The sequence below is a fragment of the Scyliorhinus canicula genome, chromosome 20, assembly GCF_902713615.1.
Source record: "Scyliorhinus canicula chromosome 20, sScyCan1.1, whole genome shotgun sequence".
NCBI lineage: Eukaryota > Metazoa > Chordata > Chondrichthyes > Carcharhiniformes > Scyliorhinidae > Scyliorhinus > Scyliorhinus canicula.
The window spans coordinates 25,593,919-25,882,276 of record NC_052165.1 but is presented as its reverse complement, the minus strand read 5'-3'; the positions used below and the strand labels follow the sequence as shown (position 1 = coordinate 25,882,276).

The 288,358-nt window shown below is 44.0% G+C and overlaps 5 protein-coding genes across 19 annotated transcripts in view; 4 read left to right on the top strand and 1 right to left on the bottom strand.

The window, feature by feature from the left end:
- LOC119954901 (fibroblast growth factor receptor substrate 2-like) overlaps positions 1 to 74,406 on the top strand; it is a 94,414-nt gene extending 20,008 nt beyond the window's left edge. The window contains 7 exon segments of the mRNA XM_038780536.1: positions 35,616 to 35,726; positions 55,637 to 55,727; positions 56,585 to 56,771; positions 63,417 to 63,575; positions 69,098 to 69,237; positions 69,239 to 69,262; positions 71,886 to 74,406. Of these exon segments, the coding sequence (XP_038636464.1) occupies positions 55,662 to 55,727; positions 56,585 to 56,771; positions 63,417 to 63,575; positions 69,098 to 69,237; positions 69,239 to 69,262; positions 71,886 to 72,839 (1,530 nt within the window). The 5' untranslated portion in view covers positions 35,616 to 35,726; positions 55,637 to 55,661 and the 3' untranslated portion in view covers positions 72,840 to 74,406.
- Positions 74,407 to 75,085: 679 nt separating this feature from the next.
- cct2 (chaperonin containing TCP1, subunit 2 (beta)) lies at positions 75,086 to 97,936 on the top strand. The gene is made up of 16 exons (XM_038780440.1): positions 75,086 to 75,173; positions 77,742 to 77,816; positions 80,638 to 80,703; positions 80,913 to 81,024; positions 83,027 to 83,103; positions 85,746 to 85,858; positions 86,685 to 86,887; positions 89,248 to 89,348; positions 89,463 to 89,590; positions 89,715 to 89,818; positions 92,423 to 92,542; positions 92,895 to 93,023; positions 94,343 to 94,446; positions 96,283 to 96,382; positions 96,508 to 96,649; positions 97,689 to 97,936. The coding sequence occupies exons 1-16, from the start codon at positions 75,171 to 75,173 to the stop codon at positions 97,717 to 97,719; spliced, it is 1,608 nt and encodes a 535-aa protein (XP_038636368.1). The 5' UTR covers positions 75,086 to 75,170; the 3' UTR covers positions 97,720 to 97,936.
- Positions 97,937 to 117,112: 19,176 nt separating this feature from the next.
- lrrc10 (leucine rich repeat containing 10) lies at positions 117,113 to 117,937 on the bottom strand. The gene has a single exon (XM_038781373.1). The coding sequence runs from the start codon at positions 117,935 to 117,937 to the stop codon at positions 117,113 to 117,115; it is 825 nt and encodes a 274-aa protein (XP_038637301.1).
- A 16,597-nt stretch (positions 117,938 to 134,534) lies between these two features.
- LOC119954998 (cathepsin E-B-like) lies at positions 134,535 to 171,925 on the top strand. The gene is made up of 9 exons (XM_038780782.1): positions 134,535 to 134,618; positions 145,608 to 145,791; positions 154,233 to 154,350; positions 156,243 to 156,361; positions 160,050 to 160,249; positions 162,520 to 162,642; positions 167,048 to 167,189; positions 171,514 to 171,612; positions 171,734 to 171,925. Exons 1-9 carry the CDS (start codon positions 134,563 to 134,565, stop codon positions 171,923 to 171,925), a joined length of 1,233 nt encoding a protein of 410 aa, XP_038636710.1. The 5' UTR covers positions 134,535 to 134,562.
- A 24,570-nt stretch (positions 171,926 to 196,495) lies between these two features.
- On the top strand, positions 196,496 to 275,617 carry LOC119954844 (RAB3A interacting protein (rabin3)). 15 transcript variants are annotated; one of them, XM_038780412.1, is made up of 15 exons: positions 196,502 to 196,694; positions 227,862 to 227,954; positions 229,736 to 230,005; positions 231,211 to 231,466; positions 240,403 to 240,498; positions 247,072 to 247,149; positions 247,976 to 248,176; positions 250,640 to 250,768; positions 255,589 to 255,701; positions 256,381 to 256,462; positions 263,779 to 263,852; positions 267,947 to 267,970; positions 271,081 to 271,180; positions 271,312 to 271,381; positions 274,381 to 275,617. In XM_038780412.1, the coding sequence occupies exons 3-15, from the start codon at positions 229,761 to 229,763 to the stop codon at positions 274,461 to 274,463; spliced, it is 1,551 nt and encodes a 516-aa protein (XP_038636340.1). In that variant the 5' UTR covers positions 196,502 to 196,694; positions 227,862 to 227,954; positions 229,736 to 229,760; the 3' UTR covers positions 274,464 to 275,617. The 15 variants fall into 15 exon arrangements, 10 of the variants coding, with proteins under 10 accessions (XP_038636344.1, XP_038636347.1, XP_038636342.1 ...); XM_038780415.1 differs by having other exon boundaries at positions 196,502 to 196,726; positions 256,402 to 256,462; XM_038780410.1 differs by having other exon boundaries at positions 196,502 to 196,726.
- Positions 275,618 to 288,358: the final 12,741 nt, after the last annotated feature.

The following is a 288,358-nucleotide window of genomic DNA, read 5'->3' as shown; positions in this document are numbered from 1 at the left end:
CCAGACTAGTTAATCTACCTGAGATCATCCATTCAGAATATATATAAGATTGTCGTGTCATGTATCTTTATGCTGTCAGTACCTTACCGTTAAAACTATTGAAAATAGTGATCGCTGTTTAGTGTGAAGAAGTTATTCCTAATATGTATCCAAAGTTTGCTACTTAGCTGTTTCCCCCTCCCTTCTGTTATTATGGTGAAGCTTAAAGTTGTTCCTCTGAGTTACCTCACCTAAGCTGTTATGTATTTTGATTACATTGGCTCTCGGGTGCTTCCTTTCAAGGTTAAAGAGCCACTGTTTCCCAAATCCTTTGGCAGTAGGAATCTACTTTGTGCATCTTCGCTGCATCACCCTCATGGCTTGATTGGTTTTTAATTTGTCTCGGTGGCCAAAACTGACTTTCTTTCATCCTTCAAAATGATTAGTTAAAATGTTATGGTGGTGTTTGTGGATGAATGTTGCACATGAGACCATACACTTGGAATAGCAATGTGGAATCTTTTGCATTCACCTCTTTAGCCGAATGATGCACCTACGAAAGTGCAGCATTTCCTCAGTACTGCATCGAAATACCAGGTTGGATTACATGCTCAAGGCTCAGAATCTGATTTGAATCCACGACCTGCTGCCTCGGAATTGACATTTCTGCTGTTGAGCCATGATGGTACTTTCCGAAGATGGATAAGAGCTAATGCCATCTAAGAATAAGAGAAAATCACTTTTAAAGGAAAATAATGTTGAGTATAATATGAGATATTGAGTCTTAAGTTCTGAAGACCACATTTTAGAATTAAGGTATAACTAATGACACTAGATGACTAGATGAGCAATTAAAAAATATCAGATGATGTAAGAGAAAGTATCCATGCGTTTTGTGTATGGGGACAAATGAGTGATCCGGCATGAGATGGATGTTCGTGGCTGCTTTGTCTTGTACCAATTCAGTCAGTCACAGTGCTCTAAATCCTAGAAATAGAACTAAAAATAGCCTGATTTTCTACAGTTTGAAAATCCAGAAACTACCTTGTACTGAGTGGAAAGATCTTATGGCATTACAGCTTCAAATAAGTTGATATAGTGGTATTTCATTCATGCAAGATGTTCTTGTGGTCTGCTGGGGATTTGCTCAGGGAGTACCCAATGTTTCGCTTGTAAATTACCTCCAATTACCATAGAATAAGTAATTGAGTTGTAAGCTATTCCATTAATACATTTATTTTTAACTGGATAAACAGTTTAAGCAATGGATTTTAATTTCAAAAAAATAAGAGAATGCAGTGTTTGATTGGAATTGATTATAATTGCACCAAACAAAATGAGCAAAACTACTTTAAACAATATGTTAGGTATCAATTGGTGGCACAAGATTAATGGTTTATACTATGGAATAGTTGGATGCTAACTTGTGGCCTTTTGGCTAAGATGAGCATGGGATCAGGTGTAATGCCTGGATCTGACATATCTCTCTTGTGGGGACCATGAATTGGGTTCAATTTGAATTGATTTTTTGAGCAGCCAAGAAGCTGGATTAGGGGTTTGCCCCTGTCCATACTCTTGAGCTTTGGCTTTGTAACTCTGATAAAATAATGTAAATTTTTTTTTAAAAAACTCATAGCTTTCTCATTCTGCACTCGTAAGCTAGTTGGACTGTGGTGCTTTTCTAGTGGGGGAAGAGAGTCACTTTTTGATCTTGTACATCTACCAACTGAGGGACGAATGTAGGTAAGCAAGGGGGGGGAGATCTATATATTTTTTAACCTATCCTGACTGGTCAGAAAAGTCCACTTATTTAAACTACTTACGGAAATGATATGCTTTGATTTAGTACCCTCCACTTTGGTTTTGAGTTTGAAGCTTACTAAAAGATGAGTATTATGTAGGCTAAGATCATCTTAGATCACCACAACATGGTAGCACAGTGTTCAACCCTGCACCAGGGTTCAATTCCGAACGTGGGGTTTGTGCGTTCTCCCGCTGTCTGCGCGGGTTTCCTCCGGGTGCTCTGGTTTCCTCCCGCAGTCCAAAGATGTGCAGGTTAGGTGGACTGGCCAAACTAAATTGCCCCATAGCGTCCAAAAAGTTGGATGGAGTAGGACGAAGGCCTCGGTGGGGCGTTCCTTTTGCAGAATCGAAGACCGAAGGGGTTCTATGATAGGAGCAGCTAATCTGCACAGATTCTGTGCACTTTGCACAGCAACAAACGCAAACTAGGATTTTGTGTCAGTTGTCAGTGCATTAAGAAATGCACAGACAACACAAATGGATATTTTGGAATGTAATTTATTGGAGAAATATCAAGTGAAAATAAAAACAATGTGTCTGATTTAAGAAAGGATTAGTAAGCATATAAAGATGGTGTTCATTCAGAAAGTTTACGGAATCAGGATGGTTAGATTGCGTTCAGATGCAGCATGATTTATTAAACAACAGAATAGGCTCAAGGGACCGATGACCCAATCCTGTTCCCATATTCTGAGCTGGTCTAAGGTTTGCTTCCTGTTGTGTCCTGAGTTAGCCCATTTCATCCATTATGACTATACTTAGCCATGGCACTTTGAAAAAATAAATTTAGAGTACCCAATTCAGTTTTTCCAATTAAGGGCAATTTAGCACGGCCAATCCACCTACCCTGCACATCTTTGGGATGGGGGGGACGCAAACACGGGGAGAATGTGTAAACTCCACACGGACAGTGACCAAGAGCCGGGATCGAACCTGGGAGTTCAGCGCCGTGCCGTAGCACTTTTGAGGTCAGGAAGGGGGAACTCGGCTGCCGATTCTCCTTTCTGATTGCTGTTCAGTGACCCTCTGACAGAAGGTTTATGCATTTGGTTGGCCTGCTTACCCGTGATGCCCATCACGGTTGTGTAGCTGTCCTATCTTGTACCTAAAGATTAGTGACCGTGCCCAGATTCTGGAGGGCATCCAGCACCCATGGATTCACGTTTTGGAGAAGATCGAAGCAGGATGTGGGAGGGAGGGAATAAAGAAAGCACCAGCAGAAATTTGACTAAAATCAGAAGTTAGTGAAAGGCGATGGTAAATCTGACATTCATGCCGTCCACAAGAGCAAGTTATAACACTGTCTCTATCAGATCAGAGCACGCATGTGTTTATTTTCTCGGGACAGATGTTCATTTGAACCTAAAGTAAATTACTCCCAATAGCTCATCATGGCCTTTGGGGGCAATTAATTACTCAAAGTTGAAGCTGGAGCTTTGCAAGAATCAAAAGAATTTATTGAAAGGTTTGAAAGTTCTCAAGCAGCAGGGTGTTCCCAGCTTGTGGCTGAGTGGTTTGGAGTGACCTTTTGAAAAGGGTCATGTTAAAATATGGCAGAAATACACAATGAGTTACCAATTTAAACAAATTAGCTATTTAAAGAAATCTGGGCTATTTTGATGCAATGAGGAATTATATTTATTTTAATTATATTTATTTTAATTGGCCCAATAAGCAACATAGAGATGATTTCTATTCCTTCATAGTATTATCTTTATTAAATTATCTCATTATCTTTATTAAATTATCTCATTACATTAATTTTCAAAATTGTCATTTTAATTTTAAAGCTTTCAGCTCTTAAATTCTAAAGCTAAATTTTATTCAACTTTTTTGTTTTGCCCAGGAACAAATAAAATCCAGCTTCTGAAATGTTAAGGGTTTTATGAAGAATAAAATGATCAGAACAGTAAAAGTAAACTTGCATTTTATTGTTTTACCATAGTACATGCCACAAGATGCTTCCTGGAGAATAACAGATGTTGAGTAGAATTAAGAAATACGGTAGTAGGGGCAGCACGGTGGTGCAGTGGTTAGCACTGCTGTCTTATGGCACCGAGGTACCATGTTCGATCTCGGATCTTGGTCACTGTCCGTGTGGAGTTTGCACATTCTCTCCGTGTTTGCATGGGTTTCGCCCCCACAACCCAAAGATGTGCAGACTATGTGGATTGGCTACGCTAAATTGACCCTTAATTGGAAAAAATGAATTTCAGTACTCTAAATTTAAGAAAAGAAACAAATACGGTAGTCAACAGCACGATGGGTTTTGAGGTTTTCGAAGAAGCAGATTGACGTAACGAGATTGAGGGGTTTACAGAGTGAATTCAGGGAGAAATGCGAAGGAGTGTGTTATCAATGCTGGATCAGAACAGGTCCAAGAGTCTAACAGAACCATGGGGTAGGGATGTGGCTTGGAAGTAGATCAGGGCCTTGCTAATAGGTGAGTTATGGCGTTTGAATGAACAGTAGGGTAAATTAGCCTTAAAAACAAGGTAAAATGCAAAATACCAAAGAGTAGTTTGTGGATGTTAAAATTTGACTCTGGAAATGTGATAAACTGCATTCTACGCATGTGAACATAAAAAGGATGTAAAATGAACTCAGTGCCATGGGATTTTTGTCTTGTTAAATTCTGTTTGATAATGCTCCTGTGAAAGGCCTCTGGCCTAGTTAGTATAATAAAGCTGCGATGTAAGCAAGAGATGTTGCTGTCTTGATTATCAAGGTTGAGAGTTTGGCTTCACTTAAGAGCTTAGACTGATTCTTCAGTGCTATACTGATGGAGTATTGCATAGTCTGAGGTGGATCTGGGTGGATGGCACTTCTTGAGAGTTGGAATTTTTCCTGGCATTGGGCCAAATCCATCCTTGAACCAGCATGGCCAAAAACTCATTGTTTTTTTTTGTGTGCAAATTGGCTACCACATCTTCCTACATCATAATGATTCATTTGGGGGAGGCATGGTGCCACAGTGGTTAGCACTGCTGCCTCACGGCACCGAGGACCCGGGTTCGATCCCGGGTCGCTGTCCACGTGAAGTTTGCACATTCTCCCCGTGTCTGCGTGGGTCTCACCCAAAGACGTACAGGGTAGGTGGATTGGCCATGCTAAATTGCCCCTGAACTGGAACTGTTTTTCATGAAATGATTCAATTATTGGATGTAAAGTTCCTTGGGTTGTGCTGAGGTTGTGACAAGATGTCACGTAAATGCCATTGGTTCTTCAGATTTGCATCTTTTGCATAAGACATTTCAAGTGTGTGATATTGGAAATGTTTTCTTTCTGCCGAACTTGAGTTCCAGGTAAGACAAAGTAACCTAAATTCATTCTTTGTTTTAAGGTGAAGCATATATTTTGTATTTGGATCCACAAATTCAGTGGCCTGAATATTACTGTAATATTTTCTCCGAGCTGGGAAATGACTTTGGCAAAGCCTGAGTTTGAATACCTTTTTGAATCTTTAGACTACTGTGCTTCAAACTGCATTCCACAAATGACAAGAGAAGCAGTCATTAAACGAAGCAGAAAGAAATTGAGAAAGTGTAGCAGTCACAGTGATGAGTACTAGAAAATGGACTAAACAAATTCTGTCTGTCTCGAATGGATTTCTTTGGTATGGCTGAGCTGCCTCAAAATCAGTGAAGGTTCCCACTGTTTGGATTACACTAGAAAGTGCCTTGAGGGGGTCACGTGATGCGAGCTCAGGAGTGGCTGTGTTTTCGGGAGCTCTGGCTCTGCTCATCTTTTAATCCTTTTTTCTCATCCTGATGCACAGACCATAGTTATATGTTCTGGTGTATATGTCCTGGAAGATTCTGGCTAGATTTCGACGAAGGGGAGCCAAGTTAAGTCGAGGTAATTGTTGTTTAATTGAGGGGGTTGGAGGTGGCAAGGAAGGGCCCCGGTTCGCAGTGGTTTCACTGCTGAGCAGACCTACGCTTCGGTGATGTTGTTGGCCATCGAGATAATGGGTTGCCATTGTGAGTGAAGTTGTGGACGACGATCTCGGCTCCCTGGCACAGATAATTGGTGCTGACATTTATAAACTGCAAGACATCCTAAAGAGAATGGACGAAGTGGAGAAGAGAATTCTGTCAGTCAACAGGGCAGTCACCTTGGTAGGGGCTCACCTTCAGTCCTTAGAAATCCTGCTGCATGGTATGTCAAACATCCTGGTTGATTCGGGGAGATGGATCTGGACTGTATCTGTGAGCCCGGCCTTTCAGAGGGAGCCGGGAACGAATTCCTGGCCAAATTTGAGAACTGGCTGCCATGCTTTCACAATCTCGATTTGAAGGCTGGGCATTTTGACTTTGATGGACCACATTGTATCTGGTCTTTGAGACTTGGGCCGGTCGAGGATTCCGACCCTAGTCTTGCATTGTCTTGTTCTTTATGTTCATTGAGAAGGGTTGGAGGAGACCGGATGCGAGGGCCTTCGCCACCCACCAGGGCCTAGGTTTCCCACCACCGGGAATTTAGATGCCGACATGGTGCAGGGGCTTTGGTGAAACTCCAGATGGATCCTGGATGTTGCTCGGCAATCCTATCATGGCTTTGACCTTTCCTGGCTCTGTGGACGGTGATATTATCCTGCAATTCTTCAATAATCCTTAACTTTGTCCTCTTGTGATTATATCGCTGATTTTGTGTTATTGCCTTTTATCCTGACATGGGTGTACAATATATGAGCATAATGGCGTTTGTCATCTGTTGCCTTGTTGGTCGTATGACATGAGGGTTGCGCATTATTTATTTATTTATTTTAAATTTAGAGTACCAATTCATTTTTTTCCAATTAAGTAACAATTTAGCATGGCCAATCAACTTACCCTGCACATCTTTGGGTTGTGGGAGCGAAACCCACGCAAACACAGGGAGAATGTGCAAACTCCACACGAACAGTGACCCAGAGCCGGGATCAAACCTGGGACCTCGGCGCCGTGAGACAGCAGTGCTATCTACTGCGCCACCGTGCTGCCCTGGGTTGTGCATTATTTAACTAGTTTTGTTTTTATATTTGTGTTGTAATCCTTGCTTTTACAATAAGGTCCTGGCCCAACCATCTTCAGCTGCTTCATCAGTGATCTTCCCTCCAACATTAGTTCGGAAGTGAGAATGTTTGCTGACAATTGCACAATGTTCATCATCATTCGCAACTCCTCACATAGCGAAACAGTCCGTACACATACACAGGAAGACCAGGACAACATTCAGGCTTCAGCTAATATGTGGCAAGGAACATTCATGCTACACAAATATGTGAGACCTTGCTTATGTAAGTTGGCTGCCACGTTTACTCACATGACAACAGTGATTACATTTCAGTAATAATTAACCGGCTGTGGGATGCCCTTAGGATCATCCTCTTGTTAGCGTTCTGGACAGATTAAGGACGGGAAGATGAGGAAAGTCATCGCATGGGGCCAGGATTGATGCTGTGCTAGGGGTTCACCGTCATTGGTGTGTTGTGAGTTCTGGAACAAGGAAAGGTGATGCATATGGGATGGCCTTAACCTCAACTGAAACACTATTAGTAACCTTGCAGAAAAGATCGCGCAATGGGGAGGATTTAAATTAATACGCTGGGGATGGGAAAAGCGCAGGCTTGAGATGACAAAAGCAGGAGAGCAAGATTGATGGAGTAGAAGGAGAAATACTTAGCATTTTAGACACGGCCTATCTATGGTTCTGGGATCTGATTGGGTCTTGGCTAACGGCTTCTTGGAACAGAATAATCCATGGTAAAATGGTTCTGGAATCTAATTTGTTCTGGGGTCAGTAATTTTCAATTCTGGTTTGGTATTGTGATTTCACTGAACATAAGAGTAGCTTTCAGGATTTTTACTTGGGGTATTAGTTTTTAAAATGACATTTAAAAAAATATATATTTTTATTCTCCTTTTTCACATTTATCATATTTACAACAACAAATAATTAACAATAACAACAAGTACAATGGCATTCCCCTGGCCAACGTTCCTAAAATGATGTAATATATATGGCAAGTTAAATAGAAGAAAAAAATATGTATGTAAAATTGGTTCCTTGCATGTTTGAATATAACAGTGAAGGCTATTTTGCACACATTCTGAACTGTGTTTGCACTGGAGATCTTTGTATCTATTACCACAATAAAAATCCCTTCAGAGATTAAGAGGAACATTCATTAGTTGTCTTGGCTAAATACGCTGAATAATTGATTTAAAGTTACAAAGTAAGGTTTTGGCACTTTTTCAAAAATATGATGCATTGTACTGTGTTTCAGGATAAGATGCCCAAATGAAGCTATTTGTTCTTACAAAAGTCATTTTCAACTGTTACTGCTGGAGTATATTGAATGGTAAAATAAAGGGGAAGCACAGTGGTTAGCATAGTTGCTTCATAGCTCCGGGGTCCCAGGTTCGATTCCGGCTTGGTTGGCTGTCTGTGCGGAGTCTGCACGTTCTTCCCATGTCTGTGTGGGTTTCCTCCGGGTGCTCCGGTTTCCTCCCACAGTCCAAAGATGTGCAAGTTAGGCGGATTGCCCATGATAAATTGACCTAAGTGTCCAAAAAAATTGGGTGGGGTTACGGGGGTGGAGTGGAGGCACGGGCTTAAATTGGGTGCTCTTTCCAGGGGCCGGTGCAGACTCGATGAACCAAATGGCCTCCTTCTGCACTGTAAATTCTATGAAATATAAACTATTAAAAAGTGTCTGTCTGCATAGTCCTCACTATGGGTTGAGTCAAATTATATTTTTTTAAATTGCAAAATATTTTCTTCAATGGGAATTTAAAAAAAAATATTGTTCATGGGATGTGTGAGTGAGTATCTCTGGCTGTCCCAGCATTTATTGCCCATCCTTAATGCCCTTCAAAGGGTGAGCTGCCTTCTTGAACCTGCACAGTCCAGGTGGTGTTGGTATACTGAGAGCTGTTTGGAAAGAAGTTCCAGGGATTTGTCTCAGCAACAGTGAAGGAACGGCAATACACTTCCAAGTCAGGATGGTGAGTGGCTTGGAGGGGAACTTTTAGGCGGTGGTATTCCCTGCTCTTAGTACCTTCTGCTCTTGTCCTTGCATGTGGTCATGAGTTTGGAAGGTGCTGTCTAAGGAACCTTGGTGAGTTCCTGCAGTGCATTTGTAGATGGTACACACCCCTGCCTCTGGCTAAAAAATAGTGGAGGGAGGGAATGTTTGTGGATGGGGTGCCAATCAAGTGGGTTGCTTTGTCCTGGATGGTTTTGACTGCTTTGTGTTGTTGGAGCTGCACTCATCCAGGCAAGTGGAGAGTAATCCAGGTAAAAAGGCAAAGTTGCCTTAGTCGGAGATGACCATCGGCTGCTTTCCCCTTTGAGAGGGAGAGTTGACTAGTGTTGATTTAACCTGTGGATCACCACGCCTCAGGCGAGGTTGTGAAGGCGAGGCCTTCATGAATAACCTCAAGCGGGACGGGAATTGAACCCGGCATTGCTGATCTTGCGCTGCATCCGCCGTCTAGCCAAGTGAGCTAAACAGGCCCCCAGACAGTTATCCATACACTCCTGACTTGTGCCTGGCAGATTGTGGACAGGCTTTGGAGAGTCGAGGTATTGGATACATTGGATTTTAAGTAGTTGTTTGGTCCCGAATAGCCGCCTCTGCACTATAAATTCTATTTGTTTTTCATTCAGGACAGAATGGCAAGAATACCAAACTTAAAAGGGAACAACAATTTATACTGCATCAGAAAAGGATGCTGATTGGTTGGCAAATAGACTCTGGTCAAGGTGTTGCCCTGGCGAATTCCCAACATTTTTGTTCAGTTGAAAAAGGTCCAATTCTTGGACATGTTCTTTTTGTTTACGGAGGACAGACTCATGCGTGTAAAGATACGTAGCTTCCAGCAAACATAAGTGAGCCCTATTGTGAGCCTGACCGGTAATCTAATAATCTTCATCAGAGTCACAAGTAGGCTTACATTAACACTGCAATGAAGTTACTGTGAAAATCCTCTAGTCGTCACACTATAGTGCTTGTTCAGGTACACTGAAGGAGATTTCAGAAAGTCCAATTCACCTAACAGCATGCCTTTCGGGACTGCTTGGGAAACCAAGCAGGCATGGGGAGAACATGCAGACTCTGCAGTTCAGTGACCCAAGCTTGGAATCGAACCCGGGTCCCTGACGCTGTGAAGCAACAGTGCTAACCACTGTGCTACGGTATAGTGGTTGTTGCCGATTGTTCATTGGGTGCTGCCCACATCTAATATTGGACACTATGTTCTGAGTTTTGTAAGCATGTGTTTGTTGAGTACGATCCATACTCTGCCTGCTGCGACCAGCTGAAGGGACATGCTGTTCGATAGAATCCACCAGTTATTGGGATTTACAGTCTACACACCAGCATCACACCAGAACTGAAATTCACACACCAAATTATAATTTCTGGAATAGGCAAAAATGTCTTCATGGCTTGGCAACATCAGACTTTTAGTACAGAATACCACACATGTTGCTACTACATCGTAGCTGCATGAAACGGCTAGCTTCACCTGCTATTCAAATTCTTGAGACATCTTGCCCTTCCATGGTACTCTGAAGCAGACTAGGAATTTTTCAGGAACAAAGGTGGAGGCCTTCGACCCATTCATCAGTTTGTGCGATTTGCACCAAGCAGTTATCTGATCTGGGTAGCCATTATCTCACAGGATAGTTTTCATGCATTCTATTTCAGCATCAAGCTTGCATGCTGAACAAATGATTTGGGCCTTATTTATGAGGTTACCAATAAGGCCAACTCTCTTGCACATGGAACTGTAGTCCCAATGCGTATATTGAATTTATGTGCTGGTGTGATACCAGTTGTATAGGCCATATTTCCCAACAACTGGTGGATTGAATCAAACAGCATGTTTCTTCAGCTCTCACAACAGGCAGATTGTACTCAACCAGCCTGTGCTTTCAAAACTCAACACAAGATCCAACATTGGATGTGATTCTTTAATTGGGCAACACTTGTTTAACAATCCTGAGTGTGCTAATAATTTTGCTAATAACCAATTCAAAATTATTAGTTGGGCTCACAATGGGCGAGCTTCCTGGCCTCTGTAAAAAGAAAGAGAACATGTCCAGGCATTGCACCTTTTTCAACTAAAAAAACTTGTTGGACACTGTTTCCCTTTGGTATTTTACATTGCAACATCTCAACCAGAGGTGACTTGCCTGGCTTGAATTTAAACAAAAACTTGCGAATAACTTGCCGGATGCATTCTCCATGGCAATACCGTAATGAATCAGGGCCCACTTGCCAACCAATCAGCACCCTTCTCTCATGCAGTGAGAATTGATGGTCCCTTTGGAGTTTGGCATTCTTGCGAATCTGGCCTGATGAATGCAAGGTTAAAAGCTTCAACAGCATGTCTCTTTTTACAATGATGCACAGTGGATTTTATTCTACTTTGTGGGAACTTCATGAGAACTTGTGACTTTACCATTCAAAATAATTTCTGCACTAAGCAACTGCAGCCATTATATAGTGAAAATGTTCTAGATACAGTATTTGGGCAAACATGCTTGAGGATATTCAAATGCAATTTTTCTTGACATTCTATGTACAAAGTTATCTCCAAGTTAGCCATCCAGCTCTGGATTAGTTTCTGTATCTCAGCCATAAGACTTGGACTACTAGTGAGCTGTATATAAATATAGAACCATGGCCAGCATAAACATGGCAATAGGATGAGCACTTTTAACTGCTACCTATTGCTAGAATCCATTGTCAAGGAGGTTGTAACAGGATACTTAGAAACTCATTTGATCAGGTGGAATCAACACGTTTGCAGAAAGAATTTACTTAATACTTAATTTAGTAGAGATTTTTGATGAAGTAACAACCACGCGAATGTGGCCTGCAAAGCCCTTCTATTTATCCCATCTACTAATTTTTAAAATGCTGGTAAAACAGGTAGATTGGAATGGAATATTCTGCAAGGAACTGCTTCTCAAATCACAGGACGTTTCTCGCCTGCGTTTACTGCTCATTGGCTTGAACCCTATCAACATTAAATGTGGGAGGGAAATAGTCTGAGACTGGAGGAATGGCAAACATCAGTGGAGGTGACTTTTCTGGAGAAGGTTTTCTTTCAGGCAGAGGTAGAGAGCGAGAGCGCACGAGTGTGCACGCTCGGGGCCGCTACGGAAGGGGAAGGCAGATTTCAAGGACTAAGAGTGAGATGCTGCAAACCCAGATTGCACAAAGGAGTTGGTGTGGGGAGGGGGGGTTGTTGGGAGATAGGCTGACTAACATGCATGCGAGAGTGAGAGCAAGTGAGCACGTGTGCGGGGTTCAGCTTGCATGCAAGGGGCAAGTGTGCATGCGGAAGAATGTGGGGGAGCAAACAAGATTGAGTGGGAGCATGCACGCGAGGTGTCGGGCATGTGAGTAGCTGTGTGGGGGAATGTTAGTGTGAGTGAATGTGTGTGTGGCTGCTTTACCTCCAGTCTCTGTTTTCTCACTCACTCTCATCCCTGCACATCATCACATTCTTTCACCAATTTTCACCAATGACGAGTGAGAATGAGCCTGACACACACTCACACGCATGCACAGACGCATACTCTGCTAATTTTCATTAACTATTCTTTTTTGGGCAGCACGGTGGCACAGTGGTTAGCATTGCTGCCTACGGCACTGAGGACCTGGGTTCGAATCCCGGCCCTGGGTCACTGTCCGTGTGGAGTTTGCACATTCTCCCCGTGTCTGCGTGGGTTTCACCCCCACAACCCAAAAAGATGTGCAGGGTAGGTGGATTGGCCGCTCTAAATTGCCCCTTAATTGGATAGAATTGGGCACTCTAAATTTATTATAAAAAAAACTATTCTTTTTTAATTTCACAATGTATTGCTATGACAGGGCAGCACGGTGGCGCAGTGGGTTAGCCCTGCTGCCTCACTCCGCCGAGGTCCCAGGTTCGATCCTGGCTCGGGGTCACTGTCCGTGTGGAGTTTGGACATTCTCCCCGTGTTTGCGTGGGTTTCGCCCCCACAACCCAAAGATGGGCAGGCTAGCTGGATTGGCCACACTAAATTGCCCCTTAATTGGAAAAAATGAATTGGGTACTCTAAATTTATAATTTGTAAAAAATGTATTGCTATGACATTGCTTTATTTTTGCTCAACAAGTTTTGTTTTTATAATAGCTTAACCTTTTTCGAAATTCAGTTGAATGTTACACCCAACCGTATCTTTCTAAAGGTTGCTCAGAGGCCCCTTGAATGAGACAAAAATTAAAGTGTGCCCCACCCCCAGCAAAAAGGTTGGACAAGCCTGATATAGGGAGTAACATAGGATTGGTTAACTAACAGGAGGCAGAGAGTGGGGATAATTTGATTTTTGGGAGGGTTTGCAAGCTGCAACCAGTGGAGTGCCACAGGGTCCAGTGCTGGGGTTTCATTTATTTGCAACTATATCAATGATTTGGATGAAGGGACCGAAAATATGGCAACTAAATTTTACTATTGGCACCAAGGTAGGTAGAGAAGTAAATTGTCAAGAGAGTCTGCAAAGGGATGTAGACATGACAAGTTAGTAGGCATGATGGAGTATAATGTGGGAAAATGTGAACTTGTCCATTTTTGCAGGGAGAATAGAAAAGCAGCGTATTATTTAGATGGAGAAAGCGTATTATTTAGATGGAGAAAGATTGCAGAACTCGGTGGTACAGAGGGATTTGGATGGTCTGGTACATGAATCACAAAGCATGCAGGTACAGCAAGTGATTTGAAAGCAGATGGAATGTTGGCATTTCAAGAGGAATTTGATATAAAAGTAGGGAAGCTTTATTGCAGCTGTACACAGGGTATTGATGAGACCACATTGAGTACTATACATGGATTTGGTCTCCTTATTTGTAAAAAGATATCATAGAATTTACAGTGCAGAAGGAGGCCATTCGGCCCATCGAGTCTGCACCGGCTCTTGGAAAGGGCACCCTACCCGAGGTCAACACCTCCACCCTGTCCCCATAACCCAGTAACCCCACCCAACACTAAGGGCAATTTTGGTCACTAAGGGGAATTTGTCATGGCCAATCCACCTAACCTGTACATCTTTGGACTGTGGGAGGAAACCAAAGCACCCGTAGGAAACCCACGCACACACGGGGAGGATGTGCAGACTCTGCACAGACAGTGACCCAAGCCGGAATCGAACCTGGGACCCTGGAGCTGTGAAACAATTGTGCTATCCACAATGCTACCGTGCTGCCCACAATATAATTACGTTAGAAGCAGTTCAGAGAAGGTTCACCAAACTCATTCCTGAGATGAGGGGCTTATTATTTATGAAGAAATTTGGGCAGCACAGTAGCATTGGATTTTTTCCAATTAAGTGGCAATTTGGCGTGGCCAATCCATCTAGCCTGCACATCTTTTTGGGTGGTGGGGGCGAAACCCGAGCAAACACAGGGAGAATGTGCAAACTCCACACGGACAGTGACCCAGAGCCGGGATCGAACCTAGGACCTCGGCGCCGTGAGGCAACGGTGCTAACCACTGTGCCACCGTGCTGCCCACAAGAGTTCAACTTGAGGTCAGAGAAATTAATTGGAATGTGGGTGATGAACCAGCAATGAAGAGAAGTAGATTATCCAGCACAAACATAGAACATTCTTCAGATAATTTTCTACATGCTTTCTTTCCCATGCTCTTATTTCAGAACAAAAATCAAGGTTTTCTTTGTGCTGATCATTTCTGCTTTAGTATCTTTTTGTTTTAACTTTAGAGTACCTAATTCATTTTTTACAATTAAGGAGCAATTTAGTGTGGCCAACCCACCTACCCTGCACATCTTTGGGTTGTGGGGGCGAAACCCACGCAAACACGGGGCGAATGTGCAAACTCCACACGAACAGTGACCTAGAACCGGGATCGAACCTGGGATCTCGGCACCGTGAGACAGCAGTGCTAACCACTGCGCCACCGTGCTGCCCTCTGCTTTAGTATCTTGCAAACATTTTTAATACAATTGAAAAGCTTCTCTAGATCTGGAAATTACCAGGAATCTGCCTTTTCTCCCTCCCCCACTCTACCTCAGCAGATTTTATGAAAATGAGTGCAAGAAATGCAAAACTGTACTCTGGTTCACACCCCTGCACCATATCTTCGGATACATCATATCCATTTGATTCCTTACTGTAAAATATTAAGGACAAACATTTGAACTTATTAATGGCTGGCTGAATATTTTTGGGGCGATGACTGTGTTGAACAAAGAAACAAACTGATATGAAGGTCTGGATTGGAATCCTTTGTTGGAAGATATGCCCGGACCAAGGCAAACATGTACGGTTTAACAGTATAATTTTAATAATGGTAGGTCCATTGTATCAGCCCCACGGAACTCATTTCTTCCTATCTTGACTCCATCTTGACTCCCCTTGTCCACTCTTTTCCTACCTACATTCGTGACTCCTCTGACGCCCTACATCACATCATCAATTTCCAGTTCCCTCTCCCTAACCACTTCATTTTCATGATGGGTGTCCAATCCCTGTACACCTCCATCTCCCACCAGGAGAGTCTGAGGGCTCTCCGCTTCTTCCTGAGTGGAGGCCCAAACAATCTCCATCCACCACTGCTCTTCTCCGCCTGGCTGAACTTGATCTCTCACTCAACAATTTCTCTTCTTTCACTTTTTGCGAATAAAAGGTGTGTCCATGGGTTGCTGCATGGACCCCCGTTATTTGTCAGCTTTGTGGAACACTCCTTATTCCAATGCTACACAGGCTCTCTCCCACAACTCTTTTTCCATTTTATATATATATTGATGTCTGTATCGGTGCTGCTTCATGCTCTCGTCCAAACTTTTCTCGATTTTGCTTCCAATTTCCACCCCTCTTTCACCTTTTAAGTGATCTATCTCTGATACTTTCCTTCCCTTTCTTGACGTCTCTATCTCCATTTCCGGTGATAGCAACAGTCTAATATCTGACAGATTTTGCCTTTCTCAGACAGCCAGACTGACTTGAAACATTGACTCTCTTCTCTCTCCCTATAGATTCTGCCAGACCTGCTGAGTTTTCGCAGCATCCTCTGTTTTTTTTTTCAATTTAGAGTACCCAATTCATTTTTTCCAATTAAGGGGCAATTTAGTGTGGCCAATCCACCTACCCTGCACATGTTTGGGATGCAAACACAGGGAGAAGGTGCAGACTCCACACGGACAGTGACCCAGAGCCGGGATTGAACCTGGGACCTAGGCGCCGTGAGGCAGCAGTGCTAACCATTGCGCCACCGTGCTGCCAGCATCCTCTGTTTTTAAAGACCTGCTTCTGTTGAGGCATCGTTTGGTTTTTGTATTTTGGGTTTTCTCAAGTTGCATATGTTTGTTTTGACTTTAGATTTCCAAGGGATTAAGTACAATACATAATGATTGAATAGCGCGTACAGAGAATTATACTTTACCTGTTGACCTTTCTTTATATGAATCAATTGTGAACAGGAAGACATTTTGTGTACCCCTTTCCCTAAGAACGTTTTGGAGAAGGTGACAGATTCCCTGTGCCATTGCTCACAAATAAAATGTTTAAAAACAAAAGACTGCATAAACGTGTACCCATATGACAAATTAAAAGATTTCAACTTAATTCTTGGGTTGTGGCCGTTGCTGGCAAAGTCGGTATACATTGCCCATGCCTAATTGTCCTTGAGAAGGTGGTAGTGAACCACCTCCTTGAACTGCTACAGCCTGTGATGAAGGTACTTCCACAGTGCTGTTAGGTAGGGAGATCCAAGGTTTTGACACCGTATGATGAAGGATCAACTTTATATTGCCAAATCAGGAAAGTGTGATTAGAGGTGAACTTGGATATGGTGGTGTTCCCATGTGCCAGCTGCCCTCATCTTTCTGGCTGTTGATGATTGCTGTTTTGGGAGTTGTTATTGGAGAAGCTGTACCGTGCATCTTGTAAATGTTGTACATTTGCAGCCAGTGTGCTCCAATGGTGGAGAAAGTAACTGTTTAAAGAGGTGGATGGAGTGACAATCAAGGAGGCTGCTTTGTCCTCGGCGTTGAGCTTCCTGTGTTTTTGGAACTGGGCTCATCCAGATAAATGGAGAGTATTAATCGCACTCCTGACTTGTGCTTAGTCGATGATGGACAGGCTTTTGGGAGTCATTAACCGGAGAATGCTCATTACCGCGCCCGCCCCACTTCTGATCTCTATGATGGAAGAATAGTCATTCATGAAACAGCTGAAGATGGTTAGACTTTGTCCTGAGGAGTTCTTCAATATGTTCCCTCCAGCAAGCGCTGACTGCCTCCTTATCCTTGATCTCCCCACCATGCCCAGTTCTCAATGCAGTGAGCCCTTCAGTGCTTGGGTTGTGACATGCCTAATCGGAAGATCAGACGCTGCTTCTCCAGCTTGTGCTTCACTGGAGCATTGCAACAGGTCCAAGGACGGACATGTGGACATGAGTTTAAATGGCAAGCAACAGGAAGACTGGAATGATACTTGCGGGCTGAGCAAAGGTGTTCCGCAAAGCGTTCACCCAGTCTCCCGAATGTCAAGCTACCCACATTGGGCGCAGCAAATACAATAAACCAAATTGAAGAAGGTGCAAATGAAACTGCTTAAACGGAAAGGAGTGTTTGGGGCATTGAGCAGTGAGGAGGTAAAAGGGGCAAGGGGTGCACCTTCTGTGATTTCAAGGGAAGGTGCTGTGGGAAAGGGATGGGGAGTTGGGTGAGATGAAGGGGTGGACCGGGATGCCACTGAGGGAGCAGTTCCTGCGATTAATCTGTGCGACAGAACTCACAATTTTGGTACGAGTCCCCAGAGTCAGTGAGGGAAAGTTTGCTGGGTTGATTGCAAAATCATGTCCTTATTCAGTGCCTGGGTTGATGCCGGGTACTTGTGCTTTGTTACAACTGAATGACTGTGCTTCCTCAGAAGAACCAACCATTTTGTTGTTTCTCATATATGTCAGAGGATGGTAGATTTCCTCCCCTAAAGCAGCATTAGCGAACAATGGTCACCATTGCCAATACTTCGTTCCAGACTTTTAAACATTTTATTAACTGGACTTATTTTCACAGGCCTCTGCTAGCTATTTTAATCCCTTAAGCTACCATTCTCCTTTGTAACTAAAATTATGGCATACACCTGGCAGGCCCCTCAGTATGTATTTACTCATTTTCATTTGGTTTGTGGTTGCTGCAATTTTACCCTTCACCAAATTTTCCCCTTCTCCAAATTGTGTTTGTTGCACCAAAGAGATTTCACTGAAAGCATCAGCATACGCAATGAGGCAGTCGCTGAAGAGTGGTGTAGTGGAGAAACCAGAGACTGAGAGTGGGTGTATTCGGAGTGAGAGGTCAAGGAGAAATTATTGGCATGGGGATGATTGCACTGAGGTGTGAGAGTGGCTGTACAGAGGTGAGATGGAAGAGCTATTACTATTCAAAAACTATCTAACGTTTCCCCGCCTGGGAAATACACAAAGAAGTTAGTTTGTCGAAAATGTAATTGAGCCACGTTTGATCATTTAGATGGATGACAGGGGGCTTTTCACAGTAACTTCATACTTGTGACAATAAGAGCTTATTATTATTATTATTACCAGTCAGATTGCTACGTGGCAACTTAGTTTCATTGTTCAATAATATACAAGATGTTTATCATAGTATTGAAGATGTGTCTTCTTGTATAAGAAGCTGTCTGATGTATTGTCATTACCAGCATGGATTTGAGATGGCATGAAGTATGTATAAAAAAGGGTATAACGAAGGATATTTTTACATGCCTTTTATATCTATATACTGAATAAGTATTCATTTTGCAGAAATTCATCATAGTTGCCGAGTGGTGTAGTGGTGTGTGGAAGGAGCGTTATAGGGCAATATGTCAAACTTGCTGAGTATAAATTCTTCTCTAATTTGTCAGATTTATCTCCCTTCTGTAAAAAACGTTACCTGACTTTTGTTCTAAATTTAGTGGTATTAAATTGTTCAGAACAATTGTTCATTCACCAATTTGTTAAAGAGGTGATTTAATAGACCAATTAATAATTATTATTATAATATGAGAATGTTTTCTCAGTAAAGAAAGTCTTATTTTTCTTCGCTATATGGAATAAATAGTTGATTGAAGACCAGCAGACCTGCTTTGATTTAAATTTGAATTCAAATGTATAATGGAGTGAGTCTAAAATTACCATAATTATGGTTTGAAGCAAATATATTTTTCTTCCAGAATAAAACATGTTTACTTAACTGTCTGAAATCAATGGCAGAAAATTATTTACCTTACTGTATAATTTAACATCACCTTTGAACTTTACATGGCTAATCATAATGTTCTCATGAGATTTCAAACGAAGCTAAATAACATCAAAAGAAAATCTGGATTTATACTGAAGTTGTGCATGTTTTTTTCTATTAAAAAAATCAATTAAAATATCAAGTTAAATCTGTGCACAGTTTACCTCCAGTAATTCATTGCAGGAACCATTTTTGTCACATCTAATTTCAAGTGGATAGTTTAGGTCTGTAGTTTCTAGCAAAAACATTGGGAGAAAAGAAAATGTCTAATATTGTATAAATTTCTTTGTATTTCAGATTTCCAGCATCTGCAGTTTTTTTCCCCCATAAAGGACAATATTTTTCAACAAAATTTTAGAATGATAGTCATTTTTGATCAAATGTTCCAGTGAAGTTATTGTTTCATCTTATTTTCCCTGGTTAGATCGGTTGCCCGTGGAATGTGGAGTATGCTTTACCTTCATTCAAAGATTTGGAACAGGCAGCTGCTAATGACACCATCCTTGTTGTGTTGCATATTTTAGCCACACATATCTTTGGGTTTGATCTGAAGAAGGTTTGAGTCACTGCCTTAATAGTTTCTGACATGGTCAGAGCAACTCCAGCTATTTTCCCACAAAATAAATTGGTTGCAGTGCTTAAACAGAAAGCAAAACACCACAGATGCTAGATCTTTGGACGAAGGGGAAAACGCTGGAAACACTCGGCAGGTTAAGCAGCACCTGTGGCAAAATAGAAGTCAGTCAGTCAGCGGTCCAAGCCTAACACTTGCTGAGGTAAACCAGGTTTCTTTTAATATAAAGCTGTCATTTATTTTTGATTACAGGTTGGGTGTACTCTTTCCTGACTCGTGCTGTGCCTTTTAAGCTGTTTTTACAATAACATTTTATCACACAACATGAATTTGCATGCTGATTTGAATGAAGAATTAAAGTAGAAAACAGCATGGAATGAATTGGACATGGTCGGCACAATCCATATAAATAGTCAAAATAGGATAGGGCAGGGAAGAAGGGAAGAAATTGAGCAAAATGAAGTGAATTTCCAATAATACATCTTTTATTCCAATAAGTTTTTCCTGTTAGTGTGTACAGTGTGGTAAACCCAATCCAGAGTTTACAGAAATAGAACTTGGATGAGATTTGTTGTAAAATGCAGCTGCTGTTATTCATGGATTATTACAAACATTGACTCTTTCTTGGTTTTAAGCAGGGACATTGAGGGCGTGTTGGTAGCTAAGATGGTATTTTTGTTTCTATTTGTTCAATCCATTTTCATTAATAGGAATTGCACCTCAAATGTTGAGATTTTCTGCCTGAGGCCAGGAGCAATTCTTTTTTTTATAAATTTAGAGTACCCAATTCATTTTTTCCAATTAAGGGGCAATTTAGTGTAGCCAATCCACCTACCCTGCACATCTTTGGGTTGTGGGGATGAAACCCACGGAGAATGTGCAAACTCCACACAGACAGTGACCCAGAGCCGGGATCGAACCTGGGACCTCGGCGCCGTGAGGCATCAGGGCTAGCCCACTGTGCCACCGTGCTGCCCCCGCAATTCTATAAACTTCAGCTAGTTTTACGATCGTGATGTGCCATCACTGGACCTTGCTTCCAGAGAGCAACACCATTCACAGCTCTCCTGCTGTATAAATTGAACTCTAGAAATGAGCTGGGCTTCACTTTTACACACGGAATGAAAATGCCGGCTCCATACATTTGCATAAATAAAATTGACTTGCTTATCCCCAACAATCTAGTCACACAGCCACTTTTTTAAGGAAATTAGCTGCCCATCGATTTCTGGATGAGGCTCGTCTGCCATGGGAGAGCGGGGTGTCTGCAATCCTCTGCACTTCAATGCTCTGAATGTGCCTATTATACCTTTTAAAACCAGCAGGATTCCAGATTTCCCAGTAAAGTCTGCTCAAACAACACTCAAATCCCAAAACAGTTAGAATTCATATTTAGCGATGTGGTGGAAGGTTCTGGCAGCAGTGTCAACAGGGGTTACTTTGAGGGCTCGCGTTGCCATAAGGAACAGGCAGAGAATGTACTTTGCCAACAATCACAAATCCTGGCATCTTTTTTTCTCGGTAATTGATTTCCAAGCTAGACACGACTGCATGCGCAGTCAATGTAGCAGGGCACTATATCTGACCTGAGATTTAAGGAGATGCAGCCTTTTCGTTTTGGTGTCAATTGTGACCCGAGTTTGGCTTAAACTAGGCCCCTGTCTAGTTTCTGAAAAAATGATGTGGGAGTTGAAGTAAACTCTTGGCCCTGTTTGAAGTGATACAAAAGTTCAGATGCTGCGTAGACAGCTTTAAAAGACCAGCTGGTCATAATAGGAGTGCTTGGTTGCCAAGGTTACCGTGGTTGTTAGCAAAAGAATGCAGCCAAGAGGGCAAGTTCTTGATGTGTGAGCTGAAGGAAGGAATTTGGTGTGATCATGCATCAGCCCTTCTAATCACACAGTCAAAGAAAGCTGTATGGGTGTAATGCACAAATGTACAAGTCTGTGCACTGGGCCTTGTGTGTGATTATAGTATTTTTTTTCACTCCCAAATGAGCCGGCAGGCTGACAGCACACTTTTCTTCAAAAGCTGGCTTTTATTCACTGCAACCAGACAGAGACTGTTGTAGCTGGACTGTGTAATTCTGTTGAATAGTCTTCACCTGGTGACTGACTGACGACGCTCCTTGGCCATTCGATGAAAGCAGGAGCAGTGGAAGCACTTTGTTCCAAAATACAAGCTTAATGTTACTGCCTCCCTCCTATGCTATGGTTCTATGACACAATCACATTCTCAGTGTATACCTTGCTTTAGCCGTGGTCTGTAAATCATTGTTGCAAAACCTTGGGTTCCAATAGAGTGATGTTATGGCTAATTAGTCACAAGCTACATGGGCAAATGAGTCACAGGTCTGCTGTCACGGGGAGTGAAAGGAATGAAAACGTAAGTGTGGTTGCTGAAGTCCCACACTGCTTATATGTTGGCTTTGTTAAAACGTTCTGAAATTCTGATGTGAGCATAAATTGAAGAATCACTTTCCCAACACATATAGGATCTGCTGTGTAACCTCGCTGAGCCATTCCCTGCTGTTAAAAGGCAACTTTCTAGTGTTGACAGCTGGTGGTATAAACACATTCCTAATATTCATGTCACTGTGGCCAGAGCAAAGAAAGCTGCAGTTGAATCCAGTGATAAGTGTGGGTGAGCATGTGGAGTTATCTTTTGAACTGTGCCCACAGGAATTTTAACTTTAAACTGTCAGAGATAAGACTATGCTGGCTAAATGTTCCGCATTCTGCTTTTGAGAGATGTGTGTGCTGTTTACCATTTACTAAGTGACCTGTGATTGGCAGTAGTGAATGAGTCAGTTGACTTCCAAGTGGCAAACTTAACGCATGATCTCAGATTGACCATTTGGAAGGCGCATGGTATGTTTTCCAGGTAAAATCACCCTGACTGTTCCCACCAACCTCACAATGGGCCGTTTTAGAAAGTTGAAAAAGCCATTTTGGTGGGGGTGGTAACGAGTAACGGGTATAGGGTGGATACGTGGGTTTGAGTAGGGTGATCATTGCTCGGCACAACATCGAGGGCCGAAGGGCCTGTTCTGTGCTGTACTGTTCTATGTTCTATGTGCATCCCAGCTCACTTCACTTCCTTAGTTTGTGTTGAAAACGCAATGAGAATTTCAAATTGGCTGCTGATCAGTCATAATGCAGACTATTGTTTTGCCATGTAATCTTGACCCAAAACTGCACACTCAGTTGGTAAAATGTGCCAAGTGTTACAGGTTCTAACAAGATAATGGTAACTAAGGATCTTCTGGAAGAAAACAGTCACACAGGTGACCTAAATGATGGTTGAATTAAGGTCTGAATTAATTTAAATCGAGCATTCTGCAAAGTTGCAGACTGAAACAGCTACACAGTATCAACTATCAAAAATAGTTTCCCAGTGGAAAGTGCTTTTGTAGGGGTACTTTCAAGTGCATTAAATTGTTTCTAGGAATAGGTCCAGGAACAATTATATTCTCTCCGCAGTGCTAGCTGATGATTAGTACCAACAGAAAAAAAAAAATTTCCTAAGCATGGTCCTTCAAACTGGACAAGAAATTGCACAAAACTGTTTTAAGAACATAAGAACTAGGAGCAGGAGTAGGCCATCTGGCCCCTCGAGCCTGCTCCGCCATTCAATAAGATCATGGCTGATCTTTTGTGGACTCAGCTCCACTTTCCGGCCCGAACACCCTTATTCCCTTTATTCTTCAAAAAACTATCAATCTTTATCTTAAAAACATTTAATGAAGGAACCTCAACTGCTTCACTGGGCAAGGAATTCCATAGATTCACAACCCTTTGGGTGAAGAAGTTCCTCCTAAACTCAGTCCTAAATAATGGCAGCACGACAGAATTGTGGATAGCACAATTGCTTCACAGCTCCAGGGTCCCAGGTTCGATTCCGGATTGGGTCACTGTCTGTGCGGAGTCTGCACATCCTCCCTGTGTGTGCATGGATTTCCTCCGGGTGCTCCGGTTTCCTCCCACAGTGCAAAGATGTGCAGGTTAGGTGGATTGGCCATGATAAATTGCCCTTAGTGCCCAGAATTGACCTTAGTGTTGGGTGGGGTTACTGGGTTATGGGGATAGGGTGGAGGTGTTGACCTTGGGTAGCGTGCTCTTTCCAGGAGCCGGTGCAGACTCGATGGGCCGAATGGCCTCCTGCACTGTAAATTCTATGAAATCTATTAATCTACTTCCCCTTATTTTGAGGCTATGCCCCCTAGTTCTGCTTTCACCCACCAGTGGAAACAACCTGCCTGCATCTATCCTATCTATTCCCTTCATAATTTTATAATCGCTGGCTTTGAAAGCAGACCAAGGCAGGCCAGCAGCACGGTTCAATTCCCGTACCAGCCTCCCCAAACAGGCGACTAGGGGCTTTTCACAGTAACTTCATTTGAAGCCTACTTGTGACAATAAGCAAATTTCATTTCATGTTTCTGTAAGATCCCCCCTCGCCCTTCTAAATTCCAACGAGTACAGTCCCAGTCTATTCAACCTCTCCTCGTAATCCAACCCCTTCAACTCTGGGATTAACCTCGTGAATCTCCTCTGCCCACCTTCCAGTGCCAGTATGTCCTTTCTCAGGTAAAGAGACCAAAACTGAACACAATACTCCAGGTGTGGCCTCACTAACACCGTATACAATTGCAGCATAACCTCCCTAGTCTTAAACTCCAGCAATGAAGGACAAAATTCCATTTGCTTTCTTAATCACCTGTTGCACCTGTAAACCAACTTTTTGCGACTCATGCGCTAGCACACCCAGGTCTCTCTGCACAGCAGCATGTTTTAATATTTTATCATTTAAATAAAAATTCCTTTTGCTATTATTCCTATCAAAGGGGGCTGGTTTAGCACTGGGCTAAATCGCTGGCTTTGAAAGCAGACCAAGGCAGGCCAACAGCACGGTTCAATTCCCGTACCAGCCTCCCCGAACAGGCGCCGGAATGTGGCGACTAGGTGCTTTTCACAGTAACTTCATTTAAAGCCTACTTGTGACAATAAACGATTTTCATTTCATTTCATTTCAAAATGGATAACCTCACATTTGTCAACATTGTATTCCATTTGCCAGACCCTAGCCCATTCACTTAACCTCTCCAAATCCCTCTGCAGACTTCCGGTATCCTCTGCACCTTTTGCTTTACCACTCATCTTAGTGTCGTCTGCAAACTTGGACACATTGCCCTTAGTAAAGATAAGTATGTCAGAAGAGAAAAAAGTAAAATAGGGGAAATAATTAGACTAGAAATTAAATTTCTGACTTGTGCTCTGTCATGTTGGTGAAGTGGAGGCATTTCCCAGAGGTCAAGGTGACACCGGTTGCTAAAGTACCAACACTTTGTGCTTTAGCACAGCTTACTGTTGCTGAACCCCAATATCACACACTGTTGTGGGGAGACGCTTACCATTTATTTGAAACTCTCTGCAAGCATAGTAACAACTGCTTTCTTGCTCTTTTGCCTGAAAGAGCGAAGTGGCCTGAGAAATCCATGTGGACCAGAACAAAAAGGGATGGGCCTCCTACTATTACATTAGTAAAAGTAAACTCAAGCTTCGTGGTGCTGTCCTAAACTCTTTTTAGGCCAAGATTGTTGTTTGGAGTACAGGTTCCAATTCAAACTGGTTATGTGTGTGCTTTTGTTTCAACATCTCACTAATGGCAATCCTGCATATTACCACTGATGTCTAATATTTTTAAATGATTATTCATGCTTTTTAAATCCAGTTGTGAAAAAAAAATCTGATCTGATTCATGTGACGATGCGCAGGAATTAAATACTTTCTACTTCAAGCATATAGTGAAACTCCCTCAATAACTATCGCACCAATGTGCCTCAACTCTGCCCTCAGAACAACACCCCTCTACCTAATTATGTCATTTTTCCATGTCTCACACAAAGCTGCCATGTACCTCAAGAGATTTTAAATAGGGACAGTGCTGTGCATTAAGAATTGGACTAAGATGACTGAACTCTCTCCATATTTAGCCTACACGGTTACATAGGGAAGACTTTCATCCAATTACTCGAGGCTGGATGTGAACATTTTTTCAAAATAGGAAAGACCAGTGTCTAACTAATTGTGCCACTTAGTCTTCAACACTTATCTTATTTTTTGGTTTAGTTTAAGATGCTCTAGTAGCATGAAATCTTATTTAATGTGTGTGTGTATATATATTGTGCCAAATCTTTATCATGTTGATAAAGCATTTTTTTTAAATGATAATGTTACATTCACTTAACAGCTTGCATTTTTATATTACCTTCAATGCATGTGTCCCAAGACATTGATAAGTGTGTTATTAAATAAATGTTGACACTGAGCCATATAAGAAGATATCAGGACTCATGACCAAAAGCTTGGTTTTAAGAAGCAATCTAATGGAGCAGAAAGAAGTGTAATGAGAGAATTCCAGAGTTTGGGACCTTAAAAGCTGAAAGCACAGCTGTCAATGACAGAGTGACTAAAATCAGGGTGTGCAAAAAGCTAGAAATAGAGGAGTGCAGAGCTTGGAAAGCTGTAGGGCCAGAGGAAGTTACAGAGATGGGGGTGGATGAGATCAGAGAAGGATTTGAAAATAAAGCCGAGACATGCCCGGGGACACTTCTGTTTTGGTGAGTTTGGGAGTGGTGGATGAACGGGGCTTGGGAATTGTTACAAGAAGCAGAGTTTTGGATGGGGCATCTAAGCTGAAAATGGGGTGGGATTGGGTGATGTTACAGAGGTGGAAGTAGATGGTCTTGGTGATGGTGAGAATATGTGGTTGGAAGCTCACATTAGGTTTATCTATGGTCTCAAAATTGTGAATGGTTTGGTTGAGCCTCAGACAGTTGTCAGGGAGTGGTATGAAACTGGTGGCTAGTTTTGGAGTTTTGTGGTGGGGACTGAAGACAATGGCTTTGTCTTCACGATATTCAATTAGAGTAAATATCTGCTAGTCGAGTGTGGGGGACACAGTCTGATAATTCAGAGGCTTGAGAGTCAAGGATCGATCCTTAGGGGAAATCCAAAGGCAACGGTGCCAGAATCACTAGGCAATTTTCAGTACTGAAGTGCACTTTGGTTCTGTACTGTTCAACACGTATCTATTTGTAGCCATAAAAGTTATTTGTATTGTACCATGATTTGCCCTCTTTGGACAAGTCTGACAAAAATCATAATGGAAAATTATTTCTCAGACCTGGACTTCTTAATATCCCTGTCCTCCAGGCTAGATTCTCGACAAGTCCAAAACCCTTTTGCAGCTATGCAACGGCAATTGACAAAGGGGTGGGGCAGTGAAGGAAAGGCCCTGTTCTTGAAGACAATGCTAATGTAATACTGTACTGTTCAATATTTGAAAATTTCTGTCAGTGTTGTGAGAGAGAAATGTGTCAATATTTTCAAACCTATGAAATAATCTCTGTAGATATCTGAGTCCTATGAAAAGGGTTTGAAATATTCATGTTTCGCAATTGAAGGCAAAAAGGCAGGTCAGAGTTCATTCCATCACATCAATGAAAAAAACAAAAGGAGCTTCAAGATGCTCTTTCTGTTGTATTTGTTAAATGAGCCCACGGTGTATTTGAATAGATTTACTAGCACCATGCACTCGGTGGAATTTCAATGTTGCCAAGATACCTTTTGGTTTTTCCACATATTTATTAATACAGTGTCTGTAAATAAAATGCTTACTGTGTTTAATTGTTTGACCTACAAATCACTGCTTTGAAGCCAAACTTCAGTATGGCTGTGGAATGTGGTGGTGAAAGGGTCAATGAGTGAAGTTAAACATGGTGTAGTCACTAAATTAGCAATCTTAGACCTCCCGACTTTGGCATAATTATCAATCCACAATTTCTACCACGATCTCTTAATGAATCTTGTAAGATCAGCATACAAGTACAGCTTGTGTTCAAAATAATGAAGTAACACGACAGAGCCAAAAGAAGGCCATACCTTCTAGCTTCCCTTTAGTCATTGGTAGTATCCTGGAGAGTTTGGTTTACTCTAATTTCAATACCACACTGTTGCCAAAGACTTTATCAAATTAATAATCTGACTGCTGCATTTTGACAGCACAGCTGTGAAAACATGGCCAGTGTCGAACCCTTTGAACATTGTGGAATTATTGCAGCTGAAAAATGTTATGATATTGGTAGCATTTTGGTGCATGTTTGCGACCCTTTCAATGCCTTTTCAGTATTTTGCAGAATTTTGACCATCATTAGGAAAACAGTAGGTGCATTGTGAGCTGGAGCTGTGGCTGCTCCAGACTAAAGCTCAAGCTGCACATGGAAAGCTGCAGGGCTTGGATGAACTGGTGATAAAAGTGATTGTATATGATGTAGGTGTGGCCAAATAATTACCATTGAATGAATGTTCAGGTGAAAAACAGCCCAGGGTGAAAACATTATTAATTCTGCAACGAAAACCAAAGTGGATGTGAGTTGACAGACTCCCAGATCCAGAGGTTCAGCATTTGCTAGACCCAAAGTGACATTCTGATAATTATTTGAATTATGAATTGATAATATGATGGAGTCCATGGTTTCAGACCTATTTTTTTTAAGGCGACCCTTAATTGTTAAGGAGAAACTGAAAAGGGAAAGTCAGAAAGGAAATAGACCCTTCCAGTTTCTAAGGAATCGGAGACTGAAACCGAGATTGGAAACCAAAACTTTTGGGGTTATTGAAATTGTTTGAAACCATGTCAAAGGAGTCAGCCAGCTGAGCTCAGTAGGTGATAATGAGTCCAACGGTGCAGTAGAGGCGGGCTGAAGAAGATAGAGGCTAGATCCAGAAGAGAATAAGCAAAGATATAGTTGCTGCAGCTTTTTTGTGACTTGTTTGGATGAATTAGTTGATAGTGAATGATGTTACAATAACCTGAATACTGCTGGAAATCAGTCAGGACAATGTTTACATTTTGGTATGCAAAGCACAAGAATAAAGCCACTCCGAGACAGAACATTATGGGATTTAATTCTCAGAAATCCATGCAAAGTTCAAAGAGGATATGAAAAGCAGTAATAGATCCCCTGCCAGCTTTGTCGTTGGTGGACGGTTTTCCTATGATTTGCTTCCTGGCTGTGCAGAAGGAGACCATTCGGCCTATCGAGTCAAAAGCTCACATACGTGTTGAAAATAACTAATGCTGAGACATGGTAAAGGCAGCACGGTGGCACAGTGGTTAGCACTGCTGCCTCACGGTGCCTAGGACCTGGGTTCGATCCTGGCCCCGGCTCACTGTCTGTGCGGAGTTTGCACATTCTCCCCATGTCTGCATGGGTCTCACCTCCACAACCCAAAAGGTGTGCAGGGCAGGTGGATTGGCCATGCTAAATTGCCCTTTAATTGGGGGGTGGAAAAATAAAAAATACTGTGACATGGTAAGTGTAATTTAAATAGGATGGTGAGGCAAAAAGAAGGTAGCATCTCCAAACTCCGAATTCATTATTCGCCAGCTGACTGCTGTTGAAGAGAGCAGCTTTTAGAAATGAACTTGAGCCAATCTGGGCACCTTAGTAATTATCCTGGGCGTTGGAAAAGCAACATGACTCCTGGGTGTCTTTGCACCTCTGTCAGTTTACCTGTCTCCAGGATTGAACTTTGCGTGTTCCAAAAACAAAGACAATGACAATTCGGTGAAATGAAAAGGCAGTCAAAATATTCCAGTCTCGATCTACAATTCACATTCATACATACGATGCAAATGCCAGAAAAAAAAGTCCACTTAATGATCATAGATTAGGAAGCCAGAATTTGCATTAGTCCAAGAAAAAGGTTAACAGTAAGAATTGGTTTGGAGATCCGAATGGTGGCTCCTCAGTGCATTGTTGTACAGCAATCAAAAAATCCAGTGTCAACTGCAAACATTAATTTGTGTACAGTAGGAAGATAAGGATTTTCCTTATGCTCCAATCTCTTCTCCGCCCCACCTCCACTGTTCTGCGCACACCCTCCCCGCCCCATCCCAGTCTGAGTTGACGTGTATCCTATTTATTGCAGACATTCCAGGGAGATTAGTTCAGTACAAACAAATAGTCGCTAACCCCAACCGTTCTGACTGATCCTGTGCCCAAGAATTTTAAGTGGGCTCTGCCTAGAACATTTGCCAGAGGGAAGGTGTGGTTTAATATACAGATACCCATCAAAAAGAGATACTGCAAGTGTGTTGGAGGAAAGGGGAAGGAGTGATCATGGCAGGAAAGGAAATACCAGGTATCACTTTATTTAACAACTCAGTGAGATAGAAGATGTTGGAATAGGATTGATACCTATGAAGCCATCTTGTACACTAATCTGTCAGCCACGCTGCCGCAGGTTAATAATGATTTATTTTTAACATTTCATTATCACCTTTCCAGAGAAAGGTTTGTTGATCAAACTAAAATAAATTTTGTAAAATATATAACACTTCTACCGACTCGAGCTGAAAGAAAACACTCTAGCATTGCCTGCAGTAGTGTAGCTTTAACTCTCTCTCTTGTTCTGATGTGAATTCATGACTTTACTTGGAATCTTAAAATCATAGAAGGAGGCTATTTCGCCCATCGTATTATTACAACACCCAGGGCTGGGTCTGTGGGGCTAGAATCGAGATTCGAGACTCCAGATTGACAACACAAGCAATAATTTGTATAAAATTTGCAAATTCTTTAGCCCTTGACTGCTCAATAAGTTATAGCCACCAGATTTGTAAATTTAACACAATAACTGTTTATTTATAATAGAAGCAAAGTTGAAATTATAATGGAATAACGGCCAGCTATTACTCTACTATTCCCCTTTTACTGCCCCAGCATCTCTCTCCCCAAACACGTGAGGCAGACACGCGGGGCGGGGAGGTGGGGGGGGTGTAAATAATAAGGGATTAAGATGAAACAAGATGAGTGTCCTTGCTTCCGATGTTAAAGTCTTTGCAACAGGCTATCCTCCCAGGATGGTTAGTGATGCCCTGCTAGCAGGAGAATTCAGTCAGTACTCCCAGACAATAGGATTTCCTCTGGAAAGGCACTTTAACTTTTATTAACCTGGGCCTTCATTCAAAGGAATAGCCTCAGGTCTGTTTAATTCTTTCTTGTTTCCAACTCCACCAGAATGACCAACAGCCTTACTGATAAGAACAGAGTTCCCCACACAAGATTTTAAACATCTGAACCCTGCCTGCAGCTGGTGGCTTGACTTCTATTTCGTTGCAGTTCAGTCTGGCTGTGCAGAGAGAGAATTTTACTTTGGGCCTTTAGAAAGAATCCATTAGATGAGGTAGAAATCAGAGCTGTGGCCCTCCAGGTTTCTGACATCAAAACAAAAGTAAAACCTGGTCTCACTAAGGAACGTTCCAGAGACAGCAGAACCAATCAATTCCTGTCCCTGAAAAGAACCTGGATTTTTGGGGACAGCTCATTGACCCCAGCCAAGCCAGTCAGTCTGGGTCATCACTGATGTCAGACCAAGCAGCACATCCTGCTGGTGTTTCCTGTGTCTAAATTAAAAGTAAGCTGCTTGGTCTTAAAGGCATTAATCATCCATGGACAATAAAATTGTAATAGCGAAAGGATTAACAGAAATTAAAAGGAGGAAAAGGAAATAGGATAATCCTTAGAGCATCTGTGCTGGCCCTCTGTGGGAGCTGTTAGATTCATCGAATTTACAGTGCCGAAGGAGACCATTTGGCCCATCGGGTCTGCACCGGCCCCCGAAAAGAGCACCTTACTTAAGCCCAATTCTCCACCCTATCCCCGTAACCCAGTAACCTCACCTAACCTTTTGAACACTTAAGGGGCAATTTAGCAGGCCAATCCACCTAACCTACACATCTTTGGGCTGTGGGAGGAAACTGGATCACCTAGAGGAAGCCCACACAGACACTGGGAGGAAGTGCAAACCAAGGCCAGAATTGAACCCAGGTCCCTGGAGCTGTAAGGCATAAATGCTAACCACCGTGCCACCCTAAGTGTCACGCTCCTTTTCCTTTAGACCTCCAATTATTTTGATTACCATTCCCTTTTGAAAGACTCAATTGACCTTGCCTCCACACGCACACACAAGTTGTGGATTCCAGATCCTAACTACTTGCTACTGCAAAAAGTTTTATTTTTGTCTCCATTTCTTGTTTTGCCAATTACCTTAGATCTGTGCCCTCTAATTCTTAATCCTTCCTCCATCCTTCCTCCAACTGGAGAAGTTTCTCCGTAACTACTCCGTCCAGAACCCCCATGATTTTGAATACTGCTATCAAATCTCCTCTCAACCTTTTCCAAGGAAAACAGCCCCAACATATCCAATCTTTCTACATAACTAAAGTTCCTCATCCCTGGCACCATTCTCGTGAAACTTTTCTGCACCCTGTCTAAAGCCTTCACGTGTCTTCTAAAGTGAGGCGTCCAGAAAGGGACACAATACTCCAGTTGAGGCCGAATCAATATTTTATGCAGGTTTAACATGCTTTTGCACATTATGCCCTTATTAATAAATCAAAGGATGCTGTATGTTTTATTAACCACTCAACCTGTCCTACCACCTTTAGTGATCTATGCACATATACACCCAGGTCCCTCTGCTCATGCATTCCATTTAGAATTGTCTCTGCATTCGTGCTGCCAAAATTACGCACTTCAGTTTTCTCTGCATTGAATTTCATCTGCCATTTGCCCACCCATTCCATCAACCTGTCTACAGCCTTTTGAAGTTCTACACTCTCCTCCTCATGGTTCAGAATACTTTCGAGTTTCGTATCATACGCAGATTTTGAAATTATGCCCCGTAACCAAGGCGTAGGTCGTTTACATATTTCAGGAAGAGGCGGGAACTCCACTATAAACATTTCTCCAGCCCAATGAACAATCTTTCACGACTAGTTTGCTTCCTGCCACTCGGCCAATTTGGTATCCATGTTGCTATTGTTTGAGCTCCACCTTTGCTTGCAAGTCTGTTCTATCAAATGCCTTTTGGAAGTCTATGTACGCACATCAACAGCGTTGCCCTCATCAACCCTCACTGTTTCCACATCAAAAAAATTGAAACAAGTTAGTTAAACAAATCTGTACTGGCTTTCCTTAATTAACCAAGTGACAATAATGTGGTCCTAAATTATTGCTTCTAAAAGCTTCCCCAACCGCTTGTGGGTGAACTGACTGGCCTGTAATTGCTGGACTTATCCATACACTCTTCTTTGGACAAGGATATAGCATCTGCCGGTTCTCCAATCCTGTGCGTTTTGACACCACAAAGAAGATTTTAAAATTAACGTCAGTGCCTCCGGAATTTCCACTTGTTTGGCTTCATTTCCACGGAACACCTTCAAAAATGCAGATTTGAGTGAACAGATTTGTGATGTATGTACACCTGCTTCCTCTCCAATAAAAAATGTTCTTAATTGTATTAAACTGTAGGGTGGCATGGTGGCGCAATGGTTAGCACTGCTGCCTCACAGTGCCGCAGACTTGGGGTCGATACTGGCCACAGGTCACCGTCCGTTCGGAGGTTTCACATTCTCCCCATTTCTGCGAGGGTCTTGCCCCCACAACCCAAACATGTGCAGGGTAGGTGAATTGGCCAGGCTAAATTGTCCCTTTATTGGAAAAAATGTGATTGGATACTCTAAATTAATTTTTTAAAACTTGTAATAAAATAAGTCCATTACCTACTAAGTCCATCACCAACATACAGAAATAAAATCTTTTCAATAATCAGTAGCTGAGCAGTAAATGATGGTTATTTTAAGGGAACTATTGCAAGCAAAAAAGTTTGAAGAAAATGACAGCAGTCATTCCAAGTAGCTTCAGAATCATTAGTAGGTTAATTGTCCTCCCTTTTCATGGAAGTATTCATTAATTTGGGGGTTTTGACCCATAGGGGCTTCCCACCCTCGGATGCAATGTGCAAATGATCATTTGTGAGGACCAGTATCTGACCACATGGTGCTCGCATAGAGTCATGGATAGAAATCAGGAGCAGGAACCTTGGCATATTTCGTTTTCCTCTTTGAGCTCGCCCCAATTGTGTAAATTAATATAGTAGACACTGGTAGTTTTTCCACTGTCAACATAAGAACTAGGAGCAGGAGTAGGCCATCTGGCCCCTCGAGCCTGCTCCGCCATTCAATGAGATCATGGCTGATCTTTTGTGTACTCAGCTCCACTTCGCGGCCCGAACACCATAACCATTAATCCCTTTATTCTTCAAAAAACGATCTATCTCTATCTTAAAAACATTTAATGAAGGTGCCTCAACTGCTTCACTGGGCAAGGAATTGTATAGATTCACAACCGTTTAAACCCTGTTGGCTTTATCAAATAAAAAGGTGTGGAATGTTTTGAATTTATCATGCTACGGTAGCTATATTGTATAATTTCCTGATGTCTAAATCATTGGCACAGCACAAGTTTAGGCTAATCTTGTGTAGCTTTCAATTGCATCAATTGAATAAAAAAGGTTTAGTAATGCGAGGGCCATAAGATTGAAACAGTTGAGTTTTTGAAAAGTTTCAGCTGCTCCCAAAAATTAATTCAGCCGCTTGAATTTGAAATAATTTCCACGGCATATATTCTTCTGTACTGTTTAAATCTAACTCACTTACAGTCTGTTTTCTGGGGTTTATGTGAGCTGTGAACAATCTGGAAGTCGAGGCGTTCAAGATTAATGTTAAAACAAGATTAATGTTAAAATGGCGCATAGTATGAGACAAAATCAAAATAATTGATTTCTTGTTCAAAAGTTGTGCACAGAACTTGAGTGCGATTAATGTACACTTCAATGCAGGATAATTGGCTATATGGTGGAACGGATTGATGAATTGATAATATGGCAACATTTAGCTGGTTGAAACACCGTACTTTTACTGTTTAATTAAAACTGGTGTTTTTTTTAAAAGTGTTGCAGGAATCTACTTCGGATGGCTTGGACTGAAAATTTCTTCTCTCCACAGTTGTTATAGGGTCCAAGATAAATAGGAGCTTAAAATAATTCCTAATGGATGCAAGTGCACAACGCAGCTGCCTAAAATTTGGCAGTTGCCGTTCAGAAATGCTACTCTAAGTTTTTTGTGGGAAAAGGACCCTTTTACCGATTCCTCCTCCATTTTTGATTGGAGCATATTGGGATGGTTGAGGGTATTTACAATTTTGGATTTTCTTCCTATCGTGTCCCCCCCCCCTCCCCCCTTTTCCTCACAATGTCAAGACACAATTTCACTTGAACCATGGGCCCTCGGTTACTTTATTTGAGTGTTTGTCATTCATGTAATTGTATTTTTGATTTTTAAAAATAAATTTTGAGTACCCAATTCATTTTTTCCAATTAAGGGGCAATTTAGCATGGCCACATCTTTGCTTTATGGGGGCAAAACCCACACAAACGTTTTCCCCCTCTTGTTTGTAATTGTTAATGTGCTTTATGTTTAAGAGTGGGGGAGGGGTGGGTGTCTCCTCAGCTGATCATAGACTCATTCTGTTAGGAATCACTGAAGAGCAGTCGGGGGGGGGGGGGGAAGAGTTGTAGCTAACCTCCTCCAAGCAAAAGGGTGTTACGGCCCGATGCAGCACCCTTACACTGGTTATGATTGTTAACCTAGAACAGACTAAGGATCAAACCTGGTATCTTGCAAGCCTTTGTGACTTAGTTAAACCTTGAAAAAAACTAAGCCAGTGGGAGAAACACTGCCTAAGGTAAATTTAACCCATGCTTGATGTAGTGGAATGCAAAAAATGTAATTATGTGGCATTATCATCAGTCATTTAAACACAAGAATTCTGCTGTATTTTGGTTTCAAAACTTGATGTCCCAGTCTTTCCAACTCCAGTTACAGGAATTAAAACAAATTACTTTGGTTTGATGATCATTATCTTAATTTTATCTGAAATGGAGGTGAATCACAGTTTAAAAAATGTGTACACAAATTGTGATTTCATCTGCAAATTGTTCTACGAGCGATTGCACAATGTCTGATTTGGTGTGTGCAATAATTTGCTTTCTGTTTTCAGGGTGAAAATATAAAATGGCAGTTCAACGATTACACAGAATGTCTGAAATATGATTGGATTCATGACAATAAGAGTGAGACTGGGAGCATTAACACTAATGGCCAAGTCTGGGTAAGTGAATTATTAGAGTTTTACTTGAGATGTGGACTAGAAGGCACCAATTTAAAGATGTACAGATTTTTTTCTAAAAATGGACCATACTTTTTGAACCAGGAAAGTAGATAAGACGTTTGGAGTGTGTGTGTGTGTCTGTCTGTTTGCTTGAAGAGACAGAAGCATTTGCCCTGATTTTTAACTGATATTCTAAATTGTTCACATTGCCTATTGCAAATTAAACCAAATTTCAGAAGAGTCACATTTAATGCATTGAAGAAGTTTAAAACAAGTTCAATATTCTGACGGAATGCAGGTGACCTTCACATGAAGCCTTCTTTGTACCTGGATTTTTTTCCATTCATTTATATAACATTAATTTATTGTAAACAAATATTGCACTTTAGCTACAGAACATTAATCTGAAAGCAGTCTTTCAACCTTTTCACCTGTTCTGTACCGTGTCGGTTGTCTGAAACATGCTCTGGTTTTGATTTTCAAAGTATTATATTGTTGCAGAGGTTGCTCTTAAAACTAATATTAAATGAATAAAAATAGGTTTAGGATTAATATTAAAAATATTATAAAAACAATTATTCTAATGCATAGACAGTTCTCGTTGGAGAATCTGCCCCATTTTCTTTCCCATTTCTGTTTTAATTTCCAGCAATTCTTCTACAAGCACCAGGGATACAGTTCCTGCTGACAATCGTTTGAGAAACTATCCAATAGGTTGCTTTTCTTGTGTGAAACACAACAACGAGTGTTAGCAGGTTAATTCAATACTGGAATATAACAAATTGAGCATGATCTTGCTCTGTCCACAAAGGGACACATTACAAGAGGAGTCACAAGTGGGAATCCTACCTCCTCTCATTTCCTTGGCTGTCCCCTAAGTCTGAGAAGCAGAGGTTAATTATGATACTCCTAATGGACATTAAGTAAGTTAAATAACAAGATAGTTTGCGGGGCAAAGTTTACCATAGAACAGCTCTCCTGAAAGCTCATTTAGGATTTGGATATTCTATTTATTTCATTGAATCATAGAATCGCTACAGTGCGAAAGGCCACCATTCAGCCGAGTCTGCATGACCCTCCGAAAGAGCACCCTCCCTAGGTCCATGTCCCCATCCCAACCTGTAATCCAGCAACCACACCTACCTTTTGGACACTAAGGGGCAATTTAGAATGGCCAATCCACCTAACTTGCAAATGTTTGGACTGTGGGAGGAAACCGGAGGAAACCCACACAGACATAGGGAGAATTTTCAAACTCCAAACAGTCACCCGAGGTCGGAATTGAACCTGGGTCCCTGGAACTGGGGCAACAGTGCTAATCATTGTGCCACCCGCGCCGCCCTATTTCAACCATCTAATGGATCTTTTGCTTCTCACAAGCATGGATAAACCATGATGGTGACCTGAGCTAATTTACCAGGGTGCTTGACCTGTTGTAAAAAAGTGCACTCGACCACAAGGAACAAATTAGGGGCATTGTTAGTCCTTAGCAAATCCTTTGATCTCCGCCGCAGTATAGGCCGTTAACCCAGTGAGGGCCACAGAACCTGGTGTCCTGAAACTAAAACTTCAAAATTGCTTGCTAAATACTGTAGATTGTGCTTCAGGTGAGGGTGTCACTTTGCTGCTGAATGCATCACCACGTAGACTTTTTTTTAAAACCTTCTAGTCTCCTACCATCATTGTGAAAACCAGCAGAGTTTACTTTTGATGCATAAAATTTGAGGTGTTTCTCAGTCACACCCTTGCAGAATTCCAGATTTCTTACAGATGTTGAAGATGAAAATATAGAACACCTTCATGAGGAAATGCCTCTTTGGTCACTCCACTACATGGCAGGGTTGATTGCACAAAACCTAGATTCATCATATAGCACCATTAGCTGCCATTCGCATTCCAATGGTTCAGTAAGAGAACATTTGCTAATGTTTAGACTTAGGAAGGATGGTTTCTTTTAAGACCAAACCTTTTCAGGAGCTTGTAACCTTATCGGGATCTGTATTGTAGGAATTAATCGGCTTGATGCTAATGGAGTTACATATATTATGTATTCTGAAGTACAAGCCTCTTAATCCAATTCTGCAGCCATTAATGTGACAATTCATCAGTAAAGGTAACATATTTAAGGAACAATGGGTTATTTAAAACTTACTATTGTTGGTGAACTTTTTATAGTTTGCTGAGAAGTACTATTAATTTGAAGGCCATTTATTAGTTTTTAGGAAAATACATGAAAAAAGCCACTTGGGTGAGGTATCGTAAGATTGTCGAAAGTAGCTGTCCCCTACCATGAATAATTACCCCTGACGAAAAGTGCTAAAAATTGTAAAGGAAAAGAGAAGTAAATTGGGGGCAGGTGTTAGAACATCGAACATTACAGCGCAGTACAGGCCCTTCGGCCCTCGATATTGCGCCATCCTGTGAAAATCCCTCTACACTATTCCCTTATCGTCCGTATGCCTATCCAATGACCATTTGAATGCGTTTAGTGTTGGCGAGTCCACTGCCGTTGCAGGCAGGGCATTCCACGCCCTTACTACTCTCTGAGTAAAGAACCTACCTCTGACATCTGTCCTATATCTGTCTCCCCTCAATTTAAAGCTATGTCCCCTCGTGCTGGACATCACCATCCGAGGAAAAAGGCTCTCAATGTCCACCCTATCTAATCCTCTGATCATCTTGTATGCCTCAATTAAGTCACCTCTTAACCTTCTCTCTAATGAAAACAGCCTCAAGTCCTTCAGCCTTCCCTCATAAGATCTTCCCTCCATACCAGGCAACATTCTGGTAAATCTCCTCTGTACCCTTTCCAATGCTTCCACATCCTTCCTATAATGTGGCGACCAGAACTGCACGCAATACTCCAATTGCGGCCACACCAGAGTTTTGTAAAACTGCAACATGACCTCATGGCTCCGAAACTCAATTCCTCCACCAATAAAAGCTAACACATCGTACGCCTTCTTAACAACCCTCTCAACCTGGGTGGCAACTTTCAGGGATCTATGGACTTGGACACCGAGATCTCTCTGCTCGTCCACACTACCAAGAATCTTACTATTAGCCCAGTACTCTGTCTTCCTGTTATTCCTTCCAAAATGAATCACCTCGCACTTTTCTGCATTAAACTCCATTTGCCACCTGTCAGCCCAGCTCTGCAGCTTATCTATGTCCCTCTGTAACTGGTAATATCCTTCTGCACTGTCCACAACTCCACCGACTTTAGTGTCATCTGCAAATTTACTAACCCATCCTTCTACGCCCTCCAGGTCATTTATAAAAATGACAAACAGCAACGGCCCCAAAACAGATCCTTGTGGCACACCACTAGTAACTGGACACCAGTCAGAACATTTCCCATCAACCACCACCCTTTGTCTTCTATCAGCTAGCCAATTTCTGATCCAAACTGCTAAATCACCCTGAATCCCATGCCTATGTATTTTCTGCAATAGCCTACCGTGGGGAACCTTATCAAACGCTTTACTGAAATCCATATACACCACATCAACTGCTTTACCCTCATCCACCTGTTTGGTCACCTTCTCGAAGAACTCAATGAGGTTTGTGAGGCACGACCTACCCTTCACAAAACCATGTTGACTATCTCTAATCAAATTATTCCTTTCCAGATGATTATACATCCTATCTCTTATAAACGTTTCCAAGACTTTTCCCACAACAGAAGTAAGGCTCACTGGTCCATAGTTACCGGGATTATCTCTACTCCCCTTCTTGAACAAGGGGACAACATTTGCTATCCCCCAGTCTTCTGGCACTATTCCTGTAGACAAAGATGACTTAAAGATCAAAGCCAAAGGCTCAGCAATCTCCTCTCTAGCTTCCCAGAGAATCCTAGGATAAATCCCATCCAGCCCAGGGGACTTATCTATTTTCACAATTTCCAGAATGGCTAACACCTCGTTATGAACCTCAAGCCCTTCTAGTCTAGTAGCTTGTATCTCAGTATTCTCCTCGACAACTTTGTCTTTTTCCTGTTTGAATACAGACGAAAAATACTCATTTAGCATCTCTCCTATCTCCTCGGACTCCACGCACAACTTCCCACTACTGTCCTTGACTGGCCCTACTCTTACCTTAGTCATTCTTTTATTCCTGACATATCTATAAAAAGCTTTAGGGTTATCCTTGATCCTACCTGCCAAAGACTTCTCATGTCCTCACTTGGCTCTTCTTAGCTCTCTCTTTCGAGCCTTCCTAGCTAACTTGTAACTCTCAAGCGCCCTAACTGAACCATCACGTCTCATCTTTACATAAGCCTCCTTCTTCCTCTTGACAAGTGTTTCAACTGCTTTAGTAACCCATGGTTCCCTCGCTCGACCACTTCCTCCCTGCCTAACAGGTACATACTTATCAAGGACACGCAGTAGCTGTTCCTTTTTTTAAAAAAAAGAATTTTTATTGAAAAAGTTTCTATTTATACAACATCGAACCATAATAAAATACCAACAATAACAATAATGATAGCAATCATAAATATTCGCCCCTCCTCAATGAACAACACAACATATTAATGTGTTGTTCCTCGTATCTTAATAAAGCTCGTAGTCTCAAGTGTGGAGAAGATGCTTTATTGTGAGTTCGTTCAGTTTCCAGAGCTCGACCTAGAACTACCTTCCAGTGCTAACTACCAGCTTTGCTTGCTGTGTGTCCTGCTTACCAGCCCGCCTGCTGTGAAGAGTGTGTCCTCACTTCCTGTCCTGATCTATTTATATGGCTCTCCCGTGCTCCCTCTGGTGGTCGCTCAGTTGTGTTGCATCTGGTTAACTTGTGATCACCACATCCCCCTTTTTCTCTTAACATATTTTCTGAACATCGTTAAAGAAAATTGTACATCCTGTCCCAGTGTATTTATAGCTCTCCCGCTCGTGTTTGCTCTGTTGTTTTTGTATCTGGTCAATCTACGATCACCACATCCCCCTCTTTCTCATTACATAGTTTCTGTACATCATTAAGGAAAATTATACAAAACAGTAACTTATGATATGCGTATCTATACAAGTGATGATGCTATTGCCTTAGTTAACAAAGCCAATGTATTTATATGTCCAAACTTAATAAACACATTTATGAGTCCAAACTTGATGAATTTGTTCAGAGCTTTTTTTTTTTTTTTTTTTTTTGTTGTTGATGACGTGGTGATATTGATATTGCAAGTCCGCTGTGAATGTTGTTGGTGTTCCTTGTTATCTTAAGTACCCAATGCGTCATCCCGAGGTGTTTGCATGGTCACATCACTGATGTTGACTGGCATGGACTTTTTTTTTGTGCTTGTGGTGTTGATTTATTGTCTCATCCGCCTTGGATGCTGGTGTGCTTGCTTGTTCTGGAGCAGACGTGAGTTTGTGCGATTCGTTGTCATCCCATGACATGTTTGTAGTCTTGTTATCGTTTTGCAGTGTGCTGTGGCATCGTCCATCATGTGCCAAGTAGTGCCATTGTGTACAAGTCGTTGTTTCATTGCTGTTGTTTCTGTCGTTCCTGTTTTTGTTGTTTCCGTTGCCGTACTTGTCGCTGTTTTTGTCGTTTCCGTCTTTGTTGTTGTCGCTATCTTTGCTCCTGACTTTGTTGTGTTTGTTGCCATTCTTGTTGTTTCTGCCTCTGTCATTGTCGCTATCTTTGTGCCTGACGTTGTTGTTTGTCTTGTTGCGCTTCATGTTGCTTTTATTCTTGCTGTTGTCGTTCTCGTTTCTGCTGTGCTTCTTGCTATTGTTGTTGGTCTTGTCGCGCTTCATGTTGTTTTTGTTCTTGCTGTGTTTCTTTTGACTTTTGTTTTTCTTGTTATACTCTATGAGTGTCCCGAGTGGATAATTTGAGTCATTGAGCATTCCGTCTCGCGAGTGGTGCGAATGATCTGATGTTGCATCGGTGCAGGTGACATCAATCAGTTGTGGAGAATTGGATTCCGCATCTTTGCTTTCTTGGTGCTCGTCTTCTCGCGAGTGGTGCGAATGATCTGATGTTGCATCGGTGCAGGTGACATCAATCAGTTGTGGAGAATTGGATTCCGCATCTTTGCTTTCTTGGTGCTCGTCTTCCGGAGTCAAAGTCTTCTTGATTACATTTGACGCGGTGTCTGTGGACTCTCGGCGCTCCTCTTCTGGAGTCCAAATCTGCATGATTTCAGTTGACGTGGTTTCTCTAGACTCTTGGTGCTCCGCTTCTGGAGTTAAAATCTTCATGATTTCTGTTGATGTTATCTCACTGGACTCCAGGTGCTCCTCTTCTGGAGTCAAAATCTGCACGGTTTCTTTTTGTTTGATGTCTCTGGACTCCAGGTGCTCCTCTTCTGGAGTCAGAATCTGCATGGTTTCTTTCGGCATTGTCTCTGTGGACTCCAGGTGCTCCTCTTCTGGAGTCAAAATCTGCATGTTTTCTTTTGGCGTTGTCTCTCTGGGCTCCAGGTGCTCCTCTTCTGGAGTCAAAATCTGCATGTTTTCTTTCGGCGGCGTCTCTCTGGACTGTTGGGTGGCCCGACTCTGTGCTTCTGTACAGACAAGCTGAGAACTGTCAGTCTCACTGTGATCCTGTATGTCAAGTGCGAGCACCTTGTCACTGTTTTCGCTCTGTGCTTCGGTACAGACAAGCTGAGAACTGTCAGTCTCACTGTGATCCTGTACGTCGAGTGCGAGCACCTTGTCACTGTTTTCGCTGTGCTTCGGTACAGACAAGCTGAGAACTGTCAGTCTCACTGTGATCCTGTACGTTGAGTGTGATCACCTTGTCACTGTCTTCGCATGCAGTGGGCAGAGGTGCATTGTCTTCTTCTTGTTCCTGTGAGCGTGTTGGACTTTCATAGTCCGCTCTTTCTTCTTGTTCCTGTGAGCGTGTTGGACTTTCATAGTCTGCTCTTTCTTCTTGTTCCTGTGAGCGTGTTGGACTTTCATAGTCTGCTTTTTCTTCTTGTTCCTGTGAGCGTGTTGGACTTTCATAGTCCGCTCTTTCTTCTTGTTCCTGTGAGCTTGGTAGACTTTCATAGTCTGCTTGCGGTTGCTCAGGTACAGCGGGTTTACCTTCATGGTCTTGTTCATGCTTGGTGTCCGCCCGGGAGTGTTTGCTTGCATCCCTGTTGGCGTCTTTCATCACCCGCACTGTGGAGCCTGTCATCGCTCGCTCCGTGGAGTCTTCCTGTGCTCTCTGTGTGGCGTCGTCTTCGTCTTGGGTATTGCTGTCATCCAATGTATCGACAAGCTGCCATGGCACCATGGTGTTGGATTCATCCACCATGAGTAGAGTCATGTTGAGCTTTGCAACGGTGTCGCTGATGCTGTGATCAGCATGTCCAAATAACTCCTCCATGTCTGAGTAGTATTCTTTGAAACCCATTTCATCTTCGTTGGCTTCTTCTACCACGAGTTGATTCGTGTTGAACTTTGCGACCGTGTCGCTGATGCTGTGATAAGCATATCCGACTGACTCAGCCGTGTCTGAGTAGTATTCTTTGAAAACCAAATCATCTTGGTTGGATTCATCTACCACGAGTTGGTTCGTGTTGTGCTTTGCGACCGTGTCGCTGATGCTGTGATAAGCATATCCGACTGACCCAGTCAGGTCTGAGAGGTAATCGTCGAAAAACAAATCATCTTTTGTTGTTTCGGAATTCTTTTTGTTCGCTTCACTGTGTGTGGTGAAGGCAGCTTTTTCCAAGGTTTTGTGCAAGTTGTTTTTCACTGTTGGTTTAAGTTCAGGCGTTTTTCTGTGTTCTGAGGCAAGAAAATTTGGTTTTACCACTTTAAGTGTCTTGTTTTCAATTTTCGGGCATTTCCCTTTTAAGTGGGCGTGGTCAGGATTCTCAGACGTCATGACGTCACGCGTAGGAACGACTTGCACATGCGCAAATCGGCTTTCTTTCCTTGTGCGGTTCGGTGTCCATTGCGCATGCGCGGCTTGCGCATGCGCATGACGGTCCGCGACGAAGACTTTTTTTGACTGCGCATGCGCGGCTTGCGCATGCGCATAACGATCGGCGCCGCGATCTTTTGTAAACTGCGCATGCGCGACTTCCGGTTCCGGCGCATGCGCAGACGCGATTTGTAGTTCTTTGTTTACCATAGACTGCAAAATGTGCCCCGACGCCATTTTATCGCGGATTTCAGCGTTTTTTCTTTCTAAAAGTTGTAAGTTACCTTTTCTTTCCGATCTGGACTGGATTTCAGCGTTTTGGCTTTGTGAAAAATTCCTGTTATTTCTTCTTTTGATCTGTACTGTGCATTCGCGATTTCCTGATCTTTTTGTGATTTTTTAAGTCTTGCATCACTCAGTCTCTGTGCAGGTTGGACTGTGAGCATGCCTTGCTGTTCAAATTTCTCACAGTACTCTTCAAATTTGTTTAGTAACGTTTGTAAGCTGTTCCTGTCTTCACCTTTTGAGTATTTAAATCCATTATACACTTTCCTATTGACAGGCCCTTCGATGAGAATTGCTATTTTAATTTTGTCTGAGGTTTCTGCAACATCATTAGCTATGAGATAAAAATCGAACATTTGTTTAAACCTTTTCCAGACATTTATTACATTACCAGTCGAGTCCAGCTGAGGTGGGTATCCATGCCACATCCTCGAATTAGCGATGTCTTCCCCAGTCAAATGTCCAGTAGGAGATTTCCATGCCATTTTGTGCTTTCTGTATCTGCAGCTGAGTTGTCCTGTAGTAAGCGTCTGAAATCACTGCTGGTACCATGTGTTGTTCCTCGTATCTTAATAAAGCTCGTAGTCTCAAGTGTGGAGAAGATGCTTTATTGTGAGTTCGTTCAGTTTCCAGAGCTCGACCTAGAACTACCTTCCAGTGCTAACTACCAGCTTTGCTTGCTGTGTGTCCTGCTTACCAGCCCGCCTGCTGTGAAGAGTGTGTCCTCACTTCCTGTCCTGATCTATTTATATGGCTCTCCCGTGCTCCCTCTGGTGGTCGCTCAGTTGTGTTGCATCTGGTTAACTTGTGATCACCACAATTAACAACAACTTAAATTAACACAATGTTAAGTTACATAACCGTAGAAAAAAAATAGAAAGTATAATAAGGAACACCCCCCCCCCCCCCCCCCCCCCCCCCCCCCCCCCCCCGGGTTGCTGCTGCTATTGACCAAGATACCTATCTTTGAGCTAGGAAGTCCAGAAAAGGCTGCCACCGTTTATAGAACCCTTGTATTGATCCTCTCAGGGCAAATTTACCCTCTCCAATTTTATAAATCCCGCCATGTCACTGATCCAGGTCTCCACACTTGGGGGCCCCGCATCCTTTCACTGTAGCAAGATCCTCCGCCGGGCTACTAGGGACGCAAAGGCCAGGACACCGGCCTCTTTCGCCTCCTGCACTCCCGGCTCCACCGCAACTCGAAAAATCGCGAGTCCCCACCCTGGTTTGACCCTTGATCCAACCACCCTCGACACCGTCCCCGCCACCCCCTTCCAGAATTCTTCCAGTGCCGGGCATGCCCAGAACACATGGGCATGATTCGCTGGACTTGCTAACTCCTGCTGACCCCGGAAACTCCCGCCAAAAACCTGACCCCTCCCAATGTGGGATCATCCCCCATCCTGTCCCTCCTCCAGGCACCACTCCAGCGCGGGGAAGAACCAGTTAAGGCCCAGCCCCGCAGCGCGGGAAACCAGAGGAAAGCCCGCGCTTTCGCACTGCCCCACCACACCAACAGAACAGCACCCCAATAAATAACCATATCAAAATTACAAAAGTACAGAAAAAGAGAACACAGCAACAGCAGAAACCAGCAATAAAGCAGTACAACCGACCCCGCAACCCCCAACCCCTAGTTCGAGTCCAGTTTCTCCGTCCGCACGAAGGCCCATGCCTCCTCCGGGGAATCAAAATAATAATGCCGGTCCAAATAAGTTACCCACAGGCGCGCAGGCTGCAACATTCAAAACTTTATCTTCTTCTGGTAGAGCACCTCTTTTGTCCGATTAAACCCGGACCGCCGCTTAGCCACCTCCGCTCTCCAATCCTGGTAGATCCGTACTACCCCATTCTCCCAATTGCTGCTCTTCACCTTCTTGGCCCAGCGCAGCACACACTCCCGATCACTGAACCGGTGGAACCTCACCAGCACCGCACGCGAGGGTTCGTCCTCCTTAGGCCTCCTGGCCAGTACTCTGTGGGCTCCCTCCAGCTCCAGGGGCAGATGGAAAGATCCTGCCCCCACTAGCGAGTTCAGCATCGTGGCCACGTAGGTTGTCAGATCCGACCCCTCCAGCCCCTCCGCAAGGCCCAAGATCCTCAGATTTTTCCGCCTCATGCGGTGATCAAGCTACTCGAAGCAGTCTTGCCACTTATTGTGGAGTGCCTCGTGCCCCTCCACCTTACTCACGAGGACCACGGCCTCCTCCTCTCGTTCAGTGGCCTGCGCCTGCAACGCCTGGATGGCAGCACCCTGGGTCGTCTGAATCTCCGAGAGCTTTTTATTTGTTTCCTGCCGAGAGCTCAGCACCTCAGTCTTGAAATCTGCAAAACAGGGCAGGAGAGCAACTTGCTGCTCCTGGGCCCACTGCTTCCACTCCTCTGGTGCTCCGCCGGCCGCCATCTTGGAATCCTTCACCCGTTTTTGCTGGGGAGCTGATGCCGTTTTTTCCCCCTTTCCACTCCGAGTTCGAGTCATGAAATGCGGAGAAAGTCGATCAGCACACCTTCTCCCACTGGGAGACGTCGAAAAAATTCCGTTTTGGGCTCTAAAAAGAGCCGAATGGTCCGTTTGGATCGGGAGCTCCCAAATGTGCGGCTTCCTACGTCATCGCTGCCACCGGAAGTGAGTAGCTGTTCCTTGAACATGCTCCACATTTCCATTGTGCCCATCCCATGCAGTATTCCTCTCCAGCTGATGCATCCTAAGTCTTGCCTTATCGCATCATAATTGCCTTTCCCCCAGCTATAACTCTTGCCCTGCGGCATATATCTATCCATTTCCATTGCCAAAGTAAACGTAATCGAATTGTGGTCACTATCACCAAAGTGCTCACCTACCTCCAAATCTATCACCTGTCCTGGTTCATTACCCAGTACCAAATCCAATACGGCCTCGCCTTTCGTTGTCCTATCTACATACTGCATCAGGAAACCCTCCTGCACACATTGGACAAAAACGGACCCATCTAAAGTACTCGAACTATAGTGTTTCCAGTCAATATTTGGAAAGTTAAAGTCCCCCATAACAACTACCCTGTTACTTTCGCTCCTATCCAGAATCATCTTTGCAATCCTTTCCTCTACATCTCTGGAACTTTTCGGATGCCTATAGAAAAGCCCTATCAGGGTGACCTCTCCTTTCCTGTTTCTTAACTCAGCCCATACTACCTCGGTATTCGAGTCCTCATCAAATGTCCTCTCGGCCACCGTAATACTGTCCTTGACTAACAATGCCACCCCTCCCCCTCTCTTACCATCTTCCCTGAGCTTACTGAAATATCTAAACCCCGGCACCTGCAACAACCATTCCTCTCCCTGCTCTATCCATGTCTCCGAAATGGCCACAACATCGAAGTCCCAGGTACTAACCCATGCCGCAAGCTCACCCACCTTATTCCAGATGCTCCTGGCATTGAAGTAGACGCACTTTGAACCACCTTCCTTCCTGTCGGTACACTCCTGCAACTTTGAAACCTTACTCATGACCTCACTACTCTCAGCTTCTTGTGTACTGGAGCTACAATTCAGGTTCCCAATCCCCTGCCGAACTAGTTTAAACCCTCCCGAAGAGCATTAGCAAACCTCCTCCCCCCCCCCCCCCCCCCCCCCCCCAAAGATATTAGTACCCCTCTGGTCCAGGTGTAGACCATCACGTTTGTAGAGGTCCCACCTACCCCAGAATGAGCCCCAATTGTCCAGGAATCTGAAATCCTCCCTCCTGCACCATCCCTGCAGCCACGTGTTCAACTGGTCTCTCTCCCTATTCCTCGACTCGCTAGCACGTGGCACGGGTAACAACCGAGAGATAATAACTGTTTGTCCTGGATCTGTTTCCACCCTAGCTCCCTGAATTCCTGCCTTACATCCCTATCTCTTTTCCTACCTATGTCGTTGGTACCTATGTGGACCACGACTTGGGGCTGCTCCCCCTCCCCCTTAAGGATCCCGAAAACACAACCCGAGACCAATCCGATCCGTGCTGGTTGGAAAGAAAGAGCAGGAGGCTTGCAGGGTACCAACTACGTATTCATTCTCCCTGTTGAATGAATGAAAGGACTTTAATATGAAGTTCTCTGTTTTTTCAAAATTATTTTCATGGGATGTGGGCATCGTAAGGCCAGCATTTGTTGCCCGGCCCTAATTGCCCTCGAACTGAGTGGCAATTTAAGAGTCAACCACATGCCGTGGATCTGGAGTCACGTGTAGGCCAGACCAGGTAAGGGCGGCAGATTTCCTTCCCTAAAGGACATTTAAGAACCAGGTGGGTTTTTAACAACAATCAACATGGTTCCATGGTTATCATTAGCCTTTTAATGTAGATTTTTAAATCCTTTATCTATTACCTTTTCTCAGTCATGGGTTCCAATGCCTGTTGGCAAACTGGCAGTTATTTCTGCAGATTGGTAGTTCATGAGTGTTCTGGTGCCTTGGAATAACCTGTTTTTTCAGTTTTAACTATTCTGAAAGACTCGCTATTATTGAGAAGATAGTAAACAATTCTTGTCCTTATCCCTGGTTATCATCATTTCCAGCAAGCCCATTGCGTTACATTCTAAATGTGAATTGACAGGATTTGGTATCATGCGCTTTTAAGATTATTTGGATAAAAAGTGCCCCTCAAGTTGATGAATGTTCTTCTGGCAAGTAGCTCACTTGTCCATTTGTTATCTTTCCAGTTTTGCCTGCCTATCAATGACCATTAAAGGATTTGGCCTATGTCGTAAACCACTTACGTCAGTTGTTATGATAGCTTTTTGACAAGGCTGAGTGACCAGAATTCCCATTATTTGCAAGTGACTTCACACCAGCCAACTTATTTTGGGACTTTTGAGCTGATACCAACTGTTACTTAGCATCGACATGTGGACAACTGGTTATTATCCAACTGTTTTAAGCATGAAGCTGCTGCCTAGTACTGCTACCCAATTATTGGGTGCACTTCTTCCAACTAACCATAGAGGCGGCACGCCAGTGGTTAGCACTGCTGCTTCACAACGTCAGGGACTCTAATTCGATTCCAGCTTTGGGTGACTACCTGTGTGGAGTTTGCACATTCTCACCAGGCTGCGTGGATTTTCCCCGCATGTACGGTGGATTGGCCATGCTAAATTGCCCCTTAGTAGGTTACATTAAAAAACAAAAGCTTTGTGGATATTTTTAAAAATTCAACTTTCTGCTGAAAGGGTTAACTTTTCTGCAGAAGCGAAGTTACCCGAATCTTAATTATTTTTTCACCTTCTATTTCGGGATGTTTAAACTGGATTGCTGCCAAACTCCAGGTTTATCTTTATATTTTGGGAACAAAATGTATTTCTTTGCAGTTGTATTGGAGCACAGTTCAAATTTATTTTAAACAGAAACTCACAACAATTCAAATTAAATTATTCTTTAGTTCCCCTTCCAAAATAATTATTTGAATCTATGATGCTTGTAAATATAACATCTTGCTTTGACAATGACTTGACTCGAATGTACAACATTTTCTTCAACTGAACAAACGTACTTAGGTAAGGGTCATGGATAATGATGGTGCAGGATTCATGGCTAACCTCAAACACCAGAATTCCCTTATCACACAGGAGAGGCGGAGGAAAGGGGGAAGTGCTTTCAAATGTATTATCGCAGCACATCTCTGGATCATCTGCCCTGGGTTTGGAGACAGTAGCTACAACTGCTCGCTGTTGACTGATCTGTGTCTGGGGTTGTTTGATTTTAGTTAAACATGGGCATGGTCTGCTTCAAGAGAGGCGTCACTTTGAGGCTGAATGAACCTCCTCAAAGCCCCCTTTGCATCTTCTAACTGCTCATTTGGCCTGGTATTTTCTGACTGTAAATCAATATGTGGTTCCAGTCTTTGGTTAAACAGCAGTTTTTTCTTAGCACAATATCACGTGCCTCTTGTTCCCAACGTAACTGATTGTTCAGGACAGACATGTTCTCCTGCCTGCAATCAGTTCCGTTTTGCAATGTATCTACCAGTTCCCTTAATTTTTTGAACTTTTTACTCAGTTGTACGGCACTCGGATGTGCACTGTAGGCCAACCTATCTGTACTGTCTCCAAATTGCTGTTTCCTTTCTGGACCTTTAATAGAAACGCGATGAAAGCCTTTGCCGCACTCTTTTGCAGCTCCCAGGGCATTGTTCACTCCTAAGACTCCTATCTCCTCTGTCAAACTGTCTATCAGTCACATTCTAGTCTATGCCAAAGCCATTATGATTCCTTGCCTCTACTACTCTGCATGTTTAACTACAATCTGGCGAATTCTTCTCTATAAACCTCATGACAGGGCCTTTGGCTCTTCAGTTAAGGTTCATTGTACTCTCTTCCTCTTTTCCTTGGTAGTATTCTATCCCTGTCTATCTCAGCATTGAACCTGTGCAGTTCTGAATTTGTTGATGTGTGCTGTGTTTTCCAACTGTAGCCCACCTGCATGGCTTTGTTTCCTCAATTCACATGGTAGGTATCTGGCCTACCTGAGCAGCTTTGGGACCGCTAGCCCACCCACACGGCTGTGTCTTCTATCCTGACGCCTCCTATCCTGAGTTCTCCGCCTCAGATTCTTGACTGGACTGTCTTTGGGCAAGCTTGGTGCACTAACTATGGGTGGTAAATGAAATAAACTCATCCTGTTTGAAGAGCCATTCTGATGATCCAATACAAGTATGCCGTCAACTAGCTACAAGAGGCTCAGGGACAGGTTACAACAGTTTATTCATGATTCATGCAAAGAGAGCACTACTCCAGAGAAATGCAAAGGGGCACTCTCCTCTGGGACAGCACTCTCCTAAGTCACAGATACCCTGTTAATGCAGTTAGTCAGTACACAGAACATTGTTTTAAATTCCAATCTTGTCTACATAGGTTTACTTTTAAACATCCACCCAAAGGCAGGACCATCAGCTCTTCCTAACTAGAGACTAGCTGCTCCGATATAAGCAAGGACTTTCTGGAGGGTTCTTACTGATCTCAGAACTTTTGGGGGGTGTAAGGTTCACTGGGCTATAAGCATTTGACTAGCATGTGTTTTACTGTAATGCAGGAGTCTTAGCTGTAGCCCCCCCATTTACAATGATGCATTTCCCCGAACACAATGCACTTATAGCTATGGAAATAGTCAGATTTATATAATGCCTTTCAGAATGAAATGCCTTACAGTTTACATTATCAGTTACATTTGTAGTGGGGATGCAATGATTGCTGTTATGTCGGCGAACTGGCTTGCATCTGCAGTATCTCCAAAGCAACCATGATATGAATGAAATCTTTTCAGTTGCTATTGGTTAAAGGGGACATTATGGCTTGGAGACACGGGACGCCCCGTGACTTCAGCTGAGTTGAGATTAAGTAGATAATATCTAATGTTTTCGAGCACCATTGAATAAATATTTTGGACTTTAATCATACTGCAGCGATTGTTAAGAAACAAGCCTGTTGTTGTTGGTGGCCTGAATATTGTTTTGTTGGTTTATCGCCACCCATAGTATGTACTGCTTAGAGACCATTAAACAGTCTCATTGAAGTTAACCAGGAAGTCTTTATTAACATTACTGAAATATGTGCACAATTACAGTAAATGGTACAGAAATGGAGAGGGCTCTATGTCATGTCCTTACATTGTTGCTATCCAGCTCTACAACTTCTAGGTCAGGTGCCATCTTCCATCAACAATGGGCAGTACTGTTCTCAGTCCTAGGTTAACCCTTCTACTACAAATAGCAGAACCATTGAATCATCTTTCCAGAGTCTCAGATCAATTCCGAACTGCGTGATACTGTCTGATTCCAAGATCCAGTAAAAGATGGTCAATATTCTAACATGGGGTCAAACATTGTGTCGTAGTTCTGTCGATAAGGCGAGGTAATGGGCATAACATTTGCTAAAAAGGTTCTTTAATCCAGACTGATACCTGAAGTACTATTCAAGCAACCCAATCAGTTAAAACTATTCCAGCTACTGACTTCAGTAGTTGAGGTGATCCATTTCTCAAGATCTTTTGGGTGCCAATTGTTTGGGGAAATGACAACTACTACACTTTGACAAATACACAGTTGGCCTGAATCTAAAGAGGATGGTTGAACATACATAAATGTGACACGAGGGATAAATGGCAAGAATAATTTCAGGGGGGAGAAAATCAGTGAGGGAACAGAGCATTACTGTTCAGGTGCACTGTGCTACCTATGAAGTAGTAGCTGACATGCTTATGACATTGAAAGAACTGTATATGTTACTGCAGCCAGTACATAACTGTAGTCCTGCTTTTAATGAATTAGGACTGATTGATTGTGCAATCTAAAGCTTTTGTTGTAAGTGATAAATGTACTAAACTATAGGCAGTAAGCATGTGTGCTCTATACATCACTGTAGCTGTACATCAAAAAGTTTATACATGTCACAACTTTTACTGCTAGAGATATTAGCAAAGGGGAGAAAATTAATGATTGAATAGAATTTTTTTGCACCCGATTTCCTTTCACTGAGTATCCGTTACATCCTTTGTAGATTATGTTGTGCTTCAAGTAAGGAGGGAAAGGGAAGATTGATATCGGGCAAAGGCGGAATCCAGGGTAGTGAAATTGCTGGCCACAATTTCAAAGCCAGTCGAGCATAAAATGAGAAGAACTTAATTTCCTGGGGCTTTTAAGGGGAGAAAAAGGGACAGGTTTTGATCGTATCCTGTTCTTGTGTTCTGCACAGACTTCTATGTATTCTAGGAAGTCATTTTCTAGATTCAGGGCCAGTGACTTATGGTGACTAAATCAAACTCTGATTTTATTACATGAGATTCTTGACTTTTTTTAACAAGTGTAAGGAGATCAGATTTCAGAATTCCATCTGTTTTCAAATAGGGCCGTTGGTTTATGGTAATTAAATGTTGAGTTATGTTGGATTTTTAGAAGTGTTTGGGGGGGATCTAATTTCATGATTTGGTTCATTTTCTTTTGATAAGTTAAAATCAGTAACTTTGAGTGGAATTTTCTAATGAAAAGTATTTACCGCAATAGTTTTATTTTTATTAGATGTGTGCCTGTGACCTCTTCCGACGTCATCGTCATATTGAACAAATTGTGAAAATGTTTAAGCAGTGCTAGAAAAGAGGTCTATTTTTTAAACAAGTAATGGGCAAAGTAAAAAAAAAATTCAGTTGTGACAATCCCACTTCAAACAATTGACCTTTGTACAAAATTACTTGAGCTTTTTAGTTTTGTAGTGAAATGGAAATGCATCTTAGAAATGCATTTTTAACACACAGCAGCTGAAAAATAATAACCTCAACTTTAAAACACCATCATAATGTATTTATGTATTCTGCATAAATGAAGATCACATTTTCTTCCAATCAATCTGACTTCGTCTTGAGTTGCACAAAGCCACTTAGTCATTTTGGCTGCTGATCTGGATTTAGGAGTACTTAGAAAAAGAAATTTAATTTGTGTTCTGCCTTCATTTTGTATCGGTTTCTGTGATAGATAAATCTGTTGGAGCTAAACAGCTTAAAATCATATTTATACTGTTGGGTGTAAATTCTTAACTTGGAAAAAATGCCTTGCTCTGATTTTCCAATAACTGCAAGTAGAGGAACAGGTAATGGGATACTTTTGAGTGATAGGATTGCTGGAATTGGCAACCCGCAGAAACAAGAATGCTGATTCCAGCTCTCTGCCTCAGTAGACAGTTGGAACAACACCAACAGATGTGTCATCCAAATGGCTCTATCTGGTTGAGAGACATGATTACAGCAGGTTCCACAAATTACTTTTGAATTGATGGCAATAGGAATGATTTAGAAGAATTTATTGCTGAGCAATGTGTCTTGGCATTCACTTTTATTTAATACACTACCCAATGTGATGAGCCACTGATTTTAATTATCAGTGGGTGATTGGGTATGTCTGAGGACTAAAACATAGAATTAGATACATATAATTTACAGTGCAGAAGGAGGCCATTCAGCCCATCGAGTCTGCACCGGCTCTTGGAAAGAGCACCCTAACCAAGCCCATACCTCCACCCTACCCAGTAACCCCACCCAACATTAAGGGCAATTTGGACCCTAAGGGCAATTTAGCATGGCCAATCCACCTAACCTGCACGTCTTTGGACTGTGGGAGGAAACCGGAGCACCCGGAGGAAACCCACGCACACATGGGGAGAACGTGCAGACTCCACACAGACAGTGACCCAAGCTGGGATTCGAACCTGGGACCCTGGAGCTGTGAAGCATTTGTGCTATCCACATGCTACCGTGCTGCCCTTCATAAGTCACGGTGGAGAGCTATTGTATGGATTCAGAATTTATATTTTTGGCAGTGAACAAATTTATTAAAGTCATGGCTTTCATAAAATAACGTCATCTAAACTGCTTACATTAGTTATTCATCCCAATGAGTGAGCAAGATTTAATTTTTTTTTCAAAATGTCACATTTGGGAGCCTGTCCCGAGTTAGCTCTTAGTTAACTGAATTTGGTCAATTAGTTAAACCGATGATGGGCTGGTGAGTGGGCCGCATGAGTGGCCCTCCTTCATCTCAGTGGGGCACAAGATTGAAATCGAGCTTGTTTACTGACCATGAACCCATGACTAAAATTAAATACATTTAATACCAACAAATATTTCTTCATGAATTATAGAAAATGCTTAATCATTTATATATTAATAGAACTATCATCAACTTCAAATGGTAAAAACAAAATAAATATTCACACTTTGGATGCAGAGAGACTGCACGACTGTCAATGTTGTGTACAATCAGCATGAGCCTCACTTCACTTGCCCTTGCTTTATGTGCAAATCACTTCAACCATACCGATAAGGAAAAAAACTTTGTGGAGGGAAAACCAGCGGGATGTGGCAAACCTGCACATGGGTAACGGTCAACAAAATGTCTTGTGGGCTGAAGTCAGAGCCCAGATGGCTACATGTGGCCCTAGCCGCCGGTTGGCCACCACTGCATTAAACCTAACTTACAGAGTGGCATGTGGCGCAGTGGTTAGCACTGGGACTGCGGACCCGGGTTCAAATCCCTGCCCTGGGTCACTATCCGTGTGGAGTTGCACATTCTCCCATGTCTGCTGGGTTTCACCCCCACAACCCAAAGATGTGGATTGACCACGCTAAATTGCCCTTAGTGCCCAAAATTGCCCTTAGTGTTGGGTGGGGTTACTGGGTTATGGGGATAGGGTGGACGTGTTGACCTTGGGTAGGGTGCTCTTTCCAAGAGCGGTGCAGACTCGATGGGCCGAATGGCCTCCTTCAGCACTGTAAATTCTATGAAACCCAAAGATGTGGATTGGCCACGCTAAATTGCCCCTTAATTTGGAAAAACAAAAATTGGGTACTCTAAATTTTAAAAAAAACCTAACCAAATATTTTGTTCTTATTTAGAAACTACAGCCCCACATATGTTGACCGTAGCAATCTTAAATTATTTTTTAATTTTGGAGTTCTGTAGGACATATGGGTGAGGTGGAAATACTGCGCTTATCACTCTGTTCCCGATTTTGACATTAAACCAGTTCTTATTCAACAATCACATATATCATATCCTCTTTGACAATGTGATTAAACACTGTAAGCACAATTAATTTGAAACCTATGTGAACATAATTAAAACATAAAAACCTAGAGTATGGTAAAAATTGTTTTCATATTGTAATCTTTCCTGATATTTTCCTATAAAATCATATAAGTCATATAAATGGAAATACTTTCCTTGAATTTATGATGTGATATCTTTAAATTATTTTATTTAGAGATCAGGCGGTCTTCTGAAGAGTCATGGGTAGCTCTTGTAGCTGTCCAGATAAAGACACTGTCCCAGATGACCATCAAGCGAGATTTAAGGTAACATGTTTAAGTTTACTGTTCTTTATGTCTGTAAGTCCCCTCTTTCGCTTGCGCTGTGCCTCGCTCTTACGCTGTCCCTCGCTCTTGCGCTCCCCTTCACTCTTGCACTCTCCCCTCGCTCTTGCGCTCTCCCCTCGCTCTTGCGCTCATCCCCTCGCTCTTGCGCTCTCCTCTCGCTCTTGTGCTCCCTCCTAACTGGCCTGTAATTTCCTGCATTAAGCCTCCTTCCTTTTTTGAACAAGGGTACCACATTGGCAGTTTTCACTCACCTAACCGGTCCATATCCCTTTGCAACCTCTTCGCATTCTCTTTGCTGCTTACCTTTCAGCCTAAACTTTGCAATGTCAGTAAATTTGGATACACCACACTTTGTCCTTTCAATCAAAGTCATTAAAATAGATTGAAATAGCTGAGGTCCGATACTGGGATCCTTGCAGTACCTTGCTGATTACAGCATGCCAACCACGATTTATTGTAAATTTAAGTTTGTCTTTTATGCTTTGTTCTCATCCTTTACTCTCAAGTTGCCAATGAATGATGCAAAATTCCTAAAGCCACAATATAGAATTCTAAATTTAACCAGTATTTTGCAGGCTTCTGGGATAAATAGGATCCCTGCTTTTAAAAGTGTGGCATAGCCAAGATGCTGGCAATCCAGCAATCACATCATATGCGTATTTGTAGCAAGACTACTCCATTAGTAGAGTATTCAATTGCCCAAATTCATACAGTTAATCCAGAAAATTAGATTTACATAGATAATTGTGCTAGAAACGTTTTTTTTTTGTACAAGTGGCACCCAATTTGTAGAACACTAAGGTTTAAAAAGTACACTTTTTTCCCCCCCCTCCCAGGTAATTAATGTGGATGATGATGGTAATGAGTTGGGTTCTGGTATAATGGAACTTACAGACACAGAATTGATTTACATACTCGGAAAGAGAGATCTGGTGAAATGGCCCTACCTCTGCCTGCGCCGATATGGCTATGATTCTAATCTCTTCTCTTTTGAAAGTGGCCGAAGATGTCAAACTGGGCAAGGTATGTTTGTCACTTATTTAACTGGTTTAGTAGAATACTGACTCTTCAAACATTCGTGTTCAAATCTATACTTAGAGAAATTGAATTCAGTTCAATTTTATGGAAGTGTTCCTATGTGTGTATGTATATAAATCTTTATCAGTGTCACAAGTAGGCTTACATTAACACTTCAATGAAATTACTGTGAAAATCCCCTAGTCGCCATACACCTGCGCCTATTCGGGTACAGTGAGGGAGAATTATGAAAGTCCAATTCACTTAAGAAGCACGTCTTTCGGGTCTTGTGGAAGGAAACCGGGGCACCTGGAGGAAACCCACGCAGACACGGAGAACGTGCAAAATCCTCACAGACAGTGACCCAAGCCGGGAATCGAACCCAGGTCCCTGGCACTGTGAAACAACGGTGCTAACCATTGACTCCGAGGAGTACACCTCCTTGGAGCGCTCCGAGGATGCAGCTGTTATAGTCGCGGCACAGCTGCCATCCTCACCCTCCACCAGCGCAGATACACACATATATATCAATTCAGAAGTGGCATTATTCATTTGTAAATACCCGTTAACTACTATTTAATCATGTCGCCTTATGCTTATTATGGTTTCTTCTCGTTATATTTAATCTCCTTTGCTGATGTTTTCTATGCTGCATTGAACGTTTTGGGACATTTTCTAATGTTAAGGCTCTAAATGCAAGTAGTTGTTTAGATTTTCACAAGTTATTTACTGACCATCTTAATTCATTCATAATTCCTAAAATTTTGCATTTCAGCATCTAATTGATGTCATTGTTTCATTGAATGTTCTTTGTGTGAAGAATTTACGGACATCAGTCCTGAATGTACATTTTATCAGGCTGGCATTTGTATCCCATTAGAACATGAGAAATAAGAGCAGATAGGCCATCCCAACTCTCAAGCCTGCTCTATCATTCAGTAAGATGGCCCGACCTTGGACCTCAACTCTATTTTCCTTCCCTTGATTCCCAGAATCTATCAATTTCTCTTCTTGTAAGTCAGTCATAATAAAAGAAAGGAGCAGTGCAGGCTATTTGGCCCTTCGATCTTTCTCTGGCCAGTCAGTATGATCACAGGCTGATCTTCTACCTTAACTCGACCTTCCTGATGGGCGACATTGACGCGCGTGGTTAGCACAGCTGCCTACGGCTCTCAGGACCCGGGTTCGACCCCGGCCCTGGATCACTTGGCCGTGTGCAGTTTGCACATTCGCCCTGTGTCTGCATGGTCTCTCACCTCCACAATCCAAAAAGATGTGCAAGGTAGGTGGATTGGCCACGCTAAATGATCCCTTAATTGAAAAACAATAATTAGGTACTCTTTATTTAAAATCAGAAGAAAACAACCTCCACCTTCCTGGACTATTCCCTAATCCTTTCATTCCTGGTGTACACTAAAATCTACCAGTCCCTTTCCAGAATATACTCAAATCAGCTGCAGTTCTTTGGAGTAGAGAATTCAAAAGATTCACAACCCATTGAAGACATTTCTCCTCATGACTAACCCCTTTGTCCTCTAATTGTGGACTGTCCACCCAGGGGAAAACAACAGAATCTACCCTGTCAAGCCTCACAGAATTTTATGTTTCAGTGAGATCATTTCTTATTTCCCTAAACGCTGAGAATATAGGTCGGATCTACTCATTCTCTCCTCCAAGAACAATCCCCTCATCCTACAACCACTCTAATAATCCTTCTTTGCAAGTATGTACTTGCTTGAGTAAGGAGACACAAACTGTACAAAGTACTTGTGGTGGTCTCATTAAACATTGTACAATTGCAGCAAGGCATCTTACTTTGTTCTCCAACCCAATGCAGTAAAGACCAACACATCATTTGCTTGACTTGCATTGTTAATAGTGTTTTTTTAGAGACCCCAAAAATCTCTCTGAACACTAACATTTAACAACTCATTAACATTAATAAAAAATGTTTTTCTATTTTTCCTGCTGCAGTGAATGACCTCCACATTGCCACACATTATATTCCACCTGCCACCTACTTGCTACGCACTTAACCTGGGTATATCCTTTTGTAGACTCTCTTTCTCAACTTATTTCCCACCTAGCTTTGTATTTCCAGCAAACCTGGATATATTGCAGTCAGCCCCTCACCTGTCACTGATTGAGATTATAAATAGTTGAGGCCCGCACTGATCTTTGTCGCACTCCACTAGTAACAGCCTGAAAATGACCCCCCCCCCCCCCCCCCCCCCCCCCCCCCCCCCCCCCCCCCGATTATTTTCTGTCCTTTAACCAATCCTCTACCCGTGGTAATTCATGACCCAATCCCATGAGCCCCTAACTTGTGTAACAGCCTTTCCTGTGAAGCCTTACGAATAGCCTGGTAAGAATCCAAATATACTATAGCGATTTCCCTTCATCTACTTCAAAAAAATGAATAAATCTGTCAAACACGATTTCCCTTTCATAAAGCCATGTTGACTCTGCCTAATCATATATATCTTCATATTTATTTGCAATTTAAAGTGATTTGCTCAATTTTCCTTTTCCATTTTCTTGAATAAATCTAGAGCGTGATCTTCTCAGTTGTCTCTTCTACTGAAATATTTCTCCATTGTTTTCTCATAACTCATACCTTTGAGATTACAGGACATCCTCAGGACATGCTCTGCACTGCCTCCAGCACATGAATGCCATTTTAGTCTTGGCAACTAGAAATGGAAGCAGTATTCTACTTTTCAACATTCTGTTGGCTTTGTTGTTTGTTGCACTGTATTAGTTAGACATGCTGAGTGAAGAGTTTAAAGCTCCTAAGCCTTGCTTTCCTTCATCCTTGACAATTTCAGCACAATTCATTAAGTACCTATATCACAAATGTTTTCTTTCTATGTGCAGCACTTTAGACTTGTCTGTATAAAATTTAATTTGCTACTGCTCTGACTACTTCCATTTTATGGACATATGAATTAAAGCAGGAATAGGCACGTGGGCCCCTTGAGCCTGCTCCACAGTCAATAAGATAATGGTTGATGTGATTGTAGACTTCAATTCCACATTCCTGCCCATCTCCATAACCCTTCACACCCGGTGTTGAATCAAGACTCTATCTAGCTCTGCCTTAAAATTTTCAAACACTGTTTCCACTGACTTTTGAGGAAGAGAGTTCCCGAGGCTCACGCCGTCCAGGGAAAACATTCTCTTCTCCTGATCTCTCTCACATGGACGTCACGGTAGCACAGTGGTTAGCCCTGTTGCTTCACAGCGCCAGGGTCCCAGGTTAGACTCCAGGATTGGGTCACTGTGTGTACGGATCTGCACGTTCTCGCCCGTGTCTGCATGGGTTTCCTCCAGGAACTCCAGTTTCCCGCCAACAAGTCCCAAAAGTTGTGCTGTAGGTGAATTGGACATTCGAATTCTGTGTACCCGAACAGGCGCCGGAAGTTGCCGACTAGGGGCTTTTCATGGTAACTTCATTGCAGTGTTAATGTAAGCCTACTTGTGACAATAAAGATTATTATATCATTAAATGGGCGACCCCCTTATTTTTAAACAGTGACCCCTAGTTCTAGATTCTCCCTCGAGAAGAAACATCCTCCCCACATCCACTCTAATTCTGCTTCTTCCAATTTCCCTGTCCCATTTCATATGGTATAATCTGCAATTTGACAACATTGCTTTGATTTTCTTATCCAAATCATTTATGTTAATTAGAAACAGCAGTGGCTCCAACACGGATAGAATAATTCCTCTTTTCTCATCAAATTTTCCCTCCGTTCCTGGAGGCGTTGATTGCTTCCTGATATAAATTTCAGTGGATTTTACTGCCTTTCACTCAAGGGGCCTTTGTTCATGATTGAGCCTTGACAGGGAGAGTCAGCAGACTATTCTACCAAAGGGGGCACCACAGTTGAGCTCCTGTTTCAGGCACTTTGTGGAAACACCTTGTTTATGGCTCACACTTGATTGACAGCCATTTGTTCGGGGAGTGGAAATGAAGCAATGCCATGGATTAACAAAACAAAAATGCTTTCAGGAGAGCAAGGGAACTTTTTTTTAAAATGAGAGCATTCAGTCCACGCAAAGAGGATTGAAAATTATATTTACAACATAGACTAGATGCTAAAGGAGTCTTCTTTGTCTTAGAAGAGAAATACAGGCCAAGATCTTGTCCAACAATCTGCTTTTCAGGAAGGACCGCTGGATAACGATCAGAAGCAGAAACTCTTGTGTTTTAATCCTTCCCATTCTTCCAAAATAGGAGCTATGAAGCCAATTCCAGTGCTCTAATTTGTAATTAACTAACTGAGCACAAGCTAAGGAACATCTGATCTGATCACACACCGTTTCACGAACCATCATTGCATTTGATAATTCATTCTGTCAGCACTGTAAGATATTTTAGTATGAACACTTCTTTTGTCATTAAAATTACTTGTTAAGCACTAGGTGAGCTACAAGTAGAAATTCTAAATAATTCATGCAGTCCAAAATGTACTTATTTCTATATTTAATATTCCTGAGTGTGGGATAACACGGAGCTGCCATGCCAGTTATCATTCTCAATCCCCAATCCATTGAATTAGACACACAACCTAAAACAACACTCCAATGCAGTCGGGACAGATCCCAGTAGCACGGTGGTTAGCACTGTTGCTTCACAGCGCCAGGGTCCCAGATTCGATTCCAACTTGGTTCATTGTCTGTGTGGAGTCTGCACTTCTTCCTGTGTCTATGTGGGTTTTCTCCGGGTGCTCCGGTTTCCTCCCACAAGTCCCGAAAGATGTGCTGTTAGGTAATTCGGACATTCTGAATTCTCCCTCTGTGTAACTGAACAGGCACCTGAACATGGCGAATAGGGGATTTTACAGTAACTTCATGGCAGTGTTAATGTAAGGCCTACTTGTGACAATAATAAAGATTATTATTATGGTGCTCTTCAGATGACATGTTAAACTTCAAATCCCGTCTGCAGTATTTTTTTTGTCATTAACACCCTGCGACCCTATTACAACGAAGAGGAAAGACGTCTTCCAGTCCGCTGGCTAACATTCTCCCCTAGATAAGAACCATCAAAATCAAATAACCAATCACTAATTTTACTGTTTCTGGGATCTTGCTGTTATCAAAAAACAACATCATGAATAATCTCGTACTCCACAATATTTTATTACTTGTGAACGAAGTTTGAAGCTTTAAGAGACCGCAAGACCATTTGATTTTCCACTTGGAAATGCATTGCATCATAATGTATTTTCTATTCAATATCAATTAAGGATGAAATGTCTTGCGTGAATTCAAATGCTCATTGGCATTTTGTGACATCAATTTATCAGAACTGATTCAGTTTTAGTATTTAGAAAGTAAATGATTTCTAACACAGTACTTAAATTAACAAGAATGTTGACTCTGACTTAATGCTTACAATGGAAGGATAAATCAAAAAGCTGGGAATGGTGGACATCACGGGGTATCTGTCTATACTTGTAAGTGGTAAGTGAAGCTCCCTCTGCTGTTCATTACAAAAGAGGGCACAATACTGGGGAGATAGCTGGCATTTGTGCCTGCATTAACTGTATGTAATCACTTGGGGGCCTGCCAGTTTGTCTATTTAAACAGCATTTCCTTCCCCGGCTCACAACCGGCCACAGTATCATGCAATTATTGGGGTTTTTTTCTTCCTTTATTGTGACAAATTATCAGATATATTACGCCTTATGACCCAGTTATGTGTTTCGTGTTAATTGTTTAATGCGCCAATGAGAAATCTGCACATGGTTCCTCAGTAGTGTTTTATTGTTTATCCGGTAGATAGCTGAGCCATATGGACCACAAAGACTTAATTCCTGGTCTGTGTTCTGTGTTATCGGATCCTCAACTGGGTGGTTGTAGAATGCCACAACTCGCCTTGGTGACATTGGGATGGGGATGGGTTTGTTCCTGATTGCTATCTAGTGATGTCTGCTGGTAGTGTATCAGTTTGGAAGTTGGGGCAAAAGATTGTGCCCAGCTATAAAGCTCCATACAATGAATAACCTACGGACACTCAATGTCAAGTCTCAAGAGAATAACACTTACTGGGGTGAGATGCTGGAGATTCAGCACTTGGAGTCACAACTCCAGCATGCATTCAATGCCCTCAGGAGAAAGGGGTGTGAAGATATTTTGTAAATCATTGACCATTGATTTCACCATTTCAACATTGACATCAGCATCTTGATTTCAAAATTACCATGCTTGCTTTCAAATCCTCCCATGGTCTCAACATTCTAACGCAGTAATTTACTCCAATCCCAAACCGTCAAGATATCGTGCTCACCTAATTCTGGCCGATTGTGCATTCTCGATTTTCACCACTTCACCATTGTTGGCCATGCCTCCAAGTATGGAATATGCTGCCACAGCTCTCTGCCCCTCCACCTCACTTTTAAGACACTCCTTTAAACCTGCTCAAACGTTTGGTCATCTGTCCTAATATCTCTTGTGTAGCTTGGTGTCATACTTATTTCCTAATGCTCCTGTGAAACTTGGAATGTTTTATTACATTAAAGGTGCTAGATAAATATGGTGCTGTTATGTTATTCAACATAGAAAAATATGTCAATGGATATTTCAAATTATTTTGCATTTATTTCAAATTAAGACCATTAATGTTAATCCATTGTTCTTTAGGAATCTTTGCTTTCAAATGCACACGAGCAGAAGAGATTTTCAACTTGCTGCAGGATATAATGCAGTCTAACAGTATAAGTGTAGTGGAAGAGCCAGTTGTGGAAAGAAACGAACAGCAAAATGAATTGGATATTCCGAGAACTCCACGGACACCTACCAGTGAGTATTATTTATGTTTTGTTCAGAAATATTTCTTGAAAGCAAACTGCTTCAACCCTGAAGATCAGATGGCTAAAGGATGGTCTTGCCGTAAATTAGGTCTGTATCATTCTAACCTCCCAATTGGGTGCAGTGTTCAGTTAATAAAATACAGACTAATCGGCAAGCTATGAATGAACAAGCCCTCCAAAAAGTCTGTGTCAGTTTGAACTCCTAAATTTCCATTATACATTGGTGGGAATATGGGGGAAATCCTCTTTGACTAATTTATTAGAGTTCTTTGAAAAGGTAACAAGTAGGGAGCCAGATGGAGAATCAGTAGTTGCATATTTGGATTTCCAAACGGCTTTCGACAATGGATTTCCAAAAGGCTTTCGATAAGAGTTTGTGGTGAATAGAGGATTGATTAGCTTAGTGGGAGCAGAAAGTTGAATTGGCAACTGTAACTGCTGAACTTCAAGGGATCAGTACTGAGCTTCAACTATTTACAATCTATATTAATGAATTGGATTATGTGACTGAGTGTATGGCAACTAAATTTGCTGATGATACAAAGATAGGTATGAAACAAGTTGTAAAGAGGACATAAAGACTCTGTAGAAGGCTATAGATAGGTTGAGTGGGTGGGCAAAAATTTGGTAGATGGAGTATGATGTGGGAATATGTAAGCTTGTCCACTTTGGCAGGAAGAATAGAAAAGCAGAATATTACTTAATTGGAGAGAGATTACAGAAATCTATGATACATAAGTATCTGGCAGTCCTGAAATGTGAACCACTTGTACAACAAGTGATAGGGAATGCAAATGGAATATTGGCCTTCATTGCAAGGAGAATGGAGTATATGGAGGCCTACTGATGGTATCTGCGAGGTTATCCCAACTTGAAACACAGGTTCATGGGGGTGAATAGTTCTGTTTTTGGAATGGTGTGAGGAGTCGAGTGAAACCCCAGTGAGAATAACCAGCCCGGTTGTCGTGTAACAATTATTAAAGACTATTTATTAAATTAAAGACAAATACAGAGGAACAGGACTACAATACTCTTAAGACACCTAAGTATGTGAATCACTAAACATAGACACAGTTTATGCACAATGTACCCCTTGTTCCAAGAACTATCTTACGATCCCTAAATTCCTTAAGATTCCTCCTTTCACCAAACATCATCCAAATTAAATAAATCTAGAAGTCAAACCCAGATTATAGTTACCACACAATAAAGGGCTGATAACCGAGTCTTGGCAACGTCTTTTCCTGATCCAGCAAAGATATCTAAACTGCTGTTTTTGCACGGCTTTGTCTCTAAGACTTGGATGCAGGTTCTGGATTGGCCTCTCCGGCTGTTAGATGTAAACTGTCCTCTCTTTCTGAGAATGCTGGCAATTTACAATTTTTCCCTTTGATTGTTCATTCTGTGTATTTGGCTTTCTGTGTGCCTCTCAAATTCCTTGACTAGAAATTAGCACATGTAGCACTGCTGCTTCACAGCGCCAGGGGCACTGTCTGTGTGGAGTCTGCATGTTCTCCCTGTGTCTGCATTGGTTTCCTCCGGGTGTTCCGGTTTCCTCCCACCAGTCTCAAAAGACGTACTGTTAGGTAATTTGGACATTCGGAATTCTCCCTCGATGTAACAGAGTGTGGCGACTAGGGGATTTTCACAGTAACTTCATTGCAGTGTTGATGTAAGCCTACTTGTGACAATAAAGACTATATATAAAAAATTTACATGTTCTCTCAGACATCCAGGTAAGTGTTTCTACTAGTAGGGGGACTTCACACCTGATCTGTCTAGAAGCCAACTAATCCTGTTACTGGGAAAGTCTCATCGCATCATACCTTTACATTTGTTTAACTGCAGTTACTAGGCAGATCCATAATACTTGCCACAGCTGTACACAGCCTTAGTGATACCACATCTGGAATACTGTGTATAGTTTTGGTTTCCAGACTTAAGGAAGAATCTAACTGCACTGGAACCAGTTATTGGACATGATTTCTGACAATTTAGAGACTGTGGATGGGTGGATAAGAGGTGATGGTGAGTTAGAGCTGCGTGTCATCAGTATAGGTATGGAATCTGATCAGTTTTCAGAACAGTTTGCTGAGGGCAGCAAATAGATAAGGGACAAATGATGTGGAGATGCCGGCGTGGACACAGGGAAAAGTCTTACAACACCAGGTTAAAGTCCAACAGGTTTATTTGAAATCACTAGTGTCATCCCAGTTGGGTGCGTACACGTTAGCTAGTACTACCGGTGCCCCATCCAGGGCCCCGCTGACCATGACGTACCGTTCCCCCGGGTCCGTAACCGTCTTTGTCGCCCTGAACATCGTCCTCTTGCCGATCAATATCGCCACCCCCCTGGCCCTTTGTCCCATAGTAGGAATGGTAGGTTTGTCCACCCAGCCCTTTCTTTCCCGCAGTCGGTCCTGCTCTCTCAGGTGTGTCTCTTGGAGGAAGACTATGTCGGCCCTCATACTTCTTCGGTGCGTGAGGACTCTGGATCTCTTCACTGTTGAGTCGCCTTACATTCCAGGTCCTGGTGGGGGGCTCTGCCCCCTCGCTCCTGTGGGATTAACCATACTTACCTGGTGGACGCGCCCCTGTCCTCCGGGGTTTCCCTTTGTTAGGGGGGCGTCCAGGATGGCCGCTGTCATTGCTCTCTCCATGTGGTCGGGTCCCCTGCGCTCCAAGGTTTCCCTTTTGTCCCGAGGACATCCAACATGGCCGCCCACCTGTGTGTCCACCACACACGGTTGTCCCCTGCACTCTGGGGTCTCCCTTCGCCCAGAGACCGCACTGGGTGGGTGCTTGCAGCGATTCCTTGTTTCGAGCCCTTGGTTGTGGCACTTTGTAGCCCTATTCCTTTTCTAGCCTTGTTGTCCCTCCTTCCCTGTATCCCCCCTTCCGGTCTCTCCGCTCCCGGTGTCCGTCCCTTTCCCCCCCCTCTCCCGTATACCCCATCTTTGTCCCTCTTCCCCTGTTCCTGTCCCCGTTTGCCTCTCCGTCTCCTGTTGGGGTGGTCCCCCCCACCCCCTGCCTGGCGCCTTCCCCCCGTTGGGGGCGCGCTGTGGACCCTGCTTTGTTGCGTGCCCCTGGCGCTAGCTTTCCTGCTAGTACGGTGGGTCCCCCTCGCGGGAGTTATTTGTCTCGCTTCTCTCCCTGCCCGGCCTCTGCGGTTTTCCTGCCCGCTCTTCTCCTATCCTACCCTGCACTCCTCCTGCTTGCTCTCCCTATTCTGCTGCTCTAGTTCCCTCGTGCTGGGGCCTGGCCTCCCACCTGAAGCGGTCCCTTGGGCAGTGGTTTGCTCTTTGTTCAGGGTGCGCTCGCCGTGGCAGGGGCGTTGCCTCACCCCTGCCCCTTGCCAGGGGCCCCTCATTTCTACCCTCGCTGGTGGTTTTCCAGCCCGTGTTTCTTGACAAACTTGTTTGCTTTGGCGGGGGCTGTAAAGAAGTATTCTCTTTCTTGTTATGTGACCCAGAGTTTCGCTGGGTACAGCACACCAAAACGCACGTTGCTCTTGTGAAGAGCTGCTTTCGCTCTATTGAACTCTGCCCATCTCCTGGCTAGGTCTGCCCCAATGTCCTGGTAAATTCTAATGGCGTGTCCTTCCTATTGCAGGTTCTATTTTTCCTGGCCCAGCGCAGGATTGTTGTCCCTATCTTGTACCGGTGCAGTTTAGCTATAACTGCTCTCAGGTGGTCCCCTGCTTTGGGCTTTTGGCGCAGCGACCGGTGTGCTCTGTCCATTTCTGGCGGGTTGGGAAAGGTTTTCCTCCCCACTAAGTTGCCCAGCATCTCGGCCATGTATGCCATGGGGTTTCTACCCTCAATCCCCTCTGGCAGGCCCACTATCCTGACATTTTGCCTTCTCGAGCGGTTTTCCTGGTTGTCCACTCTGCCCTTCAGGCTCCCCTGCATTGTGCCCAGTCGGTCGGTCGCCGCTCCTTCGTCCGGGCCGCCTGCCGCTCGTCACACCCTGCGCTCCTGCTGGGGGGGGGTCGTTGGTTGCTCCTCCGTTGCTTTCTCTCTGCAGGTTCCGGCCCCGCTTTGGTCCGGGCCGCCGCTTGTCCTGCCCTGCGCTCTGCTGCCGTTGGGGGGGGGGGGGGGGGGGGGGGGGGGGGGGGGGGGGGGGGGGGGGGGGGGGGGGGGGGGGGGGGGGGGGGGGGGGGGGCTGCCGGATCACTCCGCTCCGATTTGCGGGACTTTAATTTTTTTTTCTATCGAGTACCCCTGAAAACCTCCACTTGGTGGACCTGCGGGAGCCCTTTTTTCTGGGACCGCTTCGCTCACCAACGCCACCGGAAGTCCTCAAAATAATACTTGATAAACTTTTTGGACCCCCAACATGGATGGCGTCACATTTCCCATGTATTTGCTGCAAGAAAGTGCCCCGGCTTGTTTTCCTGTTTAGTAGTAAGTTTAGTAAGGGCAATTGTTTCTGATAAGCTGTTTGGAATCTTCTGGCCTGTATCAGCATATAACCTAAAGTGTTGAGATCAGCTATTTATTTAACTCATTATTTTTGAGCTAATGGCATACAATTAACATGCAATTGGAATGGTGGAGCACTTTAAATTTTGGGGGTGATAGGATTCCAGTCATAATTTTAATCCTTGTTATAAATCCATTTAATTTACTGGCAAATATTTTTCATTGCTCTAAAGAGATATTTAATATTGATCAGAATATCTATCCCATGGACATGATATCAGAAAATATTCCTTGGGTTTACGTGGGTTTCACCCCCACTACCCAAAGATGTACAGGGTAGGTATTTGCCCATGCTAAATTGCCCCTGAATTGGGAAAAATGAGTTGGGTACCCCAAATTTAAAAAAATAATAAACAGAAATTGTTGCTTTTTGCAGCTTCTAAAATCAACATAATCATTTTAATTCTCAGATGCAGCGTTTGGCGCTGTTTTTAAAAATTAGCTGTTGAGAATCAGGGTTAAAATGCAATTTTGTTTAATCAGACTTCACCTCTGCTCTGTTTCACACTATCAACTGAGCAACTGAAACAGTAAGATTTTTAATGGCAGTGATTTCCACAGACGTTCTCCTAATAATCAACTCTAATTTCAATGTGGTAATGCTGGAAAAATATGATTTTTCCATTTTTGCAAGATTTCTGTAGCTTAAACTGAAGTTACTGTTACCTTAAACAAAGACTGTTATTCTTTTACTTTCATCATTATTTTACACCCTTCTTTCCCCTCTGTTTATTGTCTGTGTGTATAGAAGGTGGGGCAAGTTTTTTTTTAAAGTGGGTTAGAAATGAGATAGATAACCAGTTGTATTTGTTGCCTATTATAGTTACTGTTAAAGAATAAAAAATTAGTTTAAATTTACAAACCTGGTGACTATCGTTTTGGGCAGCCAAAGTCCTGAAGTATTTTAAAATAAAAGTTAATTTCAGCTGTGTTGTGACTCCGAGTCAAGTGGGGCTGGAATTGACTGCATAACTGGCCCAGGCTGTCATAGCATTACAATTCTGCAATTGTTTGTCTTTTCTTTCAGCTCCAGGTTTTGTGCAACCAAGTTTACCAAATGGATATCCTCGGTATCCATCATTTGGAGATGGCTCCTCTCATCCTTCAACAAGGCATCCATCTGTAGGCAGTGCGCGTCTGCCCTCAGTGGATGAAGAGTCAACACACCCCTCTGATAGTTTCAGAAGAACAAGTAAGAACAGTGTGATATTTCACCACCAATAATTATAAACGGAAATACTTCTACTTTTGGTGCAAAATGTGGTTGACTCTTAAATGCCCTCTGAAATGGCCCAGCAAATTAATCCGTTCAAGGGCAGTTACAGATGGGCAATAAACGCTGGTCCGCCCACAGACACCCACATCCCCTGAACAAAATTTTTTAAACTTTTTTCATAAGCATTATTGCATGTGCAAAAGCAACATTAGCTTTATCTTAAATTAAAGCTAAATACTGCAGATGCTGAAATCAAACAAAGTGCTGGAAAAATTCAGCAGTTCTGGCAACAGATGTGGAGAGAAAACAGTTAATATGATCCTTTTGGAACTGAAGAGATGCAAATGTGATTGGTTGAAAAAGGCCAGGTGGAGCAAAAGGGAAAGTCAGGAATAGGTTAGAGGGTGGGGGAGAATTACAAAGATGTCATGGAACCAATGGAAAAGAGTGGAAATGGTAGTAAGGCAACAAAGCATTGGTCCAAAGTAGGTATTGATAGCAGAATAAAAGGTCCACACTGTGGAAGCAAAACATGAGAACAAGATACAGACAGACATGTGGGGGAGGGGGATACAAAATGGAGGCCAGAGTTCATGCTCTGAAGTTGTTGGACTCAATGGCACTTTACCTCCTTCTGAATTCAACAATGGAAAGATGAGGTGCTGTTCCTCAAGCTTACCTTGGGCTTCACTGGAACACTGCAACAAGCCAAGGACAGAAATGTGAGCATAAGAGCAAAGTGGTGAATTGAAATGGCAGGTGACCAGGATGGCAAGTTTGGGACCATGCTTGTGGATGAATGAAGGTGTTTCTACAAATGGTCATCCAGTCTGCATTTTGTCTCCCCAATAACAAGGAGACTGCATTGTGAACAGCAAATACACTTGACTAAATTGAAAAAAGTTACAGGTAAATCGCTGCTTCACCTGGAAGGAGTGTTTGCCGCTTGACTATTGAGGAGATAAAGTGGCAGGTGTTACACCTGCAATTGCATGGGAAGGGGTTGGGGTGTGATAGAAGAGTAGACCAGGGTGTCATGGAGGGAATATCCCTTCAAAGGGAGAGGAGAAAAAGACGTGTTGGTGAGGTAATCTTACTGGAGTTGGTGGAAATGGTGGAGGATAATCCTTTGAATCTGAAGGCTGTTGGAAGTGACAAATTCTGAGAGGGAAGAGAAGAGGTGAAGAAAGAGAAGAGGTGAGGAAAGTGTGGGAAATGGGTCAAAAATGGTTGAGGGCTGTGTCGACCATGATGGTGGGAAGGGGGAGTGGTACTTGGTTGAGGAAAATGGAAGATATGTTGGAAGTGCCGTTGTGGAAGGTAGCATCATCAGAACAGATGCAGTGGTGAGGGAGAAACTGGGAGAATGGAATGGAATGGAGTCCTTACAGGGTAAGAGGTGACGTAGTTGTGGTAGCTGTGAGAGTTGGCAGGCTTGTAATGAATATCAGTAGACTGTCTTTCCCCAGAAATGGAGACTCAAAAATCAAAGAAGCGAAGAAAAGTGCAGAGATGAACTACATGACGTTGAGAGCAAGCTGGAAATTGGAACCAAAATAAACGTTTCCAGTTCCAGACGAGAGCAGGAAGCGGCACAGAAACATCAATGTACCAGAAAGATAGTTGTGGGAGAGAACCTGAGAATGACTGGAACAATGAATGTTCCACATACCGCACAGAAAGATGGGCATAACTAGGATCCATACCCATGGCCACTTTTTTTTGGAAAAATTGTTTAATGGGAGAAAAGTTCCGCCAGCTGGAAGAAGGTTGTGGTGGATGGGGAACTATTTTCAAGCACTTTGTTTTTATTGGCTTTATGTTGAACAGAAAAATCAGGAAAATAAAGAATTGTTATATCTGCAGAACTTAACTTAAAAAGCTCCTGAAAATAGGGTATGCTCTCGTCCTTTGTGTTGAGATTTCCAGTCAGCGGTTAAGCAAAAGCGCTCACCACTGACCTTGAAGAAATCTACCTATTTTTATGGCAAGGATTTCCCCTGTCCCAAAATCTCTCTCAATATGAAGCCAAATTGTTGGTTTCTCCAGGTAACAAGAACAAATAAATGATTTGGATATACATTGAAACTGAAATATCATGATCAAACTTTTATTTTAAAAATGTAATTTAAAAAAAATCAAAATGCAGAAATTTGACATTCCACAGATATAAAATTAGTTTTGCAGGGCAGTGAGGCTGTTCAACAGTAATGATGAACTTAGTACAGGATTAATAACCCAGTTACCTCATTTAGCAAGGGACTAATAGTTTCAATGAGCAAAATTTTCATCAGATCAGTGATTTCAACTTATTTGCAGTCTGGGGTCTTCAACAGCGGACCCTGGGGAAATTTAAACTCACTGACAGCAACTTCAGCATTTCTACATTTAACTGCAGACTTCAGAAGTCAGTTTTCAGAGGGGTAAAGATGGTGAAAACTGTCAGTTTCACTGCAAAATCAACAATGTTTGGAAAACTGTGAACGATGAGTAAGAAGACATCATTGCTCTGCTACAGATGGGTTTTTTTCTATTGCATGATACACATTTTTACATGTTTCTTTAAACAATTATATCTTTACGTTTCATCTATCCACAGGTCCACACATACGTCAATACCTCTGGTGTACATGAAGAACTGAAAAGCAGATCCACTGGGCAACCATTAGAACTCCGACCTTTAAATGGTGATGTCAACAGAGAACTAGGAGATCATGGCTGTTCCATTGAAGAGAGAAACCCCCAAGTTATCTTTGAACCCGAAGGGGTTAAGTTTGTTTTGGGTCCAACTCCTGTGCAAATGCAGCTAATGGAAAAGGAGACACAGGAAACCGTTGGAAGTGAGCAGACAAGTGCTGGCAGTGGCACTAATTGTACTGATTGGGACACTGGTTACGACAGTGATGAGCGCAAGGAAGCACCCTCTACTAACAAATTAGTGTATGAAAATCTTAATGGCCTGTCAATCTCTAATGCCTCAGGAGGCAGGCGGAGTAGATTAACATCAAATAATAGCACAGATGCTCAGAATATCAACAATTCTGCTCAGAGGAGGACTGCACTCTTGAATTATGAAAACTTGCCTTCTTTGCCTCCAGTGTGGGAAGTACGCAAACTAAGCAGAGACGAAGAAGATAGTTTGGGACCAAAGACACCTTCTCAAAATGGTTATCACACTAATCTTGATCAAATGCACAACTATGTCAACACAGCGAATGTAACTGTTCAGCCTAATGTACACAAGGTTGATTTTTTACGACAACTGGATTGTTCCCCAAGTGTTTTTAATTTTGATATAAGACGACCAAGTCTTGAACATAGGCAACTGAACTACATCCAAGTTGACTTGGAAGGAGGTAGTGATTCAGACAACCCACAGACTCCAAAAACACCCACTACTCCACTTCCACAGACACCAACCAGGCGAACAGAATTATATGCTATGATCGACATAGAAAAGACTGCTGCTATGTCAAACTTACAGAAAGCACTGCCAAGAGATGATGGAACAGCAAGAAAAACAAGACATAATAGTACTGACCTACCAATGTGAGCCTAGGAAGCACTATTTTGTTTAGTTGCACCTTTGTTAAATAGACAGGGACTGAGTTCTCTCTTCTAAAATCTAACAAGTTAATAGACTGAATTAAGGAAAAGTTAGGAATATTGTATTTTGAGCCTTACATGCTATGCCAGTTTAAAGGGAATTCATGTAGAGCAGGAACTCCATAACAGCACCCTTTTTACTTATCATTCTGCATTTCAACTTGGGTTTTAGAACATGGTCACTTTTATTGTGTTAATTCCATTTAACTGAATTGGAATTGAATGCCGCTCCCCAAAGGATTGACTGAGATGTCCAAGTCTACTTTATGCTGGCTTTTCCAGCAATTCTTACACATTTTTAAGGCGTTGTGTATTCTTTGCAGGCAAATCACATACCTACAGTTCTACAGTGATTGATGTGTGTTTTTTTCATTAGCCTTAACTGATGCTGGTATACAACTTGTATTTGTACTGAGATTTTGCTGATCAAGATCCAAGTACAAATGTGCATTAATCACTTTCACCAGGCAATATTGTAACATTACCAAGGAAATAATTCAGCATATCCCTTAATTTCAAAGGAATTTGTTGGCAGACGTTAAAATATGTTTGTGCCGTCCAGTCATTATGTTCAAAACACTTTGCTGTCAATGCTGCTCCTTTTGCTTGGAATAGTTCACTTTCTTCCACCAGTTTCATTCAGGTCTAATTTGTTGAATGAATCACATTCTGAAAATGAAATTGCAGTTTTCTCTAACTGTAAATTAGAATACTTTTGACATTATTAGCAATTGGTTGTATTAAACCTTCAGTAAAACAGTGCCATTTAATAGTTCTAAAGTCACATGCTACAGTTATCAATTTCTAGACTATAAAATACACTATGAAACTTGCATCTAATATTTCTTGACTATTTTTATATTGTACAATACTGTAAAAAAATTCTAATGTGTTATAAAGTGTTAGTCTCCCTTCATAAATATAGTAATTGTATAAAATTAGTAAAATAGTTCTAAAATTATTTTTTACATAGGACACAAAATATAGTACAAGCACAGAGTGACACACATCCTTGCTTAATTTTGTTGTAAATGTTTTTATATATTACCCCTTTTGGTGTTTTGAGTTGCAAACATTCCATATTTTTCTTGCATTGCTCTGTCACAGCAGAGGATAGGATATACTTCAAACAAAAATTAGTTAGACGCTACCATGTTTTATTGTTTGCATTTCAGGTACTGATGTTTGCAAAAATTGCTGGCTTTGAGGAATTTTGTGCCCGAGGTTGTCAAATGTCAAAAGTGCCAATATAGTCAACATTTTTTTTGTAGCATGAGAATGATGATTTACAAACATTTATAATTGCTACAATTACCTGGTTTACAAGAGTCCTCTAGTTTTGAAGTAAAACCAAATTTTTTTAACAAATCATTGTTTATATATTTGGCAGCTGCCCAGAGTTTTGACGTTTAACAGCTCTTGAAGTTCACTGTGGAATAAGCTGCTTCACGAGAAGTGAGCAAATGTACTTAGCAGCGTATGATTAATAAACTTTTTTTGCTGAATAACCACAATTTCTGGTGACATGGTTTACCATTCATTTCAAATGGGGAAATCTGCCCTCCAAAGGTGGAGGGTGGCATCAGTGGAGCCTGATGCCAGCCAAACTGGCTGCATGGTGAGGTACCCGCCTCTGAATAAACAACCCACCATCAGGGGGGGGTTAATGGCAGAAAGTGCTGGAAATGCTTAGCAGCATCCTATGGAGAGAGAAACCCCCTTGAAACCCCCTCTGTTTTTACTTCAGAATTTCTGCATTTATTTCAGATTGGGGTAGCACAGTGGTTAGCAGTTCCTCCAAGGTCCCAGGTTCGATTCCCGACTTGGGTCACTGCCTCTGCGGAGTCTGCACGTTCTCCCTGTGTCTGTGTGGGTTTCCTCCCACAGTCAAAAGATGTGCAAGTTAGGTAGATTGGCTATGCTAAATTGCCCTTGGTGTCCAAGAGGTTAGTGGGTTACAGGGATAGGGTGAGTCATGGGCTTAAGTAGGGTGCTCTTTCCAACGGCTAGCACGGCTCGATTGGGCCGAATGGCCTCCTTCTGCAGTGTAAATTCTGCAGTGTAAATTCTATGATTCCCAACACCCGCTATTTCGGCGCCGTGCAAATCCATTTTGAATCCCCTCTACTGTCCGCGCCTGTCTTATCTGGCTGACATCCGGGGCAATGGAGGCGGGCGTCATATCCGGGGTGGGCGGGGCTTATTTCCGGGTTGCGGTGACGTTGTTTCCGGCGGTTGAGCAGTGGCTGAAGGGACGGCGACGCTTGCAGCTCCTATCATGGTAGGTGGTTAAAGCGGGAGCGCCCGGGCACCGGCGGCGGAGAGGCTCTTTAGGGCGGCGGCGTCCATTTTCTCAGTCGGTTGGTGGAGGGGTCGCGGGCCTTTTGTTCCCCTCTGCCGCCGGCCCGAGCACGTGTTGCGGTCGCTCCCCTGCCGGTGGACGGCCCCCGGGGGTGGCGGGCGTTGTTCAGGCGGAGAGGGCGGTGTTGGAATTGGCTTGATTCGAGGGGAATCGAAGTCGGGGGCAAGAGCCCAGGCCGGAGGACGGCCGTCGTCTTTTGCCGGAATCCGAGCCTGAAGCAAGGAGGCTGGCCTGAGGGGCGGACAAACGGCGTCGCAGAAAGTTCCAGCACTTTGTGGGTGCGCACGCGCGGCCCATTCTCCTCACCACTCCAAGCTTCATTCTGCAAAATGCGAATGAATTGGATCCGAATCCAGCGCAGCTGCATTCTTGCAGCGCCGATTTGGTCACCAAGTGACTTCCCGGGATCTTATCAGTACAGGGATATGGTTCTCGAGGCACATGGCATACTTTATTAGCAGACACACATAATGTAAGCTGGCAAACTGCATGCTGACACAGGATAGACAGCAACGAAACAGCCCAACCAGCCCCCGCTGAAGCCTGAGGTTACGCTGCAACTGTATACAATAGTTAGGCCACAGCTAGGGTACTGCATACAGTTCTGACCATTGCAGAAATTACTAGGGAGGGGCAAGAGATTTACTAGGATGCTATCATGACTAGACAGTTTTAACAATGAGGAACGATTGGATGGGTTGGCATTGCTTTCTTTGACGCAGGAGGCCCGGGGTGAATTTACTCTAAGTCGATGAAATGGTTCTAGGTGCAGTGATTTGGAAGGACCGAAATCCTTGAACGCCGGGGTCAATCACCAGGATATTAGATTTAAAATAATAGGGTGGCACAGTGGTTAGCATTGCTGCCTCACGGTGTCGAGGGTCCCAGGTTTGATTCTGGTTCGCTGCCCATGTGGAGTTTGCACATTCTCCCCGTGTTTGCGTGGGTAGGTGGATTGGCCATGCTAAATTGCCCCTTAATTGGAAAACACTCTTTAAAAATTTTAAAATAGATTTTAAATAATTAGCTGAAGGATTCAAAGGGAATTGAGCCAATATTTTGCCCAGAAAGTGGTGGAGGGCTGGAACCTACTTGAAATTTTGGTAGAGGCAGAAACCACCATCACATTTTTAAAAAGACTACTTTGTGGAAGGGAGATGGGCCAAATGACCTCGTGATGTAAATCATCTGTGTTTCTTAATATTGATGGAAGCATTAGAGCAGGTGTCCAAATGTGCAGTGAAAGATGTAGATTTTAAATTGAGCCCCAGAAGGAGGGAATGAGCTTGGGGCTGAAGCTATGACTGCTGGAGCAAAGGAAATCCAGCATGTACAAGAGGCCAGGTTCTAGGTCTGGATGCTATTACTAGAAGAGGGAAGAGTGAGGCGATTTGAACAGAAGGATGGTATTAGTGGATTAGGAATCAATGTAGGTCAGTAAGCACAGCAGCAAATGATGGCAGGACTTGTTATATGTTAGGGTACAGGAAGCAGAGTTTTAGGTGAGTGCAAGTCTATGAAGTGTGCTAACCAGAACATTGGTATGGTTAAGTCTAGAGGTAATAAAAGCAAAAATGAGAGTTGATGCAGTGCTTATAGGATAGAAAATAATTGCAGTGACTGCTTTTCTGTTTACTGCTGTATTCTAACTGTTAGGGAAACTGCTGTGGTACTGAGCGTGCGCTTTGAAGAGTAGAGCATCCCAAGGAACTTCGTAGGAGCGTTATCAAACAACATTTGATGCTGAGCAATAGGAGGGGGTTCCAAAGCTTGGTGACTGAAGTCCTGGTTGGTAGTAGTGAAGTCATTAAAATCGATCCGGCTCTGGGTCGCTTTCTCTCCCTGTGATTGCTTGGGTTTCGCCCCCACAACCCAAAGATGTGCAAGGTACGTGGATTGAACACGCTAAATTGTCCCTTAATTGGAAAAAATGAATTGGGTACTCTAATTGGGTTGTGGGGGCAAAACCCACGCCAACACGGGGAGAATGTGCAAGCTTCACACGGACAGTGACCCAGAGCCGGGTTCGAACCTGGGACCTCGGCGCCGTGAGACTGCAGTGCTACCACTGCGCCACTGTGCTGCCCCACCATGAAACCATTGTTGATCGTCATAAAAATTCATCTGGTTCGCTAATGTCCTTTTAGGGAAAGAGATCTGCCATCCTTACCTGGTTTGGCCTACATGTGACTCCAGATCCACACTATTTTCCCTCTTGGTTCGAGGGAAAATAGGGTCGGGCAACAAATGCTGGCCTGGCCTGTGACGCTTAAAGGAAAAAAGGCTCCCTGTATCTCAATCTGATGCACACTCATTTAGTATTCAAGCAAATACAGGTGGTTCAACAGTTAAATACAGTAACGTTTAGAATTTCGGATAAATAGAAAGTAAATGCTGTGTTGCTGGCAATTTGTCACATTTGAAATTCCTTGTTTTATCATTCATTCAATTGCAACATTCATTTGAAGGTTAATTTTTATTTGATAGGCTTCCCTTTCATTTGCTCCTGTGAACATCTTCAAAGCTGGTGCTGATGAGGAAAAAGCTGAGACAGCCCGCCTGGTAAGCAATAATTCCCTGTTCTTCAAGAGGTCCAAATATTTTGTTTTTGAAACATTCAGTCTGGAAAACATTTAAATCAAAATTGTGGTGGCAGTGGACAGATGTGATGAGCTGAAAATACCAGTAGGGGTCAGAATTAAATTTTGTATTGTTTTACCAGTAATCATCGGCATTTTATGTCTGATTAATTGAAGTTTGGATTCAATTGATGATTATTGCAGACATAGATCTTGGTATAATCTTTGAACTAATTTCATTTCCTGTAATGAAGTTAATGTTCAGAGGCATAATCACTTTGTGTTCCACTAGTTCAGTCCAATCAATGATACCTGTTAAATTTTTATGCGCATGTAATCTTAAAGGGACAGCTTGTGAGCAGTCTGTGTGGTTCCTTCATGAATTACTGCACCGTCGCACAACTTAGAAGTGTCATTGCTTGTCACTGCTTCCTCACGTTGCCGAGGACCTGGGTTCAATCCCGGCTCCAGGTCTCTGTCTGTGTGGAGTTGCACATTTGTCCCATGTCTGTGTTGGTCTCATCCCCAGAACCCAAAGATATGGCAGGGAGGTGGGTGGTCACATTAAATTGCCCCTTAATGGGGTGGAAAAATAATTAGGCACTTTAAATTAAAAGAAGTATCATTTCTCAAAGGTCAATGTGGTAAGTAGTTTAGGGAGATTTCTGTTTGGTTCAAAGTACTTGATGATAACTAGATAAAAATCTACAAAGTAGTCTATTTTAAAGTAATGCATGCATCCGAGTGAGTAGATTAGGCCACTCAATCCTGAGCCTGCTCTGCCATTTTACAAGATCATGGCTGATCTTGTAATTCTACTCCACATTTCCACCTACCTCCGGTAATCTTTCAACCCCCTTGCTTCTCAAGCATCTTTATCTACCTCTGCTATAAAATATTCAAAGACTCTGCTTTCACCGTCTGTTGAGGAGGTCCAAAGGTTCATGATTCTTGAGAGAAAACAAATTCTCCTATCTCTGTTTTAAATGGGCAACCACTTATTTTGAAACAGTGACCTCTTTTTCCAGATCTTCCGACAAGAGGAACCATCCTTCCACATCTACCCTGATCCTTCAGTATCTTGAATGTTTCAATCAAGTCTCTTCTAAACCTTGTGCTTCTTAATTTGGTGCATGGCTCCTCGTAATGACTGTGCAGAACCATGTTCCTTGCCCGGTCCATGTTGTACCTACATGGACAATGATCACTAGACTCTTTCCTCCCACACAAGTTAGTCCAGATGTCCTGAACCCCTTGCACCAGGCAAGCTGCAGAGAACAGTGTCAATCTCCCTCACTGTCTGCTGCTACAACTACAATACTTCATTCTTCTCCCACTAGAATGACTTCTTGTACCACAGTGCCACAGCCAATTGGCTCATCCACCCTGCAGCCCCCACTCTTAACCAAACAGAAGCCCAACCTGTTGGACAGTTGCAAAGACTGCTCCCTGGCCGCCCTTATCTGCCTCGCTCACAGTTGCACCCTCCTATCCCTGACCATTGACCAAATCAGAAGAGCTGATCCTAAGAAGTATGACTGCCTCCCTCGTACAAAGAATCCAAGTAACCTTCCCCTTCCCTGATGCCTGCAGGTTAGCCTCTAGCTCAGTGATTCTGAGCCGAAGCTCCTCAAATTGGAAAAGCTTAACTGCAAACATTTTTGCCTGGTTCAGAATGGCTTGCAGGAGGTTCCATGTGCTGCAGCCATGACACATCACCTGGCCTGCCGTCCTTAAATTATTTAAAATTGTTTGATTGTTAATTACTTTATATATTTTATCAACATTAACACCAGCCCGTGTACTATTTTAAAACCGTAGTAATAAATCAACCTTAAGCTAGTTTCTTCCCCTGTAGTAAAGTAAGAACCTATTCTTCAAGGATGAAAAAGTTAGAACAGTAGACCAGTACCCACCTAATTCCCTCACTCATTCAACTCTCAGAACTCCTGTGCTAGGTCACACTGAGAGGCCTGTATTTCTATGCAATGAAATTGAAGACTTAACCCCACAGTGCAAAAGAACCAGTTTAAGCTAATTTCCTTAATTAACTACAACTGCTATCCAGTGGGAAGCTTGTATCTGCTTCCTTAAGCCTAGATGAAATTTACAACAACCAATAAATTTCAGTTAGATATAAAACGTTAAATACAAACAAAATTAGATTCATAGAAGGAAATTAAGTTCCCCTGTTAGGATCCCAAACAAGGGGCAATATGGTGACGCAGAGATGAGCACTGCTGCCTCACGGCGCTGAGGACCCATTTTGATCCCGGGTCACTGTCCATGTGGAGTTTGCACAATTTCCCCGTGTCTGCATGGATCTCGCCTCAATATTCTATTAGCTAGCTATCTTTAAACAAATAAATGGTTCTCAATTTGTCTTAGTTGAACACTTCACTTTGCCACACCTTAATAACTGCTCTAACATTCATACCATCTTAACCCAGATTTTAATGATATTACTGCAAAAAGTATAATTTCTTACATTCATCGCAACCCTCTCCCAACTCCCAGCATTATTGCTCAGTGTTGCACTCCATTACAACTAGGTTTTCCAAACTTAATTGGAACCCTGGACGTCTTCCTTCTCTTTGTTAGGCTCTTTCATCGATCAATGTCTGCCACATGCATTATTTAATGGCTTGTGGAAATTAAAGGGACTGGCTTGAGAGCTGGTTCATTGTTGCCTGAATACAGGAAATGAAACCATTGCCAATTTCTCTTATTGCATAGTGAAGTTTAATTATAGTTTTGTGTTGGATAAAACTATTTCAGCATGATGCATATATGATTTATTTCAGTCTTCTTTTGTCGGTGCCATTGCAGTTGGAGATTTGGTTAAAAGTACTTTGGGTCCAAAAGGCATGGTAAGTAGCAAATTCTCGAAGTTTACACGGTTTAATGTAAATTGAGTTGTGTGCACTTTCCGATGAGTTTAGAAGCTTATTAAGATTTTTTGTCATATCTTTTAATTTTAACATTGTAAACTAATAGGAAAGAAAATTCTGTGGGTGTTGCATATTTAAAGTGGTTTTTTTATTACAACCATACTCTTAAGGAATTATTCCTGTTACAGGACAAAATACTGCTGAGTGGAGGAAGAGATTCTTTTGTGACTGTGACCAATGATGGAGCAACAATCCTTAAAGCTATTGGTGTTGATAACCCAGCGGCTAGAATTTTGGTTGGTAAGTTAATAGCTGCTTTTCCTTGTAACTTCCTCTGAGTGATCGTCACTGATGGACTGCCACTCCAGAGGGACTTTTCTTTATTGTAATTGCAACGCCACTGTTCTTTGAAAACTCCCTCCCTCAGGTCGGGAAAGATAGCAGTAGCAAAGTACGCTCCTGACTGCAGTACCGTGGTGTAAATGTAGCACAGCAACAGGAGACATGTCCCCCTTTTTACGGCACCAGCTGCTACAGTTTGGGGTGGGGGGGTGTAAACTGTGCAGGGCTCCACCTGGGTCTTTAAAATAGTTACTGTTATATTAGAAGCTTTGTTGTTTTTTTTCTTCGAACTCCCCCAGAGGGTAAAACTGTGGAATCATCCAAAGTTAGATATTTAAATTGCTTTGTCAGGTAGTTCCCAGCTCAGCACAACTGTCCAGGTGAAGGTAGCCCTTCTGGACAATCGTCAGGGCAACCCTTACCTGAGAAGTTCCAACGGGGAATACCTTGCGCGTTATTGGGGTAACGCCCCCATCCCAAAAGAACGCTGGAGAACCAGGAAGTTATGACCTAATATGAACACCAGTCTTGTACACAAAATTCAAATGAGCCCCAAAAGTACATTGCTAGAGTAAAAACTAGAATTGGGAAAGGCCTATTAAGTAATGTATCAGTTCTGTTGGCCTCCGACTTAATTTGTCTATGGGTGGAAATGAGAATTATGCTGAGTTGAATGATTGTTCAGTCTAGCCATTATGCTGTAGCTTTCCAACATACTGGCATATAAACATTTCAAGCTCAGTGGATGTGTTGCTGCAGGGAATTTTCTCAATAGGTAGGGCATAAGCGAGAGCACCCATGGCAGTTAGCCGCATTTTGGCAAGAAAATAAAATGTGCACATTTGCCAAGGCAACATTGGCATACTGTATTAAAACTTACATAAATTTAAGTTGAATATGTTTTATTCCGCTTGGATTGAATCCTTTTTTGGGTTGGCACTTGACAGACCAATGGTTTTGGATAGAGAAGGGTATAATGGAGAAGGAAAAGCAGCTATTGGCTGAGCAACATTCCGAGTTGGAGAGTTTTAAATAAAGGAAATAGTTTCCCGCTTGGATCACTGTCTGTGCTGAGTCTGCACATTCTCCCCATGTCTGTGTGGGCTTCCTCCGGGTGCTCGCAGTTTCTTCCCACAATCCCGAAAGACGTGCTTATTAGGTAAATTGGACATTCTGAATTCTCCCTCTGTGTACCCTGATAGGGTTGTGAAGAAGGCCTATGGTGTGTTGGCCTTTATTGGTAGAGGGATTGAGTTCCGGAGCCATGAGGTCATGTTGCAGTTGTACAAAACTCTAGTACGGCCGCATTTGGAGTATTGCGTACAGTTCTGGTCGCCTCATTATAGGAAGGACGTGGAAGCTTTGGAACGGGTGCAGAGGAGATTTACCAGGATGTTGCCTGGTATGGAGGGAAAATCTTATGAGGAAAGGCTGATGGACTTGAGGTTGTTTTCGTTAGAGAGAAGAAGGTTAAGAGGTGACTTAATAGAGGCATACAAAATGATCAGAGGGTTAGATAGGGTGGACAGTGAGAGCCTTCTCCCGCGGATGGGGGTGGCTAGCACGAGGGGACATAGCCTTAAATTGAGGGGTAATAGATGTAGGACAGAGGTCAGAGGTGGGTTTTTTACGCAAAGAGTGGTGAGGCCGTGGAATGCCCTACCTGCAACAGTAGTGAACTCGCCAACATTGAGGGCATTTAAAAGTTTATTGGATAAGCATATGGATGATAAGGGCATAGTGTAGGTTAGATGGCCTTTAGGTTTTTTTTCCATGTCGGTGCAACATCGAGGGCCGAAGGGCCTGTACTGCGCTGTATCGTTCTATGTTCTATGTACCCTAACAGGCATCAGTGTGGCGACTAAGGGATTTTCACAGTAACTTCATCGCAATGTTAATGTAAATCTACTTGTGACAATAATGATTATTATTATTGCTAATTAAGTCTTCTTAAAAACAGAGCTGTCCAAGGTACAAGATGAAGAAGTTGGAGATGGAACAACATCTGTGACAGTGTTAGCAGCTGAGCTCTTGAGAGTAAGTGGAATGCTTTCAGTGTTTTTTTTCTTTAAAAAAAATTTTTTTAAGAGTACCCAATTCATTTTTTCCAATTAAGGGGCAATTTAGCCTGTCCAATCCACCTAGCCTGCACATTTTTGGGTAGTGGGGGCGAAACCCACGCAAACATGGGGAGAATGTACAAACTTCTCGCGAACAGTGACCCAGAGCCGGTATCGAACCTGGGACCTCAGCACCGTGAGGCTGCAGTGCTAACCCACTGCCACCGTGCTGCCCATGGAATGTTTTCAGTTAGTGCAATTGCAAAATCCTTTTGCACCCTCAACACTTGGATTTTGCCGACACTTGTGGCACTTCTTTGAATGAAAATGTTTCCAGATTCTAATTGATTTTTTTAAATGATGAAAGGCAACAACTTGCAGTTACATGTTGCTTTTGTGCATGTCTAAAGTATTTTACAATTGTGTGGAAAGGGATACAGTGGAAACTAAAAACCAGGAGCATGGAGACCATCAGTTGGGATGGAGGGAATATAACAAAAATTTCCAGACCACAAGAAGTGTTGGATAAGTAGAAAAACATGGCTTGATTCTTTCTTGTTGTTATGGTCCGCTACCAGCTTCATGCAATGCTATCTGATGTTTTATGACCAATGTTTTAAAACTGATTGCCAAACAGAATTTAGAGCCGTGTGCCTTTACACAGTGTACTTTTATGTCCTATCATTACTTTCCTAGAACTTTAATCAACATGCCATGCATATTTTATAGAGGATGGAATTGTTGAATATAGAAGGCAGGTGAAAGACAGCAGTGACATACCAACAAGCTTATTATTTGTAATTTTGATTTATTGCCTTGTTGCTCTGGGCAAATTAGAAACCGTATTAAGGAGTCTCCAACAAGGAGATGAGAATATAGAGACAATATTTCCAAGTTTTTTGAGGGAATGGAAAGATTTGACATACAAGTTGGTCGTTGGAAAGCATGGCAGCGTCGAGAATGCATTTTTGAGGAAAAGAATGATGATGGGTATGATGACTGGAAGACTTTAGAAATATTGGATTCTAAGTATTGGGAAATTTAAGGAGTAAAAGCCTGGGGTTAGTGTGTTTCACTGCAGTGGTTATTTTTCTTTTAAAAATAATTCTGTTTTGCAGGGCCTGGGTGGGAAGTCCCTGGGGATTTCATGTGCTTTGCAGCCTGCAGAGATCATTTGTTTTTCAGTTTATGTAAAATGGGGTTATTGCTGGGTGGAGCCAAGGAATGTAGGGAGATGTTTTGAAAAGCTTTAGAGAGGCAGCTAGTTTTTGGAGAAATCTTTGGAGAGAAAAGTTGCATTCTGATCTGCCTGATGCTGACTCCACAGTTCTCCCACAGTAAGATAGAATAAGAGCTGTATGTTTCGTTTTTTGTTTATTGGGTAATTGAGTAGTAGTGTTTAAATGGGGTAATTGTAAGCTGTTCTTTTTGGTGTGAAATTTAAAAAGTTAACATATTTGTTTTAAAAAACCAAGCCCAATAACCAGGCATAATAGATGGTGCTTGATGTCACCATTATTCAGGTGAGGAGGTTGGCTGTGAGAAGCTGGGACTGGAACACACAATGGAACAAGTAATGGGTTGATTTCATGGATCTGATAAGTGAACTGCGATGTGATGAAACAGTAACTGCAAAGAATGGGGAACTGAAGTTAGAGAAATGAAGGACACAGTATTCAAGTTTCAGAAGTTAAAATGAGGTGGTTTTAAAAGTCCTAAGATTTTTGCATGGCCATTGTTATCTGAGGAGTGCTGGATGTCTGATAAGTGAATGGTGTTTCTGCTCTCAGACAATCTTGACATTAAGCATTTTTACGAGGAAGAGGAGATGACCGAATGAAAGCTGTTGGAGAACATGAAGCTGAGCCAGATGATGAGGTTTAAGTTATCACCTTGTTTCAGTGACAGGGCTCTTATTTGTGAACCTATTTTCCAACATACTCTATGTACAGAATATACTCTATGTACAGAATACTGCATTGTTGAAGGTGGCATTTTTTCGGATGAACTAAATAAGCTCTATTCTCAGTTCAGGTGGATATAAAAGATCATGTGGCAGGTTTTCTTTGAAGAGCTGGGAGTTATGGTCAACATTAGTTCTGAGACCAACATGATTATATCAGTCTTTTGTATCACTGTTATTTTTGGATCTCGCACTCAACCACTTTGGGAGTATGCTGACAATGGTGGTATTGCCTGTCTGTTGGGAAATTTTTCAGTAAGAATGATACTGCGTATGAGCTGAATGTGTTAAACTTGGATTCAGTAGAACAGAAGAGACATTTGGTGAAATGTCAGATAATCCAATGGAAGTGGCACTGCACATGGCATTTAATTTCCTTCCAATGAAGCATCCTTAAGGTGAATTTTCATGCCTAATTTTTAATGACAACAGTTTGTTTAAATTGCTTTCAAATATTATTTTTTTATTGCCAGTCTTAGTATTTAAGCATTTAATTAATGGACCATTCACTACTACTGAAGAATTTTCTGCTTCCTAATAAATAGTCCAATCGGTTATTTGATTAAAATGTTACTGTAATATGCTTGGTTGGGTGTCAATAAAGTTTGGTACTAAACTATTTATTTCTGAGTTAAATTTCCTTTTTTTCTTTTTAGGAAGCAGAATTACTTATTGCTAAAAAGCTTCATCCTCAGACAATTATTGCAGGCTGGAGGAAAGCAACCCAAGCAGCAAGGGAAGCTTTGAAAAAAGCTGCAGTGGATCATGGGTGAGATCATTTGTTTTAAGACTAGTGTATGAAAAGTCAAGGGATCTTCCTTATCAAATCACACACTTTCATTCTGACTCAAAACATTGGTGAATGTTGTGAAGCAAAATCTTAGTTTCTGTTAGCCACATTTTCCCAGTTTAAAGATTTTGGAAATCCATTGATAACTACTTAGATCCATTTTACTGGATCAAAACATGTTTTGAATTATATACTTGATTTCAGATGTACACATGCTAGAAGGAATTGCAAGTAGTTCAGATTTTCTGTATAACAAAATTTTATTTTTATCAACAGCCAATATCTAACAGAAATTTATAGCCTGTCGTGCTTGTTAGATATGAGACACTTGCCGTTACTTCTCCAGTTATATAGAGAAGACAGCAGCAGACTTACATGATTGCATTTTTTTAGGGAATATCTCATTCTTTATTCTTCTCTTCTATTGTAAAAGCAATAACAATTGACGTCCAACATGTCATTTGTCTTGGATAAGCTTCAATTCAGCTAGTCCACAAATACTGATATTTTTTTTAATGATTGGGGAATAATTACTATATAACATTTGCTACGAGTCTTCGTATTTTGGGTTTGGGTATGGAAATACACACTGACTTGCTAACTATAAAAACTGAACTGGTTGAAGTTTGCCCATTGCTTCGCTTGTCCTTCATCATTAGGACTTTCATTTAGATTGCATAGTTGCGTCGTTGAAAGAGATGAACTGAGCTTGGTGGTGCAAATAGCAAATTTGAGTGCTTGTACAATTGTGTTATCCTGCAATTATAGAAGTTCTTGATCTCCCCCTGACTCATTTTATTATCAGGGATGATGAAACAAAATTCCATGAAGACCTGATGAATATTGCCAGGACCACGCTCTCTTCCAAGCTGCTGACTCATCACAAAAATCACTTTTCTAGTCTGGCAGTAGAAGCTGTCGTCAGACTGAAAGGTTCTGGCAACCTTGAAGCTATTCATGTGATTAAGAAACTTGGAGGGAGCTTGATTGATTCGTACCTGGATGAAGGTAATGTATTTCAAAATTCATGAAAAAATGTTACTATCTGGATAAGCCTCTAGCAGATGGACTTTGGGTTCTCTCTTGAATGATTAAGTGATGAGTTTGAAATAATACTAGTATGACATTAAAAATGGCTTTGAGTGGAGCACTGGGTCTCTCTTTACAAGGAGAATTTACTTTTATACATAACAGACATGTTTTGGGGGGGGAGGGGTGTTAGAGGAATTTGGTAGGTTCTCAAGGTATAAATTGAATATGGATGAGGTCTTTGCGATCCGGGGAGGGGGGGGCTGCTTTCGGTATTTGGGTATCCAGGTGGTGGGTTAGTGGGACCAGCTGCATAAGTGACTCTAGGTCAGTTGGTAGAAAAGATGAGGGGGGGTTTTCGGAGGTGGGATACGCTCCCGTTGTCATTGGTGGGGCGGGTACAGACTGAAATTTTTTATCCCCAAGGCGTTCTTTTAAAAAGTAAATGCGGTGATCTTGGGATCTATTTGGCGTGGGTAAAAATCCGTGGGTGAAGAAGGGTCTTCCGAAATTTAGAAATTATTATTGGGTGGTGAATATTACGATGGTCAGGAAGTGGGTAAGGAGGGGGACGGTGTGGAGGCGGCCTCATGTATAAACATGAGTTTGGGGTACTATTAACGTCACCTCTGCCATTCTCGCCGGCCAGGTACTCCACAAGCCTGGTAATAGTGGCAGCCCTGAGGGTATGGGGACTGGCATATGGGGATGGAGTGGGCGCCGATATGTGTTAATCACCATTTCACTCCAGGGGGGCTAGGTGGGGGGTTTCGGAGATTGCAGCGGGAAGGGATCAAGAGATTTGGAGATCTTTTTATTGGTGAGGGCTTCCTGAGCTTGGAGGAGGACTTTGAGTTGCCAGGTGGGAATGGGTTCCGCTATCTGCAAGTGAAGGATTTTATGCGGAGGCAGGTTTTGACCTTGCCACACCAGGTGCTATAGGATAAGGTGCTGTCAAGAACAGGAGAGGGATAGGTTTCAGAGATCTACAGGGAACTGATGGAGTGGGAGGGAGTCCCGATAGGGGAGGTGAAGAGAAAGTGGGAAGAAGTGTTGGGTGGGGAATTGGAGGCTGGATTATGGGAGGAGGCCCTAAGGCAAGTCGATGCATCCTCGTTGTGTACAAGTTCAGCCTGATACAATTTAAGGTGCTCCACAGACCGCACATGACGGTGGCCCGGATGAGCAGGTTCTGTGAGGGGGTGAAGGATCAGTATGGGCACTATACAGGGGGTCCTGTGAACCATGTTCATATGTTCTGGGCATATCAGAAGTTATGGGGTTTCTTGCAGGGATTTGCTGCCGTCATGTCAGAATTTTAAATGAGAAGTGGCGTTCTTTGGTGTGTCGGAAGACGTGGGAGCCCAGGGGGTAGGGAGAGGCCGATGGTTTGGCCTTTGCCTCCCTGGTGGCCCGGTGACGGATCTTACAAGGTTGGAGGGACTCGGAGGAACCCCCAAAGTCGGGGGTATGAGTTAGTGACATGGCGGGTTTCTCGGACTCGAGAAAATTTTATTCACCTTGAGGGGATCTTTGCAGGTGTTTTCCCGGAGGTGGCAGCCGTTCATTCACTTCTTTGAGAAAAATTAAGGTGTCAGCACGGGTGGGGGAGCGAGTACGGGCAGGAGAACCGGTGGAAAGGGAGCTGGGGAAGGTGGTCCTGTTTGTAAGTCATGTTGGCTGGGGTATGGTATTGTCTGTATTAGTTATATTTTGTTCTTGTTGAAACCTGATGTTTAAAATTATAAATGTCGTAATAAAATATTTTCTTTTTTAAAAAAAAATGGATTTTAGATTTATCCTGACACAGGTCACTTTTAAAATCGGACATTCTTAGTCAATGATTATACAATATTCTTGAAAATTCTATCTTTCCTAACCTTCCCTCCCAGGCTTTTTAATTTACAGTCATGGTATAAAGCCGCTGTACTTAAATCCAACTCTTCAAGATAATTTTCTGTGAATGTGTGTACTCGCAGCATTTTGTTGCTGAATATTTATTCTTATGTTGCACAAATGAGGGAAATAATAATTTAAACAATTTCTCATTACCTTTCTTTCCAAATCAACAAAATTAAAATTAAATGTGATTTTATTCAGCCAAAATGTTGACATGAGCCATTCATTCTGCTGACCAATACTTGATGGGATAGACTTTTGTCAGCCTTTAACTAATTTTGCAGGGCTGGGCATAAATATGAGTAATTCAGGAGCGTTTGAATTTTTTTTTCTGGAAAATAGTGATGTTCAGTGGAAGAGAATAGTTAGATCTAAGAATAAGATAATATTGCCCTCATCAAGACTGTTCAAATATTTTAAGTGTGTACAATTGTTTACAGGTTTTCTTTTGGATAAGAAAATTGGAGTAAACCAGCCAAAGAAAATTGAAAATGCAAAAATTCTGATAGCAAACACTAGTATGGATACAGATAAAATTAAGGTGGGTGAGAATTGTTTGGCCATTCATTTCTGTGATCTTAATGAAACTGCATGGCTCCAGTAGGCAAGGACAAGTAACTCGAATTACTTTTAATCACATTGAATCTTTTGACAGATATTTGGTTCACGTGTACGAGTAGATTCTACCGCAAAGGTTGCAGAAATTGAACTGGCTGAAAGGGAAAAAATGAAAGAAAAGGTGGAACGAATCCTGAAACATGGCATTAATTGTTTTATCAATAGGTAATCATGGCATTTTAATTTTAAGAACATTGATTTGCAAAATATTCATATAAATGAGCTATTTTTTTTCAATACAGTGTTATATTAAAAACAATATGAATACACTTCAATTTTCATATTTCAGACAGCTCATTTATAATTACCCTGAACAGTTGTTTGGTGCTGCAGGTGTTATGGCCATTGAACATGCTGACTTTTCTGGAATTGAGCGACTTGCACTTGTAACTGGTAAGGCAAAGAAGTAATTCACAAAGCACACTTGCCTTGTAGTTGGGTGGGCAGCATCAGCTTCATTCATTTCAAAAGATTGGTCCCTGCTTTGTGTACACCAGCTCATTTTCGCTTAATTTATTTTCTTTAGCATTTTTTTCCAGGTACTTTAGTCTTCATCTTTTTTCAATCTTTAATTTCATTTGTGTTTTAAAAGCAACATAGTCGATGTGGCAATTTTATGTCTGGTATTTCAGAACATGATGAATTTATTGTCCAAAGCTTAGAAATCTTGCATTTATTTATTAGCCCACAGTTCTCCAAATGCCAGTTAATGTTTTCCAGGATTGTTCTACAGTATTTCCAAACATTTGGCCTGTAATTGCTACATTTATTCCCCTACCTTCCCCGTCTCCTTAAAATTGCCGTGACATCAAGAAACGGCTCGAGTCACCGGACACTGGATACTGCAAAGGCTATGGATCCTGACAGTTTTTGAGCTGCACAGCTTGCCATGTCCCGAGCCATGTTGTTTCAGTACAGCCATAACTCTGTAATATAATATCCAAGGAAGACAGTTGCCTGGGCTTGCTCCAATGTGGCCAATTACTGTCCCATTGGTTAATTCACAATTAGCAAAGTGAAGGCAAGTGTTGTCAGCAGCTCTTGGTCTACAGCAAGCTGCTCATCTGGGGCGTAGCAACCCATTTGTTTGGTTTCTGATCCACCATCTCAAACATTTGCTCCCTACACCTTCAGTAGCACCTTCCAAGTCTACAAATTCAACCACCTGGAAGAATAATGCTAGCAGTCGCATGGGAACACCCCCACCTGCAAGTCTCATGCTATTTAGACTTGCCTCTGAATAAAAATCTTACCCCCCACCCTAACAGGACTGAGGGTGTACCTGCACAACATAGACTGCTGCAGTTTAAGAAAGCGACCCACACACACCTTCTCAATGGTAATTAGGGGTGGACAATAAATGTTGACCATGCCTGATTGACCACCTTCCCTGTCAAATTAGTTAAAAATATTCCCTTTTCACAAGGACCATACATTCCAGCTCTGCAGATGACACGAAGGTCGGTGGATTTGTGGATAGTGCTGAAGGATGTTATAGGATACAGAGGGACATAGATAAGCTGCAGAGCTGGGCTGAGAGGTGGCAGATGGAGTTTAATGTGGAAAAGTGTGAGGTGGTTCACTTTGGAAGGAGCAACAGGAATGCCGAGTACTGGGCTAATGGCAAGATTCTTGGTAGTGTAGATGAACAGAGAGATCTCGGCATCCAGATACATAAATCCCTGAAAGCTGCCACCCAGGTTAATAGGGCTGTTAAGAAGGCATATGGTGTGCTAGCCTTTATCAGTAGGGGGATTGAGTTTCGGAGCCACAAGGTCATGCTGCAGCTGTACAAAACTCTGGTGCGGCCGCTCCTGGAGTACTGCGTGCAGTTCTGGTCACCACATTATAGGAAGGATGTGGAAGCTTTGGAAAGGGTTCAGAGGAGATTTACTAGGATGTTGCCTGGTATGGAGGGAAGGTCTTACGAGGAAAGGCTCAGGGACTTGAGGTTGTTTTCGTTAGAGAGGAGAAGGCTGAGAGGTGACTTAATAGAGACATATAAGATAGTCAGAGGGTTAGATAGGGTGGACAGTGAGAGTCTCTTTCCTCGGATGGTGATGACTAACACGAGGGGACATAGCTTTAAATTGAGGGGTGGTAGATATAGGACAGATGTCAGAGGCAGTTTCTTTACTAGGAGAGTAGTAGGGGCGTGGAACGCCCTGCCTGCAACAGTAGTAAACTCGCCAACTTTAAGGGCATTTAAGTGGTCACTGGATAGACATATGGATGAAAATGGAATAGTGTAGGTCAGATAGGCTTCAGATGGTTTCACAGGTCGGCGCAACATCGAGGGCTGAAGGGCCCGTACTGCGCTGTAATGTTCTATCTATGATCCATGCACCATGAACAGGTCCTTCCTGCCCTGAATTGGTTCTAATAATATAAAACTTGAGTGCTGTAAAGCTGAGGGTCAAGCCAAAATTGTGCTATCTGATTTGATCTGAAAGCAGCTCTTCACTGAGAAGTTTGAGTAAATCCTTCACTTTTGGTGGGAAAGTATCAAAGAGAAAGCCAGGTTTCCAGACTGTAAAATATGCTTAAGTGAAATGGACTGCATTTTGCACACTTTCTAATGCTCAGTAGGCCTTTACAACACAGCCTTAAATATAGACTTTGTGCTGCATTTTTTTGAAACTTGTAAAAATTTGCAAATCGCTGTTGATTGTATAATATTTTATTTGGTTCTATGTAGGTGGTGGGCATTAACTGGTAATTCCACAATGAACAAACTAACGGAGTGTTGGGTTAGAAGCTGCTTGCTCGTAATGAGTAACTAAATAAATGTCTGTAAAGTTTTCTTCCAGTTCTATCATTCACCAACTAACTTTCTGTAGTAAAACATCCTGTTGTATTATTTACACTTTGAAATTATTTAATTTCAGGATTCTTAAAATATGAAAAAAAGTGGCAGCAGGGTTGAGAGTGCAAAATGTGTTTAGATAATCAATGAATGTTGATCTAATAAAGTGAACTTATTGTGAATAATTTTAGGTGGTGAAATTGCTTCCACCTTTGACCATCCTGAATTGGTTAAACTGGGACACTGTAAACTTATTGAAGAAGTCATGATTGGTGAAGATAAGCTACTTCGCTTCTCTGGAGTAGAGCTAGGTAGGTGATTTTGCTCACATTAATACGTCCTTTAATACTCGAGAATTAATGTGTTTGTTTTAATAAATTTAGTACCCAATTTTTTTCCAATTAAGGGGCAATTTAGCGTTGTAAATCCACATACCCTGCACATCTTGTGGGGTGAGATCCACGCAGACGCGGGGCGAATCGGCAAACTCCACACAGCCATATGACCCCGGGTCCTCAGTGCTGTGAGGCAGCAGTGCTCACCACCATGCCACCTGTGATATTTTATTTCTTTAAGGATTCTTGATAAAGTTGTGAATGTACAGTGTATAGTAATTTGAACACATTAACTTACATCACTTGCATCTTTCCACTCATCCTAAAGGTGAGGCATGTACCATTGTTCTTCGAGGAGCTACTCAGCAGATTCTCGATGAGGCTGAACGATCTTTACATGATGCCCTCTGTGTACTTGCTCAGACAGTGAAAGAAACTAGAACTGTTTATGGTGGAGGTATGTGTTTTTTAGTACCTTTAATCAATGGCTTGCTGATCACTCAGAAGTTCAAATTTAGATAAGTGAGTGACTAACCTCTGAAACGGGAGAGTGTAATTTTGCCCACCCTGCATTGTGGGTGGTTTATATGAATCCTACTAGAATCTGACAAACTTTCACACTTTAAAGTGATGTGATTGAAGAAGAGAGTTTTTTGATTTAATGCTGAAATGTTGTTTGAACAAATTTTGTAGCACCCAGTGTATGAATCTGATGAAGTTGATGCTAGTGTGTTGGTGTTCTTTTTAAACTCATTACTGAAATGATACATGGCAAAAAGATAATTTGTGGATATTAAATAATTCCCAGTTCATTAGCCAGTGTATCAAGTAAATTTTGCAACGGGTTTAACATTTTTCTGATACCACTTGGATGGGATTATGTACAAGAGACAATTGTTCCCATATGAGTATATAAACACTGTTTTTTGCATGAAATTGGCGATGCATGTAATCAATTTGTAATTGGCAATAGTGATAATGGTAAATGTTTGTGCTATTTGTCTGATATTAAAACTTCAGGTTAAGTGCTGGGATCTGTATATTGTATGATTCGTGGGATTAGATCTTTATTCAATTATTTTATTTCATAAAACCCATGCACCATTTTTGGTACGTACCTTTACACTCTACACTGTCATCTCCGGGGTTGCCAAAGCATCCATCCTTGGCTTTCTCTTCTAAACGTCCTGCTGACATCACCCAAAAGTGTGGTGCTATATAACTGCAAGTATTTGTCCTGGTCAGCATTTTGGTCTCGACCTTGTGTGCAAATTGGTTGTTCTGTCTGCCAATGCAAAACCGAAGGAACATTTCAAAAATAATTCATTAATTATAAAGTATTTTGGAGATTCCTTAAAACATTGAGGATGCAAGTTTTTTCTGCTGAACTTTATTTTAAAAATATGAAAAGATTATAAGTCAGTTCTGTTTTAGTGGAAAGCTTGAGTTGAATACAAAATTGATGTTGTGACTTGCCTGGATGACTATCTTGAGTGCAGCATAGACCACAGCAAAATGTGAGAGTCAACATCAAGGTGATGGTGACATTCTTCAAGAGTTAACATTTAATTTAATGGTGAATAACAATGTGGAAGCTGACAATTTGAGTTGGCATGTCCTGCACCTGACCCACCAAGACTGTCTCAAATCAGTAGGGCCCTCGAGAAGGGATGCTCAGAAAGATCACCTGTTTGATGGGTGCAATTTTATATGTTCTAGATTTTCGATCATGCAAAACAATATTTACCTTTCTGATAGACTCTTACCTTTCTGCAGGCTGCTCAGAAATGTTAATGGCACAAGCTGTAGCTGAACTTGCTGTTAGAACACCAGGGAAAGAAGCTGTAGCAATGGAGTCATTTGCTAAAGCGCTGGCAATGGTAAGTTTCATTACATGATTGTACCTTACTTTCCCCTTCCCACAGTCCCAGCTTGGCGCCTTCCCTCCTCAATGTAAAGTTAACTTTTATTGCTCTGTTCTATGTGCATAACTATATAATTTTTAAAAATGAACAATTCTGTATACAATAGTTACTTAATTTGACTGTCCTGTGATATTTGTTTCAGCTTTTTAAAATTATTGTTCCATCATGGCAGTTACTAAAGTCTTACTAAATGGAGTTTGCTCTTAACTATAATTACTGAGAGATGATCTTGGCGGCAGTCATCCACTTGGCTCCTTAGTAACTGCAGGTTTCTAAAACTGACAACTTGCAAACAATCATGTTCCAATGAATCGTGTAAGATTTTGCCGGCAGCATGTTTCACCTACGCCAGAAATGGGGTTGGTACCGTTTGACTGTACATATCCATACTGGGTACCATTTGGCCGTACGTATCCATATTGCGTACCATTTGGCCGTACATATCCAAACAAGTTTAATGTTCCTCTTATCCTCCTGAATTTGCTGCTATACAACATGAGCAAAGAAATGGCCTTCTTTAATGGGCAGCTCAATTCTATGCATTTTATATGTTTTACAGCAACTTTTGTTTGGGATGTAAATTTAAAGTACCCAATTCTTTTTTCCAATTAAGAGGCAATTTAGCATGGCCAATTCACCTACCTTGCACCTTTTTGGATTGTGGGGGTGAGACCTACGGAGATGATGGGAGAATATGCAAACTCCACACTGACCGTGATCCGGGCTGGAATTGAAACTGGGTCCTCGGTGCTGTGGTTTTACACGCAACTCTAAATCATATTCTGGGTTGAGATTCATTCTGAAAGGAAAATCACTGAGTTCCAACTTCTGTATTGTACCATATGCTCAAAAATGTAGATGTTAATACTTTTATTTGAATGAACAAAGAAAAATTACAGCACAGGAACAGGCCCGTCGGCACTTCAAGCCTGCACCGATTCAGGTCCTCAATCTAAAACTGTCGCCTATTTTCTAAGGAACTGTATCCCTCTTCTCCCTGCCCAATCATGTATCTGTCTAGATACATCTTAAATGACGCTATCGTGCCCGCCTCTACCACCTCCGCCACCAATACGTTCCAGTCACCCACCACCCTCTGCGTAAAGAACTTTCCACGCATATCTCCCTTAAACTTTTCCCCCCTCACCTTGAACTCGTGACCCCTGGTAATTGAGTCCCCCACTCTGGGGGGGGAAACGCTTCTTGAATGCTTAACATTTATCACCCTTGCCAAGTAAAACGAGAATGTATCTACCGATAAATAATTTATTGGGAAGTTAGTCTCTCAGACAAAACAAATTGTTACGTTAGTAATGTGTTAGCAATAACCGTCCCCATCAGTGGTTCCAGATTGTAGTGTTGGTCTTGATTCTTGTTCTTTCCAACTTGTATATTAGCTATGCATGCTATGAACAACTGATGGCCTGTTCCACAAACTACACCACTGGTGCTGAATTGAACACATCAAATGTGGCAGAGGTACACCAGTTGTGTCCTCACACTATTTTAAGCACATTGCTGTTACGCTGACTCTTCTCGGTGTTAAGTATAATGTCTGACCATGCTTAAGTACACAACCTTCCTGCTGCTAGATTTTCATTATTCTGCAAAAACGGGTCGTATATCTTGCAAATTGTGGGGGGGAAAAATTCAATTTGTTGTACTATTTATAAGATTTACTGTTTCCAACAAAAAAGTTAAATTTGAACCAGTTACACTCAATGGTGCATTTATGCTTTTCTTTCTCTTTGTCGTGTCTCCTCCTCCCCCCCCCCCCCCCCCCCCCCCCAGCTTCCTACTATTATAGCTGATAATGCTGGGTATGACAGTGCAGATTTAGTGGCTCAGTTGCGAGCTGCTCATAGCGAAGGAAAAACAACATATGGATTAGGTAAGCAACCTAATGGAGCATTTTGAGTTTTGTTGAAATGCAGTTAAATTGACTTCAGAGATATTATTTAGAGTTATTTAAAAAGTGTTTTGCTGTAATAAGTAATATGCAATTTCTATTGTTAGACATGACCAATGGCGCTATTGGAGATATGGCAATAATGGGTATTACAGAGAGCTTCCAAGTGAAGAGACAAGTACTGTTGAGTGCAGCAGAAGCAGCTGAAATGATTCTTCGAGTAGATGATATTATTAAAGCAGCACCACGGTAAAGCTTTCATATATACAATATATATACCAGACATTGACTACGAATAATTAAATTTTAAAAATGCTTTCTAAGCACCTGATCTGTTCATTAAACATTCCTGAGTAGGACTCCGTTTTTTTGTGTGTTCACGTGATGCTTTGTTTGCAGCATTGCTGTATTTTGTATTTTATCTGTAAACTCCATACATTCATACATACATACCGTATATACTCGCGTAACATGCGACTTTTGAGCACCTAATTTGAAGCCTAAATTTCGGGGGTCGCATGATACGCGAGGTACAAAAATCGCGGGTGTGAAATGCTGGGCAAGATAAGTCACATAGCATCCAGCTGGCTTTACTAGCGTCGTTCAGCCACTTGCCGTTTCCATTCATAAAAACATGAATGGAAACGTCAAGTGGCTGAACATCTTCCCATCGGAATGCTGTGGTCAAAATCTGAAGAGTAGTATTCTGATGGGAAGAGTGGATTCTGCTGTGAAAGCTGTTCGCGATTCGAACAGCTTTCCAGCTGGCTTTACTAGCGTTGTTCAGCCACTTGCCTTTTCCATTCATAAAAACATGAATGGAAACGTCAAGTGGCTGAACATCTTCCCATCAGAATACTATTCTTCAGATTTTGACCACAGCATTCTGATGGGAAGATGTTCAGCCACTTGACGTTTCCATTCATGTTTTTATGAATGGAAACGGCAAGTGGCTGAACAACGCGAGTAAAGCCAGCTGGAAAGCTGTTCGAATCGCGAACAGCTTTCACAGCAGAATCAACTCTGCAGAAACCCCACACAATGATACCATTTGGAAGTTTTAGTTTCCAAAATTAATTTCCAAAAAAGTCACTCGCATGATACATGAGGTATACCATAAAAGCATGTTTTTGGGCCGAAAATTTAGGGGTCGCATGATACGCGAGATCGAAAGTTACACGAGTATAATATATATATATATATATATATATATATATATATATTACCTGCAATGTGATGGTCGGTATAACCTAATGTCTGTTAGTAATATAGGTGATCTCTCTTTCAGGAAACGTGTACCTGATCACCATCCTTGCTAAGTCATGAACACCAATAATGAGAACATTTGGACTCGTGTCAACAGTGAACACGGGACATCACCAAATAGAACTAAAATAGAAAATTTGTATTAATAAAATTGTAGTACATTTAAGTAAATGTCTTGGTTCAGTTTGACTACATGATATTTCTTGTAGATGAGGCTTTTGAAGATGAAGCTGTATTCAGGTTGTCTTTATTAAAGTTTTGTCATCACAAGTTCTTATGCTTTTTACTTTGAATCTTGAACCACCTGTATTTTCCTGTAAGAACAACGAAACCCACCATAAATTCATAATACACCAGGAGAGATTTCCATAAATCTTTGAAGCTGTAAGTGTAGGCAGAACATGTCACTAAGATGAATGGGATTCTAATTTTATACGTGGGGTCATTGAATATAAACAATAGATGTTTTATTATGCATAGTCTTAGTTACGCCATTGTCACATATTCTATGTAGCTGTGGACATCCTCTGGAGGAAGAATGATACAGCAATGAAAAGATTTGCTGGAATTATACCAGAAATGAAAGGGTTTAACAATGGTTAAAAAGTGATCAAAACTGGTCAGAAAATTATCCCCTTGGAACAAAAATTATTAGCTGCTGTCAGAAGTTAAGATTTTAAACAGTTAATTATTAATTGGTAATTCAGTAACGGTAAACTCAGATTAATACAAAGGGGAAGTTCATGCAGGTTGTTAAATATGGAATATTTTACTATAGATAGCTTCAGGCTGAGGATACACCGCAACATAACAGATAATTGGATCCATATGTGCAAAGGAAGAGTAGACGGCTATGTTAAGTGAGATGCATACAAAGCCCCAATTAAGGAGTTGTAACGACCAAATAGATGTGACTGCTTCTGTGCTGTAAATCCTTTAGCTTTTGAACTTGTGTTTTACTATTTAGTGAATATTTTTGGTGTGACATATTTTGATATTAAGCAGACTTTCGAAGTGCTGGGACATTTGCCATTCATTACTGCAGAGTGAAACCCGAGAGGGTGAAACAAGCAGCTTTCTCGTTTCAAACTCTTAGTCTGTCAGGTTCTTGAAGTAATATTTTGTTCTTTCTGTGCTATTTTTAAAATGAATTTGGGGGTATGGATTCTCAGGGTGTGTTAACATTAGAAGTTTAATAATCTTTATGGTGACAAGTAGGCTGACATTAACACTGCAATGAAGTGACTGAAAAGCCCCTAGTCGCTACATTCCGTACTAGTGTAAAGTAGCTTTTATATAAACTGATCTCCAGTTTGAACAACTAATTCTGGTATTCGCACTTGAAGATTGTGTACAAATTATTGGAAGTGCTAAAAATCTGAAATAACAGAAAACATTAGAAATACTCAGCAAGCAACATTTGTGAAAAGAGAACCTAGTCGTGTCAATGCCTTTTTTGTCAAAAGTTAGATGTAACAATTTTTTATAAATATGGGTGGGGGAGAACTGAACAAAGGGAATAAATAATGGAAAGCAATAAGAGATTGAAATAGAACAAATAAAAAACGTGTAAATGAGAATAGAATTACAGCAAAATCTGTCATTCAAAAATGGGGTAGAGGTTCACAATCTGCAATTAATGACGGGTGACCCAACAGATCCAGGTCATACTTGTAGATTAATCTAAGATGTTCCACACAGCGGTCATCCAATCTGCTTTTGGTCTCCCCCAAAGTAGAGGGGATGACATGCAGTGAATACAGTATACTAAACAAAACAAATTCCTACTTCACCGAGAAGTGTTTGGGGGCCACTGATAATGGGAAGAGGTAAAAGAGCAGATATTGCATCTGCTGCACTTGTGTGAGAAAGGATGGGGGGGGGGGGGGGCGAAGAGAATTGAGGAATAAACCACAGTTTTGAAGAGAGATTAATTCCTTTGGAATGCAGATAGGAGATGTGTGTGGTGGAAGCTTCCACCTTTACTGGAATGGAATGACCAGTTAAGAAACAGCTGCTAGCGGAAGTACTGATAGGAAAGCACGTTGTCTGAACAGATACAATGGTGACAAATTCCTTCCAACAAATTGAGTCAGTGGGCTTACTTAGATGGTAGTAGCCTATTCCCAGAAATGAAGACAATTGTTGAGAAAGGAAATAATGGTGGAGCCTGTGAAGAGAGAAAGAGAATGGTGGAAACTGGAGACAACAGTGGCATTTTCCAATTTAAGTCGAGAGAAAACAGCACCAGCAGTCTTCAATGTGCCACAAAATGAGTGAACTGAGGACTGGAACTCCCACACAAAGACAGGCCTAGGTAGGGTCCACACCACAACCATAGCAGCACTTTTTATGTGGAGTCAGGAGATGCTCAATGTGAAAGCAAGTTCAGCCAGGCAGAGAGGTGGTTGGACCTCCATTTGAGGAAGGAACGACCCACTCGGGCCTGGTGCGGATGGCTCATCTCCCGCCATCCATCAGCAGTTTGCGACCTGCGGCTCCGCACAATGTCCGCTTGCACTCCTATGAGGTGAAGTGCTGGTCAGCAGTCTGTGACTGGGGTGGAAGCAGCTACTGGACAGCGAGGGAAGCCAGGCCAGGTTTGTCAGTGAGGAATATACAGTCATCACTTTATGTCACCGTTCTGGAAACCAGGAAGTCAATGCTTTTGGTGAAAATGGAGAAGGAGATGACTTTGATATTGGATAGTGCAATGCAGTGGAACCAGTAAGAAATATTGTGACATTAAAAACACTGTCCTAGACTACAGCCACCCCAACAAACCACCCCATCCATTCCAAAATTGTCACTGACCTCACATCAAAATATTTGCCTCCATGGCCTCCAACTTTACAAATGTTATAAATGGGGGGGAGGTGGGATCAGGGTATTGAATCATAATGAATGACTGAGCAGGCTTGAAGGGCCAAATGGCCTACCAATTTCTTCTGTGCATGGTCCCCTTTTGCCTTCTTCCCAAGATCCACAGGCTCTGCCTTCGCAGACCCATTGTTTCAACGTTATCCCCACAGACCTGATTAATGTCTATTTCATCTCTTCTCTACATCGAAAACTCCCCTCACCATTCAGTTTTTTGGACCTATCAATCTCCTTTCACCGCAGATGCCACATCCTTCCAACATCTCCACCCCCCACAAGGATGACTTGAAGGCTCTCTGCTTCATCCTTTAATGGATCAACAAACTGTTCCCATCCACCAGCCTCTGCCTGGCTGAACTTTCTCTTACCTTGAAGAATTTCACTCCCTTGGAATAAAAGAATACCCCAATAGGTCCTATCTATAATAAAAACAGGAAATGGTGAAAATACTCAGCAGCTCAGGAAACATCTAAGTGAGTTAAGATTGCAGATCAATGACCTATCATCAGAAAATATGTTTCCCTCACCACTGATGCTTACCTGACTTGCTGAGTACATTATCCAATTTGCTTCCAAATTCCATCCTTTTCCCCTTTTTATATCATCCATCTTTGGCTTCCCTTCCTTGTTGAGATATTGCCAATATAGTTTAAAAGGAAGTCTTTGATACAAAATTATTGGGCAGTGGTATGCAGTCTCAAATGTTTTTTTATAAATATATTATTCAGGAATTTGCATTAACAAACAACAAACGAAACAAATGAAAGCAGCAGTAAAATTATTCGACGTAATAAATAATGAACAAGCATTCTCCCCCCCACCCCCGTCATATCCCCTCCTCCAGTCCTGCCTTCCCCATTTTAACCCCCTTCCCCCTCTGTTGACACCTCAATCCTCCTTAAAGAAATCAATGAATGGCTTCCACCTCTGAGCGAACCCATCAACTGACCCTCTCTGGACAAACTTGACCTTCTCCAGCCTCAGATCTTCCGCCAGGTCACTCACCCACGCCCCCACTTTCACGGCTCCGAGTCCCTCCACCCAAGCAAAGTCCAGCTATCACGAAAGCAACGACCAATACATCGGCCTCTCTCGCCTCCTAGACTCCCGGGTCTTCCGACACCCCAAATATCGCTACCTCTGATATCCGGGCCACCTTTACCCCCAACACCTCGGACATGATGTCTGGAAAACCCTGCCAGAACCCCTTTAGGTTCGGACATGCCCCAAAACATGTGGACATGATTCACGGGCCTCCCTGCACACCAATCACATCCTGTCCTCTACCCCCTCAAAGGAACTACTCATCCTCGCCACCGTCATATAGATTCATAGAATCATAGAGCTTACAGTGCAAAAGGAGGCCATTCAGCCCATCGAGTCTGCACTGGCCCTTGGAAAGAGCACACCACTTAAGCCCACACTTCCAACCTATCCCAGTAAGCCCAACCTTTTTGGACACTAAGGGGAATTTAGCACAGCCAATCCACCTAACCTGCGCGTCTTTGGACTGTAGGAGGAAACCAGAGCACCCGGAGGAAACCCGAGATCAGCGCGTTAACCTTCTTAAAAAATGACTTTGGGACAAAGATTAGGAGGTACTGAAATATGAACAGGAACCTTGACAACACTGTCATCATCACTGTCTGCACCCGCCCTGCCAAAGGCAGTGGCAGCACATCCCATCTCTTAAAGTCCCCCAGTCTAAGATATTTACTGAAGAACTATTTTCTAGTTTAGATGCTGCAAGAATCGTGGTCTGGAACAATGAACATTAATATTCTCAATTGCAAAGGGGAACAATAAGGGATTTGGAAGGATTCCAATCTTCAAATCCTGGTATAAATAGAGCATGAAAATGCTTAACATTCTCCATGAAGCTGAATACTGTGGCACCTTGCATTTTAAAAAGAGAACAGGATAAAATACAATCCTTAACTTGTCTCATACAGATCAGTTTGTGTTAATTAATGGTTTCATTCTCAAATTCAGAACTTTTCTGTTTGAAATCCCACAAAAGCAGAAGTTTGTGGCAGGAAAAGTTGTTTCACAAATCTTTTTGCCAATATTGTGAAAATAAGATCATACCTAAAGAAAATCCATATGTTATATAAAGTCACTATGCTGGATAAGCAGTTTCCATACAAGGAACGATGTCTGCTGACAGAGAGCAAGTAATGTTTGCTGGTGTTCTTGAAGATTTCGTGTGGAAGCCTAGAATCTAGGTGACCTTGTTTTAGCATCACTTAAGCATATCTGTCAGATGGGTATGAGGTGTTTCTGCCACATTTTTCTCTTGTTCCATTTATAATCTGGTTATGCTGGGACTAATGGTTGCCACGTTTATCCCTCGTCCCTTAACCCGTGGAGACACTGAAATATGTTGGAGTTTGATTTTTAATCACGTGTATTTGGCTCAAATTATAATTCTTAAAGCTCACTCTAGCGCAAATATTTTTGCTATTTGGCCGTGGGAGTGAGAGGAGATGGGAGGGGAATATCATTGTTGGTCTCAATTCTACTTCGCCCAGCATATACACAGAACTTTCTTCTACGAGTCACCAGGCAGCTGTAAAAGTTAAAGACCTGGCTGATTTATTGGTGTTAACCTTCCTCACGGTTGATTTGGATTCAGGAAAGTCACGTTCCTGAGAGAACGAAGGATAAGTATGGGAAGTTTAGGGAGCCTTGGATAGCGAGGGATATTGTGAACCTCGTCAAAAAGAAAAAGGAGACTTTTGTGCAGTCTAGAAGGGTGGGGACAGTCAAAACCCTTGAGGGGTATAAAGAAAGTAGGCAGGTACTTAAGCGGGAAATTTGGAGGGCTAGGAAGGGTCATGAAAAGTCCTTGGCAAGTAGGATCATGGTGAATCCCAAAGCTTTTTATTCATTTTAAAAAGCAAGAGGGTAGCCTGGGAAAGGATGGGACCACTTAAGGACAGTGGGGGGAATCTATGTGTTGAGGTGGGCAGCACAATGATGCAGTGTGTTAAGGAATAGGTTAAGAGACATTCCAATTAAATGTCTCATTTATGTTAAGTATCCAATAATTGACACTGATAAGTAAAGAGTTTCAGGTGGCCTTTGAGGCATGTGATGTGATGATAGAGTTTTTGTACAGAGTTGTGTTAAAGGAAAATAAAGGTGTTTGTGAGAGGTCGAGACCTAATGAAAGGACATCCCACAGCAGAAGGGAAAGATCAAGCAGTAGCAGTACAGAACGAGATACCAGGCGGGAGAGGGGACGTAGTTTATCAAGGTCTCGCAAAATGAGTAAGGCTACAAATATTAATAGGAGTAGAAGCCCACATGCACGTGAGATTTTGGTGGCTTCCAATAAATTAGATGAAAAAGTTATAAAAGGTGCCAAACAGCAAGAACTGCATAGTTGGAGTGAATTTGGGGTATACACGGAAGTACCGGATAGGGGACAAAGAGCTCTATCCCACAGATGGATTTGCACAGAAAATGTTCTTCTGGATGGAACTTATAAGGCAAAGGCCAGGCTTGTGGCAAGGGGATTTGAAGAAAACTTAGAAGATCAGGATTTACGGGTAGATTCACCTACGGCAGGAAAGGTTATTTTAAAGATCTTCTTGGCTCTATTAGCCACAAAGGCATGGGAATTCAAATCTATAGATATAAAAGCTGCCTTTTTGCAGAGAAATCAGCTTCAAAGAGACATTTTTCTCCGTCCTCCTAAAGAAGCAGCTAACACCGAAGGGTACTCTGGAAGTTGAACAAATGTGTATATGGATTAAATGATGCGTCTCCAGTCTGGTATTTTTCGGTAAGGTCAGTTTTGGTAAAGTTAGGCTGTTGCCAGTTGAAAGCAGATCCGGCAATGTTTTACTGGTACTATAAAGGAAATCTTTCTGGCATCTTTATGATGCATGTCGATGATTTTTTTTGAGGTGGGACTAGTGATTTCAAAGCTATTGTAATCTCTGGTTTGAGGAAAGAATTCAGGGTTGGAAATCAGGCTTCCGGTGAATTTAAATATATTGGACTGGAAATCGGACGGACTAGGTTGGGGTAACTTTATGTCAGCAATCTTAATTGGAGAGCATCAGCCCAATAGCAATTAGTCGTGGTCGGATTTCACAAAAAGATGCAGTGGTTTCAAAGATGGAAAAAGAGCAACTGCGAAGTTTAATTGGGCAACTAAATTAGTTAGGTAGACAGACTAGACCGGATGTTAGTTTTGATGTCTGAGAGTTGCGTACAAAAATGAATGATCCCAAAGTGGAAGACATAATAAGAGCAGATAAAGTGATGGTCAAACTAAAAATGCAGGAGTGTGTTTTGAGGTTCCCGGTTTTAGGTGACCTTAGGCAAATGAAAATCATAGTTTATAGTGATGCGTCCTATGCAGATTTATGTGATGGGGTTTCAAGCACAGGAGGTTTTATCATTTTCCTTTTGGGTAACAATGGTAAATGTTGCCCTCTTGTGTGGGAAACAAAGAAAATAAGGAGAGTGGTCAAAAGCACTGTGGCTGCTGAGAGGCTAAGCCTTGTCGAGGCGGTGGATATGGCATTTTATATATCTCAGATATTGACAGAAATTTTGGGATTAGGGGATTTGGATAACATACCCATTGTGTCACATTGACAATAAATCCCTGTGGGAAAATGTGCACTCTACAAAAAGTGTCAATGGGAAAAGGTTAAGGATAGACATCGCAAGTTTGAAGCAGATGTTGGACAGAGGGGAGATAGCAAAAATTAAATGGGTTGACAGTAGCTATCAATTGTCCAACTGGTTTACAAAAGAGGGGTTAATTCACAGAAGCTTTTGGATATTGTAAATGAAGGGCGTCTGTTTCTGTGACTTTGTTTTTTTTTTCACTTCCCAAAACTGAAAAAAAAGAAGGGGGGAAATTGCATGTGTTTTTGAGTTTCTTGTTATTTTGTTTTCACCAAATTATTATTTTTTTCTCCAAGGAATGGGAGACTGTTAAGGAATGGGTCAAGAGACATTCCAATTAAATGTCTCATTTATGTTAAGTACTCAATAATTGACACTGATATGTAAAGAGGCTTCAGGTAGCCTTTGAGGCATGTGATGTGATGATAGAGTTTTTGTACAGAGTTGTGTTAAAGGAAAATAAAGGTGTTTGTGAGAAGGAGCAGAACTTTTGACTCTTTATACAACAGCAGCTAAATGGCTAACACAGTAGGTTGCACTGCTGCCTCGCGGCGCTGAGGTCCCAGGTTCGATCCCGCTCTGGGTCACTGCCTGTGTGGAGTTTGCACATTCTCCCCATGTTTGTGTAGGTTCGCCCCCACAAAGGGGGCAGGGTAGGTGGACTGGTCACGCTAAACTGCCCTTAATTGAAAATTGGGTACTTAAAATTTTTTTTTAAAAATCTATGTGTTGAGCCAGAGGAAATGGGCAAGGTACAAAATGAGTACTTTGCATCATTGATCATCAAAGAAAGGGACTTTGTGAAAGATGATTCTTGGGTAGGTATTGGGTCTTTTAAAATATATTACGGTAGATAAGTCTCCTGGGCCAGATGGGATTTACCCCAGAATACTGAGGGAAGCAAGGGAGGAAATTGCTGGGGCCTTGACTGACATCTTTGTACCCTCATTGGCTACAGGTGAGATCCCAGAGGACTGGAGAATAGTTAATGTGGTACCGCCGTTTAAGAAAGATAGCAGGAATAATCCTGGAAACTATAGGCCGGTGAGCCTCACAACGGTAGTAGGTAAATTATTGGAGAGAATTCTCAGGGACAGGATTTATACCCATTTGGAAACAAATAGACTCATTATAATAATAATAATCTTTACTGTCACAAGTAGGCTTACATTAACACTGCAATGAAGTTACTGTGAAAAGCCCTTAGTCGCCACATTCCGGCGCCTGTTCGAGTAAACAGAGGGAGAATTCAGAACGTTCAATTCACCTAACAGCATATCTTTTGGGACTTGTGGGAGGATACCGGAGCACCCAGAGGAAACTCACACAGACACGGGGAGGACATGCAGACTCCCACAGACAGTGACCCATGCAGGAATCGAACCTGGGACCCTGATGCTGTGAAGCCACAGTGCTAAACATTGTCCTACTGTGCTTCCCTTGACAGACAGCATGGTTTTGTGAAGAGAAGGTCGTACCTCACTAACTTGATCGAGTTTTTTGAGGAGGTCACAAAGATGATTGATATGGGGAGGGCGGTGGATGTTGTTTACATGGACGTCAGTAAAGCCTTTGACAAGGTGCCTCATGGCAGACTGGTACAAAAGGTGAAGTCACATGGGATCAGAGGTGAGGTGGTAAGATGGATACAAAACTGGCTCAGTCACAGAAGGCAAGGTAGCAGTAGAAGAGTGTTTTTCTGCAGGGAGCATTGTGACGAGTGGTGTTCCACAGGGATCTGTGCTGGGGCCTCTGTTGTTTGTAGTGTACATAAACAACTTGGAGGAAAATGTAGCTGGTTTGATTAGTAAGTTCAAGGATGACACCAAAGTTAGTGGAATGGCAGATAGTGTTGTGGATTGTCAGAGGATACAGCAGGACATAGATAGGTTGGAGACTTGGGCAGATAAATGGCAAATGGAGTTTAATCCGGACAAACGTTAGGTAATGCATTTTGGTAGGTCTAACATAGAGGGGAAATATACCATAAATGGTAAAACAGGAATATAGAATGTCAGAGAGATCTGGGCGTGCAGGTCCACAGATCTTTGAAAGTGGACAAGGTAGTCAAGAAAGCATACAGAATGCTTTCCTTCATTGGACCGGGCATCGAGTATAAAAACTGGCAAGTCATGCTACAGTTGTATGGAACTTTGGTAAGGCCACACTTGGAATATTGCACGAAATTCTGGTCACCACACTACCAGAAGGATGTGGAGGGGGTGCAGAAGGCTTTTACCAGTATGTTGGCTGGTCTGGAGGGTGTTACCTATGTGGAGAGGCTGAATAGACTCGGACTGTTTTCATTAGAAAGAAGGAGGTTGAGAGGTGACCTGATGGAGGTTACAAGATTATGAGGGGCAAGGATAGAGTGGATGGGCAGGCAACATCTTTCCCAGGGTGGAGGAGTCAGTCACCAGGGAGCATAGGTTTAAGGTCCGTGGGGTAACGTTTAGAGGAGACTTGCGAGGCAGGTTTTCAATGCAGAGGATGGTGAGTGCCTGGAACGCGTTGCCCGGGTAGGTTGTGGAAGCAGATAGATTAACTGCGTCAAAAGGCACCTTGACAAACACATAGATAGTATTGGTACAGAGGGATTATGGCACAAGGAAGAGCTGAAGGTTTTGGCAAAGGTTGGTATCATGACCGGTACAGACTTGGAGGGCCGAAGGACCTGTTCTTGTGCTGTTTTGTTCTTTGTTCTTCTTTGACATCAGTCTAGATGGCAGCGACTAGCAGTTAAGTCAGAACTTTATGGATCTATGTGACTTTGTAACATGTCACCTTCACCAACTGAGCCTTCAGGACAACTCCACATACACTATGTTCATCTAAAGTTACTTACTCTTTCAAATATACTGTTTTCAATTAAATTAAAGTAATGATTAGGTTCCTATAATAATAATCTTTATTGTCATAAGTAGGCTTACATTAACACTGCAATGAAGTTACTGTGAAAATCCCCTAGTTGCCACATTGCGGGGCCTGTTCGGTGACACAGAGGGAGAATTCAGAATGTCCAATTCACCTAACAAGCATGTCTTTCGGGACTTGTGGGAGGAAACCGGAGCACCCGGAGGAAACCCACACAGACACAGGGAGAATGTGCGGACTCCGCACAGATAGTGACCCAAGCCGGGAATCGAACCCAGGTCCCTGGTGCTGTGATGCAACAGTGCTAACCACTGTGCTACCGTGCTGCCCCATAAAATTAGGGAATGTAAGTGTTATAACCTGCCTGCTTACCATTGGCTGGGGACTAATGACTATCCCACAATCCTATGGGAGTATGAGCTTCCCCATTAAGGGGGGCGGAGAAATCATTAGCAGACTCCCTGCATAAATAGAGCTGGCCAGTTTGGAACCAGCAGAGAGAGAGAGAGGAGTGAGCTGCAAGGGAAGTTGCTGCTGCTGTTGTGTGTGTATATATATGTTATTGTAAATAAATGTTATTTCCTTGTATCCTGAACACTTGTGCTGGATTCTTCATGGTCCTCACAAAACTGGCGACGAGGGCTAAAGTGAATAGCTGTCTGCACTGCTGAAGCCACTTCCCTGAATTTTTGTTGGACACAGGTTGGAAGTTGTTTTCTATTACACCATGCCTCTGTATGGACGTTTGGATGTTTTTGATGCTGCGCTGGAAAGCTGGAACCAGTACGCACAACGGATGCGTTACTATTTCCGGGCAAACAATATCACCGAAAACGAGCGCCAGGTGGTCATATTGCTCACCGCCTGCGGCCCTCATACATTTGGGGTGATTAGGAGCCTTACGTACCCAGCTGCGCCAGACACCAAAACGTTTGATGAACTTGTGAACTTAGTGGGGCAACATTTTAACCCAACCCCATCCATGATAGTCCAATGCTACCGGTTTAATACCGCTGAGAGGACCCCAGGAGAATCCCTTGCCGACTTTCTATCCAGGCTACGCAGGATTGCGGAGTACTGTGACTCTGGTGAGACCTTGTCAGAAATGTTACGCGACCGTTTGGTTTGCGGTATTAACAATGCGGCCAATCAGAGAAAGTTGTTAGCCGAGCCAACATTGACTTTTCAGCAGGCCATTGAAATAGTATTGTCCCAAGAGAGCGCAGAACGGGGAGTGCAGGAGCTACAGGGAATGGAGGTGCACGCCTTGAGACGCAACCCCATCCATCCAAAAGCGTCCCCCTGCGCCCCTGCGGTACCTTGGGCGAGGCAACTTCCGGATCAACGGCAGTGGCCGTCGGACATTCCTCCCCGAAGGGAGCCTTCTCCAGAACCAATGGATGAGGAGCCATGTCCGTGTCAGACTTGTAGGTGCCGACCCCGTCGCGGACGCTGGTACTGGGGGCGCCAGAGGCGCCGTCGTTCCGACCGAAACTGGGGCCAGCCCAGGGGCCATACATTTCATTTGGATGAACCTGCGGCGACTACTCCCGAGGACATGGAGACCGAGGATGACTGCCTACAGCTGCATTGTGTGGCAGCTCCCCATGTGGCCGCCATTAAAGTGACAGCACGGGTCAATGGTCACCCGTTTGAGATGGAGTTGGACACTGGCGCAGCGGTCTCCGTGATCGCCCAGAGGACATTCGACCGCATCAAGCAGGGTATACAGTCCCTTTCATTAACCGACACACAGGCCAGGTTGGCCACCTACACGGGGGAACCATTGGACATTGCAGGAACTACGATGGCCCCTGTTGTTTATGGATGCCAGGAGGGATGTTTCCCACTTATCGTGATGCGCGGCCATGGGACCAGCCTGTTGGGTCGGGACTGGTTGTGCCATTTGCAGTTGCAGTGGCAGCTCATCCTCCAAACAGTTTCTGGAGGGTTGACTGAGATGCTAGGACGATACCCAGATGTATTCCAGCCCGGTTTGGGGAAAATAAAAGGGGCTGGAGCCCGTATCCAAGTCGAACCAGGAGCCACGCCGCGCTATTTCCGGGCGCGCCCGGTGCCTTACGCCTTGCTCGAGAAGGTAGAAGGCGAGCTCACTCGTTTGGAGACTTTGGGTATCATCAGGCCCGACCGTTTCGCTGACTGGGCAGCACCAATTGTACCTGTAATGAAGCCAGATGCCACAATTCGCTTGTGCAGCGACTATAAACTTACAGTGAATACGTCTTCCCGACTCGACCGATACCCAATGCCTCGCATAGAGGATCTCTACGGGAAGCTTGCAGGTGGGCTCTCGTTCACCAAATTAGATATGAGTCACACCTACCTACAGTTGGAGCTGGACCCTGCCTCCCGGCCATATGTAACGATTAATACACAGCGGGGCCTGTATGAATATACATGTTTGCCCTTTGGAGTATCCTCTGCCTGCGCTATCTTTCAACGCGTTATGGAGGGCATTTTGAGAGGTTTACTGCGTGTTGCTGTCTATTTGGATGACGTTTTGATCACAGGGACGTCGGAGCAGGAAAATTTGGAAAATTTGGAGGCTGTCCTTAGACGCTTTTCGGAGGCTGGAGTCCATTTACGTCGCACAAAGTGCGTTTTTCAGGCAAAGGAAGTACTCTACCTGGGTTATCGGGTGGACCGCGAAGGTTTGCACCCCGTCGCAGAGAAGGTGAGCGCGATTCAACAGGCCCCCGCCACGACTGACACTTCGCATCTTCATTCATTTCTCGGCCTCGTAAACTATTACGGAAAGTTCCTCCCCAATCTGGCAACTACGCTGTTGCACCTTCTGCTGAAGAAGAATCACACCTGGGTTTGGGGTCAGCCGCAAGAAACCGCTTTCCGGCGGGTAAAACAACAATTGTCGTCGTCTGGGTTACTACCCACTATGATCCTGGAAAGCCTTTGCTCGTCACATGTGATGCATCCCCGTATGGTATTGGGGCCGTCCTGTCCCACAAGTTGGAGAACGGGGCCGAGCGGCCGATAGCTTTCGCCTCCCGCACACTGACTGCAGCGGAAAAAAAGTACGCGCAGATTGAGAAGGAGGGCCTGGCATTGGTCTTTGCGGTGAAACGTTTCCACCAGTACGTATATGGCCGCCACTTCACTATCGTGACTGATCATAAGCCTCTGCTGACACTTTTCAGAGAGGATAAGCCAATACCGCCCATTGCTTCCGCACGGATCCAGCGCTGCATACGAGTATTCTCTGGAGCACAAACCAGGAACCCAGATAGGGAATGCCAATGCACTGAGCCGATTGCCTTTATCGACCGGCCCCATGTCGACCTCCACGACTGGTGAGGTGGTTGCAACCCTAAATTTTATGGACACCTTGCCTGTCACGGCATCACAGATCCGTGAGTGGACCCAGACGGAGCCAGTCCTGTCAAAGGTTCGGCACATAGTCCTGTATGGTGGGCAGCATAGACAGCTCCCAGGCGAGTTCGGACATTTTCCTCCAAGCTGTCCGAATTCAGCGTGAAAGACGGCATCCTTTTGTGGGGGACGCGTGTGATTGTCCCGGAAAAAGGACAGGAGCTGATACTGAGAGACTTGCACAATGGGCATCCAGGTGTGACCAAACTGAAAATGTTGGCCCGGAGTTATGTCTGGTGGCCAGACCTCGACACCGACATTGAGAAGGTGGCCCAAAACCTCCATTTGCTAGGAGCATCAGAAGCTTCCGCCGGCCGCGCCCCTACATCACTGGGAATTGCCAGGGCGGCCTTGGGCGCGCTTGCATGTGGATTTCACCGGCCCTTTTCAAGGATCCATGTTCCTGCTATTAATCAATGCCCAGTCTAAATGGCTAGAGGTGCATCAGATGGGAGGCACAACGTCCTGCGCAACAATCAAGAAGATGCGTTTGTCTTTCAGTATGCATGGCCCCCCCGAGGTGCTGGTCACAGACAACGGCACTCCGTTCACAAGTGAGGAGTTTGCGAGGTTCATGAAGATGAACGGTATACGCTGAAGATGAACGGTATACGCCACATCCGCACTGCCCCTTACCACCCGGCTTCAAATGGGTTGGCGGAGCGTGCAGTGCAGACATTCAAACAAGGCCTCAAGAAGCAGTCTTCCGGGTCGATGGACACGAGACTGGCTCGTTTTTTGTTTTCATATAGGACCACCCCCCATGCGGTGACTGGGGTAGAACCACTAATGGGCTGGAGACTTTGCACCCGCCTTAGCATGGTTTCCCCGGACATTGGCGCAAAAGTACGCCGCACTCAAGAACGGCAGGAACATGGTTTTTCTTGGCATCGGTCGATTCGGCAGTTTACGCCCGGTGACCCAGTTTTCGTTTGGAATTCTGCTGGTGGTGCCCAGTGGGTCCCTGGTATAATCTTTCGCCGAACAGGCCCTATCTCTTACCAGGTGCAAGGCCAGGGTTGTCTCCAGCGCAAACATGTAGACCATGTTCGGTCCAGAAGACTATCACTTCCAAAGATTCCCCGCCCCAGGAGCTCATTTCTACAGCCACAGAGACCAGACACAATGGAAAGTATTCCTCATAATCTTCCTCTGGTGCCTCACTCAAAGCCTGCGCAGGTCGTGACAGAACTGCATGGAGATAAAGACTCCGAGATGACGGAGGCAGCAGACTCTGACTCTGAGATGGAGACACAAGACACCTCAGAGGGGGAATCCTCGGGCCCACGGGCTGTGGATGGACAACCGTTGCGCCGTTCATCACGGAAGCGCCGGTCTCCATCTCGTTACACGCCACCCGATCCAGCGCCTCGTGCAAATGGGGTCCGACCTGCGGCAAAACGAGTCCGACGCCCTCCTTCGCCAGGGTCTTCGGTAGATTCCTTGGACTTGGGGGGGGGGGGGGATGTTATAACCTGCCTGCTTACCATTGGCTGGGGACTAATGACTATCCCACAATCCTGTTGGAGTATGGGCTTCACCAATGGGGGGGGGGAGGGGGGGCGGAGAAATCATGAGCAGACTCCCTGCATAAATAGAGCTGGCCAGTTTGGAACCAGCAGAGAGAGAGAGAGGAGTGAGCTGCAAGGGAAGTTGCTGCTGCTGTTGTATATATATGTTGTAAATAAATGTTATTTCCTTGTATCCTGAAGACTCGTGCTGGATTCTTCGTGGCCCTCACAAAAGTAAGGGAAAGTAGAAACACCATAGGCCCTCAGTAACTTAAATGGGAGAGGAAGATAGAGATGCCACATTGAGTCCATAAGCTCACCACCACCCTTGTTGGAAGACAAGGGTGAAGGAGACAGGGGGAAAAGGGGTTTTCAATCTGTGGTCACTGTTGGCCTGCTTTCTTCAGGTGGCAGATAATGCACGTTACACTGGTATTCAAAAGTCAACATAAACATTATTGCTATGCAAATATATTTTTGATAGTGAAGCAAATTAAATCACCAGAGAAACAAAAACAGAAAACACTGGAAATTCAGTATCTGGCATGTGAACATGATGATTCTGCAGGTAAACGTCCCTCTCAACCCTCATAAAATGCAAACACATATCTTAGAAAAATCTTTAATTCATTCCAAATTTTAAAGCTTTAGCGAATACATGGATGCAAAACAAATCATAGATCATAAGAGTTACGTTAGTATTTGAAGATCAAAGACAAATCATCTGAAATGAGATCTACACTGCAGCTTAATGCTGTCATTTCTGTTGCATCTTTGCCAATGTTACAGCACACTGGTACAGACAGATAGTATAATGACACTTTATAATATAGAAGTGCTTCTGTCATTGCATACGCTCTAGATGGTGATAAATCACCTTATTTCTGAGTGGATATGGCAACAACAGGGCAACTGTGAACATACAGGATTTGAGAATGGGCCTGTTGCTCAGAAATTGAAGCTCTTTGCCATTTTAGCCATGAATTGTCATGCCAACAGCTGTGCCAATGTAGCATGCCAGCAAGTGCTGCTGTGAAGACTCAGACAAATCTACCTCCATGAGCATTTTCTTAGGAGTTACTAAAAAAAAGTACTTGAAAAATGTTGATACATTGCATGGCATAAGCCCGGAGATATTTGTTACAAGACTTTCTCCACTGTTGCTATGTAAAGGCTGTAGCACTGGTATTGCAGGAAGCACTTCCAAATAGTGACCTTGCATTCTGAACTGTTCTTAAGAAATTGAGAACAGCAGATACTATTTGATCCAGGAAGGCACGACAGCCATCAATTTCCACTTTTGTAATTGCTGAAAAGGTGTTAGTCTCCACCATTCCAGTTCCTACTGTGTGAAGACTTTCTTTTTGTTGTTAAGAGCAGTCTCCCAAATGTGATCATATTAAAAACAAAATTCTGAACTTCTGTGCTCAGGTACTATGAATGTTGCAGAATTAAACACATATCTACTTAGAATACCAAGTTGACCACCGGCCAGAGACAGAATAGGTTACATCCAATATTTGTTACATTTACTTCACTGTCTTCTCTCCAATGTCAAGGATACATATCAGACGCAGCCCTGTAAAACAAAGCAATGGCAGTATTGTCGGAAGTATCATTCATGCCTCACTGGTGCCAAGCAATGACCATCTCCAACAAGAAAGGATGTAACCATCGCTTCTTGAAATTCAACGGCATTACCATCGCCAAATCCCCCACCATCAACATCTTGGGAATTATCATTGACCAGAAACTGAACTGGACTAGCCATATTAATACTGGAGCTACCAGGGCAGGTCAAAGGCTCGGAACCCTGTGGCAAGGAACTCACCGCCTGACCCCCCACCCCCTCCCCCTCCCCCCAAAGCCTATCCACCATCTACAAGGCACAAGTAGGAGTGTATTGGAATGCTCTCCACTTGCCTGGAAAGGTACAGATCCAACAACACTCACAAAGCTCGACACCACACAGGACAAAGGAGCCACCTAATTGCTACCTCTTCCACAAACATTCAATCCATCCACCATCGACACACAGTAGCAGCCATATGTACTGTCTACAGGATGTACTGCAGGAACGCACCAAGGTTCCTTAGGCAGTACCTTCCAAACACAGGACCACTGCCATCTATCCAGGACAAGAGCAGAAGATACCTGGGAACACCATCACCTGGAGGTTCCCCTCCAAGTCACTTACCACCCTGTATTGGAAATCTATCACCGTTCCTTCACTGTCGCTGGGACAAAATTCTGGAACTCCCTCCCTAACAGCACTGTAGGGGTACCTACACCTCAGTGACTGCACTGGTTCCAGAAGGCCACCTTCTGAAGGGCAAATAAGGATGGGCAACAAATGCTGGCCTAGCCAGTGATGCCAACATCCCTAAATGATTTTTAAAAAAGGACCACATGCCTCATTGGGATTGGAGTTTTCTTGGTGCACTTTTGACCTCTGGGACTGTGAATGACAAATATCAGGAACCCACCATTTTGAGTCTGGTAATGGAAACGCTGACTTCTCAGTTTGCCCATGAAGTCCAGTAATGGGTTTTCCTATTGTTAGATCAATGGATTGTCTCCCAGTATCAAAGGCCACGGGGCGTAGTTTAAATGCACAATTTGTGTAAATCTATTTGCATTTCACCTCAGCTCCCTTCTCTTGCTCTACTTGGCAGCCTTTAGATTGTCTTTATTCTATTTTGATCAGAGGTGATTAGCAATGTAAAATACTACACCATTCATAGATCCCATCTTTTACAATATAACAAATATAGGAAAGATTACACTAAAAAGCAAAAAAACTGTGGATGCTTGAAATTTGAAATAAAAACACAATGCTTGAAATACTCAGCAGGTCAGGCAATATTTGTGGAGGGGGGAACAGCGTTCACATTAAAAGTCAATGATTTTTCATCAGAACTGCAATAAGTTGCGAGGTTTAATAGGCTTTAAGCAAGAGTTGCAGATGGGAAGAGTGAGAAGAGAATGGACAATGGGAGAGTCAATATAGAAAGAAGTCAGTTCCGGGACAGCAAATGCAGACTGGGTTATCTCTCAGCAGAACACCTCCAGTCCGCAGGCAGGTATGACTCCCCAGCCCAAACTTCCAGTCTCGACCTCATTCTGATCTGAATGTCCAACAAACTCCGAAACTATTCCCGTCAAACACAAGGGAATCTTGAGGACCAGCACGTCAGCTTTTGATTAATAATTATTTACAGCCTCCACGATGCAACATCACGTTTAACAATTTCAAATCACAATAGCTGCTTCCACCTTGATTCTTGGACAGTAACTGTTGGTGAATATTCTGCTCTATTTTCACCTCCTCTGTATCCATCTTATGTTCATTTACTCATCCTTTAATTCCTCCTGTTTATTCCGCTTTTCTTCTGTTCCAAATAACATCAGCCCCCCCCCACCCCCATCCTTGCTTAACATCTTTTACATCTTTGAACGTTTCGTTCCCAGTTCTGACTAAAAGTAATTAACCTGAAACAATGAAGTTTGTTGCTCTCTCTTTCCACAGATGCTGCCTGGCTTATTGAGTATTTCCAGCATGTTGAGTCTTTATTTGTGGTGAGGTCCTGTGTGGATAGGTGGCGCAGCGGTTAGCACTGCTGCCTCACGGCGCCGAGGTCCCAGGTTCGATCCCGGCCCCGGGTCACTGTCGTGTGGAGTTTGCACATTCTCCCCGTGTCTACGTGAGTCTCGCCCCCACAATCCCAAAAAGATGTGCAGGGTAGGTGGATTGACCACGCTAAATTGCCCTCTAATTTAAGAGAAAGTCCTGTGTGTGAGCAGATATCACTAGCAGGACATAGCCCCATTGCGTGATATAAAAACAGAAAGTGCTGGATAAACCCCGCAGATCTGCTGGCATCTGTGGAGAGAGAAACGTTTCAAGTCCATTGAACTTTGTACAGATGCTGGCATTTTCTGTTTTGAATTTCAGATTTTCAGCATCCACAGTACTATCCCATTTATCCCCAGGGAGAGAGAAACAGGGAAAGCAGCATTGTTTGCATATATTTCTACATAATTACAGCGAAATTGGAAGCTGCAGAATGACCGAGACAGCAGCGGGGAAAGGAGGGAGAGGGGGTGAGGGGTTCTGTTGCTCTCAGTGTTGGGTCAGCTCACTCTTTGCAGTTTCACTCTCTCCCACCGGCTCGGTCATTCTGTCTGCTGGGGGTTTGGCACTGGGCTCGGGTCGGTAGTCTGCCCACCTGCCCACCCTCCTGACCTCCTCGCCCACCCCGGGGGCATTCCTGCAGGGGTTGCGATCGTAGATGACCAGCTTGAGGTTTGGCAGGTGGGCCAAGCTGGGGAAGGAGCGAATTTGGTTCCTGTCCACGTCGATGATCTCCAGGCTGGGCATGTGGAGCAGCACCTGGGGGAAGTCGGAGAGCAGGTTGTCCGGGATCCAGATGCTGTGCAGCTGCCGGAGCTGCTCCAGCTGCCCGGGGAGGCTGTCTAGCTGGTTGCAGCCGGCGTGCAGCACCCTCAGCTGGCGCAGCTGGCACAGCACGGTGGGCAGCTGTTCGAAGCAGTTACTCTCCAGCCACAGCGTGTGTAGCTGGGCCAGCGAGCTGAGCTCCGGCGGCAGCTCACACAGGCTGTTGTTGCCCAGGTAGAGGATGGCGAGCTGGCGAAGGCGGCACACAGATCGGGGCAGCTCCCGGAAACTGTTGAAATCCAGCGCTAAAATCTGCAGGCTGCCCAGCAGGTGGATCTCGGCAGGAAGGCTGCTCAGGTTGTTGTTGCTCAGGTACAGTTTCAGCAGCTGGCTGAAGGCGCACACCTGGAGGGGGAACTTCCTCAAATGCTTCCCACTCAAATCCAGCATCTTATCTGGAGGCATCTCCTCGATATCACCACCCAGGAGGAGCTTCTGGCACGATTTCGATGGGAAAAATGCAACGACAGACATGACCGCATTCCCCATTCCAACCACTACATTTTCCAGTCGGCTCCAACACCGTTAATCCTATCGGTGCTCCCGGCAGGCAAGCCGCTACTCAGAGCTCCAGAGCTCTTTATAAAGGGTTTGGGATTGTACACAGGTCTCTGGGACTTGGGAAAGTATTGCTGATAACAGCAGGAATGCTGCTTTGAAAAAGCCAGTTGACCATGACCTTACACCAAGGACCATATAAGTTAAGTTTCAGTGGAAGAATCCAGCTCACACATTGCCATCGCCTTCCTTATCTACAGAGCTAAGTGGTGCTCGTCAGAGATATTTTCCAAACAGCGGGTATTAAATTACACTCCACTGACAACTCTATCTCTCTCTATCTCTGACACACACACAGCTTAACTTTAATACAAGCCAGACGCCCCAACATGATTGTCCTGATAAATTGCTTGTTTAATTCTCATCAAATAACAGTCTTAACACTGGAGTGTTATATGTTTTTTTTAAATCAATGAAGCTTTATTCTTCTCTGCCTAGTGCACTATTTGTTTGGGTGAGTCGGAATGTTGACAAACACAGAAGCCCCTCTGCTGCTGGCTATTTCTTTCCAAAATACCCGCCTGTGATACTTGCTGCTTTTTTTTTTGGTTGCTCATTTGTTATCCCAAACTCACCACCTCCCACCTGCCCCCGCCCCTCTATTTCATTGCTGTTGTGAGAAACAAGTCAATTCTACCAAATCCTGGGTCAAGAGAAATTTGAGATCTGGCTGTTGAGCCAATATAGATTGTAATTTGAAAACACAAGAATACGCACATGAATCGCCTTAATTCATCACATCGTAGTACTGTTAATCTGTGCAGTTAATTTAATGGAATTCCTACAGTGCAGAAGGAGTCCATTTGGCCCATTGAGTCTGCACTGACCCTCTGACAAAGCACCTTACCTAGGCTCACTCCCTAGCACCCCTGTAGCCCATGAAACCTACACATCTTTGAACACTAAGGGGCAACTTAGTATGGCCAATCCACTTCACCTTTTTTCTACAATAATCGCTTGTTGTCACAAGTAGGCTTCAATTAAGTTACTGTGAAAAGCCCCTGGTCGCCACATTCTGGCACCTGTTTGGGGAGGCCAGTACAGGAATTGAACCCGCGCTGCTGCCTTGTTCTGCATTACAAGGCAGCAGTTTAGCCCACTGTGCTAAACCAGCTGCACCTCTTTGGGCTGTGGGAAGAAACCCACGCAAAATGAGGAGAACTTGCAAACTCCAAGCAGTCACCCAAGGTCGGAATTGAACCTGGGTCCCTGGTGCTGTGAGGCAGCAGTATTAACCACTGTGTCAACCATCTATGGAGTATAACTTAGTCATTTGGTAATACCAATCTTAAGCAAGGAAAACTAACAATAAAGGGAACAACAAGTTAAGGTTAAATATTTTCTGCTGCTTTCTCCATGGCAACACCTCTACTAATCAGAGTCCAACCACTCAGCAGTCTATTTTCATGTAGTATAAATTGTTGTTCCCTTTACTGGTGCTTTATCTTGTCTGGCTATGTTGATGAGTGCAAGATGAAAAGCTTTGATAGCATGTCTCTTTCTTTTCCAGTATAAATTAGTGAAATTATCACTGAGAATAGAAGTCCAATCAAATATTAACCATGCAAGATACTAAGTTTCTGTTGGGTTAAGTCCTCATTTTCTATTTCATAAAACCAAGTTTTTATTGTTACATATAGCTAATGGTGGAGTAAGTGGCTAACCCTCAAACATGCTATCACAGACATTATTACCTACCCAGTTGCACAGGTCGTGTTTCTAATCTCAGTTATGGAGATGCTCAAGCGATGGGAGAAGATTCAAGTCTACATAATCTCCAGGTCAGGGTCGCATAACATCTGGAGGCTGATTATTCAGCAGCTTTGTTGGAGGCCCGAGTCAGGAATGTGCCTATTCTTTTGGCTTTGGATAATGAGTAGGGCATCTTCAATGAGAGGGTCTCACATACCTCACCAATGAAGAACTCCAGTTGTACAATTGTTTCTAACTTCAATGCGGAGGATGTGGGCCATTTGACTTGTCTTAACTCATACATCCATGCCTCACGATGGCAAGGAACCTTGTTCGGTCCCAGATCACTGTTCGTGTGGAGTTCACACATTCTCCCTGCGTCTGCATGGGTCTCACCACCATAACCCAAAGATATGTAGGGTAGGTGGATTGGTCATGCTAAATTGTCCCTTAATTGGAAAAATAGAATTGGGTACTTTAAATTTATTTGAAAAAAACCTCATACATCCAGATATACATTGCATTTTCCCAACACGGTGCCCAATTGTTACTAAATTGTTCAACCTTTTTGCCTTCACCGCTGCACCTAAACGCTCCTTCCATGCTTCAGTCGCCTGGTGTATGAAAAATTGCCATTTTACAAAATTGAACCTGTCCACACACAATTTATTGTGAATTAATTTTAAGGACCTGCTGTATCTCGTCCATGCTGGTTACTATAATCTATCTCTATGGCATCACCTATTGGTTGCTTCCTTTAAAAGCTAAAATAGTTTAATTTTATTCCAGTCCTTTTTTAAAATAAGTACCCAGATCGATTTAAGTATATTAAAGCTAATCTCTTTCTTTTTTAAACTCAAGAAAACCTGTCCTTTGGCCGCTAATCTCATTCATATGTTTTGGTCCTCTCCAAAGCTTGGGGATTACTGGAAGGAGGTGTTTAGGGTCATTTCCAAGGTGGTGCATGTGAAGCTGGACCCGGGTCCCTGGGAGGCCATATTCAGCGCCGGCCCTAGTGTTGCTGGCGCCCTGGGCAAGCTGAACTTCGGCGCCCTTCGGGGAGGGGTGTCGGGGGGGGGGGGGCGGGGTCGGGGGGGTCGAGGGGGTCGGGGGGGTCGGGGGGGGTCGGGTCGGGGTCGGGGGGGTCGGGTCGGGATCGGGGGGGTCGGGGGGGATCGGGGTCGGGGGGATCGGGTCGGGGGCGGGGGGATCGGGTCGGGGGGGCGGGTCGGGGGCGAGGGGGTTGGGTCGGGGGTAGGGAGGGTCATGTCGGGGCGGGGGGGTCGGGGGCGGGGGGGTCGGGTCGGGTCGGGGGGGGTCGGGTCGGGTCGGGGGGGGGGGGCCAGAGTGACCTGGTATATGATCGGGGCTCACCGATCGGCGGGCCGGTCTCTCTGTCGGCAGGTCCCTGACGCCGGTCACGCACTCGTTGATTGCGCCCCCTAGCACATGGCGCCCCCGGGCGACTGCACGAGTTGTCGGTACCTTGAGCCGGCCCTGGCCATATTCGGGGTGTCGGATCAGCCAGGGTTAGAAATTGGTGCGGAGGCAGATATCATAGCCTTCGCCTCGTTGATCGCCCGAAGGCGGATCCTGCTGGGATGGAGAGCGGCCTCTCCACCCTGTGCCCTGGCGTGGCGAGGCGGCCTGTTGGAATACTTGACCCTTGAGAAGGTTAAGTTCGAACTGAGGGGAAGCTCGGAGGGATTCTACAAGTCATGGGCACTATTTATTATGCACTTTCAAGAACTAGATAACATCGAACATTAGTTGGGGGGGATGGGTGGGTGGGTTGGGGGGGGAGGGGGGCTGTGTATGTTGAAGATGGCTATGGGTAATCCCTGATTCCTTTTTTTTCTTTGTAATTTGTTTATGTTAACATGCGGGCTGATGCCTGGGCAGAGTGGGAGGATGGGATCATTGTTACTGTTATGGGGTTTGAGATATTTGTTGTTGGTTATTGATTGTTGTTGGGTGTAAATTCGGGAGAAAAATTGTGAAAAAAGAGGAGAATAAAAATATTTAAACAAAAGAAAACCTGTCCTTTTGGTTATTTAATGATCATGGCGTGTAAACAGTTATGTACTCGCTGAATTGAAAAATACATCCCTTTCATACAAAACACCTGTGGCAGTGAAATGGGGAGAGTGCAAAGAAGGGAGCTATTTGACCCCTCCCCTAGTTGTAACAGTATAAATTCCCAATGGTAATTCATTCATCCTGGGAACTTGGCCAGCTTTGATTTTTTTAACTAGTGCAAAAGATCAGAGACTCAAGTTGCTGTGAATGTAGTTTGTGCTTAAAATTCCATGATATTTTGTGCTGATTCTGCCAATTTCAAGCATATTGCACCAAAAAGAATCCCACAGAACCGAGTGGAATCATCACGCTGGTATTCCTTTGGAGTCACCTTTGAAAATATTTACATCAGATGCCTCTGGTGGGAGATAACAGCTAGGTATATGTTAGAATACCAAGAGAGCTATGTTTAACCCAGAGATGTTTTATTATCACTCAGGTGAATTGCTGTATCTGTCTTCCCTCTATTTGCTCCCCTTGGCTTTCTATCCATTTCCTGGAACCTTAATAATCATGACTCCAAAATACCCAGTCTACAACAGGCTTTAACTTAAACTATATTCATTGAAATAATCCCATCATTATTGATACCATTGTTGCCCACCTATGATAATATGTGTTTTTGTTAACTTGATTAATAATGTTATCCATATCAATCCTTTTAGACTATCTTCTCAGACCACTGCATTAAGAAATTTAAGTAACTCTAATCTAAGAATATTGAATATTTATTAAGGTGATTCATTGTATATATTGTCATTGTTAAATTATGGTCTGTTCTGTCAGAGGGAAGTAACTAAGTGTGAACAATGTTAAAAAAATTAGAGTACCAGTTCTTTCAAAGTGGCAATTTAGCATGGCCAATTCACCTACTCTGCAAATCATTTTGGGCTGTGGGGGTGAGACCCACACAGACATGGGGAGAATGTACAAACTCCACACAGACAGCGACCGGGACCGGGATCGAACCCGGGTCCTCAGCGCTGTGAGGCAGCAGTGCTTTTTTTAAAAAGCAAACAATAATTTATTCACCGGCTGAGCAGGTGCTACATGTTTGTATTCTGAGGCAGCAGAGCTAACCACTGTGCCACCGTGCTGCCCAAGTACAATGGGCGCGATTCTCCCAAAACGGGAGAAATCGTAAAGCTGGCGTCAAACCCGGGCGGGTTTGACGCCAGCGCGCCCCTTCCCGACCGGGAACCAATTCTGGTCCCCGGTCGGGGCTAGCAGCCCGACGCCGTAGGCTCCGGCATGACGGGCTTAACGAATATCGTTAAGCCCGCTTGCCGGAGTTAGCGCCGGCTGACGCGTCATATGACGTCAGCCGCGCATGCGCAGATTGGAAGACTCCAACCCGCGCATGCGCGGAGACGTCATCGCGTATTTGCGCGAAACCCGCGCATGCGCGGGCCGGGTTGCCCCTCAGCCGCCCCGCGAATGGATACTGCGGGGCGGCGGAAGGAGAAAGAGTGCGCGGGCATTGGGCCCGCTGCCCGCGATCGGTGCCCACCGATCGCGGGCCCATGGCACCCTTGGCACGGCTGTGGTACTGCCGTGCCAATCGGTGCCATGGTTATGAAAAGCGAGTTTGTGACGCCATTTTTACGAACGGCCAGACCAGGTGTGTTTGCCGTTCGTAAAAACGGCGTAAAGATAGATAGATAGAGAAATACAGCACAGAACAGGCCCTTCGGCCCACGATGTTGCGCCGAACTTTTGTCCTAGGTTAATCATAGAATTTTGGACAATTTGTCATGGCCAATCCACCCAACCTGCACATCTTTGGACTGTGGGAGGAAACCGGAGTACCCGGAGGAAACCCACGCAGTCACGGGGAGGATGTGCAGACTCCACACAGACAGTGACCCAAGTCGAAATCGAACTTGGGACCCTGGAGCTGTGAAGCAATTGTGCTATCCACAATGCTACCGTGCTGCCCTTAAGAAGTTAACCTACACTCCCTTATTCTACCCTAATCCAAGTACCTATCCAATAGCCGCTTGAAGGTCCATAAATTTTCCGACTCAACTACTACCACAGGCAGTGCATTCCATGCCCCCACTACTCTCTGGGTAAAGAACCTACCTCTGACATCCCCTCTATATCTTCCACCATTTATCTTAAATTTATGTCCCCTTGTAATGGTGTGTTCCACCCGGGGAAAAAGTCTCTGACTGTCTACTCTATCTATTCCCCTGATCATCTTATAAACCTCTATCAAGTCGCCCCTCATCCTTCTCCGTTCTAATGAGAAAAGGCCTAACACCCTCAATCTTTCCTCGTATGACCTACTCTCCATTCCAGGCAACATCCTGGTAAATCTCCTTTGCACCTTTTCCAAAGCTTCCACATCCTTCCTAAAATGAGGTGACCAGAACTGCACACAGTACTCCAAATGTGGCCTGACCAAGGTTTTGTACAGCTGCATCATCACCTCACGGCTCTTAAATTCAATCCCTCTGCTAATGAACGCTAGCACACCATAGGCCTTCTTCACAGCTCTATCCACTTGAGTGGCAACTTTCAAAGAACAATGAACATAGACCCCAAGATCTCTCTGCTCCTCCACATTGCCAAGAACCCTACCATTAACCCTGTATTCCGCATTCAGATTTGTCCTTCCAAAATGGACAACCTCACACTTGTCAGGGTTAAACTCCATCTGCCACTTCTCAGCCCAGCTCTGCATTCTATCTATGTCTCTTTGAAGCCGACAACAGCCCTCCTCACTATCCACAACTCCACCAATCTTCGTATCATCTGCAAATTTACTGACCCACCCTTCAACTCCCTCATCCAAGTCGTTAATGAAAATCACAAACAGCAGAGGACCCAGAACTGATCCCTGCGGTACGCCACTGATAACTGGGCTCCAGGCTGAATATTTGCCATCCACCACAACTCTCTGTCTTCTATCGGTTAGCCAGTTTGTTATCCAACTGGCCAAATTTCCCACTATCCCATGCCTCCTTACTTTCTGCATAAGCCTACCATGGGGAACCTTATCAAATGCCTTACTAAAATCCATGTACACTACATCCACTGCTTTACCTTCATCCACATGCTTGGTCACCTCCTCAAAGAATTCAATAAGACTTGTAAGGCAAGACCTACCCCTCACAAATCCGTGCTGACTATCCCTAATCAAGCAATGCCTTTCCAGATGCTCAGAAATCCTATCCCTCAGTACCCTTTCCATTACTTTGCCTACCACCGAAGTAAGACTAACTGGCCTGTAATTCCCAGGGTTATCCCTATTCCCTTTTTTGAACAGGGGCACGACATTCGCCACTCTCCAATCCTCTGGTACCACCCCTGTTGACAGCGAGGACGAAAAGATCATTGCCAACGGCTCTGCAATTTCATTTCTTGCTTCCCAGAGAATCCTTGGATATATCCCGTCAGGCCCGGGGGACTTGTCTATCCTCAAGTTTTTCAAAACGCGCAACACATCTTCCTTCCTGACAAGTATCTCCTCAAGCTTATCAGTCTGCTTCACGCTGTCCTCTCCAACAATATGGCCCCTCTCATTTGTAAATACTGAAGAAAAATACTTGTTCAAGGCCTCTCCTATCTCTTCAGACTCAATACACAATCTCCCGCTACTGTCCTTAATCGGACCTACTCTCACTCTAGTCATTCTCATATTTCTCACGTATGTGTAAAAGGCCTTGGGGTTTTCCTTGATCCTACCCGCCAAAGATTTTTCATGCCCTCTCTTAGCTCTCCTAATCCCTTTCTTCAGTTCCCTCCTGGCTATCTTGTATCCCTCCAGCGCACTGTCTGAACCTTGTTTCTTCAGCCTTACATAAGTCTCCTTCTTCCTCTTAACAAGACATTCAACCTCTCTTGTCAACCATGGTTCCCTCACTCGACCATCTCTTCCCTGCCTGACAGGGACATACATATCAAAGACACGCAGTACCTGATCCTTGAACAAGTTCCACATTTCACTTGTGTCCTTCCCTGACAGCCTATGTTCCCAACTTCTGCACTTCAATTCTTGTCTGACAGCATTGTATTTACCCTTCCCCCAATTATAAACCTTGCCCTGTTGCTCGCACCTATCCCTCTCCATTACTAAAGTGAAAGTCAGAGAATTGTGGTCACTACCTCCAAAATGCTCCCCCACTAACAAATCTATCACCTGCCCTGGTTCATTACCAAGTACTAAATCCAATATGGCCTCCCCTCTGGTCGGACAATCTACATACTGTGTTAGAAAAGCTTCCTGGACACACTGCACAAACACTACCCCATCCAAACTATTTGATCTAAAGAGTTTCCACTCAATGTTTGGGAAGTTGAAGTCGCCCATGACTACTACCCTGTGACTTCTGCACCTTTCCAGAATCTGTTTCCCAATCTGTTCCTCCACATCTCTGCTGCTATTGGGGGGCCTATAGAACACTCCCAACAAGGTGACTGCTCCTTTCCTATTTCTAACTTCAACCCATATTACCTCAGTAGGCAGATCCCCCTCGAACTGCCTTTCTGCAGCTGTTATACTATCTCTAATTAACAATGCCACCCCCCCACCTCTTTTACCATCCTCCCTAATCTTGTTGAAACATCTATAACCAGGGACCTCCAACAACCATTTCTGCCCCTCTTCTATCCAGGTTTCCGTGATGGCCACCACATCGTAGTCCCAAGTACCGATCCATGCATTAAGTTCACCCACCTTATTCCTGATGCTTCTTGCATTAAAGTATACACACTTCAACCCATCTCCTTGCCTGCAAGTACTCTCCTTTGTCATTGTTACCTTCCCCACTGCATCACTACGTGCTTTGGCGTCCTGACTATCGTCTACCTTAGTTGCTGGACTACAGATCCGGTTCCCATTCCCCTGCCAAATTAGTTTAAACCCTCCCGAAGAGTACTAGAAAACCTCCCCCCCAGGATATTGGTGCCCCTCTGGTTCAGATGCAACCCGTCCTGCTTGTACAGGTCCCACCTTCCCCAGTAAAGGGCTGGGACTTCGGCCCATCGAACAGCTGTGAATCGCTGCCGGCCGTAAATAAACGGCGGCAGCGATTCGGGTCGGGAGTTGGGCGGGGGGTGGGGGAGAATAGCGGGAGGGCGGGAAAAATGTCGGGAAGGCCCTCCCGCTATTCTCCGACCCGTCGTGGGGGTCGGAGAATTTCGCCCAATATGTTTAAAACAATTAACTCATTGGCAAGTTCCCACTGTAAGTGCATGGAAATGGAGATAGCACCTTGCACGCCATCCGAGCTCCCAAATTGCTTTTCAGCGAATGTGCTACCCTGATGCATAGACAATGTTGTAATGTAGGCAAATATAGCAGCTTGTTTATGCACAGCAGAGGCTCAGAAATTGTAACTAGTTAAATTAAAGAATAACGTGCTTTAGTAATATTGGTTGAGGACTGTTGGCCAGCAAAGTGAAAGAACTCCACCAACGCAACCCCTCCCTACTTCACACCATCAGGCCCCCACCCCCCCCTATCCACTGCCCCAGCTCTTCTTCACATAGTGTCATGAGGTGCTTTATATCCACCTGGGGCGAGCAGAAAGGCCTATGTTTGATATCGCATCCAAAGGACAGTGCAGCAATCCCTCATAACTGTACTGAAATGGCCATAGAATCACCACAGTGCAGAAGGAGGCCATTCGGCCCATCGAGTCTGCACCAAACCTCTGAAGGAGCACCCCACCTAGGCCATGCAGGCATGGGGAGAACATACAAACTCCACACAGACAGTGACCCAAGGCCCAAATTGAACCCAGATCCCCGGCACTGTGAGGCAGCAATGTTAACCACTGTGCCACCATCGCCCTAAGATTAAGTCGTTGAAGTGGGGCTGGAACCCATGAGGCAAGAGTGCTACCACTGAGCACACGTTGACATTTATAAGTGTTAAAGAAAAGATAAAAAGAACCGGGGGGTGGCGATCCTGGTGGGGAAGAGGGTGGCATTTGAGGCGTCTGAGGTGGTGGCTGATAGTGGCGGCAGATATGTGATGGTGAGCGGTAAGCTGCAGGGGGAGAGGGTGGTGCTGGTAATTGTATATGCCCCAAATTGGGATGATGCTGGTTTCATGAGGCGTATGTTGGGCCGCATTCCTGACCTGGAGGCGGGGGGCCTGATCATGGGGGGGGACTTCAATACGGTGCTGGATTCCCCACTGGATCGTTCTAGTTCTAGGACAGGCAGGAGGCCGGCGGCGGCCAAGGTGTTGAGGGGGTTTATGGACCAGATGGGAGGGGTGGATCCCTGGAGGTTTGGGAGGCCGAGGGCTCGGGAGTACTCTTTTTTCTCCCACGTGCACAGGGTTTATTCCCGCATTGATTTTTTTGTCCTGAGTAGGGGGCTGGTCCCGAGGGTGGAGGAGGCCGAATATTCGGCTATAGCAATTTCGGACCATGCTCCGCATTGGGTGGATCTGGAGATGGGGGGGTGCGGGACCAGCGCCCACTTTGGCGTCTGGACGTGGGGCTGCTAGCTGATGAGGAGGTGTGCAGGAGGACCCGGGGATGTATTGAGAGGTACCTCGAGGCCAATGATACTGGGGAGGTCCGGGTGGGGATGGTGTGGGAGGCTCTGAAGGCAGTGATTAGGGGGGAGCTGATCTCCATCCGAGCCCATAGGGAGAGGAGGGAGAGGGAGAAACTGGTGGGGGAGCTGCTGAGTGTAGATAGGAGGTATGCGGAGGCCACGGAGGATGGATTGCTGGGGGAGCGGCGTAGCCTGCAGGCCAAGTTTGATTTATTGACCACCAGAAAGGCGGAGACACAGTGGAGGAAGGCGCAGGGAGCGGTCTATGAATATCGAGAGAAGGCGAGTAGGATGATGGCGCATCAGCTTCGCAAATGGGACGTGGCTAGGGAGATTGGTGGAGTGAAGGATAGGGGTGGGAATGTGGTGCGGCAGGGGGCAGAGGTCAATGGGGTCTTTAGGGACTTCTACAGGGAACTGTACCGGTCGGAGCCGCCGGTGGTGGTGGGGGGGGGGGGGGGGGGGGGGGGGAATGGAGAGCTTTTTGAACAGGCTACGATTTCCAAGGGTGCAGGAGGAGCAGGTGGAGGGACTAGGGGCGCCGATCGAGTTGGAGGAGCTGGTTAGAGGGATTGGCCACATGCAGTCGGGGAAGGCGCCGGGACCAGATGGGTTCCCGGTTGAATTTTATAAAAAATACGCGGACCTGTTGGTTCGGACCTTTAACGACGCATGGGAGGGAGGAGTTTTGCCCCCGATGATGTCACGGGCGCTGATTTCCCTGATCCTGAAGCGAGATAAGGACCCCTTGCAGTGTGGATCATATAGGCCAATTTCACTGCTGAACGTGGACTCCAAGTTGCTGGTGAAGATCTTGGCCACTAGAATAGAGGACTGTGTGCCGGGGGTGATACATGAAGATCAGACGGGTTTTGTCAAGGGGAGGCAGCTGAACACTAACGTGCGAAGGCTGCTAAATGTGATAATGATGCCGGCGGCAGAAGGAGAGGCGGAAATTGTGGTGGCATTGGATGCGGAGAAGGCCTTTGATAGGGTTGAATGGGGGTACTTGTGGGAGGTGTTGGAATGGTTCAGGTTTGGGGAGGGGTTTATTAAATGGGTGAGGTTGCTGTCCGAGGCCCCGATGGCGAGTGTAGCGACAAATGGGAGGAGGTCCGAGTACTTCAGGCTCCACCGTGGGACGAGGCAGGGGTGCCCCCTGTTCCCCTTGCTTTCTGCGTTGGCAATTGAGCCTCTGGCCATGGCGCTCAGGGAGTCGGGGAGGTGGAGGGGTCTGGTGCGGGGTGGGGAGGAGCACCGAGTGTCGCTGTATGCAGATGACTTGCTGCTGTATGTAGCAGACCCGGTGGGGGGAATGCCGGAGGTGATGAAGATTCTTGCTGAGTTTGGGAGTTTCTCGGGCTATAAGTTGAACCTGGGCAAGAGCGAGCTGTTTGTTGTACACCCGGGAGATCAGGAGGAGGGGATTGGTAGGCTCCCGCTAAAAAGGGCAGTGAGGAGTTTTAGGTACCTGGGGGTTCAGGTGGCTAGGAGTTGGGGGACTTTGCATAAGCTTAATTTTACTAGGTTGGTGGAGCAGATGGAGGAGGAATTTTAAAGGTGGGACATGCTGCCGTTGTCGTTGGCGGGTAGAGTACATTCCGTTAAAATGACGGTACTCCCGAGGTTTTTGTTTTTGTTTCAGTGCCTCCCCATTTCCATTCCGAGGGTCTTTTTTAGGAGGGTGAATAGCAGCATCATGGGATTTGTTTGGGCGCACGGGACTCCGAGGGTGAGGAGGGTCTTTTTGGAGCGGGGGGGGGGGCTGGCGCTGCCCACCCTCTCTGGGTACTATTGGGCGGCTAATGTCTCGATGATACGCAAGTGGGTAATGGATGAGGAGGGGGCAGCATGGAAACGGATGGAGATGGCGTCCTGTGGAGGCACGAGCCTGAAGGCACTGGTAACGGCGCCGTTGCCGCTCCCTCCAACGAGGTACACTACAAGCCCGGTGGTGGCAGCTACCCTCAAGATTTGGGGGCAGTGGAGGCAACACAGGGGGGAAGTGGGGGGCTCGGTGGAGGCCCCGCTGCGGGGGAACCACCGGTTTGTCCCAGAGAACATTGATGGCGGGTTCCTGGGGTGGCACAGGGCGTGCATAAGGAAGTTGGGAGACCTGTTCATTGATGGGAGGTTTGCGAGCCTGGGTGAGCTGGAGGAGAAGTTTGAGCTCCCCCCGGAGAATATGTTCAGGTACCTTCAGGTCAAGGTGTTTGCTAGGCAGCAGGTGGAGGGGTTCCCTTCGCTGCCCCCGCGGGGGGTAAGGGATAGGGTGCTTTCGGGGGTGTGGGTCGGGGATGGGAAGGTGTCTGACATCTATCAGGTGATGCAGGAGGTGGCAGCGGCGTCGGTAGAGGAGCTGAAGGCTAAGTGGGAAGTGGAGCTGGAGGAGCAGATTGAGGAGGGGACATGGGCGGACGCCCTGGAGAGGGTGAACTCCTCCTCTTCATGTGCGAGGCTTAGCCTCATCCAGTTCAAGGTACTGCACAGGGCTCATATGTCCGGGACGAGGATGAGCAGGTTTTTTGGGGGTGAGGACAGGTGCATTAGGTGTTCGGGGAGCCCAGCGAACGATGCCCATATGTTTTGGGCATGCCCGGCACTGGGGGAATTCTGGCAGGGGGTGGCGAGGACGGTGTCGAGGGTGGTAGAGTCCAGGGTCAAGCCAGGCTGGGGACTCGCGATATTTGGGGTTGGGGTGGAGCCGGGAGTGCAGGAGGTGAAAGAGGCCGGTGTTTTGGCCTTTGCGTCCCTAGTAGCCCGGCGGAGGATCTTGTTGCAATGGAAAGATGCGAGACCCCCCAAGCGTGGAGACCTGGATCAATGACATGGCGGGATTCATTAAGCTGGAGATGGTCAAATTCGCCCTGAGGGGGTCGGGACAAGGGTTCTTTAGGCGGTGGCAGCCTTTCCTCGACTTTCTGGCTCAAAGATAGGGAACTAGGTCAGCGGCAGCAGCAACCCGGGGGGGGGGGGGGGGGGGGGGGGAAGGGGGGGGTTTCAGGGGGGCATTGTTTATGTCAATTTAATTTATTGTTAATTTATTTTGTTGTTTATTGGGTTTGGGGGGGTGGAGGGGTTCGTTATATGCGTTGTTATGGGTGCCGGGGGTGTTTATTATTGTTATTGTTATTATTATTATTGTTCTGTTGTTATACATTTTTCAAAAATCTCAATAAAAATTATTAAAAAAAAAAAAGAAAAGATAAAAAGGATCCCAGTAGTATTGTCACTGTCGCATTATGTGAAGTCGCCATTGTCCCAGGAGGAGAGCTGACTGGTGGTGATTTAACCTGAGGATCACCACACCTCAGGTGAGGGCCAAGGTTGAGAAGACCGGCCTTCATGAATAACCTCAGCCGGTGGAGGAATTGAACCCACACTGCTGGGCTTGTTCTGCATCACAAACTAGCTGTCTAGCCCACTGAGCTAAACCACATTATGTCATTCAGTGTCCAGAATGAAATGTTCAAATGCATACAAAATCACTGCACAGCAGGTTATATAATCCTCTGGGGATGCTGGCACAATAAGAGTTAATTTTATAACCGTAAGGGTTAATTTTCCTGTAAATTGTTTGCATTCTCAGTTTGTATTGCCAGTACTTTGTTGAATTTAGCAAACATAACATGCTGTATCAAAATGTTCTATCAGTAGGATCAGGTCAAGATGCCCCTTTCCTGCTGAACCAACAGAGTTTGCATGTGAAGGTTACAGATCAATATCGTTGATGCAGAATCAATTTGTCAAAAGTCTTCCTCAACATAAATATTAAAATATGTATAAAATGCATTTCCACAAGAAGAGCATAGATACGCTGGAAGATATGTTGATTTTAACTACCTGTTGAAATTTTCCCAATTGTCATTTTATCCTCTTGTTGGACTTATGTAGGGTTCAATAGGTATGCAACTTTTTCAGAAATTGAGCAGATGAAACTTTCTCAAAATCACATGTTAAATTTGCTCTTTAACATGTGACACCTAAGATGTGTCAGGCCCGAAACCCTCGATGTAGAAATCTGTATCTTGTCATGCTCTAATGACACATGTAGAATCTTCTTGTAAGAGTATTTCGTTCATAAAGTTTGCATTTTGGGGCATGGAAAATTGACAGAGAAAAGGAGGCTGCATTTGGCCATCATCAGCCTCAATATAATATCCAAATTATATTAATCAGGGCACAGTTCAAATTGCATACCTGAAGAGCAAGCTTTATCCCTGTTACTCAATTCACCACACAAAATGAGCAAATAATTAATGCAGTGTCCTTCCTTAAGCTAAGTTAATATTAAGATTCTGATTTTTCATCAGATCATTGAACCTTGGTTATAGATTTAGTTTCAGTTGCTATGAAGTGCCACTTATGTGTGCAAAAGGGCAATTTTTTCCCCCCAACTTTCTTGCTTGCTATCATTGTTGAAGTTGCAGCAATTAAAATACTTAAGATGGGAAATGCTTTGCGGGTATTTCATATTATTACATAAGGAAGATAAGTTCATGTTGGAATACCAAATCCAGGTGCAACAACACCTGATGTACTATCTATAACTAACAGTATCCTATACCTACAGCATGTACTTACAGACAATTCTATCTGGGCATGTCAGATGATGAGTTATGTGTATGTTGCTTCAGCTTCTATCTCACCAGACAGTTGCGATTCATCATATCACCTCTCCAGACTGACCTATGACCTACAGAGGCACTCCAAGTAAATATGGTTACCCTAGCATTGAGATTTAATTCTACCAGATACTTCCATGCCACTAAATTGGACATCTGTTAAATCGGCCAGTCAGTCATCTATTGACGCACCATTCAGGGGTAATATTTTTATCACATTCCTTGTGAAAGGCGACAACATCTGGACAGAACTTTCCCCATTATGGAAGGTTGACAAGAGTCCAGGGCTTAGGAGATGGGTATCCATGTACCCAGCAGGACTCCCAAGTGAGCAGAAAGTGATGTTGTTCAGTTTACATGAAGTTGGCGTGTGAGACTATTGAAACACCATGATAAGTAAATACAAGAAGCATCTCTCATATGTCAAACCTGTACACGCCAGTACTTAACTTCAACTCAGAATCCCCTTTCCAGGTACAACATTTGTTTGAAAGAATAGCAGTTATTATTTATTGCTGGCGGTTTAACTGAAATTCCTAATGTTTGCTCAAAATGGAGGAGTGAATTGTAGACAACAGAAACATAGAAAATTGGAGAAATAGGCCATTTGCCCTTCGAACTTTCCCTACCATTTAATATGATCATGGGTGATCCTCTATCTCAACACCATACTCCCTTGACACCTTTAAAGTCTCGAAATCTAACTATTTCCTTCTTAAATATATTCAGTGACTTGGCCTCCACAGCTTTTGGATTGAGAATTCCACAAGTTCGCCAGCCTCTGAGTGAAGAAGTTTCTCCGCATCTCAGTCCTAAATGGCCTACCCCTTATCCTGAGACTGTGATCTCTTGTTCTAGACTCTCCAGCCAGACAAAACAACATCCCTGCATCAAGTCAGTCCAGCTCTTTCACAGTTTTATACATTTTGATTAGATCCCCTCTCATTTTTCTAAATTCCAGTGAATACAGGTTTAGTCGATCCAATCTCTCCTCATGAGACAATCCTGCTATCCCAGGAATCAATCTGGTGAACCTTTGCTGCACTCCCTCTATGACAAGTATATCTTTCCTTAGATAAGGAGACTTAAACTACCACTACTTAAACACTGCAGAAACAAAAATAAAAAGATTACAGCTCAATTTAGGTCAACTGCATTGATAAATGTGGCTGCTGTCCCAGGAAATTAGTAAGAAGTATTTGTCCCTGTTAGGCACTTCAAGGTACCAGGAGAGTGGTGCACAGAATGAGAAAGGTGAACGCACAACGTGCTAATAATGTTTTCTGGCCAACATCATGGGAGAAAATGAACAAAGATATGCCAACATAAATAAAATGCCATGATTAAACTACACTCAGCCCACAATTAATTTGAAACAAACTGTAATTTGGGCATTGTTTTGGTAATCTAAAATACTGTAGTTATTTTGAGGTCTTGACAACTTCAAATCATGAAATTTCTATTGCGTAATGTAAACTGTAGACTTCTTGCTGCCAAACAGGGATAATGCCTTTTGTTTACCTTGTTTACCACGAGGTCCTGACGAAGCAAGTTCAATAAATTCACCAAACCACTTCATTGCTACTGACGTACATTGAAGGGATCTGTTCCAGTTACATCTGTCCAGTCAAAGCAGAAATGAAGTGGCTGGTAATAGTTTTAGTTTTCATTTATCTTACAGAATCTGCCATCAGGTGAGTGGTTTCTGAATTATTTTAAGGTTATTGAAGTGAATGCAGCATTCGCTGACGATTCCATATCTCCAACTATTCATTTGAATGGAAGTAAACTCACAGATGGAACTTTTCCAGAAGAACGGATTAAGTCTGATTTTGAAGGTATATTATAAATTAATGAGCTGGTAGTTGATATTCTTGTCTTGCTTGCTTCGAAGGCACTAATGCATTTCAGTAAGAAAACAAGACTGTTGCTCACAGTGTGAGGAAATTGAATATAGTTACATAAAATGTGGCATGTATAATCATTCCTTCACCTGGTATCCAAGCCTTGCAAAGGCTTCTGTCCTTAAATCTGGGCACATTTGAAGTAGTGCTTCAGTTCATGTTTCTCAGATGCCACAACAGTCACGGGTGCATATTTTATACCAATGCAATCAAATAAACTGAAATTACAATTGTCAGCCTGTTTTTGATGGTTGGATCCCAAACTCAAAATAGTGCCTGTTCGATCAGCATGAGAAATAGTGAAAATTTAAACGTACTTCTGTTTTCCACCCGCTGTTATTTTCAGTTGCGTAACAACAATTTGAATTTGTCAGTGAATATTGGGCACCGTGCATTCGTACGTAGGCCTTTTGTTTGGAATTTGTTTCCACACACATGGTTTAAAGCAGGGGTGGGCAAACTTTTCCGTGCAAGGGCCACATTCAGAAATTCAAAATTCACAAAGGGCCGCATAGTATATTAAGTAAAATAATTACTTCACCCGGTTATGATTCTGGGCGCCTCATATAGAACATAGAATAGTACAGCACAGAACAGGCCCTTCGGCCCTCGATGTTGTGCCGAGCAATGATCACCCTACTCAAGTCAACGTATCCACCCTATACCAGTAAGTAACCCAACAGCCTCCCCCCCCATTAACCTTAAAAAAAAATTTAAAAAAATTTTTTTTTTTTTTTTTTTTAATGACTTGGTGGGCCGCAGAAATACCTTTGGCGGGCCGCATGCGGCCCGCGGGCCATAGTTTGCCCACCCCTGGTTTAAAGTGTGAGAAATGTTTATGTCATTTACGTTTATTAGTAAAATCTGAAACAACATCGAATCAAACATGAGTTTGTAAGATCATTCAAGAATGCACTACTCATTGCACATTTCAAAAAATGTAATTGCAACCAAAGTATCGAACGTCATTGGCAAAAGCATCACAAGTGCAGCAGGACGGGGTTTATGGACATGGGGCGGGTTTCTCCCTTCTGGGGACTAAGTCCCCACGCCTGCCGGAAATTGGGCGAGAATCACTCCAGACTTTTCCCTCGAAGGTCCGGGTGATTCTCCATTTTCCAGGGGGCTATGTCCCGCAGCTTTGGCTGCCGGACGGTCCCTGCTAGCCAGACCGCGCAGCCGCGCATGCACACAGCGTTTGCAAGCAGGTCTACGCATGCATGTGGCGGCCTATCTTGGTGTGGGCGCCGCCGACATGGCGGAGCTACACAGTGGGCCCGCGCGAAGGAAGGTAGGTCCTCCCACATCGCGATGGCCCCCGATCGTGGGCCTGGCCATCACTGAGGCCCCCCCTGGAGACAGATACCCCCCACCAGGACAACACTGCGGCCGCAGGTCCCACCTCCCGCCAGGTGGTATCACATGTAAACCACACTAGCGGGAGTTCGGCCAGTCGACCATGGAGAATCGCCGCGGGGGTTTGTTCCAATGGCCCCCCCAACCGGCACTACGTCGACTGCGCGCGCGGGACTGGTGAATCACGGAAGCACCGTCGCGCCGGATTTCCGGCGTGAACGGCTATTCTCCAACCCTTCGCTGGTTGTGATTCCCGCCCATGCATTTTGCATCTGCCGACCTGACCAGGTAACCGAGGGTCGGCCTATGCAGAATAACTGCAAGAGGACCAAGAGTGGGAGTTCCACCAGCACTGGTGAGGGTTGTGGAAAATGTAGGAGAGGTGCAGAGCAAGACGGTGACTCTGTGCTTAAAAGGCTGCATGCTATTAAAAGACTGTGCAGTCTCCTAGTAATGGGACTGAAATAGCTGGTGCATTCACAATGGGTTGAAAACTGACAAATTGGAATATTTTAAAAAGTCAAGTCACAAGGAATAAGTGAGAAGCAGTGTACAGGTGCAAAAAGTAATCAAAAATCTAATGGAATGTTCGCCAAGTGATTTGGAATATCAGATGAGCTCCTTTTACCTACCTGAGAATATATCGACCTTGGGAGATGTACAGAACAGAATTGTTGGAATACCATTGGGCTTAAATGGTTTTTTATGAGGCCAGGGATTCGATAAGGAATTTAATTACTTTTTTTACCTGTGGACTAACGTGCATTATCTGTGTACAAGGGCACCAAAATCTTAATACTCATCCACAGCTCTTTGTCTCTCACTGTTTAGAAAACATTGTGATTTATTGAAATTAAAGTGGATGACCGCCCACTTCCCCACAGAGTTTCTGCCAATTTTGCCCGATCAATTTATGAAATTATTTCCAGAACATGGAAGAGGGCACAATCTTAAAATTAAACGTAGAAGTGAAATTGGGAAGCCTTTATTCACCCACAGGGTGGTAGAGATTTGGGGCTCTTTTCCTCAAACGATGTGGACTCTGGTCAATTGAAGATTAAGATTTTTATGAGTTACGGATCAAAGCTGGGTAATTGAAGTTGAGGTACTCATGATCTGAAGGCGGTACAGCCCTAGGAGGCAGAATGGCCTATTTGTGGTCCAAAATTCATTGGGTCAGTAAAGGTTATTCAGATGAGTAACAGGGCAGGCAAATGAATCAGAGAGAAACAATTCCTGGTGACAATAATCATGTAGTGTCTGTACTGCATGGCACCATGTTCTTTGCCTCAAAAGCAATGTCACTTGATAGCATTGATGTCAAGTGGTTCATATCTTGTACTGAGTACCAGCATGGAAGCCTGCTGTTGTAGGTCCTTGCTCCCTGGAACCTACCATTGCTAGTATCTATTACACAGCCCCACTGAGGTGGGGACTTCTTTAGGCAGCTAACATTATGGATTCTTCCTGCTGAAGAAGAGGACATGAAATGCCAAGGAGTGCCAAGCCACAGAAGTTCTGCCGATATCTGACACTTATTGAGGTCTTTTTGGTTTTACAACAACAACAAAATAAACAATGTACATGAATCTATAAACATAGTGCAAAAGCCGGCTTCCTCCCTTCCAGGTCCCCCCTTTATTAACCCCCTACTCTAAGCTAAACTAACCCCCCCCCCCCTTTACTGACGATTAATTTTACGCAAAGAAGTCGGCGAACTGTTGCCACCTCCGGGCGAACCCTAACATTGACCCTCTCAAGGCGAACTTGATTTTCTCCAACAGAGAAAGCCAAGTCTCCGACTTCGGGGGCTTTGAGTCCCTCCAACCTAATAGTATCCGTCTCCAGGCTACCAGGGAAGCAAAGTACAGAACGTCTGCCTCTTTCTCCACCTGGATTCCCAGGTCTTCTGAGCAAATCAGGTGGCAAATCGCCACCTCTGGACTCGGTGCCACCCATGTTTTTAACACCATGGACATGACATCTGCAAACTCCCGCCAGAATCCCCTAAGCTTCGGACATGACCAGAACATGCGGACATGGTTCGCTGGTCCTCCCGCACACCCTAAAGAACCTGCTCATCCGGGCTACCGTCATGTGAGCCCGGTGAACGACCTTGAATTGTATCAGGCTGAGCCTGGCACATGCTGTGGACGCGTTGACTCTACTCAACGCGCCCGCTCAGAGACCATCCTCTATCTCTCCTCCCAGCTCCTCCTCCCACTTGCACCTCAGCTCCTCAGTCTGCGTATCCTCTGACCCCATGAGTTCCTTATAGATGTCAGAGACCTTCCCTTCTCCCACCCTCACTCTGGAAACTACCCTATCCTGTATCCCCCTTGGTGGTAGGAGCGGGAAGGTTGAGACCTGCCTCCGTAGGAAGTCCCGCACCTGCAGGTACCTAAATTTGTTTCCCCTCGCCAATCCAAATTTCTCTTCCAGCTCCCTCAAGCTAGGAAAGCTCCCCTCCTTAAACCTATCCCTCATCCTCTCAATCCCTGCTCTCCGCCATATTCCCCCCATCCATTCTTCCCGGGGCAAACTAGTGATTATGACAAATTGGAGACCGGACCGATGCGCCCTCCGCTCCCACGTTTCCGCCATTGCCCCCAGACTCTCAGGGCCGCCGCCACCATGGGGCTGGTGGAGTACTGTGCCGGCGGGAATGGCAGAGGAGGCACCGTTATCAACCCCCCAAGCTGGTGCCCTTACATGAAGCCGCCTCCATACGCTCCCATGCCGACCCTCCCCCCACCACCCACTTCCTGATCATGGCTATATTCGCCATCCAATAGTAGTTCCTGAAGTTTGGCAGCGCCAGGCCGCCATCTCCCCGGCTCTGCTCAAGCATTCCCTTTTTTACTCGCGGGGTCTTGCCCGCCCATACAAAGCCAGTGATCACTTTGTTGACCCGTTTAAAAAAGGACCGCGGAATGAAGATGGGGAGACACTGAAACACAAACAGGAATTTCGGGAAGACTGTCATCTTCACTGTCTGCACCCTTCCAGCTAGTGACAATGGAAGCGTGTCCCACCTTCGCAAATCGTCCTTCATTTGGTCTACTAGTCGGGCCAGATTTAGTTTGTGCAACCATTTCCATTCCCGCGCCACCTGGATGCCTAGGTATCGAAAGTTTCCCCCTACTAATCTAAACGGCAGTTCCCCCAGTCGCCAGCCCCTTCCAGCCTCAGTGGCTCTCAATGCCATTGCCAACGGCTCTATGGCTAACGCGAACAGTGGGGAGAGGGAGCATCCCTGTTTCGACCCCCGATGCAGCCTAAAATAGACCAATGTTGTCCTATTCGTCCGTACACTTGCCACAGGAGCCAGATACAGCAACCTGACCCAGTCAATAAAGCCCCACCCAAATCCGAACCATCCCAGTACCTCCCACAGATATTCCCATTCTACTCGATCAGAGGTCGTCTCTATGTCCATTGCGACCACTACCTCCACCTCCCTACCTTCCGGGGGCATCATGATCACGTTTAACAGCCTTCTTACATTGGCCAGCAACTGCCTTCCCTTAACAAACCCTGTCTGGTCCTCCACAATAACATCCGGAACACAATCCTCAATCCTAGAGGATTAGCGTCCACATTCAATAGGGATATTGGCCTGTAGGACTCACACAGCTCCGGGTCCTTGTCCTGCTTCAGGATCAGCGAAGTTGTGGCCTGTGACATCGTCGGAGGAAGCATCCCTCTCTCCCATGCCTCATTGAATGTCCTCATCAACAGCGGCCCCAATATCCCAGAGAACTTTTTATAGAACTCCACTGTTGATGTACCATCAATTGAACGCGAGACGAGTTGCTGTACAAAAGTATGGCTTTAATCAGCTAGATGTTAGCCCTGCGGTCGATTACAGTATATGGACGACCGCCGGGAGTATTGGGTATTTATACCCCACCCTGGAGGCGGGGTTAACTCAACCTCTCGACCAATCGGGGAGCTGTCACATGACTGGTCTCAACCAATCGGTCGAGAGGCACATGATCGACCAGGGCCAATTGTAAGCCGGTGTTCTGCACCAATGGCAGGCAGCTATGCTAATCATACCACCACAACTGTGTACCCATCTGGCCCTGGGGCTTTACCCGATTGCAAAGCCTTCAGCCCCTCCGCTATCTGTTCGATCCCGATCGGTGCCCCCAGCCCTTCTACCAGCTCCCCGTCCACCTTCGGGAAATTCAGCCCCCCTAGGAAGTGCCTCATCCCTCCGGTCCAGGTGGGGGGTTCCGACCCGTACAGCCAACTATAAAACTCCTTAAACGCCTTATTCACCCCTGCTGAGTGTCTCACCAGGTTGCCGTCTCCATCCTTTACTTTCCCTATCTCCCTGGCTGCCTCCCTCTTTCTAGGCTGCTGTGCAAGCATTCTGCTGGCCTTCTCTCCATGCTCATAAATCACCCCCTCGCCTTTCTCAGCTGCTCTACCGCCCTCCCTGTGGTTAACAAGCCGAACTCCGCCTGTAGCCTCAGCTGTTCCCTTGAAAGCCCTGCAAACCCCCTGTCGACCTGTAGTATCTCCTTTACCAGTTGGTCCGTCTCTGCCCTGTCCCATTTACAACTCCGTGTCTGCTTGGCCCACTGTAAAATACGCTCCTTATCCAAATACCTGTGGAATCTCACCACCATTGCCCTCAGGGGGTCTCCCATTCACAGTTTCCTCGTGAGCGCTCTGTGAGCCCTGTCCACCTCTAAGGGTCGGGAGAATGCCCCATCCCCCAGCAGCTTCTCGAACATGTCCGCCATGTATGCCCCAGCGTCCGCTCCTTCGGACCCCTCTGGGAGCCCAACGATTCTCAAGTTCTGCCGGCGGGACCTATTCTCTAAATCCTCCACCTTCTCCAGGAGCTTCTTCTGCTGGTCTCTCAGCATCCCCACCCCCAACTCCACCGCAGTTTGATGCTCCTCCTCGTCAGCCAGTGCCTTCTCTACCTTCTGGATTGCCCGATCTTGGGCATCCAATCTGAGCTTCAGCCGCTCAATTCCCTCTTTAATCGGGTATAAGCAGTCCTGCTTCTGCTTGGTGAAGCCTTCCTGAATAACTTGCATAAGTTGATCGCTGGGTCGACAAGCCACAGCTCCGGTCATCCGCCATGCAATCTCCTGCTGCAGCTTCAGCCCAAGCTTTCTCTGTCCTTCTGTTTCTGCCTTAATATCTGACACTTATTACCACAGTTTCCACTTCACGTGCTGTTAATTCAACTTTGGCCTGATACTTGGGATAGAGTAACAGGAGTCCCTGTGCCTTCAGTAAGTTCATTAGAATGTATCATTTGTTCTTATTTAATGTCTCCAATCTCTTTAACAGCCACCACCTTTCTCAGAAGAGATCCCACAAAGTAGCTGATTATGATCAAATTCTGATCAGTAGATTCAAGGAAGTAATATTGTTTGGATCTTCCAGAGCTGCAAACAAGGAGACTTAGAGAACATAGAACATAGAACAGTACAGCACAGAACAGGCCCTTCGGCCCTCGATGTTGTGCCGAGCAATGATCACCCTACCCAAACCCACGTATCCACCCTATACCCGTAACCCAACAACCCCCCCTTAACCTTACTTTTTAGGACACTACGGGCAATTTAGCATGGCCAATCCACCTAACCCGCACATCTTTGGACTGTGGGAGGAAACCGGAGCACCTGGAGGAAACCCACGCACACACGGGGAGGACGTGCAGACTCCGCACAGACAGTGACCCAGCCGAGAATCAAAGTATCAAAGAAGGTTGCTGAAGAACAGGATCCTACAATGCCCTCTACCAAAAGCAACATTAGTGTCATTCATCTAACCCATCATTTCCATGCACTTAGCAGCTCAGAGACACATATTCAAGGGGATTCAGGCTGAGGAATGGCCATTGACCTGCCCTCATCTTCCAGGTGCACCCCCAGCAGTGTCCACTGGAAGCCTCTTGGGAGTTGGCCACCATTTTTATAATGCCAACAACCCTGGAGGCAGACACTTAACTGTTTGCCAATGGGGAAATGTATTCCCAAGCCACACTGCCTGCCGAAATTAGCTTGCCCCTCACTTTCAGGGACTTCTGCCGCCTACTTAAACTTCGACCCTGGGTCTCCGAAAGAAAGGCAGCCTCCATTCCTCGAGACTCATAATCTTTTAGCAGCTGTCTCCATCTCAGATCTCAGTCCTTCTGGTGGGACATAGAGGAAATCATGGAATCGTGGAATGGTTACATAAGGAGGCCATTTGGTCCATTCATTCTATGTCAACCCTCTACAGAAGAAGACCGAGAGGAGATCTGATGAAAGTATTTGAAATTATGAGAACACTGATTTAAGGTGATTGGCAAAAGAACCAATAGTGACATAAGGAAAAACATTTTTACGCAGTAAATGGTTGGAATTTGAAATGCACTGGCCATGACTTACCGGTGAGAATAGCGTTTCTCAACTCTCACTCTGGTGGGGTGGGACCTGATAGAGCCAATAATATTGGCTCCACAGAGATCAGAGTGCCACCTTTAAAGGGTGTCCTGATCAGTGCTGGAATTAAGCTCCCCTGAATCCGCCCCTCCCCCCTCACTCCACACAGACACGGAAACCAGTCGCCCCCATAAGCATCAGGGCGATCCACTCCCACCACCACCACAGAGGTATTGGGGAATCCACGTGCACACCCCCCCCCCCCCCCCCCCCCCCCCCCCCCCCCCCCCCCCCAACCACCACACCACCACTGTGGCAGCATCATAGGCACTCTCCCCTTCACAGACATCCCCCACCCCATAGATATTGCTACCCCCCCCCCCTTTACAGGCAGGCCCCCTCCTCAGTTCACAGACATTGGCCCTTATCCCCCACCATACATATGGGGACTGCCCATAGCCCTGGCCCCTGGCAGAGGTTGGGCATATTGCCCACTCCTCCCGGAGCATATACTTACCTTGGAGTCCCCAGTGGCATCCCCTCAACTGAATTCTGTTCTTGTAAAAATGTTGTAAACCTCGCCGATGCAGTTTGAACATTCAGTGAGAGGGGTATCATGCAGTGGAGAGGCTTGTCAATAATGTTAAAATTTATTTAAATGAAGTTCCCACCCTTTGTGAGCAGGAACCTGAAACATCACTGACAAGAGGGCAGCACGGTGGCGCAGTGGTTAGCACTGCTGCCTATGGCACGGAGGACCCGGGTTCGCTCCCGGCCCCGGGTCACTAACCATGTGGAGTTTGCACAGTCTCCTCATGTGAAAATGAAATGAAATGAAAATCGCTTATTATCACAAGTAGGCTTCAAATGAAGTTACTGTGTCAAGCCCCTAGTCCCCACATTCCGGCGCCTGTTCGGGGAGGCTGGTACGAGAATTGAACCGTGCTGCTGGCCTGCCTTGGGCTGCTTTAAAAGCCAGCAATTTGGCCCTGTGCTAAACCAGCGTGGGTTTCACCCCCACAACCCAAAGATGTGCAGGGTAGGTGGATTGGCCACGCTAATTTGCTCCTTAATTGGAAAAAAAGAATGGGTACTCTAAATTTATTTAGAAAAACATCACCGACGAAGGGCGGAGAAATTTGGGAAATGAGATCTCGCCGGTGCAAGATTTTTCTGATTTTCAAATTAATCCAAGACACTTAAAATTTGTAACAGAATATACAATTCTGAATCTGAATGACCTTGTGACCATGCACAGCCAACATTACACAGAATGGACCATGGTTCAAATTTCACAAATAAACAATGGTTTTTCAAAAACAAAACCCCACAAAACTACTAACTTCATATACAACACTCTCACTGGATTTTGTACCTGCATCGCTGTTTACGCCTGTGGCAGGCACAAGCTCAAAATTCCACCCGTGATGTGCAACATGCCATGAGTAACATGGATTTTACTTAGGCCATACAGAGGCTGGCAAAAGGAAGCAGACCATTAAGGGGCTGGTGTGTGTTGTGTTTGGTCCCTTGTACTTTATGAAGAACTTGGCTGAAAAATAACATATTTTAAAATTGTTTTTTTTGCTGATGCTTCTTTTTTCAAGAGTATACAAAAAATGATAAATTTGTCTGCTTATAAATAAAACCAGATGTGCGTCACAACATTTTAAACATATTCGTATATGGCATCGATGGCTAAGCCATCATTTACTGCCAATCCCTAATTGCCTTCGCGAACATATATGTTTAGAAAGATAGCAATTTAAATGAGTGTTTTTTGGCATGTCAAACTCTTACATTAGTATTCTGGGTTAGTTATTTTACAGGAATGATTTGTCCCTGATATCTTTTCAACTATTGCTTTATAGACCTTGGGGTTATTTTTAATAGCAATGTTACAGTCTGTCATGCTTTCAAAAATTAAATGTTTTAAAAAATAAAATTTAGAGTACCCAATTCATTTTTTCCCAATTAAGGGGCAATTTAGCGCGGCCAATCCACCTTGCCCGCACACCTTTGGGTTGTGGAAGCGAAACCCACGCAAACACGGGGAGAATGTGCAAACATGGGTTTGTGTGAAGATATGCTGAATTCCTTATGCCAGCTGATGCTGTGAATGAATGAGGGTGAGAGAGATGGATAATGGGGAAATGTTAACTCTGACTATAGATGCCAAGATACATCAACATAAATTGTCCACGCCGACACCTGCCTTTCCCATTGTCATGTGAGAGTAACTTTAAGAAATGGGTGTTTATAAATAGGTGTGTATATATATCTGTAGTGAGAGTACCTTTAAGAAATGGGTGTTTACTACTTAGTGTTGTCAGAGAGTGGGTGGAGCTGGGCTGCCTGTCAGCTTTTTACTTTCATTTTAGGCTGTTTGCTGCAGGGTGTGTTTTAGTTTAGTTTTCAGAGCTGGATAGCTGCAGTCACAGCCAGAAGGTGTATTAGAGTCTCTCTCTGTAACCTAAAGACTGTAAATCGATCCTGGTGATTTAAAACTAATAACAGTGATTTTAACCCGATGTGCTTCTGGGAAAAGGTGTTTTAAGTCTTATGGATGTTAAAAGTAAAGCTTAAAGGATGACTTAATGTTGTATTCTTTGAGGGTTGTATTTGAATTGATGGTTGCTAAGATGTTCACTGTATGTTTTAAAAAGGTTAACTTGAGTTCATAGAATAAACATTGTTTTGCTTTAAAAAATACTTTTCGATTTCTGCTGTACCACACCTGTAGAGTGGGCCGTACGCACCCCACAACACAATCTATTAAAATTTGTGGGTCAGGTGATACACTTTGGGGTTCTCTAAACCGTGGCCCATAACACCATCAAATAATGGTGTGTAATGGTGTGCAGTCTAAGATGATGTCAGGGAAGGGAGAATATTGGAGATCAATTGAAAATTCTGAGTTGGTAGCATTCTAATATAATGGAAGAATGAAGCTGCATATTGTGATCTGTAATTTGCATTTGTTCAAGTGTGAAGTATTTAATTGAGAATTTAATTCATATTACAGGATTCCTCTAATCCGCTTTAAGACAATAAGAAGAATCCTGAGTGAACGCAACAAACTTGAAGAATTTCTGCTGCATCACAATTCAGATACCTTTCCCCGCAAATACAATAGTTGTTATCCTTCTGAAGTTTTAATGATTCGTGATGTTGGCGTCACGTCTGAGCATTTATCAAATTATATGGATGTAAGTTATTGTTAACATTGATTGAAGATAAAAAGAGCTGTAAGTGCCAAAAATCTGAAATAAAAACAGAAAATGTTGGCAAGAGGAAAATTTTAAGCAATCTTGGTGGACAATCTTCATCAGGACCTGGGGCAATTTAATTTCCCAGAGGGGTCCTCGATCAAACATAGAGCCATCAATGTACTGTAAAGTCTATAGTCCCAGATGATCATAGGTTGCTTTCCCCTTTGAGTGAGATAGCTGACTGGTGGTACTTTAACCTGAGGATCACCACACCTCAGGTGAGGGGCAAGATCATGAAAGCCGGGTCTTCATGAATAACCTCAGCCAGTTCAGGAATTGAACCTGTGCTATTGGCGTCTCTCTGCATCTCAAACCAGCTGTCCAGCCAACTGATTTAAACCATTGTTTTTTTCATGGCAACATCTCAGCCAATCAGAGTTAACACGCCAACCAATCAGCACCTCTTTCTCCTGTAGCATCAATTGTTGTGATCATTTGAAATTTTGCACTTTTGTGTTTGTCCTGATGATAAGAAGAAACACTTCAGCAACATGTCTCTATTTTCATCAATAAAGGAGGAACTCCCTACCACAAGGAGTAGTTAAGATGAATAGCATAGGGGAAGTGAGATGAGAACTTTTAGATAAGCATGAGGAGAGAGGAATAGAAATGTTTGCTTATAGTGTTTGATGAAAAAGGGTGGGAGAAGACTCATTTGGAACATAAACACTGGCACGGACAGTTGGGTTAAATACAAACATATGAAATAAGAGCAGAGGTAGGTCATTGAGTCCCTCAAGATGGATGATCTGCTTGTGTTTTGAGTTCCACATTCCCCTTCTCTTGCCTAACAAGAATCTACCTACTGCTGCCTTAAAAATATTCAATGACCCCGCCTCCACCACCTTCTGAGGCAGGGTGTTCGAACGTCACACAACCCTCTGAAAAACAAATTCTCCTCATCTCTGTCTGAAAAGGGTGACCCCTAATTTATAATAGGGGTTGAATTAGCACAGGGCTAAATAGCTGTCTTTTAAAGCAGACCAAGCAGGCCAAGCAGTGCAGGTTCAATTCCCGTACCAGCCTCCCCGAACAGGCGCCGGAATGTGGTGACTAGGGGCTTTTCACAGTAACTTCATTTGAACCCTACTTGTGACAATAAGTGATTTTCATTTCATTTCATTATAATAATAATCTTTATTGTCACAAGTAGGCTTACATTAACACTACAAAGAAGTTACTGTGAAAAGCCCCTAGTCGCCACATTCCGGCGCCTGTTTGGGTACACAGAGGGAGAATTCAGAATATCCAATTCACCTAACAGCACGTCTTTAGGGTCTTGTGGGAGGAAACTGGAGCACCCGGAGGAAACCCACGCAGACACGGGGAGAACGTGCAGACGCCACACTGACAGTAACCTAAGCCAGGAATCGAACCTGGGATCCTGGAGCTGTGAAGCAACAGTGCTACCCACTGTGCTACCGTGCCGCCATGTTCTGCACTCACTCACATGTCCATCTCGTTAAGCCTATTCAGGAACTTCTATACGTCAATCAAGTCACCCCTTGGGTGTTTCAGCCTATTTAAAAAAAATTATTTTAACGGGATGTAGGCTTTGCTGGCTAGACCAGCATTTGTTGCCCATCCCTAATTGCCCTTGAGAAGGCGGTGGTGAATTTCCTTCTTGAACTGCTTTTGACCTAGTGGCACTGAAGGAATGATGATATATTTCCAAGGCAGGATGGTGTGTGAAATGGAGGGGAACCTCTAGGTGTGGTGTTCCCTTGTATCTTCTGCCCTTGTCCTTCTAGATGGTAGTGGTTGTGGGTTTGGAAGATGCTGCCTAAGGTGACTTGATGAATGCCTGCAGTGCATCTTGTGGATGGTATTAACTGCTGTTACTGTGCATCGGTGGTGGAGGGAGTGAATGCTTATGGAAGGGGTGCCAATCAAGCAGGCTGCTTTGTCTTGGATGCTGTCAAGCTTCTTGAGTGTTGTTGGAACTGCACTCATCCAGGCAACTGGGGAGTATTCCATCACAATCCTGACATATGCCTTGTAGATGGTGGACAGGCTTTGGGGAATTGGCTTGAGTTACTTGCCACAGAATTCCTAGCTTCTGACCTGTTCTTGTAGCGACAATATTTATATGGCTAGACTAGTTACGTTTCTGGTCAATAGTAACCTTCAGGAGGTTGACCTTGGGGGATTCAGTGATGGTCACACCACTGAATCTCAAGGGGTGATGGTTTGATTCTCTCTTATTGGAGATAGTCGTTGCCTGGCACTTGCGTGGCACAACACTTACTTGCCACTTGTCAGCCCTAGCCTGGATATTGTCCAGGTCTTCCTGCATTTGCACGTGGATTGCTTCAATGTCTGGGGAATCGCGAATGGTGCTGAACATTGTGCAATCATCAATGAACATCCCCATATCTGTTGGAAGGAAGGTCATTAATGAAGCAGCTGAAGATGGTTGGGCCTAGGACACTTCCTTGAGGAACTCCTGCAGTGATGGTGAACATTATGCAATCATTAGAAAACATCCCTACTTCTGACCTCGTAATGGAGTGAAGGAGTTGCTGAAGATGTTTAGGTTAGGATATAGTACTACCTGGAGTGATTTTCTGGGCCTCAGATGATTGACCTGACCTCCAGCAGGCACAATCATCTTCCTTTGTGATAGATATGTGCTGTACATATTTTGTAAAGAGAATTAGTGACTGTAAATAGTTTTACGCACAGCTTATGTTCAGGCTCCTAATGGATTAAATACTTCTCTCTCATATTGTGCTGTTGAATGCATTGGAGACAAAGTGAGTTCCAGGCTTCCATACTCAAGGTTGTAATTAAGATGCTGCTATTGTATAACTCTGAAGTCAAACTGGCTCACAAGAATGATATGAGATCTCCTCAGAAAAGCTGTGCTATATCTTACCTAAGACTGTAACTCAAATGACTTCAGAATCCACCAGGTGCTGGAGCATACCAAGGGCAGGTTGAGAGGGAAGGGGGAAGACTGTCCTTTTTGCTGTCAATTGGATGTTGAGAAAAGTAAATCCTTGTCACAAGAAAGTGAATACAAAGTAATTCAGTGCACTATTTGAACTTGACAATCTTGAAATTCAATCCCCTTAGAATACATAATCTTCAGGGTGGCAAGGTTTAGGGAATAATGATATACATTCACATTTCCATTTGAATGCACAAGGCTAGCATTTGGCAAAATCCCAATGCTTATTGTTTTCACAACACTCCGGTTTGGAAATATCCTGCACCTGCAAAGTTGTCATGGTCAATATGGGCCTGTAATTGCTGAGACATTTCTAAAGAAAATATTTTATGATTTGAACCAGCTTAGTGAGCAATTGACTTGGGAGTATTATGCAATTTTCTCCCCATCTGGGGTTCCCATCAGACATGGGTATAACCTCAGCTTGTGTAAAGGAAGATATATTGTTTCCATAATGCAAGGACATTATAAACTTAGATTTCAATGGGGGCAATTATGAGCCGTCTCTGTGGGTGGAATTCTCCACAAAGGCCGATGCCGTCATGAAACCCGGAGTGTTTCACGACGGCGTCGGAGGCCGCTCCTCGCCCCCTATTCCCCCCCCCCCCCCCCCCCCCCCCCCCCCACCCCCAGGGGGCTAGGAGCGGCGTTCCATAAATCTCGGCCGCCGAGCCTTGACGCTGGCGTCAAGGCGGCGCGCCGAGAATGACGCGGCCGGTGGCACCTAATGACGTCAGCCGTGCATGCACAGGTTGGCCGGCTCCAACCCGCGCATGCGCTGTTGCCGTCTTCCCCTCCGCTGCCCCGCAATGCGTGGCGGGGCGGCGGAGGGGAAAGAGTGCGTCTCTTGGAGATGCTGGCCCGACATGCGGTGGGCACCGATCGCAGGCCAGTCCCCTTCCGAGCACAGCCGTGGTGCTTGCTCCCCTCTCCGCCCCCCACAGGCCCCATACTCACCTTTTGCGCTGTGTTCACGCCGGCAGCAACCAGGTGTGGTTGCCGCCGGCGTGAACAGGTCGGGAACGACAGGCCGCTCGGCCCATTTGGGCCGGAGAATCGCAGGTCGCCGTGAAAAACCGGGGGGGGGGGGGGGGGGGGGGGGGGAGAATCGCACCCTGTGTGTCCGAGAAACTTGGCGCAGGCTTAAAATCCAGAGAGAATCGGAAAACACGGCATGACGGGCTTTGGAGTCCCTCCCCACCCCCACCCCGTGGAGTAGTGCAAATTGCACCGCACAAGCCTGTTAAGCCTATTGTCATTAGTGAGTACGGGGGATGGGGGGGGGGTCAGTCACTCATTCTTGGGGGGAAAGGCTGCCAGCAGGATTTACCTTCCATTCACTTTGGGTTGCTCCTTGCTTTAAGAGAGTTGGGAGATTGGCACGCAGGCATTGCTTCCTGTGTTCTCCTTGTTGGGCTTATGGCCAAATCACAGCTGAGGGTGTGCCCGTCCTTAGTGGGAGCTGGAAAGTGGGTGTCAGGAGGTGAATACTGAGGGTCAGCACTGGGGGTGACTGTGAGGTAACTGGGTGAAGCTCCATGAGAAGCCAGGCTGGAAGGGCAGAATTGGTGCCTCAGGAATAGTTTGCATCCCTGCCTCATGATTAATGAAGCGCAACTAAATTGTGCATAGAACCCCACAATCTGGCAGCACTCTTGAGGATCAATAGGTTGAGCTCCATTGAATGTCAATTACACTTGTCTCTCAGGAATAAATGTGTGGAGGTGTGAAATGGGAGAATGAGGGTGCACTCTAAATGTGTGGTTGTTATGCTTATTGCAGGCTTTAATCAGTTGCGCCTCATCAGTCACAAGAGGCATTCAATTGATTGGAATGCAATTTCACACTTCATTGGCACCTCAACAGTGCCAATGAGATATGTGAAGCTAAAGAGAGCTGCCACTGATTTGAGTCCCAAGCACACTCGGCGACTGAGGGGATCATCATCCGACCCAGCTGTCTACCCCTCTACCACAGCTAAATTCAGGTGGGCTGTCCCTGAAGAGGGAGCATGCGGTGTCCACCAGCACCATCGAGGCTTTCTGTGCAGGGACTGCGGTGCCTCACTGACTTTTTTTTTTCAATTAAATTTTTCTTTTCAAAGTACCCAATTCTTTTCCAATTAAATGACAAGGGGGTTGGTTTAGCTCAGTGGGCTAGACAGCTGGTTTGTGATGCAGAACAAGGTCAGCAGCACGGGTTCAGTTGCCGTACCAGCTGAGAATTCTGAATTCTCCCTCTGTGTACCCGAACAGGTGCCGGAATGTGGTGACTAGGGGCTTTTCATGTCTTTGCAGTGTAAATGTAAGCCTGCTTGTGACAATAAAGATGAAATAAATAAATAAATTTAGCATGGCCAACCCACCTACTCTGCACATCTTTGGGTTGTGGGGTCGAAACTCACGCAGACACAGGGAGAATGTACAAAGTCCACACGGGATCTTTCCTCATGCCGGGTCAGGCTTCGGAGCTCCCACATGTGCCCTCTCATGTCAATTGTCCTTGAGTTTGTCCAGGGGAGGTACAGATGGGGAGAGTGTAGGCGGGAGTACAGCCAGGTCAGATAGTTGAGGAGTGGCATGTGTGGGACTGGAGTGGGAGCAGGGATGTGAGGAGCAGAGTTAAGACTAAGGTGGTGGTGGTGGCGGCAGCTGGGGGTCAGGGGGAGGAGAAGAGGGCCCCGTCACCGGTGGGAACCCGCGAGGTGACTGGCTGAGAGATCACCTTGGGGCTGCGAGGGGCGTGTGAGGGATTGCAGTGAGAGACTGGAGGTGGAAAACCTACCCTGGCTGCATGAAAAAGGTCACCCATCTTCCTGCCATTGCTGCTCCAGCTTCCTCTGGCGAATGCTGGCACTCACCAAGGCAGCTAATGCCTCCCAGGCAAGGGTGGAAAGCCTGCTGGCGGGCCGTCTCCCAGATTGTGGGTAAAGGACTTCCTGCCTCTGCAACACAGCATCCAGGAATCTGGTCAGGACTCCCTCTGTGAAACAGGGCGTTGGCATTCGTGCTATCATTCCCTTTGAATAAACCTGGAACAAGTGCTGGACAGTGCTGAGAAGCTTTTACATGGATCTCCCCAGTGATTGCAGTGATTACGTTTCCCCAGGGCGAGTGAATCAGAGGGAGGGCTCCAAGAGCCTGGTGTGATTCTCGAGGGGGGAAAAGAACCCTGGGCGCGATTCTCCCGACTTACGAAAAATTGGAGAATAGCGGGCGGCGTAAATTTTTACGGACACGCTGGTCCGACGCCCTCCCGCTATTCTCCCCCCCCCACGCCCGCCTCCCGACACGAATCGCTGCCCGCCGTTTTTTTACAGCGAGCAGCGATTCACTCCTGGCCAATGGGCCGATTTTCAAGGCCTTTATGGCCGTTTTTACAAGCGTATAACACACCTGCTCTGACCATTCGTAAAAACGGCCGGAAGTCCCGTTCTCGGGAACCATGGCACCGATTGGCACTGCCGTACTACGGCCGTACCAAGGTTGCCATGGGCCCGCGATCGGTGCCCACCGATCGTGGGCAGCGGGTACTTACCCCGCGCACTCTTTCTCCCTCCGCCGCCCCGCTGGATCCATTCGCGGGGTGGCTGAGGGGCATACCGGCCCGCGCATGCGCGGGTTTCACGCATATGCGTGATGACGTCATCCACGCATACGCGGGTTGGAGTCGTCCAATCTGCGCATGCGCGGCTGACGTCATCTGACGCGTCAGCCGTCGCTAACTTTGGCTAGCGGGTTTAACGAAATGCGTTAAGCCCGCGATGCCAGAGTTCACGGCCGCGCGATGCTAGCCCCGACCGGGGAGATGAATCGGTTCCCAGTCGGGGGGGGGGGGCGGAGGCTGGCGTCAAACGCGCCCGTTTTTGATGCCAGCTTCCCGATTTTTCGTAACTCGGGAGAATTGCGCCCCCTTTCTTTGAGAGGCGTAAGATTCTGTGAGCAATCCTGTCGATGAGATTCACTGTTTTTCTCGCCGGGACTGACACTTTGTCATTTTCTGATAAGGTTCTGCCCAATATTTCTAATGATTGGAGGGAGTAATCTTTAAACCACAATATGTTACAAAAATAATTTAACCCGCTGGAGAATGAAGATCTGTGAACGTGTGCAAACATGTGCATGTCAGAGCTCGATTGTTGAGTGCAATATACGGACATCATAATCACATTGTAAAGATCAGAATCTTACAGGATGCTGTGGATATAACAAATAGACAAATCTTATGCATTAAGTAAATTATAATATCCAGGCCATCTTCGTATTTTGAGCAATTGGTTAGGATTGCTTTGTAAGTGGAATTTAATGGGGGAAAGAGGGGCAGTAAGTTGGTGATCATCCACTTTTGGGTTCAAAACTGATAGCATGCATGTAAACGTGCCAGAAGTAGCCCGTCTTGAGAACAAGAGGCAAATGAGGGCAAGCTGCTGCCTGCAGTAGCACTGAGAAGTTGGGAGAGCTTTCCTGTTCCTCTCCACTGCACATCAAGGTATTTTCTATAAACATAACATTTTCCTCCCAAAACATTGCCCCTCCCCGAGAGAGGAGATTAGAGAGCCAATGTTGTCCACTAAAACAAAACATGTCTGACTCCATAATGGTTCTGACAGAATACAGCCTCCTTGAATCTGCCAAAAGTGGTCTAATGCTCGGACATAGCTTGGAAACTGATTTGTGCTGACTGGAGCAGGCATTGGGCCTGTTGCACACAACTGTTGCTGTCTAGGTTTAGCCAGGTGGCCTTGTTCTCAAGAAATTCCGTCACTGTATAATATTCACAAAGCCCTGTAAAGTCACAGACATGTAACTTTGCATTTGGCTCACCTTCATCAGCTCATCATTTGTATCTTGCTACTACGTTCAGTTACGGATCCTGTGCTGCTCCTTCTCACTCCCAACAAGGGATCTGGGACTGCTTAGATTAATCAGTAGTAGCCCGAGATTGGACAGAGCGAGGTCTGCCTGAGGTGGGAATTCAAAAAGTACTTAAGATGAAAATAGATTGCAGCTGGTTCAAACCAGGCAGCTGGAGTTCTTGAGAAGTGTGTGTGAAGACAAGGGAATACGTTTGCAATAATACCTAGGCATAAAACTGGTCAATGAAGCTCAGTCACCCAATTTTCATTTTCATTTGTCCAATTCACGAAACCAGTTTAATTTCCAAGTGATAAGGTAAAAATCAGCCCCGATGAGTTAATCTGAGAATGAGAGGTGAGTGTAAATAAGGAGTAAAATTAGGAAATCGGAAGATAGCATTAATAAATGATCTTTAATCAGAAGGAACACAAACCAGCATGGAAGATTTACTTCTGGAAGTAGCTGAGTAGCATCCAATAAGAGATTATTAGGTGTTTTGAATACTTAATATACTGTAAATAATTAAAACGTTACCATGGTTTAATGTTGTTGTGTTTTTGAACACTTAGGCCCAATATTATGGAGAGATTAGTATTGGAACTCCACCACAGACATTTACTGTAGTGTTTGACACTGGCTCATCGAATCTCTGGGTGCCTTCATCCTACTGTGTCAGCGAGGCATGCCGTGAGTAAAACCAGTTACATTGATTTGTATTCTGTCAAAACAAATGATTCTGTTTGATTTAAAACAAAAAGGTGTAGAGTTGTGGTATGTTGCAGGTTTCAAACCAACAGCATATATGGCAACCCTGCTTTTCTTTTCATTATCATAGCAACAAATCTGGATTCTGTTTGGTCAGTCTGGAGCTTCACCGAGCAATGCTTGTCAGCGTATACGTTCCACCTTCATGTAAGGTCCATACTTGTTTGTTTCTTTAGACTTCCTGGATAGAGAGGAGGCCCTTCAGCTCCATGAACCAGTTCTGCTACTCAATTAGATCATTTAGCTGCCTAGGCTCTGTAACCCATTGATACTCTCGCCGAACAAAGAAAAATATCCCAACGCCAGTGTTTGAAACTTTATGTTGAGAATCTGGGTTAGGAAATTGTGGATGAGAATAAAACCAAAAATGGCCTCAACCACCTTCCCCCTCTTGTGTGTTGGTCCATTAAAGTGACCGTATTGCCCTAAGCCTTCCTAAAATCAACAAACCCTGATGTTGGGGAAGATCCTGAATGTGAATATAATTAAACAACTTACTCACGTTTCCCACTCAAGTCCAATATCTTGTTTATGCTCAGACTGTTAAAATTCAGGCTCAACATTTGAATTCTAAGAGATTAGTGAAGCTGCACTGTTTAATACAGCAATGACTTCCATGTACTGTTTATTTGAATGTACATGTTGAACGTTGCGTGCTTATGCTATTGGCGGGATGTATTTTTTATTAGTAGTAGGATAAGCTACAAGAAGAGTGTATATGTGAAGATTTGTGCATTGTTCCCTTTCTTTGTTGATAAACCCGCTGACACTATGTCAACAAAAGCATGGAACTAATTTTGAAGGCATAATTTATAAGGAGAGAAATTTAAATGAACTGGTTTGGAAAGGCATGTAACCTCTGTCTCTATATCCTAATCATATTTCTGACATACTTGATGTGACCATCAATTCACTCGAGACACGAGAGGAAGTAAACTGTGGCTTTAATAGACTTACAACTGAGCCTGCCTGCGACCAGAAGAACTGAGGGCAGAGTGTAGAAAGATTTCCTTCGCTTCTGCAGCCTGCGGGTCGAGTTCTAGTCGATCAGGTTTGAGGGCTGATTCCATGGTGGTTTTTTAAGTCTATTAAATTGATGTGACCATCAATTCACTCGAGACACAAGAGGAAGTAAACTGTGGCTTTAATAGATTTACAACTGAGCCTGCCTGCGACCAGAAGAACTGAGGGCAGACTCACAAGATTGCAGCACTTTATACATCGGTAGTGGGAGAGGCCATGGGCGGAGCCAAGGGTGGAGCCCTGTACAAGCTCCTCATCTCCCCCTTCAGGCAGAGCCGCGCAACGGCTCACAGACAGAGCCCACAAGGACACAATGATATATAGTGTGAATTAAGCATTATACATTCACCACAATACCAGCCAAAAGTGAACGTTTCTTTAATTAACAATTCCCCCTAATTTTCTTCCCTTTAGAAAGTTCTCATTTATCCTGATGGAGTGTTCTAGCAGTGCAAACAGGCCTCCAGGACCTTAGCTAAGGGAGTATCTTTCAGCTCTTATGTGTTTGCCTGAACACCGATATTTGACAGACAAGGCATTGTGGATGGCATCATAACTGAGTCCAGTTCTTTCCTCACTTTCCAGCAGCAAACACTGGATAATTATCAAAGGTGATAGCCCTGGCTGCTATTTTCCCTCTTTCTCAGCTCAACACATTAAGGTTAATTGGCCGTCTTGGCTGAGATCAGCTGACTGGCCAATAGCATCATCAAACAGGACTGCAATTGTCAGTTTTCAGGATAGAAATACGAATCTACGAATTATAATTGTTTCTTGTTTCCTTTTTATAGAATTACATCAACGCTTTCAATCATTTTTCTCATCATCATATTCTCCCAGAGGAAACTCTTTTACCATACGATATGGCACGGGGCAACTTATGGGAGTGTTAGGTAAAGATAAAGTTACAGTAAGTTTGTTTAAAACTGTTATTAACTTGTAAAGAAACTCCGTAATTACAACAGGAGATGAGCACAGTTTGAATGAGCCCTGTATATGCAAATTAACTGTGACCCAAATGGGCCAAGTGTTTTTTCTTATTCCTACATCTTTGTCATCATCAATTAACATGTTTTTATTTAAAACAAATCTAAACTGGAGAATGTGAACTGTTAGATAATTGAAACATATCTCCACAGTTCTTTCACAGCTGTACTTATTTAATGTACTTATTTAATAAATTACGATAAATTTCTTTGCAGTCATATGTCAAAATGTTTTTAGTTTAGAATGAAATGAAAGTCACCACAGTCCTCGAGGAACATAGGCTGCTTTCCCCTTTTCAGAGACAGCTAACTGGTGGTGATTTAACCTGGAGGTCACCACACTTCAAATGAGGGGCAAGATTGAGAAGATGGGACTTCTTGGATAACCTCAGCCGGTACAGGAATTAAACCCATGCTGTTGGCATCGCTCCGCATCCTGAACCAGCCGTCCAGCCGGTGCTATGTCTTTTCGTCCGACGTCATTTCGTCCAACGACACTTCGTCCACGTCTTTTCGTCCAACGTCTTTTTGTCCGCCCGTCTTTTGGTCCAACGTCATTTTGTCCGGTGATTTTTTTCGTCAAAGTTTTTTGTGACTTTTTACGTGTTTTTGCTGGATGATTTTTTTTGTCAAAGACTTTTTGTAACTTGACTTTTAGTAACTTGCTTAGTAGCACCACTCCACTTTAACTTTTGTACATGGAAATCTTCTCTAATGCACATAATATACAATAAAGGATCTTTATTACCGGCCTCTTTCCTTTAACGAGCCTCGTTAAAGGATAGTTATTATCGTTCTCTCCCCTTTAACGAGCCTCGTTAAAGGATAGATATTATCTGTCTCTTTCCTAATCCCGAATTCGCCCATCCCGAAATGGCAAAGTTCATTGTGTCAACGAAGAGTAAGCGGAAGGTGGCTGATGGAAATAACTATATCTACGATTTTCATTCGAGCAGTGCAAACCTAGGAAAAGAATACTGGAGATGTGAGAAAAGAAGGCTATGTTCAGTGCGGATTCACACGGTCACGGAAAACAATGAGCCTAAAATTATTTATTTCTCTAATGAGCACCTTCATCCAGCTGATGTCGATTCGTTAAATGCTAGAAAAGCAGTTGCAGAAATAAAGCATGAAGCAGTGGAAAACATAGCAGCAAGTTCGCGTAGCATACTAGCGGCCAAGTTTACGCAGCTATCAGAAAATACCTGCTCTCAACTCCCAAGGCTGCCCGTCGTCTCAAGGACTATTCAAAGGTGCCGACAAAAAAATTCTGGATTTCCCGCTAATCCAGCGGCTAGACACGGTTTTGAAATACCTGACAAATATTGCAAGCTTGACAATGGCCAGCAGTTTCTGAGGTTCGATTCGGGCGTCGAGGATCAACAGCGCTTACTAGTATTCGCATCAGAAAGTGCTCTTCAGGATTTAGCATCATATCGTCATTGGGCATGTGATGGAACATTCAAGATTGTGCCACAACAGTGGTTTCAACTGTTCTGCATTCATGTACAAGTTAAAGGTAGCAGTCTACCACGGGTCTTTGCATTACTGCCGAATAAAAGGAAGCAGACATACGAATTATTCTTTGACCAATTGAAAATTATGCAACCTGATGCAGATCCGATTGATATCATGGCAGATTTCGAAGCTGCAGTTCACAAGGCAATTAATTCATCATTCCTTAATGCATCTGTCGTGGCATGTTTGTTTCATTTGAGCCAATCTGTGTTTCGAAAAATTACCGATTTAGGCCTCAAAGAAAAATACAACACAGACTCTGAATTCTGTCTTAAAATTCGATGTTTTTCAGCATTAGCTTTCCTCCCCGTTGAAGATGTCGAAGAGGCTTATAAAGATTTGATAGACGATGAAGAAATACCTGCTGAATTCATCGTTTACTTCGACTTGACTTACATAGGCATTGTGAGAGGACGTGGTGCCAGACGAAGGAGAGAAACACCTACGTTCCCGACAGCTGTATGGAATGTTAATCAGCGTGTTCTACAAGATCTACCGAGAACAAATAATGCTGCTGAGGGGTTTCATTCTGCGATAAAGCGTTCGGCGGGTGGAGCTCATTTGAATATCTGGAGGTTAATCAAAATTCTGAAGGAAGAGGAAGGGTTAATAATAGGCAAAAAGGCTCAAATTCTTCGGGGGGATCAGGCGACTTCATGTACGCGATATAAGAAAATAACTGAACGCCTCAAAAGATTGGTCGTTGAATATGATCCCACAGCGAAAATTGATTTCTTGAGGAATGTTGCTCACAATTTACATCAATTTTAAGTAATTTCGGGAATTCATCAGTAGTAAACTTTTAGATCTTTTTAACTGCATTTTTAGATTTTTTAACTTTTTAACTGCATTTTTAAGCTTGCATTATACTTGAATTTCATCAATTACTTGCATTTTAGCAATTAAATTCACTTGCTGTATTGTGCCTGCTTTCTATCAATTAAATGCTTTTATACGGAGTTGATTTGCAATTGGTTAATTGGACGAAGTGACGTTGGACCAAAAGACGGGCGGACAAAAAGACGTTGGACGAAAAGACGTGGACGAAGTGTCGTTGGACGAAATGACGTCGGACGAAAAGACGCGACACGGTCCAGCCAACTAAGCTAATCATTTAGAGTATCACTGCTTTGACAAAGAGGCATTCAGATTCGACACGTTAGCTCCATTCTCTCTCCGCAGATTTTGTCAGACCTGCTGAGATTGTCCAACATTTTCTGTCAAGAGTATCATAACCCTCAACAATAAATTAACTTTTGAATCATTGAAAATAACCAGAAACTTGTATACAGGTAATTAGAAGGGTCTACTGATTGAATATAAAAACCCTTGCTTTTAGAGTTCTTGCCTCTGCAGAGAAGGAACAATCAATGCTATAATGCTTTGAACATGCAGAGTGCTGCATTGCATGACAGTCAAGAAAATTACCCTAAAGAAACAAACATTCTGATTAGTGTTATTTCATGGCAATGCATATTTCCATGAGTTCCAGGAAGTCTCACTAATCCACTTTCACTTCTGAATTTCATTCAACTTTATTCATTACGTGTACCTTTTCTGTCTCCCTCTGTTTTTCTTGTTTATGCCTCCTTTCCTCATTTATTGATTTACTTATCATAACTCCACCTACGTCATCACAATGTATTTTATTTTACTGTTTAAGTTCAACACGATGATTGTGGTCAGATGCCACAATGCCTCTTACTAGTCACACTTGCTGACATGTATTCTGTGTTGAGTCTGGACATTATTCTGCATATAAACTAAAAATTGCATCAAGGTCATTTGAATAAATATCAAGATGGAATTTTCAATCAACTTCACCAAAATATTTTTTTATTTAAACAAATATTTAGTATGGTGGTTACTTCAAATTATTATATAGACACAATAATTTTCAAACTATGGATCTCTTAATGGTTTTTTCAGACTCCAACATCTTTAAAAGCATGTAATATAAGAAATAAGATTCATATAACATATATGACTTGAAGGTGAAAATACCTATCAATTTTCATGATATAAATCTTTGTATTTGTTGGATTTCAGCCTTACAATGACACATCTGTTATTGTTTCTTTTCATTTTTTACAGATTGGAAACATTACTGTAAATGGACAGGAATTTGGGGAGTCTGTCTATGAGCCAGGTTCAACATTTACTCTCGCACATTTTGATGGTATTTTAGGTCTAGGATATCCTTCTTTAGCTGAAGGTGGAGCCATTCCTGTGTTTGACAGAATGATGTACCAGAATCTGTTGGAAGAACCTGTATTTTCTGTCCTAATAAACAGGTTTGTTTTACAGCATCTACATCTTATAAAACAAATCCTGTTTAGTAGTGCAACAATCTTTACCTTAAAGAAAAAAAACAAAAATTGCACATGCTACCAAATTAGCTGATGAATATGACAATAAAAGCAAGAAGTTACCTAAAATCACCTTGATGGGTGTGGTTTGTTGGTTAGCTCAGTTAGCTGGATGGCTGGTTCATGATGCAGAGTCACACCAATAGCACAGGTTCAATTCCTGGACCTACTGAGGTTATGCATGAAGATCCCACCTTCTCGACCTTGTCCCTCACCTGAGGTGCAGTGACCCTCCGGTTTGGTATTTGAGTATTGCTGAAAAGAGACATACTGTTGAAATTTATCATCTTACACACATCAGAACAGATTCGCAAGAACCAATTCTAAAGGAAACAACAATTTATACTGCACGAGAAGAGAGTGCTGTTTGGCTGGCAAATGGACTCTCATTGGTTGAGGCATTGTCATGGAAAATGTACCACGGCACAGTTAACTGCCAAGCTTATACTTAAATTCAAAACCAGCAGGTAAACTTTGACCGGTCAAGGAATTGGCATGGGACATGAACCAACGAATGACTCCGAGCATCAACTTAAACATAGAGTCCATTATTAGATATGATTCTGTGATTGGATGTCATTTGGTAAACAATCCTGATTATGCTAAGAATTTATAATTATCAGTCACTTATGCCTGCTTGAAGCTACACATATTCACACACAGGGCCCTGCCCTTTGCAAGCAGAAAGACCATGTCCACACATTGAACCTTTTTCAACTAAGCAAAAGCCTGGGGGACAACCATTCATTGGTTCATTCCCTGGGACAATGCTTTGACCATTCAGAGTTTACCTGCTTGGTTTGAATTTAAACAAATGCTTGGAAGTTAACTGTGCCCTGATGCATTCTCCATGGCATTGCCTCGGTGGTAATATTTGGAGTTGCCTTAGGTACATGCAAATGCATGTTTTGCTGTCATTTGTAGAAATCATCAAGAATAGCCATGGAATATTGCCTCTACTAATCAGACTCCACTTGCCAACCACACGGCACTCTCTTCTCATGCAGTCTAAATTATTGTTCCCTTTAGAATTGACATTCTTGGAAATCTGAGCTGTTGGCTGCAAGACAGAAAGCTTCAACAGCGTGGTTCTTTTTCAGCAATACTCACAATAATATTCCATGGCTATTCTTGATGATTTCCGCAAATGACAGCAAAACATGCATTTGCATGTACCCAAGGCAACTCCAAAAGGTATCTGACAGTGAGGAGGTTCACCTGCAGGCAATCCTAACAGCATCCGTGTATGAAAATGAAATGAAAATCGCTCATTGTCACAAGTAGGCTTCAATGAAGTTACTGTGAAAAGCCCCTAGTCACCACATTCCAGCACCTGTTCAGGGAGGCTGTTACAGGAATCAAACCATGCTACTGGCCTGCCTTGGTCTGCTTTCAAAGCCAGTGATTTAGCCCAGTGTGCTGAACAGCCCCTATGCATCATGATCCTGAAGTTACAGACAAACAGCCAGAAGAGGAATCAATACAACATGATCAGAATTACATTGATGTGTTCTTATGGATCCTAAACTGCTAGATATCTCTGCAAGGCGACAAATTATTAATCTGCAATGTTGAATAATTATATTTTTTGCTCTCAATAAATTTCTATTGGGAAATAATACCAGTGATCCCTTTTTGGTTGATGGTTGCAATTTATTTCTCTAGTCCTAAGCTACCTCTTCCCCAAACTTAACCTTAAATTTCTACATAGGCAAGTTGTGTTTCCCAAAACCAAACCAATCCTATCTTTATTACTGGTGATGGTATTGGAAAAATGGTGCACAATGCATACCAGGGGCTGTTTAGCTCACAGGGCTAATCGCTGGCTTTAAAAGCAGAAGGTAAGCCAGCAGCACGGTTCAATTCCCGTAACAGCCTCCCTGAACAGGCGCCGGAATGTGGCGACTACGGGCTTTTCGCAGTAACTTCATTTGAAGCCTACTCATGACAATAAGCGATTTTCATTTCCTTTTCATACCAATTAATTATTCTTAATTAAAACCAAATAATTGTGCAATGATGCGGAAGTTTGAGAGGGACCACAAGTGCATTGAAAATGAGAGATGCACAAGTTTCTGAACTGAACTATATCTCAAGTTCAAATCATGCTAATGTAGAAATTCTGTACTTTCAATTTGCACATGAAGCTTTGTAAAAAAAAAATTCTACACTAAACCCATCATTTCTTTTTCTAGAGAAGCTGATAGTGAAAATGGTGGCGAATTGCTCCTGGGAGGCATCGACCATTCGCGCTACACAGGCTCAATTAATTGGGTCAGTGTCTCCCAGAAGGGTTACTGGCAAATAGAAGTACAAAAGTAAGTGGCTGTGAAAGCACAAACCATAAACAATCTGTAAGGCCCTCATCAATGTGTTACAATTGTGGAGAGTGTGTAGTTATTGTTTAGTTGATACATATTGATAGTATCTGGAAACTTCCACAATTATTGTTACGGAAGGTCATTTAACAGTTTTGACCTCTATAACCAATCAAATTATCCAAATTTAAGATTATTTATATAATCATAAATAAAAAAAAGTAACAGTAAAATCTAGTTAGGCTAATCTAGGTAGCTACCAGTGCATCTTTTTCAATGCCAAATGGAGTGACTACTCTGATACGTTACTCAGCCTAGGGATACAGTCACAGTTATTCATGAAGGCTCCGCCTTCTCATCCTTGCCCCTCGCTTGAGGTGTGGTGACCCTCAGGTTAAATCACCACCAGTCAGATCTCTGTTAAAAGGGGAGAGCAGCCTATAGTCCTCAAGGATTATGGCGACTTTCACCTTTGTTTTCCCCACAGTAGCATAGTGTTGACGCTACTAGGCTGGTAACATAGAGGCTGGGACCAGTAATCCAGAGACAAATCCAACTACAGCAACTGGGGAATTAAATTCAATTCATTAATTAATTCTGAAATAAAAAGTTAGGCCTGGATTTTCCTGGGTTGAGAGTGCAGAGTCGGTACTTTTGCTGGCTCCGCAAAGCTAACCCAGGAGAAAGTTGCCCCGAATGTCTGATATTTGTTCTGGGGTGTTGCGGTTCCATGCAAGTCATGTCCACTTCCCTGGAATGAGTGTATGGATGCCAGGTGTGGAGGAGCGTTGGGCGGAAGGCTTGCCTTGGTGCTCCAGAACTATGTTAAAGCTTAACTTAAGAAAAAGAGAACCAAAGAAAAAGCCCCCCAGCTCTCACCCTGCATAGTTCTCATGCCCTCATTTATGCCAAAGCATGCCGGCTCCTCCTCCCCCCCCCATAACTACTCATGCTTTCTATGCCAACCCATACACTCAACCTATCCCCATAGCCCCTGTATTACTTAGTGCCAACTCATGCCAGCCCATGCCCCCATTCACCCTCCTTTGCTCTTATGCCTATTATGTCAAATCACCTAGTTTCCACTGTGGGCAAGGATCCGTGCTGAGATTAAAGAAAATTACATTCCATGTGTCTGTTGCAGACATTAAAAATGCCCATTTATAAAAAACATTTACTATGTATACATTTATTCAACTACATTATCCCTTATAACAACAAATGTTTCTAATTGCATTATCCCTCATTTAAAATGCATTGGCATTAATTATCCCACTTCAAAGGGTCCATAACCATTAGAGCTGAAATGGCAGGCACACGTCTGTGATAATGGATGGTTGTAAAATGCGTCATCCCGCAGTAATATAGTAATCGCTATGTCAACAGACAAGACTGAAATAGCAAGCAATCTTTTTTTTAAACACCCCAGACTTTTTGTTCCCCAAAGGGCAGGAATTTTAAATGTCTTGACAGCTCCTATTCAGAGCTCATCTTGACATCTTGACTGTTATTTTTGACAGCTCCTCTTGGCTTCACAGTGCCAGGGACCCGGGTTCAATTCCCGGCTTGGGTCATTGAGCACAGTCTGCATGTTCTCCTCGTGTCTGCGTGGGTTTCCTATTGGTGCTCCGGTTTCCTCCCAGAAAGAGGTGCTTGTTAGATGAATTGGACATTCCGAATTCTCCCTCAGTGTACCTGAACAGGTGCCATAGTGTGGTGACTAGGGGATTTTCACAGTAACTTCATCGCAGTGTTAATGTAAACTTGCTTGTGACACTAATAAAAGTTATTATTATGTTCACCTTGACACCTCTGACAGTTATTTTTTACAGCTTCCTTTATTTTCTATAAATTTTTGAGTATCCAATTCCTTTTTTTCTAATTAAGGGGAAATTTAGCGTGGCCAATCCACCTACCCACCACATATTTTGGGTTCTGGGGTGAGGCCCACACAGACACGAGGAAAACATACAAACTCCACATGTGACAGTGACCTGGGGCCTGGATCAAACTGTGTCCTTGGTGCCGTGAGGCAGCAGTGCTAACCACTGCACCACTGTGCCGCCTTCTTTGACAGCTTCCTTTGACAGTTCATCTTGATACTTTTTTTTTCTTTTTTTTAATTATAAATTTAGAGTACCCAATTATTTTTTCCAACTAAGGGGCAATTTAGCGTGGCCAATCCACCTATCCTGCACATCTTTGGGTTGTGGGGGTGAAACCCACGCAGACACGGGGAGAATGTGCAAACTGCTCACGGACAGTGACCCAGAGCCGGGATTCAAACCCGGGTCCTCAGCGCCGTAGGCAGCAATGCTAACCACTGCGCCACCGTGCTGCCCGCATCTTGATACTTTTGACCATTATTTTTGACAGCTCCTCTTGACAGATCACCGCGACACATTTAACAGTTGTTTTGATAGCTCCAATAAGCTACACAGTTACAATGCGTTTATACACTTTTTATGCACATTCGTGCCTAATTTTAATAATCCCAAATGGCACCATACCGCTCTCAAATTGTACATGGCTCCCTCAAAGTGATTCCAAGGCATCCAAAGGGTATCTTTCCTCTCCTAATTCCTGGTTGTCCAAATGAACCCATAATGTTCAGGCCTTCTCCTACCAGATCTAACCTATGTATGTTGGATTTCAGACACCTCTCCCTCCAAAAGTGAGAGTGGAGGCAGCTGCTGATTTCTATGGCTAGCTGGCTCTGTGAAACAGGAATACACAAATTTGGCCCCAGGCCCATTCCCACCCCTTTTAAAATGGTAGGTGCCACATTTGGGGTGAAATGTCTGTATATAATAAGCATCTTCCACCATTTGCACCATGACAAGGAGGCTCTTCTTCATGGCAAAAAATCAGGCCCTAGTATCAGCATTGCAAACCATGAAACGACTGGATTGTCATGAAAACCCACCTGGGCATTAACGTCCTTTAGGGAACTAGCTCTGCCATCCTTATCTTGTCGAGTCTACATGTGACTCCAGCCCCACAGCAATATGGTTGACTTTGAACTGTTCTCTGAAATGACCAAGCAAGTCCACATCAACAGCTGTTTAAGCGCAATTTGGAATGGGCATTGAATGCTGGCCTTACCAGTAATGCCTGCTTACGGGAATTCATAAAAAAAGCATTATAATAGCCAGAAATGGATATTTATTTTTGATAGTCAGCATATCTAAACATCTGATGAAAGGAAAGAATGTTAGTCAAAACACAAATTGAAGACTTTCTTTTATGTAGAAGATTGAGTGTGTCTACTACTGCAGTAAGATATACTTGCATCTGTACGATTTTCTTAAGTGCAACTGCATGCAATTGTAAATGCCTTCAATTTGATCCATCCTGAATGTAGACTGAATTAAGAAATACTCTGGTGACATAACCAAATCATTGAAGCTGAATGTCTCAGTTACTGTTGCATCTCTAAGCAATATATTTTTATTGAACAAATGAAAATCGCTTATGTCACAAGTAGGCTTCAAATGAAGTTACTGTGAAAAGCCCCTAGTCGCCACATTCCGGCGCCTGTTCGGGAGGCTGGTACGGGAATTGAACCGTTAAATTAGGCAATGCAGCAATGTTTGGTCTGTATCATTTCCTCCCCAAAACAAATATTTTCCTCTGGATATTGGCTCTGCCCATTGCTTTGAGTTGGGAAAGCACTATAGGCAGGATTTTAGTCCAGAGACATATTCCACACTTGGGGACTGTTTTGACTTTGGGAAACTTGGAGGAATGGGGTTTCTTGAATGTCCCATAGTTTGGGACCTCCTAATCAAACTTTCTATGGCGGTGATTTGGATGAGTTGATTGCGGTGGTGGGCACACCCATATCAAGGGGAAGGGGCAATGGTCGGATAGTGATCACGGAGATGTCAGATGATTGTGGGGAGGCAGAGGAATCAGACTGTGGCGTGGTGGTTAACTGGGTGACTTGTTGGGTCTGATGGAAATCAATGCTACTCCCCCTGGCCCTATGAGACTGCTGTAAAGGCATTTACCTTTTTTTTTTCACTTGTCGGGTCTCTTGAGGCCTGGAAACCCAGCTGACACAAGTTAAAAATAGAATGACTGGTATAATGAATCCAGAAACTTTCACTGTGACATTTGACTAATTGGTCATATGCTCCTCTTTCTACCTCCATTAAAACCAGAAATGGATGATTTTGAGGCAGGTTCCTATTTCTGATTTTTAAATTTTTAACGTCTAACATGATGTCAATTCACCCGTTATTGGGAGTTGAGATTCAACCCTCTGATTCATAGCAGTGCCAATTTAGAATCTGAAATCAAAATCTGTATCAGAATTACCAGCCATGTTGAATGAGTAGAGATCTACAATCTGTGCCAATGATTCAGGGATTACTTACGTTTTGCAATGATTTCTATCCAGTATAACCTTTCGAGACACCGTCGTCTGTAGGAATGGGTGCTCTGCAATAGTTGACACTGGAACCTCTTTGATAGCTGGTCCTTACACCTCATTGAGAAAAATGTTTCCTGATCATCCCGAAATGGAGCTTGCAATGGGAGAGGTATGAATTTTTAACTTGATGCTTGATCATATCCAGTTGATTTCATAAGACACAGGAATATATAGCTTCATGCTGAATTCTAATTGTTAACGCAAATCAATAGAAAATTTAAAAAATAAATTCAGAGTACCCAATTATTTTTTTCCAATTAAGGGGCAATTTAGCGTGGCCAATTCACCTACCAACCTGCGCATCTTTGGGTTGTGGGGGTGAATCCCATGCAGACACGGGGAGAATGTGCAAACTCTACACGGACAAGACCGGGATCGAACGCAGGTCCTCAGTGCAGTAGGCAGCAATGCTAACCACTGCATTAGAAACAATAGAAAACTTAAGTGAGGCTTGAAAAGTATGATATTCTGCAAATGGAGAGTCACCATATTTTGAAGTATAACAGACACCAGTCGTGAACATTTATCTGCACTTTAAGAACATTTGTAATTAAAGCATTTTGGAGATTTAAAAATAGATGGTGATGTTAGTTATGAAATTAGGTATTTATAATTCCTAGGATCTTTGCTCTTGGGTACTTATTAACCGTAGCACCCTCAACAAACCTACTGATTGAATGATGATTTTTCAGGATACAATTAACCATTAATCAGTTTTCAGCGTCTTAGAGCGCCATTTAACAGAAACATTTCTCACTGCGGAGCCGGTTAACCCCTGGGAGGCTGTTGCACTCAACTTCAATCTTGCTGATGGGATGTAAATGAATGTAAATGAGGGTTAATGATAACGCTCGCCATATTTGGGCGTGATCCGGAATTTTATCATTGGGAGTGGGCCGGTTAGATAGCAAACTGATCTGTCCCCATTGCGAATATTGATTTTGGTCTTTCCCGCTATTTACCTGGCGCGCCCAGATCCGCGCGGGCGCAATATGGTGATTAAATCACGCCCCTAATCAAATTCAATTGTTAGCAAACCAATTAATATTGTATTTCTGGATAAAATGTTCAATAATACATTTCAGGCTACTTAAAGGATGACAGCCATTGACAGGAATGTCAATATTTTTTTAAAAAATCATTCTGTTGACATTACTCATATTTATAAACAATTGTATATATATATACATCACATTTTTCTTACCCACGTTAATTTACCTTATTTTACATAGATGTTTATTTTATCTTTCATTTAATCAACCCTATATACATTTCGCCGCCCTCTGTATTGGTCTATGGTCCCTCCCCCTTGCCCCCCCTCCCTTTCCCCCCTTGGTTTCAACTGCGTTTGTTTTTATTCTCAGGGGAAAGGGGGGGGGGGGGTCACCCCCTCCCTCCTCTTCTCTTCTTTAGTGGTTTCTCCCCCTTTCTTCCATTTTACCCCCCCCCCCCCCCCCCCCGGTTCCTTTTCTATCTTGTTTTTTTTATTCTTCCTCGTTGCTGGCCTCAAACAGGTTTTGGAACAGGCCGACAAACTGCCCCCAAGTATCCAGGAAGCCTTCCTCTGACCCTCGGATGGCATATTTAATCTTCTCCAGGTGGAGAAATTCCAAAAGGTCAGCGAGCCAGTCTGCAGCTGTAGGTGGTGCTGCCGTCCGCCAACCGAGCAGGATTCTCCGGCGTGTGATTAGGGAAGCAAAAACAAGGGCGTTGGTCTCCTTCCCCATGTGTAGTTCTGTCTGCTCCGATAGCCCGAAAATTGCCACTATCGGGCATGGCTTCATCCTCACAATATTATCTGTTCGCAATGGATCTGTGAATATGTGCACTGCAGTGTGCGAAATTGAGACACACAACTAGAAAGGTCATAGTTGAGTTGACTTATTTCTGCTATGTTATAGTCTGTCAACTTATTGTCAAAGTTTTTGCTGTTTGATATAACAGAACTTTAAAAAACCCAGTACTTCTTGCTGTTTGCCATTAGACAACAAAAGTGGGCAATATCAACTACTTCCTTTGACTGAAGTTCCACTCTGCTACCATGCCCCCCCCCCCCCCTTCCTGTATTATAACAGTTCTGCAGCATTGATTATTGATCTTCAATGTCCTGTGGACTGTAACCTTAGTTCCTTCTCCCATCAGCAGTTTTGAGCACAAACAACTTTAAACTGTGTACATGTGCTGGGGTTGTCCCGACACAAGTAGGGCCTACTTGGCTATTTGTATCTAAATTCGCTTGCAACCAATTATTTTAACCCCAGGTCCTTACATACACATTACCTTTGAGTCACCCATGAATTTGCAGCAGTTCTCCAGGCTTCTTCCTCTATATTTCTGGGTGAGAAAGATTTCTGCCAGATTCCTCTGCTGACATGTCTGTTACAGAAACATTTACCAGTAAGAGCAACTTTCTGTTCATAGGAATGCATCAGTCCCGTAACCAACAAAAAATCTGCCCACCGATTACACAGGACTCAAACTCATTTAGAACATAGAACAGTACAGCACAGTACAGGCCCTTCGGCCCATGATGTTGTGCCGACCATTTATCCTAATCTAAGATCAATCTAACCTACAACCCTTCAATTTACTGCTGTCCATGTGCCTGTCCAAGAGTCGCTTAAATGTCCCTAATGACTCTGATTCCACCACCTCCGCTGGCAGTGCATTCCATGCACCCACCACTCTCTGTGTAAAGAACCTACCTCTGACATCTCCCCTATACCTTCCTCCAATCACCTTATAATTATGTTCCCTCGTGACAGCCATTTCCGCTCTGGGGAAAAGTCTCTGGCTATCCACTCTATCCATGCCTCTCATCACCTTGTACACCTCTATCAAGTCATCTCTCTTCCTTCTTTGCTCCCTCTACATCCCTCTAGCTCCCTCAGCATTTTTCATAAGACATGCCCTCCAGACCAGGCAGCATCCTGGTAAATCTCTTCTGCGCCCTCTCCAAAGCATCCACAACCTTCCTATAATGAGGTGACCAGAACTGGACACAATATTCCAAGTGTGGTCTAACCAGGATTTTATAAAGCTGCAGCAAAACATTGCGACTCTTAAACTCAATCCCCCTGTTAATGAAAGCCAAAACACCATACGCCTTCTTAACAACCCTACCAATATTGGGTGGCAACTTTGAGGGATCTATGTACGTGGACCCCAAGATCCCTCTGTTCCTCCACACTTCCAAGAATCCTGCCTTTAACCCTGTATTCAGCATTCAAATTCGACCTTCCAAAATGAATCACTTCACATTTATCTAGGTTGAACTCCATCTGCCACTTCTCAACCCAGCTCTGCATTCTGTCAATATCCTGTTGTAACCTCCAACAGCCCTCGACGCTATCTACAACTCCACCAACCTTCGTGTCATCGGTAAACTTACTAACCCACCCGTCCGCTTCCTCATCCAAGTCTTTTATGAAAGCCACGAAGAGCAGAGATCCCAGAATAGATCCCTGCGGGACACCACTGGTCACCGACCTCCAGGCGGAATACTTTCCATCCACTATCACTCGCTGTCTTCTTTCGGCCAGCCAATTCTGTATCCAGACAGCCAAATTTCCCTGTATCCCATGCCCACTAACTTTCTCAATGAGCCTACCATGAGGAAATGCCTTATTGAAATCCATATACATCACATCCACTGTGCGGCCTTCATCAATGTGTCTCGTCACATCCTCAAAGAATTCAATGAGGCTTGTGAGGCATGACCTGCCCCTCACAAAGCCATGCTGACTATCTTTAATCTAACTATGTTTTTCTAAATAATTATAAATCCTATCTCTCAGAATCCCTTCCAATACTTGGAAGTAAGACTGACTGGTCTGTAATTCCCAGGGACTTCCCTATTCCCTTTCTTGAACAGGGGAACAACATTTGCTTCCCTCCAAACATCCGGTACTACTCCAGTGGAGAGTAAGGACGCAAAGATCATCTTGCCAACGGTGCAGCAATCTCCTCCCTCGCTTCCCGTAGTAACCTTGGGTATATCCCGCCAGGCCCAGGGGACTTATGCTGATGCTTTTCAAAATTTCCAGCACATCTTCCTTATTACTATCAACATGTTCGAGTCTATTGAGCTTGTTCACGCTGTTCTCATGAGGAACAAGGTTTCTCTCTCTAGTGAATACTGAAGCAAAATATTCATTTTGCATTTCATTTAGCAACCTTTTGTGTTTTGTCAAAAGCTTAACAAGATCAAGATAGATCATTTCAAATTACCAACATTTATCAATACAAACAGGGCCTGCAGCCCGATCTCTTTTATGATCAATAATTTCAGCCAGGATTATATCTGCATTCACTTTGATACTGTGGGCTAAAAATATAGACAGAAGGAAATTCTACCCTACGCAAAGTTATTTAAATGTATGAAGATGTTTGAAGAGAACACTTTCACACACAACTTGTTTCTTAATTGTCAGATTATCGTAGATTGCAAAAAAATTCCCAAGCTGCCAGATCTGACTTTCACTATTGGAGGGGTGGAATATACATTGGAAGCAGAAGACTACATTAAAAAGGTACCCCTTTCAAATGGAAGAATTTACATTTTTTTTCCATGAGAAAATCTTAATGTGAATACAAATTGTGCAGTTTCTTGTAACATTTTTAATATGACCTTTTGTTCTTCTATTATGCAAGTTTCGAGAAGAAAAGGCAGTGTGTCTATACGGAATCCAGGCAATAAATGTATATTCTTCTCAAGGACCTCTTTGGATTCTGGGAGATGTTTTTCTTGCAAAGTTCTACACCATTTTTGACCGGGGAAATGATAGAGTGGGATTTGCTAAATCTCGTCATTCATTGGACAGCCGTGAGAGCACAGAAGATTGAAACATCAGAAAGGAACTGTACCTATTTATTTTCAGTAAAATTGTTTTCAATGGTTCAGTACTATGTTTCGGAGCATTTTCACTGAAAAATTAGTAACCCTGTTTTACTGAAATAAAACCAATAAATTTAAACTCTCAGGTTATCAGAGACTGCCTTCTATAGCTTAGATGCAAAGGTCAATGCTGTAGCACTAACAACCACAATCAGCCAGAAGTGCCAAGCGGATGAGCAACCTTGGCCTTCTCCTGAGGTCCCAGCTTCACAGACGACTGGCTTCAAACAATTCTAATATATTCCAGGTGATATGAAGAAAAAGCTGACGGCACTGGGGCAACAAAAGCTGTGGGCCCTGACAACATCCTGCCTGTAGTACTGAAGGCTGCACACCACCTACAAGGTATAAATCAGGATTGTGCTTGAATAATCTCCACTTGGTGAATGAGTCGAGCTCTAAAAACACCATGCATGATAAAGTCGACACTGACCTGCACCCCATTCATCACCTGAAACTTTCATTCCCTCCACCACTGATGTCCGTGGCAGTAGTGTGTACCATCGACAAGATGCATTACAACAACTTGCCAAAGCTCCTTCAGCATGACCTCTACCACTTAGAAGGACAGGGGCAGCAGATGCTTGGGAACACCAGCACCTGCAAGTTCTCCTCCAAGCCACGCACCATCCTGACTTGGAACTAAGTCTTGTTCATTCAGTGCCTGTGGGCCAGAATCCTGGAACTGCCTCCTTTCCAGTGCAATGGACAAGGGCTCTAAAGTGAATGCAAACAGAAGGGCAGAAGGGGGGAAGGTGCGGCACCCGCCTCATTCCCCGGTGCACTGCAAAATACCCTGAGTGCATCTCATTTGTGTGCACACTCCCCATCGGCTCCTTATACAGCAACTGCTCCCATGCCACACATTTTGGCCCAATCCCAAATTTTTCCAACACCTCCAACTTTAATGCCAGCACCTTTGCCAATATCTTGGCATCCACATTCAGCAGAGATATGGGCCTATACGTCCCACAATTAACCGGGTCCTTATCCTTCTTAAGCAGAAGCGAAATGGAGGCCTGCCTCATCGTTTTCGGCAAGACCCCCCTGACCATCGCTTCCCAAACATTTCCACCAGCAACAGCACCAGCTTGTCCTTAATTTCCTTTTAAAATTCAATCAGGAACCTATCCGTCTCACTGCCTTTCCTGCCTACATCTTCCTCATTGCCTCCGTCACTTCCTCTATCCCACTGGCTCCTCCAGCCCCGCCTTCTCCACTTCATCCAACCTTGGGCACTGTAATCCCCCCCAAAAAGTCCCTCATCTCCTACTCGTGCTCTGGTGGCTCTGATTTACACAATTTCCTATAAAACTCCCCGAATACCTTATTAATCTGCTCCGGAGCCACCACCAAGTCCCCTGTCCTATCCCGGACAATCTCCCTCGCCGCGGCCAGCTACGATGCTGACCTGCCAACATATGACCCCCCTCTCCCCATACTCATAGACAGCCCTCCTCGTCCTTCTCAGTTGACACACCGCCTTACCCATAGACAGCAGGTCAAATCTTGCCTGCAGCTCCTTCCTTTTTGCCAAAATCCCTGGATCCAGGCCCCCTTCCATCCATGTCCAAAATCTCTTCCACCAACCTTTGGCGTTCATCCCTCTCCTCTCTATCCAGTTTAAACTTAAATGAGATCACAGCTCCCCCCCCCCCCCCCCCCCACCCCCCCCCCCCCCTCTAACCTCCCTCACCACTGCCTTCAGGGTGTCCCAAACCATCGACGGTGAGACCTCCCACGTAAAATTGAACCCAAATAAACCTCAATCACCTCCTTATCTTATCACAGAAACCCCGGTCCGCCAACAGCCTCACATCCATCCTCCACCCGGCTTCTGGGCCAACCCCTTCTCCAGTACCACATCCATCCAGTATGGACTGTAATCTGAAATCACAATTGCCGAAAACTCTACCCTCTGAGCTCTAACCAACGGTGCTTTCCCCACCACGAAACAGTCGATGCTTGAGAACACCTTGTTCACCAAGGGAAAAAAGCAAATACTCCCGATCCCTCAGGTGAGAAATCTCCCCCTGGAGATTCGCCCACCCGGGGGAGAAAGAATTCTCTTTCTTCTCCCCAGTACACAACGTGTACACCAGAATTGACTTCTTTGTGGTGGGGAAAACGGTGCTTCCAGAGATAGACAAGGTGGAATACTCCGCAATTGTGATATCAGACCACGCTCCACACTACATGGATGTGCGGCTAGAGACGGGAAGGGCCCAGCGCCCCAAATGGAGGTTGGACGGTGCCTTACTAGCTGACAAGGCCTTCAGCGAAAGGATAGCGCAGGCCATAGCGGAGTACACTGAGATCAACCAAAACGGGGAGGTCTCACCCTCCACGTTCTGGGAAGCGCTTAAGGCCGTACTAAGAGGGGAAATCATAGCCTACAAAGCGCAAAGAGATAGGGAGGAAAGGGTGGCTAGGCAGAAGCTGGTCGACTCCATACTGGAGGTAGACCATAAATACTCCGAGGCCCCGACTGTAGAACTCCTGGCGGAGAGAAAAGAATTACAAAGGAACTTTGACCTGCTCTCCACCAGGAAAGCAGTACACCAACTCCGCCAGGCACGCGGGGCCCTATACGAACACGGAGACAAAGCCAGCCGCCTGTTGGCCCACCAGCTGAGAAAGCAGGCAGCCAGCAGAGAAATTGCGCAAATCAGAGATACCAGAGGCACGTTGGAAACAGAACCAGAGAAGATTAACAAAACCTTCAAGGCCTTCTACCAAGAGCTGTACACCTCAGAGCCCCCAACGGGGAAGGCTGGGATGAACCGGTTTCTTGACAGACTGAACATACCAGTTGTGGGAGAGGGCAGAAAACGGGATCTGGAAGCACCACTAGCACTGGGAGAGATCATGGAGAGCATTAGCTCCATGCAGGCGGGGAAGGCGCCGGGACCGGACGGATTCCCGGCGGACTTCTACAAAAAATTTGCGACAGCGCTGGCCCCGCACATGCGGGAGATGTTCACAGACTCGCTAGCTAGGGGCACGTTGCCACCCACGTTAGCACAGGCCTCAATCTCGCTGATACCTAAGAAAGACAAAGACCCAACGGAATGTGGGTCATACAGACCCATATCTCTGCTGAATGCAGACGCCAAAATACTGGCCAAAATCCTAGCCAAAAGGCTAGAAGACTGTGTACCTGAGGTGGTCACAGAGGACCAGACGGGCTTTGTCAAAGGTAGACAGCTGACCGCGAACATCAGGCGCCTGCTGAACGTGATAATGACCCCCTCCGGGGAGAGAACACAAGAGGTGATCGTCTCCCTGGACGCAGAAAAGGCCTTCGACAGAGTCGAATGGATATACCTCATAGAGGTACTGGAGCGGTTCGGGCTTGGAACAGGGTTCACAGCTTGGGTAAAGCTCCTGTACAACGCTCCCATGGCAAGTGTACAGACCAACAATACCAACTCCCAATACTTCCAGCTGCACAGGGGCACCAGACAAGGATGCCCACTGTCCCCGCTGCTGTTCGCACTAGCAATCGAACCGCTAGCAATCGCGCTCAGGGCAGCAAAAAATTGGAGGGGGATCCGAAGGGGAGGTAGAGAGCACAGAGTCTCACTCTATGCGGATGATCTGCTCCTCTATATCTCGGACCCACAAAGCAGCATGGACGGAATCATCGCGCTCCTGAAAGAGTTTGGAGCCTTCTCGGGCTACAAACTCAACATGAGCAAAAGTGAGATCTTCCCATTACACCCGCAAGGGGGGGGGGGGGGGGGGGGGGGGGGGGGGCAGCACTAAAGGGGCTGCCGTTCAAACAAGCCCGACATAAATTCCGCTACCTGGGGATCCAAATAGCCCATGACTGGAAAGGAATCCACAAATGGAACCTCACCAGCCTGACGGAGGAAGTTAAAAAGGACCTGCAAAGATGGAACACACTCCCGCTCTCCCTCGCGGGAAGAGTTCAGACGATCAAAATGAACGTACTGCCCAGGTTCCTCTTCCTGTTTAGATCCATTCCGATCTACATCCCCAAGGCCTTTTTCAAAGCGCTGGACAAACTCATCATGGCGTTCGTATGGGGGGGGGTAAAAATGCTAGGATCCCAAAGAAGGTCTTACAAAAAACAAAAACCAGGGGAGGGTTAGCCCTCCCGAATCTACAATTCTACCACTGGGCAGCAACAGCCGAGCGAGTAAGGGGATGGATCCAGGAGCCAGAAGCTGAGTGGGTGCGTGCGGAGGAGGCCTCCTGCATGGGAACCTCCCTCCGGGCCCTCGCCACGGCAGCACTCCCATCCCCACCCAAAAAACACTCCAGCAGCCCAGTGGTGACAGCCACCCTCCAATCCTGGAACCAACTGCGGCAGCAACTTGGCCTGACCAAAATGTCGAACAGGGCTCCCATCTGCAACAACCATAGGTTCAAACCAGCACTGACCGACGCCACCTTCAAAAGGTGGAGGCAGGACGGGGGGACACTGACAGTCAGGGACCTATACACGGACGACAGGATCGCAACACTGGACGAACTGACAGAGAAATTTCAGCTAGCTGGGGGGAACGAGCTACGGTACCTGCAGCTCAAAAACGTCCTACGAAAGGAGACAAGGACGTACCCACAACCGCCACGACAGACACTACTGGAAGACCTACTGGACGCAAGTATCCTAGAGAAAGGGAACTGTAGTGACATGTATGACCGACTGGTAGATAGGGACGACACCGTACTGGACGCAACAAGGAGGAAATGGGAGGACGACCTGGGGATGGAGATCGGGTGGGGACTCTGGAGCGAAGCACTGCATAGGGTCAACTCCACCTCCACGTGCGCAAGGCTCAGCCTGACGCAACTAAAAGTGGTACATAGAGCCCACTTAACAAGAACCCGTATGAGTAGGTTCTTCCCGGAGGGGGAAGACAGATGTGAACGGTGCCAAAGAGGCCCGGCCAACCACGCCCACATGTTCTGGTCCTGCCCCAGACTCGTGGAGTACTGGACAGCCTTCTTCGAGGTAATGTCCAAAGTGGTGGGAGTGAGGGTGGAGCCATGCCCGATAGTGGCGGTCTTCGGGGTTTCAGAACAGCCAGATCTATTCCTGGGGAGGAGGGCGGATGCCCTTGCCTTTGCCTCCCTGATCGCCCGCCGTAGAATCCTGTTTGGCTGGCGGTCAGCAGCACCGCCCAGAGCTGCGGACTGGCTGTCCGACCTCTCGGAATCTCTCCAAATGGAGAAAATCAAATTTGCCATCCGAGGGTCGGACGACGGCTTCCACAGAACGTGGGAGCCATTCATGCAACTGTTCCGGGACCTATTTGTGGCCAATGTACAAGAGGAAGAATAGTCGGGGGAAGGTAGCGGGAGGGGGGGGGGGCTACAGGTTCGTTACGGGGGTTCGATGGCTAGCTAAGGCCCAAAACCAAGCTAAATAAACATGTTGAGGGGGGGAGGGGGGGGGGGGGGGGGGGGCGCAGTTACTACTACGAAGATGCTTACCTGTAAATATGTATGTTAATTTTTGCGTGTTTGTTTTTGTTTGTTTTTTTTTCTCTCTCCTAACAATTTGTAATTTGTTCAATATAAAATACGAAAACTGAATAAAAACATTTATAAAAAAAAAAGGTGAGAAATCTCCACGGGTCAACCTCCCCACCCCCATCTCCCTCATAAGCCCGGCCAATGCCTCCCCCCCCCCCCCCCCCCCCCCGATGGGATCAGCGAGCGCAGCTGGGACCTGTCCACCCTCGGCTCCAGGACTGTGTTTCAATCCCCCCCAAAACCAACTCATGGGTATCTAAATCCGGAATTCCAGCCAACTTTCTCTTCACGAGCCCCACATCATCCAATTGGGGGCATATACACTTACCAACACCACCAGGGTCCCCTCAAATTCACCCATTACAATCACTTCCGATCCCCTCCCTACACCACTCACACCTCCCAGGTCCATCAAAACCTGCTCGACCAGGCTCCAATGACCATGGCCCTTTCCCCTAACTACAACCGTTGTTTGCTAGTGCAGGACCCCTGCCAGAACCCCCCCTCCACCCCCCCCACCCCACACTCCAACCGCCATCTCCAGCCCCCCCCCCCCAGCCATAGCGCCAGAGTGCGGAGACCATACCCCCTAAACAAAACCAAAACACATCTCTGAGAAGAAACAAATGCACATGGGGAGAAAAGCAATCCAAGAAAAAATCTCAAAGAAGAAACATTCCCAGTCCACACCATCAAAGTCCAGATCCCAACTCTTATCTCAACCCCAGCCTTAATGATGCCACGTCCGCCATCTCAAAATAAAGGTCCTTCGAGTTGTGAGTTACCCTCAGCTTTGTGGGTAGATCATTCTGAACCTCACCCCACTGCTGTATAATGCCACCTTCACCCGTCCAAAGGCTGCCTGCTTTCTCGCCAACTCCGCCATCAGATCTTGGTATATACGTATATCAATGCCTTCCCACTTCACATCCCACTTCTGCTTCGTCCAGCTCAAAACCTTCTCCTTCATGTGGTATCTGGGGAAGCAGACTATGATCATTCTTGGTGGCTCATATGTTCTAGGCTTTGGCCAGAACCACTGATGCGTCCTGTCCAGCTCATAGAAGGAGGACTCTTCCCTCTCCCCATCAACTTGGCGAACATGTTTGCAAAATACTCGGTCGGCTTCGGGTCCTCCACCCCTTTGGGCAGACCCACGATCCTCAAATTGTGTCTCCTCAGCCTGTTCTCCAGGTCTTCCACTTGGGCTCTTAGCCCTTTATTGACCTCCGCAGCTCCTCGCCCATTGAGGTGAACTGGTCACTATATTGCAACAATGTCTCATTCACCCTCTTCATCTTCTCTTCCTCCTCCAATCTCACTCAATGCTCACTCATTCATGCACCTGCATGTGAGACCACTTGCAATCCTTATTTCAAAATCCCAGAGGTAGAGACAAGAAGTTAAACATAGATATGCATTAGGGCAAAGAGAGAGAAAGAGATACATTGGGATATAAAGTGGTTTTGGCACTTTACACTGTTTAACCTGAAAGTGGACTTGCAAAATATAAACATAAAACGTGTTCCAGCAAGCTTTTATCTTTTTTGGACATAAATGCAGGTATTCCCACCCTGAAACTATCCCACTCCCAAAAGAAATTTCACTGGATACATAATATTCTTTATAAATTAGAAGCTGAGAGTGAAAGACCTATCAAGGTTCTGAGTAAATTGGTGCATACCCATTGCTTCCAATCCAATAGCAACCTGAAATAGAAACAAAACACACTGGAAATATTCAATAGGCCGGGCAGCATTTGCGGAATGAGAAAAACAGAGTTAAAGTTGGGATTGTCTTGGCTCCAAGTAAATCCTGATGTTGGGACTAAATGCAGGTAGAAAGTTGGAACCATCCAATTAAAGTTGGCTGACTGATTCTTCACATTGTTGCCCTACTCAGAGGGGCAGTAGCTGTGCAACATCAGAAGTGTCACTGACAGATGGCGACTGCTGAGGCTGCAAGGTGAATGAGTCAGTGCTCCTAATTTGAGGTCTCCGCCTGTCTCCCTAATTAGCCGCCCCACTTCCTAGCCCACCACCCAGGTGCTATAAAATTTTGTTCAATGTTTCATGTTGAGTATTGTAGTGATATCATGATTGTGTTGTAATTCATCGACTACTACTAGGAGTCTCATTAGTATATTAGTGAATGTTAGAGTCAGGTGACCTCAGACTGACTTGGGAGCTGGAAGAGAGAGGTTGCTTCTGCATGTTCATACTGTTATTCATTTGTTGTTTAGTATATAGTTGACCCACAGTTAATGTTTATAAATCGTTTATAGCTTTAGCTACAAGTGCTCTAGTAATATAAATCAGGCCATCCGACAAGAACATCACACACAATACTCTTGCTGTGTCCTAACCAACATTTTATACAGTTGTAATGCTGTATAAATATGTAACATGGACAAAAAAGCTGAACTCCAGAGGTGAGGTGAAGGTGACTGCCCTGGATATCAAGGCAGCATTTGACCAAGTGTGGCATAAAGGAGCCCAAGCAAAAATGGTGTCAATAGGAATAAGGTTGGTTGGAGTCATACCTGACACAAAGAAGATGGTTGTGGTGGTTGGAGGTCCATTATCAAAACTTCAGGACATCATTGCAGAAGTCCATCAGGATAGTGACCTCGGCCTAACCATCTTCAGCTGCTTCATCAATGACCTTCCTTACATCATAAGGTCAGAGGTGGGGATGTTCGCTGATGACTGCACAATGTTCAGCATCAATCACGACTCCTCAGATACTGAAGCAGTCCATGTCCAAATGCAGCAAGGCTTGGACAGTATCCAGGCTTGGGCTGACAAGTGGCAAGTTACATTCATGTCAGACAAGTGCAACGACCATCTCCTACAAGAGAGGATCTAACCATTTCCCTTTGACATTCAATGGCATGACCATTGCTAAATCTCCCACTATCAACATCCTGGGCATTACCATTGACCAAAAACTGAAATGGACTAGCTGTTTAAATAGTGTGGCTACAAGAGAAGGTCTGGGGGCTAGGAATCCCTACGCGAGTAACTCACCTCCTGACTCCCCAAAGCCTGTCCACAATCTACAAGGCACAAGTCAGGAGTATGACAGAATATTCTCCACTTGCCTGGATGAGTGCAGCTCCAACGACACTCAAAAAGCTTGTCGGCATCCAGGACAAAGTAGCCCACTTGATGCCTACCCCTTCTACAAACATTCAATCCCTCCACCACCGATGAACAGTAGCAGCAGTGTGGGCCATCTACAAGATGCACCGGAGGAACTCACCAAAGTTCCTTCGGCAGAACTTTTCAAACCCACGACCACTACTATCATCTCAAAGAACAAAAGCAGCAGACACATGGGAACACCACCACCTGGAGGTTTCCCTCCAATCACTCACCATCCTGACTTGGGAATATATTGCCATTCCTTCACAGTCGCTGAGTTAAAATCCTGGAACTTTCTTCCTAACAGCACTGTGGATGTACCTAAACTTCAGGGAACTCAGGGGTTTGTGAAGGCAGCTCACCTTCATCTTCTCAAGGGCAGCTTGTGATGGGCAATAAATAAACCCATGTCCCTTAAAAAAATGAATTGGGGCAGCCCGGTAACGCAGTGGTTAGCTCTGCTGCCTCACGGCGCCGAGGTCCCAGGTTTGATCTCGGCTCTGGGTCACTGTCCATGTGGAGTTTGCACATTCTCCACTTGTTTCCCAGGATTTCGCCCCCACAACCCAATGGTGTGCAGGATTGGCCAGGCTAAATTGCCTCTTAATTGGAAAAAATGAATTAGGTACCCTAAATTTAAAAAAAAATGACTTTAAAAAAATTATGTCGCATTCATCCTCAGTGTCAGTTATAACACCCCCATCCCATGCACACACGCCACTCCCCCCCCCCCCCCCCTCTGCCACAGTTTGGCATCAGCCTGAAATTTTCATGCTGAATGACATTCCTAGGTTCAAATCTAATTCCTGTAGTTGTAAAAGTGAGAATGTGATGGATATGTTAGGAAAGGTACAAAAAGTAAGATGATATAGTTCACTCAGTGTGATGTGATTGCAGTCCAGTGATCACATACTTTCCTGCTTCAAGTGTCTTGAAGGTACCTTTACGTACTGGTAGTGTATGTAAACCATCTGCTCCTGTTTATGTTACTGCTTCATTTATATGCAGATCTAACCAATGCTACTTAGAAATAAACTGGATTGCATCATTTTCAAAATGCTAATGTATTATACATAAACTAATTCATAAACAATTTCACTCTTGAAACACTAATCTAGTTTTCTACTTTTAAACCATGTGTCTCTCATTACCAGGTCTTTGTTTTTATATATCCACCAACAGTTACATTTTACCCTGCTTTACTTCAATGGAAATGAACAGAAATAAACTATCTCTGTTACTTGGGGCATCATCTTTCCTCACAGGGGACTGTTGATGATGTGCAGTGGCTCCATCTAGTGGATGGTCACTATAATGTTGGGAAGCATTTTCTCTTTGTGGCATGTAACAACGTTGGTAAACCCATTTATAAGGCATAGGTTTACTGTCTTGTTAAGTACAATGCATAGAATAAATCTTCCCCCGGGCGAGTTTTCAAATCAATTACATCAAGCTAATCATTCAGGGGTTAGAGTCCAATCTGTATTTTTTTGTGTTCCAAAGACCATGAATCGTAGGGGCAGAAGTAGGTCATTTGGCACATTGTATCTGTTCTTCCATTCAATGAGATCATGATTAATCTAGAACGATAATCCTCAACTCCACTTCCCTGCCTTATCCCCATAATCCTTCATTCCTTTATTGGCTAAAATTAAAAATTGATCGAAAATGATTTATTTTAAACAACGTGGTTTTAATTGGAGTATGACTTAGTTATTAAAGCTAATGGATGATTGCCTTTATATCAAGAGGAATACAGAATCATAGAATTGTTACAGTGCAGTATGAGGCCATTTGGCCTATCGTGGACAGCATGACATGGTGCCATTCCTCTGTCCCTTCCCTGTACCCTGCACATTGAACAAATAGTCATCTAATACTCTCTTGAATGCCCAGATTAAACCTGCCTCCACCACACTTCCAGGCAGTGCATTCCAGATCCGACCCAGTCGTTGTGTGAAAATGTTTTTTCTCATATCACATTTATTTCTTTTGCAAATCACTTTCAATCTGTGCCCCCTCATCCTGATCCGGTTACGGGTGAGAACAGTTTCTCCCTATCTATTCTGACCAGCCCCCTTATGAGTTTGAACATCTCCATCAAATCTCCTCTGAGCTGTCGTCTCTCCAAGGAGAATTGTCCCAACCATTCCAAACTATCCTCATAACTGAAGTTTCTCGTCCCTCGATCCATTCTTTGAACCATTTCTGCACTCTCTTCAATGCATTCACATCCCTCCTATAGTGTGGCACACAGAACTGTAAACTCTATTCCAGCTGAGGTCTAACTAGTGACTTGTATAAGTTCAGCACAATCTCCTCGCTCTTGTATTCTATGCCCCTATTAAAGCCCAGACTATTGTATGCTTTATTAACTGCTCTCTCCTTCAATGGTCTATGAATATATATGCCCAGGTCCCACTGCTTCTGCACCCTTATAAGAATTTTACCCTTATTTCATATTGTCTCTCCATGTACTTCCTACCAAAATGCATCACCTCACATCTCTCCATACTAAACTTCATCTGTCGCCTATCTGCCCACTCCACCAATTTGTCTTTGTCCTTTTGAAGTTTTACCCTGTCCTCTTAATATTTTTACAATATTTCCAAGTTTAGTGTCATCCTCAAACTTTGAAATTGTCCCTTGCACACCAAGATCTAGGTCATTAATATATATCAGGAAAAGTAAGCGTCCCAATACCAACCCCTGGGGACCGCCACTACAAATCTCCCTCCATCCTGAAAAATATCGATTGACCGTTTCTCTCTGCTTCCCATTATTCATCCAATTTTTAATACATACTGCTCATGTCCTTTTATTCCATGTGCTGTAACTTTTCTCTCAAATCTGTTGTGTGGAACTGTATCGAATGCCTTTCGAAAGTCCATGAATAGATACAAGGGGTAGAAGTCATGCTTCAGCTATACAAAGCCCTGGTCAGACCATACATAGTGTGCTGTCAGACATTCTGGGCATGACATCTTAGGAAAGATTTATTGGCCAGGGAGTGTAGCATAGATTTACCAGAATGTTATCTGAAGACCAAGGGTTAAAGTGCGAGGACAGATTACAGAAATTAGAGTCCCGTGGAATTTAGAGGTTGAAGGGATAATTTGTAGCTTTCAAGATGCGGTAGATGGGAAGAAACTATTTCTACTAGCTGGGCCATCTTGGAATTGGGGACGTCATCTAAAGTTAGAGCCAGAGCTTTCAGGAAAGAAATTAGGAAACATATTTTCATGAAAAGTGTGGTAGAAGTCTGGAACTTCCTTCCAAATTGCCAAATGTCAATTTTTTCAAAATTCTTTCATTGGATGTTGGCATCACTCACTGGGCTAGCATTTATTGCCCATCCCTAACTCTCCTTAAGAGGGCATTCAAGAGTCGACCACATTGCTGTGGATTTGGAGTCACATGTAGGCCACATCAGGTAAAGATGAAAGATTTCCTTCCCTAGTGAATAAGATGGTTTTTTTATCACAATCATTTCATGGTCAACATTAGATTTTTAAATTGAATTCAAATTTCACATCTGTCTTGGTGCAATTCAAAACTGGGTCTCCAGAGAATTACCCTGGGTCTCTGGATTACTAGTCCAGTGACAATATCACTACGTCATTGCCTACCTTGATACATGCTAGATTAATTGTTGACTTTGAAAACTGAAATTGATACACTTCTGTCAGCAAAGGGAGGTGTATGGAGTTAGATCACAGACCAACCATGATCTCATTGTATAGCGGAACAGGCTTGAAGGGGTTAAATGGCCTACTTCAGTTCCCATGTTTCTAACAACATGCATATCTTCCAATTTATATACAGCATTATGATTGTCCAGTGCATACATCATTAACACATCATAATTATAGAACACAAATTTCTGCACCAGAGATTATTAGCTAAAATTGATTTGGACGCATGGATATGAAAATAGTTGTTGAAATAGTAGAAATCAGGGACTTGGCATAACAGAGCCATGGGGGGGAGGGGGGGGAGGGGGGAATATTCGGTGAGTAAATTGTTAATATTTTAGAAAGTCTGAAAACTCATCAGAAGACAAATTCAGAGTTGGTGCAAAATTGGCAGTCCATGTAGGCCTGTAGTTCAGGTTAGATATGGCATTAGGTCTCGTTGAAATGCTGCCAGTGAGTTGCGGTGCAGCTCATTAATCAGGGGAAAAGGCAGGAAACTGGCTGGTTGCCACACTGAGCTGGACAGCAGGTAGATCTGGCCTGGGGAGGAGCTGAATCATTCCTGGGGTGAGCCTCCATCCTGCTGGCAGCAGGCAGGGTTCATGAGGAGTATTTCCAGCACTTTTCTTTGAGTGGCCTCCAAAGTCTCTTCAAGGATCGCTAATTAGGGAGTCCAATGCCTGGCTCAACCAGGCAGAGTATGAAAACGCACTGCACTCTACATTTGCACCTGAACTTCTGCTTAACTTAACTCTGCTCAGTTACAAAATAGATAGTTTAATTAATTCCCTGGGCTATTCTACTGGCTGACATAATTGGAGCACATCTGGTTCATTTCTCTCCTGTGTATTGGTTACCTCATGATCATTACAGAGGAATCCTTCAATGACTTTGTTATAAATAAACAAAGTGGGCTGAAAATAACAAAGTGTCACATTTTAGGTTTTATTTTACACAGAATCTACTTCCACTGTTACTTTCTCCTCCCTTTTGTCTTTGGGTTTCATCGTTCACCATTAGTCAGCTGAGATGGTTGGCAGGAAACCTGATCCAAGGCCTCTGCCAAGGATCAGGAATTGATTGCCATGAGCAACATGCCTGCAGCTTAGGCTGAATTGACCTGGAATTTTCCTTTGCTGTGTGCTTGGAAGCACCTGATCTCAACTCAGTTCCTCCTTTTAGTTACAAAGCTTAAACTAGGACCTCAATCAGCAAGAACTTGCATTGGCATTATTCATGAAAAATGAATGGAAGGTAATAAATGATTTTTTTTGCAAATGTTTTTTATTGGGCTTTTGAACAAAGTATATTTACTATTATGTACACAGAATAAGATATATATATATAGAGAGAAGAGAAGAGCACACACAAACATACCACAAAAAGAACAAACCAATAGAATGATTGGTAGGGTATTATGCACCAGCTCAACAGCAGCAACTCTGTACAATTGGCAATATTATTTTTCACACATAGGTTGGCATATGTTTGTGGGGGGGGGGAGGAACTGGGGAGGTAGATATACATTTGGGTGCCGGAGAAACAATTACAGGGGGTAATACGCGAGTGGGTCTGGTGCTGGTGTCACTTGCTTCTCCCGGATGGATTTCGCTGCCATTATCATCTCGCGCTCACCTCAGCTTCAGCCGTTCGTCCCGTCTTTCACTCAGATTTTCCTTGCGCTCTGTTCCTTTGGATGCCACGTATGTTATCGTATCCCGTGCCCTCCTTCCGGTTATCATTCCCCTGCCTCCCCCCCCCCCCCCCCCCCCCCTCCACCTCTCTGGTTCTCCTCTATTGTTCCCTGAGTCCTCACTCTCCCCCCCCTCCCCCCCCACCCCACTTCTGCCCCCCCCCCTGTGGTTCGCCTTTCTTTCCTCTTAGGTTTAGCTGTCGTTTCCCCCCCCCCCCCCCCCCCCCCCCGATCTATCCTTTCCACCAGTCGGTCATACATGTCTCTACAGTTTCCTTTATCTAGTATGCATGCATCCAGTAACTCTTCCAGTAATGTCTGTCATGGTGGTTGTGTTCCCCCTGGCTAGCTGGAATTTCTCTGTCAGTTCGTCCAGTATTGCGATCCTGCCGTCAGTGTATAGGTCCCTGACTGTCAGTTTGCCTCTGTCCTGTCCCCACTTTTTAAAGGTGGCGTCTGTCAGCGCTGGTGTGAACCTATGGTTGTTGCAGATGGGAGTTTTGTCCGACATTATGGTTAGGCCAAATTGCTGCAGTAGTTGATTCCAGGACTGGAGGGTGGCTATCACCGCCGGGCTGCTGGAGTGTTTCTTGGGTGAGGATGGGAGTGCCGCCGTGGCGAGGCCCCGGAGGGAGGTCTCCTTGCAGGAGGCCTCTTCTGGGCGCACCCAATCAGCTTCTGGCTCCTTGATCCATCCCCTTATTCGCTCGGCCGTCACTGCCCAGTGGTAGAATTGTAGATTTGGGAGGGCTAGCCCCCCCACCGGATTGTTTTTTTGTAGGACCTTCTTTGGGGGCCTAGCATTCTCCCCCCCCCCCCTAATAAATTCAAGATGATAACAGTAATAATGAAGTTTAAGTGGATTATGGAAAATGTCAGAACTGTGATACTGGATTCATGCTCAAAATGTGTAGCAAATACTTGCTGTCCTCATGCTATTTAGTTTATAATTTATATGAAAAATAATTTATAAAAATTAATATATAACAGGGAGGCCGATGATTGTAGAGGCAAAAAGCCATCAATAAAATAGTAAAAACAGTGGTTATGGAGGAACTGATGCCATGTGGCACTACATAATGCTACAGCATTAGTTCCTGTGTTACCATTTGGCAGCAAATTACCAAAAGAAAAAGCAAAGTCCTTGCACCTCAAAATGCCATCCTTTATCACAATTGCAAAATAATCGAAGGAAAATCAGAAAAAATTCACTGACGTAAGTCGGTCGTCTGATTCATCTTGCCAGTTTATTGAGGAATCATAGGATTCCTACAGTACAGAAGGAGGCAATTTGGCCCATTGAGTCTGCACCGGCGCTTGGAAAGAGCACCCTGCTTAGGCCCACACCTTCACCCTATCCACGTTACCCCAATAACCCCACCTAACCTTACCTTTTGGGCCCTAATGGGCAATTTAACATGGCCAGTCCACCTAACCTGCACATCTTTGGTCTGTGGGAGGAAACTGGAGCACCTGGAGGAAACCCACTCAGACATGGGGAGGAAGTGCAGACTCCACACAGACAGTCATCCGAGGCCAGATTTGAACCTGGGTCCATGGTTCTGTGAGACAGCAGGGCTAACCACTGTGCCACTGTGCTGCAGAGGCAGTGGCATAGCAGTATTGTCACTGGGCAAGTTAATCCAGAGACCCGGGGTAAAACTCTGGGGACCTGGGTTTGAATCCCACCATGGCAGATGGTGAAATTTAAATTCAATAAAAATCTGGAATTAAAAGTCTAACGATGACCCTGAAAAACCCTTTAAAAAAAATCTGGTTCACTAATGCCCTTTAGGGAAAGAAATCTGCTGCCCTCGCCGGTTTGGCCTATATGTGACTCCAGACCCACAGCAGTGTGGTTGACTTAAAATGTCCTCTGAAATGGCCGAACTGCTAGTCTGCCAAGCTGGCTGTACCAAGGTGCTCGGGTGCCATCACACCTGGTCGACGATTGAGGAAACCAATGCTAAGCAGCACCAGTTGAGGCCTTGCAGGCGCAGCTGTTGATTCCTGGGCACTAGGTAAATATGGCGTCCGGATATTTAAGTATCATTATATGGATCATACATAGTGAGGGCGTGAACCAGGTAGCGTCGGGTAACTCATGATTGGCCCGGTGACTGCACAAAGCCTGATTTGGGTCTCTTCCAAACAATCCAGGGCACAGTTGCTGGATAGAAGCTCCATGCACACTGCAAGCTTCAATATTTCCATTGTACAGGTCATGGCTTACAAGGTACCATTCTTCCAGTCATGACATTGGTACAAGGCTAGTGTATCAATAGTTAGCGTCTAGTGTCTGGGGTACCAGAGGCAATCTGACAATTGCCTGACTGAGGGTTATGGATGCATTCACCTTAATCAAGAACCTCATTGTAAATGTTCAGCCATGTCTGATGGGGATGCGTAGCCGCCTGAGGACCTCCAGGATATTATTACCCAGTAAGGGGTGGCTTGGGGATGTCATCACCAGACTGAGGCAGGCTTGAGATGGATTCTTGGAGATGGAGAGAAACTATTCAAGGGGAATTTGCAATAATGTCTCAATTCACAGTTCCAAGCAGGAGTGGAGAATGCAGGCACTGCAACACTAGATTGTTGCTAGCTGTGATTTAAGTGAGGAGATGAGCCCAGCATTAATTGGCAGAGCTCTGGGAAGAAAGTTTGGCTGAGCAGAAAGAGGCAGCAGGTCCCCAGGAAGTTCCAGATGATACCAAAGAGGGGAACAACCATTGATTGAAGATGTTTGGCACAACCAATGGTCTACAGAAGACACAGCTTATACACGGAGATGAGCGAAAGACAGTGCCTGTTTTAAAGGATCGTCCCTTTAGTCTGAGATTGTGTCCTCTGCTTCTAGTTTTTCCTACAAGTGGAAACATCTCTCCACATCCACTCTATTCAGGCCTCACAGTATCCTGTAAGTTTCAATAAGCCCCCCCCCCCCTCAGCCTTCTAAACTCCAATGAGTACAGGAGAATGTGATAGACTTGGCCCAAAAAGGAAGGCTTTCAGGTTTCAAAGAACAAATCCAAACCTCAAACCCTACATCATATGAAGATTTGAGTTGACAGTACAGAATGGAGTTCTATCGTGGGGAATCCATGTGATTATTCCTCCAATCTTGCGTAGTGTATCCTTGACCAGCTGTACGAGGGTCATCCTGGTGTGGTAAGGATAAAAGAATTGGCATGCAGTTACTTTTGGTGGCCAGGATTAGCTGCTCAAATTCAAGAGGAAGTTGGGAAATGTCAATCTTGTGCAAATCTAAGGGCCACTCCAACATTATTACATGTGTTAGAATGGTTGACTCAGTCATGGTAGAGGATACATATTGATTTTGTTTTTTGAAAATCTTTTTTTTGGCTTTTCTCATATTTATAAACAGTTGTTGCTTATATACATTACATTTTTCTTGCCCACGCTAATTTGCTTTATTTTACAGAGAGGTTTGGTTTGTCCTTCATTTGACTAACTGTACGTACATTTTGCTGTCCTCTGGATCGGTCTATGATACCCCCCCTATGATGAATGGTATCGGTATAACTGCTGTAACTGTACCTTGCCTTTAATACAATGGCCCCTTTAAGACCGGGCTTGTAGCCCTGGGGGACTCCGCCTCTGGCTCCGCCCCCAGGAAACGGTATGTAAGGTGATGCTCATTGGGCAGCATGCTGTGACCACACTTCTCGGCAGCTGTCTGGTTCTCTGGTAATTAAAGCTTTTGAATTACCAATCTGCTCTCCTGTGTCGTAATTGAGGGTATCTCACCCCCCTTCCTCCCCTCCCCCAATTGGTTTCAGCACCCATCCTCTTATCTTGTGCTTTTCCCACCCCCCCACGCCCCGGGTTGTACAGTCCTTTGGTTCTTCATTTTTTTTTGTCCCTGGCTTATTCCTCGTTGCTGGCCTTGAACAGGTTTTGCAACAAGCCGATGAACTGCCTCCAAGTATCCAGGAAGCCTTCCTCTGACCCTCGGATGACGTACTTAATCTTCTGCAGGTGGAGAAATTCTGAGAGGTCAGCGAGCCAGTCTGCAGCTTTAGATGGTGCTGTCGATCGCCAGCCGAGCAGGATTCTCCGGCGGTGATTAGGGAAGCGAAAGCAAGGGCATTGGCCCCCTTCCCCATGAGTAACTCTGGCTGCTCCGATACCCCGAAGATTGCCACTAGTGGGCATGGTTTCACCCTCACCCCCACAACGTTGGATATTGCCTCGGAGAAGGCTGTCCAGAACCCAGCAAGCTTGGGGACAGCCCAAAACATGTGGGTGTGGTTGGCCGGGCCGCTCTGGCACCGCTCACATTTGTCCTCCACCTCTGGGAAGAACCTGCTCATTCGGGTTCTGGTCAGGTGCGCTCTGTGCACCACTTTGAGCTGCATTAGGCTTCGCCTTGCGCAGGAGGAGGTGGAGCTAACCCTGCTCAGTGCTTCGCTCCAGAGGCCTCATCCTACCTCTGTCCCCAGTTCGTCCTCCCATTTCTGTCTGGTCACGTCCAGTGGTGTTCTAGCCCTGTCCAATAGCTGTCCGTATATTTTCCCACATAGCCTCCCCTTCTCGTTGATTGTTCCTATAAGGTCCACCAGTAGTGTGCTTTCTGGGGTCCCGGGGTACCCTACCTTCTCTTTGCGGAGGAAGCGTTTTGTTTGGAGGTGTCTCAATTCCTGTCCTCTTGCTAGTTTCCACTTCCTTGTCAGTTCGTCCAGTATCGCCAGTCTGCGCCCTATGTAGAAGTCCCCGACCGTCAGTGTGCCCCCGTCCTGCATCCATCTTTTGAAGGTGGTATCTAGCATGGCTGGTGGGAATCTGTGATTGCTGCAGATGGGAGCCATAAGGGACATTTTAGTTATCCCGAAGTGCTGTCTCAACTGGGTCCATGTTCTCAGTGTGGCCGCTACCACTGGGCTCGTTGTGTACCTTGTTGAGGAGGATGGGAGTGCTGCTGTGGCCAGGGCCCGGAGGGTTGTTCCTTTACAGGATGCCTCCTCCATTTGTACCCAATCTGCGTCGGGCTCTTGTACCAATCCCCTCACTCTTTCTGCCGTTGCTGCCCAGTGGTATTATTGTAAGTTCGGTAGAGCCAAACCCCCTCTAACTTTCCCTCTTTGCAGTGTTGGTTTGGGTATTCTCGGGTTCTTTCCCCCCCACACAAACGCCATGATTAGCCTGTCTATGTTTTGGAAAAAGGCCTTGGGGATGAAGATCGGGATGGATCTAAACAGGAAGAGGAACCTTGGCAGTACGCTCATCTTGATCGTCTGCACTCTTCCCGCCAGGGAGAGTGGGAGTGAGACCGTTGAAGGTCTTTTCTTACTTCCCCCATGAGGCTGGTCAGGTTCCTCTTGTGGATCTGTGTCCAGTCTCTGGCTATTTGAATCCCCAAGTAACGGAATCTGTTCTGGGCCGTTTTGAACGGGAGCCCCTTCAGCTCCGTCCCTACTCCTTTTGGGTTCACTGGGAATGTCTCGCTTTTGCAAGACATTCCTGTACTCAAAACCTTTTGCAATGAAGCCCAGCATACCATTTGCCTTCTTTACCACCTGCTCTACCTGCATGCTTACTTTCAATGACTGGTGTATGAGGACACCCAGGTCTCACTGCACATTTCCCTTTCCTACTTCTACTCTTGTCTCGAGTGTAGTCCAAGAAGGTTCCAAACTCTTTCAGTATTTGCAGTATTGCCTTCAGTCCCTCCTGTGGCTTTGAGACATAGAGGAGCAGCTCATCTGCATAGAGTGAGACTCTGTGCCCTCTGTCTCCTCTCCAGATTTCCTTCCAGCGTTTTGCGTCCCGCAGTGTTATCGCCAGGCATTCGATCGCTAGTGCAAACAAGAGTGGGGATAGGGGGCAGCCCTGTCTTGTTCCTCTCTGTGGTGAATGTATTATGCCAATAATCCACCATTGTATTTGTATCTGTGCTGTTGTCCTTGTATTTGTATCTGTGCTATGCTGTTGTCCTTGTGGGCTTCTCCTATGGGCCATTGTATGGCATTTAGGGGCAGCAGGGTAGCATGGTGGTTAGCATAAATGCTTCACAGCTCCAGGGTCCCAGGTTCGATTCCCGGCTGGGTCACTGTCTGTGTGGAGTCTGCACGTCCTCCCCGTGTGTGCGTGGGTTTCCTCCGGGTGCTCCGGTTTCCTCCCACAGTCCAAAGATGTGCGGGTTAGGTGGATTGGCCATGCTAAATTGCCCGTAGTGTCCTAATAAAAGTAAGGTTAAGGGGGGGGGTTGTTGGGTTACGGGTATCGGGTGGATACATGGGTTTGAGTAGGGTGATCATGGCTCGGCACAACATTGAGGGCCGAAGGGCCTGTTCTGTGCTGTACTGTTCTATGTTCTATGTTCTATTATCCATAGAGGAATATGTTGGGGCATGTATGGGCTCCGCCCATGGCTCCTCCCCTTGAAGGGAGGTATAAAGAGCAGTCGACCTGTAGATGGTTCTCAGTATTGGATCAGTCGCAGGCAGGCATTGTTCTAAGTTGATTAAAGCCACGGTTTACTTCTACTCTTGTCTCAAGTGAATTGATGGTCGCATCACTCTCTGTAGCTGGAAATAGTCAGAGCTGGTGGTGTTAGTTCGAACACTCGCTTTGGGAGCTTTGATCAGGATCCTCACCCAGGCGATCAATCCCGCTCCTAGCCCAAACCGTTCCAATACATCGAGGAGGTAGCTCCATTCGACTGTGTCAAAGGCCTTTTCTGCATCCAGGGAGACGATCACCTCTGGTGTTCTCTCCCAAGGGGTGGGGATCATTATCACATTCAGCAGGCGCCTGATGTTCGCTGTGAGCTGCCTACCCTTGACCAAGCCTGTTTTGTCCTCTGCGACCACCTCTGGTACACAGCCCTCTAGCCTTTTGGCCAGGACCTTTGCGAGTATTTTCGCATCCATGTTCAGCAGTGAAAAGGGTCTGTATGATCCACATTCTGTCAGTTCTTTATCTTTTTTGGGTATTAGTGAGATTGTGGCCTGCGCTAGCATTGTTCTGTTAATCAGTCAGTCCATAAGAGGGTCTTTTAGGAGTCTGATAACAGTGGGGAAGTAGCTGTTTTTGAACCTGTCCGGGCGTGTTCTCAGCCTTTTGTGTCTCCTGCCCGATGAAGAAGTTGAAGTCACAGGTAACTAATCCACAAACGAGAAATACAAAGTATTGACAACATTTTCATCTGGGTCTGCTTCACTTGTAACGGCAATCATGCATTTACAATGTGCTCGGACGTACAATACTGAATATTCTAAGTGTGTGCCAACAATATCAATGACCATCTTTGCAATCTACTAGTTGCCAAAGAATTTTAAAAAAATTTTTAGGATACCCAATAATTTTTTCCAATTAAGGGGCAATTTAGAGTGGCCAATCTACCTATCCTGCACATCTTTTTGGGTTGTGGGGGCGAAACCCACGCAGACACGGGGAGAATGTGCAAACTCCACACAGACAGTGACCCAGGGCCGGGATTCGAACCCGGGTCCTCAGGGCCGTAGGCAACACTGCTAACCACTGTGCCACCGTGCTGCCCTTAGTTGCCAAAGAAAGTATACCTTTATATGGCCCAAAGATTGTAGTCAAGAGTCGATGATTTGTCAAAAGGGTAAAATGATGCCCATAATTTTAATGTTGGAACCTTCTAACACACCAAAAACGGTGCTCAAAGCTTCTTTTTCTAGCTGCCGTAATTCTTTTATGCACCAGTAAGAGTGCATGAAGCAAATGTTATCTGTCATTCCTCTCCTGAAAGCTGAATGTACGAGATGACTGTACCATACGGTGAGCATTGCAAGCTAACTACAACTTCATTTTTGGATTCTAATGAACCAACAGCTCTGATTTCAATAAAGCTTCTTTCATTTTAATGAAATTCTCACATTTCTCTGGCCAGTGCCATGCCTGTTTGACACATAGTAACGGTAGTAAAGGCTTCAATCATGTTGCTAAATTCGGCACAAATTTACCATAATAATTGATCAATCCCAAATCGATCTTAATTGTGTTACATTATGAGGATGTAGTGCTTCTGGGATTGCTGACATTTCCTTGGTTTTTCTGTAAACTGCCTTTGTCAATGATATGAAAAAGTCACACTTTTCCCCACTTTCCCTCTTTCAGGCTCACCTGGACCGTTACTAACCTTTTGACCTCAGCTTCGAGGGCTATCACCCTGTCGCTCTGGTCTGAGGCGGCCCTCTCCAACTCCAGAATCGTTTTTTTCTGCACCTTCACTTCCCTTTCCTGGCCTTTGATGGTCTGCTGCATTTTGTACGTCATCTACTTCATTATTGCTTGGACTCCGACCAGAGCGCCTCCTTTATGCTGGTTGCTGCGTCCTACTCATGCTCTGCCACTTGGTCCGCCATCATTTTCACTTTCAGACTCGCCTGTACCTCCGTCTCGTCTTGTAGGGCCGCCTGCCTGCGCGTCAGCCACACATGCGCTTTTCCTCACTGCTGCTGCTGCTTGCGTCTCGATGTCCCTTCGCCTTTGCAGTCACGTTTTTCTTTCCTCCAGCCATCTATCTGTCTCTTTCCCCACTGCTGTTCCTTACCCTGAGGTTGCTCTCACTTCCCCAGCTCCTCTGCTCTCGCTGGGTGTGCTCGGGCTTCGTGTTTCCTTTTTGTTTTGTTGGGAGTGGGTTTGTGTTTCGTTCCCTTCCTTTCTTTCTCTCTTTTTCCTTGTCTCTTTATTTATTTATTTATCTTTTTTTCCCACTGCTCCTTTTTTCCCCCCCCTCTTCCTTTACAGGAGGGTTTTGGAGATAAGTTTCCTGGTGCAGATGGGAGTCCCTCTTTGTCTCGCTGCTCACCACATCGAGGATACATATTGATAATGTTGGTCCACTGGAGGGACACATGCTCTTAGTGATTGTGGACGCACACTTGAAATGGCCAGAAGTCGCGATAATGAAGTCAATGACGACTGAGCAGACCACTGAAAAATTATACAAAATATTTGCAAGATTTGGAACACCAGAGCAGATTGTCAGTAATAATGGTTTGCAGTTTACTTCGAAGGAGTTTAAGAACTACTTGAAAGGGAATGAGTTCCACCATTTCAAGTTAGCTCCAAACCATCCAGCAACGAATAGGTCGGCCGAACATTTTTGTGCAATCAATAAAGCATTCTATCAATGCGTTGAAGGATCAGGAATTCTTTGCCGCAGAAGGCTGTGGAGGCCAAATCACTGAGTATCTTGAAGGACCAGGGGATATCATCAGGAAAAGTAAACAAATTTCTAATATTGTATCGGAACACTGTACATCCTACCAACCAATGTTGTTGGTTAAGAAGAAAACAAGATTGATTTGCTAACTCCACCTGATACTTCAGAGAAACGACAACAACAAGCACAAATTGATAGGAGAGAGAAAATCTCTAACACGTGAGTATTCGAACAGGGAGAGAGAGTGCTAGCAAGTAAACACACCAGCAACGAGAAATGGGTACCAGCTATGATCATAGCAAAGACAGGTCCAATATGATCCACTATACAGATGGATGATTAAAGAGTTTGGTGGTGTCATATTGGTGAGTTACTTGCTGCACAAAGTGAGTTTGCAGAAATACCTTTAGAAGATCTAAAACTATACTTTGGAATGGAGACCAGAGACAGTGATGAGTTTAGATTCTGTTTCTGAGGACTTTTCAATGCCTATAGTGACAGAGACTGAAATAACTACTCAAGAAGTACCATCTACAGAAAAGAATGAAGACACTTCATAGTTAGCAAGTAGCCAAGTTCAAGAACACCAAATTCTACCAAAAAGGAATAGACGTCTGTTGCCACACAGACTGTTGCTTTGAAATGTGTACATGCATAGACATAACGTCAGGAGATCTGTTAATTGTATAAATGTTAATTGTTGTCATTGCTCTAATGATGAGGGATAGGTGTTCTGTATCTGGGATTACATTCTTGCTGGTTCTGTGTCACGAGATGTGTAGTGATGTCGGCAGAGTGTTTGTGTGGGCATCTCCATACCTTTTCCCTTGATACAAAGAAATATAACAAATTCAGATTTCCAGCAATATTTTATTCCTGTGCATACACTGTGGAACTACAAGTATGTGCCTGCGCAGCCGCAAAGGTGGAGAGACAGACCCTGCCGCGCAGCCGCAGAGGTGAAGGGGGAAAGAATAAGCAGCCTGTACTGCGCAGCCGCAGAGGTAAAGGTAAAACCCAGCTGGTAAAACGCAGGCGCGCGGGGGAAGAGTCGGATTTGCGCAGCCGCGCGCGGGCGGGAGGAGGCAGCTCATCCAGGGGGGTGGGAAAAACAGCCGATGATGCGCAGCCGCAGAGGGTGGAGGGGGCAGCCAGTCGGTGCCGCGCAACCGCAGTGGGGGGAGAGAGAGAAAGAACGGACAGCCGGTACTGCGCAGCTACAGAGGGTGGAGGAGGGGAAGCCAGCCAGTGCCGCGCAGCCGCAGATGGTGGAGGAGGGGAAGACAGCCGGTGCCGCGCAGCCGCAGAGGGGACAGCGGACAGCCGGCCCTGCGCAGCCGCACCAGGTCGCTGAGGTGTTGAAGTCTCGAAGCCGAGAGAGGAAACGGCGAGAGCAGGTGGAGGAAAGTTGAGTGTGTGGCTGGGCACAACGATAGCGCGTCCGAGATGAAAACAAATCAGTAACTGCAGCAGCGACTCTGGACGTTTTTGCCCCCCTCCCGGCGGTTTACGGTGAGGACGGTTTGTTGTTCGGCAGGTGTCAGGTGAGGAAGGGGCTGTGACGTTAGATGTTTTTTATACCTGGAGAGTCCCGGGCAGCATCCGCGGGGCCCTGTTGGTGTCCATCCGGCTGCAGGATCCGGGACCTGCCGCGCGACCAACGGTTTTAACGGTGCGACGTTCCATTATTTTCCAACTCGGTTCCATTGGAGGGGAAGTGGCGGGGTTCTGATTTATTTCATAATGAATGGACCGAGCTGTTGGCCGCCGCGGAGATGCCGCCAGCAGCCGAGCCTGGTCGATTCAGCCCTCCTGCCTCTCGCATCTCCCGGCCTTGTGTCAGCGGTCAAAGCCCACCCTGCTGCCCGCTGGGAACGTCCTGTCAATTTACGATGGTGCATCAGGTTGAACGAAGGTTTTTTTTGGGGAGGGATTATATGTAAAAACCCAGCAGTTCCCCAGAAATAACCTGTTTTCTATTATGAATTGCAAGGGGGTGGGGCGGTTTGTAAAAGCAAATGTGTTTTAGCAGCAGCATTGATGAAAGGAGAGGATCATCTGCAAAGGATTTGTAGTTAATACAGTGAGAATTCTGGGATTTTGCAAACCTTGTTGTCAGTTGGCATAGTGGTGTAGGCATCAGGAATGCGAATGCATTCAGGTTAGTTGACTGCAAAAAGAAAATCACCCAGTCACACTGCACATAATTTCTGCATACAGTCCCCCTACTGCTCTGTTGACAAGAAGTGTGTATAAAATATTAACAGTATGCAATTTCATTTTTCTTTCAATAGTTAACAAAGCACACTTGAGGTTAGATTTCTGCATCATCCATAAATTTTGAATATTTCCTTACAGTGCAATTGTAGTGTTTTGCATGTCCGTTTGGTCCTTGCATTCTTGTGCGAATCCTTGGTGGGATAGCTTTATGACAGTATTTGCTGACAAACCTTCAGGCTTTCTGAACCCACTTGATCTTTGTTTATAAACTGCTTCTTCACTGCATGGAAGTTCTGTGTGGCTGCCATCATCTTTTATCACAATATTCTTGTAGTTACTGTTTTTTAAAATATATTTATATCAGGCTTTTCCCTTTTTATAAATAACACAAATCCTCAAGATTAGGACAGCACAATTATAAATGCTTCAGCATACACAAATACAGGAGTAGATAGGAGAACAACAAAACAGTTGGTCTCGCTTAATCATTAAATCTGGTGCCTGTGTTTACACCAGGAGAAACGGTGGGCAGGATTCTCCAATAATGGGGCTATGTCCCCACTCCATCAAAACGCAGGCGCTTCTTCAAGAAATCTAGCCAGGATCTTCCAGGAACATTGAGGGTATACACTCCAAGAACAAATAATTATGGGTTGTGCTTATAAAGATTAAATGATGAGCAGTGCCGGAGCTTTCAAACGCAGCTGCTCTCACGCTAACATCATGTGGCACCCCTCTTTATTTCTAATATGTTAGAATAACGATTGTATAATAGGGCTTTCATTTGTTGACGTATGTGAGCAAACTATATTACAGAGTCTTTTATTTGTCCTTTATGTAATAGATATATCTGTGTATGCTGTATAAATTAAACAAAAAACTACCAATAGTCAAGAGTAGAGCTGAAATACATTAGGTTAGGTTTGGGAGGCTTGGGCAAAAGGAATAATGAGATTATCACATCACATTGTGATCTATATTGTGAATTTCCTTGTATTGGAATTGTAGAATAGACACCTTTTTTGTTATCATTTGTAGTTTCTCTCTCACTGCTTCTGGGTCACGTTCAATGATTAAAAATTGTGATATTATCCTAATCTTGTGTGATCCAACATTTGGTTACTGCGATCCTATGATGACTTTGAAGTTGTGGACCATTTTTGATTACTGTGGCTGCCGAGGCAAACATTGATCTGTTAGAATTTAATAATGCATAAGCACATTTCTATGAAGTAATCTAGACAATATATGAGAAGTTTAAATATGTTCTTATCAGACATTATTAATTTATTCAAGATTGTTGGCTATAATTCAATAAATTCCAGTGGCCTTCTCAATAGTGTGTACATCCATTCTTCATGCCTTTACCATAGACTTGTGAAAAATAATTCCCGATCTAACAATATCTGTAGTCCAGTTCAACATAATCAAAAGTGCCTCGCCACTCACTTAAATTGCCCATTGTTTTAAGGTGAGAAACATATTCTTTTAGCAGGAAATCAAAAGAAAGTCAGTGTCATAAACTAATGTTCTACTGGAGTCTCCCCTCTGATTTATTTTAATGAATGATTATTCTGTACTATTATTGAGAATGACTATTTTAGCTTTGAGAACCAACGGCAAAATGGGAAATGCAGTTTCATAGCAAGACTGACCCTTTTACTATCAGCAAGCAATTAGGAAGGCAAATGGAATGCTGGTCTTTATTACTACCATTGTCCAATGTGTGCAGGAGGGTTTCCTGACACAGTATGTAGATAGGCCAATGAGAGGCGAGGCCATATTGGATTTGGTACTGGGTAATGAACCAGGACAGGTGTTAGATTTGGAGGTAGGTGAGCACTTTGGTGATAGTGACTCAATTCTATTACGTTTACTTTAGTGATGGAAAGGGATAGGTATATACCGCAGGGCAAGAGTTATATCTGGGGGAATGGCAATTACGATGCGATAAGGCAAGACTTAGGATGCATCAGATGGGGAGGGAAACTGCAGGGGATGGGCACAATGGAAATGTGGAGCTTGTTCAAGGAACAGCTACTGCGTGTCCTTGATGAGTATGTATCTGTCGGGCAGGGAGGAAGTGGTCGAGCGAGGGAACAGTGGTTTACTAAAGTAGTTGAAACGCGTGTCAAGAGGAATAAGGAGGCTTATGTAAAGATGAGACGTGAACGTTCTGTTAGAGCGCTCGAGAGTTACAAGTTAGCTAGGAAGGCTCTAAAGAGAGAGAGCTAAGAAGAGCCAGGAGGAGACATGAGAAGTCTTTGGCAGGTAGGATCAAGGATAACCCTAAAGCTTTCTATAGATATGTCAGGAATAAAAGAATGACTAGGGTAAGAGTAGGGCCAGTCAAGGACAGTAGTGGGAAGTTGAGCGTGGAGTCTGAGGAGATAGGAGAGGTGCTGAATGAATATTTTTCGTCAGTATTCACACAGGAAAAAGACAATGTTGTCGAGGAGAATACTGAGATACAGGCTACTAGACTAGACGGGCTTGAGGTTCATAAGGAGGAGGTGTTAGCAATTCTGGAAAGTGTGAAAATAGATACGTCCCCTGGGCTGGATGGGATTTATCCTAGGATTCTCTGGGAAGCTAGGGAGGAGATTGCTGAGCCTTTGGCTTTGATCTTTAAGTCATCTTTGTCTACAGGAATAGTGCCAGAAGACTGGAGGATAGCAAATGTTGTCCCCTTGTTCAAGAAGGGGAGTAGAGACAACCCCGGTAACGATAGGCCAGTGAGCCTTACTTCTGTTGTGGGCAAAGTCTTGGAAAGGTTTATAAGAGATAGGATGTATGATCATCTGGAAAGGAATAATTTGATTAGGGATAGTCAACACGGCTTTGTGAAGGGTAGGTCGTGCCTTACAAACCTTATTGAGTTCTTTGAGAAGGTGACCAAACAGGTGGATGAGGGTAAAGCAGTTGGTGTGGTGTATATGGATTTCAGTAAAGCATTTGATAAGGTTCTCCACGGTAGGCTATTGCAGAAAATACGGAGGCATGGGATTCCGGGTGATTTAGCAGTTTGGATCAGAAATTGGCTAGCTGGAAGAAGACAAAGGGTGGTGGTTGATGGGAAATGTTCAGACTGGAGTCCAGTTACTAGTGGTGTACCACAAGGATCTGTTTTGGGGCCACTGCTGTTTGTCATTTTTATAAATGACCTGGAGGAGGGCGTAAAAGTATGGGTGAGTAAATTTGCAGATGACACTAAAGTTGGTGGAGTTGTGGACAGTGCGGAAGGATGTTACAAGTTACAGAGGGACACAGATAAGCTGCAGAGCTGGGCTGAGAGGTGGCAAATGGAGTTTAATGCAGAAAAGTGTGAGGTGATTCATTTTGGAAGGAATAACAGGAAGACAGAGTACTGGGCTAATGGTAAGATTCTTGGTAGTGTGGAAGAGCAGAGAGATCTCGGTGTCCATGTACATAGATCCCTGAAAGTTGCCACCCAGGTTGAGAGGGTTGTTAAGAAGGCATACCGTGTGTTAGCTTTTATTGATAGAGGGATTGTGTTTCGGAGCCATGAGGTCATGTTGCAGCTGTACAAAACTCTGGTGCGGCTGCATTTGGAGTATTGCGTGCAATTCTGGTCGCTGCATTATAGGAAGGATGTGGAAGCATTGGAAAGGGTGCAGAGGAGATTTGCCAGAATGTTGCCTGGTTTGGAGGGAAGATCTTATGAGGGAAGGCTGAGGGACTTGAGGCTGTTTTTGTTAGAGAGAAAGTTAAGAGGTGACTTAATTGAGGCATACAAGATGATCAGAGGATTAGATAGGGTGGACAGTGAGAGCCTTTTTCCTTGGATGGTGATGTCTAGCACGAGGGGACATAGCTTTAAATTGACGGGAGATAGATATAGTACAAATGTCAGAGGTAGGTTCTTTAAGGGCGTGGAATTACCTGCCTGCAACAGTAGTGGACTCGCCAACACTAAGGGCATTCAAATGGTCATTGGATAGACCTAGATGATAAGGGAATAGTGTAGATGGGCTTGAGAGTGGTTTCACAGGTCGGCGCATCATCGAGGGCCGAAGGGCCTGTACTGCGCTGTAATGTTCTATTGGAGATGGAGTATAAAAGTAGGGACGTCTTGCTACAACTGTACAATGAATTGGTAAGACCACACCTAAAGCATTGTGTACAGCTTTGGTTTCCTTACTTGAAGAGGGATGAACCTGCATTGGAGTCAGTTCAAAGAAGCTTTACTGGGTTGATTCCCAGGACGTAGGGGTTGACTTAGGAAGAAAGATTGAGCAGGTGATGTCTGTACTCGCTGGCATTTAAAAGAATAAGAGGTGATCTTGTTAAAACAGATTCTGAGGGTGCTTGGCAGGCCAGATGCTGAGAGAAAGTTTCCCCTTGAGGAACCTAGAACTAGCGGGTGCAGTTTAAAATAAGGGACCTTTCATTTAAGGTGGAATTGAGGAGTTTCCTCCTGAGGGTCATTAGTTTTGAAATTCAAGGAAGTTGAGGGTTTCTGAGGACAGGCAGGAAAATGGAGTTGAGGCTACTATCAGATTAGCCAGACCTTATTGAAGGAGAGCAGGCTCGTGGGGCCGCATGGCGTGCTCCTATTTCTTGTGTTCTATCAAATTCACGTCATAATGGGAAATGTGAAAACCACGATCTTTCCAGCACAAGAATCTATTAGCTCTAAAATTTAAATATATAAGAACAATGTACTCCTGGGACTGGTTTAGCAGAGGGCTAAAGTGTTGGCTTTTAAAGCAGACCAAGGCAGTCCAGCAGCATAGTTCAATATCCGTACCAGCTTCCCCGAACAGGTGCCGGAATGCGGCGACTCGGGGCTTTTCACAGTAACTTCATTTGAAGCCTACTTGTGACAAGAAGCGATTTTTTTTCATTTCATTTCATTTCCTGCATTATGGTGCTTTAAAATATTAAACCTGAAATCATTCCAAATCCCGTTCATCCCATCTTGGGACAACTTGTCTGAAGCGTGGCTAAAAAGGCCATCAGGTCTATCATTGTCTATGAAACAAATAGCTGAAAAAGAGTAGCTGCAGCTTTTCCCTTTTCACTTATTTCCATTTAATTTTTCCCTTTCATACAAATTTAAGAATTGTCTTTTGTGTTGCGTTAAGAGTGTATTTTATTCTAAGCTGCATTTTTCTTAATAGCCTGTTAGCTACTATAGTATGTATTTTTACTTATTTTTCTTTAGTCTCTGTTTCTGAGCCACTGACTCGATCTGAGGCTGAAACAAACTTTTGGTAATCATAGTGTTGTATTTGATTCCTCCAGCTCACGACCACATTAATTCAATAACTAAGGCTACCTACCTCCACCTCCAGAACATTGCCCATCTCTGCCTTGCCGTAGCGTATTGGTTGCTGAAACCTTCATGCATGCCTTTTGTGTCTCTGTTATCTTTGGACGTAACAATTCTAGTGCTTTGCTGGTAGACCTCCCATCTTTGACTCGATATAAAACTTGAACTCATCTCAAACTCTGCCCACCTTCTAATTTGCACCAAATCCCATTTTAATATTCTCATCCTTGTTTTAAAATTCTTCCATGGCCTCATTCCTTTCTATCTCGGAAACCTCCTCTAGCACTGCAATCCTCAGATCTTTGCATTCCTCCAATTCTTTTCCCTTGAGCATCCCTGATTTGAATCACTTCACTATTGGCGCCTCGCATTTAGCAGCTTCTGCCTTATGCTCTGGAATTCACTCTCTTAAGCTCCCTACTACCTCTTTTCTCATTTAAAACATTCCTTTAAAAAACATGTCTTCGACTAAACGTTTGGATACCTGTCCTATTATCCTTATGTGACTCAAAGTGTCAAATTTTGTTTGATAAACTCCTTTTACAGATACACCTTTTTGAGACTTTACTAATTAAATATGCTAATTAAATGTAAATTTTTAAATATTAAAACTCAGAACAAATTTTAAATGATCAGTGTGTCTTGCTGTTCGTTACATATTGTCACTCCCTTCACCCTGTTCCTTTTTTTTTCTTTATAAATTTAGATTAGCCAATTATTTTTTCTAATTAAGGGGCAATTTAGCATGGCCAATCCACCTACTCTGCACATTTTTGGGTTGTGGGGGCGAAACCCACGCAGACACGGGGAGAATGTGCAAACTCCACACGGACAGTGACCCAGAGCCGGGATCGAACCTGGGACCTCAGCGCCGTGAGGCGGTTATGCTAACCACTAGGCCACCGTGCTGCCCACACCCTGTTCCTTTAATGAAAAGGTGGGAATTAAAAATTGCAAGCACTGTACACTCCTACTAGCTTTACCCAGTAGGCAGCAGCTGCTCATTTCTGGTGATTTTCAGTTTAAATGTGTTTTTCGGGCAGTAATCGCCTTGATTATGTGTCACTTCATCAGACTTGGAGCTGGGTCAAAGGAGGTAGGATTGATTTCTCAGTTATTTAATTATATAGTACCCCCCCCCCCCCCACCCCAAATACCACCCCTGAGGAATTGTATATATCTCTCTATCGACCTATATGCTTTGTATCTGCACCTATAATGAAAATCTCTACAGTAATTTTTGATGTGCATATTTATAATGGAAAACACCTTTGTAAGTTTGTCGCTCCAAAGTCTGACCACCACTGACAGGTAGTTGTCGCTATGTTAGTGTGAAAAATGTCCATTGGCAGTTATCAATATAAATGTGGACACAAACTGTAAAAATAAGGCCAGAGGATGTAACCATTCAAAATAGGAGCTGACAAATCTCTATGCTCTTGTCTAATAATCTCCCACTTTCTAACTGCTTTGCGTGAAGACTGCACTTGCTCTTGACTCTAGCTCCACCATCATGGGAAACCTTGGAAATTGGTGGCTTAACACCTTGTCTGATGAGTTTTCTTTAACCAAATTGGGGACAGTCACTTCAAAATGGTCCATTTTATAATTAATTATTGCCGCAGATACATTATTTTGAGGATATATCCTGTTTAAATGGGGACAATCACTTCAAAATGGCCTATTTTATATTTAATTACTGCTGCAAATACATTATTTTGAGGATATATCCTGTATGGCTTTATTTGAATTGCCAATATTGTTTACAAATCACAAGAATTGACTGCGGAAATACCAGGTTGGGTAACAACCATCATCGGATGTAAAATTTACTGCTCCTATTGGAATGTTATTCTGCACGTGTTCTGGAGGAGTATTTTATATGATTGGAGGGCGTTTTATATGACTTTAAGTTTAATTTCCTTTGGAATGATGTGTATCTACTTCATAAAACAGCCCATTTTTCTGTCAATTGCGACATTTTCAAAGTTCTTCCTGATCTCACACAAACTAATTTTCATTAATACACTGCTTCCTGAATACTGTCGTGGTGAGATGTTTTCTATCTTAAAAGGACAATATGCATTTGTATACAGTCGTTTCTTTTACATTCTAATTTTGCATTTGGTAATTGAGTGTTTATACCAATGCTTTGTACTGAACTATAAATAATTTATTTTCTATTCTTCGTGTTTTTAAATAAATAAAGAAGGCACATAAGCTTGTGTGACAGCTGGCATTTGTAACCTGTTGAAAGCAGGTACAGTTAATGACTTGGAAATATTGGTTTAAAAAGTGGATATAGTGGTAAGAATTGAAGAGTTTGATGTTTTGAGATTAATTTTTTATAAATTGAGAGTACCCAATTAATTTCTTTTCCAATTAAGGGGCAATTTAGCGTGGCCAATCCACCTAGCCTGCACATCTTTGGGTTGTGGGGTGAAACCCACGCAAAAACGGGGTGAATGTGCAAACTCCTCACAGACAGTGACCTAGAGCCAGGATTGAACCTGGGACCTCGGTACCGTGAGGCTGCAGGGCCAACCAACTGCGCCACCGTGCTGCCACTTGTTTTGAGATTAATATCATTAATTGCTGTTGTTGGTGTTAATTTTTTTACTTTTCGGAAGTACTTTTGAAATTGCTGATACTTGCAAAATGCTTTCTTTTTGAAATTATGAAGGAATAGAAAGAAGGTTTATAAGATTGAAGAGTAAATCAAAGAATGGGAGATAGAAATTCAATTATGATAATTTCCATTAATGGGGTTCCAGGGACAACAAGCTTCCAGCAGCAATTTTATTTTTTATCAGGAAAGCAGCCAGCACTATCCACACTATTGGCTGCAAGCCTATATGAGGTACTGCCTGTCACAAACAAGCAACTTGATGTTAAGGGAGTGGAATATTTTTCCATTCATAAAAGATATCAGAACTTTGATAGGACACACACAAGGCTATGTGGGTGCAGTCTGTGGTACCTGGCAACCTGGAGTAGCCTGACCCTGCTTTCCTCTGTCTGTAAGGAAATGTTAGCATTCTGTAGTGATTTCTCTGTTACAATGAGTAGATAACTGGGAGATGTCACTGATGTTGCCTGCTCTGGTCTGAAATGGCCTCTGCAGACATTGGCCGTGTTATTCAAGACTCTAGTTTTGACTGCAATAGGTGACATTGCTTGGTGGCAGCACTTTCATGAAGTAAAACTGCTGAGAGATTGTTTCCCAGTGATGTTAAGGTAGATGCGTTCACTGAAGAGCTGCTGTAGTAATGGCTTCCTGTGCAGCTCCTCCCACCTGTGCTTGTTGCCTCCTAGCCGCACATTCTCATCCTCCAGTCCTTAACGTACTGTTACCAGATCATCCAAGACTGGGAAGCTTTTATGTTTCCCTATTGTTATAAATGTTGCCTTTTATTTATTAATATATCAAGACTATTGTATGGAATAATATATTAGTTATATATAATAATATATATTTATATTAATATATCAGGGGCTGGTTTAGCACAGGGCTAAATCGCTGGCTTTGAAAGCAGACCAAGGCAGGCCAGCAGCACGGTTCAATTCCCGTACCAGCCTCCCCGAACAGGTGCCGGAATGTGGCGACTAGGAGCTTTTCACAGTAATTTCATTTGAAGCCTACTTGTGACAATAAGCGATTTTCATTTCATTTCATATTAGACTATTATAAAAACAAATTGCAGCAGATGGTGGAACCTGAAACCAAAACAGAAAATACTGTACAATTTCAGCAGGTCTGACAGCTTCTGTGGAGAGCTAACGTTTTGAGTCTGGCCAGGAACTTCAATTTCTCACCAACAAAAACAGAATATACTGGACAATTGCATCTGACAAAGCTTTGACAAAGAGTCATTCAGACGCGACATCAGTGAGAGTTTGGTTCAAGTTAGAATCAGAGCTTGATGGGAAATGGAATGAGAGTTTGGTCAAGTTAAAATCAGAGCTTGATGGGAAATGGAATGTCAAGTTTGTGCTAATATGTGTACGTGCCTTGTGAGATGAATTGCTCCTGTGAGAAGGCGTTATCACGGCCTTGGTTGTCTGGAAAACCTGTGAACTTTCCGTGGGAATCTGTAACTGTTTGTGAGAACCTCACTCCTCAGGACTTTTGATAAAGAATTGATATGTTATGAAACTTGTGAACTAACTGTATTACTAATGATGGGAAGAAATAATTACATGAAGGAGTGGTTCAATGAGCTAATTGTATGACTAATGATTGAAAGGCTTGAGGGGTTTTGTAATAATATATAGTCAACTGTAACTAAGAAAAAATTGCTTTTCACTTGCTGTAACTCAGTTACACTTGTGCAGCAGCCCCGCGGTAAATGAAAGGTTCTTTGAAGTTATCTGGTGTTTGACTGATAATTACCTTGGGACTGAAAATTTAGAATTCTCATCAGCTCCCTTCTCTCTCCACAGATGCTGTCAGATCTGCTGAGATTGTCCAATATTTTCTGTTATGGAAATAATGTATAACGTTAAAATCTGGTTTGAATTATGTCTTGCATACCTTGGTCTAATTATCCCCTCCCTCTAGCGCCAATTAACATGAAGACTTCTATGAGAAACTGGGATATCAGTTAATATGTAAATGCTCATTGTCACAATGCTCATGCTTCAGAACTTTAAAAGAAAAAAGTGACCAAGAATTCCAGTTGGAATCATCTGTAAAAAGTAATACTGCAGTTTCTTTGGGCCAGTTGGTCCATACCAATTAAGTGTTCAATGCATGAACACTCCTTGTCGTCATTTACTGCTTGTATTTCTTTTTCCTCATAATTAACCAGGCCATCCTATTTAACACAGTCAAGTCTAGTCTTTTTTGGGAAATATTTTTCTTATAATTTTAAACAATTTTTCTACAAGCATACAATAACTCAGAATAACAACTAAACCGTAAGAACCGCCCTCCACTTCCCCTTACAACAATATAACCTCACCACTGACCCCCACCCCCGCCAAAGCTAACAGTGGGCCAACTCTTTAAAGTACATTTATAAACGGCCATCACCTATGTTAAAGCCCTTCCACCGACCCTCTCACGGTAAACATGACCTTCTCGAGGTGCAAAAATTCCATCAAGTCACTGTTGGGACTCTTGCATTAGCTCCTAATAAGAGTCGGTAGTCCAGTTGGTTGGAAGTGTCAAAAATGCGACTTTATTGCTAATTACTCACTCAAATACACTTGAATAAGAACTAAATCAAAACTTAGAAACAAAATATAAAACAATACATAAAAAAGACAAGCACATGACATAAAGAATAAAAGAAATCACTTTAACATAAACAAACAGCATCAAGAATTCAGGAACAAAGACCTCGACCATGAGTCTTACTTTCAAAGGAATCCTCATCTCTGGATTAACCCATCATTTATTCTCATTGGTTTCTAATTCTCAGCTGAGACCTCCTGGTTTGTTAAAATGAATATCTGTTAGTTAGAGGATGATTTGTTAATCAAACATTGGAATTACTTAAGATTGACCTGTGCCTATCCAAACTAGCTCAGCATCTGTGCGCGCAGTCTTAAGACAATTACTGGATATGTTTCCCACACTTATCTATGTTACGCAGCTCGATGGAGAACTTATTGTAACTGATTAAACCGAGTACATTCTCAGTGCGGAATACAATGGTTAATTCATTATGTGAAACGATGACTACATTCCCACAGTCACAACACTTTTAATAATTTTACCTCTCAGCTACATGCATTCAACTAGCACCTATATGGATAAATCAATACTTTATCGGTCACCCAGACACGGTGAGGCACTTGACTGTGTATTGTCGACCTCCAGCCCAAGAGGATCTGCCTCTTTGCCACAAGCGGGGCAAAGGCCAGGATGTTTGCCCCGCCCCACATCTGAAACCCCACAAATCGACAGCAGTGGGCAAGGCTCCAACCCAATGCCCAGGATTACTGACACAGTATCAAATGAACACCCTGAAAATCCCACCAGCTTTGAGCACAACTAGAACATGTGCGCGTCGTGCACAGACCCCCTCGAACACTGATTACATCTATCCTCCACTTCATTGAAAAACTGACTCATTCTAGCCTTCGTAAGGTGGTGCTTGAAACACTACCTTTCGCTGAATGAGACTCGCACAGGACGGGGTAGCATTCACCCTCAGTGTCTCTCGCTCCAAACCTCCTCTTCCAAGATCGGCCCCAGCTCCACTGCCCACTACGCCTTCACACCTCCTTGATCTCTTACAACTCCAATGGAACTCCAATTAGACTCAGTCGAGTCTAATCTTTGTCAGTAAAGTGGAAACGGGAAATGGTGAGGTCAGATTTGTTTTTTTTAAAAATGGATTTGTCTCTCAAAACAAATTTTTGTTGCAACGGTTTTATTTAATGTGTGACAAGCATGGATCATGGACCTATGTGTCAGGTCAGCTTGTAATGTAAAGCTGCAAAGAAGATATGTAAGTTGTTACTTCTCTCAAGCTATTATAATACAGAAATGCAGGCATTCCATTATTAAATCTATTTGCTGTTACTAGTATTTTTTGTAGAAGAATATCCTCTATTTGCAGTTGGATGCAGGATCCTTTTTTTGTTTGTAGGGTTGAAAGGGGCCACTGCTGTCTTTATAAATGTTTACATTAGGTAGGCTCTTGTTCAAGATGCCATCAAAGTTGCTAAATTTTGAGGAGGTGCATTAGTGTTTAGGAGGGAAAAGAGCGAAAGTTGAAGGCAACATAGGCATACTGTTGTTGAGACACACAGTTTGCATTGGACAGAACAGTTGATTTGCACAGTTTCAAGTTGGTTGTAATCTTTTGTATAGACCCTGAGTGCGGTTTCTGTAGTTGTTAAAAACCTTGGTATGGGAAATAGGGGGCTCGATGGAGGCTCCACTGGGTGGCAACCATCGGTTCATCCCGGGGAACAAGGATGGGGGATTTAGGGGGTGGCAGAGGGCGGGCATCAGCAAATTGAGGGACCTGTTTATTGGCGGGAGGTTTGCGGGCCTGGGGGAACTGGAAGATAAATTTGGCCTTCCCCAAGGGGACATGTTCAGATACTTGCAGGTAAAGGCGTTTGCTAGGCGACAGGTAGAGGGATTCCCTTTGCTGCCCTGGCAGGGGACGATGGACAGAGTGCTTTCGGGGGTGTGGGTCGGAGAGGGGAAGGTGTCTGACATCTATAAGGTAATGCAGGAGGTGGAGGAGTCGTCAGTGGAGGAGCTGAAGGCTAAATGGGAGGAGGAACTCGGGGAGCAGATAGAGGACGGGACTTGGGCGGATGCCTTGGAGAGAGTCATCTCTTCCTCCTCATGTGCGAGGCTTAGTCTCATCCAATTTAAGGTGCTGCACCGGACCCACATGTCCGGGACTAGGATGAGTAGGTTCTTTGGGGGTGAGGATAGGTGCACCAGATGTTCGGGGAGTCCAGCGAACCACGCCCATATGTTCTGGGCATGCCCAGCACTGGAAGAATTCTGGAAGGGGGTGGCGAGGACGGTGTCGAGGGTGGTTGGATCCAGGGTCAAACCAGGGTGGGACTCGCGATTTTTGGAGTTGCGGTAGAGCCGGGAGTGCAGGAGGCGAAAGAGGCCGGTGTCCTGGCCTTTGCGTCCCTAGTAGCCCGTCGAAGGATTCTGCTACAGTGGAAGGATGCGAGGCCCCCAAGTGTGGAGACCTGGATCAGTGACATGGCGGGATTTATAAAACTGGAAAGGGTCAAATTTGCCCTGAGAGGATCAATACAAGGGTTCTATAAACAATGGCAGCCTTTTCTGGACTTCCTGGCTCAAAGATAGGTATCTTGGTCAATAGCAGCAGCAACCCGGGGGGGGGGTGTTCTTTATTGTAGTGTCTATTCTGTAACTTTATATTGTGTTAATTTGCGTTGTTGTTAAAATGCTGTGTTGTTCATGGAGGTGGGGTGAATGTTTATGATTGTTAATATTATTGTTCCTTTTGGTATTTTACTAAGGTGCGTTATTGTTGTATAAATTCAAAATTTTTCAATAAAAATTATTTTAAAAAAAAACCTTGGTATATCGTAAGTAATTTGTTCTTGAGAAACTACTATTTTTTTTTTGCCTTCACCTCTCCTCTTTCTTCTTCTCACCAACTCCCATTTTCTTCATAGCCCAAAGTATTTGGAGTTAGGATCCGATAGTCCATACAGCGTTTTAATAGATACTGACATTGTTTTCAATTAGTTGTCCTTCCAGTTAGTGCAGTTGAATGGAAGATGGAATTTGACACGCCTATCTCTGTGTGCTAGCTTGACGATACTGGATACTAGCTTGTTCGATACTGAGAAAGCACCGATGTGAAACATCTGAGACTGGGATTTAAACTGATTGAATAACACAAATATTAAAATGATTGGGTCTGCTGAAGGTGCTGTTAGTGAAACACATTTAAATTTGCAACAGTGCATGCTCAATTGAATGATGAATTATGAAATAAAATAGCAGTATCTCCATTTCAAGTATTTGGAATATGTAAACCTATTGAGGCTATTCTGTAGAATTTGCCTAACTTATGTTATAAGATGGTAATGAAGTTACATTTACAATTTCTTCATCCAGCTTGGACCTTCCATAAAGTTGGGGATCTATTGTTTGCAGTCATGATCTTATTGAATGGCAGAGCAGGCTCGAAGGGCTGAATGGCCTACTCCTGCGCCTGAGTCCTATGTTCTGTGGTTTCTTGGGCTGTAGATTTTACAAAGTTGTTACAGAAAGGCAGACCCAATGCATGTGGGTGAAAATCAATTTGCCTTCAAGGGGAAGTCCTCCCAAGGTAGCTGTCGATGCATTCTGAAATAAACTTAATTTATATTTGAGGTCCTTTTCCAGAGAAAGTGCTGAATTTTTGTGTAAGTCAGGCCCCTGAAATTGAGTCATAACCGTATCATAAACAGCTATTTATGAAGATGGCCAGGAGGACAATGAACATGCCAAGGACAATGAACATGACCAAGGTTGGGGGAGGGGGGGGGGGGGTGGAGATGGAGAGGGGTTTGATGCTTGGTAAGGATGGTTGATGAGGATGGTTGGTGGGAGGGGTGCTGAACTGTCACTCTGAGATGGGTGCCCTGACCTTTGTGAAGCCGGGCTTGTCGGCGTGTTTAGATCCCACCCCACACAATGCCACTGCAAATTGCACCCCCCTCCAAAAAATGACCAAATGCGGGAAGATCATGATAGGAATCGCGTTGAAACAGCTGGCGCAATTCGCAATGGCGGTCATTTTTTTGGGGAATATTCTGCCCATAGTGTGTATAAATAAATATATTAATGGCATGACCTATTCAGTGGGCATTGAGCAAAATAAGAGTTTTAATATCTGCCATGAGTTATAAGTACCTAGTCAAGATGTTTGAGGGCATAAGTGTTGTTTTACTTTTTAAAAATAAATTTAGAGTACCCAGTTCTTTTTTTGAAATTAAGGAGCAATCCACTTAGCTTGCACATCTTAGGGTAGTGGGGGTGAGACCCACTCAGGCAAGGGGAGAATGTGCAAACTCCACACGGACAGCGACTTGGGGTCGGGGTTGAACCTGGGTATTCGGTGCTGTGAGGCAGCAGGGCTAACCACTGCACCACTGTCCTGTATTATATTTTAGTAGCCTCTAGTGCATAATACCCTACCAATTTTTTTTTTGTTTGTGTTTTCTTCTCTTCTATATATTTTATTCTGAAATGTAAAATTAAACTAAAATCGCTTATTGTTACAACTAGGCTTCAAATGAAGTTACTGTGAAAAGCCCCTAGTCGCCACATTCTGCCTGTTCGGGGAGGCTGGTACGGGAACTACATGTATGTACAGTTCAGTGTACATAACTGTAAATATACTTTGTTCAAAAACCCAATAAAAAGCATTTATAAAAAAAATGTTTTTAGTACAACACAGGTGGAGAAGGTAGTCAAGAAGGCATATGGCGTGCTTGCCTTCATTGGCTGGGGCATTGAGTTTAAGAATTGGCAAGTCATGTTGCAACTGTATAGAACCTTAGTTAGGCCACTTGGAGTATAGTGTTCAATTCTGGTCGGCACACTACCAGAAGGATGTGGAGGCTTTAGAGAGGGTGCAGAAGAGATTTATCAGGATGTTGCCTGGTATGGAAGGCATTAGCTATGAGGAGCGGTTGAATAAACTCGGTTTGTTCTCTGGAACGACGGAGGTTGAGGGGCGACCTGATAGAGGTCTACAAAATTATGAGGGGCATAGACAGAGTGGATAGTCAGAGGCTTTTTCCCAGGGCATAGGTTTAAGATGTGAGGAGATGTACGAGGCAAGTGTTTTGCACAGAGGGTAGTGGGTAGGGGGTGCCTGGAACACTCTGCCGGTGGAGGTGGTGGAAGCAGAGACGATAGTGACATTTAAGGGGCATCTTGACAAATACATGAATATAGGATGGGAACAGAGGGATACGGACCCAGGAAGTGTAGAAGATTGTAGTTTAGAAGGGCAGCATTGTTGGCACAGGCTTGGAGGGTCGAAGGGCCTGTTCCTGTGCTGTACTTTTCTTTGTAGCTTGAGTCGTCAAATTAGATTGCAGCTTTAAATCAGTACTTTTGCAAAAATAGCTCATTAAATCCTTTTATTCTTGATTGGAATTTGGATGGGGCAGTGTAATCATAGGGTACAAAATTAAGTAATCGGAACCCTATGACCACCTGATCACCTATTACTTTGTGTGCATACAAAGGGCAGGATCCCCTGGCCACGCTGCGCTGAAAAGCAGGTCACCACGGTGGAGCGTGGCCGTTGAAAGTCAGGAGAGACTGCTCCCGACTCTCAGCGCCTCGCGAGATTCAATGCAACCTCGTGAGATGTTGCAAGGTGAATCCACAATGGGCAGCATCACTTTTTGACAAATCTGCATATTAGAGAGAGGCTAATGTGCAACTTCCCGAGGTATCCGAGGCTTTGGGATTCAATCCCTTCGCCTCAGACCTTGGGCGAGCGCCGCTTGGTGCTCGTTCCCACTCATAGGCGTCTCCAAGGGGATCGAAGGCCCCCAACTGCATGTCTTTTTGGCAGGGTGGTGTCCTGTCACCTGGGTACCCTGGCAGTGCCACCTGGGTGCCCAAGGTACCCAGGTGGCACTGTCAGCTGGCAGGGGCACTACCAAGGTGCTATGCTGTCCCTTGTTTGAGTGCATGTTTGAGTGCATTGAGGGGCTGGGGTTTCCCAGCGTGGGTGTTCGGTGGGGTGGGGGGACCTTCCCATATTGCATCCGTGCTGGGGGGGGGGAAGGTCGGAGATTCTTTTATGGGCCTCGGAGATCGAGGCGCCATTTCTCGTTGCAACGGGGATTCTGGCGAGCACAGCTCCCCATTGTAAATAACAGGGCTAAAAAAACAGGGCTCTGTGCGGCCTAAGCCCCGCGTTCCCCTGTCAGGTCCCTTATTCAAAGCAAGTTGCCTTGAACAGCCTTGAGTTTCTCGGCACAGCGAGTGCTCGGAAATACGTGGCTAAATGCGCTTGCTTGGGGACTTTGGGCACGATCTTCCCAAAAGGGAACAAAGTGTTTTTGATACAGTTTAGTGTTGAGCAATCAGTCTGGTAGGATAATATATCCAACGTGAATAATGCAGTATTTTTACTTTAGTTCAGCCCTTGGTAGTTGTGACTAACTTGAACCAATGTAAACACTTTTTTTCTTGTATTCCTGTGGTAACTCTTGCTGGTGAATGATTTTGATTTGATTTATTATTGTCACATGTATTAGTATACAGTGAAAAGTATTGTTTCTTGCATGCTGTACAAACAATGCATTCCGTACATAAGGAAGGAGAGACTGCAGAATATAATGTTACAGTTATAGCAAGGTGTAGAAAAACGATCAACTTAATATGAGGTAGGTCCATTCAAAAGTCTGATGGCAGTAGAGAAGAAGCTGTTCTTGAGTCGGTTGGTATGTGATCTCAAACTTTGGTATCTTTTTCCTGACGGAAGGAGGTGGAAGAGAGTCTGTCCGGGGTGCGTGGGGTCCTTAATTATGCTGGCTGCCTTTCTGAGGCAGCGGGAATTATAGATAGAGTCAATGGATGGGAGGCTGGTTTGCGTGATGGACTGGGCTACATTCACGACATTTTGTAGTTTCTTGCGGTCTTGGGTAGAGCAGTCTCCATACCAAGCTGTGATACAACCGGAAAGAATGCTTTCATGGTGCATCTGTAGACGTTGGTGAGGGTCGTAGCTGACATGCCAAATTTCCTTAGTCTTCTGAGAAAATAGAGTCGTTGGTGGGCTTTCTTAACTATAGTGTCGGCTAGGGGGACCAAGACAGGCTGTTGGTGATCTGTACACCTAAAAACTTGAAGCTCTCTACCCTTTCTACTTCGTTCCCATTGATGTAGACAGGGGCATGTTCTGCACTACGCTTCCTGAAGTCAATGATAATCTCCTTTGTTTTGTTGAGATTGAGGGAGAGATTATTGTCGTCGCACCAGTTCACCAGATTCTCTATCTCGTTCCTATACTCTGTCTCGTCATTGTTTGAAATCCGACCCACTACGGTGGTGTCATCAGCAAATTTGAAAATCGATTTGGAGGGGAATTTGGCCACACAGTCATAGGTGTATAAGGAGTATAGTAGGGGGCTGAGGTCACAGCCTTGTGGGGCACCAGTGTTGAGGTTGATCGTGGAGGAGGTGTTCTTTACTGATTGCGATCTGTGGGTTAGAAAGTTCAGGATCCAGTCGCAGAGGGAGGAGCCGAGGCCAAGGCCACGGAATTTGGAGATGAGTTTTGTAGGAATGATGGTGTTGAAGGCTGAGCTGTAGTCGATAAATAGGAGTCTGACATAGGTGTCTTTGTTATCTAGGTGTTCCAGGGTAGAGTGCTGGCCCACGGCTTCATGGTGTTAGCAGTTTAAGCTAAATAATAAGTGTCATACAAATCGCCTAACAATCAAACCTAATCTTGCCCTCAGCTGATGTCACTATGTTAAGGGTAAGATCCTGGCATGGATAGAGGATTGGCTGACTGGCAGAAGGCAGAGAGTGGGGATAAAGGGGTCTTTTTCAGGATGGCAGCCGGTGACTAGAGGTGTGCCTCAGGGGCCTGTGCTGGGACCACAAAAGTTTTACACTATACATTAATGATCTGGAAAAATGTACTGAAGGCACTGTTGCTAAGTTTGCAGATGATACAAAGATCAAAGGTAGTATTGAGGAAACAAGGATTTGGACAACCTAGGAGAGTGGGCAATGAAGTGGCAAATGAAATACAATGTGGAAAAGTGTGAGGTTATGCACTTTGGAAGGAGGAATCTAGGCACAGACTATTTTCTAAATGGGGAAATGCTTCGGAAAGCAGAAGCACAAAGGAACTTGGGAGTCCTTGTTCACGATTCTCTTGAGGTTAATGTGCAGGTTCAGTCGGCAGTTAAGAAGGCAAATGCAATGTTTTTTTTTGGAAATGTTTTTTATTGAGTTTTCATATTTTATATCCAACAAATTACAAATTATTTTTTAAAAATACGCAAAAATTGACATGTATATTTACAGGTAAGCATCTCATAATAACAACTGTGGCCGCCCCCTTTAACCGGCATCCATATTTTACATTCCCCAATATGGCCGAGGCACATGTTTGTAGGCATTTGTTTACAATTTGGTTTTGGGCCTCAGCTTGCCCTCAGACTGTCGCTTGCGGCTTTGTCCTTCCCTTTTTTTTTTGGAATAATTTTTATTTAAGTTTTCAACAGCAAATTTTTATCACAACAGAGAAAAACAGTAACCCCTCCCCTCCAATACAAAAACAGTAAATTAACAAGAAAAAGAAATAAGCGTAAAACCATGCGAACAAACCCCCATAACGAACCCGTAGCCCCCCCCCCCCCCCCCCCCCGGGGCTACCTTCCCCTGATTCCCGTCCATTTTCCCCTGATTCTTGGCCACCCGACTATTCTTCCTCTTGTTCGTTGGCCACAAACAGGTCCCGGAACAATTGCATGAATGGCTTCCACGTTCTGTGGAAGCCGTCGTCTGACCCTCGGATGGCGAATTTGATTTTCTCCATTTGGAGAGATTCCGAGAGGTCGGACAGCCAGTCTGCAGCTCTGTGCGGTGCTGCTGACCGCCAGCTGAACAGGATTCTACGGTGGGCGATCAGGGAGGCAAAGGCAAGGGCATCCGCCCTCCTCCGCAGGAATAGATCTGGCTGGTCTGAAACCCCGAAGATCGCCACTATCGGGCATGGCTCCACCCTCACCCCCACCACTTTGGACATAGCCTTGAAGAAGGCTGTCCAGTACTCCACAAGTCTGGGGCAAGACCAGGACATGTGGGCGTGGTTGGCCGGGCCTCTTTGGCACCGTTCACATCTGTCCTCCACCTCCGGGAAGAACCTACTCATACGGTTTCTTGTTAAGTGGGCTCTATGTACCACTTTTAGTTGCGTCAGGCTGAGCCTTGCGCACGTGGAGGTGGAGTTGACCCTATGCAGTGCTTCGCTCCAGAGTCCCCACCCTATCTCAATCACGAGGTCATCCTCCCATTTCATTCTTGTTGCGTCCAGTACAGTGTCGTCCCTATCTACCAGTCGGTCATACATATCGCTACAGTTCCCTTTCTCTAGGATACTTGCGTCCAGTAGGTCTTCCAGTAGTGTCTGTCGTGGCGGTTGTGGGTACGTCCTTGTCTCCTTTTGTAAGAAGTTTTTGAGCTGCAGGTACCGTAGCTCGTTCCCCCCCCCCCGGCTAGCCGAAATTTCTCTGTCAGTTCGTCCAGTGTTGCGATCCTGTTGTCCGTGTATAGGTCCCTGACTGTCAGTGTCCCCCTGTCCTGCCTCCACCTTTTGAAGGTGGCGTCAGTCAGTGCTGGTGTGAACCTATGGTTGTTGCAGATGGGATCCTTGTCCGACATTTTGGTCAGGCCAAATTGCTGCCGCAGTTGGTTCCAGGATTGGAGGGTGGCTGTCACCACTGGGCTGCTGGAGTGTTTTTTGGGTGGGGATGGGAGTGCTGCTGTGGCGAGGGCCCGGAGGGAGGTCCCCATGCAGGAGGCCTCCTCCGCACGTGCCCACTCAGCTTCTGGCTCCTGGATCCATCCCCTTACTCGCTCGGCTGTTGCCGCCCAGTGGTAGAATTGTAGGTTCGGGAGGGTTAGCCCCCCCTTGGATTTTGTTTTTTGTAGGACCTTCTTTGGGATCCAAGCATTTTTACCCCCCATACGAACGCCATGATAAGTTTGTCCAGCGCTTTGAAAAAGGCCTTGGGGATGTAGATCGGAATGGATCTAAACAGGAAGAGGAACCTGGGCAGTACGTTCATTTTGATCGTCTGGACTCTCCCCGCGAGGGAGAGTGGGAGTGTGTTCCATCTTTGCAGGTCCTTTTTTACTTCCTCCGTCAGGCTGGTGAGGTTCCATATGTGGATCCCTTTCCAGTCATGGGCTATTTGGATCCCCAGGTAGCGGAATTTGTGTTGGGCTTGTTTGAACGGCAGCCCTTTTAGTGCTGCCCCCCCCCCCCCCGGGGAAGATCTCGCTTTTGCTCATGTTGAGTTTGTAGCCCGATAAGGTTCCAAACTCTTTCAGGAGCGCAATGATTCCGTCCATGCTGCTTTGTGGGTCCGAGATATAGAGGAGCAGATCATCTGCATAGAGTGAGACTCTGTGCTCTCTGCCTCCCCTTCGGATCCCCCTCCAATGTTTTGCTGCCCTGAGCGTGATTGCTAGCGGTTCGATTGCTAGTGCGAACAGCAGCGGGGACAGTGGGCATCCTTGTCTGGTGCCCCTGTGCAGCTGGAAGTATTGGGAGTTGGTATTGTTGGTCCGTACGCTCGCCATGGGAGCATTGTATTGGAGCTTTACCCAAGCGGTGAACCCTGTTCCAAGCCCGAACCGCTCCAGTACCTCTATGAGGTATTTCCATTCGACTCTGTCGAAGGCTTTTTCTGCGTCCAGGGAGATGATCGCTTCTTGTGTTCTCTCCCCGGAGGGGGTCATTATCACGTTCAGCAGGCGCCTGATGTTCGAGGTAAGCTGTCTACCTTTGACGAAGCCCGTCTGGTCCTCTGTGACCACCTCAGGTACACAGTCTTCTAGCATTTTGGCTAGGATTTTGGCCAGTTTTTTGGCGTCTGCGTTCAGCAGAGATATGGGTCTGTGTGACCCACATTCCGTTGGGTCTTTGTCTTTCTTAGGTATCAGTGAGATTGAGGCCTGTGCTAACGTGGGTGGCAGTGTGCCCCTAGCTAGCGAGTCTGTGAACATCTCCCGCAGGTGCGGGGCCAGCGCTGTCGCGAATTTTTTGTAGAAGTCCGCCGGGAATCCGCCCGGTCCCGGCGCCTTCCCCGTCTGCATGGAGCTAATGCTGTCCATGATCTCTCCCAGTGCTAGTGGTGCTTCCAGGTCCCGTTTTCTGCCCTCTCCCACGACTGGTATGTCCAGTCCATCAAGGAACCGGTTCATCCCAGCCTTCCCCGCTGGGGGCTTTGAGGTGTACAGCTCTTGGTAAAAGGCCTTGAAGCTTTTGTTAATCCTCTCTAGTTCTGTTTCCAACGTGCCTCCGGTACCCCTGATTTGCGCAATTTCTCTGGTGGCTGCCTGCTTTCTCAGTTGGTGTGCGTGTTCGTACAGGGTCCCGCGCGCCTGACGGAGTTGGTGCACTGCTTTCCTGGTGGAGAGCAGGTCAAAGTTCCTTTGTAGTTCTTTCCTCTCCGCCAGGAGCTCTACGGTCGGGGCCTCGGAGTATTTACGGTCTACCTCCAGTATGGAGTTGACCAGCTTCTGCCTAGCCACCCTTTCCTCCCTATCTCTTCGCGCCTTGAAGGCAATGATTTGGCAAATGCAATGTTAGCATTCATGTCAAGAGGACTAGAATAAAAGATCAGAGATGTACTTCTGAGGCTGTATAATGCTCTGGTCAGACCCCATTTTGAGTACTGAGCAGCCCCATATCTAAGGAAGGATGTGGTGGCCTTGGAAAGGGTCCAGAGGAGGTTCACAAGAATGATCCCTGGAATGAAGAACATTTGAGGACTCTGTGTCTGTACTTGTTGGAGTTTAGAAGGATGAGAGGGGATCTTATTAAAACGCACAAGACACTGCGAGGCCTGGATAGAGTGGACGAGAAGAGGATCTCTCACTTGTCGGAAAAACTAGATGACCTTTAGGTGTGTCCTTTTCCGTGGCAATTACTGAGGCTGGGAAAGTTACTATACTAGTGTAAATTCTTTCTTACTTTATAGCAATTGAATGTGTTGTCAATTATGCCGCAGCTCAGATTCCAACGTGCTGTACAATTGAGGGATTGAACGTTGGAACTTCTTGGCCTATACCTCAACACACTAGGAAATCTGCTTATCCACTATTAAGGTGCACATCTCCTTTCCATATTAACCTCCAACAAAGCTGTGTTAGTGTTCATCTTTGTTGGATTACATTTTTCTTATTCTTTCATGTGATGTGAGCATCGCAGGAAAAGCCAACATTTGTTTCCCATCCCTAAAAGCTCCTTGCACTACGTGGCATGCTAAGCCATTTCAGAGGGTAACCACATTGCTGTGGGTCTGGAGTTACATGTCTGCCAAACCAGGTAAGGTTCGCGGATTTCTGTCAGATTGCTTTTCCTAAAGGACATTAGTGAACAAAATGGGTTTTTACGACAATTGATGACGGTTATCATGTCCACCTACTGAGACTTAGCTTTTAAATTCTGGTGGAATTATTAATTGAATTTAAACTCTACGAACTGCCATGGTGGGATTTGAATTGGTGTTCCCAGAACATGATTGTGGGCCTCTGGGCTACCAGTCCAGTGATATTACCACTATGCCACCATCTTCCCCTCCCTCCATCTCTCCACCCCCTACTGTTACCGAAGTATCATTAATTCACTGTGAAATAAAACACTTCTGTTGCTGTTTTTACCGATAGTTCAATTTTTGTAGAGTATTTTTACGTTGCTACGTTAGTCAAAATCATATAATAGGGATTCTCAAACCAGGATCTGCGACCAGCTAGTGAACCTCGAAAGGTTTGAAGGGATCCACCAATGTTTAGGGACAAGGTTGCCTTCTCCCCGCAGATGTTAATTGGCCTGTTTTCCAGTTGGTGTGTTATTGCAGTAGTTTACTTTTGCCTTCCTTTTAAAGGGAATGCTTTCGTAGATCATGGTAATCCTGTGCTGCATCAATTCCCAATCCAATTAAGGAGCTGTGCAATAGGTTGATAGAAGTATTTCAACAGGAACAAAATTCAGTTACAAGGAACAGGAAAAATAATTGTAAATGTTCACTATGGGCAGAATGTTACTTTTAATTTGACAAAATGTGAGGCTCATACTGAAGACTGGCATGTAATGCTCCAGTTGCATAGACCAATTTTCTCTCCAAATATTGAACCCCTCTGTGGGGGGGGGGGTTACTGATGTCCTTCAGGAATAGGGATCTATCATCTTTACCTGATCTGGCCTGCACTTGACCGGCAACTGGCTCCACAGAGATTAGAGTGCCATATTTAAAGGTTATCCCAACCAGCGCTGCAGCCTAATGTTCCCCTGCCTTCATCACGGAGGTGTTGGGGGGCTCTTCCAACCCCCCCATGTCAGCTATCCACCTCCCGGCCCCCACATCAATAGATGACCCCCCACCCCCAATGAGGCTCCCGCTGGGTTGGCACAGTTCCTGGGGGTTATATTTACCTCTGCGCCCTGAGAGGGATCCCATCGATTGCTTCTAGTTTGGTCAAACCTGTTGTATACCTCGCTGACGATCACGCTAGCGAGGTATGAATATTCAGTGAAGGGGAATCATGGCTGGGCGATCCACTATTAACTTTTAAAATCATGCAGAAATGGCATTGAAAGTACCGGCGAGGAGTAGGAAAAATAAAGAAACACTGGAAGCACAATCGCTTGGCAAGAATTGCGTTTCCTGATTCTCATGGAATTTTCTGCCTGCGTCGCCGATCCCAGGCACGGCCGGTGTGGGCTCAAAATTGCTCCATCTGGATGCCAGATATGGATATCTTATTAGTTCAAACATTAGCATCAAAACAACAAAATCCAGAGGGGTGATATTGTACTGGAAGTGGCGATGTCCCGCAACCGTAGTGCGTAATTTGTATACTAGTACTCTTCATGGAATCTTTGAAGCACTCAAATAGACATTAAGTTATCAAGCATGAACTATATACTGAAGAACAACATTTGCTTTTTGTAATTGTATGATTAATCAGAAGCAAAGAGATTGAAAATCTCCCCCTCCTTTCCATGTCTGACAGAGACTTGGCGTTGTTTCAGGTTTTAATTTATAATCTGGGCAATGAATTGAGCGGGTAAGGGGAAAAGTCCACAAAATGCAAGAACTGCTTGAGTTATTGGGCAGAACTGGGGTAGTGGTTAGGAGGCAATGTCACTGGACTAATATTTCATAGACCCTGGCTATTGCTCATGGGACAGGAGTTTGAATCCCACCACAGCAGCTGATGGAATATAAATTCAGTTAACAAATCTGCAATTAAAAACCTAGTCTTGATAATAGTGACCATGAATCTTTGTTGTCATAAAAACCTATCTGGTTTACTGATGTCCTTCAGGAATAGGGATCTACCATCTTTACCTGATCTGGCCTCACTTGACTCCAGACCCACAGCAATGCAGTTGACTCGTAATGCCCTCTGAAATAACCTGGCAAACTCAGTTTCAAACCGCTATGAAGTTTAAAAGCCTCGACCTAAGCATGGAAATGACAACTGCACACCCAACCCTGTTGACCACGGAATGTACTCTGGGTGGAGGACTTAAATGTCCATCACTAAGAAAGGCTTGGTAGCACCATTATTGACAGAGCTGACCGAGACCGAAATGACACTGCTACGAGACTGGGCTGCACCAGGTGATGAGGTAGCCAACAAGAGGGAAAAACCTATGTGATCTTGGCCTCACCAACTATCTATCTGTCGTAGTTGCATCTGTCCATGACGACATTGATATGAGTGACCACCACACTGTTCTTGTGGAGACTAGGTTCCTCCTTCACATTTTGGATACCCTCCATTGCGTTGTTTGACACCACCACCATGCTGAATAAGATACATTTCAAACCAATCCAGCCAATCAAAACTGAACATGCAAGTGGTGCTGTGGGCATCAGTAGCACCAGAATTGAATACAACCACAATCTGTAACCTTTCGGCCCGGTAAATCTCCCACACTATCATTACTGTTAAGCCAGCGGATGACCCAGGTTCGATAAAGAGTGCCGGAGGGCTTGCCAGGTGCAGCACTGGGCAAACCAAAAAATGAGATGCCAACCTGGTGAAACTACAAGACAGAATTGTTAGCATGCCAAACAGTGGAAGCAGCATGTGAGCGATTGAATCCAACAAATCAGATCTATGTTCTGCACTCCTGCCATATCTCGTAAATGGTGGTGGACAAATAAATAACTAGCTAGACTTAGATACTTTAGATACTGCAAAGGCTGTAGGCCCTAACAACATTCTGGGAATAGTACTGAAGTATTGTGCTTCTGAGCTAGAGTCATCCTTTGCAAAGGTGCTCTAGTAGAATTACTGGCATTTACCTGACAATGTGGGGAATTGCCTAGGTGCCCTGTCCACAAAAAGCAAGACAAATCCAACCTGGCCAATTACCACCCGATCATTCTACATTTGATCAGCGGCAAAGTGATGGAATGGGTCATTAACTGTGTTATCAAGCAATATTTGCTCAGCAATAGTCTGCTCATTAATGCTCAGTTTTGGTTCTGCCGGGGCCTATCGGCTCAGGACCTCGTTCTAATTTTGATCCAAACATGGAAAAAAACTGAACTCCCAGAAGTGTGGCGAGAGTAACCGCCCTTGATATCAAGGCAGTGTTTGACTAAGTGTGGCATCAAGGAGCCCCAGTAAAATTGATGTCAATGGGAATTGAGGGGGAAACTTTCCACTGGCTGGAGTCAAACTGAGCACAAAGGAAGATGGTTGTGCTTGTTGGAGGTCAGGTCAATCATCTGATTCCCAGAACATCACTCATGAGTTTCTACAGGGTAGTACTGTATCCTAATCCCACAATGTTCAGAAACTCCATCAATGACCTTCACTCCATTATAAGGTCTTAAATAGGGACCAGGTGGACCAACACTTGGGTGGGGGTCTTTAAGGCGATCGGAGGTCCTTGGGCAGTGGACCTCTGGCACCCTGATACTGCTGGTGCCACTCGGGCACCCTGGCACTGGCAGTACTAAGGTGACAAGTTGACCAGTGCTCTGCCTGGTAACAGGTGGTGATTGGATCAGATCTATTGGAATGTTTTTCAGAGCTTCAAGCGTTGCGTTGGTTTCAGTTTGACTCCTGGCAGCCCTGAGGAAGGTCTGCTATCCTCTCCTCATTTTTCTCCAGAAAGGCTGTGTTCCTGAACTGACAGAGAGTCTGGATGAATCTATGTACAGGCAGTGTCCAGAACTAACCAACACGTTCCTGAAAGACAAAGGCAGAACCAACCAACTCTCTCCACAGAAAGATAGAGGCCTGAATGTGAACCTAGAACTGAAAACACAGCAATCGGGTGCCTCTCTAGAAAGCCTGCTACCTGTGAGTACTGCACTTTTCTAAATTACAGGGACCCTGAGTGAATCAAATCTACAAAGAAGTTCATTACAGGCTGCAAACCAAGGACTTTAATCTGCAAGCTTGCTGTGAAGAAAGTGTGCTAAACAATCTCCATCTGAAGCAAAGACACTTATCTTTTGACCTTCATCCATATTATTTTTTCAGCACCCCCTGTGTTTGTCTGCATTGTGTGTGTGTGTGGATAGAGGGTGGGGCAGTTAAAGTCTGAGTCGGGGATTAACCAGTTGTATTTACTGCAATTATTTCATAGTTCTTGTTCAACATAAACAGTAATTGTGTGTTAATGTACAAACCTGGTGACTGTAATTATTGGGCATCCAAACGCCTTCGGCATTTTAATAAGAATTATTGGTTAATTCACTTGTGTTGTGACTCCGGTACACGTGGAACTGGAATTGAAAAAGTTCTTAAAAGTTGATAAAATTCCCAAATAACAATTTCTCACCTTTTTCTGGAAATCTGAGAGTTGGGATGCTTGCATTTCACACCTGGTATTTTCTCACTTTTTTGTGTGAAATATAGCGGAAAATAAAATGCACTACAGTGGAATTTTGATAATTTTCCATTGTAGAAGCCTTTGTCTGGGGAAAGGGGGAAGGGGTTAGTCTGTTGAGGAATAACAAATGTTTTAGGTGGAATATAGACTTTTATTCTTATTGGCTACTTGGACCTGTCAAACGTACCAGGCTTTTGTTGGTCTTGTGCAATGAAAGATAACTGAAAGGTAGATGTCAGCTGTAAATGCCGACACATCCAACAGAGTTGATCATATAACTTACTGCTGCAGCTTTCGTTCCCCCCCCCCACAGGTACAGCTTTCACTTCTACCCACGGGGATAAGTTTGATTGTGAATTATTTTGCATGGTGGAGAATCCCAGTTTTATAAAAAAGGACTTTTTAAATAAAGCTTTATATTATGCATTTCAAACCACTTCACCATGAATAACCTTTTTGGAGTGACCCTAGCATGAAGACAAACCAAAGCAGTCATTTTATGCACTGCACAATCACTGTAAACTGTTGTGAGATAAATGACTGGTTAACTGCATTTTGGAGGTGTTTGAGGAAGAAATGTTTGTTGAAATATCAGGGGAGCTTCTTGCTCACTCCTGCATGGTGGAATTAGATATTTAACCAGAACTGACAGGCCTTGGTTTAATGTCTCAAGTTAAGTACACTAGTCTCTTCATACATTGTTGTACTGGTAAGGCGAGATCATTTGTTGAAGTTCTGGAGTGAGTTTGCTGACTTCGAAGCAAGAGTGCTGCAACTGAGTTATTCTCGTATGATTTTTTCAGGTTCCTGTTCCCTGTACATATTAAGTAGGAATTTTCTCACTGGATGGAATCATTGTCTGTCTGAATCAAATGGCTCGACCTGTATGAAAGTGGTAATGTTTAAAAGAATAGCTTGAGAGACCATAAAATCCTTGCAGAATCAGTGATTTTCTTTATAAATTTTATTTGACTTCAAATGGCTATTGTGGTTTGATCATTAGCAGTTAACTATGGACAGTTTACTTTGTAGCCTGTTTCATTCACAGAATTTTAAAAAACAATTTGTTGCATTATAGCTCTCTACATCATGCATTACAGTTCTCTCTGTTGCTGGGTAGCTGTCTTGTGTATGTGAAATTCCATGATGTGTTATGAACCCTGTTGCCATTACAGTAATAATCAAAACAGCTGAGTGATTGGGGAAAACTCTTCTAATAGCTGTTCAAAAGAGCCTGTTTTTACTTGTGTGAAATCCAATCTAGTTTTATTTTCAAACCTTTGCCAAACTTCTTCAAAAACATGTTTTATAGTGTAGAATTGTAGGATATTGGTCATGTTCTCTGGCCGCTTTTACTATTTATAGCACTGAGCAACCCATTAACTATAGTCACAAACAAGTTAATTTATATATTTGGAGTTTTGACTCTTGTTGGCAAATGCCTAGCCAGCATTCTAATGGAGTATATTCAATTTGATAAAGCATGGGGTAGCAAAACAATACCATGTTGCTGATCTTATTTGATTAAAAATCTAGGAAGATTTTTGTTGCTTTTTTTGGTTTTGGTGACCAATTCTGATGAGAGGTACCAATGAACAGAACACAGCACTGGACCTGGCCTAGCCTAGCACCAACCGAATACACAAAACGAAACCCTCCGCACACCCAAGAAGAAAAAACATGCACCGTAGTTGCGCACGTACCTTTCCAGCCCCACCCATAGCAATGGATCATAAGATTATTCCAGGGGCAGGGGGGATGGGCTCCTGCCTGAGAAGAGGAATTGTCGACACTCAAAAATTAGATGCTCCATCCTCCCCGACACAAACAGAGATCACCCCCAAGACCACCGTGCCAGATCAACACCATACTCACTTGAATGAAGAGATGATCAGAAAGCCCCAGAGAGCAGACACCTAGCCTAGCAGCCACCATCGCAAAAGGGATACCCGGAGCAACCTCCCATTCCACGTGCCCGACCACCACAGAAACCCAGGGGAGGAACATGAAGAGGGACGCCAAGAGAAGAAGGAAAAACTTGGCCTCAAGAAGGAGACAAAAGGAACACTGTCCTCTCTAGGATATAAACCTCACAGAATTTACAGTGCAGAAGGAGGCCATTCGGCCCATCTAGACTGCATTGGTCCTTGGAAAGAGCACCCTACTTAAGCCCACTCCACCCTATCCCAGTAACCCCACCTAACCTTTTTGGACACTAAGGGCAATTTATCATGGCCAATCCACCTAACCGGCACATCTTTGGACTATGGCAGGAAACCGGAGCGCCCAGAGAAAACCCACGCAAACAGAACGAGAATGTGCAGACTCCACGCAGACAGTGACCCAAGCCAAGAATCTAACCTGGGACCCTGGAGCTGTGAAGCAACAGTGCTATCCACTGTGTTACCGTGCTGCCACCTTCATCCAGTCCAAAGAAGGATGAAGACACAGATTCTTAATTCAAATATACCCCAAAACAGATTAGCTCTAAGGGAGTGGGGGAGGTGCCTTTTAAACTCTGTGACTTTACTGAGCAGTTCTCTGTTCCCGTACATTTAACATCAGACTTCTTGGAAACTTCTCTGTATTTCTCTAGTTTCCAACTACCTGCTCTTAAAATCTCTGCACTTATTTTAACTATTATTCCATGGTATGGCTTTTCTTCTAGCAACGCTGAATGAGATGTTCCATCTCTAGCCTTCTAATCCAACTGCTTCCAGCAGAGCTGTGAGAGCTGCCTTCTCATTCACCAAATGTCTCCAACTAACATCAATTAGCTAAACTAAAGCTGGAAAGCTTCTCTACCTTTCAAGTCCCTAGTTGCTAAGCAACATCAATATGCTTGGGCCTTTTACTTATTGTTCATGCCGTAGTCCTCTCTAAGCACAATATAAACACAGTTAGAACTTAACCAGCTCCCACAATGCAAAACACCATTGTCCAGCTTGAATCTAACGATAGGTTTTACCCATTCCAGGCATAGAAACCTTAAATTAAACCCACTTTAAAAACTGTACTTTATTTCTAATGTTTACAAATACAAATCCATTAAAATTACCTTTGTTTTCCTAACAGAGTCAATGATCATCTTTAAAGCAATTTCATCAGGATAATCTAAAATTATAGGCAAATTCAGCACCACTTGGTTGAACATTGTGCACTGGTGAGGTTAGTGTTCAAGTTTCTATTAAAATGTGCTTGTATAAATTTGTAATTTTCTATGAACCAGAGCAATAGACTAATGTAAAAGAATCCAATTGTTACTTATTTGCATTTAAAAGATATACATGTGTTTGACAGCATTAACTTGGTGCTGTTATGTTGGTAAGCTGAAGGTAAATTTGTTACAAATATTCTCAATATATGACGAGTGCTCCACTGAACAACCTGATTTTAAATTACTCTCATCAATATTCAGTACACAGAAATGCGCCATTTTCATATTTTGATCTCTGGCTAGATAGGATTTCAGAAAATGAGTTTTAATACAATTTTTCCCAGATGGCGCTGATACAATGAGTGAATGTGTTTTTAAACATTTAAACCTTGAAAATGAAGTTCTTGCTGGAGCCCTGTTGTGATTAAGTCAGATCTCACATACGACTTTTACTATCAAAGCTTCATTTATATAAAACTTGTACCAAAGCTGCAATCGTAGGAAAATGTAAGTGGTATTAATGGCCATTAGAGATATTTTAATTGAAGTGTGTTTCAGATGGATGGAAGAGAAAATACTTACTTCATGCTTTTGTGCGATTCATTTGCTGTTCAACATGCATTTACAACCTTATATGTTTGATTAGGACCTTCTTTAAATCATGGAAAGGTCCATACAAGCCATCAATGCACAAAATTAATTCCTGGCTCACGCAGACAGTATTTACAGCCAAATGTAGAACCACTGACCGAAATGCTAGCAATTCAAGCTGTTTATTTTTGCCATGCAGTATTGAAGGTTTAGGAGAACCTGGCATAACTCCTTACTGAGAGGTGCTTTGGTCCTACTGGTGATCTTGCCAGTTTGCAAGGTTGTCTCTGACAAAACCCTTGTTGTTTCCTCCTCTGTTAAGTAAATTGAGTCTAAGAATAAAAATGTGATGTAACAATTTGAATGAATGTTTGCTAAAACATTGATCTGTCGTTTTATTGTATCAACAGTGTTCTGACTAATAACTAGCTACAATGTGATATCCTGAAAGTTGACCAGTGCTTTCGAACTTTAATAGTGACAGTTCAAACCTTCAGGAGTGATAGAAATTAGTTTCAACATTGGTTGTTAAAATTTTAATCTAGTAATACTGAGGTTCCATGTCACAGATTCAACTTTTAGTTTTGTTACTCTGCAGTGTGAGTAGCACTTTGTAACAGTAAAACTGCTTCTCCCTCTCATTACATTAACTGTAATGATACATCAGAGACTATAAGAGTGGTATGACAGTCCCGTGGTTTAGTTGTTGAATACTTGATCTGCATGCCCCCTTGTCTTTCACTAATGGAGGAAATGTGACAATTAGTAGCCGCTACATGAAGAAAGAACAATGGTCTTTATGGTCGAAGTGTTTGCGTGATAAGGAAAATGCATTCTTCTTGAGTATTACATCTCCAGAATCAGTTGTCAACCAGGGAAATAAGGAAGCATTCCCTTTAATAGACATTGATGTCTAGATGTTATGATGTTACCTATCTGATCGTACTTCTATCGTGGCCACATTGGCTGGTTGGTCTGCTGCATAATTAGAATCTCTGTTGTCAATTCTGTTGCTCTTTTTCTTGGAATAGTTTATTTGATCTCTTACTTCAGAATAAATCTTTGGTGTTTGTTTTGTACCAGTTAAGTGCACTAGCGTTCCAGAATTAAGAGCTAAAAGACCATATTGAAAGTAATTGGATATTATCAGGGGCCTAATTTTTCTCGAACTTTCTAAATTTATCTTTTTTTATGTGCATAGGGCTTTAAATAATGAACCTACTGCTATGGCAAGCAACGCTCTTGAAGGCTTCCATGAAGTGAACTTAGCTTCGCCTTCCTCTCCAGATTACTCTGAACTGGCTCAACTCGAGGCTGCAGAAACTGCTGAGTCAGGCCTTTCTTATCATCCTCTCTCACTGGTGAGCTCAACCCCAGTTCAAACCAGTGCATTGATTGGTGTAGACCTTCCAACACAGCCAATTTATCCATCCTCTCAACATCTTAGTAGTGGAGAATCAAGAAATGTCAGGTATGTATAACTTCCAGGTTTGATTATTAGTTTTTGTTATGCCACTGCACTGCTTTCTAAAAGAAAAAACTTATGTTCATGTTGAGAAAGCATAGGTTTAGGAAGAATATCGAGGTTCTCCTTTAGAATTAGAACTTAGCCTTTATTTTGGCTACTTGAAAGCAGATACATTCTTTGATTAGTTTAATGTAACATATTGACCTTTAAATTATAATGTTATTCTGGACCAGTAGTAAAAGGGTAGTATCTTAATTTAATAACATTTGGCAAGCTCTAATGATGGGTGATTTAGTAAAGTAAAGGTGCAACGAAGGTGGAAGGTCCCAGGAATTATTCATAGGGTGGCCATAAAAAGCTAGTTGTATTTTTAGCATCCTTGGGCTATGGAGGACAAAATGGCAACAGGTTTCCCACTCATTCCTATCTTATCCACAAAGTGACTTCTATGCACAGCAGGTGAGGACTAGGTTACATTTGGTTGTGATGCCCCTTATGGCAAATATAATCTTTATCCTAATTGCAAGCACGCTCATTAAAAAAAAACACTTTTTAGTGAGGTACCAGAGGCCACTTATGCAACTTCATTGCACCTTTACTTTACTAAATTACCCATCATTAGAGCTTGCCAAATGTTATTAAATTAAGAGGGCACTTATGGATCTATACTGTCCTAAATGTTAATACCTTTAGTAGAAGAGGAGAGAAAGTTGCTTTTTAAAAAAAAAAAGGCAATTTGCTGAATAAATTACGTGCCTTTACTTGTTTAGGAGACTTGAGATTCATTACTGTTATAATTGTACACTGCAAATATCTTTCATACTGTTTATTAAAGCCCAGGTGCATTAACTTTATGCATTGTTTGGTTTTCACGTGCAGAATGTTCTTTTAGTTTGTCTACTTGAGACTTGAAATTTGTTTCGTGCAGCTGTCAAATACTAAATGTGTGTCCTTGGTCTAAGGGATTCTGACATTTTGCTCAAAATTTGCTTCTAGATGCAACTGTAATTATGTTGCACATATAGACTGTAAAAGTTTACAACACAGAGGCAATTGCTGTGCTGCAGCAACCTGTTGCTAACCTCACTGCAATTTATCCCTATAATTCAATGGTTATGTGCTTCAGACTGACTAGGCTGAAATCAGTTAGTTCATTTTTTTAAATATAGGTGTTTGTCACCTTTTCATAATGGTATTAATGATTCCAGCAATCCATTCTCAATATCATGTGCCACCACCGGAGCAGTGCATGGCTCACCAAAACAGCAGGCAAGTGAGATTGGCAACCATCGTGCGGAAGTGGAGTTTTTGCAAGGTGTGCTAGCAAATGAAGTGCAAGAAGATGCAGAGGATGCTTTGGGACAAAGTACAGACAGTCTGTCTCATTTGAGAAGTCCATTTGTACTGGAAGTAAGGGAGAAGGGCTATGAAAGACTGAAAGAAGAACTTGCTAAGGCTCAGAGGGTAAGGCTAACTGCTTAATTGTCGATATTTAAAAGTATATTTAATATAGGATTATTATAAATGTTAGTCACTGTTTCAGGATCAAATTTTAATACGGCTGACATGAATACAAATTGAAGGATTTATCATGCCTTTATTTTTCTTTCTTCTGCACCATTGTTGGTATAAGGGGAAGGCAGTGACATATAGTGATGATGTCACTTGACTAGTAATCCAGAGGCCCAGGTACCATTAAACACTTGACTGCCACACTGTCTGTACCTGTAAAGACTGACTTTACCAGCAAAGACTCTCAGTCAAAGTATCATCTTGCATCATTGAATTTGTCCATATATGTGTTTGTGGAATCCACCTTTTCATTCACCTGATGAAAGAGTTGAGCTCGAAAGCTAGCGATTCGAAACAAACCTGTTGGACTTTAACCTGGAGTTGAAATCCAAGAAGAGAACCACACTGACATTGCTTGTGGAACCTCATTATGCGGATGACATTGCCATCTCCACTCAAAAGAGAATCTCTGAGTCATGCTTGAGGCCTTCGCGGAAGCATACCAAAGAACCGGTCTCCGTCTCAAACTCAAAAAGACTTGAGTCCTTTACAAACCTGCCTCAGAGCAAGATCCGGTCTCCCTCCATCAAGATCAAGGAGAAACCCTACCAAACGTGGAACGTTTCGCATACCTGGGGAGCCATCTCTCATCTAAGACTGACATCGATCCAGATATCCAACATCGTATCTGATCCACGAGTGCCTCCTTTGATGACCACAATATCCATACTGGCACCAAGATCCTCATGTGCAAGGCGGTCATCCTCTCAAACACTTTCATACAGCATAGAAATTTGGACTACATTCAGACACTACCTCAAGACTCTGGAGAGGCACAATCAATGCTGTCTGAGACAATTCTCTGCATCAGCTGGGAGGACAGGTGTATAGCATCAGCATCCTTGAAGGAGCCAAGAGCACCAGCATCGAGGCCATGATCAGCCAAAACCAACTTCCTGGGCTGGCCATGTGCTTAGGATATCAAAGCCCCACTGGGCTCCCTGAATACCTACTCGGAAGCATTGGCAATGCTGCCTTAACCATAGCCCTCAAACTAGACCCCTTACAAGATTCTTCCTCAGTCCTAACCCACTCTACCCCTTCCCCTTCCCACCACCGCCGCACCTTGTCCACAATCACCGCCCAATAATAATGAAGCAAGTTTGGCAAAGCCAACCCTCCCTGCTGCCTCTGCCTCTGGAGCAGGGCCCCCCCACCCTCAGCACCTTCCCCGCCCATACAAAGTCAGAGATGATTGTGTCCACTTTCCGAAAAAAGGCCTTTGGTATAAAGATCGAGAGAGCCTGAAAGATAAACAGGAACCTCAGCAGAATATTCATTTTCAGCACCTTGGACCCTCCCCGCCAACGTTCAGTGTATCCCACCTCTTAAGATTCACCCCTGGCCTCGTCTGCCAGCTTCGTTAAGCTCCTCTTATGGAGCCCTGTCCATTCCCTCGCTATCTGAATCCCCAAGTACTTAAACCTATCCCTAGCTACCGTAAATGGCATCCCCCTAAATTAGCCCGCTGTGTCAGCTCATTCACTGGGAATACCTTGCTTTTCCCTACATTCGGCTTGGATCCCGAGAACCCTCCAAACCTCCCCAACAGGCCCATAATCCTTCCCATACTCTCCAACGGATCCTAAACATACAGCAAGAGTCATTGGCATAGAGCGACACCTGATGCTCCCTCTGTCCCCTCGTTATCCCCTGCCACTCTGCTGACCCCCTGAGAACCATCGCCAATGACTCTATGGCCAGCGCAAACAGCAGCGGCGACTGCGGGCACCCCTGCCTCGTACCCCTGTGTAAGTCAAGCTTCGTGAGCTCATATCATTCGTCCTCGCTCTTGGCGCCACATACAGCAACCACACCCATGCCACAAATCTTGGCCCAAACCCAAATCTTCCCAAAATTTCGAACAAGTACCGCCACTCCACCGGATCAAATGCTTTCTCTGCATCCATGGACACCACCTCCTCTGGTACCAGAGCTCCCGACGGATTCATCACCACATTTTAACAACCGTCTCATATTATTCGCGAGCTGCCTGCCCTTCACAAAGCCTGTTTGATCTTCTGCAACCACCCCAGGGACACAATCCTCCATCCTCCCCGCCAACAACTTAGCCAATACTTTCACATCCGTGTTCAATAGTGATATGGGTCTATACGACCCACATTCCACCGGATCCTTCCCTTTTTTTGGAATTAGTGTGATTTACTGCCTGCTTCATCGTCTCCGGTAACTCCCCCCTTCTCCAGTGCTTCATTAAATGCCCCCAACAGATGTGGTGCCAGTTCCGCCGCAAATTCCTTATAAAATTCTGCCGGGTACCCATCAGGCCCAGGGGCCTTCCCCGACTTCATACCCCTGAATACTATCCAGCACCTCCCTCAGCCTAGGGACACCTCCAACGCCTGTCTCTTTGCTTCCTCCGCCTGGGGAAATTCCAGCTCGTCCAGGAACCACCCCATGTCCCCCTCCTCTCCTCATGGGTCTGCCTCATAAGGTCCCTGGTAATACTCTCTCTAAATGCCTCATTTATCTTCCCTGGCTCTGACACCACATCCCCAGTCGGGATCTTCAATATTTCCCTGGACACAGCCTGCCTCCGCAGCTGGTGCGCCAGCATGCGGCTCGCCTTCTCCCCATACTCGTATTCACCGCTCTTGCCCTATGCAGTTCCCCTACCACCCTCTACCTTGTCAGCCTGTCAAATTGCCCCTGCAACTTTTTCCTCCTCGCCAATCCCTCCACAGTGGCACCCTCAAATATTCCCTGTCCACCTCCACTATCTCGCTCACAAGGCGGTCATGTTCCGCCCTCCTTTCCTTATTCGCACGAACCGTAAATGAGGTAATTTCTCCCCAGACCACTGCCTTCAGTGCTTCTCAGAAAATGTCCGCCGACACCTCCCCATTCTGATTGAACGCCACATAATCCCTAATCGCCAACTGCACCTTATCACAAAAATCTCCATCCTCCAACAACCCAGAGTCAAACCTCCACTGCGGCCTCTGCGTTCGTCCTGTACTGAACAGAATATCCAGCCAGTGGGGTGCATGGTCCGAGATAACTATCCCCGCATACTCTGCCCCCTCCACCCCAACCAAAATCTCCAGACTCACTACAAAGCAATCAATCTTCGAATACACCTTTATAGACGTGTGAAAAGAAGGAATACTCCCTTACCCCTGGGTTCTGAAAGCACCATATCCATCATCTCCAGAACACTCCTCTTCCCCCCCCCCCCCCCAAATTTACATTTACTAACACTAGTGGTGCCCCTACCAATACTCCACTCACAATCACATATCTCCCACCTGGATCCCTCACCTCCTTCACACTCTCAAATCCCATTGTGTTGCTCATTAAAATCGCCACACCCCTCGATTTCAAATCAAACCCCGAGTGAAAAACCTGCCCGACCCGCCCCTTCCTTAATCTAACCTGGTGCTTCACATGGAGGTGTGTCTCCTGCAAAAAAAATAACCCCTGCTTTCAAGCTCCTGAGGTGTGCGAACACCCGCGACCTTTTAACCGGCCCATTCAGTCTCTGGATATTCCACATTACCAACCTGACCGGATGCTTGCACCTCCAATCCCCTCTACCGTCCGTCATCTTCACACTTAACTCCTGCCCCTTTAATTCCACTCTGTACCTGGCCCCTTTCTTCGCCTTTGACCATGTCATCTCTCACCCAATGTGGCGTTGCAGAACCCCCCCTCCCCAAAAGCTTTTCCCCTCCTCCCGGCCACCCCTCTTGGCCTTCTCCCCACCACCTCACTTCCGTTCACTAGCATAACCTGCTAGCACTGCTGCCCCTGCCCGAAGACACATCCTAATGACCTCCCCCCCCCCCCCCCCCCCCACACACACACACCTCAGCTCAAAGAAGAAGGCCTCCTGCTGGCCTTCCCCTCCCCCACCCAAACACGGACTTCTTCTCCTGAACTCCAGGTAGCCTTCTCCAAAAACAAGCAAACAGATGTTAAACACAAACAGTCCCATAAAACAGGAGCGGGGAATGGGAACATCCATCCCCACATAAACTTTTCACTCCTTCAACTCCTTACAATCTCAACATTGAAAAGAAACCCCGCCCTTCACAAAAAAAGGCAAAAATCCCCCAATCCCACTTCAAACATGCTCCCGACCATTACATAGTGCCAGCACCCCGGTTCCCAAGCATTATCCACTCAGTTCACCCCCAGTTTATGCTCCTTAATGAAGTCTTCGGCCCCTTCTGGGGTCTCGAAATAATACTCTCGGCCTCAGAACGTCACCCATAATTTCACCAGGTAGAGCATCCCAAACCTGGTCTGCTGCCGGTACAGCACCGCCTTGGCCTTGTTGAAACCTGCCCGCCGTTTTGCCAACTCTGCGACTCTCCCAGTCACAGCTATGCTTCTCCCTGGCCCACCGTAGAATTTTCTCTTTCTCCCACAAATTTATGGAGTCTCACGATCACCGCCCACGCGGCTCCCCAGCTCTAGGCTTTTTTGCCTCAGAGACCTACGCACTTGGTCCACTTCAGGTTCCTTATCACCCCTTCTGCCATCAGTCTCGCCAGCATCCATGAGACGTACCTCGTGGCACTGACACCTTCCACTCCTTCAGGCAGGCCCATTACGCAGGTTCTGCCTTCTCTAGGCATTCTCCTGCTTCTCAGCATTTTACAAAGGTCTCCTAGGAGCCCCGCTTCTGCCTCCAGAGCCACCACACGATCGCTATGGTCCAAGATCACTCCTTCTATCTCCAGAATCTGACCCCTGCACCTCCAAACACCTGCATCTGCTCCAAAGTACTCTTCAGGGGTGCCACAGCTTCTGCAATGGCCTTTGCATGATCCTCATGCATTTCTTTCCTCTGTTTATGGAATTCCTCCTTGATAAAAGTCATCAGTTCCTGTATCTGCCCCTCTCCCGCCTGCATGCTGGAAGAGTCTGTGTGTGAAGCACAAGACTGTTTCAACTTTCCAGCCAAACCTCTCACTGTTTTCTGCCGGGTTCGTTGATCAGAAGACATACGATTCCAGGGGTAAACTACTCTAACATTCACCTATGCCGTTTCATCAAAAGTCCACCCAGATCTGGGTAAAAAGAGCCCTTTTCTGTGACTTTGAACAGGGACAGCCCTTTATGTGACCAATCACTCCATGGTTGCAAGCGGAAGTCTACATGTCTGGATGAGTGCAGCTCCAACAACATCCAAGAAACCTGATGCCATCCAGGACAAAGCAGCTCACTTGGTTTGCGCACCATCGAACACCTTCACCTACCCCACTGATGCACAGTGGCAGCAGAGTGCATACCAGGTGTAAGATGCAACGTTACATCTCTGATAGCTTCTTCAACAGCACCTTCCAGACCTGTGACCTCTTACCACCTAGAAGACCAAGGACAGCAGATGCATGGAAACCTCACCTACACGTTCCCCTCCAAACTACATACCAATCTAACTATATAATTGTCCCACACTGTCGCTGGGCAAAAGTCCTGAAACTCCCTCCCTGACAAGACTGGGTGTACCTACACCACATGCTGCAGCAGTTCAGGAAGGCAGCTGGCCATCACCACCCCAAGGACAATTAGGGAAGGGCTGTATAAATGCTAGTCTTGCCAGTGAGACCCATGCCCCATGTAATTTTTTTAAAAGGAGAGATTTAGCCAAGGCTGTGCAAATAGGAAGTTTGCGCCCTTCACATTTTAATTTTTGTTTCAGTACTGGATGAGCAGAAAATTACTTCAATTAAATATTGGGAAACCAAAGCTTTTATTTTCAGTCTCCGTGTAAACTCTGAGCCCTAGCTGACAACTGCATCCCTTCTCCTTAGCAACAGTCTGAGACTATATCAGTCTTTTGTGCAACCTTTGGCGTTATATTTGACCATGAGATGAGCTTCCAAAACATGCATTCGTACCATCACTAAGACTGCCATTTTCCACCTTTGAAACTTCACCCCTGCATCAGCTCATCCATTGCTAAAATCTTAAATTATGCTTTTGTTACCTCCTAGATTTCTGTAGCACTCCTAGCTGGTCTCCCATATCTGCCTTCTCTAGATCTATTTGAGGTCCTCCAAAACTCTGCTGTCTGTGTCTTAACTCGAACCAAGTCCCGTTTTCCTGTCAGCTCTGTTCTCACTGACCTAAATTGGTCCCTGATCAAGCAATGTCTTGATTTTAAAATTCTCATCCTGTTTTCAAATCCCTCCGCCTGCTACACCTGTCTTCCTTTTGGTCATCTGACCTAAATCTCCATTTTTTGTTTTATAATGGACTTGTGAAGCACCTTGTGATGTGTCATTCTGATAAAGGTGTCATAAAAATATGTTTTATTCCATAGCAAAGTTGCTGTAATTACTGCTGAAAATTACCAGTGTATTAGAACAAAATAAACAGACACATGCACCTAAATTTGTCACACTAATATCCTTGCATATACACAAGTTCATAAAACAAGTTTATTTATAGATAAGCATTTGCCATCTTGGAATGTAATTTTTACAGTAATGAAATAGCCTGGTGCCATTTTATTTCATAATGTAGCTGTTATGTAGTTGTAGTAATGTAATGTAGTTTGCAGAACGCTTGTACTGAACGCTTGTACTGATTAACAACACATTTCAAAATGTTAACCGTCAATCTAACTTTGCAAATATATAAAGGATGCATGCAATCAAAGGAATTAGTCACCTGATGTGCCACTCCTAGTTAGGACATATATTTGACATGATTGGCATGAGGTGATTAGCCGCACGGTCTTATTCTTGCCCCGGGAAATTTTTTTTGAATGAAATGGAAGTAGGGTTTCTTCACCCTGTATAATGTTTCGTATCCAGTTCTTGACGTGAATTTGAGATTAAAATAAATACAACTTTTTCTACTGTTCAGTGAATCTACTAATGGGATGTCTACTTAACTTTATCCTCGACAGTCTTCAGGAAAATCTACTAATGGATCTGTCTACTTAAATTTATCCTCAACAGACTTCAGGAAAACTACTTCCTATTGTTTAATCTATATTTTAAACATTGACTATTCTTCTGAATAAAGACAATGGTTTAGATTTTCCAGTAAGGATAACAGTGATGCTATGCATACTCCCCTTTTTATTAAAGAGCAAATCCGATAGCAGTTTCCAACATGTGCAGTTAAATTTGGAAATGCGGTTGATTACCCTCCAGAAGCTATGCTCTACAGGTGCCTTGATGTAATTTGGTATTCAAATACATGGAAGGGAAGTTATGGTACTTTCCTACATAAGCTCACCAGAAAAGATTTGGTCTTGTCCATTCACATGTAAGTGAGTTTTTAACTATAGAGTAAATCTTAATTACTATCAAGCAACTTCTCTGGCACTGAAAATGTACTTTTGTAAAAATAAATTTAGAGTACCCAATTAATTTCTTCCAATTAAGGGGCAATTTAGCATGGCTAATCCACATATCCTGCACATCTTTGATGGGGCGAAACCCATGCAAACAAAGGGAGAATGTGCAAACTCCTCACGGACAGTGACCCAGGGCTGAGATCGAACTTGGGGCCGAAAGGCAGCAGTGCACTGCACCACAGTGCTGCCCCTGAAAGAGTGTAGAGATTGTAATTGCTGTTGATGATTTAAAAAATAATCAATTAAAATTTCATTTTCTAGTCTGTTTCCGTCTCTTTTCTCTCTTCTTGCTTCCGCTTTTTTCCTTTCTCACCTCTCTTCTCCTATTTTGATATATTTAACATTGAATTAGCTTTTTAAACTTAAGACACCCTGGTTCAGACTCTTTCTGAGAATAAAGATCCTCACAGACTGATGAAGACACATTGTTAGCACTATGGAGGGTACTGTTCTGTTTTTGTTCTCTATTAACTGCATTTATCATTGTATGTGTCAGGGACAGTGAAGCTGTCTGTTTCCCACTGACTGCAAGATCATGCAATTTAGAAAATGCTTTCAAAAGTGCTGAGCAGAAAGATTTAGGGAGTCCAGTCTCGGTGAAGGTACTCCATGTCTTTCTTTAAATTGGCAGACTTGGTCTGGGAGATTAGGTACTGTGTTTTCTTTAAAGTAAAAGATAATTTCAAAATATTTGAAAGATGAGGTAACTATATTCCTTTTTTTAAACAAAATGATTGCACTTAGTACTAATTTGAACAGCGGGAGTATATTTTCTCTCTTTTGGTATTTGCTTCAACAAAATAGGGTATAAGACTTGGTATTTTCTTTCTTGTATAGTGTATGCACAAATGTCATGCTTTATTCCCAGAGGAATGAAGGGTAGCCATGGTTTTGCAATTTTTGCTATTAACTGAAAATTTAATATGAAAGCAATTTGAAGCCCCAAATGTTTGGAATTTCTTTCCGAGAGGGAAAGGGGTACCAAGATGGCTTTGTATTCCTCTGTCTTTCGTAGGATCCCTACAGGGCAGAAGGGGACCATTCGGCCCATCCAGTCTACACTGACCCTCTGGAGGAGCACCCCACCTAGGCCCATTCCTCCACACTATCCCTGTAACCTCGCTTAACAATTTGACTCTTAAGGGGCAATTTAGCATAGCCAATTCATCTAACATGCACAACTTTTGACTGGAGGAAACCCACACAGGCACTGGAAAATGTGAAAACTCCACACAGACAGTCACCCAAGGTTGGAATCAAACCCAGGTCCCTGGCGTTGAGAGACAGCAGTGCTAACCACTGTGCTACTGTGCCGCTCGTTCTTTCTGAAGACAAACACCATATAAAAATATTGAAGTGAAAATCTCCTCTTTGAGGATTCAAATATTTAGATAAAGTTATAAAAATTCCAACAATTGCATGTTTTTCGAAGTAGAAGAGCTTATAAATTATAAAATGTTAATTATTTGTAATTGCTGCATTACAGGAGCTGAAATTAAAAGATGAAGAATGTGAGCGATTATCCAAAGTTAGAGACCAACTGGGCCAAGAGTTAGAAGAACTTACGGCTAGTTTGTTTGAGGTTTGTATTAACCAGTACAAGCTGAGCAATGACCGAGGCCATGTTGAATAGAACTGATTCTATATCATTCAGTTTGACATCACCTTTACAAAACCTCAGTTTTTTGCACTATGCAGTGAGATTGAATGTCAGATGTGCTTACTTCCTGCTAATATCTAGGTTTGATTGAACTGATTATGGTCGGTAAGTTTTTTTTTCTAGAATTAGATTTTTGGAATTGACTAGAAAACCGACCATAATAGATTAAGAAACTTTAGTAAACTGGAATAAATTGTTAATGAATAAACCCACAAACAAACTGGAGAGTATTCAAATGGGCGTCACGGTAGCACAGTGGTTAGCACTGTTGCTTCACAGCGCCAGGGGTCCAAGTTCGATTCTCTGCTTGGTCATTATGCGGAGTCTGCACGTTCTCCCTGTGTCTGTGTGGGTTTCCTCCGGGTGCTCCGGATTCCTGCCACAAGTCCCAAAAGACGTGCTTGTTAGGTGAATTGGACATTCTGAATTCTCCCTCAGTGTACCCGAACAGGTGCCGGAATGTGGCAACTCGAGGCTTTTCACAGTAACTTCATTGCAGTATTAATGTAAGCCTACTTGTGACAATAAAGATTATTATTATTGAAAAACATGTGATATGATACAAAATCAATCATATCAGAAAAGCAAAGGTTCCGTGTGTAGTTAAGTAATCGGGGGTGGGGACTGGGGTGGGAGGGGCTGCCATTCCATAGGGCAGGAACTCACTAGGTACCTGGGGGTGCAGGTTGTCCAGGAGTGGGGGGGGGGGCCTCCGCAGGTACAACATTTGCAGTTTGGTGGGGAGAGTGAAAGCTGATCTGGCAAGGTGGGATGGTCTCCCTCTGTCACTGGCAGGTCGGGTACAAGTGGTTAAAATGAACGTGTTACCGCGATTTCTGTTTATTTTTCAATGCCTGCCGATTTTCCTGCCAAAGGTTTTTTTCAGGGAGATTGAGGGAAGCATTACATTGTTCATATGTGGAGGGAAGGTGGCCAGAGTTAGAAAGGTGCTGCTACAGAGGGGAAGGCAGGCATGGGGTTTGGGTCTTCCGAACCTGATGTATTACTACTGGGCGGCGAATGTGGAGAAGGTGCGGCGCTGGGTCAGAGGGGTTGATTCCCAGTGGGTCAGAATGGAGGACAGTTTGTGCAGGGGGTCGGGATTGGAAGCACTAGCAAAAGCGCCGCTCCCGATAGCCCTGGGGAAATACTCAGTGAGCCCGGTAATAATAGCTTCATTGAGAATTTGGAGGCAGTTTCGCCAACACTTCGGGTTGGGGGCAGGATGAAGGGAAATGCTGATTCGGGGGAACCACAGATTTGAGCCACAGAGGTGGGATGGAAATTTTCGGAAATGGGAGGAGAAGGGGATTAAGACACTAAAAGATTTGTTTCTTGGGGGTCGGTTTGCAGGACTGAAGGAGCTGGGAGGGAAGTATGGGCTGGAGCGGGGGAAATGTTTAGATACATGCAGGTTCGAGATTTTGCCAGAAAGTAGATACAGGGCTTCCCGTCGGAGCCGGCCCCCACATTGCTGGAGGAGGTGCTGACGACAGGGGAACTGGAGAAGGGGGTAGTGTCAGCGATTTACGGGGCTATTTTGCAAGAGGAGAAGGCACCACTGAAAGGGATCCAAGCAAAGTGGGAGGAAGAGTTGGGAGAGGATATGGAGATGGGGTTCTGGTGTGAGGTGCTCCGGAGGGTGAATGCCTCCATCTCATGCGCGAGGTTGGGGCTGATACAGCTGAAGGTGGTATGCAGAGCACACCTCACTAAGGTGAGGATGAACCGATTCTTTCAAGGAGTAGAAGATGTATGTGAACGCTGCGGGGGTGCCCCACTAATCACGTTCATATGTTTTGGTCCTATCCAAAGCTAGAGGATTACTGGAAGGAGGTTTCTAGGGTAATTTCCAAGGTGGTGCACGTGAACCTGGACCCGGGCCCCTGGGAGGCCATATTCGGGGTGTCAGACCAGCCAGGGTTGGAAACGGGTGTGGAGGCAGATGTTGTAGCCTTCGCCTCATTGATCGCCCGAAGGTGGATCCTGATGGGTTGGAGAGCAACCTCTCCACCCTGTGCCCTGGCGTGGCGTGGGGACCTGTTGGAATTCATGACTCTTGAGAAGGTTAAGTTTGAACTGAGGGGAAGGATGGAGGGGTTCTACAATTCATGGGCATTATGCACTTTCAAGAACTGGATAACATCGAACATTAGTTGAGGGGGGGGTTGGTGGGTGAAAGGGTTGGGGGGAGAGGGGCAGTGTGTGTTAATGGTGACTATGGGTGATTCCTGATTCCTTTTTGTCATTTGTTTATGTGAACATGTGGGCTTATGTTTGGGATTTGGTGGGAGGATGGGATCGTTGGGATTGACATATTTGTTACTGATTGTTTACTGTTGGTGGGTGTAAATTTGGGAGAAAATGTGAAAAAGGAGAATAAAAATATTTTAAATAAAAGTAAGCAAGGTCATTACTAATGAGGTAAGTAACAATACGAAGATTAAACGCAAATGCAAGAGAAAGTGAAGATGTGGTGGATGAGAGCTGTTCAGCCAACTATGGTATACAATTTGAGGTGCAAAAATGGAAAATAAACTTGAGGCATATCTAAACTCATGGCAAATGTTTTTAGAAATGTATTTTGTGAAAAGAGAGTGACCGAGAGTAATGTGGGCCCTTTGAAGACAGATGCAACACTGTACTGAACAGTATGGAAGTGGAAGCCTGGTTAAGAGTGTTTTGCATTTATTTTCACAATGGTGAAAAAAATCAGGGGATTTAATTTTTTTTTAAAAGCGGGGGATTTAATATCAGCAAAAAAGTAATGGAATAAAATAATGGGCCTTAAGATGGACAAATCTCTTGGGTCCTGATAGTTTCCACACCAGAAAGAGAAGAAATTGTAGATGGGTCAGTCATAATTTTCCAAAATTCACTAGATTCTGGAAAAGTGCCTTTCGGATTGAAACATTATTTATTTTTTAAAATGCATTTTATTACAAAACTGTATCAAAACAGGTTACAGCGCGTAAACACCCAGGGAAGCATACTTCTCAACAATGAACTACATAGCTTGTACTGTAGATTTCACGGCCCCTTTCCCCTGGACCCCGTGACGAACAGCCCCACAAACACGGGGATTGAAACATTATTGCACATCTTTGTATGAAGCCCATCTGTGCCTGGTGCAATGTTTTCCTTTAAGTCCCTTAGTCTGTTGGTACTGTCTTATCTGAAATGTAATTTTATGCTCATGCTATTTCTGTTATGACTGACTCATCTCCACCCCAAAGAAATGTAACTTTTATGCTGGGGAATCATTGCAAAGGAGAATCAATTTTTATATAATTTCCCTCGTGTCACTTTTTATCTTTCAGTGGCTTCAATATTTTTTTTAACCCTGCTTACGTCCTCTACTTTCAGAAGTTTTTATAATTTATTTTACTATTTAAAAAAAATTATGTTCAGTTTATTTTGTCTTGCTTTTATATTTTTAACTTGGTCCACCATGCTACCCACTGCCGTACACTTTCATGTATGTGCAATATGTATTCCTTCCATAATTGTGTACATTCATTTTTTTTGCATTTTTTTTTCTAATAACAGCACTGTTGTGCTTTGTGTGTACTATTTTGAAATATCCATTTTCCTTCCATGCTTTTTCCCTTTAGCAGTGTTGATAGTCAAATCTCCTTTATTCATACCTTTAAATCTTTTGAATGTTTCCATTTCCTTTCCATTGTCAGTCTGACAAACTTTATAATGTTGTGGTCATGCTTACCAAGTTGCTTTGAGGCTGACCTACTCCACCATGTATTGTTACTTAATATCAGGACCAGTAGTGTCCCAACTTGGGTAGGTTTCATGACGAGTTATTCTATGCCAGAGTCCAGTGATGTGTTCACGATCGTGATGTATTCTTTATAGATTTCCCTGTCTATGCCTCGCAAATCTCTACCTGCATGTGTTTCCTATAATTAGCGACAAGGTTTTTGGTCCCTGCTTCCTCTTAAATTAGTAGTCTGCAATTAATCTTGCATCTCATCCCATTTCATTTTATCTGCACCAGACCAAATTATTCCATCCCTGTTCTATCTATTTCACACAAAGGGGTGCTGGATGGTAGACCAGCGATAGGTAGAGATTGACAAAAATGTCATGGACAGAAAGGCAAAGGAAATGTAAATGGCAATGATCAAGGCTAAGAAGGGTGCTGATAGTAGCACGTTAAGAGATTAGAATCTGTTAGTGGCAGGACAAAGGTAAGCAGTGTGTCGGAGAACAACTAGGAACAGGGAGGGCGGCATAGTGTGTAGTGGTTAGCACTGCTGCATCACAGCGCCGAGGACCTGGGTTCGATCCTGCCCCCGGGTCACTCTGTAAGTTTGCACATTATCCCTGTGTCTGTGTGTGTCTCATCCCCTCAACCCAAAGATGTGCAGGGTAGCTAAATTGCCCCTTAATTGGAAAAAAAATGGATACTTTAATTTTAAAATTAAAAAAAAATTAGGAACAGGGAGCAGTTGGCCAGCCAGGTGGGATGGGAGGAGGGGGGTATAATGGCGATGGAAAAACAGATCAATGTAAGAAATGAAAATAAATTGATAGAGATGTTCTTTTTGCAAAAATGTTTTCACCCGCTCTGTTACATAACCTAACATCTGGGAGGTACCAGACCATATAAAACACCTGGGCACAGCTGCAAAACAGGCTATCAATCTTCTTAATCATAGAATTCTTCACCACTAATTTAATTGTTCTCACTAGCATTTGTTTTTTCCACATGGGCGATGTCTTATTGATATGTTGCGATTTATTCCATATTTTGAGGAAAAAGAATGTTTTTAAGATTTCAGGATCTTGACTCCTCTGAAACCCACTGGTACTGATACTGGATGATATTTTTTTTCAAAACAAATTTTTTTAGTTCCGTTAATAAACACAAATCGATACATAAGAAACGGCAGTAGTCAATCAGCAGCATTTGGTTCGCGCCTTTTGTTCTTCTGGTCCTCTCTTGTCTCGTCCTTCCCTGGAACTTGCTAACAATGTCCAAAGCTATTCTACTTTCATCCTCTTGAGCCAAATACCCTTACCATCAGTCAATCTAATTGGTCCACACAGTGTGTACACCTGGTAGATGGTCCCTGCTTTTTATCTTGTCAACAACCGGAGTCCACATTTTAGCCAGGTGATTGAGTTTTGGCTTATATTATGATACAGTTTCATGTCAAAAAATATTAATTCATAGTATTTTAACGGCATATTTAAATTATATAATAGAAAGTACAAAAACACTTGAGAACGCAATGCTTTATAAAAGCTTATTTTGTTGTGCTCTATATGCTCTACAACTAAACATGCTCTGTTGATCCTGCAATGTTTGATGCTGACGTTGGCTTCTGAAATGGATGTAGTGTTACATTTTCCAGTGTTAACATTGTCGACCTTGATTTTAAAATTCAAAAAAGTATAGCATTGGCACCACAATACCCCTGCAGTAATGTTTCATGGTTGCCATCTGCCTTTGGTTTGTGTTATGATCCTGTTAGAGACATTTAAAGAAACATCTGAACCTGACATAACTATCATGCACGTTTTCACATTCTTAAAAGAAAACAAATGTTATTGTTTTCCAGAAAGACATTGAACACACAAGTGCCACTAACTTAACACTATAATTTATAACGCCTATGCTATAAAACCAGTCTCCCCCTCTCCAACCTTTATTTATTACCACACAACTGTGAATGCGTCAGCTCCATGTTCTGATTGCAAGCAGACACCAAGCTGTCTTCTCACCGCTTTCAGGCTAATTCTGCTGACTGATTTCTGCCACAAGGTTCTGTGAGGACCACTGTAGATTTCTTCTTCTAGCTGCAAAATAGACATTTTCCCACTGCTTTTTCTTCCTATTCAAACTGAGCCCTTCTGCATCCGGCATGGTGAATGGTGAAGTTATATTTTCTCTGTTTAAAGCTTAGGCCTGACTAAGAATCACCTCTGGTTGCACACTCAATTCAGTGAAATGCAGTTTAGACCAAAGAAGAATTGCATCTGCCTGCTTTCTAAGGCAGCACCCAGATAACTAATAAAATAACCTTCTACTCCCATTGCCCTTCTCTGACAATGCAGCAAATAGAAATGTAAATCAATTATTATACCTTCAACATAACTCTTTGATTCTGAAATCTAAACAAATAATTTCCATCTAATGGAGTTTTACAATCTTCCTTCCCAGAATTCCTAACAGTGAGCTTCTTTGGGGCTAATGAACTGCTCCTTCCAAGAGGTCTAAAAATGGGTCATCCATTGTTCACTTTAATTCCTAAAACTAAAAGTTATATTCTAAAACTTATGAGTTACGAACTATATATTTGCAACATATGGAACTGCCATCAAATTTAGATCAAAGCGGAAAATGCTTTGTTGCTGGTGGAAAAATGAGAGTTTTAAAAATATTTTTTATAAATAAAGTTTGCTTTCTTGGAACTTGTTCTCTTTTAAGGAAGCAATATATTTAAAAGTTCTCATTTTGCTCTTGATTTTAAGGAAGCTCATAAAATGGTACGAGAAGCAAATGTCAAACAAGCTGCAGCAGAGAAACAGTTAAAAGAAGCACAAGGCAAGGTAACTACTTGGCCATTATTATGAATTTAGTAGAGTTTTATAGTTTTATGTTGATATTAGAATCATTTTCATACTCATTGGACATAATGTTTAAAGCATTTACTTTAGTTGCTATTTTTCAATTCTCTCTTCTGGTTGGAATCTGATTCACCTTTTATAACTCTTGTTTTTGAATTCATATAGAGTTTCATTTGTGTATGTAAGCAAAGTTAAGCTAAAACTGCCCCACTGTGGATGCTGGAAATCTAAACCAAAAGCAGAAAATGCTGGAAAAGACTCAACAGGTTGGGCTGCATCTATGTAGAGAGATAGAAACAGTGACCTTTCAACAGAATTGGGAAAGGTTACAGACTTAATGGGTTTTGAGCAAGGAGTGGGTGGACAGCTCTCACCTTCAACGAAGCATGTTGCAGATTTTTGGACTCAACATTGACTTCAACAATCTCCGATCCCAAAGTCTGTACCCCATTTTATTTCCTTGCTTTTTCTTTCAATTAGCAGCAACTGCTATAGGCATACCTTTTTGAATGTTTACTTGCCCCATCACTGTTCCCTTTGCGCTGGAGAACTAACATTTCTGTCATTCAGCCCTCTTGCCTTTCACCCAGTTCCAGACCTTCCCTTTTCCTTGTCGCACCCTGCCCTTGCTCAAAACTAATTATGTCTCTAACTTCTGCCAATTTGTTGGAGCATTCATTAACTCTTTCTCTACACAGATGTTGCCTACCCTGCATTTTCCCCTCCGCATTTTCTGTTTATATTTGCCCCATAAATTTAATGGATTAAAGAGCAGTGATATTTTGATTATTTTGCTTTTACTTGAAAGATTGACGTACTGCAAGCTGAAGTGGCAGCATTGAAAACACTAGTCCAGTCCTCGTCTCCAACATCGCCTACCAAGGAACTTCAGCCGAATGCAAAAGCACATTTTAAAAAAGGACATGCTCGAAATAAAAGTACAAGTGCTATGGCTACCAACAGCCAAGAGTTGAATGTGATACAACCTATTGTAAGAGATTGTAAAGAGGTACATTTTTTTTTCCAAAAATAGGTTTTGAGTAATGTGAAGTCCAATGACTGATGAGTAATCAAAGGACTCTAATTTGATGTAATATCATGGTTCATGGTTAATAGTTATATTAATTGGTAACTCCAGGGCTAAACTGGCCTTAGATGAATCACTAGTGGCATCCATCCGATCTTTCTGCAATCTTTGGCATGGTCAATCACATCATTGTGCGTCATCAGCTTTCTTCTGCGATGCAGCGTGGTTTTATGGCTAGACAATTCATTGAAAGTTAACTTCTGACCCTCAACATTTTCCCTCCCAAAGATCTATGCTTGGCCCCTTCTTATTCCCATGTATACATGCTACTCCTGCTGTTACCTGGCTGAAATCTAGTTCTGCAGTTACGTTGGCTTCATTCAACTCTACCTCACTATCATCTTTCCAAACCCTTGTGTTGTCAGCCTGCTTTTCTGACATCCAGTTCTGGATTAGTTGCAACTTAAATGTTGGGAAAACCAAAATTATTATCTTGAACTTTGCCAGAAGCACCATTCTCTTGCTACCGATTCCATTCCCGCTCTTGAGCTGAACCACACTGTTTGCAAGGTTGGCATCCTTTTTTTTTCATGCAGGGGATGTGAGCATCGCTGGCTAGGCCAGCATTTAATGCCCATCTCTAATTGCCCTTCGCTTGTTGGGTCATTTTTAAGAAACAACCAGTTTGTTGTGGGTCTGGGGTCACAAGTACCAATTATGGGGCAATTTAGCATGGACGATCCGCCTTGCCTGCATATCTTTGCATTGTGGCAGGCGAAACCCATGCAAACACGGGGAGAATGTGCAAACTCCACACGGGCAGTGACCCAAGCCGGAATTGAACCTGAGTCTGGCGCTGTGAGACAGCAGTGCTATGTCACCATGCACAAAACATTATTTTTAAATAGTGACCACCTAGTTCTAGATTCTCCCACATGAGGAACTATCCTCTCCACATCCACCCTGTTTAAGACCTTTCAGGATCTTGTACATTTCAATCAAGTCTCTTTTAACTCTTCTAAACTCCAGCGGATGCAAGCCTAGCCTGTCTAACCTTTCCTTATAAGGCAACTCATCCCTTCCAGGTATTAGTCTTGTAAACTGTCTCTGAACTGCTTCCAACGCATTTACATTCTTTCTTAAATAAGGCGACCAATACTGTATACAGTACCCCAAATGCAGTCTTTGTACAACTGAAGCATAACCTCCCTACTTTTGTATTCAATTCCCCTCGCAAAAATGGTAACATTCTATTAACTTTCTTAATTACTTACTGTATCTGCATATTAGCCTTTTGTGATTCATGTATTAGGACACTGAAATTCTCCCTGCACCTCAAGAGCTCTGAAATCTCATTGTTTAGATAATATGTTTCTTTTATCCTCTTCCTGCCAAAATGGACAATTTTACATTTTCCCACATTATATTCCATTTGCCAACTTGCTTAACCTATCTTTATCTTTTTGTAGCCCCAGTTTAACATCTCAACAAAAACAGCACCTCTGAAAGTGCAGCACTTCCTCTACTCAACCGGAGTGTTAACAGAAATATGAGGGTGGCATGGCAGCACATGGCAGTGGTTAGCATTGTTGCCTCACGGCACAGGACCCAGGTTCGATTCCCGCTTGGGTCACTGTCTATGCGGAGTTTGCACATTCTCCCCGTGTCTGCGTGGGTTTCCTCCGGGTGCCCCAGTTTCCTCCCACAGTCCAAAGATGTGCAGGTTAGATGGATTGACCATGCTAAATTGCCCTTCGTGTCCATAAAGGTTAGGTGGAGTTACTGGATCACAAGGATAGAATGAAGGTGTGGGCTTGGGTAGCGTGCCCTTTTCCAAGGGCTGGTGCAGACTCCATGGGCCGAATGGCCTCCTTCTGCACTGTAACTTTCATGATTCTAAATTCTATCTGCTCGAGTCAGCGGAGTAGGTCTTGAACATGCAATTTGTGACTGAGCCAAGTCTGTATCTCAGTATCAGTTGAAGTACAGCATAGCCTCAAATTCGTGAAAAGTGGTTTTCGAATTTGGATGCAAAGCTTACGTAATTGCAGACGTACAAAATCTTTGTTCCTGGGGTGGCACGATGGCACAGTGGTTAGCACTGCTGCCTCATGGCATGTCTGTTCCCGGCCCCGGGTCACTGTCCGTGTGGAGTTTGCACATTCTCCCTGTGTCTGCGCGGGTCTCACCCCCACAACCCTAAGATGTGAAGGGTAGGTGGATTGGCCACACTAAATTGCCCCTTGATTGAAAAATAAATCTCATCTTCTATCCTAATCAAAGCAGATGCATTTGCTACAATCTTCATACATTTAGTTCAATTAGTAACTTAAAAAAATTCAAAGGCAGTATCAACAATTAATAAATAGTTTGAACTATCCAAAGTTAGAAATTAGCAGTTTGCTTTCAGCTTTACTTACAATCTATTGTATAAATTTGTAAAAGGTTGATTCGCTTCTGTTTGGTGAATTTAAAGCATGGAAAGAAGAACCAACAATCGATAGAACATGCTGTTTTTTAGACCGAGTTTATAAGGAAGATATATATCCTTGCTTGACGTTTTCAAAAAGTGAGGTAAGAACGAACACAAATCAGTAAGTAAGTAATGTAGAACCTGAGGTCAGTTGTACTTGCTGTGTAGGTTGTACTTAAAATTTGAATCTGGCTTTTTAGTTTTACCTGGCACCCCAAGTAGAATGATAATTAGAGTTATGGATGGAGCCACTATTGCCTGACACCGCAAATGGGATTCCTGAGCAGGTGGAGAATTTGGTGACACCTGAAAAACCAGTTTGACGCCAGGTGCTTCGAGCCCCTGGCAGCGGCCTCCGCACGCTACACACCGGTGCAGGAGGAAAGTTGCAGCTTTGTGATTTGCCGCCTTACCTCCTCTCTCTTTCCTCCCCCCCCCACACACACACACACACACACACACACACACACAGTGGGAAATTCACCGGGTGGGCTGTGCGCAAGTTTGCCTTAGCGTGGCCCTAACAATGGGCCAAGGGGGACAGTGCATAACTGAGGTGCCCCCCAATGTCCATCGGAATGCCCCACCTAAAGTGCAAATCCTGTGCCTCCCCACTCCCAAACCAGGGGAATAACTGATTACCACCCACCCATCTCCCGCACATGACTCACGCATGCTGGTGAAATGTCCGTCCCCCCAACAAAGAAAATTAGGCACCTGCACCCAATCAGCTGCATCCAATCAGACATGCTTCTGCTGATTACCACTTACCGGGCACCGTTAGATGATGAATCAGTACTCCTCCATGTTGAATACCACTTGGAGGAAGCAAGGGTACAGGAGAAGCTCTGAGTGGGGGACTTCAATGTCCATTACCAGAGTGGCTCGGTAGTACCACCAGAGACAGAGATCGCTGGGTCCAAAGGACATAGCTGCTAGACTGAGACTGCAGCAGGTGGTGAGGGAATCAACAAGAGGGAATAACATATTTGACCTAATCCTCACCAATCTGCCTGCTGCAGATGCATCTGTCCATAATAGTATTGGTAGAAGTGACCACCGCATAGTCCCGTCTTCACATTGAGGATACCATCGTGTTGTGTGGCACTACCACTGTGCCAAATGGGATAGACGTTGAACAGATCTAGCAACTCCAGTCTGGGAATCCAAGAGGCACTATGGGTCATCATCAGCAGCAGAATTGTGGCCCGACATATCCACCACCAAGCCAGGGAACCAACTCTGGTTCAAGAGTGCAGAAGAGCATGCCAGGAGCAACATCAGGCATACTGAAAAATGAGGTGTCGACCTGGTGAAGCCACGACACAGGGCTACTTGCGTGCCAAATAGTATAAGCAGCAAGTAATAGACCGAGCTAAGCGATTCCACGAGTTTTGTTCGTGCTCCATGATGCCATATTTGATCAAATGCTGCATTGATCTCTAGGGCAGTCACTTACCTCACCTCTGGAATTCAGCTCTTTTGTCCATGTTTGAACCAAGGCTGTAATGAGGTCAGGAATTGAGTGACCCTGGTGGAACCCAAACTGAGTGTCAGTGAGCAGGTTATTGCTAAGTAATAACTGCTTGATAGCATTCTCGATGACCCCTTCCATCACTTCACTGATGATTGAGAGTAGACTGATATAGTGGTAATTGGCTGGATTGGATTTGCCCTGCTGTTTTTTTGTGTATTGGACATATCTGGGTAATTTTACAAATTGTCAGGTGGATGCCAGTGTTATAGCTTTATTGGAGCAACTTGACTCAAGACACGGCAAGTTCTGGAGCACAAGTATTCAGCACTATTGCTGGATAGTTGGGGCTCTTATCTAGTATCCAATGCCTTCAGCCGTTTCTTCTTATCACATGGGATGAATCAAATATGGCTGAAGACGAGCATCTGTGGTGCTGGGGACCTCTGGAGGAGACTGAGATGGATCATTCACTCGGTACTTCTGGCTGAAGATTATTGTGAATGCTTTAGTCTTGGACATGATTCTGTAGTCCTCAGGCTAAGTGTTGACACCATCGGAAAACCCGTTGCATTTCTCGACGGTGTCAACACGGCCTCAGGATCAGCAATTCTGGCCCCTACAGGGGGCCAGCACGGCACTGGAGCGGTTCACGCCGCTCCAACAGCTGATCCCGGTGTCAAATGGGCGCCATGGGATCCGCGCATGCGCATTGGCTTCCTTCAATGTGCGGCCCCGAAGCAACATGGCGCAGGACTACAGGGGCCGGAGCAGAAGAAAGGAGGCCGCCAACCAGAGAGGACGGCCCGCCATCGGAGGCACCCCCCGGGGTCGGATCCCCCTCCCCTCCCCTTCCACAGGCCGCCCCCCCGACCCTTCTATGCCGAGTTCCCGCCAGTTGAGAGCAGGTGTGGACAGCTTTGGCGGGACTTGGCTTTTTTATGACATCCCGGGCCAGCCGCGTAGAGCGGCCCCCAACAGGCGCTGTGCCAACCATGCTGGATCCAATGGCCCCGATTCCCTGCTCCAGCATGCCGGCTTTGGGGCATCGTGGCGCGATTTGCGCCAGTTGTGGGGATTCTCCGGCCCGGCACCGAACTGGGAGAATTCTGCCCCTTGTCTTTTGCACAGATGTGGTGGGCTTCTCCATCATTGAGGATGGGGTTATTTGTGGAACATCCTCCTCCAGTGAGTTGTTTAATTGCCCACCACCATTCACGACTGGATGTGGCAGGACTGCAGACCTTAGATCTGATCCGTTGGCTGTGGGATTGGATAGCTCTTGTCAATCACTTGCTGTTTGTTATTTGGCAAGAGGGCAGCATAGTGGCGCAGTGAATAGCACTGGGTTCGAATCCCGGCCCTTGGTCACTGTCCGTGTGGAGTTTGCATATTCTCCCCGTGTCTGCGTGGGTTTCACCCCACAACCCAAAAGATGTGCAGGTTAGGTGGATTGGCCACGCTAAATTGCCCCTTAATTATAAAAAAATAATAATTCGGTACTCTAAATTTAAAAAAAAATATTATTTTGCATGCAAATAGCCCTGTGTTGTACCTTCACCAGGTTGACACCTCATTTGTTGGTATGCCTGGTGCTGTTCCTGGCATGCTCTCTCTTCAGTGAACCAGGATTGATCCCCTGGATTGGTGGTCATGGTAGAGTAGGGGATATGCTGAGTAATGAGGTTACAAGTTGTGGCTGAGTACATTTCTGTTGCTGATGATCGCCGACAGTGCCTCATGGATGCCCAGTCTTGAGATGCTAGATCCGTTCAGAATCTAGCAGCACAATGGTAATACCACACAACATGATGAATGGTATCCTCAGTGTGATATTGGGACTTCGTCTCCACAAGGATGAGTAGTGGTCACTTCTACCGACACTGATTGGACAGATGCATCTGCAGCAGGTAGGTTGGTGACGATGTTGTCCAGTATGTTTTTCCCTCTTGTTGGTTCTCTCGTCCCCTGTTGCAGACAGAGTTTTGTAGTTTTATCCTTGTAGCTCGATCGGTCGTGGTGCTACTGAGCATCTTTGGGCATTGAAGTCCCCTATCCAGAGTACATTCTGTGTCCTTGCCACCCTCAGTGCTTCCTCCAAGTGGTGGTCAACATGGAGGAGCACTGATTTGTCAGCTGAGGGTGGACGGTACGTGGTAGTCAGCAGGAGATTTCTTTGCCCAAGGTTGACCTGATGTCATGAGACTCAATGGGATCCAGAGTCGAATGTTGAGTACTCCAAGGGCAACTCCCTCCCCACCGTATACCTCTGTGCTGCCACCTCTGCTGGGTCTGTCCTGCCGGTGGGACAGGACATACCCAGGGATAGTGATAGTGGTATCTGGGATGTTATCTGTAAGGTATGATTCTGTGAGTATGACTGTGTTAGACAGTTGCTTGGCTGGTCTGTGAGGCAGCTCCCCCAATTTTGGCAGGATTTGAATTTCAAAGGGTGTCTGGGAATTTGAAGCTCTTTTAAGTGTACTTGGCTTTCGAGGAAATCTCTGACACTTGGAACAACAGCTGCTTTAAAAACTTTTGAGAGGCACCAGCTGTTCATGAAAGTTAAGTGAAAATGCAGTGATCTTTCACTGTACTGACTGGACCGCTCTTCAGCTTTCAGGCAGGTGTGACTGATGGGGGTGAGGGTAGCTGATGGGTAGGTTGTTGGGGTCGGTGGGAGGGAGGTCGGGTTAATCTCCTGCGTGTGTACTGTGGGGGGCGAACCCATTATTCTCATACACTCTCGGTGAAAATGTTTTTCATCACATTTGCCGCTAAGGGGAAACATTTCTTCCTAGCTACTATATCTATGCCCCTCATAATTTTATTATGAGTATGTAATAATAATCCTGGAATTGTATTTGAAACTAGTTGTTTTGATGCTAGATTGATAATCTCAATGTTTTGAGTTCAAATCCTGCAATGGCAAGTTGTACTATTTTCTCATTTCTAATTTGTGCACCAAAAATGTAACCGTATCATTAAACACCTACTATTCCCGAATATCCTTCAGAGATTGGACTAAGAAAATCTTAGTCAACTCGCAGAGCTGTGAGCTGTTCTTATTAACATCAATGGGCTGATGTTGAAGAGCACAGTTCCACATAGGAAAAGGAGAAGGCCATTCAGCCTATTAATTCTGTTTTGCCATTCAATTAAATTATGGATGATCTGTACTTCATCTTTACTAAACATTGATTTCCTTGCCAACAAAAATCTATTGATATGCAAATCTTTGACCTCAGTCTTGAAAGTTTCAATTGACTCAGCGCTCCACAGCCTTAGTTCCAGGTGTCTACTATGCAGACAACCATTAAATTTGAAAGAAGTGTTCATTTTGAAAAGTTTGTTTCTATCATAATCAAAAGTCAAGATGGAAGAAGATGTTAGATGTTAAACAGATTTTTTAGCAGATTATAAAAAATTATTTTCCCTCTTCCGCAGCTGGCTTCGACGATTCTTGAAGCTGTGGAAGGTAATACACTTAGCATTGAACCAGTTGGATTTCAGCCCCTTCCTGTTGTGAAAGCTTCTGCACTGGAGTGTGGAGGACCCAAGTAAGTTAAACTTGAACTTTGCTACTTTTCATTTTGAATGCTATTCCTGCAATTATTTTGATTAGATTGGAGGGAAATTTGTGTACTTTTTTCCTTTTCAATAATAATTGGTAAAGATCCAAGGCATGGTGGACATTTTTAATTACTTTTAAGCAGTAGATATAAGAGACAAAATCAGAAGATAAGAATTCAATGTGTTCAATAATTCATTGAATATAAGAGTGCAGCTAGAGGGATTTATATCTGCACCATCTCAATTCCTTGATGAAATTATTGCAATTATTGTGGAATAATTGGTATTCTTTCAATTTTTTTACTATTTGGCTTTACACATTGCTTCAAGATATTTGTTTAATTTCAACACTGGGTATTGGTGTAAGTAAGATATTTAGGGATAACCAATACAAAGGAATCCACCAGTTATACTGCATATGGTGGATTTTTGATGTATCGGGCTTTATTAGGTATCAACACTTGAATTGTTCCCAACCTCTAGTATATTAAAATATAACCTCGATATCTTTATGTTGCAATCTTAACATTTTGGAATATGTACTCCCTACCTTTGTCAGCTTTTTCCATTAAAAACATCGAAGTTCATGTTTCTGATGAAACTACCTATATAGACTTGACATGTTGTAATAACTCTCCTGCTAATGGTGTAACTGTGGAACTTCAGTTTTGTTTCCTATCTCCTCAGCCTATACTGTACTAATATGCTCCAACCAACTCTACTTCTCTGCTTCCCAGGTTACTTTAAGGTGTGTTATTTAACTTGTGTCTTACTTGAAAATGGAAACTGAATTATGCTTGATCCAATTGTACTCCACTTTCTAACCTCACCATTCAATGACTATACCTGGTCTTGATTTCCAATGTGAAATGCCACAGTCAATTAAAAATCATGTCTGCATGTGGTTCCTGTCTACAAAATTTCGTTACGTTTTTCATGAACCTTTTTTCTATTATCACTATTTGCACCCACGATTATCACTAATTGCACCCATGATTATAATGTAATCTGCTTATGTAAATGTTTCGTAGTAATTGTACAATCTGAGTGGTCCGTGTTTTCTTCACTGCATAAATTGCTCAAGATGCTTTGTGAAAATTGTCTCACCTGTGTTTTGAAATTCAAAATCCTCTTAATTGTTTACACCCGTGAGACACAGATTCTGATTGCTAGCCCCACTGAGACACAGTACCAAACATATACAAATGGAGGCTTTCTTTATTTCAATTAGACTTATTTTTTTAAAAGGATGTGTGGACTTTATTTACTTTCAACATTATTTGAGGATAAATGTGTTCAGTTTTGTGAGATTATTAGGTTATTAACCAGAATGTTAATATAAAATATAACTTTATTGTTAGATTGACAATTGTTAACATTTAACTTTACTACCAAGGTGCATTTTTAGCATGATGGGAAAACCTAGAAATAGGGCTAAGAATAGAGTGATGCCAAGGTAGAAGGATTCTGGGATGTGGTATCAAGTTTTATAAGCTTCCTGCAGCTGAAGGCCAAAACACCTATCTTGCATAGGCTGATGGCTGAAATGTTTCCCTCTGAGATGACCAGAGGATGCAAAAGCCTTGAGAAACATTGATAAATACTAAGACATAATTGTGAGGTTAGCAACAGCCACACAAACTATTCCTGGGTGGTCAAGTAATGCATGCTAACAATGGGGATAGAGATAATGAGTGGGGGGGCCTCGTTGGATAAGAGTCAAGATAGAAGAGGTCCTCCCAATCAGTTTTGCACAGTGGCAAAATCTAGAATCAAGAAAACGAGATGAGATGGGGGTTGCAGGGAGAGCTCATGAGAGATGGGGTTGAGGGGAGAGCTACTGAGAGAGAGAAATTTGAGGACCAAAAGATCAAAATGTGCAAGAATCGTAAGTCATTGTGCACACTCGCCTAGAATAATACACAGTATAAAGCCAGCTTGAGACTTCAAATCGCTGCCTGAGTTTTAGTGTAGTCATTTACCCAAGAACTTAATAAACATGTTCTGACTTTTCACTAAAGTCATCTCACAACTGGAGTCTTTGGCCAATGCATTCCAATAACTATTGGCCTAAGGACTCCTAAAAACAAAATACCTGTCCAGAGATTTGAGAAAGTTTTGTATGTACTTCTGTACATGTACCGAGGGTTCCAACAAGAACAAGCTCAATTTCTCCAATCTTTCCTTGTATCTGAAATTCCTCATTTCTGGTATCATTCTAATAAATCTCCTCTGCACTCTCTCTGGGGCTTTAACATCCTTCCTGAAATAAGGTACCCAGAACTGAACGCAACACTCCAAATGTGGCCTGACCAATGATTTGGAGAGGTGTACCATCACTTCCTTGCTTTTATGCTCTATGCTCCTATTTATAAACCCAAGAATCCTATAATAATCATTAACAAATGTTTCAACTTGCCTGGCTACCTTCAGAGACTTATGCACTTGAACCTTGAGGTCTCTCTGATCCTGTATTCCTCTCAAAGTTGCACTAGTGAGCCTATATTATCTCCCTATGTTTCTTCTATCAAAATACATTGCTTCACATTTCGCTGCGTTGAAGTTTGTCTACCAGATGTCTATTTGGCCAACTTGTCAATGCCCCTCTGAAGTCACTCAGTGTCATCCTCCTAATTCACTGTTCTCCCTACCTGAGTATCATCTGCAAATTTAGAGATTTTTCCCTCAACACCAACCTCAAAATCATTTATAAGCAAAAGGTCCCAACACTGAGCGATGGGGAACACCATTTTCCACTCCTCTCCAGTCTGAGAAATGCCCATCAATATCTACAGTTTCTTATCTCTAAGCCAACTTCTAATCCATGCTAGCAAGGACCGATCAATCACAAACGTTTTTATTTTGCTAACCAGCCTGCCATGTGGCACTGCATCAAATGCTTTCTGAAAGTCCAAATATACAACATTCACGGCACTGCCTTCATCCACTGCCTGTGTCACCTCGTCAAAGAACACAATTAAGTTCGTCAGACATGACCTGCCCTTGACAAAGCCATGTTGACAGTCTAGTATTAACTGCCTTTAAGTGTATACTTATCTCATCCTGTATTAATACCTGTATTAATCCTGTGCTCAGAGGCCTGGAAAATTTCTGTCAATGGCTCCGCAATATGCTCCCTTACCTTTCTCCGCAATTGAGGATGCATCCCATCCATGCCTTCTCTACTGGAGTGCTGCCAGCCTTTATAGCACCTTCCAGCTGAAACAGTGATTTACATGTACTTCCAATTCAGTAAACTGCATTGTTATGATCTCTGTCATTTAAATAAATTTTGAATCTGAAAACCCTGGTATTTGCTGAAAGAATGAAGCCTCTCATTCAAAGTTTAAACAAAATAATTTGACTACATCAAAAGTCAAAATGCATGAAGTGTAAGAGACACTTTGCCTTACATTAAAGATAATACAATAAACACAATTGTTATACTCTTTAAAAACAAATGTCTTAACTCCACTTTCATTTTACATCCATTAAACCTGTGCCTCAAAATCCTCAAGTTCGATACCTATCAAAACCTGGCTACTTTGCCAATGATTCGTATACGGGCTGGGATTTCTTGGATCTTCTGTTTACTTCCAGCACGATTGCCCCTTTAAATCTCTTCCAACTGTCTTGGGGCTTCAAACTCCCCATTCAACATAGGCACCTTTGACATCTTAAGCATAGTATTTTGAATCAGAACACTGCTGATTCTGTATTCTTTAACACATTTTTGCATCTAAATCTCTCCCCCTCCCCTCCAGAAATTCTATTCACTGTTAATAGAGTCCTTCAATTAACAAGAGTTTTAACTCCTTTTGCCGACACCCAGAATTTCAAGCAGGTTCAGCTGCAAAATGGTTTCCTGTACTCCAGATTGTTCTAAACTCTCAAACTAAAACTGTGTGTACTGAGAACCATCTTTAGGAACTTTTCCATACACTTAGATGAGTAAGTTCTGGTTGTTTCTAATGGACACACCCCTATAATTGTTGACTTTTTTTTATCTCGCTGTTCACCTCCTAGGTAACCTGGTTCCATGATCATTTACTGAACCCAGCTGTTTTTATTAACTAGAAATCCAATTCCAGTTCTTAAAGAGACAAGCATGCCCATAAAAAAGTTTTTTTACCACCACTTGGACCATCAAAGTATTAGATGCTCACAAGGAAGTCTGCTCAATGTTCGGGAGACCAAACGTGGATTAAGCCACTGCTTTGTGGAATATCTCCGCTTCAGTCAGCAAGCGTCACTTGGTGTTTAATTCTACACCTTACTCGCATATTGACCTCTCTGTCCTTCTCCTCTTGCAGTGTTCAATAAATCTCAATGCAAGCTTGAGGAACAGCACCTCTTTTGATTAGGCACTTGGCAGCCCGCCAGACACATTTGAGTTAAATAATTTCAAACTGTCACCGTTGCCCCATTTTGTTTCCTTGTTCTCTTCTGGCTTTGATTTTACTTTTTTTGCGTTTGGATGGCAGTTGTTGATCATTCTGTCACTTGTACCTCCTCAAGCCACACATCTTGTTTGTTTACTTGTCCTATTACTGCTTATTTTGCCCTTACACTAACTACATTTTTTGATATTTATGCATGTCTTCCACTCTATTGTAGATCTTCCCTTTTGTTCTTTTCCACTCTCCCCAGTTACACTACTCTGGACCTCTGATGTCCTGGTCCATTAACTTAATTTCTCACTCTAAACATGCTGCCTGATGTGTTGAGTATTTTCAGAATTTTCTGTTTTCATTTCGGATTACATTTCTATTTTTTTTTCTGATTTCCAACATCCACAATATTTTGCCTTTGTACTAAGTTTAGGTTTCCTGTGGTGTTAGTCATGAGTAGCGCAGGCCAAGAACATGCATGGAATGCTGAAAATATAATCTTGATTATGCATGTCGAAAGTCACGTCAGTGAAATTAAGGCATTTAGCATGTTTGCACCCAATGGCATGTGGCAGATGTAACATTTTTAATCTAGTAGATTTGTATCCAGGTTGAATTAGTATATTGTGTGCAGGAATTTACTTTGAATTCTCAACTGACTGATTCGGTGATCAACTGACATGTCTCTTGATTCCCTAAGAGGCTAAAAATATTTTCCATGTATATTAAATGTATCCAGTTTTGGAGTATCCATAACCCTCTCTAGAGAATTCCAAAGATGCACAACACGATGAGTGAAGAAATTTCTCCTCACCTCAGTCCTGAATGATCAGCCCTCATCATAAGACTGCCCCCATGTTTAGATTCCCCAGGCATGGGAAATGACCTTTATGCCCACCCTATCAAATCCCTTCAAAATTTCAATGATATCAGCTCTCATTCTTCTAGACTCCAGAGAGGTCTTTTACTTAGCCTCTCATCAGAGCACTTATCATCCCAGGAATCTAGTGATCCTTTGCTATACTCCCTCTACTGCAAGAAAATCATTTCATCAATATAGAGACCAGATCTGTGGACAGGGCTCTCAAGTACAATCTTCCCAAAAAACCCTCTATAACTGTAGCAATACTTTCTTATTCTTCTGTTCGGAAAACAAAGGTAGTTTTAAGGGGTTTATATTTGTGCAGGTAAACATTAGAAATAAAATGCAGTTTTAAGTGGGTTTAATTAAACGTTTCAGTGCCCAGAAGGGTAAAGCTCAGTGTTAGATTCATGCTGGACAAAGGTGTTTGTCTATGTGGGAGTTGGTTCTATTCCATCTGTGTTTCTATCGTGTGTAGAGAGAGCTACGGCATGAAGAGTAAATAAATCAGTAGCGGTTGCCTAGCAACTGGGGCCTTGTAAGGTCGAGAAGCTTTTAAGTTTGTTTAGCTAATTTGATTGCAGTTGGAGATGGGTAGTGAGAGAGAAAGCAGCTCTCACAGCTCTGCTGGAAGCAGTTGGTTTTAGAAGGCTAAAGAAGGATAATCTCTCTCTCTCAGTTTTGCTAGAAGGAAAGCCATGCTTAGAGTAATGGTTAAGAAAACAGATGATGACCAGTTAAAGAACCTAAAGAGGTTTCCAAAAAGTTTGGAGTTAACGGAACAGAGGAAACTGGGAATTGGAACAGATTACTGTTGAGTAAAGTCAGAGTTGAAAAGGTCTTGGATGGTGTGAGGCCAGAAAGATATCTGCAGTAGTCTGAAGATTTGTGAGAAATTACTACAGTTTGGGAGACATTATTTTAAATGTGGAAATCAGTAGCTGAACCTTGGAAGTTTGTGTAAAAGCCTTTTAAGACAAAGAAAAAGTGAAGGGAGAGGCGTAAAACCTGAACGAAAAGCCTTGAAGGAAGCAGCGAAGGGAAAGCATGATTTAACAGAAGATTTAAAAGTGTGACTTTTGAAAGCAGAACCCTTCAACTGACCCCTCACAGTATAGATAACCTTCTCTGGTAAAGAAATTCCAATAGATCCCTTCACCATGTTGGGGCACATTAATGGAGCTGGAGACCTGCAACCCAGCAGGACGGGCCTCCAGCCGATCAACGAGGCGAAGGCAAAAACATCTGCCTCCAACCTCACCTGCAGCCCTGGTGAGTCTGACATCCCAAATACGGCAACCAAAGAACTTGGTACTGAGAATCGCTGGCATGATGCTAAATAAGGAGACCCAAAAGCTGACTTTTGGGACAGGACCAGAACATGTACGTGTGGACTCATCCTCCCCTTGGTTAGGTGTGCCCTAAACAAGCCGAATGTCGTACACTGGGAAGAGAGTTCACCTTGCGAAGGGCCTCACTCAACACCTCATCATCTACTATGGGCTCCAGCCGCCGCGCGCCCCCCCCCCCCCCCGCCCCCACACACACACACAATCCCCGCCCCCCCCCACACACACACACACAATCGCTTTCCCTCCATCCTTTTTTTTTTTCATTTTCGGGATGTGAGCATTGCTGGTTAGGCCAGCATTTATTGCCCAACTCTAGTTGTCCTTCAAGGTGGGGTGAGTTGCCTTCTTGAATCGCTGAGGTGTAGGTACACCCACAGTACTGTTAGGGAGGGAGTTCCAGGATTTGGAACCCAGCACACTGAAGGAACGGGAACGCATTTCCAAGTCGGGGTGGTGAGTGACTTGGTCAGGAACCTCCAGGTAGTGGGATTCCCAAGTATCTGCTGCTCTTGTCCTAGCTGGATGTGGTCGTGGGTTTGGAAGGTATTACCTAAGGAACCTTGGCGAGTGCATCTTGTGGATGGCACACACGGCTGCCACTGTTCGTTGGTGGTGAGGAATTGAATGTTTATGGATGGGGTAGCAATCGAGTGGGCTGCTTTGTCTTCGATGGTGTTTGGTTTCTTGAGTGTTGTTGGAGCTACACATCCAGGCAAGTGGAGAGTATTCCATTACACTCCTCACTTGTGGATGGTGGGCAGGCTCTGGGGAAGGGAGAGGGGGAGGTGAGTTTCTCGCCAAAGAATTCCCCGGTTTGGCTCCCCCTCCCGTGACGCGCACTGGAAAATACTTACTCTTGCTTAGATTCAATCCAATTCAAGATTGGACCCAATAAAGAGCCAAAGCTGTTCAGATGCTCTATTATATCACCCATCAAGGGGACAGACTCCATTATATTATCTATTGTGGGGTCTGGGTTCACCACGTAAAGCAGTAAGTCGTCGGCAGATAGGGACACCCTATGTTCCTCCACCCCTCCATTCCCAATTATCCCCTTCCATTTTCTGTAAGCCCTCAAAACCATAGACAAGAGCTTGATCGCCAATGCAAATAGGAGGGGAGATATCTACACCCCTCTCTTGTTCCTCTACCCAATTGAAAGTACCCAAGCTTAAAGTGTTGGTATGTACACTAGTCAACGGGGTTTTTAGTGCACCCTATGGAGAATCAAGGTATCTCTGACAACAACTTCCAGATTTCCATCTGATGTCTAGATAATTTCTAGGTCCCGACCCACACTGCAGTGATACCATTTTGATATGCAGAGGCCATGATTGGGCTAGAGGAGAGTTCAGTGGCCAATCAATAATAATGCCAGGTGCTGCCTGAAGATAGGAATGAGCTCTGGAGTACACTTCTCAAAAGGCAGGTGACTACCATCATTTCTTTTGCCTTGCAGAATGGAACTGGCAGGATTACAGAGTACCAAGCAGCCTCATGGTCCAGACAAGTTCTCAAGCTCTCTTTCATCAGGCAATTAATCTGTTCTGCTCAAGCAAAGGCAACTTTGTGCCAGTACATGAGCACCTGTGTTTGACTTTCCCTATTGTTTCAAGATTTTAATCAGTAGCCATAATAAATAATGACAGCTGGTGGCACTAGTTGTTCTCAGAGAGCTGGCACAGACATGGCAGATCATGTGCTTTTAACTATTCTACGGTTGTATGATTCCATCTTACTAAAGCTAAAAATTAGGCACTGAGACTCTTGCGCTTTTTTATTGTACAGCTGGGAAGTATATAGTTCGATGTCAAGGTTAAGAAACTGTTCATTGGCTTCAGCTGATGCACTGAGTGATTATGTTGCCCCCAGAAATGGGGGTCTCAGGGCAGAAGTTCAGTATGCGAATGATGGTCTGACTTAGATGGCCACAGTCACAATTGGAGCTTTTAACAACTTGTGGCCACATATATTCCATGGCTTGTCCCAAATGGCTGAAGATTGCCCATGTTTTCTATGGAAGATTGAAACCTGGGACTTCACCACTCTGGTCAGTTACCAGGTTGCGGTTGGTGATGTATCCTGGTCGGCTGCATTGAGACTTGGGGCTATTATCAGTTTGCAAGGTGTCGTGTGTGTTCCAGTAGGGGCTACAGAATTTCAGACAAGCGTGTGGGTTTCCTTTTACAGTCTTATGTCATTGGGAGCATATTATTTTGTAGCAGAGTTTTGCACCCTAATGTTGCTCAGCTCATACACGAGGCTAATGGATGCTCAACTGAATTCAACAATACTAATGATGATGGAGATAACAATGACACATACTAAACTGGCCTGGTTGCCTGTCCTATCTGAAATAGGCCCTCTGACAGCATGCAACAGATCACCTTAATCTCCTGTTTGAGGTGTCAGGTATACTACATCTTACCATGTTTGAAAATACCTTGAATCCACCATGCCACTGTCTTGGCTCAAGGCATTCCATTGGACAGTAACTCTAAGGAACCTAAACGCTAACTCTAGGTAGAAAAATAACCAATGGTACGGATGCCAGTTCAGCTGCTGGGGCTTGATCTCCCAATCGTCTGCAGATTCAATCATTTATGGTCACAAGTAGGCTTACATTGACAATACAATGAAGTTATTGTGAAAGGCCCTGAGTCACCACATTCCGGCGCCTGTTCGGGTACACGGAGGAGGAATTCAGAATGTCCAATTCACCTAACAGCATGTCTTTCGGGACTTGTAGGATGAAACCGGAGCACCCGGAGGAAACCCAAGCAGACACGGGGAGAACATGTAGACTCCACACAGACAGTGACCCAAGCCGGTAATCGAACCTGTGACCCTGGCGCTGTGAAGCAACAGTGCTAACCATTGTGCTACCGTAATTCAAATATACTGCAAATGGCAATATGTGAGGCCTTTATGACTACAATTCCACCGTCCCCCACACATTCTCCCATTCCGCTTTTGACTTAACAATATACTTGCATTTACAGTAAATGGTGTACAAAGTGACAATACTATAATTGAGCTTCCATTTGGTCACTTTCATTATCAGCACTTTTACTAACCCAGGCATCCCTTGATGGGGTACCCACTTGGAATGAACCTGTTGTGAATCTTATAAACCACTGGTCTTCAATCATTTCAAGAGCCAAACACCGATCAAACCGCTAAATGGATAACCTGAGAACAGGGTCTAATATGTCAACATCCAAGGTGAATGCTCCACCTGTTATTCTGCCTCATCACCATGCAGATGGATGTTGAGCTGGATCTAGATTATTGATCACTTGTGCGTTAGATTTTACTCTGGATTGACAGCAATGGTCCTCAAGTAGTAGTCATTTGACCTCAGGGGCTGGATTCTCTGACCCCCGCCGGGCACCGGGGACCTGGGGGGGGTGTGGGGCGATCTGGCCCCGGGGGGGTGCCCCACGGTGGCCTGGCCCGTGATCGGGGTCCACTGACCCGCAGGCGGGCCTGTGCCATTGGGTCACTCTTCCTTCCGCATCGGCCATAGCCTCCACGATGGATGACGCAGAAGTGACCCCTGCGCGTGCGCAGGGATGATGTCAGCAGACGCTGATGCGCATGCGCGGACTTCCGCCAGCCGGCGAAGTCCCTTCGACCCCGGCTGGCGTGGCGCCAAAGGCCTTCCACGCCAGCCGGTGGGACGGCAACCACTCCGGCGCGGGCCTAGCCCCTCAAGGTGAGTTGCACACCTTTGGGGCGGCCCGACTCTGATGTGGTTCCTGTCACTCCAGCCCGCCGGGGCCCCCCGTCCGCCGGGTGGGGAGAATTCCGGCCCAGATCTGTCACCGTCTATAAAAGCCAAAACAGTCAAACCTGGATATATCTGAAGAAATGTGCATACAAAGGAAGGGCATGATGTAACTACTCAGTTGTGTAACTGGACCTAACAAGACACTTGAGGGACAGGGGCTCCTCTCCAGTTTACTAGAAGCTTATTTCCCTCGTGTTTCTAAAGTAACAAATGATTTGGTATATCTTCTCATTCATCACCAGACAGGTTTGCATTTGGAACGGAGTGCATCTCCTTATGTTTTCCCTCCAGGATCTATGAGGAAAGTTAGAACTTAAGTATTCATTTTGTTGCCGCATTTTGTTGCCGTATTGTAAACTGGGTATGTCGCTTTTTCTGAAAGCAATATCCTGGAATAATGTGCTTGCTTTTAATGAACTTTATAAAGAATAAAAAGAGACGTGGTTATATGTTTTACGTTTCATAAACTAAAATTCTAAAGTGTTTCCAGTTATTGAAGTACTTTTGAAGTGTTGTCACTCTTGAGATATAGGAACCTGGTAGCCAATTTGAACAGAGCAATACAAGGCGAGTAGTTAGCACTGTTGCTTTACAGCACCAGGTTTGATTCTCGCTTGAGTCACTGTCTGTGCAGAGTCTGTATTCTTTCCCTGTGTCTGCTTGTTATGTGAATTGGACATTCTGAATTCTCCCTCTGTGTACCCGAGCAGGTGCTGGAATGTGGTGAGTAGGGGATTTCACAATAACTTCATTGCAGTGTTAATGTAAGCCTACATATGACAATAATAAAGTTTATTATTAATAACTACCAAATAAACTGTTTAGTGATGTTGCGCGAGGGATAAATAGTCTCTACAATACCAGAGAGAACTCTTGTGTTCTTGACAATGGTGTCATGGCATCTTTTATGTCAACCCAAAAGGGCAGATGGGACCTTGGCTTAATATTTCATCCAAAAACTGCACCTCCAACAGTGCAACAATGAAATGTCAACCGTAATTTTGTACTAAAGTTGTATGTAAATCTACAAACGTCTCACTCTGAGGATGGAGGGCTGCAACTTGACCATGACTGACACTTTTTTATTGTCTAACTTTGGGTATTGCTCAGGCTCCAAACTGGTCTAAAAATCTAATTCTTTAGAGCCCACTGTCTGATTACCTATATTAAAATTATTATTATTATTTCCCTGTGGATGAAATGGGAACAATATTAGATCATCTGCTATAGATACGGACTCCTCATTTATAGAAATCCAGCTTTCAACTACAAAGATTCCTCCAGTTTATTCTTTCTCATCTGGCAATGTGGGGGTGGGGGATTTGTTTCAATTTAATTACTTGAGAATCATTGTTGTTGATTCTGTGTAAGACCTAACCCATAATGAGTCATACTGTGAAATAGAATGGGCAAGATTAGCAGTGACCTAAAATTATAGAATAATTACAGCACGGGGATACCATCTAGACCCAAGTTTTCAAACATTTGGTAGGATTTTATTCTCACAATTATCACCATTCATGTTTATTTAGGGGTAAAACGTCTGTAAAAGAATGACTAGGGCTGTATTTATTGTGGCTAAAATTAACATTGATCGCATTTTCCAAACCAATTTTGCTATCTATCATAAGGTTTACTCTTAAATCTGTCTACTCGGTAGCTTTTAAAAATAAACTGATGAAAATTTTGGTTCAATTAGCTTATAAAATTTATTTTGCATGAAACACAAAAACTCATCTTTATTCTTGCTTTTCTTTTTATGTTTTGCTGAAGTTGCTTTTCTTTCTTCCTGTTGTTTTGCATCCTGACGTTTTTTCCTCACTTCTCTGTATAGTGGACGGAGAGCTGAAATTGTAAAGTAAGTTATTTTTTGCACTTTGTATGTACAGTGCTGCACTTGATATTGAATCCTTCTCTCAATCAACTGATTCTCTAGAAAAGCAGAATTGGTTATACTACTCTTAACGTTTACTCAAGTAACAAACAAAACATTGGCACAGAAAATGGTGATTTATTATGGAAAATTATTTTCAGGTAACCTACAGGGTGTAGTAATAAAACTGCTGGACATCTAGATTAACAGGGCTGGAAGTTGTGAATTCATAGGCAAGAACGGTACTTCAAAATTATTATAAAGTCGGAACTTAAAACCCATATCTTTTTAAAGCTTCCTCACTGGGGTATGTTGAACTGAATTCTTTGATTTTGTCCTGTACTCATTGGCTTGTTATTTATTGTGCTGATCATTGAGGAAATAAGCCAGTATTGAAAGAACTATATTATGACTTGTAATGGTAGTAATAACTGTAAGTAGTTTCAAAAACCTTTATTAGTGCAGTAGTAGTTAAATTTTGGTTCAGTTAGCTCAACTATCTGATGCCAGATAGATGTGGAATCAGTTCCCCTCATTCGTGAAAAAGCTAGCTTGGGTTTGCACTTCTGACTGATATCTAGTTCCTCCTGTTGGAAAGTGCATGTGGGTGGACATTGAGTGAGAATAGGACAGACTGTGTTCTTGTGTCAACAGTTGTAAAATTGCTACTACTAATTGGATTTACATGAAGAATAATTTATGGAGAACATGAATTCAATTTGAATGTGTTGTCCTTTTTGAGAAATCCATGCCTTTATGATGCCAGTTTGATAAAGTAATTAGCCTGCAGTTTATTCTGTTCAACAGGTAATTACGGTAGCTTAGAATCTGGAAATAAAAAGTTGACATTAGAAAAATGACCATTAGTTTTTGGATTCTAAAAACATAACTGAGTTTATGTTCTTTAGCAATTGAAAACTGCCATCTGTATTACATTTGACCCATCTGTAACTTGAGTTCCACACCAAACTGGTTGATTCTTATTTGTCTTCTGAAATGGTCCAGCCATTAGTATTAGCTGTCTCATTAATTTTTGTTCCAGTGGCAATGATTTTTTTTTTGTCAAAGCTTCAAAACAAAAATGCTGGTCCTTTTGGAAATTAATCCTTAAAATCCTGAAACTATCCATTCTTGATTGTTTGAATAAACACTTTTCATGCTAAATGGTTCTCTGCATTTTACATTTTCTTAATACCATTTTATATCCTAACTGAGGAAGGGACATATTTTTCCCATTTGCTTTCTTCCATGCATAGTTGAAGTAGTTAATTATAGGGATAACAATAAAATTTATCTTTGTGTCCTAGGAATCTGAGGGAAGGTATTTTATCACTGCTTACCCAGTGATTTCAAATCAAAAACAATTACCTAAATGTGAAACATTTTGTGATGTCCCAAGGACATGTTAACAGTTTGTTCTTTAGGAGAACATTCCAACATGATGCCATCTGGTAATTTTACAGGGGACGTTTTCCCAGTTCACTAACTTAATTGCTAAATATCAACTATATCATTTTGAATGCAAATTCTTCCCTTATAAGAATGCAACAGTACTTAAGATCAAAATATCAGTAGCTTGAAGTTGAGCATCAGAGTTGAGCACGTGTGCTTCAGATTTGTTACTTTTGAATGTTCTTTTTGTAATTTATTCATCCATCTTTTAATAAAAATGTTGATATCTGTATTAGATTTATGAAATACACATGTTCTGACAACAAATCAATGAGTTACTCCAGTACCATAAAAACATATTTTTCTTTTTGAAACTGAATCGCTGGTTAAGCAGCACAGATTCCTCAAAATATCTTCCCTTATGCTGTTGCAGTAAACAGACCATTTACTCCACTATGCAGAAACTCTAATTTGCTAATTTCTAATAGGAAAAGTTGCATGGGATGTACCAATTACAAAAATTCTGCCATGTTTCAGAAACTAGGAACAACAGGGAGCAGAGAATCATTTTGCCAAGACACTAGAAATACATCATTAGAATGGGTAAATGGAGTAGCAAGTATGATATTGGACGAGCAAGCTGGCCTTGTGATGGTTTAAGAATTTGAATTTGTTTTAAAAATAATTCCGGAAAGAGAACCTGACACCAGTAAAAAGAAAAACATGAAGCTATTGAATTTTTGTGGCAACTCCGATTGTTTGTTCATCTCTAACGATTGAAACTTGCTGTCACCTCCACTAGCGATGCCCACATGCTGAGGATGATTAAAAAAAAAAAAAATGCTACATTGCGTTTTATAGAGGTGCAAGATTCTTCTCCCCTCATTTACAGGGACATACCTAGATTTTTACCTAGAGTGGAATACCCTCAATTTTCTTTTACAGAAGATTGAAAAGTCAAGAGCAGAAAAGGCCTGGGGAGTTTTAACCCCATTATTGAAAACTTGGTGATCAGAAAGCTTTTCATGGTAAATTAATCTATCTGGAAGGGCACGGGCAGCAGGTGCATGGAAACATCAACACCTCTAGGCTCAATTCGTAGCCACACACCATCCAGACTTGGACATGTATCACCATTTCTTCAAAGTCACTTGGTCAAAATCTTGGAATTCCCTACTTCACAGCTTTGTGGGAGTTCTTTGTCACCACATGGACTGCAGTGGTGCAAGCGACTCACCACCACCATCACCACCTCAGTGGCAACTGAGGTTGGATTTTCTAGTGATGCCCATATCCCGAGAATGAACAACTAAACAAATTACGGATTTGGTATCAGGACATAAATACTATCAGATTCATATACACCAAGATCATAATATTGAAATATTTTGGTCAATAAATGCCTTGAATCACTGCTTCATGAAGGCAGACACTTATTCGCTATTTCAAATCAAGCTTTCCTCACTGCTGGATTAGTGAGAAACCTGAAAAGTGAGAGATCCTCCTCGGTTTCCAGTTCTGGTGTGATACTTAAATTTATGTTTATCGAATCTCTGACTTTTGCTTAACATGTTGTTTTCTGTGCCATAGTTTCATAGAAGTGACTATCTGATCATCAGTTATTCAATTTTGATCATGATTGCGTAATGTGATACAAACTTTTCTCATCAACTTTCTCATTCTGCCATATTTTTTTCCCACAGAAAGTGTGCCCTGAGTGGTCAAACTAAGACTTGTAAACACCGAATTAAATTGGGAGATTCAAGTAGCTATTACTATGTTTCACCATTTTGTAGATACAGGGTAAGGAATGATGCACCTTCTGTATATTTATAAAGCACCATTGTATTTCTAAAATACTGAAACCAGATTAAAAATTTCTGTAATTCTGGTACAAATGAAAAGATTTGTAATTTTTCTGTCTTGCCCTCTAGATTATGTCTGTATGCAATTTCTTCACTTATATTCGGTATATTCAGCAAGGTCTGGTAAAACAACAAGATGGTGAGTGATTATTTTGAAAATTGCAATTGTAATTGGGCCTTATTTTAATGGTTATTGAGGGCATCTTATTGCCATTTGAGGAGCTGCTGATGTAGTTTTGTATTCAAAGGTAGATTATGAACATGCCTTACTGCACGGTGCCAAGGTCCCAAAACACACACACTGTCATGGAGTTTTCACAGCAAGGAAAAAGTCTCTGGCCCGTCAAGGCCACGCCAGCCATCAAGCACCTATTTACTCTAATCCCATTATCCAGCAATTGGCCCAAAGCCTTGTATTCTATGGCATTTCTAAATACTACTTAAATGTTGAGGGTTCCTGACTTTACCATCTTTTCAGCCAATGAGATCCAGATTCCTCACATCTCCCACAAACCTCCTGCCCATTGCTTTAAATATGCCCACTGGTTACTGACCTCTCTGCGAGGGAGAAAAGTTCTTTCCTCTCCACCCTACCCATGCCCCTCATAATTTTATAAACCTCAATCCGGTCCCCTGCGGCCTTCTCTGCTCCAAGGAAAATGACTCTCCTATCTCTCTTGATACTGAAACGCTCAAGCTCATAAAGCATCCTGGTGAATCTCCTCTGCACCCTCTCTAGTGCAGTCACTTTCATCCTGTAGTGTGGTACCCAGAACTGCACACCATACTCCAGCCGTGGCCGAACCAGTGTTTTATGCCACTCCATCATAATCTCCCTGCTCTTTGTTTTTTTGCCTTGGTTAATAAAGGCAAGTAATGTGGAATTTTTAATTGGTTGTGGTGTCTCGCACTGGTATTGTTACTTTCAAAAGCAGTAAAAATGTGGATATAGAGCAGGGGTGGGCAAACTACGGCCCGCGGGCCGCATGCGGCCCGCCAAAGGTATTTCTGCGGCCCACCAAGTCATTAAAAAAAAAAAAAAATTTTTTTTTTAAAATTTTTTTTTTTTTTTTTTAAATTTTTTTTTAAGGTTAACGCGGGGGGGCTGTTGGGTTACTTACTGGTATAGGGTGGATACGTTGACTTGAGTAGGGTGATCATTGCTCGGCACAACGTCAAGGGCCGAAGGGCCTGTTCTGTGCTGTTCTATGTTCTATATGAGGCGCCCAGAATCATAACCGGGTGAAGTAATTATTTTACTTAATATACTATGCGGCCCTTTGTGAATTGTGAATTTCTGAATGTGGCCCTTGCACGGAAAAGTTTGCCCACCCCTGATATAGAGGCTAACATAGAAAACTAGTGAACTAGCAAATGTGGGCCAGTGAAAGGGAATAAGAAGTTGATGACTCAAAAAAAGTGTTATCTCTAAAGGTAACCACTAGGTATTCTGTTGGCGCCTTATTTTCCCCCTGGTGTATCACTGCACTTGTTAATGCAGAAACTTTTTTTCTTTCAATTCATGCCGAGATTATTAATGAAGAACAAAAACAGCTTTCATTCATTTAGTTTGAGAAAGCATTTCATAATCAGACCGAAACGGTTGCCAAATGAAAGAATATTGTTAGCAGGAATGACTAAAGCTTGGACAAGGATGCAGGTGTTTAGAAGAAACTTGAAGGAGAAAGGGACCGCAGAGAGCCTTGGGGAGCGAATTAGAGTTTTGTGTCTGGCTGGCTTTTAGTGTTAGGGTGGAATGGAATTGGGGATATGAAAAAGACCACAGTTGAAGTAAAGGTTGTAGAGCTGGTGAGATGGAGAAGGGTATGATAGTGAAGGGATTAAAGTACAAGGTTACGGTTTTTAAATTCAAGATGTGGGAGTCTGGGATATCCAAGTTGGGTATGTTGGGTAGACATGTGTCTGAAGCTTCTAAAAAGCCTGTACCGTACTGCACTTTTAATGAAATTACACATCATAGGTCTAAAAGATCTAGATCAGAAAAACAAGTGATGGTTGTGAAATAGGATATGGGCAGAAGACCTTTGGATGAGTTGAGTTTATGGATGATTTAAGAAAAAACATGAGCATAGTAGAATCTGACGGTGAAAAAGCTGTCTATGAGAATGTCAACAGCAAATGGGCTGAGGCAGGGTTGAAGGTTGGTGTTGTTGAGGTGGAAGCAGGCAGTTGTTGGAATGGAGAGGCTAAGTGGTTGGAATCACAGATCAATATTGGTGTTGAATATTTGGTTTCAACCTCAGACAGTGCTTTAGAGGGCGATGTAATTTACGGCGAGGGTACAAAATTTCTGCTTGGACCTAAATATGATATAGCATGCCAGATGCTTGGTAGAGTGAATTGTAGTCTCTACCATGACTGGACGTGGAACAAACAGTCTGACAACACAGTGATAGTGGAGGACTTGGTTAAGCCATGGAGAAATTGATCCAGCTCTATTTACATGGAAAAGTTGGCCTCAATATAAACACCCCTCCTCACCCAATGATAGACAGAAGAGGACTGGTGAAAGAGTTAAACATTATAAAACAGGGAATGTACCTCAACTTGCTGTGTATGCATCTGTTTCCATTTCAGGTTTTGTATTCTTTTGTGGAATGTAGGTGTTGCTGACAAGGTCAGCATTTGGTGCCCCTCCCCAATTGCCCTTGAGAAGATGGTGGTCAGCCACCTTGTTAAACTGCTGCAGCCTTTGTGATGTAGGCACACTCTCAGTGCTATTAGAAAGCCAGTTCCAGGATTTTGATCCAGTGATAATGAAGAAATGTCGACAAATTCCAAGTCAGAATGGTGGGTGACTTATCCTCGCTGATTGCGAGGTGAAGCAAGCAGGGTAAATTTACCAACCGCGCTGCGTCCTGAGTCAGCATGGTGCAGCCATTAGATCGTGCCCAGTGTTTTGAAAACTTGGTGTTCAACTATACCTATGACCTGCCTTGTACACATTGAATATGTGGGGAAAAAATTGAGATTTCTGGATTTAACATTTGTGCATTGCATGAAAGTTCTGCAGGCCTCCAGTGACTACTGTATAAGCACAAATGACTCACATTAAGTTGAGTAATGTACTTTTATGATTTTTGACATTTTATAATTTTTATATTCTCTTTTTTACAGTTGAACAAATGTTTTGGGAAGTGATGCATCTGAGGAAGGAAATGTCATTTGCCAAACTGGGATTTTACAAGGAAGAACTCTGAGATCCAACTGTTGGGGGAAAACATGCATGAGCTTTAATGAGTGATCAACAATAATGTGGTTCTAAGACTTTATTGTCCAAATATTTATTTCCCTTAAAGTAGGCCTACCATCTTTGATTTTTTTTTTCAGTAGCTGCATTTAAGTGCGAAAAGGGTAATTTTGACAAATGACAAGAGACATTTTTCTGTTTACAAGCTTTTAGTTTCAGACATTTGAAGAGCTGTGTTGATATTTGCAACTGTATCAGTGGCACTGCGTAGAAACAAAGTTTTGGGTGTAATGAAAGCAGCTGAAATAAATATTGACCTCAGTTATCTGTTATGCAACATGTTTGCAAGAAAAATGAATGCTTTGTGTGTACTGGCTTTCTGTTTTCATGTACTATATTTTAAAATAGTTTGGCAGGGTGTGTGATTTTCATTCTCTGAATAGCAGATCAACCGTTCCATCATGTGAAATCAATTTTAGTTAATAATGGTTGAGTTATTGATTTCATATTGTGCACTTTAAATACAGTGTATTTTCTAAGAGCTACACTTTATAATTCAAACCTATAGCAAATCTAAGATAAATGAAGACATGAAAGGGACTGATATGAAATGCGTTAATGAAACATTACTGTAACATTCTAAAAATGCACTAACTGGCAATAAATATGTCTGATAAATGTTAGTGTGCCGTTTTGAGGAGTATCTGCTCATAAAGCTTATCATAAAGTGGAAATTCTGATGCTACTGAATATTGAGGAGAAATTGATTGGATAAATGTTTGGAACATTTGGGAGTGCGCTATTTTGTCATTTGATAGTTTATATTTTTATGCTCTACCATGACATTTCTAAAGGAATTCTGTTCAATTTCTTTTATCTCATTGTCATTATCAATTACATTGATGTTTCTCTCCCAAACTGTTCTCAACTGACAGAGGTATAAGGAATAATTAATTCTTAACTTGGCATCCAGCGGTTTAAAAAGAAATCAAGTGTCTTTGCTGTTGACTAAATGTGTTTGCTGAGCCCGTGTTGACAACATTTGATGGTTTCTTTGCCTTCTTCCTGAACCGAAATGTCTTGGGGAGTGGTTTGGACTGTTTCTAATCAGTTTAAAACTTTTATCAATAAAAAGCAGAAGAAAATACGTTATGTTCGAGGTAATTTAGCCTGTAGAAACCTTTAATTTGTTTTTGGTCATCGTGGATGATTTGGATGATACCTATTTCACTTATGTCACTTCTCCATATATTTTTTTCAATTATAGCATTTGTACCATTCGGCATGTTTTTGGGCTAAGACTCTCAGCTTTTCTGAAGCATTATTAAGGTGAATTGCATGGCAGATCACTGGGCACTTTCACACCATGGCTGCTGGATTTCAAGGAGTCTGATAGAACATTGAGGAGTTTGAGGGCAATTACTTCCTCCACAAAGGAAAATTTTCAGGAAGAACCAACTCTGATGTAACTACTAACCGTTGGTTATAGAAGGAATTAACTAATGTTCAAAAGTTGGCTTTATGCCTCTTCCTCTGTGCATGGTCTGTTTAAAAATGTTTAAAATGGTGTGAAAGGGGCTGATAAAATTATAGTCTGCCAAGCCCACTTTTTAAAAAAAAGTAAGCACTAAGGAGCAACAATGGTGAATTAAGTCTTCAGTGCAAAAGGCTACAAGTCCTAACAGTATTGGCGAAAAACTATATATCATGAACCCATCACTGAAAGAACTTTGATTCTGATTGAGTTATCAAGGTATTTAATGGCCTTGATTTTTGAGAGGGTGAGAATGGCCAAGGTGCCCTTGGGCTTGTGTACAAGCCAATTTTGCTGGTCCATTCCCAATTTAAATGTTTCCCGTCCTGGTGAATGCCGACTAAAAGTGGCTGGAGGTCCAGAAGATGGCGATGAACACCTGGGCGACTGTCGAGTGATTGCACATTTCTTTTTCCACCTGCGGGATCCCTGAGTTGCCTGTAAGCGACAATGGGGCCTCTTCCACGAGTGAGGAATTTGGCGCTTTTGTGAACAGCTACAGAATTAGGCACATTTGCACTGCCCCATACCATCCGGCATCGAATGGTGTGGGAGAGAGAGTCGTGCAGATGGTTAAACGGGGGCTAAAGTAACCAATTCAGGCTCGTTGACACCAGGCTGGGATGTTTTCTATTCTCATACAGAATGTATTATAGGACCACGCTGCAAGTGGTGACTGGGCTGGCCCCTGCTGAGATGTCAATGGGTTGTAGGCTTTGAACACTAATTGACTTAGATTTTCCCGGACATCAGTGCAGAGGTATACCATAACCAAGATTTGCAAGGCCGTTGTCCAGTTCAAAGTCTAATCTTTTTGACATTTCGCACCTGACGACACGGTGTTCATTCATAACTTCAATGACTGTGCTCGCTGGTTCTCTGTGATTTGTCTTGCATAGAACAAATCTATAGAACAGTTACTTACCAAGTTAGGATCTGGGGACAACTAATGAGATGACATTTGGTCACATTTGCTCAAGGTGGTTACTCCCTCGTGAGGTTCATCAGAACAAACCTGTCTTGGATCCTCAGGCTCCGTTGCCAAACTTGCCTGCTGTGATACCTCCAGTCTCTCTCGATGCTGACATGCGTGTTGTTATAGCTTCCGACTCTGAAATGGAGACGCAGACATCTGGGGTCTCTGACTCCGATTCAACAGTTCAGCCACTTCCTGTGATTATCCATCATAGTGTTCCTGCTGCAGATGACGTTCACTGGCAAGGTATACGCCTACTGATCTGATGCATTAGATAACGTGACCATTTGCCGGAGCCGAGAGAGTCCAACGTCTTCACTTTCTCATCGGTTGCGAGGGGGTCTTCGGACTTCGGGGGAAGGAATGTATTATCCTGCACAGGACCTACGGGTTGGGAATGATTATCGTCCCATGGTCCTCACAGTGTATGAGCGCCCCCTCTCTGGACGAGAGAACTAAAAGGTCGACCGGTAAGGCGCCGACCAGAGAGCAATCCATTAGGGATGTACCGGGAACTGCATATACTATGTTGTAAAATCCAGGTCTTTACTCGAGTGTGGACTCCATGCCCTTATTAAATCTAAGGTTAGAAAAGGCATAACCGAGGTCCAGGGCTTCCACGTGAGGCTTGGATCAACACTCCTGTAACTCCTACGGCTACTCCACTCCTGACCTCGTTGCACATTTGGTCCACACATGGATAAAGGAGCTGCACTCAAAAGATGAAATGAGAGTGACTGTCCTTAATATCCAAGGCAGCATTTGACCGAGCATCCCATCAAAGAGCCCTAGCGAAACAAATCAATGGGAATAAGGGGGAAGAATCCTTCACTGGTTGGAGGCATACCTAACACAAAGGAAGATGGCTGTGGTTCTCATCTAAATCATTAACATATATAATAAATTAACAGTGGACCCAGCACTGATCCCTGAGGCCTCCAGTTTGAAAAACAACCCTCTGCAACCACCCTTTGTCTTCTGTCGTCAAGCCAATTTTGTATCCAATGAGCTACTACTGCCTGGATCCCATAAGATTTAACCTTGTGCAGCAAGCTACCATGCGGTACCTTATCAAAGGCCTTGCTAAAGTCCATGGAGACGTCGACTGCACCGCCCTCTACCTTCTTGGTTAACTCTTCAAAAACCTCAAATTCGTGAGAAATTATTTTCCAGTCACAAAGCCATGCTGACTGTTCCTAATCAGTTCTTGCCTCTCTAAATGCTTGTAGATCCTGGGTGGAATTCTCTGACCCCCTGCCGTTCGGGAGCCGTAGCCGTTCGGGAGCCGTTGGGAGCGCTCCCCCCCCCCCCACCCGGCAAATCTCTGGGCCCTGATGGGCCGAACAGATGTCCGTTTTGTCCAGTCCCACCGGCTTGGGTTACTCATGGTCCCACACGGCGGGACCTGGCAGGTACGCCGGCGGGGGAGGTCCTTGGGTGGGCGTGGGGGGATCCAACCTCGGGGGGGGGGGGGGGGGGGGGGGGGGCACGGTGGCTTGGCCTCGATGGCTTGGCCCGCAATCGGGGCCAACTGATCTGCAGGCGGGCATGTGCTGTGGGGCACTTCCATCCGTGCTGGCCCCTGAAAGGCTCCACCATGCCCGGCCCAGAGAGGAGAACCCCCGTGCATGCGCCAAAAAACACTGGCCAGTTTGCGCATGCGCAGAACCATGCCAGCGGTTCCGTGCGTGTGCGAGATCACTCTGGCCCTTCGCCGCATGCGCGGACACACACAGTCCCTTCAGCGCCAGTACGCCGACAACCTCTATGCTCTTCAAGGGATCCACTTGATCCCAGCTGTCTATGCATGTCATGAAATGAAATGAAAATCGCTTATTGTCATGAGTAGGCTTCAATGAAGTTACTGTTACTTCTACTAGCCTTGCATTTCACTCTAAAAGTAATGTGCTTACCCTGAACCCTGATTAACACACTTTTGAAAGACTCCCACTTACCAGCCATCCCTTTGCCTGCCAACAGACTCCCCCAATAAGGTATCATTAAAATTGGCCTTACCCAAATTTAGAATTTTAACTTCTGGGCTTAATCTATCATTCTCCATAGCTATTTTAAAACTAATGGAATTATGGTGACTGGTCCCAAAGTGATCCCTCACACATCTGACACCTGCCCTTCTTTATTTCCCAGGAGGAGGTCAAGATTTCCCCCCTCTCTATATACTGAATAAGTAGTTCCTCCTGAATACAACAAATTTCTCTTCATCCAAGCCCCTAATGCTATGGCTGTCCCAGTCAATGTTGGAAAGTTAAAGTCCCCAATACACCCTATTTTTCTTGCAGAAATTCAATTTCTCAATGACTATTTGGTGGCCTCGAGTACAATCCTATCAAAGTGATATATCTCTTCGGTTCTACCCATATAGACACTGGGCAAATCTTCAGATATATCTGCCTTTCACTTTTCCCCTTACTACCTGTATTTCAGTCCCCACTTTTCTTCCCTCTAACTTCCTGCATCGGATCCCATCTCCTTGCCACATTAGATTCAGCCCTCCCAGCAGCATTAGCAAACACTCCCTTTGGGACATTGGTTTCAGTCCTACCCAGGTGCAGACCGGCTGGTTTGTGCTGGTCCCACCTCCGCTAGAACCGGTTCCAATGTCCCAGGAATTTGAATCCCCTCTTGCACCATCTCTCGAGCCACGTATTCATCTAATCTATCCTGACATTCTTACTCTGACTAGCACGTGGCACTGGAAGCAATCCTGATATTACTACCTTTTGAGGTCCTACATTTTAGTTCAACTCTTAACTCCCAAAATTTAGTTTTTAGGACCTCATCACATTTTTTTACCTATAGTGGTGGTACCTGTATGCACCATGACAGCTGGCTGTTCACCCTCTCCCTCCACAATGTCCTGCAGCCACTCCGTGACGTCCTTGACCCTTGCACCAGGGAGGCAATATACCCTTGCGTAGATGAATGTAGCTCCAACAACCTGAGAAACTCGACATCATCCAGGACAAACAGCACACTTGATTGGCACTCCATTCATGATCTTAAATATTTGCTCACTCCACCACTGACAACACTCACTCCACCACTGACAGCAGTGTGTGTCTCCTCCACGATGCACTGCAACAACTCACCAAGTGCACCTTTGACAGCATCTTCCAAAACCCACAACATTCAGCACCTAGGACAAGGACAGCTGATACATTGGAAAACCATTACCTGCAAGTTCACCTTCAAGCCAGACACCATCTGGATTTTAATTATATTGCTGTTCCTTCACTGTCGCTGTCTCAAAATTCGAACCAACAGATTATTCATTATTTTTAAATCCGTAGGAACTATTGACCTGATGTCTTCCACAGTTTATTTTCTTTCTGTACCACCAAGGTTGAGTGGCTTTGCAGAAACTAACACTGTAATTAAAACGGTTCTTATGTTGTTAGATACGAGTCCTAACTTTGAGCTACCCAATTAGTTAATTTTAACGGTGCAAATGCAACAGTTTTGTAAGTCGGTCGGGGGGGGGGGGGGGGGGGGGGGGGGCGAATGTTGGCAGTGCGCTGTTGTTTTCTCAAGGGTCACAATGGAATGGCACAACTCATCCAGCAGTTTGTGACAACTCTCAATTCATGATTTATCTCTTCCTCATTGCAAGTTGCTAGGGGTTTTTAAAAGACCGAAAACGACACATGCACTTCATCTCATTAATGCTTAACTTGTTATTATTTTCCATTAAATTCTGGGCCATGATGTAAAACTTCTGGTTAAACGTTCACTTAGGTAATTGAAATTATTTTTTCCCTGTTGAATATGAAACTGCACGGATGCATTGAATGAATTGTTCCACATGGATTTAAGTTTGTACCTTTCTTATAAATATCCAGTAGGTTTTTTTCTGAATATCACTTACAAAACAAAGCTGGACATATTTCAGCCTATTTTTAGATCTGGCACAAATAAGGCTTAACAGTCTCCCTTATAATTTTAGTGAAAATTCGAAAAGTGCAAAGACCCATGAGTGACAACAATTTGAAACGTAGAGCATCAATGGATTTGTTGTTAAATTATGAAGAAATAGCAAAAACCTTCAAGTATTCAGGAGGCTGATGATTATACTGTTGCTCGTTCTGGGTGAGTGTGCTTAACACTCAATTTGGCTCTGTTTCGGTACTTAGCTCTGGAGTCGGCAGGTATCGTTAAGATATCGCCACAAGTTTCAAGGTCAAGTTCAAAGCAATAAGACCATACACCAATTAGTAAGTTCAAACAAATGAGTTTATTATAATACAATTATAATCTACTCATGCACACGCTAAGATGACTGTGCGGAATGCAAGCCGCAGTTCTATCGACCAGACAAGGCCCGCCTGATAAATGCCTCTGGGCCCTTTGAGCGACTAAGCGTGGACTTCAAAGGGCCTCTCCCAATAACCGCAACATCTATTTCCTCACCGTCATCGATGAATTCTCCCGTCTCTTTTGCTGTCCCCTGCCCCGATACTACCTCGGCCTCCGTGATCAAGGCACTGCGCAGCATCTTTGCTCTGGTTTCCCCGCTTATATTCACAGCGACCGGGGTACATCGTTCATGAGCGATGAGCTGCGTCGGTACCTGCTCAGCAAGGGCATCGCCTTGAGCAGGACGACGAGCTATAACCCGCGGGGAAACGGGCAAGTGGAGAGGGAGAACGCGACAGTTTGGAAGGCTGTCCTAGCCCTACGGTCAAGGAGTCTCCCTATCGTCCGCTGGCAGGAGGTCCTACCCAATGCCCTGCATTCCATTCGGTCGCTCCTCTGTACGGCCACGAACGAGACCCCTCACAATCGTTTGTCTTCCCCAGGAAGTCCACCTCTGGAGTCTCGCTTCCACCCTGGCTGACGACTCCGGGTCCAGTCCTACTCCGGAGGCATGTGAGGAGCCATAAAACGGAACCAATAGTCGAGAGGATCCACCTGCTGCACGCAAACCCTCAATACGCCTACGTCGAGCACCCCGACGGCAGGCAGGATACAGTATCCCTTCGAGACCTGGCACCCGCTGGCTCTCCCACCGACCCCACCGATCCTCCCACCGACCCCCCCCCCTTCTACCGACGCTCCCGGCCCTACACCAAATGCCGACTTCGACAGCGCCCCCTCCATAGCGCCCCCTGCCCCTCAGCCGACACCGACCACCCTAATCACTCCTGATACCCCCCCTCTCCAAGGCGGACAAAGCTTCAGTCAACCGTGCTCCCGGATAGAACACCATCGGAACCGACCGCATCCACGTCGCCACCACCGGAGCGGCGAAAGTCAGCACGGACTATCAGACCACCACAAATACTGAACTTATAATTTAAAAACACTTCATCCCCGACGGACTATGTGTTCTTTTTAAACGGGGTGAATGTCATGATCGGAATACCTTGCCCCTTTAAGAGGCTTGGAACCCTGGGGGACTCTGCCTCTGGCTACGCCCCCTGGGAAACAGTATTTAAGATGAGACTCCATTTTGCGAGCACACTTCTCTTGGATGCTGCAATTGTTCACTGCTTATTAAAGCCTTTGATTACTGACCTAACTTTTGCGTCGTAATTGAGAGTGCCTCAGGCATGTTATCATTTACACAGCTCTTTTTGTCTCAAAACTTCTGTGTTGCACACACACATGATGAATGCTTGCCAGAGTTCAGTGATTTTTATAGGCAAATCTTTACAACTCGGAAGTCTTTTAACCATTTCCCATTGCAGATCTGTTAACCATTTCCACAAATAAAGATATTTAGGGCTTGAAAAAGGTGCAGGTTTTGGGTAAGAGTTAATGGGCAAATTGCAGAGTCATGCTAACTCATATTCTATAGTCAGAGTTACTTCCAAATCAACTTTTCATTTTATTTATTTTTAATTTAGAGTACCCAGTTCATTTTTTACAATTAAGGGGCAATTTACCGAGGCCAATCCACCTACCCTGCACATCTTTGGGTTGTGGGGGCGAAACCCACGCAAACACGGGGAGAATGTGCAAACTCCACACGGACAGTGAACCAGGGCCGGGATTGAACCTAGGACCTTGGCGCCGTGAGGCTGCAGGGCTAACCCACTGCGCCACCCTGCTGCCCTACCTTTTGATTTTATATTTTTTTTAATGTTTGCCCCTGGTTTTGTGCTTCTACACTTGCCATCCTGAACATTTCCATCTGTTTTAACGGGAGGAAATTTATGGACTGGCGAGCAGGGAAGCAGAGCTCAACCTAAATATTTGTTTTCGGGATTAGGTAAACTGCAGGTGTACACCCACCAAATTGCAGTGTATCAGTGGTCTGGGCAGCACCGTGTACTTCACCTGGTGCAAGAAAAAGTGACTGCAGTACCTGAGCATGAATCTTGCACAATCATTTAAGGATTCTCTTGCATTAGATGTGCAATATATAAGTAAACAAGAACAGACATCTCACAGTATTGATCCTTGCTGTTGCTGTTGCTGACAGGACAGAAAGGGAAGAAATTGGATTAGAATATCAATCGGATCTAATTTTGTCATCCTTTCAAGAAAATAGCTTCGCCAGTTTAGTAATTCACTATGTAAATCAGCAGTTACTTGCATTTGGATTTTAAAAAAAATATTTGTATTGAGGCATTTATATATTTACAACACAACCATAAACAAAACAAGGAGGCAGGGCTGTAAATAATCCAAATCCCTAACGCCACACCGTCTCCCCCCCCCCCCCAACCTCCTTTTTTTACACACACACACACACACACCCCCCCCCCCCCCCCCCCCCGACTGCTGACACCTCAACTATTTTCGAAGAAGTCGTTGAACGGCTGCCATCTCCAGGCAAACCCCTCCACAGACCCTCTCAAGGCAAACTTTAGCTTCTCCAGCCTGAGGAACTCTGCCAGATTGCTCACCCAAACCCCCCCCCCGGTTTCGGCAGCCCGCCATTCCAATAGGAGCCGTCTCCAGGTTACCAGGGAGGCAAAGGCCAAGACATCAGTCTCTCTCGCCCCCTGGACTCCCAGATCATCTGACACTGGAAAGATCACCACTCCTGGACTCGGGACCACTTTCACCTTCAAGATCTCCGACATGACGTCGGTGAACCTCTGCCAGAATCCCCTAAGGCAGGCCAACCCGCACAACGTCCACCCCTTCAAAAAACCTGCTCATCCTGGCCACGCTCGTATGTGCCCTGTGAACCACCTTGAACTGAATAAGCCGAGCACACACAGAGGATGCATCCACCCTCCTCAAGGCCTCCTCCCACACCCAGCCTCCACCTCCCTTCCCAACTCTTTCTCCCACTTACGCTTCTCTACCCATATCTGGACTCACTCCCAATCAACTCCTTATTAATTTCTGACAATTTACCCTCCCCGACCCTAGTTTTTGATACCATCTTATCCTTTAGTCCCTGGGGTGACAGGTGGGGAAAGAACGGCATCAGCTTCCTGACAAAATCCCTCACCTGTAAATACCGGAACCCCTCTCCGGCGGGCAACTCAAATTGTTCCACCAGCCCCTCCAAGCTCGAGAAGGTGTCCCCAGTGAATAGATCCCCAAACCGCTCAATCCGCACCTGTTGGCTCCCTGACTCCCTGCCCAGTTCCCCTGGTGAAAACCTATGATTCCCGCAGATCAGTGCCCAGACCAAAGCCGCCTCCAGCCTCAGGTGCTGCCGCCACCGTCCCCACATCCCCAGAGTCGTCACCATTACCAGGCTTGTGGAGTACCTGGACGGTTAGAACAGTAGAGGCACTGTCAACAATGCCCCTAAAACAGTGTCCTTACATGAGGCTGTCTCAATCCGCTCCCATACCGACCCCTCCCTCACTATCCACTTCCTAGCCATGGCTATATTCACCGTCCAATAGTAATTCAACAAATTCAGAAGAGCAAACCCACCCCCCACCTCAACCCCACTCCAGCAGCACCTTCTTCACCCACCCAACAAACCCCAAAATCAGTGCATTCACCCTCCAAACAAACCCCAAAATCAGTGCAATCACCCGCCCAAACAATCCGCAAAATCAGTGCATTCACCCGCCCAAACAAATCCCAAAATCAGTGCATTCATCCGCCCAAACAAACCGCAAAATCAGTGCATTCACCCGCCCAAACAAACCGCAAAATCAGTGCATTCACCCGCCCAAACAAACCGCAAAATCAGTGCATTCACCCGCCCAAACAACCCCTGAAATCAATCCATTCACCCACCCAACAAACCCCAAAAGCAGTGCATTCACCCGCTCAAACAAACCCTGAAATCAGTGCATTCACCCACTCAAACAAACCCTGAAATCAGTGCATTCACCCACCCAAACAAACCCCGGAATCAGTGCATTCACCCGCTCAAACAAACCCCGAAATCAGTGCATTCACTCGCCCAAACAAACCCCGAAATCAGTGCATTCACTCGCCCAAACAAACCCCGAAATCAGTGCATTCACCCACTCAAACAAATCCCAAAATTAGTGCATTCACCCGCCCAAACAAACCCCGAAATCAGTGCATTCACCCGCCCAAACAAACCCTGAAATCAGTGCATTCACCCGCCCAAACAAACCCCGAAATCAGTGCATTCACTCGCCCAAACAAACCCCGAAATCAGTGCATTCACCCACTCAAACAAATCCCAAAATTAGTGCATTCACCCGCCCAAACAAACCGTAAAATCAGTGTATTCACTCGCCCAAACAAACCTGGAAATCAGTGCATTCACCCGCCCAAACAAATCCTGAAATCGGTGCATTCACCCACTCGAACAAATCCCAAAATTAGTGCATTCACCCGCCCAAACAAACCGCGAAATCAGTGCATTCACTCGCCCAAACAAACCCCGATATCAGTGCATTCACCCACTCAAACAAATCCAAAAATTAGTGCATTCACCCGCCCAAACAAACCCTGAAATCAGTGCATTCACTCGCCCAAACAAACCCCAAAATCAGTGCATTCACTCGCCCAAACAAACCCCGATATCAGTGAATTCACCCACCCAAACAAACCCCCCATCCAAATACCCCCCCGAAATCAGTGCATTCACCCGCCCAAACCATCCCCAAAATCAATGCATTCGCCCACCCAAACAAACCCCCAAATCAGGGCATTCACTTGTCCAAACAAATCCTAAAATCAGTGCATTCAGCCGTCCAAACAAACCCCAAAATCAGTGCATTCATCCTCCTAAACAAAGTATTTGGAATGAAGATCAGGTGATTCTGGAACACGAACAAGAAGCTTGGGAGAACCGTGATCTTCACTGATTACACATCCCGCCAGTGACAGCAGGAGCACATCCTACCTCCTAAAATCCCCCTTCATCTGTTCCACCAACCAAGCCAGATTCAGCTTGTGCGATTCTCCCACCCCTGCGCCACCTGAACAGCCAAAGACCAAAAACTCGCTCCCACTATTCTAAATGGCAACTCCCTCAGCCTCTTCTCCTCGCTTGGTTTTGAAAAACCTCGCACTTCCCCACATTCAATTCCTCCAATCTGTCCATTATACCCCCAATAACTTCCAAAGGGTATCATATATAGAGCAGTAGATCGTCCGAGTACGAGACCTTATGCTCCACCCACCCCCCTGCACTATTCCCTGCCAGTCCCTTGATGCTGTCAGCACCATTGCCAGTGGCTCAGTAGTCAGGGCAAAGAGCAAAGTGGTGAGTGGACATCCCTGCCTCGTCCACCGGTGCAGCCTGAAATACTCAGAACTCACCCGGTTTGTTCACCCGGTACAGCACTGGACCCAATCCACAAACCACTGCCCAAACCCAAACCGCCCCAGCACCTCCTACAAATTGTCCCACTCCACCCGGTCGAAGGCCTTCTCCGCATCCATGGCGACCACCACTTCCATGCTTCATCCCACAGGGGTCATAATTGTAATATTTAACAACTGCCTGGTGTCAGCCGACACATGCCTCCCCTTAACAAACCCAGTCTGGTCCTCCCTTATCATCCCCAGCACACAGCCCTCAATCCTTGAGGCCAAAATCTCGGCCAGCAACTTAGCATCCACATTTAATAATGAAATTGGCCTGTAGAACCTACACTGATCCAAATCCTTATCCCTCTTTAAAATTAAGGACATCGAGACCTGCGATACCGTAAGGGGGAGCACCCCCCGCTCCCGCGCCTTATTGAACGACCTTACCAGCAGAGGCCCCAAGTTCCCCAAAAACATTTTATAAAATTCCACCAGGAACCTGTCCTGGCCTGAGCCTTCCCCACCCCCATACCCTCCAACACCTCCACCAGCCCAATGGGGGCTCCTAATCCTTCCACCGGGACCTACTCCATCCAAAAAAATGCCTCATTCCCTCCACCCCGGCTGGGGTTCTGATTCATACAGTCTCTTATAAAAGTCCCCGAACACCCCATTCACCCCCACCGGGTCCAAGACCATGATCCCCTCTTATCCTTCATCTTTCTGATCCTCCTCACCGCCTCCTGCTTCCTCAATTGATGAGCCAGCGTCCTACTCGCCTTTTCCTTGTTTTCATAGACCGCCCCCTTATCCCTCCTCAACTGCCCTACTGCTTTACCCATGGATATCAATCCAAACTCCTGAAGTTTATGTCAGCCCCTCAACAACACGCCTCTGGGGCCTCCGAATACCTCCTATCCACCTGCCCAATCTCATCCACTAACCTTCCCATCTCCACCCACTCCGTCTTGTCTCCCCTCACCACTGCCTTCAGTGCCTCCCACAGCGTGGCGGCCGAAACCTCACCCGTGTCATTCAGCTCCACCCGCTCACAAACCTCTTCATCTGTCAACTGCCCGACATCCAACCTCCACAGTCGGCGCTTCCCCCCTCCCCCGATTCACCTGCAAGTCCACCCAATGCGGCGAATGGTCCAAAACCACAATCGCGTGTACTCCAAACTGACCACCCCCGCCAATAACGTTCTCTCCAACTCAAAAGTAATTGTTCCGGGAGTACACCCTATTATATGGGGGAGAAACAAAACTTTCTTTGCCCTCGGCCTACCAAACCTCCATGAGTCCACTCCCACCATATGCTCCATAAACCCTCTCAAATCCATCGCCACCGCCGATACTCTCTCCAACCTTGGGCTCAACCGAACCAAAATTGGCTCAAGAACCATGTTAAAATCCCCCCCCCCCCCCCCCCCCCCCCCCCCCCCCCCCCCCCAAATCAGCCGGTGCGAGTCCAGGTCTAGGATCTTCCCCAGCACCAGTCTATAAACGATATTATCCCAGTTTGGGGCATAAACAGTCACCAAGACCACCGGCATCCCCTTCAATTTCCCACTCATCATAATGAACCTCCCTCCGGAGCCTGCCACTATGTCTCCCACATCAAAAGCTTGACCAGCCCATTCAACCCTCTCACATTCCATGTGATCAGCCTGGTTGGGGGTCATCCCCCCCACCACCCCTACCTGACAGTCAACCATAGC

Bases quoted from the DNA above. Each gene is read 5' to 3' on its own strand.
- cct2 (XM_038780440.1), top strand. The intron at 77,817-80,637 runs GTAAGCAATAAT...GATTTATTTCAG, and splicing joins AAGCTGAGACAGCCCGCCTG to TCTTCTTTTGTCGGTGCCAT. The intron at 83,104-85,745 runs GTAAGTGGAATG...TTTTCTTTTTAG, and splicing joins TAGCAGCTGAGCTCTTGAGA to GAAGCAGAATTACTTATTGC.
- lrrc10 (XM_038781373.1), bottom strand. From the start codon at position 117,937: ATGGGGAATGCGGTCATGTCTGTCGTTGCATTTTTCCCATCGAAATCG.
- LOC119954998 (XM_038780782.1), top strand. From the start codon at position 134,563: ATGAAGTGGCTGGTAATAGTTTTAGTTTTCATTTATCTTACAGAATCT. The intron at 154,351-156,242 runs GTGAGTAAAACC...TCCTTTTTATAG, and splicing joins CTGTGTCAGCGAGGCATGCC to AATTACATCAACGCTTTCAA. The intron at 167,190-171,513 runs GTATGAATTTTT...CTTAATTGTCAG, and splicing joins TGGAGCTTGCAATGGGAGAG to ATTATCGTAGATTGCAAAAA.
- LOC119954844 (XM_038780414.1), top strand. From the start codon at position 229,761: ATGGCAAGCAACGCTCTTGAAGGCTTCCATGAAGTGAACTTAGCTTCG. The intron at 240,499-247,071 runs GTTTGTATTAAC...CTTGATTTTAAG, and splicing joins TTACGGCTAGTTTGTTTGAG to GAAGCTCATAAAATGGTACG. The intron at 263,853-267,946 runs GCAATTAATCTG...TTCTCTGTATAG, and splicing joins CTCAAGCTCTCTTTCATCAG to TGGACGGAGAGCTGAAATTG.